Source organism: Cuculus canorus, chromosome W (assembly GCF_017976375.1).
Source record: "Cuculus canorus isolate bCucCan1 chromosome W, bCucCan1.pri, whole genome shotgun sequence".
Lineage (NCBI taxonomy): Eukaryota > Metazoa > Chordata > Aves > Cuculiformes > Cuculidae > Cuculus > Cuculus canorus.
Window position 1 is genome coordinate 6,141,987 of NC_071440.1, and position 288,358 is coordinate 6,430,344.

The 288,358-nt window shown below is 42.5% G+C and overlaps 2 protein-coding genes and 1 pseudogene across 3 annotated transcripts; 2 read left to right on the plus strand and 1 right to left on the minus strand.

Annotated features, from left to right (window-relative positions):
* The first annotated feature begins 72,649 nt into the window (after positions 1-72,649).
* LOC128850201 (LHFPL tetraspan subfamily member 2 protein-like) lies at positions 72,650-76,118 on the plus strand. The gene is made up of 2 exons (XM_054053187.1): positions 72,650-73,079; positions 75,880-76,118. The coding sequence occupies exons 1-2, from the start codon at positions 72,650-72,652 to the stop codon at positions 76,116-76,118; spliced, it is 669 nt and encodes a 222-aa protein (XP_053909162.1).
* A 45-nt stretch (positions 76,119-76,163) lies between these two features.
* LOC128850203 (uncharacterized) lies at positions 76,164-87,035 on the plus strand (annotated as a pseudogene).
* Positions 87,036-91,931: 4,896 nt separating this feature from the next.
* Positions 91,932-201,221, minus strand: LOC128850264 (secretory carrier-associated membrane protein 1-like). Of its 2 annotated transcripts, XM_054053272.1 has the most exons (9): positions 201,165-201,221; positions 160,305-160,382; positions 150,232-150,330; positions 149,864-149,975; positions 145,766-145,894; positions 112,392-112,551; positions 100,547-100,648; positions 93,868-93,985; positions 91,932-92,090 (listed from the first exon to the last, which is right to left on the minus strand). In XM_054053272.1, exons 1-9 carry the CDS (start codon positions 201,219-201,221, stop codon positions 91,932-91,934), a joined length of 1,014 nt encoding a protein of 337 aa, XP_053909247.1. The 2 variants fall into 2 exon arrangements, with proteins under 2 accessions (XP_053909247.1, XP_053909248.1); XM_054053273.1 differs by lacking the exon at positions 160,305-160,382.
* Positions 201,222-288,358: the final 87,137 nt, after the last annotated feature.

The window sequence follows — 288,358 nt, forward strand, 5'->3', positions numbered from 1 at the left end:
AGAAAGGATAGAAGAGAAAAATGAAGCCTGTTTCTGCTGTATTGCTTAGTGCTGTAATAGCCAGCGTAGCAGGAGTTACACGCTTTACACGTTTTAATCAGCCAAGAGATAACATCTGGGTAACATTGGCAAACCAAACTAGTCAATCGTCGCTTTGCCTTAGCTTAGGAGGGGTTATTAATCCTTTCCGAACTTGCCTGATAGGTTTGCCTGTTTGGTCCCCAGGGGAATTTTGTGATTTTGTGAACGAAAGCAGCCTGTGCAAAAACTTATCGAGCGCTGAGGGCTGTAGCCAGGTGTCTCCCGAGTGGGGAGGTAACCCTCAGATTGAGGATGGCTGCCAACAATGTAAGATCATACTGTCCTTGAACATCACCCTGCACTCTTCCCCAGAAGAATTAGATCTCTTTGGAAGTGCAAATGCCAGTTTATCCAATGTCAAACAGGGGGGTTGGTTCGGTTTTGAGCCACTGAACCTAAAAGACTTTAACAAGAATCGCAAAATTGGGCCAGCCTAGACTCATCCCTGGAATCAGGAATAGTGAATAGCCAGCTTTACTCCCGATGTAACGGTGCCAACATTACGGCCCCGAAGAAACTGCCCCCCGAGATATTTTTAATTTGTGGAGACAGAGCTTGGAATGGTATACCGGCAAAGCCACAGGAAGGACCTTGCTATTTGAGGGAATTTATCGTTGTTCCATCCTAATGTATCCTTATTAGTGCATTGGAGTCAGAGAAAAACGCAGTGTGCACGAGCTAGACTGCGGTCAGATAGGGAAACCCACATTTTGGAGTCAGACGAACCTCCTTGCTCAGAAAGAAAATGGGGGAAATGTGGAGAGTTTTTGTAGAGACATGGCTTGAGGAGAAGGGACGTGAGAAAATACAGCTGGTGAAATAATAGCAGCCTCGTACAAGGCCACAGTCTCCTTGAGCAAGAAGTTAGGCGATAACAGGAGATAAAAACAGAAGCTAGAAAAACCACAAACATCCTAGGAATGTAGCAATAGAGGCAGGGCTGACACTCTGTATCGGACCAATGATGAGCCTTACTTTTGCAATATGTATGAGCCTTATTACTGCTATTATAAAAGCATGCCTATCGTATCAATAAATTGAGACTTGTTGATCATCATCGGATGTGCTTGTCTCCCGTCGACTCCGTCAGGAAAGGAAGTAGATGATGGGTGGTTTTATGTTCCAGATGGACAAATAATAATGCCATCAGGAGTGCTATGGAAATTGGTCTTAGACGAGTATTAAAAAAAAACACAAACAAACCCATTGGAGCACAGATGTTCTGTATAAACAATTGAGTAAGAAATTGGTGAATAGGAATGCAAATAGATTTCTCTGAACTCCCTAGAAAAGGGGGTACTGGTATTTATTAGTATTAACAGTTACTTTCTCAGGTTGGCCAGAAGCTTTTTCCTTGCAGAACAAAAAGCAGGAGAAGTAACAAGAGTATTGTTGAATGAAATTATACCTCTTTTTGGAGTGCCTGCAAATATTGTCAGATAGAGGTACACATTTGTGCTAAAGTGCTAAAAAGGTTAGTGAAATTTTAGGAATTGATTGGCAGTTACATACTCCATACTGACCACAGGCTAGTGGCCAGGTGGAGAAAATGAATCATCTGATTGTTGCTGATAAAACAGCAATCAGCTAAAATTTGTCAAGAAGCCAATTTATATTGGTATCAAGCACTTCCTTTGGCCTTGCTTAGGATTCCAACCAAGCCAAGGTCCAAGGAAGGCATTTGCTCCATGTGAAAAATGGGGAGGAACAGTTGGCTTTGTGCCAGTAAACAATGCCAAATAAGGACATGTAATGTGACCCCTAAAGACCCTCATGATAAACTGGGTGAATTGTTCATGTTTTGGTTCAGACATGGAATGGGTTCAATTTAGAGATAGAAAAACGATGGAAAGAATAAAATGGATTAAAAGTTCCAATTTCAAGCCAAAAAAAAAAAAAAAGGAATAAACAGGCTATTGGCATTTTTGGCTAGAGGGAGGATGGAGATCCAAAATGTTTTTCTTTGGTGATGCAAGCTTGTCTGGGGTGTGGGGTTCAGTGGAGGGGCAGTGCTCACCAGTGGACACTGCTCTCCCCCCCTCTTTCCCCGCCTCCAGATGCCTAGGCTGAAGTGGGGACAGATGGGCCTTATTGTTCTGATGGGAGGGGGACAGATGAGCCTTGTTGTTAACTGCTTTCTCGCCAAAATGTAATGTGTTTTTTGTCAAAATGTATAAAAGGGGAGGGGAGCCTGGACCAGATGCACCTCTGGCTGATGTGACTGAGCCTCAGCCACGGGTCTGGTTCTGCTTCCTTGTTTTGCAAATTTGATACCTCATAATAAATTTTTCATAATAAACTTTTGTTTGATTGGATAGAAGATTTTGCATTGTCCATTTTTGACAATTTGGGGGCTCATCTGGGAGTGCTCGACCCTCTGCGGCCCGTCTTGGTGAGCGAGGTGAGAGGTGCACCCTGCTCCCCTTGCACGGTTTGCCTCGTTCCTCATGATGGTGGGCAGTGGTTGCTCGAATCTCCGAGAGGAGGTTTTGCAAAGTAAGGAAAATTAAAAGATATTCCCTAAGAAAAAGTAAAGGATACTCCCTTTTTACTATTATACTATGGTCTGTAATTCTTGTGCACGAAGACACAGATAGGAAAACGGGCTGGTGAGTATTGTCTGGTTTGGGGATTGGGCGTGAGTGGTCCTAGACTGCAAGACCCCTGGGTGGACAGGTGAGCGATCATTTATCGCGAGACACTCTGGATACTGGAGGTGAATGGATGTGAGTGTGTGAGACCTGGACTGGCAGACAGATCTGGGAAGCCAGTGCGGAGCCCTTCTAAGCACATTTCTAGTTGCCCATGAGGGACCTAGCTGCTGAAGGGGCGAAGCAGGTGTGCAGTGGCTGTAAGACCCTCAAGGGAAATATGGGGAAGGGATATGATAAGATGGGCCCCAAGCAGCAAGGGAGTCATAAATTGCCAGCAGGGATTCCCCCAGATAGCCCGCTGGGGGGGATGTTGAGGTCATGGAACCATAATTCGGACACTAAGGGAAAGGAAAAAACTAAAATAATCCAGTATTGCATGATAGAATGGACCAAGGAATTGATTAGACATTAAGGGAAAGGAAAAAACTAAAATAATCCAGTATTGCATGATAGAATGGACCAAGGAATTGATTAGACATGACTCCTTGGATTGGCCAAAGTTTGGGTCCTATGAAGGCTGGATTTGCCAAGCCCTGAATTTATATGTGAATGCTAGACAATCTTTCTCTCAAGAAGAAAGTGACTATGCATCTTGTTGGAAGGGAGTGCTGGGAGATCCAGCTCCAGGAAACCCAGTTCCAGTAATGATGGTGAAAGATAGCGAGAGACTGGGAAGGAAGGGAAAACACCCACTGAATAGCTGGAGGGGTTGAGGCGAAGTATCCAGTAGTATTCAGGAGTGGACCCAGAATCCAAGGCTGGTCAATCATTGCTGAAGATCCATTTTGTGACCCATGCCTGGCCGGACATTCGAAAGAAACTAGAAAAATCAGAAGACTGGCACCTCAGAGGGTTAGATGAGCTTCTTAGAGAGGCACAAAAAGTTTATGTGAGGAGAGATGAAGAAAAAGGCCAAAGCCAAAATTATGGTCGTCATGATCCAGGCAGCTACTGAGACTAGGTCACCCCAAGATTCAACCTCAGGATATCCCCAAAGGGGATATGAGGGAGATAAAAAGAGGGAACACAATCCCTTGGGGCGACCTCCTTCAGGTCCCCGACCAACGAACAGACAGCTAGGGCCATCTTGTGGGGGATGCAGTAAATGCGAAAAATGTCAGAGGGTCTGTTTTTATTGTGGGAAAGAGGGACATTGTTAAAAGAGGGACATTTTAAGAGACAGTGCCACAAGCGCCTGAAGGACGTGAAGGTCTTTCAGGAAACCCAAAATGAGGAACAGCAATAGGGGAGTCAGGGGCTCTGCCTCCTGGGGCAGGAACATCTACAGGAGCCCTTGATAAATTTGAAAGTAGGACCCCAGGAGGAAGAACATGCCTTTTTGGTAGATATGGGGGCAGAGAAGGACGTGCCTAGTCCAGGTCCCCAAGGGATGCAGAGTGAATGGTGAAGAGATAAGGGTGATTGAGGCAAAGGGGGAGGGATTTAAGGTGGCGGTTATCAAACAGATCATAATTCAGAGGAAAACCTGACAGGTAATAGGGAATGTTTTGTTAGTCCCAGAAGCAGGGTGTAATTTATTGGTCCGGGACTTCCAGCTACAACTAGGGACTGGGGTGGTACCAGGGACCAATAAAACGGTGGTAAAACTTCTACAATTATGGGAAATAGATGAAGCATTGATCAACCCGGTTTTGTGGTGACAGAAGGGAACAGGGGTGAGTTGGATATACCCCCGATACGCATCCTACTCAAGGACAAAGAAAAGCCTATTTGAGTATGGCAATATCTCATCTCAAATGAGGTGAGAAGGAGGTTAAGACCAATTATAGAAGGACTTATTAAGGACGGGACCCTGGAAACATGTATGTCCCCACATAACACCCCCATTCTCCCGGTCAGTAAAGGAGATGGGACATATCGGTTAGTCCAGGATTTGAGAGAAGTAAATAAGCACATATTTACACGATATCCAGTGGTCCTGAATCCATATACTATTTTGAGTAAGATTCCTAGGGATCGTGGTTGGTTTAGTGTGATTGACAGACCTAAAGGACACCTCCTCTGGGGGAGGAAAGTCGGATATCTTTGCATTTGAATGGGAGGACCCAGAGACAGAACAAAAGAATCATTTAAGATGGACCAAGTTACCCCAGGGTTTCACAGAATCTCCCAATTTGTTTGGACAAGCTTTGGAATCTATTATGCAACAGTACTCCTCCTCCCTGGGAACGTAGATTTTACAGTACGTGAATGACTTGTTATTGTCAGGGGAAGGGGAAAAGATAGTAGGAACTGAGACTATAAGACTTTTGAATTTTCTCGGAGAACTAAGTGTTTTCTCCGACTAAGAGTGTCAAAGGGAAAGCTACAGTTTGCAGAAAAAGAGGTGAGATATTTGGGACATGTTATCAGTGAAGGACAACGAAAAATTAAAAATTAGTCCAGAGTGGATTTCTGGAATTATTTATTTACCAGTTCAATGAACCAAAACGGAGATCAGAAGGTTGTTAGGGATAGTTGGATATTGCCGATTGTGATGAGCAAAAGCAGACAGGGGGGTTGGGAATGTTCACTGCTGCTCGTCTTGAAGACCTTGGAAGTTGATAATGAAGGAGCCAGCTAGCAGAAGTTTACTGATAAGTGGGCATTGGAATGCAGAAAGCTGGAAAACAACCAGAAGAGACTGTGCTTGTGCACAGTTCAAGGGGAAAAATTTTTCATCCTGAAGAAAACTTCTTATTTCATCCCTAAGATCCTGGCCCACGACCACCAGGAGGCACTATGAGGGCACAAGACTGGAGCAAACTATCCAGAACTAATTATAATATGAAGCACAGAAAGGTTATCAATATGTAGTATGTGCTTATAACTACGCATATCTTTACACTATAAGTGTAAACTTATAAGTAAATAACTTAGCTGCTTGCTAAGTTATACAGTGTGCAAGTTAGGAGAACCCCCTTGTACCCGAGTGCTGGAAATAAAAATATCTGCTTTATAACTTGTTTCGGTTATAGGGTTTGAACACAGGAAGAGACATGGGGGGGCAGAAGCTTTATATAAACACCTAATTAAAGGGATTGCAGGTAGAAATTTATACACTATTGTGAGACAAGTGGCTCAGCAGTGTGACCTTTGCCTCCAGACTAATCCCAAAATTACCCCAAACCAGAAATGGGCCAAATAGGAAGAAGCAACAGGCCTGGGCAACAATGGCAGACTGATTTTTCGGAACTCCCAAGACAGGGGGGAATGTCGATACTTATTGATATTAACTGGTACCTTTTCAGGTTGGCCGGAGGCATTCCCTACTAGAACAAGGAGATAACCAGAACATTAATACAGGAGATAATACCACGCTTTGGGGTCCCAGCAACTATGTCTCCTGATAGGGGACCACATTTTATCTCAGAAGTAGTACAACAAATCAGTCACTATTTGCATATCAAATCATGACCTTCTACATGGTGGCACTGGACAAAAAGCTCCAAAAGACTGAAAAACATGAGGCTGAGATGTGAAGTAGGGGTTTGGATGAACCTGTGCATAACATACGACCTGGAGATTATGTATATGTAAAGTCTCTTGCAGAGAGGACTCTGGAAACGCAGTTCCTTGTCTTCTTCACAGCAATCAAAACCAAGGAGCAGAGTGCATGGATCCATCGCACCCGAGTGAAAAAGGCACATATATCTCCATGGAGGGTCACGCAAGTCCAACCAGGAAAATTATTTTTCTCATGATCATAATTATAATCCAGGGAGGGAAAAGACACCTCTAGCCAAAAGAATACTGAGTGGCCTTGGTCTCAAACTTTTATTGGGTATACTGGAGCCCTGGGAAATATTCTGATTGAAAGGGTTTAAATCTATCAACTGTGGTTATGCATGAAAATCAAGTATACATGAGGCAAGAATGGAATGTGGATAGAGAACAGGGGATTCAGCAACTTCAGGGGACCATAGGAGGAGAAATCAAAGTAGGATGCTGAATGGTTAATAGGACTATCCATAAAAAGGCATCCCAAAGCACTATCTCAACTACGCCTACAGATAAGAATACAAAAACCTGTATTTCCAATGAATTAGACCGTTGGCATAATTTTACATTAGGACAGACCGTTAAGATGGTTTGTCTCTGGGCCTATGATACCACTGGGCTCTCATTCAAATTTAAAATAAATATTATAGCTAAGCCTGTTACAACCCAGAATTTGAGAGATTGGTCTGTATATAATCAGGAATACAGGCCAACAGCAAATGCTGTTCAACCCAGAATGGTCTCTTAAACGTGTTGAACTGCTAAGGCAAACTGATATTTCTGAGATTCAACCAGCATACTCTCATTTCCTAGAAACGTCCTTCGAGGGCTGGACAATCTGGCTGTGAAAGCAAGTGCCCTTCAGGGACAGAACACAAAGGGGCCTAACAGGAGTGAGACAGATGGGAGGTCCTAAATGGAATTGACTATCAGAAATGTTACCAAAGTGGGAAATGGTGGAGGAACAAGACTATGAATTAATAGGAAATGCACTCGGTGTGATCCAAGAAAACGTTTCTTTGGCCCTCATTTGTATACAGGCACAATTATGGATGCAACCAGTGGCCGCCTTAATTATAAGAGAAGGTGGTGAGGGTACTTTCCCACCAAAATCCGGAAAGTGGTTTAGGACAGTGCCACTGGCTTAGAGAGGAATCTTCAATCCTGGTAGACTCTGGTAAATTTCACCTATGATCCCATCACTAATAGAGCCACAGCCTTTGTGTTTACCATACGTAACTCTGCAATATGTGTAATCCACTCCATCACTGCATTAGGATTTAGCCATGATAAAACTGTGCTTTATCCTCTTGAACATCGAACTTGGGCACAAATAGTGAACAGGAAATGGGAAACCGTAAATTTAGAATCTTGCATTACACGAGAACAACAAGGATTCATTTGCTAAATAATGCAGTTGATGCTCAAGGCATCTGCCTCGACACCGAGCAAAGCATTTGTCACTTTGAGATGCATCCAGATACTAATCAGAGGACTTGTACTTGTATATATGGACCAGGGTTGTGTGTATGCACAGTTCAAGGGAAAAAAAATAATTCATCCTGAGGAAGACTTCTTACTTCATCCATAAGACCCCAGCCCACGACCATCAGGAAGCACTACATGGGTGCAAGACTGGAGTGAACTTTCCAGAACTAATTATAATAGGAAGTGGGAATGTTTTGCGGAATCAAATCCTATAACCCAAAATGAGTTATAAAGCAGGTATGTTTATTTCCAGCGCTGGGGTGCAAGGGAGTTCTCCTCCTAGCTTGCACACACCGTATAGCTTAACAAGCAGCTACTTATATTGTAAAGACATGCATAGGTATAAGCGCCTACTACATATTCATACCCTATCCCCGCTTCGTATTATAATTAGATCTGGAAAGTTCGCTCAAATCTTGCGCCTGCGTAGTGCCTCCTGATGGTTGTTGGTCGGGGTCTTAGGGATGAAGCAGGAAGTCTTCCTCGGGATGAATATATTTCTTTTTGAACTTTGCGCAGACTCGGTCTCCTCTGGCTGTTTTCAAACTCCTGAACCAAATGCAGCCAGCTTTCTGCATCCCAGTGCCTACTTATCAGTAAACTTCTGCTAGCTGGCTCATTCATTATCAACTTGCAAGATCTTCAAGGCGAACAACGCCAAGCTCTAACGAACGCTCCCAGCCCCCCTTGTCTGCTTTCACACATCACTTACCCCTGTCTTTTTTAACATGGGCAGATTCATTTGTCAACTCTGTAATTTATCTCTCAAAGGGGAATAGTATGGTATTTTGTTGGAAAATTACCTTTTAAATGCATTCTTATGGGCACTAGACATAGAAGTCAAAATTATTAGTCCTTGTAGCATTCTCCAAATCCAAATAAATAACATAGCAGAGAAAACAAACCTAACTAAAACTAGCATCAGAAGGGCAATATTGGGGTGACACAGCTTACTCAGAATGCCAGTCGCAGTAGGGGACCATCTGAACAACACGTCCCTTCAACGATGGTTTAAATTTTCTTTTACTCTTTTAGGACCCCCTTTCTTTCCACTCATGGTGGACTGTTATCAGGGTCTTGTCCCACTTTCCTGGACCTCATCCAGAATTATAATCAAGTCCTGATGTTTCATTAACTGTTTCATTAATCATTTTATCAATGTAAGATTCATTACAATAGGTATAGGTGAAAATTTGTGAAATATTGTACAATTGGATTTTATCAATTGATGGGATACGACTGGTGCTAAATAAGAAAAGTCACACCCAACAATCTTAACAAGCTAACAAATACAGAAATTAGAAATTAGTGTGATTCTCACTACCTATAATTATCTCATCGATTACTACAGAGGTACAAGCAGTTCTCAAACACACACAACCCTGGCCCACATATACAAGTACAGTCCTCGGATTAGCATCTTGATGGATCTCAAAGCTTTGCTCAGTGTCAAGGCAGATGTCTTGAGCATCGATTGTATTATTTAGCAAATGAATCCTTGTTCTCATGTAATGCAAGATTCTAAATTTAGAATTTGCCATTTCCCATTCACTATTTGTGTCCATGTTCTATGTTCAGAAGGATAGAGCACAGTTTTATCATGGCTTAATCCTAATGCAATGATGGAGTGGATTACACATATTGCAGAGTTACGTATGGTAAACACAAAGGCTGGGGCTCTATTAGTGATGGGGTCATAGGTGAAATTTACCAGAGTCTATCAGGATTGAAGCTTCCTCTCTAAGCCAGTGGCACTGTCCCAAACCACTTTCTCAAGCTAGCTGAATAGCACAATAAAACTTTATGGTAGTCTGAACACCAAATCTGATCCATTCCCGCAGCCTGCACAATTCTGGCCCCTCTGTCTACGCAAACCTTTTGCTTTTACACTTCCAAATTATTCTTTTCTGTTACACAGAACACTTAACTGACATTCCGGGAGGGGAAGGGTTTACTCACACACACAGCACCTAACTCACATAACTCACATACCAGGAAGGGGGAAAAAGGGAGGGGCACTCTCAGCTGCTTCTCTGCTTCTCCCGGTTTTTCTCCTTTTTTTGTTTTTTCCTCTATACTAGGTATTTTAAAATTTCATCCTTTGCAGCCTTCCATTCCAAAGGTCTGAGGTAAATATACCCATTTGCTGGCTCAATGGATGTTTGGAATTAAAAGACTTTGTAGGCGCATTCCTAGGATCAAGACAAACAGGGCTTCTAAACAATTTGCAAGTCTTTCAACATTTTGAGCTCAGTCCACCTCTGGCTCCTGTCTGTGGAGGAAGAATGTCCCCCGGTAAGCTATCCCTCTCAATTCCACTGGTACTCTGTTATATGTCAGACAATTTGCAGAGAATATTTATGACATAAAACACACAATGTATAGCAGTGATCACTCGCTTCGTTTGTCTCCGGCTGCTTCCTTCGCAGGAGAGCAGAACTCTGCACATGCTTCGCACTCAATTGCGTGTCTCATGCAACCACGCACTCACATACAAACACTCCACAACATATGAGAAGTTTGAAATGAGCTCTTAATGATGTTAAAATATAGATGGCACCGATACTGAAGATTTGCAACATGTGTAGAAGATGATAGCTATCTCATATGCAGCACTCCTGCTTCCTCAGCAAGGAGTACCCAATTCATGATATTATTATACTATAATATTATCTTATCTATAATACCATATACAATACCATAATCCCTCACCACGCATCTCCGTCTAACAGGAATCTTGGGATGATACCATAATCCCTCACCATGCGTCTCCGTCTAACAGGAATTTTGGGATTATATTTTACCTGGTGCTTTGCTATCACAGCAGGGAGCACCCATACCAGACCACAGCAGCAAATTCGCTATTTTACCCAGGGGCGGGCAGTGCCACCTCCTCACCTGGCGCAAGTAGGGGATTCATATTCTCCCTCACGGATTTACGGGGTCTCAGAAAAATGACCCTAACCCCTCGTCATCGCGTGAGGTGTCCCATCCACGACTTACAGACTCGTCCCCTCTGTCTCCTGCAGGTACATCCTGTATCATACATAAATCACATACCTGGTCTGCCTGCTGATGGGCCGTCTCTCCCCACGCAGCAATCGGATAGAGATGGAAGATTCTCCAGAGAAATAGCTTACCAGGGCGTGCCTTAGAATGTCCCACTCCCCACCGATCCTGCAGCTGGGCAGAGAGGGTGTCCCATCTGGGGTGCCAAATTGTTTTGCGGAATCAAACTCTATAACCCAAAATGAGTTATAAAGCAGGTATGTTTATTTCCAGCGCTGGGGTGCAAGGGGGTTCTCCTCCTAGCTTGCACACCGTATAGCTTAACAAGCAGCTACTTATAGTGTAAAGACATGCATAGATATAAGCGCCTACTACATACTCCTGATGGTCGTGGGCCGGGGTCTTAGGGATGAAGCAGGAAGTCTTTCTCAGGATGAATATATTTCTTTTTGAACTTTGCACAGACGCAGTCTCCTCTGGCTGTTTTCAAACTCCAGAACCAAATGCAGCCAGCTTTCTGCATCCCAGTGCCTACTTATCAGTAAACTTCTGCTAGCTGGCTGCTTCATTATCAACTTCCAAGGTCTTCAAGGTGAACAACGCCAAGCTCTAACGAACACTCCCAGCCCCCCTTGTCTGCTTTCACACATCAAGTGTGTACTCAATCTCGCTGTCAGTATCATTGATAAAGATATTAAAGAGCACCAGTCCCAGTATGGACCCCTAAGAGACACCAGTCGTCACGGATCTCCATCTGGACTTTGAGCCATTGACCACTACTCTCTGAATATGACCATCCAATCAGTTTCTTATCCACCTTACCGTCCACCCATCAAATCCATATCTCTCCAATTTAGAGAGCAGGACTGTGTCAAAGGCTTTTCAGAAGTCCAGACAGATCACATCCATTGGTTTACCCATGTCCACTGCTGTGGTTACCCCATCATAGAAAGCCACCAAGTTGGTCAGACAGGACTTGCCCCTGGTGAAGCCATGCTGGCTGCCATTAATCACCTCCCTGTCCTCCATGTGCTTTAGCATAGCTTCTAGGACGATCTGTTCCATGATCTTCCCAGGCACAGAGGTGAGGCTGACAGGTCAGTAGTTCTCAGGGTCATATTTTCTACCCTTTTTAAAAATGGGCACAATGTTACCCTTCTTCTAGTCACCAGGGACTTCTCCTGATTGCCATGACTTTTCAAATATCATGGAGAGTGGCTTGACAACCACATCTGCCAATTTACTCAGGACTCTGGGGTGCATCTCGTCAGGTCCCATGGACTGAGGCAAAAAAGTTGTTAAGTACCTCACCCATCCTATCCTTCCACCTCTTGTTAAGGGCTAACTTCATGTTATCTCCCTCCCCCTTCATATCTTTTTTAAAGCCCTATCTACAGGCCCTGCAAGCTTTGGGGCAAAGACCCTCCTCCCTCTCTGAGAAAGGTGGCTCCCGTCTGAAGCCTGTAATCCTGGTGCCATGTAGGCCACCCCGTTATAAAAAAACCCAAAGTTATTGTGGTGACACCAGCCACGGAGCCATGTATTAATAGACTGAACTCATCTGAGCTGTGCTATGTCACCACCTGTAACTGGAAGGAGGGAAGAAAAATCACATGGGCCCCAGATTCCCTCAGTAGCTGTCCCAAGGACTTAAAATCACTTTTAATCCTCCCACAATGTCATTAAATGTGAGAGGAAACACAGTAAAATAAGTGAGAGAGAGCAGAGGGAAAAGAAAAGAGAGAGGACAAAAAAAGGGAGGAGGTCACTACTCCAAGGGCCATGACAGTTTTTTGGGAACATGTGGTCCATCCAGCAGCAGCTCCAGTGGCAATTCCTCAGGGCCACATGGTCTGGTGGTTCTTCCAGGCCTGTCCGATTGGGAAATGGTGGGTGCATGCCGCGTGCCTCCTTGCAAGTTCCATAAGGCATGTCCATGCCCCATTAGCAAGTGAGGCGTGGTCTTGCTGTGTGTGCACAGAAGCTCCTTTGGGAGGGTCTGGTGGTTCCAGGGCAATCAGGTGGGTGGGGCAGGGGGCAGCACCCGCTGCTTGTACCCCTTTCTCCCCACTCCCTGTCTCATTGACCTAGGGCCACAGAGAAGCCCCTCAGGGCAGGCAGGCAGGCAGCCCCGCATTTAGACAATGTTTAAGACAATACAAGTAAAGAAGTTGGTCTTTACAGCCTTCCATTTAAAATGCATAGGAAAACCTATTCCATAAGTCAGAAGGCACGGAAAGGACTAACTTATACATTTCCATTTCATTATGTAACAAAGAATGTCACAGAGGGAAGATGTACAGTGCAGAGCACATAATCAGACAGCGATGTGCTTTGGAAGAAATATTCCTACTAAATCTTAATTAAAACCACTGAAACATTATAAAGATAAGCAATATTGCTTGACTAAGGATTAAAATATAGCAAACATCCTTATTTATACATAAAAAGTAGGCAGGTAATGCAGGCATGATTATCATACCCATCTATAGTCTGTAAACGATAATGATTTTGTATTTTATTATTTCATTTAAAATTATTTAATGTAAACAATCACTGAAGGTTCACTGCAGGTAAGGGAAGACTACACAATCATTAACTATCTTTAGAGAAAGATTAGCTGAACGAACCAAATTCCTTCCCATACCTCCAATGCCAGGACAGCACTGAAGCTAAGCGTACACACTGCCAAATTATGCGAGTCCATGTTCTTTGAGCATTCGGAAGTGTCCCAAGGAAGAGCCCTGACTCTTCTTCCATGTGCTATGAGCACTGAAAGAGTTGCGTTTCTAATTTTTTTAGTTTGAGCATCCTCTGCCAATACAATAGCATATCCTAAAAAAGATACAGCATGCATATGCACATATATACAAGATCTGACACAAAAGAACTGAGACTGTGCCCATAACTCTTTTTATTTAACAAATTAAGAAAATCAGCTGTGATCACCTTCACAATAGTTTCCTTCTGAGCTGACACATGGCTGCATACAATGCTGCCAATGTTCGAAGCAATTGCACAGATCATTTCCTGAAAGACTGTTGAGGATTTCAGTTGTTTTTGCTTTCACAACTTCTACCAACAAAAAATGGGTTCCTTTGAGCACTGACTTGATCTTTGGGATGTCTTCACCGTAAGCCTCAGTCAATAACTGAAAAGTTTCCATTGTAGATTTCTTCACTTTCACAAGAAACTTGATGTGAACTCACTGTTCACACCAACATTTTCTGACCAAGGGTAAGAAAACATCTCTATTTGAATACATGTCCACTCGTATGTGTGAAGCAATTGAGTTGAGCCTTGTTCTAATCTGACAGGTTAGAACATGTTCTATAACAATCTCTTTGCCTCTCCCCTCTCACTCTTGGTTCCCAGGCTACAGAGTTATTCTCATTTTTTTCTGTCAGACCTCGTACATATTAAAATAAACCAAACCCACCCCAATATTTATACTATAAATTACAAACATATACACTTTATATATATACTTTTTATATATATACTTTATATATATATATAATGTACACTTTAAAGACTCATATAGGGGGGTTTCTGTTAGTGTGACAAAAAGGCTAAATGAAATTCAATACACGTAGGAGTCCAACATATCTTTTCCAGGGTCCGATCATTTCCTACATATGAAGGGAGACCTCTGCCTTCATGTCTTAGCATTTCTCGCACTCTCCTTTGAGGTGCCACCACATCCAACAGAACTTTTGGAGCCCACCTTTATGGCATCCTGGTATACTGAAACAAAACCTATATGTTTTGACTATTATGTAGTACAATACAATACAAATTAATTCAGAACCATGTGCTCAGAATTAAATGATCATACATCCTCTGAGATTACTTTTTTCCCTTGATTTTTCACGCATAGTCAAATTGAAGGCTGATGCTGAGGCAGCACTGCAAGTCCTTGCCCACCTTTCTCTTCCTTAGGCACCTGATGTAACAGGTTCAACCACCCTGAAAGGATCCAATACAGATCATGGCCTACTAAGGACCTGACAGGTGCTGGGCTAGCTAAAGACAAAGAGGCCTGGCTTTCTCACTGTTGACACCCCTATTCCCTGTTCCTCGAAATAAAGCACCACATATAACCTACCTGGAATGGTTATGTGTTTGTCTCTATGCTAACAGTTTTGGCGACCACGAAGGGACCTCGCGGGCATTGCTGAGGCAGCTCGCATCGATCTCGCTCCAGCCGGCACCGAGTGATTCTCGGGGAGCTCCATCGACTGCAGCCGACCTCCGCTGCCCCCGACGGACCAGGGATATCAGTAAGACACGGTGCTTTATCGGGAATGGTACCAACTTTGTCAGGTCTTGTGCCTAATTGGGAATAGTACTAAATTTTTCTACAGGTCTTGTGCCTAATTAGGAATTGTACCAAATTTTTCGGGTCTTGTGCCCAATTGGAAAGGTACCATATTTTCTGGTCTGGTAAAAGCCTGCCTGTTAGACGCGGCGAAAGCTACGCTTGGTTGGGCTAGGGAGCTCCAGAGAAAAGCCTAGGTGCCGTCCGTAAGACAGTAGCGAAAGCTCTGCAGGTTCGGCATCAGTGATCTGTTCTGCATTTTCGGTAATCTGTATTATTCGTAATCTGTATTATTCCTTTTGCAGGTTCGGCAACTGTATTCTGGTCCTGTATTTTTGGTAATCTGTATTATTCGTTATGTGGAATTTTGTTTAGTTTGTTGTTTGGTGCTGGTCTGGACTGTTATAAAATGCCGCCAATACCCAAGTCATCACCGTTAGGGTATACTCTGATGCATTGGAAAGAGGGGCAGTTTGGGCAAGAAATGCAAAAAAGGAAATTGGTTGAGTATTGTAATGTATGGTGGACACAGTATAATTTAGAGGATCAGGTTCGTTGGCCAGAAAATGGAACTTTAGACTATAATACCATCCTGCAATTGATGCAATTTTGTAGGCGCGAGGGTAAATGGGATGAGATACCATATGTAGAACTGTTTTTTATTTTAAGAGGGAAAGAGGAATGGAAGAAGGCATGTGGGATAATGGTTGTTAGTACAAAATCGGATGACCAATGTGAGGGATGTGTGACTGAGAAGAAATGTATGAAATGTCTGGCAGTGGAAAATGCTTTGCAGCATAAGGAAGATGATGATTTTGATTTATTAGTGGCTCCGTTGGCCCCACCAGCCCCCAGAGATACTGGAGTAGAAGGTGATGGGGAGGATGAGGTAGAAATAGAGGAACAGGAGTATTCCACTACCCAATATCCCACCGAACATGGCAACGGGATATTCAAGTTAGACAGCAGACATCCAGTGCTATATTAGCAACGCTTCGGCAAGGGGTTGGGGCAAAAGGACCCGTATATGTTAAAGTACCTTTCACTCCAGGAGATCTGATGCTCTGGAAACAATCTGCTGGAACTTATCGGGAGAACCCAAGTAAAGTGGCACGAGTTGTAAAGATGATTCTGAAAACCCAGAATCCTGATTGGGATGATATACAGGTGTTACTGGACACCCTAATGGACTCTACAGAGAAGGAAATGGTGTTGAGAACTGCCCGCAATCGAGTTAGAGAAGACATTAGGCAGGGGATTGTCACAGGGACAGTTGATCAGAATTTTCCGACTGAAGATCCCATGTGGGATTATAATACTGCAAGAGGAATGGGAAATCTGAGGAGATACCAGGAGTGGATAGTTGTTGGAGTACAAAATGCTATGCCAAAAACAATCAGTTGGTCAAAATTGTATAATGTCAGGCAAGAGAAAACAGAATCCCCGTCTGCATTTTTGGAGCGGCTTAAAGAGGTGGCGAGGAAATACACAGATTTAGACCCAGAAACAGAGCAAGCTAAGGTGCAGCTGGCCCTGATTTTCTTAGGGCAGTCACAGGATGATATTAGAAAGAAACTGCAGAAACTGGAGGGCGTGGAGCTGCGTGATCTGGATAGGCTATTAGAGACTGCTTGGAAAGTATACAATAACCGTGAGAGGGAGAGTTCTCAAAGGCAACAGCGACATCTGCTGGCGGTGATGCAGCGCAGAGGCCAGAACAATCCTGCAGGTCGAGGTAGAGGAAGAGGCTCGATACGTGGACGAGGAAGGGGGTTTGGATTTAATTACTTGTCTAATGAGTTAGGATCAAGGTTGAATAAATTGGGTATTAACCAATGTGCATATTGCAAGCAGGAAGGGCATTGGAAGAATGCGTGCCCGCAGAGAATGAGGCAGAATTTGCAGCCAGGAATGCCATTCGGAAACACCGAGGTGGCCAAGGCAATGGTTTTGGGAGAGTATGGGAATCAGAGCTGACTAGAATCAGGAAAGGATGAACCCCTGGTGAAAGTAAGGCTAGAGGGGGAAGAAGTGCAATTTTTAATAGATACTGGTGCAACATACTCAGTTTTAAATGGTTTATGTGGACAGATAGGGAAAAGGACAACTACAATAGTGGGAGCCACAGGGAAAGAGGAAACCCGGCCATTCATGCAACCCCTGGAACTGCGATTTGGAGGAAAGGAAATATGGCATGAATTCTTGTATATGCCTGATAGTCCAATCTCCCTGTTGGGACAGGATTTATTATCTAAATTAAATGCAAGAATTGTCTTTGAGAATGGAGAATTAATTATGCAAGTTCCAGAATCAAAGTCAGGACAGATACTAGTGTTGAAGGAAAATCCAAAAGTTCAAGTACCCAAAGAGGTAGAAGAGGCAGTGATCCCTACAGTATGGGAAACTGATATACCAGGGAAATCGAAAATGGCTCAACCGGTAGTAGTAGAATTGAAGGAAGGAACGAAACCAGTATGGATAAAACAATATCCCATCAAATTAGAGGCCCGATTTGGAATAGTGAAAACTATTGAAAAGTTCTTAAAGTTTGGAATATTAGAAGAATGTGAATCAGAATATAATACCCCAATTTTTCCAGTAAAGAAACCAAATGGAGACTATAGATTGGTACAGGATTTAAGGGCTATTAATGAAATCACGAAAGATATACATCCGGTAGTAGCTAACCCATACACATTGTTAACATCTGTGAAGGAGAAATATAAATGGTTTACAGTAATTGATTTAAAAGATGCCTTCTTCTGTATTCCCCTTGACAAAGACAGTAGGAAATTCTTCGCTTTTGAGTGGGAGAATCCGCATAATGGATAAGCATAATATACAGTATAATTTACCAGAGTCTACCAGGATTGAAGCTTCCTCTCTAAGCCAGTGGCACTGTCCCAAACCACTTTCTGGATTTCGGTGGGAAAGTACCCTCACCACCTTCTCTTATAATTAAGGCGGCCACTGATTGCATCCATAATTGTGCCTGTATACAACTGAGGGCCAACGAAACGTTTTCTTGGATCACACTGAGTGCATTTCCTATTAATTCATGGTCTTGTTCCTCCACATTTTCCCACTTCAGTAACATTTCTGATAGTCAATTCCATTTAGGACCTCCAATCCTGTCTCTATCACTCTGGTTAGGCCTCTTTGTGTTCTGCCCCTGAAGGGCACTTGTTTTCACAGCCCTCGAAGGATGTTTCTAGGAAATGAGAGCATGTTTTCATAACCTTTCCCCGCTTCATATTATAATCAGTTCTGGAATGTTCGCTCCAGTCTTGTGCCTGTTGTGCCTCCTGATGGTCATGGGCTGGGGTCTTAGGGATTAGTGGGAAGTCTTCCTCGGGATGAATATATTTCTTTTTGCACTTTGCGCAGACTCAGTCTCCTCTGGCTGTTTTCAAACTCTTGAACCAAATGCAGCCAGCTTTCTGCATTCCAATGCCTACTTATCAGTAAACTTCTGCTAGCTGGCTCCTTCATTATCAGCTTCCAAGGTCTTCAAGGCCAACAATGCCAAGCTCTAATGAACACTCCTAGCGTTTGTTGTCCAGTGGTAATTTCATATCCAAGGTAAGTTAATTGTTGTCGGGCTACTTGGGCCTTCTGTGGAGAGACTCAATAGCCATTTAGCCCAAGAAAATTCAACAAAGTTGCAGTCCACTGAATGCACTTAGGTCTCGTTTCGGTCTCTATTCCAAAAATTGTTGGGCTAATTTTAAAACCTTGGGGTAACACCGTCCAAGCAAGTTGGGTTTTCCTACCAGAGGTAGGACTCTCTCCTTCAAATGCTTTTGACTTTTTTGGCTAGTGGCAGAGAGAAAAATGCATCTTTTAAATTTAACACTGTAAACAATACCTGGTTATTCAAATCTTTGACAAACTTTTTCCTGCACTACTTGGTAAATTCCATCCAGCTTTTTCACTAGTCAGATTCGCATTCCACTATTAGTTCTGTGCTGTAAAAAAATTATTAATTGGGCTTTCTATTCCTTTGCAGTCTTTTAATCTCAGAGGGTATTGTCACTGGCATACTCCTTTGGGCCTTTAAACTATGCTTTCATTAGTATCTGCTAAAATCCTATTCACTATTGTCTGTGACAGAGCCCAGCAGTTGCTGATCTGATAAGGGACACTGGAATGCAGAGTGTTACTAAATCAATTTGCTGTGAAAGGAAAAAAAAAACCCAAACCCTTTCCTTGTAAGTTCACACCTACTTTAAAACAACTTCCTCAAATATATTCAGATATTTTCTCCAGGTTAGGGTCGACCATTATTTTTATCCAAATAAAATTGCTCATAGCTTAGTATCCCCCTACAGAGATAACATGTTTAACTCCTGCGGAATCAGTGAAGAAGCTGAAAAGAAAAAAAAATCCTTCACATTTAGAGAAGAGAAAGAGGGGGCATTCACACACATAACAGCAGTTTTTCTTTTTTCCTTTTTCAAATTTTATTTCTGCTTCCAATTGTTCCAACAAGTCCCTCCCCAATAAGGGTTTTGGTGACTTTGACAGATATAAAAATTTATGTTCCCCTAACTGTTTACCTAATTTAAATTTTAGAGGCTTCAAAAAGTATGCCTTTTTGCTCTGGCCAGTGGCTCCCCTTACTGTTACAAGGTCATTATCTACATGTGTCAAAGTATGATTTACAACCAAGTAGGTTGCTCCCATATCTACCAAAAATTCCAGTTCTCGTTGTCCTTTCCCCAGCTTTAATATAACCAGTGGATTCACCAGGGTAGATTCCCCAGGTCCCCATCAGTCATCTCTATTCACCTTTCCCCTTCACCTTTCTGGGAATTCATTTTTCCAATGTCCCCATCATCTGCACCATGCACACTGATTCCTGACAAAGGGTTTCTAGGTCCTGGTCCCCGTATCTCCCGAGCTTCCTGTAAAGCTGCTACTAAAGCCTTTCTATCTCTCCTTCTTACCTCTTCTTCCCGATTACTATATACCCTCCAAGCCTCATCTAGCAACTTTTCCAAATCCCTGCTTTCTGCTGGTCTTAGCCTTTGCAGCTTTCTTCGAATATCCGGTGCTGATTGTCCCAAAACCAAGGAAGACAGGAACCTCCTGGACTGTTTCCTCTCTGCTGTGTTGGATTTCTAGCAGATATCTGGTAGGTTTAAGTCCCCCATGAGAACAAGGGGTAGCAATTGTGAGACTTTTGCCAGCCACTCGCAGAATGCTTCATCACTCCCAGGTTCTTATCCTCTAGGCAGCTTTCTAGCCAGACTTCTCCTAGTCTGTAGCACTGCACAGGGTTGTTGTGCCCCAAGTGCAGGACCCCGCATTTGGCCTTGTTAAACATCATGCCATTGGTCTCAATCCAGCAGTCCAGCCTGTTCAGATCCCTTTGCAGAGCCTCCCTACACTTCCACCCAGCTTAGTGTCATCTGCAAACTTGCTAAGGGTGCACTCAATGCCTTCATCCAGGTCATTGATAAAGACATTGAACAGGGCTGGACCCATTACCAAACCCTGAGGAACCCTGCTTGTAACTGGCCTCCAGCTGGGGTTAACTCCATTTAGCACCATTCTCTGGGCCCGGCCATCCAACCAGTTTTCAACCCAGGAGAGTGTGCGCCTGTCCAGGCCAGAGGCTGACAGTTTCTGAAGCAGAATGCTGTGAGAAACTGTGTCAAAGGCTTTACTGAAGTCCAAGAAGCCTACATCCACAGCCTTTCCTTCATCTAGTAGTTGAGTCACTTTGTCATAGAAGGCTATCAGGTTAGTTTGGCAAGACCTGTTTTTCGTGAACCCGTGTTGACTGTGCCTGATCACCTGGTTCTCTTGCATGTGCTTGGGAGAAAAGGCCAGCTCCCACCTCTCCACAACCTCCTTTCAGGTAGTTGTAGAGAACAATAAAGTCTCCCCTCAGCCTCCTCTTCTCCAGGCTAAACAACCCCAGCTCTCTCAGTCACTCCTCATAAGATTTGTTCTCCAGCCCCCTCACCAGCTTTGTTGCTCTTCTCTGGACACACTCCAGAGCCTCAACATCCTTCTTGTGGTGAGGAGCCCAGAACTGAACACAGTATTCAAGGTGTGGTCTCACCAGTGCCGAGTACAGGAGGAGAATAACCTCCCCGGACCTGCTGGCCATGCTGTTTCTGATACAAGCCAATATACCATTTGTCTTCTTGGCCACCTGGGCACACTGCTGGCTCATGTTCAGTCGGCTGTCAACCAACACCCCCAGGTCCTTCTCCTCCAGGCAGATTTCTAGCCACTCTTCCCCTAGTCTATTGCACTGCACAGGATTGTTTTGCCCCAAGTGCAGGACCTGTCATTTGGCCTTGTTAAACTTCATGTCATTGGTTTCAGCCCATTGGTCCTGCCTGTTCAGATTCTTTTGGATAGCCTCCCTACCCTCCAGCAGATCCACACTTCCACCCAGCTTAGTGTGGTCTGCAAACTTGGTAAGGGTGCACTCAATGTCTTCATCCAGGTTATTGATAAAGATATTGAACAGGGCTGGACCCAGTACCGAACCCTGAGGAACCCCACTTGTGATCAGCCTCCAGCTGGAGTTAACTCCATTTACCACCACTCTCTGGGCCCGGCCACCCAACCAGTTTTCCAGCCAGGAGAGGGTGTGCCTGTCCAGGCCAGAGGCTGACAGTTTCTGAAGCAGAATGCTGTGAGAAACTGTGTCAAAGGCTTTACTGAAGTCCAGGAAGACTACATCCACAGCCTTTCCCTCATCCAGTAGTCGAGTCATTTTGTCATAGAAGGTGATCAGGTTAGTTTGGCAGGACCTGCCTTTCATGAACCCCTGTTGACTGGGCCTGATAATCCAGTTATCTTGCATGTGCTGTATCATAGCACTCAAGATCACCTATTCCATGACCTTCCCTGACACTGAGGTCAGACTGACAGGCCTGTAGTTTCCTGGATCCTCCTTCCGACCCTTCTTGTAAATGGGAATAACATCAGCCAGCCTCCAGTCCAGTGGAACTTCCCCAGTCAGCCAGGACTGCTGGTAGGTGTGATGAGTGAAAGCAGATGGGGGAGTTGGGAATGTTCACTGGAACTTGGTGCTGCTTGCCTTGAAGACGTTAGAAGTTTATAACGAAGGAGCCAGCTCGCAGAAGTTTACTGATAAGTGGGCATTGGAATGCAGAAAGCTGGAAAACAACCAGAAGGGACTATGCCTGTACACAGTTCAAGGAAAAAACTTGTTTTCATCCTGAGGGAGACTTCTTACTTCATCCCTAAGACCCCGACCCACGACCACCAGGAGGCACTACGCAGGCGCAAGACTGGAGAGAACCTTCCAGAACTAATTATAATACGAAGCGGGAAAGTTATGAATATGTAGTAGACGCTTGTCTTTACTATGCATGTCTTTACACTATAAGTAGGTGCTTGTTAAGTTATATGGTGTGCAAGCTAGGAGGAGAACCCCCTTGCACCCTAGTGCTGGAAATAAACATACCTGCTTTATAACTCATTTTGGGTAATAGGGTTTGATTCCGCAAAACAGGAGATAGAAAGGGGTTTGGCAAGCATGTTCGCCAGCTCCCTCAATACCCTCGGGTGGATCCCATCCGGCTCCATAGACTTGTGAGTGTCTAATTGGCCAAGCAAATCTCCAACCACCTCCTCTTGGATCATGGGAGCTTTGTTCTGCTCCTCTAGCTCATGGGGATGCAAACATAGGGAACAACTTTCCTTACTATTAAAGACTGAGGCAAAGAAGGCATTAAGTACCTCAGCCTTGTCCTCATCCTTTGTCTTTTGTTTCCTTTGCATCCAATAAAGACTGAATATTCTTCCTGGTCCTTCTTCTACTACTGATGTATTTGTAGAAAGATTTTTTTATTATTTTATTTTATTTGACACAGCCAGCACGGCTTCACCAAGGGAAAGTCCTGCCTAACCAACCTAGTAGCTTTCTATGAGGGAATGACTACATTAGTGGACATGGGAAGACCTACAGATGTCATCTATCTGGAATCCTCTAAGGCCTTTGACATGGTCCCCCACAACACCCTTCTCTCTAAGTTGGAGAAATACTAATCTGATGGGTGGACTGTTCCGTGGATAAGAAATTGGTTGGATGGTTGCATTCAGAGAGTAGTGGTCAATGGCTCAATGTATGGATGGAGATCAGGAATGAGTGGTGTCCCTCAGGGGTCTGTTCTGGGACCAGTGTTGTTTAACATCTTCATCAATGACTCAGACGATGGAATTGAGTGCATCCTCAGCAAGTTTGTGGATGACACCAAGCTGAGTGGTGAGGTTGACACTCCTGAGGGAGGGGATGCCATCCAGAGGGACCTGGACAGACTGTAGAAGTGGGCCTGTGAGAACATCATGAGGTTCAACAAGGCCAAGTGCAAGGTCCTACACCTGGGTCGGGGCAGTTCCTGATTTCAGTGCATGATGGCGGATGATGTGATTTGGAGCAGCCCTGCAGAGAAGGACCTGGAGGTGCTGGTCAATAAGAAACTTGACATTTGCTTTTTCGGCGGCATCCAGCGGCAGGACGGTGAGTACTGCGGTGGGGTGGCCATCTGAGGCCGTGGGGCACTTCCCTGAGCCGAGAAAAGCCCAGTAAAACATAGGCAGGAGCGGGGTTGTCGGCGCTCGGCTCCTGACACGCGGCAGCGGACGATCCCTCGCGGTGCCTGATGGGAGGGGACGGTCCCGGCAGCTACCGCGGGAGATTTAAACGGTCCCTTGGGAGCATGGCGACCCGGAGCATGGCAAAGAAGACCGTGGCAAAGAGGTGCGGGGCATGTTAGTGTAACGGGGCAGTTTGAGTGGCAGTTCGAGCAAGGAGGGCGCAGAGAGAGGCTGGAGGCCGGATATAAAGGATAGTGGACCATAGTGGCAACCCGGCAGAAGATTAAAACCGCTCTGAATGCTGCAGCAGCAGGATAGATGTTGCCACCCAGACAGAGCCTCAGTGGGTCCGTGCAGCTACCCAGATCCTGGGTTGTAGGCAGTGCCCGCCTCCTACATTAGCTCACACCTCTGGCACTGGCTCCACTTGTGGAAGCTGTGCTCGCATAGGAGAACTTCTTTGTAGAAGAAGAGGCAGCAGAGCTGAGGGAGGAGGTGAATAGACTAAGGACCATCAGGGAATGTGAGAGGGAGATAGATCACTGGAGCAGCGCCCTCTCACAAAATCAGCAGGCTGCTGGAGTTAGTGCGGCTGAGCAACTCCCATCTGCAAACTGCAAGACTGGGGGAACGATAGATGGGGAATGGCAGCAAGTTCCTGCCCAGCGCAGGAAACATGCTCCCCCTACCCAGACAACAAACCCCCAGGTCCCCCTGAGGAACAAATATGAAGCACTGCAGGTGGAACCCATCCCTAAGGATGAAGAAGATGGCTCCCACAGCCTAGAAACATTCCCTAGGCTGTGCCATCCTCAGATGACCATAAAAACATCCTCAGTAAATAAGAAGAGGAGAGTGATCGTCTTAGGGGATTCCCTCCTAAAAGGAATAGAGGGACCCATCTGCAGACTGGACCCGCTCCACAGGGAGGTCTGCTGCTTACCGGGGGCATCGGTGAAGGATGTTACTAGAAAACTTCCTTCCTTGGTGAAAGAGACAGACTACTACCCTCTTTCAAATAGGCAATGATGACTTAGAGCGCAGAAAGCTGAAAGCCATCAAGAGAGACTTCAGGACTCCAGGGAGAACGTTGGAGGGCTCTGGGGCACAAGTAGTGTTTAGCTACATTCCAGTGCTAAGGAATGAGAAGCAAGAGGTCAAAGAGAAACAGTTGATTAATGCCTGGCTCTGAGCCTGGTGTGAGGAGAAAGGCTTTGGGTTCTTTGATCATGGGGTGACCCACCCACCCCCAGGCTTTCTTACTAGGGATGAGACACACTTGTCTCCTAGGGGGACTAAAGTCCTTACTAAAAGTCTAGCTAGGCTCTTAAATAGGGCTTTAAACTAGATGTGAAGGGGGAGGGCGATGAGACCAGGCAAGTCGGGAGTGACCCTGGAAGTGGGACTACAGTAACTGAGAGATGGTGTGCTGGAGAGGACCACCAGTACATCACCTCAGAGCAAGTGGGGGCGATTATACCTGGGGACAGTAAGGACAAAACTGGCACTGTGGCGTTAGTTATTCCAAGGAACAGTCAGTTTGGAATGAACTCTATTCCCTTTATGAGGGCTGAAGGGTTGCCAGCCCAGCTGAAGTGCATTTACACCAATGCACGCAGCATGGGCAATAAGAAGGAGGAGTTGGAAGCTGTTGTAGGGCAAGGTGACTATGATGTCATTGCCATCACGGAAACATGGTGGGATGAGTCATATAACTGGAGTGCAGCTATGTTGGGATATAAACTCTTCAGGCAGGACAGGAAGGGTAGGAAAGGAGGCAGGGTAGCCCTCTGTTAGAGAGTGCTTTGATACCCTTGAGCTCAATTACGGTGAGGAAGGGACTGAGTGCCTGTGGGTTAAAATCAGAGGAGCCCACAAGAAGGCAGAAATTGTGATGGGAGTCTGCTACAGACCACCCAGCCAAGAAGAAGCAGCTGATGAGCTCTTCTATAAACAGCTGGGGATAGTCTCTAGATCTCTACCTCTTGTCCTTGTGGGAGACTTCAATCTTCCTGATATCTGCTGGGAGTACAATACAGCAGAAAGGAAGCAGTCTAGGAGGTTCCTGGAGTGCATAGAAGACAACTTCCTCACACAACTGGTGAGTGAGCCGAAAAGGGAGGGTGCCCTCCTGGACTTGCTGTTTGTGAACAGAGAAGGACTTGTGGGGGATGTGACGGTTGGAGGACGCCTGGGACAAAGCGATCATGAAATGATAGGGTTTTCAGTTCTAGGTGGGATAAGGAAGGGGATTAGCAAAACAGTCACATTAAACTTCCAGAGGGCAGACTTTGGATTGTCCAGAAGGCTGGTTAGCAAAGTCCCATGGGAGACAGTCCTTAAGGGCAAGGGAGTCCATGAGTGCTGGGCGCTCTTCAAAAATGAAATCCTAGCAGCTCAGGACCAAGTCATCCCCATGTTCCGGAAAAGGAGCCGGCGGGGGAAAAAAACAGCTTGGTTGAGTAGGCAGATCTTGAGAGATATCAAAAAGAAGAGGAATGTCTATGAGCTTTGGAAGAAGGGACAGGCATCTTGGGTAGACTACAGGGAGGAAATGAGATGGTGCAGGGAAAAAATCAGGAGGGCTAAGGCCCAACTAGAAATCAAATTGGCTAAGTCTGTGAAAGATAATAAAAAAATCTTTCTACAAATACATTAACAAGATAAGGAGGACTAGGGAGAATATTCAGTCCCTACTGGATGCAGAAGGAACAACAGTGACAAGGGATGAAGACAAGGCTGAGGTACTTAATGCCTTCTTTGCCTCAGTCTTTAATAGTAAGGAAAGTTGTTCCCCCTGTGTACAAACCCAGGAGTTAGAGGAGCAGAATGAGGCTCCCATGATCCAAGAGGAGGCGGTTAGAGACTTGCTTGCCCAGCTAGACACCCACAAGTCTGTGGGGCTGGATGGGATCCACCCAAGAGTATTGAAGGAGCTGGCGGATGTCCTTTCCAAACCCCTTTCCATCATCTTCCAGCGGTTCTGGCTGACTGGGGAAGTTCCACTAGACTGGAGGCTGGCTAATGCTGTGCCCATCTACAAGAAGGGTTGCAGGGAGGATCCAGGGAACTACAGGCCTGTCAGTCTGACCTCAGTGTCCGGGAAAGTCATGGAACAGGTGATCTTGAGTGCTATCATGAAGCACATGCATGAGAACCGGGTGATCAGGCCCAGTCAACATGGGTCTGGCTAGAAAGCTGTCTAGAGGAGAAGGACCTGGGGGTGTTGGTTGACAGACGACTGAACATGAGCCAACAGTGTGCCCAGGTGGCCCAGAAGGCCAGTGGCATCTTGGCTTGTATCAGAAACGGTGTGACCAGCAGGTCCAGGGAGGTTATTCTCCCTCTGTACTCAGCAATGGTGAGACCGCACCTTGAGTACTGTGTTCTCTTCTGGGCCCCTCACCACAAGAAGGATGTTGAGGCTCTGGAACGTGTCCAGAGAAGAGCAACAAAGCTGGTGAGGGGGCTGGAGAACAAGTCTTATGAGGAGCGGCTGAGAGAGCTGGGGTTGTTTAGCCTGGAGAAGAGGAGGCTGAGGGGAGACCTTATTACTCTCTACAACTACCTGAAAGGAGGTTGTGGAGAGGTGGGAGCTGGCCTCTTCTCCCAAGTGACATGGGAAAGGACAAGGGGGAATGGCCTGAAGCTCCACCATGGGAGGTTCAGGCTGGAGATCAGGAAAAAAATTTTCACGGAAATGGTCATTGGGCACTGGAACAGGCTGCTCAGGGATGTGGTTGAGTCACCTTCCCTGGAGGTGTTTAAGGGACGGGTGGATGAGGTGCTGAGGGGCATGGTTTATGGATTGTTAGGAATGGCTGGACTTGATGTCCCAGTGGGTCCCTTCCAACCTAGTGATTCTATGATTCTATGAGCCAGCAATGTGCGCTCGCAGCCCAGAAGGCCAATTGTATCCTGGCCTGCATCAAAAGAACCGTGGCCAGCAGGTCAGGGGAGGTGATTCTGCCCCTCTATTTCTCTCTTGTGAGACCTCATCTGGAATATTGTGTCCAGTTCTGGAATCCTCAACATAAGAAGGATATGGAACTGTTGGAACGGGTCCAGAGGAGGGCTACAAAGATGATCAGAGGGCTGGAGCACCTCCCATATGAGGACAGGCTGAGAGAGTTGGGCTTGTTCAGCCTGGAGAAGAGAAGGCTCAGAGGAGATCTTATAGTGACCTTCCAGTACCTGAAGGGGGCCTACAGGAAAGCTGGAGAGGGGCTATTCATAAAGGCTTGTGGGGACAGGACCAGAGAGAATGGGTATAAACCGGAGAGGGACAGATTTAGGCTAGACAAAAGGGAGAATTTCTTCACCATGAGAGTGGTAAGACACTGGAACAGGTTGCCCAGGGAAGTTGTGGATGCCCCATCCCTGGAGGTGTTCAAGGCCAGGTTGGATGGGGCCTTGGGCAGCCTGATCTAGTGGGATGTCCCTACCCATGGCAGGGAGTTGGAACTAGATGACCTTTAAGGTCCCTTCCAACCCAAACTATTCTATCATTCTGTGATTCTATTTCTTGGCAGCTGAAGGAGAAAAAAGGTCATTGGAAATAGTCAGCAAGGATTTAGCAAATGTAAGATGATTATTAGCCTTACTAGTGCTGTATACAGAGAGCTACAAATTTTCTTCACTTCTGCCTCCCTCTTTATTCATACAATGCCCACATCATCCCTTCTTACCTGTATTCCACTGAGATTGTTTCTGTTGATAGGGCTTTCCAGATTGTTTTCAGCTGCCACTCTCCAAGAACTAGTTTTCCATTTTGTACATTTATCCTGTTTCCTACTTCCTAGATTTTGGCCATAAGTTGTCTTAGGCTTTTGTTTTGTTTTGTTTTAGCAAGCCCAGGTTTCTAAGCAATCCTGACAGAATTTGCTCCTGTGACAATTTGTGTAAATTGATTTAGTACCAACCTCCATGGAGTGAAAAGATATATTTACAATATATTTACAATTAGTGGTTAATGTCTCGTTGGCAACTATTTTAAGCAATAACTCTGTAACTTATTCATACTTAATGAAGATGTTCTTTGGCCTGTTGCTCATTTTTTTTAAGGACTTTCTTACTTGAAAGTACTGGGAAGCAAGTTTTCCTGTAATTTTTTAAATTTTATACACTCTTCTTTAAAACTGGTGATGAGTTACTTTTTAATTGATGTTTTCCTCTTTTTTAATTTTTTTTTCTGAAAATGAAAAGTATTATCTTTTCCTTTGGTAAAAAAAAATTTGTTTCTAAAACAAATTCTGAAGTAATCTTTCTTTCCTGTATGTCAGTTATACACATCTGAAATACTGAATTTCTTGAACAAAATATAAAAATGCAAATGAAAAAGAACACACTAGCTTCTCAGACTTACAGATAACTTAAGGACTGATTTTAACCACTTGTCGCAAATCTCCATCTGGACTTTGAGCCATTGACCACTTTGAGCCTTTGAATATGACCATCCAACCAGTTTCTTATCCACTGAATGGTTCACCCCTGAAATCCATCTCTCTCCAATTTAGAGAGAAGGATGTTGTGGGAGACCATGTCATAGGCTTTACAGAAGGCTAGATAAATCACATCCGTCGGTTTACCCGTGTCCACTGCTGTGGTTACCCCATCACAGAAAGACACTAAGTTGGTCATACAGTAACACTCAAATTTGTACCTGTGAATTGAGACCATGGTAATATGCAACGCATGCGATTCCTGCAACAGGAAGGAAATAAGAAGTGTACAAAATGGATGCATAGAAGTGTAACTGTTATAAATAACAAAGAAGTTACAGATTTTCAACAATTCTAAGAATTATTCCATTCTAGAACTATGAGAATCTCTAAAATTATTTTTATTTCTTTTCATTATGCCTGCATTATAAGCACAAGGTAACAAGTGCACAGTAAATGCATATAATACAAAATATTCTACCATATATTAGTGATTTATGAATAAAAATTATCAATCCTTCATTTATAGCAATTGCAGATTTACAAAGAGAAGAAAGTCTTGATTTAAATTACTTCAGTGAGATCACACATAAAATTGCCTTTGGCTGTTCTACACCACAGTACTATGAGAGAGCTTTAGGAAAGCAATCCTGCATGCTTAGTGTTTCAGTGTTTTTTTCAAACACTAAGAAAATGTCATGATGTCTTAGAACTATAAGCATTTTTATATGTTTATTTTACAGTGCTTTCATGTAACATTCACTATCTGGTCTGAAATCGACTTACAAAGAACTTGAGCATGTCTATCTAGCATTATTAACATTTTATTACTATTGTGCCTAGATGACAAGATGACAGTGAGGATGCAAGTCATTTGACCAAGTGCAGATATCTGTAATAAACCAGTTACTGCATCCTGCCTTTCAAAAAATCAGAGGAATTACACCGCAGAAAGTGTTCTAGACTTATTTTGAGGATGAAGCAAATAATTTCCTTTATATAAACATACAGTAGATACCTAAAGCTTCATGAGATTATTTTTATTTTACCTATGACAAGCAACATGCATTCTACATACACAAACTAGGAATACAAAAGAGTGGTAATATAGCTACTATTAACTACAATAGTAGTTACTTGTAACTACTACTATTATTATTTATCTCCTTATGATAGCCACTGATGGCTTATAAGCCAAAAGAAATGCAATTACTTAGTTCAACTGCATTTCATAGGATTAACATGACTGATACAAATGAACACAGATTTTAGAAAAAGTCATGCATGGTAAAAGACAGTATTCTGAAAAAAAATATTTTTAGTTCAATTATTCTATTAACCATTTAAATAGCTGATGAGATGAACAATTCTGATAGATACCAGATGTTTCATGGTTCTCCAATATGTTAGTAGACATTCCACTTCTAGCTATGTATGATGGATTCAACTTTTTTTTTTTTTTATATATTCACACCTCCCACATCTCCATCTACTCAACACACACTTGGGCTACAGTGGGTGGAGTGAAGTCCCATGGGAATATTTATCAATTGCCTCCAGTACACTTACAAAAAAAGTCACTTATCCGATAAACCCCTCTTAGGTCAAGATAACCCATGTGGCTATACTGCTACTATTACTGCCTTAAAAGAGAGGAATAACCACAAACACAGCACACTTACCTTCCATGAGCAGAGCCAGCAGCTTACAGAATGCCTACACAAACATACCTGAAAATGGGATAAAATATCACCCAAGCTTGGCCATAGAATATCTAATTCCTAAGGGTATGCTCTAGCTTTGTGTTCCCTTTATGCTACAAACTTGGTATTATACCTTAGGCAAGTTTGGTTCTAGCAGCCATCACTGCAAAACCCCACAGACAGTTATTAGGTTGGTGCAAAATAATTGCTGGTTTTGTCATTGTAAACTGTGATGCTTATTTTGAATTAAACTTTTATTTAACTATGTTCATGTAGTGCAGCATTTTCAAGTATAAAATTCACTCTAGTTATTTATGCTAATGTCTTTGTTTTCACTGCTTATTCTTTTCATATTATGCCATCAAATTAAAGTTGGCAAAAAAGCAAATTCTAGCAATTTTGTTGTAGTAGTTCAAAAGGGGAGGTAAAGTAGCGGAAACTGCCAGCAATATCAACCAAGCATTTGTCCAGGGCACCATCAACAAACGTACAGATCAGCACTGGTTCCAAAAACTGTCTAATGGAAATGAGAGCCTTGAAGATGAGGAGGGTCGTGGATGTTCTTCTGCAATAGACGACAACCAGTTGTGGGTCAGTATTGAAGCAGACCCACACAAAACAACTCAAGACGTTGCAGAAGAACTCAGTGTTGACTATTCAGCAGTTGTTTGACATTTGCACCAAATTGGAAAATCAAAAAAGCCCGACAAACAGGTGCTGCACGAGCTGAATGAAAATAAAATAAAAAAATCATCACTACAAATTCTGCTCTGTGCTTCTTTTGCACAACAAACCCAATCCATTTCTGGTTTGCATTGTGAAATGTGACGTCACTCCGTGCAGTGGCTGTACTCAGGTGAAGCACCAGAACACTTCCCGAAACTGAAACCTTTCAAAAGAAGGTGGTTATGGTCACTGTTTGGTGGTCAGCAAGTCGAATCATCCTCTACAACTTCTTGAATCCTGGCCAAACCATCACAGCAGAGAAGTGTTGCCAGGAAATCCACAAAATGCAACAAGAACTGCAATGTTTATGTCCAACACTGGTCAATAGAAAAGGACCAATTATTTTTCATGACAATGCCTCACTGCATGTCTCGCAAATGACTGCAGAAGCTGCACAAACTGGGTTACTGTCACACATCAAGGGAGACAGAGTAGGACACAGAAATGCATTTAAACATTTAGTTTATTACCTATAATGTTACAATTCTAAATCAAGAATATAAGCTTAAGTCTAGACCAATTTTAGCATCCTATAAGGGTTTGTGAGGGACTATATGACCTGCCTGTAGTTCAGCGATAAAGTCTTTTTACATGTTTCCACGAGGCTGCTGCAGGTGAAGTTTTGCAGATGCTCCGGTGCTTGGAGGGACTGGATCCATGATATTATGTTGATGTTGGTGGGGGTGTCAGACCAGCTGAGAGGGAGCTCCAATTATGATCTGCTCCTCTCATCCTCTTATAGTCCCTTCTGGAGTGATAACATCTAGGGTATCAGTCAGTCCAGCTCCTTATCTTCTTTACCTTTGGCCAGTGGTAGGGGACACTGGGTTTGTTTGGCCCTCCTGCTGGTGCAACCTCCACCAGTGTGTAGGGATACAAAAAGCTCCAGGGTCATACATCAAACCATTTCCAACACACAAAACCCACGGTTTCCACATCCATAAGTCATCCAGGTACAACATATATTGGTTTCTATTCATAAATCTTATTAATACTTCTGTTTTCAGGATCACCTGTGATTCTTTGTTCTGTGGCTATGGTGTAACTCTGCATACCTGAACTGATATGCGTGAGGGGGTGACCAGGGGCCAGTTTGGTCATCCTGATAGGCAAACAAGTGGCAGAGACATAACGGCTAGCTTATTCTCCCCCACTCATCCTTGTTGCACACATGGGCTTCAATGTGGCTGCTGATGTGGAATGACCACCAGATCTCCGTCTCTCTCCTCGCCGCCCTGTGGCTCAGCAAAGCAGCAGCCCTCTTCAGCAGCTTCAAGTGGGGGAGTAATATGTCAGCTATGAAACTCTCCCTCACCCAACTTCCTCACCAGACCTCTCTCCACTGATTACCACATTTTCAAGCACTTCAACAACTTCCTGCAAGAGGTTTTCCACAGCTGAGTAGTAGCTCAAAATGCCTTTGAAGAATTCATCAGTTCCAGGACTTCAGAATTTGATGCTACTGGAATAAATAGACTTGTTTCTCATTGGCAAAAATGTGTAGATTCTAATGGTTCTTTGCAGCAATGAAGGAGATGCAGACCTCGTAGTTTTCTCTAAGCATATTCTTTTAATCAGCATGGCATACAGGAGTCAAACTAAGAAAGTACTACTACTACTACTGGCTTCTCTCATTCAGGCAGACTTTATACAGCTCTTTGGTTTTCCAAACTTCAGACAAACAAGATATTTTGTTTTGTCTATTCCATACTATTGTGACTGTTTTCACTCATATCTCCAATCCACTTATTCCCAGGCATTTTTTTCCAGCCTGGCCTTCTCACACATTCAACATGCATCATCATGCGTTGATGAACAGCCCAACTATTTGTCAGACTGTGGTCGCAGTTGCTCTGCAATCTACAAGACAATCTTGTTCATCCAGTATGATATATCATTATATGGATGACATCCTTATCTGCACAAAAAATGAACTATACCTGAAAATCATCCCGCAGCATATGTTGGATGAATTAAAATCATATGGGCTGCAAATTGCTGATGAAAAGGTACAAACTATGCCTTCCTAGAAATATCTGGGGTGGATTTTATCAGAACAACATGTTAAACCTCAAGTGTTTCAAATTACAAAACAAATAAATATCTTTAATGATTTACAGAAATTATTAGGAATCATTAATCAGGTACACCATATATTGGGTATGTCTAGTTATGAACTGCGGCCCTATAGTAATACTGTCCAGTGATATCTTTTCATGGGTTCAGAATTACTTACAGCAGGTACTGAAAATGCAAAATACTTACAGTCGTCTGGATGTAGGGGGATTGTAAAGAAACAATCTTTCAAATCTATTATTAAAAGGTACCAATCAGCAGGTAACATAGTTGGATTCAGTAGTCTGGGCTGTAAGGCACCCATCGGCTCCATTACTGCATTTATAGCTCTTAAATCATGCAGTAATCACCATTTCCCAGACTTTTTAGGAATGACGAATGTGGGAGTATTCCATGGGCTATTAGATTGAAAAATACATCCAGCCTCTAATTGTTCTGCTACTAAATGTTGCACTTGAACAAGTTTTTCCCCTTTAAGAGACCCCTCATCAACCCAAACAGGTTTTTCTGTCAACCAGGATAGTTTGAGCAGGGGCTTTAGAACAGTGACCTTTAGGATAAATTTGTTTCTGTAGTAGTCATAGATACATTCCATTCCTTTAGTAAGTCTCTTCCCCATAAATTTATTGTTGTTGGCATTACATATCGTTGAATCTGTGCTCGTGAATTTTCTGGTCCTGTCACTGGTAGTAGTTTGGCCGTCTTCATAGGAATTTGTATCCTACCTATGCCTGTAACAGTACTGAAAGCTACATCAAGAGGCCACTGAGGAGGCCATTCAGTTTGAGAAATTACAGAAACATCAGCTCCAGTATCCAACAACCCTGTAAATGTTTTTCCCTGTATGTTAATTGTAAGCGTAGGTTGTTTTGATGTGACTTGCTGAGCCCAAGATACCTGGGCAGAATTAGTACTGTCAAATCGCATCTGCCCTTGAATCTGAGGGGAACTTTGGGGAATAGAAGAGGGCAACAAAATAATTTGTGCAACCTTCTGATTTATTGTTATGTAGCACAGGGTTTGAAAGGCAGCTAGCATTATCTGAATCTGACCTATATAGTATGAGTCAATTATTCTCAATAATACATATAAAGTTTGTTCTGAAATGCTCAAACACCCTACAATCAGTCCTACATATCCCATCAGTAAAGGTCTCCACACATCTTAGTTCCTACAGTTTGCATTTTATGTGACTGTAAAAGAATTACTTCTGAGACAGTTACCAGATCCAATCGGGCACTGCCTGTTGTAACGGCTAAAAGGTCGGAGACTGAGCATTTATCAGAGATGGGGCATGGGTATATTGTACAGGAGCATTCAATACCCCGTTGGTTTGAGGGGCACTGGGCTGCGTGTCCCTCTGCCTGTTTCCCAAGAGAGGGTGCCCAGTTTTGTCAAATTTAGATTTGCATTGATTAGCCCAATGATATCCTTTCTGACATCGGGGACAAAGCTGTTTAGGTTTTTTGTGTTTAGGCATCTGCAGCTTGTAAGGAGTCTCTGCTTACATGTCTTTGTGTTCCACAATTAAAACATTCAATAGTGTCCTGATTAATTTGCAATTGAGCAAGCAATTCTCAGCAGTGAGAACTGATGCTCTGTGAGTTTCAGTTCCAACATGTTGACATACTTTAATATATTCTCCGAAGTCAGTTGCTTTTCATTTCAGTGGTGTAGAAAATATATTGGAACAAACTGGACACGCTGTAATCATAGAAGCCTGCTTGCACAACCCTGCCTATGATGATCAGTAGAAAGGAATGTGCTGAATCAATGTTTAGACACAAAGGCCTATAGTCAGTTCTTAGATACAAAGCCTTAGTATAAGACTTCAAGGTTGTGATGTTTTCTGAGAGTTTTGCTATCTCATGAGAATGAGGAGGCTGGCTTGATAAAGTCAGAACCAGGCATGGGAACTGGGTGTGTAGTTTAACAGTGTGACTTTACGATTAGAATATGTTGTAAATATTCTGATTCCATGGAAACATGCACTCTGATTATCTGTATAAATAGACCCTCAGATGTTACAATAAACGAGCAATGATTCATACCTCTGGGAGGACTCGTTCATTGACTCTGGGGCTCCCCTCCCCCAACAAATGGTAATAGTGCTGTTTGACAGTCAGTGCTTCGTTTTCAAAAGCTAACTGAAATAACAAGGTTTTAGTAACTTCAGGGTTATCTACTTGCCTTGTAATTGCCCCCTGCAATCTATCTATAAAGGTCATATAGGGCTCCTGAGAACCTTGTCTTATTGTTGCAAAAGATCCTGTAGGTTGTTGAGAGTCAGGCACTCATTTCCATGTGGCTACAACAATACGTGAGAGTTGTTCAAAAATTCATCTATCAAGGCCTATTTGTGCTTGTATAGGTATATATTGTAATGTACCTGTTAGCATATCCTGATTAATTGGTATTCTCGTGGTCAAATTGTCCATCATTTGCTCTGTTACTAGATCATTGTATTCTAATTGCCAAATGGCATATTGCACTGAGGATAATACTGTTTTCATTAATATTTTTCATTCCCATGGTGTCATTATATATGCCGTAGCTACTGCTTCTATTATTCCTACAGTGAATGCATTTTGTACTCCATTGTCCATAATAGATATTTTAAGCTCTTTGAAAAGTTGGTACAGTGAATTTTCATAAACTGGAGGCTGATTTGGATCATGTATGACAGGGAAGGCAAAACTAAAATCACCCTGTTTCATAGCTTCTTCTTTACACTTTTGCATTACTGATTTTACCTCTGTCAACTCCTCCGTAAAGGGATTAGTAGGAGCCATGGGCAGTGCAGGAGTTAACAGTGACGGAGGCGAGGTTTTCAACAAAGCAGAAGGGAATAATGGACGGTATAAGTCTGATTCATCCTGTGAATTAATTGGACCAGGACTAAAAGGGTCTTCAGTCTCAGAGTCATTTGGAGCTTTTTTTAACTGATCATGTATATTTTGGCTTTCATCTCTATCTTTTTTAACAATAGCCTCTGATGGGTTGAGCTGTGCTAATGCAGAGTATAAGAATCACCATGTCACAAAAATAGAATCAGGGATTTGAACATCTGATGATTTACGTGCCTGTAAGCAGCTGTTTTTTTTTTAGTAAAGAAATCTGCAACATGCTGCAAGACAAAGCAAATGCTGCAGCATAGCTAGATAGGTTAATGAATGGTTATACTCTAGGGTACTCACAAAAGAAATATTCCCATTTATCATACAAAGTGTAGGATTGTACACAACAGTCAGACAAATTCAGAAAGGGAAAAAAGCTCATTTCTTAATCACTAAGAGTAACTCTAAAGACTTACCAAGGGCTAGGAAGTTTATTTAACATTGCAAAAAATCTCCCCATGAGATATAAGAACGTGGAACAGGCTTGATCCGGGCTGGAAGCACAAATCTAAGACCGATATTTTTCCTGAACAGAGAAAGGCTAAAAGAACTCTTAACTGTCTTATAAATGCATAAATGGGATAGTAGCAACAGAAGTACTAGGGCCTTCAAAAATTCTTGTTACAGTTTTCCCAGTAGGGAACTTCTAATTCTGGTAACCACTGCTTCGAGTGAAGAACATTACAGAGCTTCAGTCAACAAAAAACTACAGCAAGTGAAACATTAGAAGCACTTATGAAAAAAAAAACCGAAAAGGTAAAAAGGACAGCAACAGGGAAATGAGGTTTTTGGCGGATGTCTAAGTATTGTCTGTCTGTCTGACAGACATCTAAGGATGTCTGTCTGCTGCAGACCACAGAGCCAAGAGGAGGCAGCTGACAAGAAGGGGATTAGCAAAACAGTCACATTAAACTTCCAGAGGGCAGACTTTGGACTGTTCAGAAGGTTGGTTGGCAAAGTCCCGTGGGAGACAGTACTTCAGGGCAAGGGAGTCCATGAGTGCTGGGCGCTCTTCAAAAATGAAATCCTAGCAGCTCAGGACCAAGTCATCCCCATGTTCCAGAAAAGGAGCCAGCAGGGGAAGATAAAAGCTTGGTTGAGCAGGGAGATTTTGGGATGCATCAAAAAGAAGAAGAAGGTCTATGAGCTTTGGAAGAAGGGACAGGCATCTTGGGTGGACTACAGGGAGGAAGTGAGATTGTGCAGGGAAAAAATCAGGAGGGCCAAGGCCCAACTAGAAATCAAATTGGCTAAGTCTGTGAAAGATAATAAAAAATCTTTCTACAAATACATTAACAAGAAAAGGAGGACGAGGGAGAATATTCAGTCCCTATTGGATGGAGAAGAAACAACAGTGACAGGGGATAAGGACAAGGCTGAGGTACTTAATGCCTTCTTTGCCTCAGTCTTTAATAGCAAGGAAAGTTGTTCCATCTGTGTACAAACCCAGGAGTTAGAGGAGCAGAATGAGGCTCCCATGATCCAAGAGGAGGAGGTTAGAGACTTGCTTGCCCAGCTAGACACCCACAAGTCTATGGGGCTGGATGGGATCCACCCAAGAGCATTGAAGGAGCTGGCGGATGTCCTTTCCAAACCCCTTTCCATCATCTTCCAGCGGTTCTGGCTGACTGGAGAAGTTCCACTGGACTGGAGGCTGGCTGATATTGTGCCCATCTACAAGAAGGGGTGCAGGGAGGATCCAGGGAACTACAGGCCTGTCAGTCTGACCTCAGTGCCAGGGAAAGTCATGGAACAGGTGATCTTGAGTGCTATCATGAAGCACATACAAGAGAACCGGGTGATCAGGCCCAGTCAACATGGGTTCAGGAAAGGCACGTCTTGCTAAACTAAACTGATTGCCTTCTATGACAAAATGACTCGACTACTGGATGAGGGAAAGGCTGTGGATGTAGTCTTCTTGGACTTCAGTAAAGCCTTTGACACAGTTTCTCACAGCATTCTGCTTCAGAAACTGTCTGCCTCTGGCCTGGACAGGTGCACACTCTCCTGGTTTGAAAACTGGTTGGATGGCCGGGCCCAGAGAGTGGTGGTAAATGGAGTTAACTCCAGCTGGAGGCCAGTTACAAGTGGGGTTCCTCAGGGCTCAGTACTGCGTCCAGCCCTGTTCAATGTCTTTATCAACAACCTGGATGAAGGCATTGAGTGCACCCTCAGCAAGTTTGCGGATGACACTAAGCTGGGTGGAAGCGTGGATCTGCTGGAGGGTAGGGAGTCTCTGCAAAGGGATCTTAACAGGCTGGACCACTGGGCTGAGGCCAATGGTATGGGGTTCAACAAGGCCAAATGCCGGGTCCTGCATTTGGGGCACAACAACCCTATGCAGTGCTACAGACTGGGGGAAGAGTAGCTGGAGAGCTGTATAGAGGAGAAGGACCTGGGGGTAATGGCTGACAGCTGACTGAACATAAGCCAGCAGTGTGCCCAGGTGGCCAAGAAGGCCAATGGCGTCTTGACTTGTATTAGAAACGGTGTGGCCAGCAGGTCCAGGGAGGTCATTCTCCCTCTGTACTCAGCACTGGTGAGACCGCACCTTGAGTACTGTGTTCTCTTCTGGGCCTCTCACCACAAGAAGGATGTTGAGGCTCTGGAGCATGTCCAGAGAAGAGCAACGAAGCTGGTGAAGGGGTTGGAGAACAAGTCTTATGAGGGGCGGCTGAGAGCTGGGGTTGTTTAGCCTGGAGAAGAGGAGGCTGAGGGGAGACCTTATTACTCTCTACAACTACCTGAAAGGAGGTTGTGGAGAGGAGGGAGCTGGCCTCTTCTCCCAAGTGACATGGGACAGGACAAGGGGGAATGGCCTGAAGCTTCGCCAGGGGAGGTTCAGGCTGGATATCAGAAAGAAATTCTTCACAGAAATCGGGCACTGGAACAGTCTGCCCAAGGAGGTGGTCGAGTCGCCTTCCCTGGAGGTGTTTAAGGAACGGGTTGATGAAGTGCTTAGGGATGTGGTTTAAGGGAGTGTTAGGAATGGTTGGACTCGATGATCCACTGGGTCCTTTCCAACCTCGTGATTCTATGATTCTATGATTGCATCATTGCCATTTAATACAATTGTTAAAGTAAAAGTTAAAACTTTGTAGAGACTTGCCAAAAAATAAGCCTTCCCAATCCTCTGACGTATAGTTTTTGACTAAATACTATGCTATCTACTCCATTTGAGAAAACCAACTAAATTTTTTTCCATTGGGTTCCTTAATAACCTTGAAAAACATTGTCTTTCTGGATGCTCATTAATATTTTCTAAATACAAATAAATTAGTTAAAAATGAAAATTAAAACATAATTACTACCTCTGTTTTACAAAGAGGCGCAAAGATATCAATACTGCACATGAAATCATTTCAACAACTCCTATCTATTCAGTCATTCCCTTCCATAGAAAGCTGGATGAAATTTCAACATGGTTTTGGTGCTTCTTTTAACCATAATTCTCTATTGATATCTCTTTCTCTTTTTCTCAGCAAAACCTATAAAAACATAAATGCACTATTAGTTTTATTGCAACTTAGTCACTGATCAAAGGAGATCATTATTGGGTTAAAAAATACTTCTGAATTTATGACATTAGTGACACCAGTAGATTATCAAATATACTAACTATAGTTAGTCCAACAATGTATTTCCTGTACTTAACATACAGTTCTGAACTGATAAGTATAAGACCTTGACATATCCCTCCCCTTCTTGAAGCTGCTGAAGAGGGCTGCTGTCTTTCTGAGTCGCTGCGTGGAGAGGGGCCAGACGGAGCTCTGGTGGCCAGTCCACATCAGCGTCCATATCAAAGCCCACCTGTGCAGCAAGGATGAGTAGGGGAGAATGAGCCATTATGTCTCTGCCACTCGTTTGCCTATCAGGATGACTAAACTGGTGCCTGGTCATCCCCTCCCTTATCAGGTTTACATCATAGATTTCAGAACAAAGACTCAGAGGTGATCCCCAAAACAAAAGTATTAATAAGATTTGTGAAAAGAGTTCTACATATGTTGTACTTGGGTGATTTAGACCATGAGTTTTTGTGATGGAAACATCCTTATCTATGACCCTGGATTTTCGGGATTCCTACATGGTTGGTGGGGATTAAGCAATCCACTGTGTCCCATACCATCAGGCGCCACTGACCAAAGTAAAGGAGATGGGCTGACTGGTACCCGAGATGTTATCTCTCCAGAATGGACTATAAGAGAATGAGAGGAGCAAGCCTTAATTGGAGCTCCCTCTCATCTGGTCTGAGATCCCCCACCGACGTCAACAATCTATGAACAACGAACACCAGAGCATTTGCAGAACATCTAAAGACTTTGTCACCGAACTCTGTACAGGTCATATGGTCCCTCACAAATCCTCATAGGATGCTAATATTGGTTAGACTTAAGCTTAATATTCTTGACTTAGAATTGTAACATTATAGGTAATAAACTGAATGTTTAAATACAGTTCTGGGTCCTACTCTGTCTCCCTCGGAGTGTGACAGGCTTCAAAGCCAATGATCTCATACATGATACAAACTTAGATAGTCTTTATCATTTCTACAATAAAACAACACGAAATAAAAATAATTATGTTTTAAATTTCTAAAGGCATATAACTCTCTTACAAGACAAGTAGTATTAAATTCAGCAAGAGTGTTGGCAATAACCCATGATATTTTAAATTATTTCAAGATATTCTAGGGTCATCAGACAGGCAGGAGACTTACACAAGATGAGTCCCAGTTAATGATTATCTCTTGAAATTTTTGTGGTATGGGAACATGTACTTTTGGTTAAAGTTTGTTTAGCTGCATGGTTCTATTTTCTATAGATAAGAGAGACTAGGATTCTGGAAATAATAGTGCAATTTATTAGCAGAGTATTTGAATGGGGAACTGGGGACTTAAGTAAATTAAAAAGTTCCAAGTCAGGAGTTTAGAGATACTGCCATTAAATGGGAGGAGAGAATGGGAGGAGAGAATGGGAAGAGAGAATGGGAGGAGAGAATGGGAAGAGAGAATGGGAGGAGTTGACCGATAGGTGAACTTAGCAGGTAATTTTTGGGGTAACAACCACCAGGCACCTCTAAAGACCTCCCTGGAGCATGTACAGAAGGTGCAAGGAACGACTTGGCATTTATTATAATTACATGTAAATATGTGGTCACATGCTTGATGAATAATGTGTGGCGTTGTGTAACTTTGTGTATAAATGAAAGTGATGAACCCCTTGAGGTGTACTTGATTTGAGGGAAAACTCCAAGCACCTGGGATTTGCACAAACCCAAATAAAACAACATCTCTCTCAGTGATGTAGTCATTGGCTTATTGCACACTGGGCAACAAATCTGTATTTTGGACAACAAGAGATCATAATGAAATTAAGATAACATCTTCAAGAGCTATAACATCTCAAACTAACTTTAACCAAACCAGCACTACAACACGGAAACAACCACACCACCACCATATTCTCCTCACCGTATTCACCTCTACCTCCTTCAAAAGCAAACACAGCACACAACTCTCTTGCCTATAATTCTCCTACATATAGAGTGCTTGCCCCTTTGATGCAAATAACCTCCTCGCATGCAAATAGTGCAGGCCCCTCACCTAGAAAGACTCCCCAGAGTACACAATTTCCTCACCCCCACAAATAGTGCATGACACTCATCAGCAACACCCTCACTTATGCTGCAGTACGGTTCCCCTTCTCCCAATGGTCTACCCCATGCCCACTGCAACCCTTGCCCCAGGTGCAGGCAAGCCTCATCTTATCGTTAACAAGGGGCTCCTAGATGTAGTTTGTTCTTGTGATCAAGAAAGAAATGTCCCAGCAAGTGACCGCCCAAGACCAACACTCAACTACACTTCACCTCTAACTCTTTCTACCGCCCTGAACCTCCCACCATCTTGGGCACTTCTATGCAGCCCAGTGAGGTGGGGGGGGAACGTACCCAAGACAGGAGGAAGGGATGAGTCCCTAGTCAGAGTCTTTATGGGAATCACTGAGGAGGAAATTCATTTCAGAAAGATGTGGAAGCTTCTTCAGACATCTGCAGTCCTTCCCCATGGCTCCCACCCAATGTCCCCTATCCACCCTGTGAGTGGGATGATCTGAGAGTGATCTGGGCAAAGCCTTCCAGTGGTGAGAGGCACTGCTGTAAGCCTAGGCTGGGCTGACAAAAGATGGTAGCAGTGTTTTGTGGAATCAAACCCTATAACCCAAAATGAGTTAGAAAGCAGGTATGTTTACTTCCAGTGCTGGGGTGCAAGGGGCCTCCTAGCTTGCACACCATATACCTTAACAAACAGCTACTTATAGTGTAAAGACATGCATAGTTATAAGTGCCTACTACATATTCATAACTTTTCCCCACTTCATATTATGATTAGTTCTGGAAAGTTCGCTCCAGTCTTGCGCCTGCGTAGTCCCTCCTGGTGGTCATGGGGCGAAGTCTTAGGGATGAAGTAAGAAGTCTTCCTCAGGATGAATATTTTTCTTTTTGAACTTTGTGCAGATCTCAGTCTCCTCTGGCTGTTTTCAAACTCCTGAACCAAATGCAGCCAGCTTTCTGCATTCCAATGCCCACTTATCAGTAAACTTCTGCTAGCTGGCTCCTTCATTATCAACTTTCAAGGTCTTCAAGGAGAACAACGCCAACCTGTAAGGATCACTTCCAACCCCCCCTTGTCTGCTTTCGCTCATCAATTCCTCCCTGTCTTTTTAAAATGGGCAAATTCATTTGCCAACTCTGTAATTTATCTCTCAAAGGAGAATTGTATGATATTTTGTTGGAAAATTACCCTTTTAATGCATTCTCATGGGCACTAGACATAGTCAAAATTTTTAGTCGATGGAGCATTCTCCAAATCCAAATAAATAACATAGCAGAGAAAACAAACCTAACTAGAACTAGCATCAGAAGGACAATAATGGGTTGACACAACTTATTTAGAATGCCAGTCGCGGTAGGAGATCATCTGAACAACACGTCCCTCCAATGATGGTTTACATTTCCTTTTACCCTTTTTAGGACCCCCTTTTCTTTCCTCTGTGTCGTGGTGGACTGTTATCAGGGTCTTTTCCCACTTTCCTGGACCTCGTCCAGAATTATAATCAAGTCCTGATGTTTCATTAACTGTTTCATTAATTATTTTACCAATGTAAGATTCGTTCCAGTAGGCACAGCTGATAATTTGTGAAATATTATACAACTGGATTGTTATCAGCTGATGGGATACGACTGGTGCTAAATAAGAAAAGTCACACCCAACAATCTTAACAAGACTACAAATACAGAAATTAGAAGTTAGAATGATTGATTTTTACTATCCATAATTATCTCATCTATTACTAGAGAGGTACAAGCAGTTCTCAAACACACAACCTTGACCCATATATACAAGTACAGTCCTCTGATTAGTGTCTGGTTGGATCTCAAAGTGACAGATGTTTTGCTCAGTGTTGAGGTAGATGTCTTGAGCACTGATTGCATTATTTCGCAGATGAATCCTTGCTGTTCTCGTGTAATGCAAGATTCTAAATTTACAGTTTGCCATTTCCCGTACACTATTTGTGCTCATGTATGTCGTATACACTCACTTGTATACAGGCACAGTTATGCATGTTCAGAAGGACAGAGCACAGTTTTATCATGGCTTAACCCTAATGCAATGATGGGATGGATTATATATATTGAAGAGTTACGTATGGTAAACACAAAGGCTGTGGCTGTATTAGTGATGGGGTCATAGGTGAAATTTACCAGAGTCTACCAGGACTGAAGCTTCCTCTCTAAGCCAGTGGCACTGTCCCAAACCACGTTCCGTATTTCAGTGGGAAAGTACCCTCACCACCTTCTCTTATAATTAAGGCAGCCACTGATTGCATCCATAATTGTGCCTGTATACAAATGAGGGCAAAAGAAACATTACCTTGGATCACAGCAAGTGCATTTCATATTAGTTCATGGTCTTGTTCCTCCACCTTTTCCACTTTGGTTACATTCCTGAGAGTCAATTCCATTTAGGACCTCCAATCCTGTCTCTAACACTCCTCTTAGGCCCCTTTGTGTTCTGCCCCTGAAGGGCACTTGTTTTCACAGCCAGCTTGTCCAGCCCTCAAAGTATGTTTCTAGGAAATGAGAGCCTGCTGGTTGAATTTCAGAAATATCAGTTTGCATTAGCAGTTCAACACATTTAAGAGACGATTCTGGGTTGAACAGCATTTGCTATAATACTTCTTAAATTTGAATGAGAGCCCAATGGTATCATAGGCCCAGAGACAAACCACCTTAACGGTCTGTACTAATGTAAAATTATGCCAACAATCTAATTATTTGGAAATACAGGCCTTTGTATTCTTATCTGTAGGTGTAGTTGAGATAGTAATTTGGGATGTCTTTTTATGGATAGTCCTATTAACCATTCAGCATCCTACTCTGATTTCTCCTCCTACAGTCCCCTGAAGTTGCTGAAACCCCTGTTCTCTATCCACATTCCATTCTTGCCTCACATATACTTGATTTTCATGCATAACCACAGTTGATAGATTTAAACCCTATCAATCAGAATATTTCCCAGGGCGCCAGTATATTCAATAAAAAATTGAGACCAAGGCCACTCAGTATTCTTTTGGCCAGAGGTACCTTTTCCTCCCTGGATTATAATTATAATCATGAGAAAAATAATTTCCCTGGTTGGAGTCACGTGACCCTCCATGGAGATTTATGTGCCTTTTTCCCTCAGGTGCGATGGATCCATGCACTCTGCTCCTTGATTTCGATTGCTGTGAAGGAGGCAAGGAACATCTGGAATGGTCCTTCTCACTGCGTTTCCAGAGTCCTCTCTGCAAGAGACTTTACATATACATAATCTCCAGGTCGTATGTTTTGCACAGGTTCATCCAAACCCCTACTTCAAATCTCAGCCTCATGTTTTTCAGTCTTTTGGAGCTGTTTGTCCAATGCCACCATGTAGGAGGTCATCGTTTCATACTCAAATAGTGACTGATCTATTGTACTACTTCTGGGATAAAATGTGGTCCCTTATCAGGAGACATAGTTGCTGGAAACCCAAAATGTTGTATTATCTCCCATATTAATGTTCTGGTTATCTCCTTCTTCTAGTAGGGAATGCCTCTGGCCAACCTGAAAAGGTACCAGTTAATACCAATAAGTATCAACATCCCCCCTGTCTTGGGAGTTCTGAAAAATCAATCTGCCATTCTTGGCCAGGCCTGTTGCCTCTTCCAATTTGGCCCATTTCTGGTTTGGGGTAGTTTTGGGATTAGTCTGGAGGCAAAGGTCACACTGTTGAGCCACTTGTTTCACAATGGTGTATAAATTTCTAGCTGCAATCCCTTTAATTAGGTGTTTATATAAAGCTTCAGCCCCCTCATGCCTCTTCCCATGTTCTTCCCTCATCAAAGGCCATGTTAAATAAGGGGGAAAGATTAGTTTCCCTTGTGGAGTGAGAACCCACCCCTTTACTCTATGACCCTCCCAGGTCTATAATAAATTTCTGATTATCTGATCTTCCTTGGTATATTCTGTCTTACCTTCTACAGAGATTCGCCTGTCAGGGATCAAAGCCTCTTTTGTTTTTAACTCACCTTTGGCTGCCAGTTTTGCCTCTCTGCCAGCTTATTTCTCTCCCCAATTCTGAATTCACTTTCTGGTGCACCTTGATGTGCATGACTGTCGCTTTCTCAGGTAGCTGGACTGCTTCCAGCAGTCTCAGGATCCCTCTGCATGCTTGATGCTTTTGCCCTGGCATGTCTTTATTGCTCGAGACATAGCCGTTTCTATCCATGAACCAGCCCTCAGTGTCTTCCATGGGACTGTCTTTCAGGTCCGAACAGCTCAAGTATGTGGCCTCAATGGTCTCTAAGCAGTCCTGGTGCACTGGTTCTCCTGTATTTCCACTGAGGAAAGAAGCTGGGTTGATCATGTTAGTAACCAAAATTCCCATATCATGTTCCAACGTTATAGCTTGGTATTTTAGGAACTTTTGTGGAGAAAGACAGTGCCCACCTTTCACTTCCAGACATTAACAGTCATTTTCTGGCCCAGGGTAAATATTCGCGCCTTCTGGATGTTTAGCCAGATGGTCGCAACCGCTCGTAAACAGCCAGGCCCTAGGGCAATCCCTTGCTTCTCATGAGAGAAGAGGAAAAATGGCTTACTCGCATCTTGAAGTCCTAAGGCCAGGGTTGACATCAAGGCTTTCTTCAGCTGTTCAAAGCCTTGCACAGCCTCTTTGCAATGGTGGTTAGTGCATAGAGAGATTTAACAAGCAGTCCATAGTTACAGATCCATAGCCGACACCACCCAGTCATCCCCAAGAAAGTTCGTAACTCCTTCACTGTTTACGGTCTCGGAGTTTGGTATATTGCCTCTTCTCAGGCCTGTCCCAAAGTTCTTTGTCCAGCGCTGATTTCATAGCCCAAGTAGATTGCATTATTTGGGCCTTCTTTTAGATATCCGGTATCCCTGGAGCCCCAAAAAGTTTAACAGACTCACCATCCAGGTCATGCAAGCCATGTCTTGATGGCAATCAGGGTATCATCTACATACTGCAACAGTCTCCCTTCCTCGGGTGGGGCTTCACAGGCCTCAAGATCCTTTCCAAGTTGATTACCAAATATCCAGGTGAGTTGAGTTCTGCACCTGCTTTTAGGGTTTTCCCATTCAAATGCAAATATTTTCTGGCTGGCTTCATGGAGAGGGAGGCAAAAGCAGGCATCCTTCAGGTCTAAACCAGTAAGGCAGGTTAGTTCAGGCATTAATACAGTTAACAGGGTACATGGATTTGACACCACCGGGTAAAGGTTTTTGATTATTTTATTTACAGCCCATAAGTCCGAGGCACATCAGTGGCCCATACCTCAGGGTATACCTGTTTCGTGATGTCTTTGCTGATTTTTCCTTCTGTGGGAACACTGGCTAGGGATAAATTTGTTATTTGTATATACTGCTGGTCATTTACTTCCAGAGTAATCTCTCCCTTTTCAAATTTGATTATTGCACCCAATTGTTCTAATAAATCTCTCCCCAAAAGTGCCTTCGGGGAATTGGGCATATACAAGAGTCTGTGGATGCCTCATTGTTTTCCCAGTTTATATCTTAGAGGTTCACAAAAATACACCTTTTTACTTTGGCCAGTTGCCCCTTTTACCACGATATAGTCATTTCCTAGGGGCATCAAACCTTGGTTCCAAACCGAATACATTGCCTCTGTGTCAACTAATTTTCTACCTTCTCCTCTTTCCCTGGCTTTATTATAACTGGTGGATCTGCTAGGGTGGATTCCCCAGGTCCCCGTCAGTCTTCCTTCACATGAGCCACTATTCCTCTTTTAGACTGGCCCAAAACCAAAGAAACTAGTTGGTGTGTTGCCAGTGCATTAGATCCCTCAGTCGATCTAGGAATTCAGATGGTGACTCAGAGGGACCTTGTTTAATTGTTTGGGAATGGCCCTTTTCATTCCCTTTGAGATCCACCCCTGATATGCCTGTAATTTTTTCTCTGGTGTTTAGATCTGTCTGGATCCCATATTGGATCTTGGAGGGGAAAATACTCTTTCCAAATCCCCTGCAGTTTTAAAATCAATTGGTTTTTTGGAGGTCTTTTTTTTTTTCTTTTTCTTTCATCTCAATCTTCCCGGAGAAGTGCTTTCAAAACTGTCAAAGCAGATCTTTCCCTGACGCAGGAAGATACCAGGCTATCTGGGGAGGGACCCGTCCGAGCCCATATCCCATTCCTGTGATCAAGGGTGAGGTTTAAGCAAATCAGGTAAATCTTGTTCTGGTGTCTGGTGAATTTTATTTATTCTAGTGCACCTTTTCCCAATACTGCACACCAAGCAGTACCGCCTCAGTTTACCTTTAAATTCTTTGTCATTTTCCCCCTCAAGGGCGAGTACCATAGGGTCCTGTGGTGGCACAATCCCACAGTCTCTTTGCCACTCCGGATGGTTTCAGAGTGTGAAAAAACCCCACTTCATTCCACTTTCCTTCTCTCCTTAAAAACAACATTAGTTGAAAAAAGGTATTGTAATCTACTTCTTACTCACTGAGCCCCAGGCCCCTCCCTGCCAATTTTTTCCAGCTCTTTAATATACATCCTAAGGGGCTTGCCCAAGGAAATTCTTTGCTTGGCTTTGTTCCCATTGCAAAGACTACTTCCTACCTCTCCTTTTCTGTAACTTCCACACAAACTGTTTCAGACAACCTGACTCCACTGAATCTCCAGGATCACTCACAAAACTGACAACAACATTTCAAAACTTGACTCGTCTCTGACCCCCTGTCCACGCAAACCTTTTTACTTTTACACTTTCAATTTATTCTTTCTCTCACACAAAAAACTCACATTCCAGGAGAGGGTTAACTCGCATTCTGGGAGTGGGAGGGTTAACTCACACACAGCAATGAAACTGCTTCAACAGATGAGCCTAACTCCCATTCCAGGAAGGGGGGAAAGGGAGGGGCACTCTCAGCTGCTTTTCTCATTTTGCTCTTTTTTTTTTCGTTCTTCTATGCTAGGTATTTTAAAATTTCATCCTTTGCAGCCTTCCATTCCAAAGGTCTGAGGTAAATATACCTATTTGCCGGCTCAATGGACGTTTGGAATTGAAAGGTTTCGTAGGTGCATTCCTAGGATTAACCAAGACAGGCAAGGCTTCTAACCAATTTGCAAGTCTTTCAACAGTTTTGAGTGCTTCATCTGTCTCTGGCCCCCCTGTCTACAGAGGAATAAAGTTCCAAGGTAAGCTGTTCCTCTGAATTCCACTGGTACTCTATTATACATCAGACAATTCACAGAGTACACTTATGACACAAAACACACAACATATAACAGTGATCTCTTGCTTCGTTCATCTCCGTCTGTTTTCCGTCGTGGGAGAACAGAACCACGGATCGGAACTCCACACTCGCTCTGCGCTTAATCATGCGTCCCAATCAGGCTACCATACACTCCCACACAAGTGCTTGAACTTAAAATAGGCTCTAAATGATGTTAAAATATACACGGCACCGGTACTGAGCACTTGCAACAGATATAGATGATAGCTATCCCACACAGCGCTCCTGCTACCCCAGCAAGGAGTACCCAATCCACGATAGTAGTATAACTCCTCACCCTGCGCAAAGCACCTTATGGGATCTCTGGGCTATATTCTTCCCGGTGCTATGCTATCCCAGCAGGGAGCACCCCTTTGGGCCCAAACCACCAATTCCCAGGGGCGAGCAGTATAGTTTATCTCACCTCACGCAAAACGGCTTACAGGGTCTTGATAACCTACCTTACTCCTCATCTTAGCATGAGGCGTCCCATGCATGGCTTATAGACTCTTCCTGTTTCCCCTGCAGGTATTCCCAAATCACATACCTGGTCTGCCTGCTGATGGGCTGTCTCTGCCCCCGCAGCGATCAGGTAGGGATGGGAGATTCTCCGGAGAAACAGTCCAGGGCACACCTTAGAATGTCGCACTCCCAACTGGTCCTGCAGCTGGGCAGAGAAGGTGTCCCATCTGGGGTGCCAAATTGTTTTGCGGAATTCAAACCCTATAATCCAAAATGAGTTAGAAAGCAGGTATGTTTATTTCCAGCGCTGGGGTGCAAGGGGGTTCTCCTCCTAGCTTACACACCGCATAACTTAACAAGCACCTACTTATAGTGTAAAGACATGCGTAGTTATAAGCACCTACTACATATTCATAACTTTTCCCTTCTTCATATTATAATTAGTTCTGGAAGGTTGTCTCCAGTCTTGTGCCTGCGTAGTGCCTCCTGGTGGTCATGGGCCGGAGTCTTAGGGATGAAGTAAGAAGTATTCCTCAGGGTGAATTTTTTCTCTTCAAACTGTGCACAGGCACAGTCCCCTTCTGAGACTACTGAACAAGATGCAGACAGCTTTCTGCTAGGGCCTGCATTCCAATCCCCTTATCAGTAAACTTCTGCAAGCTAGCTCCCCTTATCAGCTTTCAAGGCCTTTACCAACGAAAAGCACGAGTTTCAGTGAGCATTCCCAACACACACCCTCCACACCCCCGCTTTTGTTCATCAATAGAACCGCTTGGTTGGAAAAGACCTTTGAGATCATTGAGTCCAGCCGTACCTGTCCACTACTAAACCGTATCCCTGAGCACCTCATCCACCCGTCTTTTAAATACCCCCAGGGATGGTGACTCAACCACCTCCCTGGGCAGCATCTGCCAGTGCCCAAGAACCCTTTTGGTGAAGAATTTTTTCCTGATGTCTAATCTGAACCTGGCCTGGTGTAACTTGAGGCTATTTCTCTTGTCCTCTCACCTATCACTTGTGAGAAGAGACCAAAACCTACCTCTCTACAACCTCCTTTCAGGGTGTTGTAGACCAGTGTCCCCTAATCTTTTCTGTGCTATAATGAAAAATAGATAAATCTTCTGATTCAGCTTTTATGCAGGAAGAATATGAATTTATTTTGTAAGAAGAGAATGTTTCCAAGCTTTTTGTGCTATATATGAAGTAAACTTTTAACTGTGGCAAACAGCAAGATTTTAGTTATCAGTAGTGTGTAGTAGTCATTGGAAAGTATTTCAATATATTAAGCAATGCTTCTTTAAAAGCAAACCAAAACCCTGCTGGCAAAGGAAATTAGCTGCAAAGATGATAGCATTTGTCTATTGCTCTCTACCTGCCCATTTTTGTCTTTCCACATTTAGGTAGCTTATGGTTTTGGGTTTTTTTCTCAGTGCTATGGACTGATCTCATAACTTAATTATGCAACTGAGAGAACATAGGGCTAAGCATATGGAAAAAGAAAAAAACCCACACAAAATATTAATTTGCTCAGTATATTCCAATTTAAGCTCAAATGGTTTTGATTATTTGATTGCTTTACCTGACCTATTAATTTTATGTTCTTGACATAACCAAATAGGCAAAGACTTGCAGAAGAGCATGTTCTGCCCACCTCAGAAAAAAAGATATAAATGTGCAGCTACATGAACTAGGAAGTCTGTTCCAGAACATAAATGAGATATGTATTGAATAAAGTATCATGAATAGGAATATATGCAAATGGTGGTGCTGTGCACAGCTTAAGCCATAACATTGAAAGACCTTTGTGGATTCATGAGATAAGATTCTGATAAATGTTTAAATAAACGTCTGGTCTGCATGACCTTATTTTCTTCTCATTTTGCAAATGCTAATTATGATTTATTTAGATCGGCTTAATTTTTTTCATGATGTGAGAGTTAGGCTACCTGTGTTTTTACAAAATGCAAGTTTTAGCATTAAGATGGAGGGACTTGCTGGATTGAATTTATAACACTTGCAAAATATGATTACATAAGCTCTTTTTCACTAAGAAATGGCTGAACAAGTAGTTTGTAGAAAAGAAATGGATAAGAACTATTATCTTCTGGTACAAGGTATGCTTAGGAATGTAAGGACTTATAAACAATAGATTTTGTAAGAAATTTAATATGTAAATATTAGCTTCGGGATAGGTTGTAAATTTTAGGAGAGGGTGGTTTTGTCTTGAAAGATACAATATAAAAGCTATATGTTTTTTGCAATGGTTGAGTACTTTCCTTCTTGCCAGAAGGAGGCGCTCCTGCAATTACAATCACAAATAAATAAATAATGCTGCGTACCTCAGTTTACCTATACAAATCATGAGTGTTTCTCACAATGATGAAATTAGCTGTTTTTCTAGGAGGGTATTCATTAGGAAATGGAAGATAAAATTTATAATTTGTAACTGTTGTTTTAAGAACCAACTAATGTTAATAATTGCCGTTATCACTTTACAAAATGCAGTGCACTGTTTTTAATCGTTTTGAAACAGCAAGAATGATGAACATATAATATAACTTTTTCTTGTACTGTGTAGGTACACTGTACTTTTAATTTTGCACTGAAGTTCTATATTTATAGAAAGCTTGAAATGCAACAAGAAGATCTAATAGGTAATCTTATATTTAAAGATCATTTTCATAATCAAATGTTTTAAACTTACTGAGCAGATAGGTTTTTCTTAAAGCTGGTAGTATGCAAGGATTTTTTTTTGTAAATAATAGGTGTTTATCTATGCATTTATTTACCTTTCCAAGACACACCTTTTGATAATAGTATGATTAAATTTATGTTTACACTACTTTGTAGACTGTATTTGTTTTCAAAAGTATTAATGTCAGTTAAAGTCTTAAAAAGAAAACTCACCAACTCAAGACATAAAGTCTGTCTGTCCTGAAGTAAGTCCACTCCCTAGAACCTTGTTGGAGCTGTTTAATATCTGCTGTTGTCCTATAGCTTTGTTCTCTTTAATAAGAATAGAATAGAAGACTGGGACCTGCAACGATCATCCAGTCCAATTGCCTGACTGTGGCTATGAAGGGCACAGACTCCGTTCATGGTGCAAAGAAAATCAGTTTATTGTATGCAAGTAAAAGCTTATATACCCTTGTCTGCCCTGTTAACAGCTACCCCAATAAAATTCCACTGCTAAAGCCTTCATGGTTACAGAGATAAAGCACAAAGACGACTGCTAGAGATGTATCCCTTATCTTCTTGTTTGCCTTTACTCACATTCCTTTCAGGGACACAGTCTTTTCTCATCAAGTTCAAACCCATACATGCTCTCTCCCATACCTGACCAATTCAGGGCTGACCAAGTTAAAGCATGTTAGTAAGGGCATTGCCCAAATGTCTCTTCAACACTGGCAGGCTTAGGGCATTGACCAACTCTCTAGGAAGCTGGTTCCGGGATCTGACCACTCTCTTGGTAAAGAAATGCTTCCTAATTCTCAGTCTGAACCTCCCTTGATGTAGCTTTGAATCATTCCTATGTGCCCTATCTCCGGCCACCAGGGAGAAGAGCTCAGAACCTGCCTCTCCCCTTCCCCTCCTCAGGAAGCTGCAGAGAGCAATGAGGTTGCCCCTCAGCCTCCTTTTCTCCAAACAAGACAACCCCAAAGTCCTTAGCTGCTCCTCATAGGACATGCCTTCCAGCCCTTGCACCGGATTTGTTGCCCTCTTCTGGACACATTCAAGGACCTTCACATCCTTCTTAAATCGTGGGGCCCAGAACTGCACACAGTACTCAAGGAGAGGCTGCACCAACACTGAATACAGTGGGATCATCACCTCTTCTGACCAGCTGGTTATGCTGTTTGACACACCCAGGATGCAGTTTGCCCTCTTGGCTGCCAGAGCACACTGCACACTCATGTTGAGCTGCTGTCAACCAGCACCCCCAGATCCCTTTCTGCAGATCTGCTCTCCAGCCACTCCTCTCTGCATTTATACTTGTGCCCAGCATTATTCCGTCCCAGGTGCAGAATCCAGCATTTGGACTTGTTAAATTTCCTGCCACTAATGACTACCCTGTGCTCCAGTCTATCCAGATCCTTCTGCAAGGCCTCCTGTCTTGCTACAGACTTTATTATATGTCTGAGGAACATCTCATCTGGAAAGCTGGGAAGATAATAATGCCTTCTTCCTTTCGTTTTTTTCTATGTATCTAGATGGCAGGAAGGTGTAGCAACACCTTATGTATATGCATATCCCCATGTGGGTCCAGTTGTAGTTTGCTCCATTAAGTGCCACTAGGACACAAACAGCAGGACATCAGTAGCAGAGCAGTGATAGAGCATTTTCAGAGAAAGTGAAGCTGAGAAAGATGCAGATATTTTTTTCCTCTAGCCCTTTTCAGCTTTTAAAGTTTCTTATTAGTTATTAATTTTCTCAGTTACATACATTTTAAGGACAGAAAAGGACTGTTGTGATTGTCTGGTCTAACAAGTCAACATACATAAAACAAATCAGAATTTTGTACATAGCTCGGGTTTTAGAAGCATGTCCAGTCTTGGATTTAGAATTGAATCCAATTGCTAAAATAAATTATCCTTTTCATTTCTTGCTCTAAAATGGGTTTTCCAGAATTCAAATTATTAGTTTAGATTTGTCTAGGCTCTTTGCAGTGAGCTTTCATTTTAATATTTAGAGAACCCAACTGATCATAGCATTCTTGTAGTTATTAATCAATGAAATATGCAGTCAGAAACATCTTGTTTCAGTAATTCTCTCTTGACTGTGGTTGCATGGTTAGCTATGGTTAAGGCTCATGTTCAGTAGATGTTCATTGAGATATCATATGTCTATGTTTCTCTGAGTACATTGTCTTTTCCAGACTAGATAAAAGGATTTATATGCACTTTTTTTCAGGTTTACTGTTGTATGTAGTGCCCAGATATTTCAGATGTCCACATGCCTTTTCAGTATGGAAACATAGCAGCGCTGATTCATCACAACCCCTTTCAGTTACTTTGAGACACTACTGGTTCTTCTCAGTTCTAATACAACAAGTCAGTGTTTGCTCAAGAAAGGTGTTTCTGTCATATACACTAGTTTTTACATGTTACTGTGCTGAGCTGCTTGTCTGTATTGATTATTTTTTGAAGGATGTTTTACTTTCCATTTCAATTAAGAGGAAAACGAATACATACATTTTAAAACATGATAAGTTCTCCATCTTATCTGTTGCTGGTATCTTAGCTGTGTAGTTTGCTGAACTGTGCAACCTGTTCTGCCAAAAGTGTGTTCTTTAGACACTCTGGGAATGTTATGCATCGTGAAGCTGAGACACATGCAGTGAGTAACAGTGAAAACATCTCTGAGTTCTTCCTGCTCGAAAAGGGCAGCCCTCGGATCTATAGACCCCAGGGTGTTTAGACAGGCTGGAGATCCATAACCTTTGTGGTAACTGCTAATACAGCCACAACTGTGAAAGGAGATATGGTACTGGTTTCCTTTTGAGAAGTGGCATTTCCTTCATTTAAGGAAACCAAGGCTGTTTGCAGAGGTGTCTGCTTTGCCTAAAAGCAAATGAGTGGCCCAATATGGTGTTCCATGTTGTCCTAACTTCAACAAGCACCTCCAGAAGATGCCTTTTTCTTAAGCTTGTTTGTCCAAAAGAGTTTCTTCCCTTTGATTTGAGAGACTGTTCCATCCTAAACAGTCTTTGCATCTTTGTTCTGCTGTGTTCGCAAGGCTTTTCCTGTCTAGTATTAAGTCTAGTAAGCAGTTCTCTAGTTTGCTGAGAAGTTGCATAATTGAGTCATTCTTTCCTTTCTTGTCTTTTTCTCACCAGCCTTATATTAAACAATAACCAATGTTTTGTATAATAAATGTATTAATACAGTATTTGTAAATTACTAAGAACAGTTCAAAATCTGTCACAATGAACTCATAGGATTGAATTGCTTTGTACAACAAGCACAGATTCCAAATTTTTTTGGGCTGATGCTCTAGTTCATCCACACAGTATTTAAATAGCCAAAGCCTAGCTTCCTTTTAAGGAAAAAAGAAATTACAAAAAGTAGCAAGAATTTGTTTGCTACCAAATATTAGTAGTACTTTCCTTCTGACTTCTCATTTTCCTCCTAACCACCCTTTCTCCCCTTTCCCCCAAAGTCCTTAAGAAGCTGTAATTAAGAATTGTTGAAGAAATAATTGCAACACAATGAATATTTGAGTCCACTTGAAAGACGTAATATTGTAGGTAACCAAGAAAGAGAGCTTCAGATGAGACTCTTGAACACTGAGACTTCAGTGAGCTAGTGAGGAATCAAACTAGGAAAGGAGAATCACAATTCCACTCCCAGTTTGTAAATTCTCAATCAGTTAGACTATCACTAACTGTAGCCAAAATTGCTCTTAGTGATGATTTTTGATGTGTAATTTTCTCTTGAGACAGCAACAATAGAAATACTACACATTAGCTTTTGTTTGCCTTGTAAGTTTTAATAGATTTTGGAATTACAGAAGATCTTGAGTAAGTTTTCAAAACACAATGCGATGGTTGTAGGTTTAAGGAATTTTGTAAGCTGAGAGCAATGGAATAAATTATCCGTTTGAGAATAAAGCAAAGTTTTGTCTGGAAGAGGGGAGAGGGAAATTAATCCTGTTTTAAACCTCCTTTGCACTTGGTCTGACAATTTGGAAACTCATTCTTTTGGTGATTTTTCAGTGATGTATTGGCCCCATTAAAGTCAGAGGGAGTTTTACCATGGCTTTTCATGATGTCAGAAAGAAAATACTACATTTCAACTGCTTTTTTTTTTTTTTTAATTGGAAATGAGTTTTATATTAATTTATTTTACAATGATGTATTCTAGAAACAAATCCACCTATAATTAGATAGCATTTTCCATAACATGATAGGAAGAAGATGGAGTGGAATAACCATCTTGCATTGCCTCAGGAGAACAACAGTCACTGTCAGTATTTTTGTTTGTTTGTTTCCTGTTGGCATACATAGAATTTGGACACATGAGGGATGGTTTAATTTAAGTTTTCAAATCTACAAGCTTTTTCCTTTGGTAGGAAAAGACTGAAATACAGAATCACAGAAGACCTTTAATATCATCGAGACCAACTGTAAACCTAACACTGCCAAGTCCACCACTAAACCATGTCCCTAAGTGCCACATCTACATATCTTTCCTCCAGGGACGGTGACTCCACCACTTCCCTGGGCAGCCTGTGCCACTGCTTGACAACCCTTTCAGTGAAGTAATATTTCCTAATATCCACTCTAAACCTCCCCAGTGACATATCCCTCCCCCTCTTGAAGCTGCTGAAGAGGGCTGCTGTCTTTCTGAGTCTCGGTGTGGAGAGGGGCCAGACGGAGCTCTGGTGGCCAGTCCACATCAGCATCCATATCAAAGCCCACCTGTGCAGCATGGATGAGTAGGGGAGAATGAGCCATTGTGTCTCTGCCACTCGTTTGCCTATCAGGATGACTAAACTGGTGCCTGGTCATCCCCTCCCTTATCAGATTTACACCACAGATTTCAGAACAAAGACACAGAGGTGATCCTCAAAGCAAAAGTATTAATAAGATTTGTGAATAGAAATCTACATATGTTGTACTTGGGTGATTTAGACTGAGTTTTTGTGATGGAAACATCCTTATCTATGACCCTGGATTTTCGGGATTCCTACATGGTTGGTGGGGATTAAGCAATCCACTGTGTCCCATGCCATCAGGCACCACTGACCAAAGTAAAGGAGATGGGCTGACTGGTACCCGAGATGTTATCTCTCCAGAATGGACTATAAGAGAATGAGAGGAGCAAGCCTTAATCGGAGCTCCCTCTCAGCTGGTCTGAGATCCCCCACCAACATCAACAATCTACAACACCAGATTGTTTGCAGAAACTTCACTGGCAGCAACTTTTTCAGGGAAACATCTAAAGACTTAATCACCGAACTCCGTACAGGTCGTATGGTCCCTCACAAATCCTCATAGGATGCTAATATTGGTTAGACTTAAGCTTAATATTTTTGACTTAGAATTGTAACATTATAGGTAATAAACTAAATGTTTAAATACAGTTCTGGGTCCTACTCTGTCTCCCTCGGGGTGTGACACCTGGCAACACTTGAGGCCATTTCCTCTCGTCCTATTTCTTGTTACTTGGGAGAAGAGACCAACACCCACCTCACTACACTCTCCTTTCAGGTAGTTGTAGAGGGTGATAAGGTCTCCCCTCAGCCTCCTTTTCTCCAGACTAAACAACCCCAGTTCCCTCAACTGCTACTCATAAGACTTGTTCTGTAGACCCTTCACCAGCTCTGTTGCACTTCTTTGGATGCACTCCAGCCCCTCAATGTCATTCTTGCAGTGAGAGGCCCAAAACTGAACATAGGATTTTAGGTGCAACTTCACCAATGCTGAGTACAGGGGGATGATCGCTTTCCTGGTCCTGCTGGCCACACCATAGTTGATCCAAGCCAGGATGCTGTTGGCCTTCTTGGCCACCTGTGCACACTGCTGGCTCATGTTCAGCTGACTGTTGACCAGCACCCCAGGTTCTCTTCCACATGGCAGCTTTCCAGTCACTCTTTCCCAAGTCTGTAGCACTGCATGGGGTAGTTGTGACCCAAGTGCAGGACCCAGCACTGGGCCTTGTTACATCTCATACAATTGGTTTCAACCCGTAGATCCAGCCTGTTCAGATCGCTATGCGGAGCCTTCCTACCCTCAAGCAGATCAACACTCCTGCACAACTTGGTGCTGTCTGCAAACTGACTGAGGGAACACTTGATCCCCTCATCCAGATCATTGATAAAGATATGGAGCAGAACAGGCTTCAACAATGAGGCCTGGGAACACCACTTGTTACCGGCTGCCAACTGGAGTTAACTCCATTCACCACATCATCCAGCCAGCTTTTTACCCAGCAAAACGTACGCCCATCCAAGACATGAGCCACCAGCTTCTCCAGGAGAATGCTGTGCAAGACATTAACAAAGGCTTTACTAAAATCTAGGCAGACAACATCCACAGTCTTTCCCTCATCTACTAAGTGAGTCTCCTTATAGAAGGAGATCAGGTTGGTCAAGCAAGACTGATCTTTCATAAACCTATGCCGACTGGGCCTGATCTCCTGATTATTCTGCACGGGCCTGGTGAGCATACTCAAGATGATCTGCTCCATAACTTTGCCTGATGCCGAGGTCGGGCTGACAGGCCTGTAGTTTTATGGATCCTCCTTCCAGCCCTTACTGTAGATGGGCATCGCATTTGTTGACCTCCAGTCCACTGGGACCTCCCCAGTTAGCCGGGACTACTGATCAGTGATGGAAAATGGCTTGGTGAGCACTTCTGTCAGCTCCCTCAGTCGTCTTAGGTAGATCCTATCTGGCCCCATCAACTTGTGCATGTCTAGGTGGTGTAGCAGATAACTAACCATTTCCCCTTGGATTATGAAGGCTCCGTTCTGCTCCCTGGCCCTGTAGTTATAGAAACATTTTTTATTGTTCCTTACCTCAGTAGACAGATTAAGTTCTATTTGGGCTTTAGCTCTTCTAATTTTATCCCTGTGTAACCTAAAAACATCTTTGGCAAATAAATTGCATACATAATTCAAATGAAAGACAAGGAAATAGAGAATTTATTATGATACTTCAGTGAGTTTTAACTATTTTGCAAAATATGTTAGTTATTCCACATCTTAAATTGTGCCAACAGGATCAAAATGCGATGCTTTGTTAAGTTCATGTTCCTTCTATTACCAGTGAAATGCATCTGCCTATGAACAGAGTATGGCACGTTTTCAGCAACCTGTCACAATAATGCACTTGTTTATATGCATGCAGGTTTATAAGAGTTAAATAATTAAGAGAAATGCAATTGTTTTCTTTCTTTCTGTAGTTCACAAATGATGACTAATCAAAGCTTTGCTTTCTGTTCTTCAAGTAAAAAGCTCTGCTCTGGAGTGTTGTTTTAGTAGGCAATAATTTGATGAAAATATGAAGGTGGATGGAGGGAAAGGGAATCCTTTGCTTATGCTTTGCTCTTTGTAGCTGTGCAATCACTCAGTGCCTTCTCCTGTTTTGTTATCTGACTCTGAAGAGTTTTGATGATTCTGAAATGTGTTGCATTTTAAAAACAAAACAAAGACACTGAAGTATCCAAGTGTCCTTCCCTCTTCTTGCTCCAGGTGCTTCCTGTGATGAGCATGCACTGCTTACCAAAAAACAGTGCCAGCAGAGCTTCTTATGGTCTGCAGAAAGAGCTTACTCCTAACCTTTTGGGACAACTCATCTTTCTTATGTACAAATCCTCATCTCTGTTCTCTTGTGACTGGAAAATGTCATAAACATATCTCTTCTTACACTTGCAAGTTATGTATAAGTGTGTGGGGATAGAAATGCAGAAGTGTACTTTTAGCAAGGTGGGTTGGTGTTCATGGTGATATCTCCTGAGATATCTGCTTGGTGGCTGGTCCGCTACTTTGAAGACTGAGTGGAAGTTGGCAGGGACCTGCCCTCTCCTCATGAGCAGCAACTCCTGGAAGAATGCACCATCTGCAAGTGGTTAAGCTGGGAGGAGAAGTTTATTTACTCACATTTGTCACTGACCCAGAAAATTAATAAACTCTAATGCTCATCCTGCATTGTCTCTCCTGTGTCATACCTTCTGTCTCCATGGTTTGGTGGCTGCCTTGCCTCATGAGGCAGGTGTTATAGAAGAGTCCCAAAAGATCCTCTCACTGAGTGTCATGCATTGGACGCGACGTCACAAGCGGGGAAATTTGGAAATATATGCTAGAGTTCAAAAGGAGAGTTTACCAATCTGTTTAACCCTTTAACTAACAGTGTTGCAAGGGTGAAAATATATATATTGTCCAGCCTGCCAGTCAGAGTAATTAATGAGCAATGATGTCAGGCTAATCACTGTTATCCAGCTTGTTCCACACACAGTAATAAATGAGCAATAATGCAAGGATCATCAATATAATATTATCCAGCTTGCTCTATACACAGTAATTAATGAGCAATGACACAAGGATAATCAATATATTATCCAGCTTGCTCTATAATTTGGATTACAGACTCCCCTTTAAATCCCTCTTAACAACTACAAGAGACTTTAGAGATGTGTACAAACAAGTTGGTTTTATTAAGAATAATTGATTATAACAGCTCATGATTTAATAAGGTTCAGGAGTGGCTGCAGAGAAGATACTGTGCGAAAATACATTGCACAACCCTGTTTATAACCCGACACCCAAACACGTACAAGAACGCGACAAGCAATGATACACGCCTACCAATAACACCCAGACGTAAGTAATGATAACATAGAGATAGAAAATATAGAGTTAAGGTTAAAGTACAGAGAGATACTAATAATTAGCTTGATGTTAAGTTGTATATTTAGCGTGCACCACACAAAGTGCTTACCCCCATGGAATATGAGGGGGAAGGGTCGGGGTGGGGGGTGGGTGGGGCTCAGCCCATCAGCTAATCCCCAGAGTTTCAGTGACATTTTTCCTCTCCAACTTTTCCCTTTGTTCTAAACTATTTATAGTAACTTGCACCTTTGAGGCAGAGTTTTAGGTGGAGCTTGAGTGAGTGCAGTCACTACATCAAACCCTGCTGACTGACAGAGAAAGAATTCTCACTTTGAGTGCCAAATCTCAACTGCGCACTCCCAGCAGATATGGCCATGGGAGAAGTGGTTTGCCTCAGAGGCAGGGAGGAGGGCAGCCTTCATTGTGGAGGTGTGTGGAGGTATCAAACGCTCTGCACTCCTGCTCCAGAGGCCCAACAGCACTCGTGGCCATTTCTTGCTCACCATCTCGTCTGACATCTCCCCCTTTTTTGTTTTTGTGAATTACTAATATTTGTCTTAACACTATCAATCAAGCTTTGCACTAATTTGATTAATCAAGACACACAAATCAATATGTTACAAAAAGAACAAATAAAATCATAAAACCTATCATGACTAATTTTATAATCCATGGTCCAAATCAAAAAAAAAGTCCTACAAATGTATTGCATTCATTCTATATTTGCAATTTTTCTGTTAAATCTTCTAAGGTGTTAATGCTTTTATCTATAAATTTGGAATGGTCTGATAAATTCATCAAAAGACTAGATAAATCTGCCAATGTGGCATTTATTTGATTACGATGAACCAAAGTGTGGTTTAAAATCATAATTAATACTGTAAATTTGCCTAATGTACATGGGCCTCCTGAAATATAGGAAGGAATATCTGCCCATGCAGTATCTCCACAAATAAAATACAATTCTCTTGGTAGTTGCAGGGAGATGTTGTTGAAGTTGGATATATTTGCAAATGTGTAATTACATCATATAAAATCATTTCTACACACACTAAGTAAGGAATTAACATTTTATATAAGCGTTACATTTTTGCCTATATAAATAAAATATAAAAAAACCCCTACTTTTATTACACCTAATAAAGAACATCAAACCTACTAAACAGGTGCTAAATGGATTGGTTGGTGTTGCTACAACAAACAAAATGAATCTTGCCCTGTCACACTAGCTAGGGTTACTCAGATGTTTTCTTTGGATTGTGCGGGGACCCATGGAATGGTGATTGCGCAACAAAAGATTCCCACAATTATTGCAATGCAAGTCTTATGCATCTTGCTGGCATCCATCGTGGTCCACGATCTGTACAGACACAAGCACACCTTCGCCCCCACATTATTAACGGCCATGGGCCTTCCCATTGTCTCCTTTCTAGGTTACGTATCATTACTTTAGCTTTACTCATGTTATCATTTGATTTCACAATAAAATGTTGCTCTATCAGGGGAATGTCACCCCCAAAATAGCAATTGCATATAATAAATGGTTTTTTACATCTTTTGCTTGTTCTCCCATATGTGCGGAAGCAACAATGCAGGTAGAAAATGTGTCAATTGACACAAGTACATATCTTAGACGTCTAAACTCGGGGATGTGTGTTACATCAGTTTGCCATATTTCAAGTGGACCTAATCCACGGGGATTTACACTGTCAAAAGTAGTGTTTGGGATTAGTTGACAATCAGGGCACATCTGTACAATTTGTCGAGCTTGCTCATGCATTAACTGAAACATTTTCCTAAGGACTGTACTGCCTTTGTGATAGAAAGCATGTGACATACGTGCTTGTTGTAATGTATCTGGAATGATTACAGGGGCTGCCAGAGCATCAGCTCGGTGATTGCCTTCAACCAAATATCCTGGTAAATGTGTATGAGAACGTACATGCATTATAAAATAAGGTCCACGTCGATTGTCTAACAGGTATTTCAATTGCTTTAAAAAAGTATATATCTGTCTATAATATCGGTAAAATATTGTTCTCTGTTTCTCTGTGAGTGTCGTACTTTGCAGGTTAACGTCGGTCGTGATGCTTGCAGTTTCTGCGTCCATAGAATCACGGGTTGGTCAGTCAACCCAAAGCCTCCTTCTCCCCATATGCGATTTGCTGCATGGGGTATAATTGCTTGAAAACAAATCAGCTGAGCAATTCTAGTGCCCTTTGGTATTAAGCAAGGAGGCATAGGCGTCCAAGCCATTACTTGTATTGTTCCTGTAAAATCGGCATCAATCAGTCTCAGTAAAACAAACAATCTTTGCTTTGTGACAGATGATCATGCAATTAACAGTGCACTAAGTCCATTTCCTAAGGGGCCCTTAACTGCCTTAGGGATGAGCTGAACTGCAATGTGATGGGTGTCTATTCTTTAAAGGCAGTAAAACTTTCTGATTGTTACAGCCCTTCCATCACAAAGGACTATCCTGTGGGCGTTGCAAATTATCCATGACTGCTATAGTCGCTGACTCCCTCCAGTCTGATGTAAAGATAATACACTGCATAGGAGTCATAACTAATCGGGCAATCGATTTCCAGTCCTGTGGTGTAAGATGGTATGTGTCACCGATACCTTCTACCAAATTGAACGTGAATGGAGCAGTTAGTCCATTCTCTTTTACAGTTTTTTGAATCTCCTTTATCGCTTCATGAGTAATTGGTTCCCAGAGAGGACCGGCATCCTGTGCATAGATCATAGGAAAAGTTTGCAACAGTTCAACCTCCTCCCACTGCTGCGTCTCCCTCCTGATTTGTGCCCATCTGTCTGAGGGACAGGGTAGAAATGGATCAGGCTCCTTCTCGGGGTCTATCGAACCCAGATTAAAGGGGTTGTTGTCATCCCCGTCTGGGAGTGCAGGGGCAAGCGCAGCCAGTTTAGGGGGGTGGGGAGTTAGTGCAGCTGTTGACAATCCTGTACTCGATTCTGTATCATCGCTGTGCTCTCTGGAGCCGACATGTGCGTTTAGCGCTTCAAAAACAGTCTGTCAGGGACCAAGCAACGTACTAGCTGTTTGGTCTGACCGAATTGCTTGATCTCATAATCGAACTCCAATCTTATCCCAGGTGTCTTGCTCGAATGCTGAGCAAACATCAAAAGAAGCCTCCTGATCCCGAGCCCAGGCCAGAAGTGCTTTAAGATCATTAATTTCCAGAGTTCAATTTTGTTTCTTTAAAATACATTTAAATAAGTCCATTACATCTTTCTGTTCCTGGGTTATCTTGCTCCCCATCATCTTATCGGCAGCTCACCTTCCGTCCAGTGGGCAGGTGTCTACGGGTGCACCCTGGGCTTCATTTCAGCCCCTCCAATCATTCTGCCGATGTACGCCACCAGACCATGCTCCTCACGCGAGCCTCTGTTCAGACCCGATACAGGCACTGTTCATGATGTATTAACATGCATGGACTCAACTTTTGTTTCAAGCTAAGGCCAAGTTTATTGTTACAAGCTCGTATTTATACCTTACTAAAAATGTCAACACCGGTCTCACAAGTCCTTCATAAAAATTTCCACAGCATGTTTTTCTCCTTCCAAGCTCCTCGTGACCACTGTTATTGTTTTTATGCCTTCTTGTTTTTGCCACCGATGTTGATTCTTCTCAGGCCAGCGGCTCGCTGGATATCACATGCTCTGCACTCCTGCTCCAGAGGCCCAACAACACTCGTGGCCATTTCTTGTTCACCATCTCTTCTGATAGTTACAATTCTAAGTCAAAAGTATAAGCTTAAGTCTAGACCAATATTAGCATCCTATAAGGGTTTGTGAGGGACTATATGACCTGTACGGAGTTCAGTGATGAAGTCTTTAGATGTTTCCCCGAAGCTGCTACGAGTGAAGTTTCTGCAAACGCTCTGGTGTTCGTATGATGTTGACATCGGTGGAGGTCTCAGACCAGCTGAGAGGGAGCTCCAATTATGACTTGCTCCTCTCATTCTTTTATAGTCCATTCTGGAGTGATAACATCTGGGGTATCAGTCAGTCCAGCTCCTTATCTTCTTTACCCTTTGTCAGTGGTGCCGATGTTAAGGGACACAGTGGGTTGCTTCATCCCCCCCTACCAGTGCAACCCCCTTCAATGTGTAGGGATCCAGAAAACTCCAGGGTCGTACATAAGGCCATTCCCATCACACAAAATTATAGTTTCTATATTTATAAATGATCTAAGTACAACATATGTAGATTTCTATTCACAAATCTTATTAATACTTTTGCTTTGAGGTTCACCTCTGAGTCTTTGTTCTGTAGCTTTGGTGTAACTCTGATAAGGGAGGGGATGACCAGGAGCCAGTTTAGTCATCCTGATAGGCAAATGAGTGGCAGAGACATAATGGCGAGTTCATTCTCCCTGACTCATCCTTGCTGCACAGGTGGGCTTTGATGTGGTCGCTGATGTGGAGTGGCCACCAGACCTCCATCTAGCCCCTCTCCACTCCATGGCTTAGCAAAGCAGCCCTTCTTCAGCAGCTTCAATGGAGGTAGGGATATGTCAGCTGGGTGCCTCCAGAGTAGCACACACCGAATGATGGAATCCCTGAGCAATTAATTATACCCTTACAGTCTAAGATCCACCCCATGCTCTCCATGCACTGTCCACACAGCAGCTGGTCCAATGATATTTCAGGAGCTGGGATCTCCTTGCTCCTTATTTGATTTTTCTTCCTGCTTCCAGGCACGGTGCCTCTTTTCTTCTCCTTAAGGTTTGCAGCTGAAGTAGCTTCCTTATCTTCGGGCTTGGCTTCAGCCCTTTCTTGTGTAATTCTGTGAAAGTTCATCCTTCTTTCTTATCTGTACCAAGGTTCCCTTGTCAATCTGTTGCTTGCTTTGGAGGCCTTTTGCCTTAAGTCATAGATTTTGGTCCATGTTATCTTTGCAGGGCAAAATGTCCTGTACCTCTTCTTTCCCTCTTCCGCTTAGTCATTCTTGCTAACAAAGTTCACTAATGCTAAAACCAAGATTCACTTATGTCAACCTCTCTACTCATGCTAAGATATAGGCAAATTACAGTTTAACTTAACTCTAAGCCATTAATTTTAACAATCTATAAGAAAGCTTATTTTAATCCCACAGCAGGGATTAAATTTTAACAGCAGGGTGAGCCAGCAGTTCACCAGCTTACTACTCCAGTCACACCGAAGGATGGGAGCTACGTAAAGTGGGAGTTCGTGTCAATCTGGGTGGCGGTCATCTTGAGGTAATTGAATTTTAGTGGTTGATCCCCTCTCTGTTTGTTTTAAATAATGAGTCTGCAAACATAAATAGGAGCTGTTTTCATTCTTATAGTTCAAAGCACTTTCAGTGTTTATAACTACTAATGAACACTATTTTCAAGAAAGTAGAACCCAGGCTCCCAGGATTTGCACATTTTGGGATATGTGATGCTCAAGATTGTCTATTGTAAACAAGGTTTATAAAATACTCCACATAGTTGTGCTTTGGACTGTAGCAAGCTTTAGAAGGAAAGGTCTAATAGTGCCTGGATTTATTTTCTAAACTGGGACCATTTCAGCAGTCTGTGTGGCCTTCCATTCAGCTGGGGTTTTTTTTTCAGCCAAACCAAAAGCCACTTATCTAAAGATTATTTATTCTCACTCTTGAGCTGACAGAACCAGGCTGGGTAGAACAAAAGCTGAATTGTAGGGTTTAGTCTGAGCCCCCATCTTCAGTCCAAACCATAAGGGGATCATGAAGGACTGGCCATAACATCATTCTGGAAGGTTCTTGTGGAGCTCTTGTATGTTGATTGTAGGACACCTTTTTAAAATAAACAGCAGCAGTATATGACTGACTCAGATTTGAAATTTGCAGTTGTTCCTTCCTATCTGGTATGCCAAAGCAAAACCCTGCAGCTCAACATCTCTGAAATAAAAACCTTAATTAAAATATTATAATTTGGATCAGCTTCTGACTTTCTGGCTCTGGCAGTGTAAGCAAATTGGAGGCAAGTGTGTTTATCAAGTTCAGAAAAACAGATGTTATTTATTTACTCAGCATATAGTAATGGTTTGTAGTAAAAGGTAACAGTTGGATACTCTTAGCTAGAGATGTGGAAGTATAACTCAAGGCATGTGACTTGTGCAGGTATTCACCGTGCAGGGCTGTTCTCTCCACTCAGGGCACACGCTTGCCCAGTGCAGATGGCCTTCTTCAGCACCTGCACAGTTGAACACAATAGTAAAAACAGGGGGAGATGCAAATGACCAAGGGGCAAATATATAAAAAAAAAGAAGTCTGCTTCCTCCATGATAATTAGTTTGAATCAGTTAATACCTAAGCGGTTAATGAACCATTGTATGCTTTTAATTTGGGCTATCAAAGTAAATATTTTGACAGTCAGTCAGAAGTGGATATTGAGTGGCATGCTGTGAAGAACATACAGTCCTGTCATGGAAAAATACTTGTGAAGGGATGGAGAACTGAGAAGAGGAATAAACAGCCAGTTTTCAGCCTTGCAAAGGCCTAGTTTGTGTTTCTGTTGAGCAAAAATGGGAGAAAAGGGTTGAGCAGAGTGCTGGAGGGAAGCTTCATGAAGCATAGTGTTATTTGGGACAGTTTGTAGCTGGAGAGACTTGGATTGCACAAACATGCTGTTGGAACTGTGTGAGAATTAGTTAGGTTCATTGGTAAACTCACAGTGGTGTGTGTTGGAAGGAAAAGGTTAACTACGCAAGCATCACTGAACTGTAACTTATCTTCAGTACTTTATCTGCAACTTTTCCCCAATAAATCTTGAAAAAAAGTACTCCTGCCCCTCCTCTTATCTATGCACCATCCAACTGTATGTGTTTCTGTCCGTCTGCTGACAAAAAAAGGAGTTGTAAGTGAACGGCATTCCCATTCAAGGGTATCATTAGTGCAAGAGTAAATATATCTCGAAGCTCGCTTGTGAATAATGGTACATTGCTCTATAGATAATTTTTGTACCAGAATAAAGTACTCATTACCTGTGAAAAGCTGATTTGTGAAGATTTAATTGGAAAGCTAAATATATTCCATTGAAATGTAGTTATTGGTGACATTTATTAACTTTTAGGTGTCAGGAAGTTTCACTATCTTGTAAAATGGGGAATTATTCATTCCAGTGAAGTTGTGAGATTTGACACTACCATCTTTGGACCAGGCTATTTTGCTTATGCAGTGACTTTTTAAAAATGTTACTGTAATTTATTCTTGCACTTGTATTTCAAATGGAAAAGAACCCCATAGTATGGTCTTTTCTTTTTGATTCTACTATGCATCCTATGTTTGTTATCAGTGCTAATAAACTAATGGTTTTATGGCTGCCAGTGTTCATCTGGAATTTCTACCTGCTTAAGTAAATATTTTGTTCTCATCTGTGTTCACTAAACAGTACTTTTTAAAGTTCAGCAGGTACAGAGTAAGCAGCAATAGATGGATATTCAGCTCTCATATCCATTGCACTCTGAATAAAATTCTGGAATTACAAAGACGAGGAGTTTACATGGGTGGGGTGCTTGCACAGAAATACAGATTCTTGAGCTTTTTGGAACATCTCTTAAAAAACAAAGACATTTTTCCTTAAATTATCTTTAATTGTGTTGATGACATCAGAAGAATGTGGGCTTGTAGTGGTCTTATTTAAAGTGGAAATACTGAGAGAATTAACCTTTTTTTTTTTTGGCAGGCTGACACTTCCGCACTGTTATTACAAAGGGTGTATTTGAGTCACCAGTATGTCAGGTTGTCACGCTTTTCCCAGCTCCCCCCCCCCGCCCAAAAAAAAAATAATATGGAAAATGAGCTGAACTATTGTTTCAGTACAGCTAAAAGCTCAGGTTAATATGTTTTATCTTTTCTCAAGGCAATGCTGTAACATTGACCTAAGGGAGACAAAATTCAGTTCTTGGTATGGCAGCTTGTCTGTGCATCTGTCAGTACCAGAGGAGTATGCAGATCTAGACAAGGAAGAAGAGTAATGTGGATTAAAATCTTGTGAATGATTCACTACAACTAGTATAAGGAAAGAGTAGAAATTGCTGGATGAAATTCTGAATGTGTTGAAGATGTGAGTGTGTTTTTCATTTTGCATTCAGTAGGACTAGCATTCAACTGCTGGGCTCAAAACTCCTAAGAATTTAAATACCAGCTCCATGACCAAAAATTGAGACACAAACAGAGACGTCTCTTTTTCTTGCATCTGCTGACCCCTTTGTGTTTGGCAGCAGTGCAGTGGTCAGGTCCAGATCTAGTTCTTGACTCTTTTGTATCCAGTTGAATGTTGGTATCTTTTTCTGTGAGGAAAACTTGTAAGTGCTACATTCTCATCTCCGAAGGGGTAGCATGAGGGCATTTCCCACTTCCCCCCCAACTCTCAAATGACAGGATTTCAGTTCAAGTGCAGAGGCAGGCGTGTGTGATGACCTGTTTATTATTTAAAGTATTTAAAGATTTAGAAGTATAGCAATCTTCAATTACCTCTTGTACTAAGATAAGTGTAACTTATGTCATCATCTACTATTCAAAGGCAGCATAAAAGCTCGAGGAAAGCCCTGGGGAATATTTTGCTGTGAGCCTGGCTTGCAGAGGGTTATTGAAGGTGGGGATTGAAGGGAGTGAAGAAGCTCATGGCTGACTGGCAGTGACTGGGACAATTTTCCACAGATTCCTACTTACAGTGGTGTAGGTCACCTGGAGGTTGCTGGTATCAGCATCATTTCAAGACAAGGTGTGACATACCTGTGGGCAGATCGCTTTTCTGAAATGCTGGTGTAAAGCTGGATAAAGAACCCAGGAAGGCACCTGGTTCTGCAAAACCCGGGCTTCAAATGGATGGGCTGTGTCACCACGTTGTGAGGTGGACTGTCCCAAGGTGCAATCCTGTCTGCCTCCTCTCAAGACTGGGGCTGGGTCAGCTGCAGTCAGGAGAAGCCCGCAGGAACTCCTTGCACCACACATTGGAAGCTGGTTCCTTTGTTGCCTCTCACACCAGGGTGCCTGTGGCATACGGAACTGTGCTTGGCTTCCTTTCTGAAAGTGTGCCATGCTGCCTCACTGAGATGCACATCTATGAAAATGCTTGAATGTGTACAAACAAACATTTACAACAGTGACAGGGGATGAGGACAAGGCTGAGGTACTTAATGTCTTCTTTGCCTCAGTATTTAATAGTAAGGAAAGTTGTTCCCCCTGTGTACAAACCCAGGAGGAGCAGAATGAGGCTCCCATGATCCAAGAGGAGGAGGTTAGAGATTTGCTTGCCCACCTAGACACCCACAAGTCTATGGGGCCAGATGGGATCCACCCAAGAGTATTAAAGGATCTGGTGGATGTCCTTTCCAGACCCCTTTCCATCATTTTCCAGCAGTCCTGGCTGACTGAGGAAGTTCCACTAGACTGGAGGCTGGCTGATGTTGTGCCCATGTACAAGAAGGGTTGCAGAGAGGATCCAGGGAACTACAGGCCTGTCAGTCTGACCTCAGTGCCAGGGAAAGTCATGGAACAGGTGATCTTGAGTGCTATCATGAAGCACATGCAAGAGAACCAGGTGATCAGGCCCAGTCAACATGGGATCATGAATGGCAGGTCTTGCCAAACTAACCTGATCACCTTCTATGACAAAGTGACTCGACTACTGGATGGGGGAAAAGCTGTGGATGTAGTCTTCTTGGACTTCAGTAAAGCCTTTGACACAGTTTCTCACAGCATTCTGCTTCAGAAACTGTCTGCCTCTGGCCTGGACAGGCGCACACTCTCCTGGGTTGAAAACTGGTTGGATGGCCAGGACCAGAGAGTGGTGGTAAATGGAGTTAACTTCAGCTGGAGGCCAGTTACAAGTGGGGTTCCTCAGGGCTCAGTACTGGGTCCAGCTCTGTTCAATGTCTTTATCAACAACCTGGATGAAGGCATTGAGAGCACCCTTAGCAAGTTTGCGGATGACACTAAGCTGAGTGGAAGCATGGATCTGATGGAGGGTAGGGAGGTTCTGCAAAGGGATCTGAACAGGCTAGACCGATGGGCTGAGACCAATGGCATGAGGTTTAACAAGACCAAATGCCGGGTCCTGCACTTGGGGCACAACAACCCTATGCAGTGCTACAGACTAGGAGAAGTCTGGCTAGAAAGCTGCCTAGAGGAGAGGGACCTGGGGGATGTTGGTTGACAGCTGACTGAACATGAGCCAGCAGTGTGCCCAGGTGACCAAGAAGGCCAGTGGCATCTTGGCTTGTATCAGAAACGATGTGACCAGCAGGTCCAGGGAGGTTATTCTCCCTCTGTACTCAGCACTGGTGAGACTGCACCTTGAGTACTGTGTTCTCTTCTGGGCCCCTCACCACAAGAAGGATGTTGAGGCTCTGGAGCATGTCCAGAGAAGAGCAACGAAGCTGGTGAGGGGGCTGGAGAACAAGTCTTATGAGGGGCGGCTGAGAGAGCTGGGGTTGTTTAGCCTGGAGAAGAGGAGGCTGAGGGGAGACCTTATTGCTCTCTACAACTACCTGAAAGGAGGTTGTGGAGAGGAGGGAGCTGGCCTCTTCTCCCAAGTGACAGGGGACAGGACAAGAGGGAATGGCCTCAAGCTCCACCAGGGGAGTTTCAGGCTGTACATCAGGAAAAAAATTTTCACGGAAAGGGTCATTGGGCACTGGTACAGGCTGCCCAGGGAGGTGGTTGAGTCAGCTTCCCTGGAGGTGTTCAAAGGACAGGTGGATGAGATGCTGAGGGGAATGGTTTAGGGATTGTTAGAAATGGTTGGACTCGATGATACAGTGGGTCCTTTCTGACCTAGTGATTCTATGATTCTATGAAACATTTTGTTGGGTAATTGCCAGCAATCTTGGTAATTTTGACCAGAGGAAGATGACAGGGGTGTGTTTGTAGGAGTGAGTACAGTGGGGTATTACTGAGCCCTTTGCTTGCAAAGCACTTGAAAAACACCCAGAATAGATTGTGGTAGAGCAGATACTGTAAGTACTGCCAGGCAGAGGGAGATTAATCACTCCCTTGGGACAGACCTGGGAGGTTTTGAGCAGGCTCAATTCGACAGGTCCTTGTTAGAGCTTTTGCATGTTGCTGTGGATCTGCATGAGATCTTGGCTCATTATGGGGATGGAAATGAAAACTTTTTTCTCAATGTTGATGTCTTGTCTCTTTTTTGCTTGTAGGTATGTGATGTCAAATGGTGGGCAGTCCTTGTGGCCTCCCCTGTCAGACTGCAGCATCATACGCCATTATGAATGTTAAGAAAGAAAAGCATACTTCAGAGATCAGCATCCCAGAAAGAAAAAAGAAGGAACTAAAGAGAGAAAACAAATTACTGTACTGCTTGCAAAACTTGGGGCCATTCACTTTTTCTCCTGAGAAATGTTGTCCTGGCCATTGTGAGAGCACTTAATGAGGAAACAGAGCAGCCACAGTGATTTTCTTAGGGTCTTCTTTTTCTTTCTTAATTTAATATTTTTCCCCCTCATGCTTGGATTTTAAGACTGTCAGCTGCACTGATCACAAGCACTGGACATCAATATGTGTAATTTCATTGTAACGTGTCTGTCAATGCTATGGACTCTCCTGAGTATTGTCATGGCTTTCACAGAGCTCATTGCTTTCATGAGTGTGAAATGGCTGATTGGCAAAGCAAAGTGTTTGAGGTTTGAGGGCATGGACAACAGAATGAGAGAGTTGCAGGAGTCTTGCTCTCCAATGCTGGGCATCTATAGGTGCTGCACCAAAATCTCTCACATGCAACTTTCCAGACGAGACACACTTTGTGGTTCTTACACCAAAAACTTCAATGAGATTGCCAGTGGTTTCTGGCAGGCAACCGCTATTTTCCTAGCCTTGGGTATCATGATTCTCTGCACCATGTCATTTGTGTCTGTCTTTACTATATGTGTGCAGAGTATTATGCCGAAAAGCATTTTTAATGTCTGTGAACTGCTACAAGGGATTCCAGGTATATATATGTTGAAAGCAACTGAAGATTTTAGATTTTGTGTCATTCACCTGAAGAAACATAGTGATTATGTCCTGTCTACAAACAGATTGCGTTAGGCAGACCCAAAGTGGTTCTATATGCTGATGTTTATTCAAACACAACTGAAATTTATAGCTATACAACATATAATACATTGACATTAGCAGCAGGATTGCAGCCTGATGTGTGTCAAAATAAACTGACCAGTGTTGCTTTTGTTTGCTGTTCATTTTTTTCCCTTTCTTCTCTCCTTTGTTACCAGAAGAGAGCAAAGTTAATACTCTTCTTAAGGCAGTCTATTTCTCTCTCACTATTTTTATTAAATTTTCCATGAACCAAAGGCAGCTCTCTGTCTCAGACACTTCATGACTGTGGTGAGAGCAAACACCACTCCAGGGATACAAATGGCCTGCAGAGTTGCACACCCATGGTTTCATACTAAGCAGCCTCCTTCAAGGCCGTGATCTTGACAAGTGATAATTTACAATAAATCCTTCCTTTAGCCAGCTTATTGTTCAGATGCAATTACACAGCCCAGTGAGTTTACCTCTTCACCATCCAAGTCTCAGCTGTGCTTTACCTGAAGAGACAGATTGGTTCTAAAAATTTAGTGTTTCTGCTTATGGATTTTACTGAGATTAAGTGACTGTTATGTAAACCAACAATGGACAGCCTTAGAGCAGTATTTGGCTTTCTCTACAGAGTAGTGAGCCATGGAGAGAACCTGTCCCATGCAGTTGTCTTTTGTGCTGTGTGAGTGTGGTCGTCTGAAGTGGACTTGTGATCAGTAGAGAAAAATGGCAACTGGACCATACCAATGCACAGTCAGAAAAATACATCATGTAGTCATTCTGGGTACACAGAACAGGAAATGTAACGAATAGAGGAGAAGGAACTGACAGTTTTTAGTCTGAAACAGCTGCTGGGCTCAGCAGGATGAAAGCACAGCTTATCAAGGTCTGCCCAAGATAAAGCAATACTTTATACTTAATGTAGTTTGCCCCATGGTGTTGTGTCATATTTGGAAAAACACTGAAGGAAGGACTTTCTTTTGTGAACTGTCTTGCATTTATAGACTTTTTAGATAGCTGGATGATGCTTTTTGCATTTGTGTATATTAATTGCTAACTAGCTAGGACCCAGTTTTTCTTTCTCAAATAGGAAGGTTTTTTTTTTTTGCATCTGGGTGAATTTCATTAAGCAAACAATTGGGAAAAGCTAACGTATTGCAGAATGGGTTAGTCTGACTGAATTGAAGAAGATGCAAACAAGTCTTTATAGCTGTTCTTGGTGATCTGCTAGTATAGGGAAGACAAGGCCACTGTTTTCTATTTTATTACTTAGTGGAAATTTGGGGGTTGGATAAAATCTATGGATGAACCAGTGCCGTACAACAACAGCACAACTTTCAGCCCATTTCTAGAAGATGATAACACCTTTATCAGCTGTTTTCCTCAAGGTGCCAGGTTGAATAAAGGGCTTTACTGTGTAGGACAACTAAATTGCTAATGGTTATGGGATCTGGAAGACTGTATTCATTTTCTAGATAAACTGTTTGTGTTTAAGCAAAAACTATTTTGCATAATTATTCCTCTTCTTATAAGTAAAATTTTAAAGAAAACAGAAAGCAATTTTTTATACCCATCAGCTATCCTGATGTTTAGTTGGATACCTTGTAGGAAGTAGATCTGGTTTTATAACATTGCATCTCACAGAAGCCACTCCTGAAGCCCCACTCCCAGCTAACAAAACCTTGCCATGCAAACCCAGTACACAGAGTTCATATGAGAGCATTGTAGCCACTAATGCATTAGGCATTTTGATTAAATCTCTCACCTTTGTACAAAGACACATCGTGTACAGGGACTCTAGCATGACTTTTAATTTCCTTAATTAAGTCCTTCACTGTTTAAATACAGACTGGTCCTCGTAGGAGAGAAAACTATCAATACTAGAGACAATCAGATGGGCAAAACATCTAGTTTGAGCTTTTTACTTCCAGGCTGAAGCACAGCAGAGTGTTCAGGTGGTTTAGCAAGATCAGGAGTTGAGGCTTTTGCTCAGACATCACTAGCATGCTTTCCTTCTGCAGCAGTTGATCACCTGTTTAGAGGATCCTAGTGTTACCTGTGCACTGGCGGTGGGTACTTAGATCTGTTAGTTTGTGGCTGACTCCAGAATCCCTTCATTGCAAAAGTAGCTTATTGAACTGGCTGTACTATTTGTCTACTATGTCCTACTGTGGCCAAATAAGCAGATGCAGTTTGAGATATTATTTTTTACATGCAAGAAAATCAAGGCAGGAAAAATCCAGAGGAAAAAAGCAAAAATATTTATGATGAATGACTAAATAAAACCGAAAGACGGCTAGCTAAATACAAATTCAGAAGTGAATGCAAACATTCTTAAGTATTTGAGTAGTGCAAGTATAAACAGTAGGTAGAGATGCTTGAATGTTTTGCAAGCTCTGTATACCTAGTGATGTGTGAAAACAAAGGATGTAGAAGGGATACAGGGATTAAAATTAAGAACAAAGTCATATCATATGAAATAAACATTTTGTAAAAAAAATCGTAGAATAGCTTCAGGTTTAGATAAAACGCCGCACGGTATATACTAGGGAACAATCAGTAAAGTAAGAATGGAAGAGTCATCTTCTCCCAGTCCTGGTACTTATGAGTGAGTAGTCACCATGATAATCATTACTACATGTGCTGCATTTGGTGTTAAACTGATCATTTGTTAAACTTATCTCTTTTCATTCTGTTTATATTTCTAGGCCTCTTCCTTATCTTAGGCTTGATACTTTACCCTACAAGTTGGGGATGCCAGAAAGCAATAGGCTATTGTGGACCTTATGCTTCTGCTTACAAGCTAGGAGACTGCTCCTGGGACTGGACTTTCTATATAGCTGTTGGTGGCACTGTTCTGACATTCATCTGTGCAGCCTTCTCGGTGCAAGCTGAAATAGCAACATCCAGTAACAAAGTGCAAGAAGAAATAGAAGGAAGAATTTAACTTCAGTGGGAAGACCACCAGTGTGTGGATCTTAATTTGCTTTCCATTGAAAAGCAGATCCGATTATCCGTTTCCACTATTTGTGTGATTGAGCCCCATGCATTCCAGCCCTGAACAAATGAAATGCTCTTTCTTCCTTGGTGGCAATGAGGATCAAATAATCCCAAGAAAGCAGAATGTGAATACTTGGGAATTTTTTAGTTTCATTCTATTATTAGGACACAGTAGAATTTATTAATCTGATTGGGGAGGTGCAGAATCATGTGTATAAAGCAAGAATGCTGTTGTTATAACTGACAAAATCTGATTGATGAGATTGCCTTGCCTACTTTGGTCACTTTGAAGAATTTGAATTTAAAGTAATAAAAGCCAGCAGTTTTTGTTTGTTTGGTTTTTTTTTCTTATACAAAGGAGAAGCCTATTTTAATTAGGCTTTGTTTCCAAGGGCTCCCCTCACCTGATTTGGTACAATACTTTTCATTGAAGTGATTTTTGATACTGAACTTCCTTAAAGTACAGTGTCTTCTTGCATGGTAAGTATATGAAGGAGAAAGTAAAGTTGACATGACACTATTTACACCAATCTTTAAGCAGTTAAATTTGAGTCCCTGCCAGGTTTCTTTGTCTTGAAACTTATAGTGCAAAATGTGTGCCACCTTAGCAGGTAAATGATTCTGGTTTCATTGACTGGGCAAAGCTGTTGTTACACTGGCTTTCACCTGATTTTGATAAAATTGTTAGAAATCCCATGGTTAGAAATATTTCTACAGCCTTTATTAGAAATTCCTGAAATCCCAAGCAGATGATCACTCCCCATGGCACAACTGGTCATTATGTTGTAAATGCCAGAAGCCTGGACTGGGCTTTAGCCTCTCCTACAAATGTAGATCACACATTAGACTTTAACAGCATTATTCTTTCTCTTGCCAGTGAAATCTCATTCCTAGATCAGTATGTCTCATGTCCCAGAGCCTGCTGAGTCCTTAAGAAATTTATATTTTTTCAGGAAGTCATGTCAAATTCTAATTGGCTGGGAAGATCTTTCGACATTTTTTTTAACTTTGTATAGTGTGGAACCTTTTCCAACTAAATCAGCAGAAACAAACCAGAACTTGCCACAAATGACATTTATTTCTCAAAGGCAGTTGGTATTATTACTTGTAGTGTCGCGTCACTTACTAGAACTATTTCTGAAAACAAATTTAAAGATATTTTAAAAAAAAGAATTCTGCAGCTGTGGCTTAGGAGCACTGGGAAGAATTAATCTCAGAAGCAATTCCAATGAAATATTAAGTGAATTTCAGACTCCTCTTATTACTTCTTGGTAATATTTAGCATCATCCAATGTCAGTGTTGTTCTCCATCAATTAACTGTATAACATGGAGCAGAAATTCTCATTGATGTTTGGTCAGTACATTAAACTGTGCCATTAGTTATTTATAGATATTAAAAAAATGTTACTGTAGAGGTAGATAGCTAATTTCATAGAATCATGGAATAGTTAGGGTTGGAAGGGACCTTAAAGATCATCTTGTTCCAACCACCCTGCCATGGGCAGGGACATCCCACTAAATCAGGCTGCTCAAGGCCCCATCCAGCCTGGCCTTGAACACCTCTAGGGATGGGGCATCTAAAACTTCCTTTGGCAACCTGTTCCAGTGTCTCACCACTGTCATGGTGAAGAAATTCTTCCTTATATCAAGCTCCTCTCTTATATCTGTCCCTCTCTAGTTTATACCCGTCCCCCCCTGTCCTATCACCACAAACCTTTATGAATAGTCCCTCTCCAGCTTTCTTGTAGGCTGGAAGGTCACGTACTGGAAGGTCACTATAAGATCTCCTCTGAGCCTTCTCTTCTTCAGGCTGAACAACTCCAACTCTCTCAGCCTGTCCTCGTATGGAAGACGTTCCAGCCCTCCAATCATCTTTGTAGCCCTCCTCTGGACCCGTTCCAACAGTTCCACATCCTTCTTATGCTGAGGATTCCAGAACTGGACACAATACTCCAGATGAGATCTCAGAAGAGAGGAATAGAATGGCAAAATCACCTCTCTCGACCTGCTGGCCATGGATAGGGTTGGCCTTCTGGGCTGCAAGCGCACATTGCCGGCTCATGTCGAGCTTATCATCAACCAGCACCCCCAAGTCCTTCTCTGCAAGGTTGCTCTCAAGCACTTCATCCCCCATCCTGTACTGAAATCGAGGATTGCCCTGACCAAAGTGTAGGACCTTACAGTTGATCTTGTTGAACCTCATGAGGTTCTCACAGGCCCATTTCTCCAGTCTGTCCAGGTCCCTCTGAATGACATCCCATCCTTCCAGTGTGGCAACTACACCATTCAGCTTGGTGTCATCTGCAAACTTGCTGAGGGTGCACTCAATCTCGCTGTCAATATCATTGATGAAGGTATTAAACAGCACTGCTCCTTGTATGGATCCCTGAGGGACACCACTTGTCACAGATCTCCATCTGGATATTGAGTCATTGACCACTACTTTTTGAATACGATCATCCAACCAATTTTTTATCCACCGTACTGTCCACCCATCAAATCCGTATATCTCCAGTTTAGAGAGAAGGATGTTGTGGTTTACAGAAGTCCAGATAGATCACATCCATCGGTTTACCCGTGTCCACTGCTGCAGTTACCCCATCATAGAAAGCCACTAATTTGGTCATACAGGATTTGCCCCTGGTGAAGCCATGCTGGCTGCCATTAATCACCTCCCTGGTGACCAGGCTGCCCACTAGACCAGGCTGCCCAAGGATGGGGCAGCCACAACTTCCCTGGGCAACCTGTGCCAGTGTCTCACCATCCTCATTGTGAGGAACTTCTTCCTAATGTCTAGTCTAAATCTTCCCCTCTCCAATTTGTAGCCATTCCCCCTCATCCTGTCAGTACATGACTTTTTATAAAGTCCCTCCCCAGTTTTCTTGTAGGTCCCCTTCAGGTACTGGAAGGCCACTATAAAATCTCCCCGGAGCCTTCTCTTCTCCAAGGCTGAACAACTCTAACTCTCTCAGCCTGTCCTCATACCAGAGGTGCTCCAGCCCTCGGATCACCTTCATAGCCCTCCCCTGGACCCGTTCCAACAGTTCCATATCCTTCTTATGTTGAGGATTCCAGAACTGGACACGTGACTCCAGGTGGGATCTCACAAGAGCAGAGTAGAGGGTCAGAATCACCTCCCTCGACCTGCTGGCCACACTTCTTTTGATGCAGCCCAGGATACGGTTGGCCTTCTGGGCTGCTAGTGCACATTGACAGCTCACTTTGAGCTTCTCATCAGTCAGCACCCCCAAGTCCTTCTCTGCGGGGCTGCTCTCAATCACATCATCCCCCAGCCTGTATTGAAACTGCAGATTGCCCCAACCCAGGTGTAGGACCTTGCACTTGGCCTCATGACATTCACATGGGCCCCCTTCTCCAGATTGTCTAGGTCCCTCTGGATGACATCCTGTCCTTCTGGTGTGACAACTGCACCACTCAGCTTGGTGTCATCTGCAAACTTGCTGAGAGTGCACTCGATCTCGCTGTCCATATCACTGATGAAGATATTAAACAGCACTGGTCCCAGTAAGGACACCACTGAGGGACACCACTTGTCACAGATCTCCATCTGGACATCGAGCCATTGACCACTACTCTCTGAATGCGACCATCAAAACAATTCCTTATCCACTGAACAGTCCACCCATCAAATCCATCTCTCCAATTCAGAGAGGATATTGTGGGGGACCGTGTCTAAAGCTTTACAGAAGTCCAGATAGATCACATCCATTGCTTTTTCCTTGTCCACTGCTGTGGTTACCCCATCATAGAAAACCACTATGTTGGTTGGGCAGGACTGGTCCTTGGTGAAGCCATGCTGGCTGTGTCTAATCACCTCCCTGTCTTCTATGTGCCTTAGCATAGCTTCTAGGAGGATCTGTTCCATGATCTTCCCAGGCACAGAGGTGAGGCTGACAGGTCGGTACTTCCCAGGATCATCTTTTCTACCCTTTTTAAAAATGGGCACAATGTTACCCTTCTTCCAGTCATCGGGGACTTCTCCTGACTGACATGACTTCTCAAATATCATGTAGAGTAGCCTGGCCACCACATCCGCCAATTCCCTCAGGACTCTGGGATGCAGCTCGTCAGGTCCCATAGACTTATATATGTTCAGATTCCTCAGGTAGTCATGAACCTGATCCTCCTCTACAGTGGGAGGGGGTTTACGCCCCTGTTGCCTGTCTTGTTGTCCATTGGACCAGGAGCGGTGAGGAGAGCTGTTATCAGTGAAGACTGAGGCAAACAAGTGATGAGTACCTCAGCCTTCTCCTCATCTGTTGATACGACGTCATCATTTTCATTCATCAGTCGGGGTATGCTTTCTTCAGCCTTCCTCTTCTGGCTGACTCACCTGTAAAGGCCCTTCTTGTTAGTCTTCACTTCCCTTGCAAAGTTCAGCTCCAGCTGTGCCTTGGCCTTCCTGACCTCATCCCCACACAACTGGGCAGTGTCCCTAGACTCTTCCCAGGTTCCCTGTCCCTGCTTACACTGCCTGTGCAGTTCCCTCTTCTTCTTTAGTTTAACCAGCAGGTCTCAGCTCAGCCACACTGGTCTCTTCCCTTTCCTTCCTGATTTTCTACATACGGGGACTGAGCACTCTTGTGCTTTATGGAAAGCACCCTTAAACATTTGCCAGCTCTGTTCTGCTCCCTCGTCCCCAAGGACTGTATCCCAGAGGGTCCTACTGACTCACTCCTTGAAGAGCTGGAAGTCTGCTTTCCTGAAATGTAGGGTCTTGACCATACTCCTCGCCTGTCCCGTATCCCTCAGGACCTTGAACTCCACAGGTGCGTGATCACTGCAGCCCAGGCTGCCTTGGATCTTGACATCACTGATGAGCTCACTTGTATTAGTGACTATCAGGTCCAGTTTTACATCCCCTTGGGTGGGGATGTCTATTACTTGGGTTAATAAGTTATCTTCAATGCACTCTAGGAGTCTCTTGGATTGCCGTGCTTCTCTTCCAGCATATCTTAGGATGGTTGAAGTCCCCCAGTAGGATGAGAGCTTGCGAGCATGATTTTCATAATTTTTAAATTAAAACTATTTTATGTATTGAAAACATCTGCTTAAGAGCATCACCAAGAGGGAAAGACAAGGCGGCCCTGTACACTACTTCCCTCCTCACAGGTCTCTGAGGGCTGCCAGAGGTAAGGCAGAAGACCACCCTCCTCCTCCAGATGACCACACTCACACAGCACAAAAGACAAAACAAAATTGGTTGTAAAACTGTAGGGCATTTTGAAAGAGTCTTTCCCATCCAAGACCAATGTGGGATCCAGACAGATCTAAACATGTAGAAAAATTACAGGTATATCAGGAGTGAATCTCAAAGGGAATGAAAAGGGCCATTCCCAAACATGTAAACATGGTCCCTCTAAATCACCATCTGAATTCCTAAATTGACTGAGGGATATAATGTGCTGCAACACTGCTGGATCCTGGGTCAAGGGTAGGAATACAACAACTAGGTTTTTGTTTTGGACCAGTCTAAAAGAGAAATAGTGGCTCATGAGAAGGAAGACTGACGAGGACCTGGGGAATCTACCCTAGCGGATCCACTAGTTATAATGAAGCCAGGGAAAGAGGAGAAGAAAGCAGAATTTCAGTTGACACAGGGGCAACGTATTCAGTTTTGAACTAAGCTTTGATGTCCCTAGGAAATGACTACATTGTGGTAAAAGGGGCAACTGGACAAAATGAAAAGGTGTATTTTTGTGAACTTCTAAGATATAAACTGGGAATACAATGGGGCATCCACAGATTCTTGTATATGCCTGACTACCCGAAGGCACTTTTGGGGAGAGATTTATTAGAACAATTGGGTGCAATAATCAATTTTGAAAAGGGAGAGATTACTCTGGAGGTAAATGACCAGCAGTATATGCAAAGAATGGGTTTATCCTTAGTCAGTGTTCCCAAAGAAGGAAAAATCAGCGAAGAAATCATGAACCAGGTATGCCCCGAGGTATGGGCCACCGATGTGCCTGGGACTTAGGGGCTGTAAATAAAATAACAAAAAACCTTTATCGGGTAGTGGCAAATCTATATACCCTGTTAACTGTATTAATGCCTGAACTAACCTGGCTTACTGTTTTAGACCTGAAGGATGCCTACTTGTGCCTCCCTCTCCATGAAGCCAGCCAGAAAATATTTGCATTTGAATGGAAAACCCTGAAAGCAGGTGCAGAACTCAACTCAACTGGATATTTGGTAATCAACTTGCAAAGGATCTTGAGGCCTGGAAGCCCACCTGAGGAAGGGAGACTGTTGCAGTATGTAGATGATACCCTGATTGCCACCAAGGCAACACCTGCATGACCTGAATGGTGAATCTGTTAAAATTTTTGGGGCTCCAGGGATACCAGGTATCTAAAAGAAGGCCCAAATAATGCAATCTACTTGGGCTATGAAATCAGCGCTGGACAAAGAACTTTGGGACAGGCCTGAGAAGAGGCAATATACCAAACCCCGAGACTGTAAACAGTGAAAGAGTTATGAACTTTCTTGGGGATGACTGGGTGGTGTTGGCTATGGATCTATAACTATGGACTGCTTGTTAAACCCCTGTATGCACTAAACACCACCAAACAGAAATACCTCCAATGGAGCAAAGAGGCTGTGCAGGCCTTTGAACAGCTGAAGAACGCCTTGATGTTGGCCCCGGCCTTAGGATTTCAGTGTGTGAGTAAGCCATTTTTCCTCTTCTCTCATGAGAAGCAAGGGATTGCCCTAGGACCTGGCTGTTTACGAACGATTTCAGCCATCGTCCTAAACAGCCAGGAGGCACGAAGATTTACTCTGGGCCAGAAAATGACTGTGTTAGTGTCTGGAAGCGAGAGGTGGGCACTGGCTTTCTCCACAAAAGTTCCTAAAATACCAAGCTATAGCGTTGGAACATGATATGAGAATTGTAGTTACTAACATCATCAATCCAGCTTCTTTCTGCAGTGGAAATACAGGAGAACCAGTGCACCAGGACTGCTTAGAGACGATCGAGGCCACATACTTGAGCTGTTCGGACCTGAAAGACAGTCCCATGGAAGACGCTGAGGGCTGGTTCATGGATGGAAGCAGCTATGTCTTAAGCAATAAAAGACATGTCAGGCCAAAAACAACAAGCATGCAGAGGGATCCTGAGACTGCTGGAAGCAGTCCAGCTACCTGAGAAAGTGACAATCATGCACATCAAGGCGCATCAGAAAGTGAATTCGGAAATGGGGAGAGGAAATGAGCTAGTGGACAGAGAGGCAAAGCTGGCAGCCAAAGGTGAGTTAAAAACAAAAGAGGCTTTGATCCCTGACAGGCGAATCTCTGTAGAAGGTAAGACAGAATATACCAAGGAAGATCAGATAATCAGAAATTCATTATAGACCTGGAAGAGTCATATAGTAAAGAGGGGTGAGTCCTCACTCCACAAGGGAAACTAATCATTCCCCCTTAGTTAATACGGCTTTTGATGAGGGAAAAACACAGGAAGAGACATGGGGGAAGCAGAAGCTTTATATAAACACCTAATTAAAGGGATTGCAGCTAGAAATTTATACACTATTGTGAGACAAGTGGCTCAGCAGTGTGACCTTTGCCTCCAGACTAATCCCAAAACTACCCCAAACCAGAAATGGGCCAAATTGGAAGAGGCAATGGGCCTGTGCAATAATGGCAGATTGATTTTTCGGAACTCCCAAGACAGGGGGGATGTTGATACTTATTGGTATTAACTGGTACCTTTTCAGGTTGGCCAGAGGCATTCCCTACTAGAACAAGGAGATAACCAGAACATTAATACGGGAGATGATACTATGCTTTTGGGTTCCAACAACTATGTCTCCTGATAGGGGACCACATTTTATCTCAGAAGTAGTACAACAGATCAGTCACTATTTGCATATGAAATCATGACCTCCTACATGGTGGCATTGGACAAACGGCTCCAAAAGATTGAAAAACATGAGGTTGAGACGTGAAGTAGGGGTTTGGATGAACCTGTGCAAAACATACGACCTGGAGATTATGTATATGTAAAGTCTCTTGCAGAGAGGACTCTGGAAACGCAGTGAGAAGGACCATTCCAGATGTTCCTTGCCTCCTTCACAGCAATCAAAATCAAGGAGCAGAGTGCATGGATCCATCACACCTGAGTGAAAAGGCACATAGATCTCCATGAAGGGTCACGCAAGTCCAACCAGGAAAATTGTTTTTCTCATGATTATTATTATAATCCAGGGAGGGAAAGGCACCTCTGGCCAAAAGAATACTGAGTGGCCTTGGGCTCAAACTTTTATTTGGTATACTGGAGCCCTGGGAAATGTTCTGATTGAAAGGGTTTAAATCTATCAACTGTTGTTATGCATGAAAATCAAGTATATGTGAGGCAAGAATGGAATGTGGATAGAGAACAGGGGATTCAGCAACTTCAGGGGACTGTAAGAGGAGAAATCAAAGTAGGATGCTGAATGGTTAATAGGACTATCCATAAAAAGGCATCTCAAATTACTATCTCAACTACACCTACAGATAAGAATACAAAAACCTGTATTTCCAATGAATTAGACTGTTGGCATAATTTTACATTAGTACAGACCTTTAAGGTGGTTTGTCTCTGGGCCTATGATACCATTGGGCTCTCATTCAAATTTAAGAAGTATTATAGCTAAGTCTGTTACAACCCTAGAATTTACGAGATTCGTCCATATAATCAGGAATACAGGCCAACAGCAAATGCTGTTCAACCCAGAATGGTCTCTTAAACGTGTTGAGCTCTTAATGGAAACTGATATTTCTGAAATTCAACCAGCATGCTCTCATTTCCTAGAAACATCCTTTGAGGGCTGGACAATCTGGCTGTGAAAGCAAGTGCCCTTCAGGGGCAGAACACAAAGGGGCCTAACCAGAGTGTTACAGACAGGATGGGAGCTCCTAAATGGAATTGACTATCAGAAATGTTACCAAAGTGGGAAATGGTGGAGGAACAAGACCATGAATTAATAGTAAATGTACTCAGTGTGATCCAAGAAAACGTTTCTTTAGCCCTCAGTTGTATACAGGCACAATTATGGATGCAATCAGTGGCTGCCTTAATTATAAGAGAAGGTGGTGAGGATACTTTCCCACCAAAATCCAGAAAGTGGTTTAGGACAATGCCAGTGGCTTAGAGAGGAAGCTTCAATCCTAGTAGACTCTGGTAAATTTCACCTATGATCCCATCACTAATACAGCCACAGCCTTTGTGTTGACCATACGTAACTCTTCAATATATGTAATCCATTCCATCATTGCATTAGGATTAATTGCCTTAATTATAAGCGAAGGTGGTGAGGGTACTTTCTCACCGAAATCTGGAAAGTGGTTTGGGACAGTGCCACTGGCTTAGAGAGGAAGCTTAAACCCTGATAGACCCCATCACTAATACAGCCACAGCCTTTGTGTTTACCATGCATAACTCTGCAATATGTGTAATCCACTCCATCATTACATTAGGATTAAGCCATGATAAAACTGTGCTCTATCCTTCTGAACATAGAACATGTGAACGGGAACAAATAGTGAACGGGAAACGGCAAACTGTAAATTTAGAATCTTGCATTACACGAAAATAACAAGGATTCATTTGCTGAATGATGCAATCGATGCTCAAGACATCTGCCTCGACACTGAGCAAAGCATCTGTCACTTTTGATATCCATCTAGATGCTAATCACAGGACTGTACTTGTATATATGGGCCAGGGTTGTGTGTATTTGAGAACTGCTTGTAGCTCTGTAGTAATAGATGAGATAATTATGCATAGTAAGAATCATTCTAATTTCTAATTTCTGTATTTGTAGTCTTGTTAAGATTGTTGGGTGTGACTTTTCTTATTTAGCACCAGTTGTATCCCATCAGCTGATAAAATCCGATTATAGAATATTTCACAAATTATCACCTGTACCTATTGGAATGAATCTTACATTGGTAAAATGATTAATGAAACAGTTAATGAAACATCAGGACTTGATTATAATTCTGGACGAGGTCCAGGAAAGTGGGACAAGACCCTGATAACAGTCCACCATGAGTGGAAAGAAGGGGGGTCCTAAAAGGGTAAAAGAAAATTTAAACCATGATTGGAGGGACGTGTCGTTCAGATGGTCCCCTACTGCAACTGGCATTCTAAATAAGTTGTGTCACCCCATTATTGCCCTTCTGATGCTAGTTTTATTTAGGTTTGTTTTCTCTGCTATGTTATTTGGATTTGGAGAATGCTATAACGACTAACAATTTTGACTTCTATGTCTAGTGCCCATGAGAATGCATTAAAAAGGTAATTTTCCAACAAAATATTATATAATCCCCCTTGAGGGATAAATTACAGAGTTGTCAAATGAATTTGTCCATGTTAAAAAGACAGGGGGGAATTGATTTCCCTTGCACCCCAGCGCTGGAAATAAACATACCTGCTTTATAACTCATTTTGGGTTATAGGGTTTGATTCCGCAAAACAGTGTGTGCTACAGAGGCTGGGGCACTAGCTCAGCTGTGCTTTGGCTTAGAAATAAACAATGACCAACCTTCATATACATTGCTAGGCAACTTCTACTGTGATCTACAGAACACTTAAAAAATTGAATAGTGGGGGTTTTAAGTACAAAAGAAGTATTTTTAGTGGCACATTTTGCTTTTGTTTGCAGTTGTAACCAGGAAGAAACAGCTTTTCTGCTCATTGCTAGTATACTATCAACTTTGCAGCAGCATAATCAACTAACTTGCAAGAATATCCATGTTCATTGCATAGCACAGATAGAAGACAGGCTGGGAAAAAATACAGAAAAAAATAATCAGATTTTTTTTTTCTCGGAGTTCCGTTTTTCTAGTAATTGATACTATGATATATGATTGCAAATTCAGGTGTAGAATGCATTAAATTTGACAGCTGTTTAAAGTTGTTCCTGAATTTCAGCTCAGCAGTAGCTTTCAAAGATGTTTTGAAGAAAAAATAATTTAAAAAAAGACATAAATCAGCTTGAAGCTAATTGAATTAATTTAATGAATGGCCTGCAGGATGTAACTACTTCTTAATGTACATGCACTGTATAAGAAATTGCTGTGGATTCTTTAAAACCTGTGTGCCAATTATTTCAGTTTAACTTTGTTTTGTAGTATTGAAGAATTAATCAAATATCTGTGGCTTGATCAACTTTGTACACTTATATTCTGTAAAGTGCCATAGATCTTTTAAAAAAAATTGTAGCATTTATAAACTTGTGTGAGATGCGCAATAACAGGAATGGGGTTTGTTTGGGTGGGGATTTTTGTTTATTTTTTTATGATTTTGGTTTAAAACAAGATATTTGAAAACTGACTTCCCAGGGGAAAATTGGCTAGAGTTTTGATGGTGTGGACAAACTAAGCATAGAGTAATGCAACAAAATCACTGACTTTTAAGATGAATACAACAGTAGTAACAGTTGCTTAAAGATTTAAAGAAAAACCTCTTCTAGATTGATTTGAAATACTTAGATCTATATAATACAGACAGTTAAAATGTGAAGCTGTATATTGCCAGAGACAGATACAATCTAAAAGCAGAAAAGGCTCAGCAAGTCTTCTTAATGTGCTTTATTTATAATGTGGCACTGCAAAAAACATACTTATTGAGTTATTTCTGGGTTGTCTATATCACCTTTGTATCTATTTTACTTAATAACTTTCTCTGGATTATGAGATATTTTTTTCAGCCAAATCATTTCCATTTTTCATTGTTATCCCACATCAGAGTATCTCATGTCCTAGTGATAAATGTGATAAATGGAGAAGAGTTCAAGTCTTCCTTGAAAGCAGTGGGCACTGGTGTATACCACAAGGAATGAACAGAGCCAAACAAAAGCAGAGCATGGCAGCAATGTATACACCATAGCCACCTTGTATCGGAAGAGAGGCTGTGGCAATCCAGCTACAGTAGATTTTGAGCCTGGTTTATTTGTGGTACTCTTATTTTTTTCTTAAGTCACCATTATGTAAATTTATTACCATGAATGATGTAGCTAATGTGTTATTTCTAATCTAAATTTCAGTCAAAATGTGACTATTTTTAATCACAGTTCTCTTCCCTGTGCTGTCTTCTGTGTGTGCGCTTGCTTTTCCAACTTAGTGCTTACAATTAGCCTGTGCAAATCAGGGGAATTCATTTCTCACAACAGCCCTTAAATCGCTCAATAATTCTAATCATAAAATGTGACTGTGTCATGCTGCACAACTATGCTTAACTTTTACAAGAATGTTCAAAAACTGTTTAGTCTGCTGCTACCACTACCCTAGATCTGCAGTTTACAAAGGAACAGATCAAGTTGATGAAGAATTTCACTACTAAACAATGCATGCATATGCAGGTGTCTTCAAAAACTCACATCTGCCGTCTCCCAAAACAATCCCAACTGTACCTAAGAGTGCTGTTCTCTGTATTGTGTATTTGCAAAAATAACTATGTCACAGTAGTCTAGATGAACTCATTTTGCCCTTCAAAGAAAAACTGGTAATAAATTCAGTACTAGAGGGCAGGTGTTACAGTTGATATGATATGTAAAAAAATCATCAGACTGTGATAGTACCTAAAAAAAGGGCACAGCAGTGATACAGAAGAGCCAATTAATCGACAGAAATTAGGAAAACAAACAGTACCAGAGCAATGCTGTTTTCAGCAACTTTATTTTACTTTCAATAATGTTTTAGGATTCACTTAACACCTGTAGATTTTCATTCAGTAATGACAGAACATGTTTAGTTTTTAACCCTTTTAAGTTTACAGCACAAGAAAGTGGACTGCAACTGTTTAAGAATTTTCTTCATTACAGTTGAATAGACTAATTCTCATTACCCTAGTGCATTATTTTTATAGTGGACATTTTGCTTCCCCATTTAAAGAGAATTACAGCATTTATATACAGAATTATAAATCCAAGGGAGACTTTTACATAGATCAGACGCCCTGCATGTTATCCTGACCTTTAAAAGAAAAGTCCCTGTATTGTTCAAAACTAAACAGAGCAAATATCCAGGAAAAAAAAGTATTTTTTTTTAATTCTGTGACACTGTGTTAATACAATAAATATACAAAACTTCTGAACTACTAAAACATGCAATAGAGGGACAGAAGTGCATTTGTAGAAAATCATGACATTCACTAGGATGGCAGAGCATTGTTAGTAATTTACAAAATATACAAACATCCCCCAGATAAATAAAACCAGCTCCTAAATTATAGGTCAATGACTACAGACATTCCAGTGCTTAAACTTCATATTTTGTACTCAATTTGCTACAATACTACAAAATGACAACTTAAGTGGGTGTCATACTCTGATTAATTAATAAGAGACTGAAAAAACTAGTTTTAGTTAGATGCAAAATATTTTACCAAATATCAGCCTTCTGTTGTCAAAGGTAAACTCAAACTTCTCCCTCCCTTTTGGGCTGCAAAGTGTCAGAGAATTCTGATTTAAACAATTCACATGTAACTGAACCTTGAATTTCACTTAGAAGGTTTAAATATGTATATTCAACCCATGATGTTACAAACCAAGGATTTCTATACATAAAACATAAAATATGCTTTCTCAAAGAGCAGTTAAATATTTTTAGGGAAAAAAAATCTACCTACCAAATTTAGGTTTTATTCCTAATGTTTTTTCCATAATATATTCTGGTAATGTATGTTGTTATGCAATTAAAACTGAAATTAAATTGCAAGGATGCTGTCCCTAGGATTCATATCCAAGAGAATTGCTTAAATTTAGATTTAAAAGTAATCCATAGCAGAGTTCCTAGATGCAACCCTCAAATTAAATTAAAAAGATCATGAAAAGAACAGTCTTGATATGCAGCTACTAGAAGTGTGATGCCCTATCTCAATGGAAAATTGTGGCTTTTGTCTGGAAATGTTATTAATAACATTCCACACAAATTTATGTTTGATGCTAGTATGTCCACTAGTAGAGAATTTTAGAGCCCCTATTACACAGAATATTTAAATTACTTTTAACTTCATGATGCAGTGAATATTTAGAAGCAAATATATTCATTAAACTTCAGCACAGATGAAACTACTACATTTACCAAAATTCAAGTTGGATTAAAAGAAATTGGTAAAAGAAAGGAGACTAATAAGGTCTTCATGCTAACAGTACAATATCGATCCAGGGATTAAGCTAAGGGTTTTATTTTTTGTAATGCTCATATGTTATTATGAATTCACTGTAGTGAAAAAGAATTAATCAATGAAAGTTCTAAATTCAGAACATGAAGGGGCCTCAGAATTTTATGCTCAGTCTTACTAAAGGTAATTCACCTTAAGAGCTGAATTCATTTCAGCTACAGTGTGTACTTATGCGGGTTGTGGGATGTGGTCCCTTCCCGTTTTAATTTTCTAAAAGTTTAAAAAAAGCTGAAGTACTGTGCATAAGACTCATGAGGCAATCCAAGAATATTAAATAGTCTTCAAAGGAAAAAAACATCACTTTATAATAAGATCCTATGAAATTCTAGAATATTTTGATGGTATGTACCATTACGGATTGTTCAGTTCCACAGCACCAATTTAACCTCTTGGGCCTCCAGTTCAATGAGTTAAAAATTAAATTTTGTGAAAGATGAAGATTTCTCACTTTTCCAACTTAAAACAGTTTAAAACCTTTTTTTCCCAGCTTAAATCATATTACAGAAATGGCTGAGCTATGTTAAAATGAAATCTTGTGCAAACACAACAAAAATACCACTGCATGTAAGAGGGAAGTGGGGCATTAAACTAGTGTTCTAAAGGTCAATATTTGTTTCTTTTCCAGCAAAATGATTACCCCATTACACAAATATTGAAATTAAAAATAGCAAATATATAATCATTTAACTCTGTGATTGAAACGATCATTTAACTTCTTTAAACTGTACACTGCATTACACATTCTATTACAGAGAATGTTTCTGCACAATAATAATTTCTCACAGGTAGAGAATACTCCATTAAAATAGGTACAAATAAATGCTACAATTATAAAGCAGCGCAGGTAAATTCTGGACCAAAACACTATTTAAACAAGATCAGATAACCCAACAGTATTCATGCAAACCTACAGATTTATATCAAAAGACTTATCCTAAAACAAAAACAACCAACAACAAAATAAAAACAAAAAAATGAGAAAAGAATTTATATTATCTATTCTACTTGTATTTGTCCTCCAGCAGCTGCTGAAATTGCAAAAGCAGTAGCCGAACCTAACTTTCTACATCTCTCAGCCTATTCCACTTATAGCATATATAGGGAAAACAGTTCTTACAAATAAAAATAAAATCATTCAAAGTGCTGTCCTGAAATTAAAGAAAAAGAGACAGTGAACTACTAAAAAAAAAAAAATCTCCAAATTCTTAATACATTTATTTGATCATTATGTATCATAATTCATTTTCAGGCCAATTGTTGAAATTATTTATCCTCCATAAAATGTGGAAGGCTTTATAGTCTAGAATGCAACATTTTAAAGAAGGTCAGAGAATGGCTACCTTTTAAAACTAAACACATTTATAATAAAATAAAATAAAATAAAATAAAATAAAATAAAATAAAATAAAATAAAATAAAAATTGCCCATTTTACCCACACACAGTTGCAGAAGAGACAAACATGCTGTGTGCATTTTGATTTACGTTTTTATATAAAATAATAAGTGACTGGAAAATAAAGTACAATCAAAGAGAACTGTCATGACTTTTCATATTTCTCTACATTCAGTTACCCTTGAATGCCTTCTGAGCTGCACTGGTTGCTGCTGTAGATGCAGCATTGGCTGCAGCAGTTTGTATAGTTTTGTTGGACATCATTCCTGTTGCAAACTCCTGCTGTGCTTTCTCAAAACTAGCACCAGTTGCGCGATAGAGACCATGCACCTAGGGAGGTGGAAAAGCAGTGAAAAATGTGTGCTGAGCCTTCCATTTCTTGGTAGAGTTATAGCAGCAGTTCTCAAACATGAAGCAGAGCTATGTGGTGGAAAAATCTGGTTTGCTCATATGTTTGGGACGATCTAAAAATGAGTAAACAGACTTTTTTCCCCCCACAAATCCTACAACTTTTGATTGCCCTGCTGTGCACATGCAGTTTGACTGTAATGATACCTATAACTGTTTGCAAGTTCAGAGGAGTCTTGTAGGTCTTCACTAAAATGTGTGTGGTATCTACTGTCTGAAATAACATATTCAAATATACAAACAGGCTGCATCCTTAGCATAGTGGAGGACCTATAGCTTTCAAAAGCATCTGTCGCAATTTGTATAAACTTGGTGTACTGATTAAAAGAATTCATAAGTGTGCACGTTAAAAGAAACTGCAGGAAACAAAATCAAAATCTATTTTTGAATCCATTGTGTCATTAACACTCTGGTGAACTTTTTTCTACATCAATTTTTTTGAAACATCTAATTTCTCTGATTGTCATGGTTGCAAGAACCTATTAAGGTAAGCTATGACTGAACATTAAAAGTATCACATATTCCAATAATGCGGATAAATATCCACTGAACTAGTGGGATGACCAATTGCTCTGCATAATAAGCAAAGATATTAAACAATATTGCTTAAAATCTCTAGTACAACAAAAAGCAAAATCCTGAGTAACTTCAAAGTACCTGAGTACTAAAATTAAAATGCTGTTTCTTATTTATATTCTGTCAAGTCACAATAAAGTTGCTAAATAATATTACAGTGACATTTCCATTCAAATGTAGCAGGAAAATTCATGTTGTATCTGAGTATGTGTGTTTTTTGAAAAGAATCCAGATGCATATGGCAAACAAAGTTTAAAAAACGCTCACCATACATTTCTCATTTGTTTCTTTCTCCTGTACCTGAGTATTTATGCAGAAAACAAATAAGGAAAAGGGACATCTCCAGGCTATGCTTGAAATTTCTAGCTTACTGTAAATACACCAGAAGAGTTTGGGTATGTGAAAACCTTTGAGCATAACTGTAATTGAGGTAAAATTACTAGAATTGCCAGAACATCATCATCAGAATTCTCAGTCACATTTAATCAAAACAACGTTAAAAAAAAACCCAACTTACTAGCACATTAGTATCTAAACAAGCTTCTGGATGGAAATTCAGAAAAAGAAACCAAGGGAGAAAAGCACCTATTGTTGAGCTTTTATGCTATGCAATCACTAATTGACAGCAAAATGTTAAAATAATATAAGCAGAGAAATAAAAATCCTTTTCTGAGGTGTCAGGCATCTCCCTCATCTATTGATTTTAATAGGAATGTTGTTGATAAGAGCTGAAACTTAGCAATCATTTGAATCATGCTTCACTCAGCCTGATGAATCACCGCAGGTTTGAAAATTGCAACCTGGCATCTACAGGTTCTACCTTAGTGTCCAGTGCATTGACCTACCCTTTCATTGTGGGCTTACCTCCCAACTTCTCTTATTCAAAGCTATCCTTCCCCATTTTAGTTTGCAGAAATAAGTACATGGTAAAAACAGCATTTCATAACTCCATGACAGTATAAGCAAAAAAGTACTATAGAAGCACAGTTGTTAAAAAATAAGGCACACCCCCAAGAATATAATTTAATCCCCATTACTTTGTGAGAGAGTACTTCTCTCAAGCAGGAAAGCAAAATCCAAATCAAACATAGGAAACAGAAGAGGGGAATAGTAAATAACGTACCTTTTTAAACATAACTAATGAAATAACAGCAGATGCTGTGAAAAGTGCAGCTATGATTATCATCATAATGCCAACAGGGATACTCTTATTAAGACCAGTAAGAGATGAAATCCAACCACTGAAGGAAAAAAGAAAGACAAAATTTACTAGCATAGCACATGAACCATTCAATCACCATTATCCTCATCAAGGGAAGCTTTATAATCTCCTGATTCTGATCAACTGAATATTTCTGAAGAAAATGTAATGGAAATCATGCATAAGCATATTTCTCTTCTATAATAAGCTTTTATAACTTCAGTTGCTATTTTTCCCCATGCACGCAGTGAAACTAAAAGAAGTTTTAGTAAAGATAATTATCCTTGAGAAGAATTATGAAGAAATTAAAAGAGACGTTAGAGAGTTGCTCATCAAGTTTTGGGGTTTTTTTTGGTCATACAGTCATTTCAGAATAATTTAAGACTACATGACTTCATGGAAGAGAAAATGTCCCTAAAAAGATAGCTTCTAATGTCTTCAAAAGTGAAACAAAAACATGCCATGTACCTAGACCTTCTAAGTGAGAAACTCATTTTGTTGTATCCAGACAGTGATGCTTTCTCAGTTGGGATTAGTTTATTTTTTTTCAAGAAGATAGTGTCAGATTAATTAAAAGACTGCTATATCAGTATCTACTTCAAACATTTCCCCATTCTTCAAAACTGAAACACCAACATCAAACTTGAAGCCTGACATATCCCTCCTCTTGAAGCTGCTGAAGAGGGCCGCTGCTTTGTTGAGCTGTGGGGTGTAGAGGAGAGAGATGGAGGTCTAGTGGCCACTTCACATCAGTGACTTTATCGCTGAACTCCAGACAAGTTGCTCACAACCCTTATAGGATGCTAATATTGGTCTAAATTAAGCTTATACTCTTGATGTAGAATTGTAACATTATGGGTAATAAACTAACTGTTTAAGTGCAGTTCTGAGTCCTACTCTGTCTCCATCGGGGTGTGACAAAAAAAATGGCGTAGTTGGCAGGATAACGTAGTTAGTATTACAGTATTTTATATTTTAGGCACACCTTACTGCAGGGGTGGTTGCTCAGTGTTTACCTGATAGACTTTGTCATAACTCATAATTGTGAAACTGTCCAAGGGAGGTAGATTCTACTGGCTGATCTCTGGTCCATGCAGACAGATTGTGGTTTTGGGTTTTACCAGACAAGTAATACGGTCCCTTATCTGCACCTATTTTCCAGCCTGTCTAGTGGACATATGGACAGATTTTAAATATGCCTTTGGAGTTGTTCATACTCGCGGAGTGATTTAGAAAGGAACAAGGATTTTAATGGTACAAAGAAAACAGATCAACCATGCTGAAGAAATACTTCGCCTATTAGAAGCAGTGCAATTAGCAACTAAAGTCACCATCATGCACTGTTGAGGGCACCTGAGAGGTAACACTGACCAGGAAACAGGTAATAGATGGGCTGATTATGCAGCTAAATGGGCAGCAGAAAGAATGCAAGAAGGGCAAATTTTAGCTCTAATCCTAGATAATAGAAATGAAAACTTAGAAAATCAGGAATATATCAGATACTCCAAGTCTGATTGGGAATTAAGACAATAACTTTTATCAGTTGCAGTATACAGGAGGAGATCTTACACAATTAGGTGAGAATTATCTGCAACGAGGTTTAACTGGCTTGCAAAAACAGCTGAACTTGTTAAACAAACAAACAAACAAACAAATCCAACCTGTATTAGCTGCCCGGGCTAGAGGTTTAGATCAACCTGTACATCATTTTAAACCTGGGGAGTGGGTTTATGTTAAGAATTTTATAGGTGATCTGCTTGAGGAGAAGTGGATATCAAGTATTATTGACCACCTTTATCACGATCAAGATTAAATAACACCTCATTTGGATCTACTATTCCCGAGTGAAGGAGGCCCTGGGAAAACATTGGACTCCTGAAAATCTAGGGCCTTTAAAGCTGAGCCTACAACGACAATAGGATGAAGAATCCACAAGTACTGATTCTAATAGCTGGTGTTGTTAATATTGTAATTGCTTGGGATAAAAATATGTATATGTGATTGGTACAAGAATTGAGTAATAGTCTTAACTGGTCAGATTCCCAGAGGAAATATGTAGTCCCCTTTATTTGGGATTCCAATAAGTTATAGTAAATGGAGTTGGCCATTTAATGGCACGGGCCACGGATGCCACCAAAAGAGAAAATTATACCAAAGGTCCTTAATTTGAATTGCAAAGACTGGGAAATGCCACCTTTATAAGGTGAAATGATTCTGATGTCTTAGAAGAAGAAAATTTTACAAGACTTAGGGGAAATGATTCCAGTGGTTGTTTACCTTAAGAACGATGGTGGTTGTGTGGCAATGGGTATAGTAGGAAAGGGTTACCAACACACTGATATGGCACATGTACTATTGGTTATCTGATATCTCAAGACAAAATTTATCCACTCTCATACCCCTCCAAAACAACTGCACACCCCCTGGAAAAGATTTGGGTGCAGCATAAAGAATAGGACGGCCCACAGGACATAATAATTTTGTTAGGTGGCTCTTTCTTTAGTTGAGAGTAAGTGAATTGGAAAAGGCACTTGTTAATATGTCAGCCACTACAGAATGTTTGTGTAGTAATAATGCTAGTTGTTGCTCTTATATTAACAAGGAAAAACGAATAGAAACAGACTTAGATGAAACTTGGAAATGAACTGATATAATGTATAAAATCTCATTGGATGACACCTCACGTGGATTTCAGAAAATCTGGGAAAGGCTTATATCCTGACTGCAAAATCTGAAATGTCTCAAATATTAATTGTCATGGCCTGTATAATGTTCTGGCGTTTCTTATGGTGTTGACATAATTCAGCAAAAAGTTAAAGTGATTGGAAGCAAAACAAAGACACCAAATAGAAACAGGAAAGTATTTCGCCAAGTCCATTGACAAGGATGGTGTCTTCTAAAATTGCAAAAGAATTTGCAAAGGAATTGAGAAGGGGGAAGTTGAAGAAAGGGATAAATCATTAAGAATAATAAGAATCAAATCTTGGCCAGCTTGCAGTAAGAAAGAATGTGTAACAAGAGTTTACTAGTTGAAACAAGGACAGACCTGAGCTCACCAAGAGGACACAATGAGGAAGGAGATAAGATAAAGAGCATCAGAGGATTCTGAAGACACAAAGGAACTGTGATGTACATTCCAGAGCAGATGATAAGATATGATGATGAGTTCTATGTATGTTTAACCAATATTTCCAGAATATGTAACCAGTGTTTCTCGGAATCTATATGAATATGTATGTTTAACCAGTATAAAAGTCCTGTAACCAGCCTCAATGGATACACACATAAGGTGAAATGATTTCCTGCGTGTCCAATGTCATATTATTTATTAAAGCAATACCCGCTTAATAATCAAATTGGCATTGATTATTGAGTTTGGCCTTTTTTCAGGGCGTCAACATGGGGCTTCTAACTTAAATTGTAAACTGTATAATTGCATGCAAGTTCCTTTGTTCTGGATCCTTCCCCCTTCAGAGGCACCCAGTCCAGGCTGTAGTAAATAGACTCTGTGAAAGAACCCAGATGGGATCCCAAGGCATATCTGGCTCCTCCCAGGTCAAACGTCCACATACTGACAGACAGGTGAATTCACCTGGGACCTCTTGACTAGGAGGACACAGAGAGCAAGAGTTTAAACTCTGACAGAGAGAGAGACCAAAAAGGGGCCGGTTTGAGTCTGGCACCCCAGGAGGCAGGGTACAAGTCCCTTTGCTCCACTACGGCTGTTCAGCTTTATCAACGTGTGCAGACTGATCAGCACACAGTGCACATAAGAAGGAGACCTGGCATTAAGGGATGCCCTCAGCCATGGTATTGGGAAAAATTCTGGTACAGCAGGCCTTTTAAAGAAAAACAAAAGTGTGCAATTAAATTATGTCAAGAAGTTTAACAAGTTCTGACAAAAGAAATGGTGGCAACCCCAAAGAGCTTTTGACCAAAAAGAAATTCACCTTTTATGTAAAAAAATAAACTTTTAGGTGCAGCAATTCGGAGTAAATTGATTAAGGTGCCACACACCCTCTTTCTCTCTTCTGTTTGCTTATCACTCTATTATCTCTCTGCAATGCAGCCAGAAGCAGCTGTGGGTGGATGAGGAGGTGTTCTCTTAACTGTTTTTCTTCTTTCTCTTTGCCTCAGCTGCTTTACCAGTATTTACTGCACTGTAGCAAACTGCAGAGATTAACCCTGTATCTTTGTAGGCGATTCAACATCCCAATGCTATGTGCAACTTTCTTCAAATTTATCAACAGGATAAAACCCAAATTGGGGAACACCTAGGAATTTTTGGGAGTTGTTTAAAGCAGATGAGTGGGAAAAGATCTTACAAAAGGATGTAAGATCTGGCCATTGAATAACACACATTGGGATTTCTAATAATGTAAATAATAAAACAACTGTATGAAATTTAATAGAAGCAATCCAAACATGTGCTAAGACTGGGGTTAATTTGGCAAAAATACAGGAATACAGAAAGAGACTGGATGAGCACCCCAGTGATTACTGTGGAAAACTCAAACAGGCCTCATTAAATAACAGAGGGATAACCCTCCAAAATTTTAATAAAGCACTAGCCATCAGTATATTCATGAATCATTCCTGGATATCAAAAAATACTTAAAGAAAATATTTGCCTGATTGACAGGGAAGAACCTGGCAAAGGATTAATGATGTATTTTTGTGTAGTTATTTTGTTTGTGTTAAAGAATGGTGTGTACAGGTTTATGGTATACAAAATCTACATTAGTTAAAACTTTAATATATATATATTCCAAAGAGAATATGACCACAAAGGTAAAAGGATGTCAGCAATGATGCAGGAAAACCTGCCTTCAACTATCACAAGGATTTACAGGAATTATGAATTGAACTCAAAGGTAGCATTATTGGCAATTTCTGGTTGGTACAGAATTCAATGTACACAATGTTACCTCTGTACATTATACCTATCCTGAGGATCTACAGATGAATTTAAGTGTGTTCCACCAATCTAATAATTTATCTTGCATGTGGACCATTACGATTCATACAAACAGATTCATATAATGAAGGAGAAAATCCTCCAGTCAAATTATGGGACTGTATCAACAAGATAACTTGCTATCATACATGGGTATGATTAACCAAAAACCTTTATCACACCCTGAAAAGGATATGTTTGTGTCACAATTACACTGCTCCAATTCCTTAAGGCAGTGGTTGTTCAATGTTGGTGAGATCTAGGAGAAATATTACAAATGAAAAAAACAAAGAAAGCTTTTAATATGTGATTTTTTGACTGCGATGGTACCACTTTATGATTATAATATGTTCTACTAATTCCTTCTCCTTTGAGGAAAAATTAGCACTGTTTTTCTCTAACAAATGAGTACCAAAATTTGGGATTAGTATTCAAGATGTGTGACAAAACCACAAAAAGCAAATTGCTTTAAGAATAATAAAACATTAAGATGGAAAAGATACTTCCACTGAAAAGAGCATAAAAATTCTATAAACCCCAAGAACCTTAAATCTTTCCTCTACTTGTTTCAAATTGCTTTGATATCACCTCTGTCCAACTGGAATCTACCACAGAACTCCAAAATCCAAACTGTAATTAGCATCTGATTATCTGGCTACTTTTCATACCCCAAGTATCCTTAAAAGCACACTCCACATACTTGGAGAGTTGGCCTTCTAAAATTACTTTTTTACTTTGTTCATGTCAATCAAGGTCTCTATGAAAAAGCAAAATATCAGATTTGAGAACGAAAAAAATAAACCAGGATTTTTCTGTACACTCCAGTCCTAAAGCAATGATGTTTTCTCTGCCTTACATACATTTGGAGGTTGCACAAAACCACTGGTACACAGTAGTGTCTTTACCCAGGTACATTATTGCCATGCTATCTGCTGGCTACTACAACCATGCTTTTTGTTAATTCAAGTTTGTTGGAGTTTTTTTCCAAGAAGGGTGACTGATTCCCAATAGCTTTTCCTTGTATAATTGAAATATTAGACCTTGAAGCTTCAAATAAAAGCTTATATACTTATAAGTATCAGAATGGAAAACCAACTGTTACAGAATAAGGAGCCGACTCAGACAAATGAGCTTTTCATATAATATCAAAGATGTACTATATTAATCCAAATACAATGTTGACTCATTCTTCAAATTTTAGCCATAAAATTCATTAGTAAGTATATTGATATAATTAGAAATAACTAATAATACAAAATAATACTCAAACAGTATATTATTAGAGCCTAAATTATTCTCATTTTCTCTAAGTTTTGCTTACTTCTTTATCGTACGTATAGAGTAAATAACATCCACACACACCACTAAAATAGGGGAGGCAATGCATAAGAGAGTAGTTCAAAGCAGCTTACATTGAAAGATAAAATTTTGACCAGCCTAATAACAGAAGTACCTCACACTCTTGGGATATATTTCACACACTTTTCTGAGTTATCTTAGCATTTTTGAGTGCTAAATGTAACAATTCCAGTGAACACAAGATTTTTTTTAAAAAAAAAAACACGGACTGCATTACAGTTGCTATATCTAATATGAGCGTTTGTCTTGCAGACAGTACAATGCTATAGAAAACAGAATACTCACCAGTTTCCCCATCTTTGAAACCCTGCAGCTTGAAGTACATGTACAGCAAACTGACAGATATATACAAAGAAGAACACAAAGAATCTGAATGAACTGTCACTCCTGAAAGAAGAGGAAAATTAAAAGCAGCCGGGAAATTTATGGCTTTTTACAAATACTGTAGTACCCATCTCAATTTTTTTCCTGCATTAACTAGAGGAAAAGTGCCTTGATTTATTGACGGTGACATGAAACACTAGTAATTCTGTGGTTTTGTAGAGTGTTTATTTACAAGAGCTGCTGCTACTTCTTTAATATATTATTTTTGTTACTTGCACCTCTAACAGAGGTGAGAATAGCAGCAAGATACTGTTCCTTAGTGTTCTGTTCAGCACACAGCAGGGCCTCTTAGACTGAACATACAACTTTTGCTACATTCATCAAGAACAGAAGTCTACTCCATGTTCAGACTGAAGTTCACAGCACTGGAAGGATGAGAAGAAAATATTTTACTTGTAAGAGGACATAAAATCTAATATGGAACTCCTGAAGCAAAATGCAGATCAGAATACTGAAGCAGCTGTTGTTTAAAACCAAAATATACAAAATATGCTTGCTGTTTAAATTACTAAAATGTCAGCCTGACAAAGATCAAAAGTATTTAAAGCCTGTCAAAAAAACCCCACATCAAACCAAAACAAAAAACCCGAACCCCCAAACATACAGGCAAAATCTCAACAAAGATCTCAATGTATTTCTATCAAAACTAATGATTGCATGATATGCTTCCTACCAAATTTCTAAATAAAGTAAAAATCACTTAAGTCATGGAAACAGATTTTGCCAGTAACAGCTCTTTCTGCAGAAGGGAATTTGTTCATTTTTATTTATTCAACCAGTTCAGTCGAATAACTATTTCATTTTCAGCTGAACAAATGAATGAAAGTTGAATATGCAAGTAGTTTTCCTTTTCCAAACAATAAATAATCACTAAGAAATGCAAAGGATTTACTATATTGAAAACCCTGAAAGATAACATGACACTGAACTCCACCAAATAAGGAATAAAAATTTCATAAAAAACAATGCTACTAAGAGAGAGTATGTGAAGATTTATAATTAGTTAATGAAAGCTATTATTTTAAAATACTGGCAAATCTCTGTATTTATCTCTGTACCCACATTGTAACCCAAGTCATGAACAAAAGCTAGACTAGTAGATGAAAAATACTCTTCTACTCAGCCTTAAGGATGCAAGAATTTAGTGTATGAACAAATGCACAGTAAACTATATGATTCCTCAGAGACACGTGAGTATAGCAATACCTCCTAGGTTAGCAAAAAGAAACATCTCATTAATCTAAGGGTTATGCTCAATTGCAATTTATGGCTATCAATCTTTCTCTACAAAACTTTGTGCATTTAAACTGAGAACATCCTGATTCATTTCAATGTGAAAAATAATTCCCAAGAAATAGTGTAAGAGTATGCTGATTTAAAAAAAAAAAAAAAAGTTCAATTTTGCATGCAAACAACTATTCTGTTTCTAAAGACTAAGATATCACATCTCAAGCTTGTACAGTCTGCAATATCCATATTGCCATAGGCTAGAAAAAATACTGGAGTTTGATCACTATATACCTGGTCTACTCATTCTTAAGAATCTCAGTCTACTTTCATTACAGACACTGCAGGTCTCTTTAGCAATTAAAGATTTTTTAGGTGTAGAGTTTTATGAAATTCATTCAGGAAGCTAAAAATTGAAGACAACCTTAACCATTGATCTGCTTGTGAAGGAACAGTGATTTAATGAGAAATTTCCTTAAAGTTGTTAATAGCCCAGCATAAAGTTAAATATTTCCTACAACTATTATAACAATGGCAGAAGTTAGGAATGGAGTAGAATGGAATGGAGTGGAACGGAATGGAATATGTCAGCTGAAAGTGACCTACAACGATCATGCAGTCCAACTGCCTGACCAATTCAGGGCTGACCAAGTTAAAGCATGTTAGCAAGGGCATTGCCCGAATGTCTCTTCAACACTGACAGGCTTGGGGCATAGGCCACCTCTCTAGGAAGCCTGTGCCACTGCTTGACCACCCTCTCGGTAAAGAAATGCTTCCTAATGTCCAGTCTGAACCTACTCCGATGCAGCTTTCCCATGCATCCTATCTCTGGCTACCAAGGAGAAGAGCTCAGAACCTGCCTCTCCCCTTCCCCTCCTCAGGAAGCTGCAGAGAGCAATAAGGTTGCCCCTCAGCTTCCTTTTCTCCAAACAAGACAACCCAAAAGTCCTTAGCTGCTCCTCATAGGACATGCCTTCCAGCCCTTGTACTGGATTTGTTGTCCTACTCTGGACACATTCAGGGACCTTCACATCCTTCTTAAATTGTGGGGCCCAGAATTGCACACAGTACTCAAGGAGAGGCTGCTCCAACACTGAATACAGCGGGATCATTGCCTCTTCTGACCAGCTGGTTATGCTGTTTGATGCACCCAGGATGCGGTTTGCCCCCTTGGCTGCCAGAGCACACTGCACATTCATGTTGAGCTGCTGTCAACCAGCACCCTCAGATCCCTTTCTGCAGAACTACTCTCCAGCCACTCCTCTCTGCATTTATACTTGTGCCTGGCATTATTCCGTCCCAGGTGCAGAATCCAGCATTTGTTCTTGTTTAATTTCATGTCACTAATGACTGCTCTGTGCTCCAACCTATACAGATTCTCCTGCAAGGCCTCCTGTCCCTCAAGAGAGTCAACAGCACCTACCAGTTTGGTATCACCAGCAAACTTGCTAATGGTGCATTCAACTCCTGCATCCAGATTGTTAATATATTGAACAGGACTGGCCCTAGGATCGAGCCCTGAGGGACATCGATGCTGACTGGTCACCAGCCAGATGCAGCCCTATTCAGTACAACCCTTTGAGCTCTGCCCTTCAGCCAGTTCTTCACCCAGTGCACTGTGAACCCACTCATCCCACAGTTGGACAACTTGTCCAGAAGGATGCTGTGAGCAACAGTTTCAAAAGCCTTACTAAAATCCAATAATCCCACATCCACTGCCTTCCCTTCACCCCCTAGGCAGGTGACCTTGTCATAGAGGGATATGAAATCAGTTAAACAGGACTTTCCCTTTGTGGACCAATGTTGACTGTGCCCAATGACTGCATTGCTCTTTAAATGCCTTTCAGTAGCACCCAGTATGATCTTCTCCATAATTTTTCCAGGAACTAAGCTTAGACAAACAGGTTTGTAGTTTCCTGGGTCTTCCCTCACACCCTTTTTGTAGATGGGAACAACATTGGCTAGCTTCCAGACCTTTGGTAGATGATCAAGAGGGGTCCTGCCATAACATGTTCTAGCTCCTTCAGTGCTCTGGGATGAATCCCATCAGGCCCCATAGACTTGTGAACGTTCAGCTGACACAGCTGATCCCTTACAATTGCAGTGTCCACAAGTGGAAAGTCACTGTACCTGCAGTCATGGTCCTCTGACTCAGAGGACTGAGCAGCTCAGCATTATTAATGACTGAGGTAAAAAGTGCACTGAATGCCTCCACATTTCCTTCATCCCTATTTGCCATCTTCAACAGGTATCAGTCCAATGTTTTCATTACACCTCCTCTTGCTAGTAGACATACTGTAAAGGCCAAGTCATTTACTCGTCTGTCTTAAATACTGTTTGTCTGAGGACTGCCTGCCTGCATCTGAGGGCCTTGTTTGTTGTGGTTCTGGCAATGAATAGCAGGGGGAGGAGGTGCGGTGGTGGGTGCTGCCCCCCTCTCCCTACACCCACCTGACTACCGTGGCCGGACAGAAAGAGCTTCTGCACACACGTGGCAAGACACCCCTCAGCCCCCCTCCCCCCCACGTGCTGATGGGGCACGGACTGGCCTTATAAAAGAACTCACAAGGAGTCACACAGAGTGCACACCCATCACTCCAGTCGGATCCCTGGACCATGTAGCCTGGAAGAAGCTGCTGCTGGAGCTGCTGCCAGAGACACCACGTGTTCCCGAGGAACTGTGGCTGCCCATTGGAGTGGTGACCCTTATACAATATGTGGAATATTTTGAAACTTCACCAGGTGGAATATTTTGATTTAAGCTAAAGTACAGTTAAGTTTCGTCTAAGCAGTTATGTTTTTTTTTGAAAGACAGAATGTCCCTCTGATAGCATCTTTTCTTTAAAATGGTGTTTTTCCAGACATTGTTTGTTCCTTGAAGATGATAATGCCTTGTGAGAAGTATGATCTGTGCTGAACAGATGTCTCTCCTTCTGTAATCCCCTCCGTTTGCAGTATTTTCTATCTTAAAGATAAGGTCAAGCAGAGAGACGGAGTGAGCTCCAAATTATCAAGAATTTTAACTGTTGCAAAGTTTCTTAACATTAAAATTAGATCTTGGAAAGTAATAGAATATGCATAAGATTTCTGGGAAAATTTATACATAGGCATGTAAGTGGGAAATATAGTCTGTAACCAGCCTTTGTCTCGTTGCACGTGATTGATGGAGATCACTCCTGCATGTTGCCCAGGCCTGATAAAGGATGCTTGCTTTTGAAGGAAGGAATAAATCATTATGAATAATAAGAATCAAATCTTGGCCAGCTTGCAGTAAGAAAGAATGTGATTGTAACAGGAGTTTAGCTTGTTTACTAGTTGAAACAAGGACAGTCCCCAGCAGGAACAAAGGACAGACCTGAGCTCACCAAGAGGACACAATGAGGAAGGAGATAAGATAAAGAGCATCAGAGGATTCTGAAGACACAAAGGAACTGTGATGTACATTCCAGAGCAGATGATAAGATATGATGATGAGTTCTATGTATGTTTAACCAATATTTCCAGAATATGTAACCAGTGTTTCTCGGAATCTATATGAATATGTATGTTTAACCAGTATAAAAGTCCTGTAACCAGCCTCAATGGATGCACACATAAGGTGAAATGATTTCCTGCGTGTCCAATGTCATATTATTTATTAAAGCAATACCCGCTTAATAATCAAATTGGCATTGATTACTGAGTTTGGCCTTTTTTCAGGGCGTCAACATGGGGCTTCTAACTTAAATTGTAAACTGTATAATTGCATGCAAGTTCCTTTGTTCTGGATCCTTCCCCCTTCAGAGGCACCCAGTCCAGGCTGTAGTAAATAGACTCTGTGAAAGAACCCAGATGGGATCCCAAGGCATATCTGGCTCCTCCCAGGTCAAACGTCCACATACTGACAGACAGGTGAATTCACCTGGGACCTCTTGACTAGGAGGACACAGAGAGCAAGAGTTTAAACTCTGACAGAGAGAGAGACCAAAAAGGGGCCGGTTTGAGTCTGGCACCCCAGGAGGCAGGGTACAAGTCCCTTTGCTCCACTACGGCTGTTCAGCTTTATCAACGTGTGCAGACTGATCAGCACACAGTGCACATAAATAAGAAGGAGACCTGGCATTAAGGGATGCCCTCAGCCATGGTATTGGGAAAAATCTATATGAATATGTATGTTTAACCAGTATAAAAGTCCTGTAACCAGCCTCAATGGATACACACATTAGGTGATTCCCTGCGTGTCTGACGTCACATTATGTGTTAAAGCAATACCTTCTTAATAATCAAATTGGCATTGTTTATTGAGTTTGGCCTTTTTCACAGCATCAATTTTGGCAACCCAGGTGGGACAACCTCTGCTCGGCTGCACAACCTGGTGAGGACAAGGACCCTCCCCTTGAGTACTCCCAGGATCTTTTTTCTCAGAGGGGCTCCTTACCCTGACTGGATTGCTGTGTTAGCAGACAAAGGCAAAGGAACTGAATATTGATACCTGATTTTAACTTTGGTATACTTAATAACTCTGTGTGTACGTGTGCGCGCACGTGCACGTGCGTGAGACATAACTATGGAGCGAGTGTAGAGTTTTGATCCGTGGTCCTGTTAGGGGTGTGGCCAGAGACGAATGAAGTGAATATAAGTTTTGTCTTAGAATTTTTATGACTTTGTTGTTAACCTAAAAGCTGTTGCATGGACAGCATGTGAAGAACAGAAACTGGTAAATTATGTGAAGAAGTTTGGCTAGTTCTGACAAAAGACTGTGGCCACCACAAATAGTTTTAATCTCGAGCAGGAAGGAAAAAAAAACAAACCAAAAACCTGCATTGGGTTTGAATGCCTCCTCTCTCCTCTTCCCTGGAATGTGAAGGTTTGGGTTTTTTTTTCCTCTGGGTCCAGGAATTAACCCTGTTATCTCTGTAGGGGCATGCCAAGTTATGAGCAGTTTTACTTAGATAAAACTAATGAGCACCCCAGTGATTACTGGGGAATTCTCAAACAGGCTTTATTAAAATATGAGGAGGATGACCCTTAAAATTTTAATAGATTGCCAACTATCAATTTATTCAAAATTTGTTGTGTGGCTATTTCTGCAGGCACTTTTATTGTTGTGTATGTGTAATTGGGGAACAGTACTCACAGGTTTAGTGTGTGTGCGTGTTATGTGTATCAATAATGTAAGAAATGTTGAACACCTGCCTAATTGGCAGAGACAAAATTTAATTTAATAGGAAGCATGATCAGTGGTAGAGAATGTATATGAAGAGAAGGAGGGAAAAGAAAGATCTAAACTGTATGTGAAGAGAAGGAGAAAGAAAAAAGATTTAAAGTTAATATGTTTGTACCAAGTGTGTAAGCAGTGGTCTTTGGATGTATGTAAAAGGTTTAAGCAACAAAGGCAGGTGTCTCTGATTCGTAAACTTTCTAAAACTCTGATTTGTAAATTTCTTAAAACTCCAGTCATCTTTTTAGAACATTGCTGAAATGCAACAGAATAGTATCCAGCTGCAATAAATTTGCTAGGTCTTCCTCTGGTAATTTAATTGCTTTGATTATTTATTTTCTAGCTTGAACCATCCAAGCACTGATATGAGAACTATAAAATTAACACCTGGTTTATTTTTCACGAAATTCATGGAAGATTGTTCATTGTTCAACAATTGGTGTGTGTGAGGAGGTGGACTGCTTGGTCAACCCTAATCTGGGGAAAAACCTCTGAATATTTTTGAGAAAGCTGTTTTAAAATAGATGTGTGGTCTTACAATGTGTGATCTTACAAGAAAAGGGTTGGTGTTTTTTTTTCCTCTTTTTACAGCAAATTGATTTAGTAGCACTCTGCATTCCAGTGTCCCTTATCAGATCAGCAACTGCTGGGCTCTGGCACAGACAATAGTGAATGTCTTTGCAATTAAAAGATTGTAAAGGAATAGAGAGCCCAATTAATAACTTTTTAAGACATGGAACTATTAGTGGAATGTGAATCTGAATATAATACCCCATACTACTAGTGAAAAAGCTTGATGGAACTTACTGAGTTGTACAGGACCTGAGACAAATAAATAAGACTGTCAGGGATTTGCATCCTGCAGTGGCTAATCCCTATATGTTGCTAAATCAAAATTAACCAGATATGGTTTACAGTGTTAGATTTAAAAGACATTTTTCTGTCTTCTGTAAGCCAAAGAAAGTCAAAAGATATTTGCATTTGAAGGGGAGAGTCCTTCCTCTGGTGGGAAAACCCAGCTTACTTGGACTGTGTTACCCCAAGGTTTTAAGAGTAGCTCAACAAATTTTGGAAATCAATTAGCATGAGAAACTGAAGCATGGGATTCTCCCTCTAGAGATTAAATCCTTCTACAGTTATATGGATGATGTGTTAATAGCAACTGAAGCAAGACCTGAGTGCATTCAGTGGACTGTAAGTTTGTTTAATTTTCTTGGATTAAATGGATATCGAGTCTCTCAACAGAAAACCCAAATGGTGCAAGAATGAATGACAAACTTGGGATATGGACTGTCCAGGGAACAATGAGAACTGGAAACTGAATGGAAGGAAGCCATCTGTCAGACTCCACTCTCATAGACAGTAAAACAAATCCAAACCTTCTTGGGAATGACAGGTTGGTGCCGCTTATGGGTTTACAATTATGAAGTGATGGTAAAGCCATTATATGAACTTTTAAAACCAACCCTCCCCAACTGACATGGTTTAAGCGGGTTAAAAATGCATTTGAGACACTTAAAAAAGCATTTTGGAACAGAAGATGCGTCATCTAAGTTTTGGAAATACCAAGCCATCCTGGTCAAGTCAGATATCAAAATTGAAGTAACTAACATTGTGAACCCAGCTTCTTTTCTCAGTGGAATGACAACCGAACAGCCGACACATGACTGCCTTGAAACAATAGAAGCTGTGTATTCCAGCAGACCAGGTCTGAAGGAAGAACCTCTGGAGGATGCACAAGATTACTGGTTTTCAGATGGAAGTAGCTTTGTCTGACATGGTACCCATAAAGCTGACTTTGCAGTAACTACTAGGGACAAGGTAATTGAATCCCAACCGTTACCTGCTGGGACCATGGCTCAAGAGACTGAAATTATTGCCTTGACCAGAGCCTTAGAACTGGCGAAAGGGAAAAAGATAAATATATGGACAGATTCTAAATATGCCTTTGGAGTTGTTCATGCTCACGGAGTGATTTGGAAAGGAACAAGGGTTATTGATGGCATAAAGAAAACAGATTAAAAATGCTGAAGAAATACTTCACCTATTGGAGGCAGTACAATTACCAACTAAAGTCGCCATCATGCACTGTCGAGGGCACCTGAGAGGTAACACTGACCAGGAAACAGGTAACAGATTGGCTGATTATGCGGCTAAATGGGCAGCAGAAAGAATGCAAGAAGGGCAATTTTAGCTCTAATCCTAGATAATAGAAATGAAAACTTAGAAAATCAGGATTATATTAGATACTCCAAGTCTGATTGGGAATTAATACAAGAACTTGGAGGACAGGTCCCTTCCCAGAAGCAGGCACAATTAAAAGATGGCAGAACTATTGTATCTGCCAGCTTGGTTTGGGAACTTGTCAAGAGGGAATATAATAAAACCCATTGGGGTCCAGACCCCTTATATCAATTCTTAAGTCAGAAATGGATAGGGAGGAATTTATATACCACTGTTCAGCAAGTGACTCAACAGTGTGAAATATGTTTAAAGAATAATCCTAATACAGGAAATTGGATACAATTAGTAATAATTAGGAAAGGAAATGTGTCCAGAGAGTGTGGGCAAATTTATTTTTCTGAACTCACAAAAAAAGGAGGGTACAGATACTTGTTAGTATTCATAGATACATTTTCTGGATGGCCAGAGGCCTTGCCTTGCAGGACAAATAAGGCAGGGGAAGTGACAAAGGTTTCGTTGAGTGAAATACCCCGATTCAGGGTACCCATGATTATTTCATCAGATAGAGGCACTCATTCTTGTGCACAAGTAGTACAACAGGTTAATAGAGCATTAGGGATCGATTGGCAATTGCACATTCCACACTGACCACAGCCTAGTAGCCAGGTGGAGAAAACAAATCATCTGATTGTTGCTGATAAAACAGCAATTAGCTAAAATTTGTCAAGAAGCTAATTTGTATTGGTATCAAGCACTTCCTTTGGCCTTGATTAGGATCTGAACCAAGCCAAGGTCCAAGGAAGGCATTGGCCCCTTATATCAGTTGCAGTATACAGGAGGAGATCTTACACAATTAGGTGAGAATTATCTGCAACGAGGTTTAACTGGCTTGCAAAAACAGCTGAACTTGTTAAACAAACAAACAAACGAATCCAACCTGTATTAGCTGCCTGGGCTAGAAGTTTAGATCAACCTGTACATCATTTTAAACCTGGGGAGTGGGTTTATGTTAGGAATTTTATAGGTGATCCGCTTGAGGAGAAGTGGATATCAAGTATTATTGACCACCTTTACAACGATCAAGATTAAACAACACCTTGGATCTACTATTCCCAAGTGAAGGAGGCCCTGGGAAAACATTGGACTCCTGAAAATCTAGGGCCTTTAAAGCTGAGCCTACAACGACAATAGGATGAAGAATCCACAAGTACTGATTCTAATAGCTGGTGTTGTTAATATTGTAATTGCTTGGGATAAAAATATGTATCTGTGATTGGTACAAGAACTGAGTAATAGTCTTAACTGGTCAGATTGTGGGGTTTGTACAGCTCTTCCCAGAGGAAATATGCAGTCCCCTTTATTTGGGGACAATAATCAATTGGCATTGATTATTGATTTTGGCCTTTTTCACGGCATCACTTTCTAAAACTCCAAAACGAGTCTTAGAGAGTTTGATTTGCCAGCATTTTTGGTATCAAACCCATTCTTTTTTTTTTTTCTTCCTTTTCTTCTCCCTCCTTTCCCCTACTCTCTCTCTCACTTATCTTACTGTGTTTTCTTGACTGGCATCAGTGTGTGTCAGATCAAATCTGAGTGACTTTGGCTGTTCCAGGGATCAGATTGTGATCTAAGCAGATTGGAATCTGTTTTAGCAACTTTGGGAAGTTGCATCCCCGTATCTCAGCTGTGCGCCCAAGGTTTTTTTGTCTGTTTATTTTGGTTGAGACCAGAATAAATTTTGCTTTTTGATTTCACCTTGGGAGTGACCTTGTTGGCCTCCAGACTGCCACACAGATAAGTGAACCATCTTCTTCGACTGGGCACAACAAAAGAAGGCCCAGACATGAGCGTGTAGCTCATGGAGTGAGGCATAACACATACTTAAAAGCCCGTGTTGTCTGACACAACACTGGCCAGTTTCACCTCTAATTGAGCTTTGGCCTTTCATGTCTTCTCCTTGCATATATGAACCACAGCTCTGTAATCTTCCTGCCAAGCCTTATCTTGCTTACAAAGGTCATACAGTTTGTTTTCCTCTTGAGCTCCATGAGGAGTTCCCTGTTCAGCCAAGCTGGTCTTCTGCCCCACTTGTTTGACTTTTGACACAGTGGAATTGCCTGCTGCTGTGCTTTTAAAAGGGGATTCTTAAAAGCAGACCAGCACTCATGGACTCCTAAGCCCTCAAAAGCAGATTCCCAGAGTACTCTGCTAAGTAGCTCCCCGAATAGCTTAAAGTTTGCTCTCCTGAAGTCCAGGGTAGCAACTCTGCTGTCCTTTTTTCTCATTACGCTGAAAATTTTAAACTCAACCATTCCATGATCGCTCCGGCTAGGGTAGCCACCTGCCATCACATCCATCATGAGTCCTTCTCTATTCACAAATAGCAAGTCTAGGAGGGCATCTTTTCTAGTTGGCTCCCTGAGTACTTGTGACAAAAATTCATCTCCTACAAACTTCATGAACTTCCCTGGCTAGCTTGTCACAGCAGTACAGTATTCCCAGTTGATGTCTGAGAAATCGAAATCTCCCATAAGGACAAAGGCTAGCGATCCAAAAATTTCTCCTAATTGCCTACAGAATAACTCATCAGTGCTTACCTCCTGGAATCCTCACCCAGAGGCTCTCAACCACATCATCACTAGTTGTAAGGGCTGTACAATCCAACCTCTCCCTTACATATAGTGCAACACCTCCACCTCGCCTGTCCTGCCTATGCCTCCTGAACAGCCTGCAGCCCTTCATCCCAGCACTCCTATCGTGGAATTCATTCCACAAAGTCTAATACGAATGATACCATAGCTCTGGAAACTGACCAACACTTCCAGTTCATCCTGTTTGTTACTCATGCTGTGTGCATTGGTGTACAAGCTTTCCAGATGTGCTCCCAAACTTTCCGTACTACCAGGAGCAAATATTTTTAAAATATTTTAAAGGATATTCTATGATAATCCTAACTAAATGTTCATCAACATTTCAAATACAGCAACTGAATTAATGGCAATCATTCTATTTGTTTCTAATGAAATAATATTAAAGGATTATCATAATGATAAACAAGCAAATTCTGGAATGTTAATGCATTTCAACAAGTGTAATATTTTTTTAAAATATATTAAGTCAAGCTGAAGTTCTTACCTAAAAGCTCCATAAAGTGGTCTGTACCAGCAGACAAAAGAACAAGGGGTAAAAAGCAAGAACCATAGGATACTCAGTCCAAAATCAACCCCTCGTGTAGCATCAATGTAAAACCAGGCCAAACATCCAAAAATATTAAGAAACAGTGTCACTGTATGGACTGTGGAAGAAAAAGCAAAAAAAAGTCTTAATTAAACTATGTTCATATAATAAATTATTACAACTGTTGAAGTAATACCAGTATTCACAAGTCAGAGTATTGAATGTGAAAAATCAAGTAGCATGAAGCGCATAGTGAAGAAAAAAATGCATTAGAAAAATAAAATATTTTCAAACCTAAAATGATGAAAAAAAAGGTTTCTACAGCTACAATAATTGGTATGCCTTCAACAGGAATTATTGCACTTTTTTTTTAAACAAGCTAGTTATTTATTTTCTCTTACAATCAGGCAAGTAAACGAGTGCAGGACTGTCAGCCTCAATACTACAATAAAAAACTACTGGATTTTTAATAGATAAAAACCTTATAAATTATATCAAATACATGATAAATTTAGTACTGTACACAAAATTAAAAGAAAAACTTAGTGAAAAGCTTTCTTGCATGTAATAAAGCAAAAAAATCTACTTAGTAAAAATGTTTCTCAGTAAAGCAAGATCTGCAAGAAGCTGTTCTAGAACATATTAATACATATTGCATATTCATAGAATCATAGAATAGTTAGGGTTGGAAGGGACCTTAAAGATCATCCAGTTCCAACCCCCCTGCCATGGGCAGGGACATCCCACTAAATCAGGCTGCTCAAGGTCTCATCCAACCTGGCCTTGAACACCTCCAGGGATGGGGCATCCACAACCTCCCTGGGCAACCTATTCCAGTGCCTCACCACTCTCATAGTGAAGAAATTCTTCCTAATGTCTAGTCTAAATCTGCCCCTCTCCAGTTTGTGCCCATTCCCCCTGGTCCTATCCCCACAAGACTTTATGAACTCAAATATTTCTTATAACATTGGTCTTAAACATATGTCTTTTTGGTGCCCAACTCTTAGCTCAATACTGGCATTTTCTCACTGGCAGACTTTGTTACAGGTTAAATACTGAATTTATACTAAAGAAAATGGACTGACATTACAACTTCACATTTTACTTAAAATATATTTAGTTCTTGAAACAGAAAAATATACAGCAGTAGGAAGAAACATTACGACTACTACTTTCATGCTGTCTGGCATGGAAGTTAGTTCTGTCAGACTTCAAAGATGAACATGAATTTCTGTCTTTCTTCATCAATAGCCAGTGACTCAGGACTGATTTTGCTATCTCAGAGGACAGTTTCTATACTTGTGGACCAGGATAAAGTAGTGTATTTATAACTGAGACCGTAAAAGCAGCTTGTTGCAGCACTGATTTTTTTATTTAAGTCCAGAGAAACATTCTAGTAATTCTACTGGAAAGTAAGGTTAACAGAAGAATCATAGAATGATTTGGACTGGAAAGGACCACGAAGGCCATCCAGTCCAACCCCCTGCAATGAGCAGGGACATCTTCAACTCAGTCAGGTTGCTCAGAGCCCCATCCAACCTGGCCTTGAATGTTTCCAGGGAGGGGGTATCTACCACCTTTCTGGACAAACTGTTACAGTATTTCACCACCATCAGTGTAGAAAATGTCTAACATATCTAGTCTAAATCTGCCTCTTTTAGTTTAAAACCATTGCCCCTTGTCCTATCATAACAGGCCCTGCTAAAAAAAATCTGTCCCCATCTTTCTTATAGGCCCCCTTTTTAAGTATTGAAAGGCTGCAATAAGATTTCCTTGGAGTCTTCTCTTCTCCAAGCTGAACAACCCCATCTCTCTCAGCCTCTCTTCATAGGGGAGGTGTTCCAGGCCTTTGATTAATTTTGTGGCCCTCCTCTGGACCAACAGGTTCATGCCTTTCTTCTACTGAGGACTCCAGAGATGGACACAGTACTCCAAGTGGGCTCTCACCAGAGCAGAGTATAGGAACAGAATCACCTCCCTCGCCCTGCTGGCCACATTTCTTTTGATGCAGCCCAGGATAGGGTTGGCTTTCTGGGCTGCAAATGCATATTGCCAGCTCATCTCCAGTTTTTCAACCACCAGCACGTCAAGTCCTTCTTATCAGGGCTGCTCTCAATCCCTTCATCCCTCAGCCTGTATTGATACCAGAGGTTACCTGGACCCAGGTGCAACACCTTGCACTTGACCTTGTTGAACTTCTGAGGGACACCACTCATCACTGATCTCCATCTGGACATTGAGCTGCTGACCACTACTCTCTGGATGCAATCAACCACTCAGTTCCTCATCCACCAAACAGCCCATCCATCAAATCCATCTCTCTCCAATTTAGAGACAAGGGTGTTGTGGGAGGACCGTGTCAAAGTCCTTAGAGAAATCCAGATAGATGACATCCATGGGTCTTCCCTTGTCTGCTGATGTAGTCACTCCATCATAAAAGGCCACTAGGTTGCCCAGGCAAGACTTATCCTTGGTGAAACCCTGTTGGCTGTCTCAAATCATCTCCCTGTCCTCCATATGCCTTAACATAGCTTCTAGAAATCATAGAATCACTTGGTTGGAAAAGACCTTTGAGATCATCAAGCCCAACTGTACCTGTCCACTACTAAACCATATCCCTAAGCACTTCATCTATCCATCTTTTAAATACCTCCTGGGATGGTGACTTAACCACCTCCCTGGGCAGCCTCTGCCAGTGCCTGATTGAAGTGACAGGGCCTGATTGACAGGCCTAGAGCAATGTGGGTGACCCATGGATGATTCATATTGCATTGCTATGTGCACCGTTCAATCTGTAACTTCTCACATTGCTATGATCAGTGGAATTTTGCTGTGCTATTCTTAATACATAAGAGTGTGAGAAAGTGTTTTATTATCAGTGTGATTGTGTTGTGCTATTCTTGGTGAAAAAAAAGTGTGAGAAAGAGAGGCAGTAAGCAGCTGGGGCCAGAGACTCCGCGTTTTTGTGGTGATGTAAGTTGTTTGTTCAATGGTATAAAAACTAAGCCCCTCGCAACAATGTTTGGGAGACCTCACCTATGAGTGAATACACTGTGTAGGCTGTCCCAATTGTCCAGGGATAGGGTCTCCAAATCCTTGCTGCAAAAAAAAGCCCCCATCCCCTCCCCAGCAACTGCGGATCTGGATGATGATAAGAAAACAATTGATTGTCTCTTTCTTAATCACTATACTTATTCTCTTATGGTAATGATCAGACACATTGCCTTTACAAGCTGTTATCGTTAACTTGTTGTTGATCACTACTAATCAGTTATTACCTTTCTTACTGTAATAAGTTGAGTAAAAATTGATTTCACAGAGTATTCAAGAGTTTGGGCTTTTATGACAACTTTTGCTAAAGGCTCCTGTGGTAAAACACTGATAAACCTTTTGGTGGAGAAATTTTTCCTAATGTCCAATCTGAACCTTCTTCTGCCCAGCTTAGTGTCATCCATGAACTTACCAAGGGTGCACTCTATCCCTTCATCCTGACCATTGATAACGATATTGAACGGAACTGGACCCAGCACCGAGCCCTGGGAACACCACTTGTGACCGGCCTCCAGCTGGATTTAGCTCCATTTACCATCACTCTTTGTGCCTGGCCATCCAGCCATTTTTTTACCCAGCAGAGGGTTTGCCTGTCCAGACCAGTGGCAGTCAATTTCTCAAGCAGAATCCTGTGAGAAATGGTGTCAAATGTGGGAGCGACGCAAAGTATATGGAAGATTAATTGGGATTAAGATAAAGCATAAAGCTGGTACCAAGCATATCAGAGTAAACATGATTAAAAGACCAGGTGTTCCAAGCTAGACACACAGGATAACGAATCTTGAATGTGTGAGAAGGCCAGGCTGGAAAAAAGCACCTGGGAATAAGTGGATTGGAGATATGACTGAAAACAGTCACAAGAGTGTGCAATAGTAGACAAAAAGAAAAACATCTAGTTTGTCTTCTTAGTTCAGGAGCTGAGGAGCTGTATAAAGATCTGCCTGAATGAGAGAAGCCAGTGTTGTTTTCTTAATTTGACTCCTATATGCCGTGCTGATTAAAAGAATATACTTAGAGAAAACTGAGTTTTCGCCACAGAACCAGAATCAATCACAGAACCAATCGCCACATATTGGTGCCCCGTGTGAGCCTCTTCTGGGTGAATGTGCCATCCGATGGGTGAGTTTGTTCATTTTTTCAGGATTTTTGTGGCCACATTCCTTAAATAGGAACAGTAGCACCTGTTGAATGGGAAAGCTATGAGATCGTATTGCAATGGGACAGACAGCTTTGCAAGAGCACAAGATATATTTAAAAGTACTGCAACAAGTATTGCACACCGCTGGCTATCATGTAACTGAAAAACATTTAAGACAGTTATTACTACTGGTAGAAGAGCATTGTGAATGGTTTCCAGCAGACGGTTCTTTTGATAGTACTATTTGGGGGCGAGTTGGGGAATGCTTACAGGCATGTAAATTATCAGGTGCTCAAATCCCCGATTCTGTTTTTGTGACATGGCAATTCTTATACTCTGCATTAGCACAGCTCAAACCATCAGAGGCTATTGCTAAAAAATATAGAGATGAAAGCCAAAATATACATGATCGATTTTAAAAAGCCCCAAATGATTCAGAGACTGAAGACCCTTTTGATACCAAGCTGGTTAATCCAGAGGAGGAACCAGACTTATACCCACCATTACCTTTACCTCCTCAGCCCTTAGAAATACCCCCTCCTGCTCTGTTGAAACTCTCACCTCCACCACTGTTAACTCCTATACTGACTACAGCACCTACCAATCCCTTTATGGAAGAGCAAAACAGAGACCCCCCCAGTGACAGGGACCCCCCCGAAACAGGGACCTCCCTTAAAACAGAGATACACACCCCAGCTCATGAAGAGTTAGCTTTTGAAAATCCTACCAGTCACTGTCAAACAGTGCTATTACCATTGAAAGGAAAAGCAACTAGCATAGGAGAATATATTTAAGCATGTCAAAACATTGCAACTGAAACTTGCAGAGCATCAGTTCTTGTTGCCGCATTAACTCAATTGCAAATTAAATTAATCAGAACACTGTCAAATGTTTTAATTGTGGAAAACAAGGACACATAAGCAGAGAATGTCCTGGAAAGAGGCAGATGCCTAAAAATATAAAACCTTAACAGCTTTGTCCCCGATGTCAGAAAGGATATCACTGGAGTAATCAATGCAAATCTAAATTTGTCAAAATTGGGCAACCTCTCTCGGGAAACGGGAAGAGGGGTGTGCAGCCCAGTGCCCCTCAAACCAACAGGGTATTGAATGCTCCTGTACAATATACCTATGCTCCACCTCTGACAAATGTTTAATCTCCGACCTTTCAGCCGTTACAACAGGCAGTGCCCAATTGGATCTGGCAACTGTCTCAGAATTGATTCTTTTACAACCACATAAAGTTCAAATGGTAGGGACCGATGAGCGGAGACCTTTACCAACAGGATATGTAGGACTGATTGTAGGGTGTTCGAGTATTTAAAAAAAAAAGTTTGCGTTACCAAGAATAGTTGATTCAGACTATATGGGAGAGATTCAGATAATGTTAGCTGCCTTTCAAACCCCATGCTGCATACCAATAAATCAGCAGGTTGCACAAATTATTTTGTTGCCCTCTTCTGTTCCCCAAAGTTCCCCTCAGATTCAAGGGCAGGCATGATTTGACAGTACTAATTCTGCCCAGGTATCTTGAGCTCAACAAGTCACAGCAAAACAACCTACACTTACAATTAACATACAGGACTATCAGATACTGGAGCTGATGTTTCTATAAATTGTCAAACTCAATGGCCTCCTCAGTGGCTTCTTGACATAGCTTTCAGTACTGTTACAGGCATAGGTGGGATACAAATTGCTATGAAGAGTGCCAAACTATTACTAGTGACAGGACCAGTATGGATTCAACCATGTGTAAGGCCAACAGGGATAAAGTTATGGGGAAGAGACTTACTAAAGGAATGAAATGTATCTAGCATTACTACAGATTTATCCTAAGGATCACTGATCTAAAGCCCCTGCTCAAACTATCCTGGTTGACAGAGAAACCTGTTTGGGTTGACCAATAGCCTCTTAAAGGGGAAAAACTTGTTCAAGTGCAATGTTTAGTAGCAGAACAATTAGAGGCTGGACGTATTGTTCAGTCTAATAGTCCATGGAATACTCCTACATTTGTCATTCCCCAAAAGTCTGGAAAGTGACGATTACTGCATGAGAGAGCGAGGAGGGAGGGCATGCTAACATCCCTTATCCGACTTAGAGATACATGCGCAAGTCTAAAATTATGGGGCTGAGAGAATGGATTTATGTGATAACTTTGCTGAGTTGCAGAAGGGGCCCACAGCCAGAAGAAAAGAAAAGAGGAGGCTTGCCTGGAACATCATCAAATTAGCTGTTGCACAGACAGCGTGTGAAGAATACTTCAGAGTTCGGACACGGGTAAAGGTGTAATTGGCCAAGAGTTACTTTATCCTGTGTCCCCCCGCCCTTTGGAGACACTCTGAATCTAGGGCTTAGCCCAGATGGGACCCTAGAAATATGTCTCTGAAACCTTTCAGCTCAAATGTCCACTAAGCCAGCAAGCAGGTGAATTCACCTGGGACCTTTGGAGTGGAAGGCTGCAGAGGGCAAAATGTTAAAATACTCGGCATAAAAGGGGATGCCCTTAGCTGGGTTTTGGAGAAGTTACAAAGCGCGCAGTTAAATTATGTCAAGCAATTTGTTTAATTCTGACAAAAAGATGGTGGCCACCAGAAATAGTTTAAATCATTTGGCAAATAGAAAAGCCTCATAAAAAAACCCCAACAATCCATCCCAGCCTCCCCCCTAAAAATGCAGCTGTGTGTGTGAATGCCCCCCTGTTCTTTCTCCTCCCTGTCTTTGAAGTCTTTTTCTCTTCAGCTTCTTCACTGCTTCACTGTGTCTGCAGGAATTAACCCTGTTATCTCTGTAGGGGGACACCAAGTTAGGAGCAATTTCATTTGGATAAAAATAATGAGCACCCCAGTGATTATTGGGGAAGACTCAAACAGGCTTTATTAAAATATGGAGGGAGGACCCTGCAAAATTTTAATAGAGCACCAGCTATCAATTTATCCAAAATTTGTTGTGTTGTTATTTCTGCAGGCAGTTTTATTTTTGTGTGTGTGCAATTGGAGGACAATATCCACAGGTTTAATGTGTGTGTGCATTACATGTATCAATAATATAACAAATATTAAACATTTGCCTAAGTGGCAGAGAGAAAACTTACAGTAATTTAATAGAAAGTCTGATGAGTGGTGGGAAATGTATGTGAAGAGAAGGAGAAAGAAGAAAGATTTGAAGTTAGTGTGTTTACACCAAATGTATAAGTAGCAGTGGTTTGGCACAAAAATGATGAACGGCACAACTCTGTGTTACAAATTGAGGGATCAACTCAATTAGTGAAATTAGGTGCAGTGTTACATGCTTTAGACATCTGCTCAGAAGAACCCCTCAGCATTGTCAGTGACTCAGAATATGTAGTGAATGCTGTAGGACAAATACCTTTCCCTTCCTTAAAGAAGATCATACGCACTTTTTTCCTAATGTTCCTTAATCTCAAAGCCAAATTGGAAAAGAGACATTTCCTTTGTTTATCACTCAGGTGTGCTGGCATACCATTCTGCCTGGACCACGGCAATGCAGTTGCAGATTCCTTCAGGCAACTGTTTTAACCCTTGATTATGCAAGAGCCTCACATTCTTTTTCACCAAAATGCTGCAAGTCTAAGCAAACAATTCAAAATTCCTCTTTCCCAAGCAAAAGATGCAATTCAGGCATGACCTTAGTGCAGCCTGTGACTCCATTACCTAAACATGAAAGAATTAACCCCCATGGCCTTCTTTCAAAGGAAATTTGGCAAACAGATATAATGCATCATGCGCCTTTTGGCCGCTTATGTTATCTTCACGTATCCATAGATACTTTTTCATGTGCTCTATGTGCCTCTGCTCATGCTGGTGAAAAAGGGTGAGATGTCCGTCAACATTGGACTTGCTGCTTTGCTACTCTTGGAATTCCTAAACTAATAAAACAGCCCCCAATATACTTCTCAATTTACTTGTCTTTTTTTGCAACAATGGGGCATTGAACACATTGCAGGTATACCCCACAACCCTACTGCTCAAGCCATCATTGAGCGCAGCCATTCAACTTTGAAAAATATGTTATTAAAACAAAGAAGGGGGAATGTGCTCCCCCAGGAACAATTAGACAATGCTATCTATACCCTCAATTTTTTAAATGCCAATTTGGTTTCTGGTAGAAATATGACTGCTGCAGAAAGGCATTTTTCAATTCCTGAGAGATTATCACATGGTTCAAAGGTTATGTACAGGGACCCTATGGCAAGCAATCATTAGAATGGTCTTGCTGAACTAATAACATGGGGGAGAGGGTATGCCTGTGTTCTTCTTCCCTCAGGACCTTGATGGTTTCCAGCACAATACATTAAGCCCTACCATGAGCTGGAAAAACTTGACCCAGAATCAGATGCCTCAGATAGAGAAGTTGAACCTGAATGAAGATAAAAGGCCACGGAAACGAAAGAGAACAACACAAGATGATCCTATCACCTGGGGAAAACTGAAACTACTACAACAAAGCGCAAGTACCATGATGGTAGCTGCAGGTGTACCACCTACCCCAGAAAACACCTTTCTGGCATACTTAGCTATTGTCGTCAGCAACAGTACAGTAAAGATGTTAAAATGCTAAGGCAGAAGCTAAAAAGATCCTAATAACTGCATATCATGATGGAAAACTTACAAAACAGGTAATGGAACTAATTAAGAGAGTGGGAGAACACCATTGGTGGGAAACTTTTAGTTGGTCCCCCCCAGCCACTGGCATCTTTAATGCATTTCTGCACCCTGCAGTAGTTGTTACAAGACGAGGCAGGTGAAATGCTGCATTGACAACAAGGTGAAAGGACTGGGGCTGGCCAAGCACCTCCTACCATAGTCAAGGGCAAGACTGGGTTGGCCTCTGTGTTTGCTACCAAGAAGAAGAACTTTTAGCTCCACTGTTGGCTGCAACCCAGTAAGTGTTGAGCAGTGGAGACACATGCCATACCAGACCTTGATGTGAGGGATGGCATCCTCTGTTATAAGTGGGTCATCCAGGAGGGGAGGGCAGGTCAAGCAGCCTGTGGTTCCAAGCCTCTCTGCTCAAGTCGGGTTACCTAGAGCAGATTGCCCAGGACTGTGTCCAGTTGGGTTTTGAATATCTCCACAGATGGGGACTCTGCAGCCTCTTTGGGCAAACCTGTTCCAATATTTGATCACCCTCACAATAAAAAAGCAAGAGTTAGCATAAGTAACTTGTCTTTGAATCTCCCATCCCCAAATGCTGCATGAAAAAGCTGATACTGTGTGATTTAAACCTCCTTAAGCAGAGGAGAACAGGACAAAGAAAGCCAAGGACAGTGCCTTTGAAGAAAAGGGACAGGAACATAATGCCTGAGTGTTGAAAAGCACCCACTGAATGTTGCAGAGGTGTTACCAGCCTCAAAGACTTTGGGAAGATGATAAAAGATGAGCAAAACAAAAGACCCTGTAATCACCTTGGACTTAAAGGGACTGAATACACATGGACTTTTGCAGCAACCATCTCTGGACTCCTGAGACTCCCAGGATGTTTGGCCAACACATTGGTGAGATCTTGTTTTCGGAGCCTGGACATTACCTCTTTGCTTTGCCTAGTTGTGCATGTACTCAATAAAATGTATCTGTTAGAAGATAGGTGCTTTTTCAACTGACACAGATGGCATGGTTCAAGATTTAACCCTTGCCTTGCAAGGACAATTAGCAGTGCCACAAAAATTAGTACATAAAAGTATAATGAATGACATTTCTGATAGTGTGAGATGGCAGAACCCAAAAAATTGGTTTACCGGATTGAATTTATGAATTTGGGTATTTGTTAGTCTTGGCTGCACTTGTGTTGTTTTTATATTTGCAGTGCTCATAATCATCTGGAAAATGAAGCAAGATCTCAAAAGAACAGAACTCAAGGTCCTCACTACAGTTGCTGTAAACCTAGTCTTCCAAAACAAAAAAAAGGGGGAGATGTGGGAGCAATGCCAAGTATATGGAAGATTAATTGGGACTAAGATAAAGCATTAAGCTGGTACCAAGCATATCAGAATAAACATTGTTAAAAAGACTAGGTGTTCCGAGCTCGACACACAGGATCACGCATCTTGAATGTGTGAGAAGGCCAGGCTGGAAAAAAACATCTGGGAATAAGTGGACTGGAAATATGACTGAAAACAGTCACGTGTGGAATAGACAAAACAAAATATCCTGTTTGTCTTCTAAGTTCAGGAACTGAAGAGCTGTATAAATCTGATTGAAAGAGAGAAGCCAGCATACTTGCTTAATTCGACTTCTGTATTACGTGCTGATTAAAAGAATATACTTAGAGAAAACTGAGAGGTCTGCGACACCTTCATCGCTACATCAAAGGCTTTACTGAAGTCAAGGTCCACTACATCCACAGCCTTTCCCTCATCCATTAAGTGGGTCAGCTTATCACAGAAGATCAGGTTAGTTTGGCAGGACCTGCCTTTCATAAACCCATGCTGACTGGGCCTGATGACCTGGTTATCTTGCGTGTGCTGTGTGATAGTACTCAATATGACCTGCTCCATGAAATTCCCCGGCACCAATGTCAGACTGACAGGCCTAGAGTTCCCTTGATCCTCCCTCCGACCCTTCTTGTAAATGGGTGTAACATCTGCCAGCCTCCAGTCCAATGGAACTTCCCCAGTCAGCCAGGACTGCTGGTAGATAATGGAGAGGGGTTTGGTGAGCACCTCCGCCAGCTCCCTTAATACCCTCAGGTGGATCCAATCCATCCCCATCGACTTGTGAATGTCTAGTTGGCCAAGCAGGTCTCTAACCATTTCCTCTTGGATCATGGGAACTTTGTTCTGCTCCCCCTCCCTGTCTTCTGGCTTGGGGGGCTGAGTACCCAGAGAACATCTCACCTTACTGTTAAAGACTGAGGCAAAGAAGGCATCAAGTACCTCACCTTATCCTCATTTTGTCACTGTTGTTCCCTTCGTGTCCAGTAAAGGATGGAGATTCTCCTTGGCCCTCTTTTTGTTGTTGATATATTTGTAGAAACATTTTTTATTATCTTTCACAGAATTGGCCATTCTAACTTCTAGTTGGGCTTTAGCCCTTCTGATTTTCTCTCTTCATGACCTCACTTCATCCTTGTAGTCCTCCCGAGATGCCTGACCCTTCTTCCAAAGATCATAGACTTTCCTCTTTTTTTCTGAGATCCACCCAATACTCTCTGTTCAGTCAGGCCAGTTTTCTTCCCCATTGGCTCATTTTCCAGCACACGGGGATGGCCTGCTCTTGCTCCACCAGGATTTCCTTATTAAAGAGCATCCAGCCCTCGTGAGCTCCTTTGCCCTTAAAGACTGCCTCCCAAGGAACTTGATCAACCAGCCTTCTGAACAGACCAAAGTCTGCCCTCCAGCACTCCAAGGTGACCATTCTGCTGACCCCCCTCTTTACTTCTCCTAGAATTGAGAATTCTATCATCTCATGATCGCTGTACCCTAGGTGGCTTCCATCCATCACATCTCCCACAAGTCCTTCTCTATTCACAAACAACAGGTCCGGTGGGGCACGTTCCCTAGTTGGCTCGCTCACCAGCTGTGTCAGGAAGTTGTCTTCCACACACTCCAGGAACCTCCTAGACTGTTTCTTCTCTGCTGTATTATACTTCCAGCAGAAGTCTGGTAAGTTGAAGTCCCCCACAAGGAGAAGGGCTAACGATTGGGAGACTTCTCCCAGCTGCTTGTAGAATAACTTGTTAGACTGTTCTCCCTGGCTGGGAGATCTATAGCAGACTCCCACCACGATATCTGCCTTATTGGGTGTTCCACTGATTTTTACCCCTAGACACTCAACTCTGTCATCACCATCATTAAGCTCAGGGCTACCAAAACACTCTCTAACATAGAGGGCTACCCCACCGCCTCTCCTTTCTTGCCTATCCCACCTGAAGAGTTTATAGCCAGCCATGGCAGCACTCCAGTTATGGGAGTCGTCCCACCACGTTTCTGTGATGGCAATTATATCATAGCTTTCTTGCCATACAATGACTTCTAGTTCCTCCTGTTTGTTGTCCATGCTGCGTGCATTGGTGTAGAGGCCCTTCAGCTGGGCTGTTGGCCATGTCACCTTCTTAGTGGAAAACCCCTTAATTCCTTTGAGGTGTTTCACTGCTGTTTCCCTGTTGGCTCCTCTTACCTCAGGAGCCTCTGATTCATCTCTGTAAGGCTACAAGTGTGCTGCAGTGTACCCAGCACATCTCAGAGAAACAGGCTGAGGGACCTTGCTAGCATCTTGTCCCTCTAAACTTGGTGTGTCTTCCCATGGCTTGTCATGTGTGAGACTGATATTATCGCCCTCCCCCTTAAAGTCTAGTTAAAAGCACTGTCAATGATCCCTGCAAGCTCGTGAGTAAAGACCCTCTTCCCCCTTTGAGAAAGATGAATCCCATCAGACGTCAGCAGGCCTGTCACTGTGTAGACCATCCCATTATCAAAGAATCCCAAATTCTGGTGGTGACATCAGCCACAAAGCCATATATCAATAGACTAGATGACATATCACTCCCCTTTGAAGCTGCTGAAGAGGGCTACTGCTTTGCTGAGCTGTGGGGTGGAAGGGAGTGAAATGGAGGTCTGGTGGCCGCTCCATATCAGCGGCCACATCAAAGCCCATGTGTGCAGCAAGGATGAGTAGGGGAGAATAAGCTAGCCGTTATGTCTCTGCCACTTATTTGCCTATCAGGATGACCAAACTGGCCCCTGGTCACCCCCTCCTGCATATCAATGCAAGTATGCAGAGTTACACCATAGCCACAAAACAAAGAATCACAGGTGATCCTGAAAACAGAAGTATTAATAATATTTATGAATAGAAACTGATATATGTTGTACTTGGATGACTTATGGATGTGGAAACCGTGGGTTTTGTGTGTTGGAAATGGCTCGATGTATGACCCTGGTATTTTTCGGATCCCTACATTTTGGTGGAGGTTGCACCATCAGGAGGGCCGAAGCAACCCACCGTGTCCCTTACTGGCACCACTGACAAAAGGTAAAGAAGATAAGGAGCTGGGCTGACTGATACCCCAGATGTTATCACTCCAGAAGGGCCTATAAGAGAATGAGAGGGGCAGGTCATAATTGAAGCTCCCTCTCAGCTGGTCCTGACACCCCCACTGACATCAGCATAACATCAACATAACATCATGGATCTAATCCCTCTGAGCACTGGAGTGTATACAAAAACTTCACCTGCAGCAACCTCATGGAAACATCTAAAAAGACTTTATCACTGAACTCTGTACAGGTCATATAGTCCCTCACAAACCCTTATAGGATGCTAATATTGGTCTAGACTCTTGGTATACTCTATAATACTCTTGGTATTGGTTATACTCTTGACTTAGAATTGTAACATTATGGGTAATAAACTGTTTCAGTGCAGTTCTGAGTCCTACTCTGTCTCCATTGGGGTGTGACAGAAAAAATGGTGTCGTTGTCAGGATAACATAGTTAATAGCACAGTATTTTATATTTTAGGTACACCTTACTGCAGGGGCGGTTGCTCAATGTTTACCAGATAAACTTTGCCACAATTAATGTCACATTGTGAATCTATCCGAGGGAGGTAGATTCTACCGCTTGACCTCTGGTTCATACAGACAGATTGTGGTTTTGGGTTTTACTGGATAAGTAATATGGTCCCTTATTTGCACCTATTTTCCGGTCTGTCTAGTTTAGCAGACTTTGTGTTCATTATGTTTTAAAAGGGGAAAATACCCCAATTCTACTGTGCTGCTTTATTGAGACTGTACTTGTTTAATTAGGCATCTCTCTAGGTGCAATTTCAGCCACCCCTAGCACCCCAAGCTAACTCCTGAGGGTAGTTGGAACGCGCGGGGTATTGTTCCTAGCCATATTAGTCTGGAAAAACCTAAAAGTATTTACATTTTTATTCTGTCAAATGAAATTTTCCCCAGCAATCCTGGGAGACCAACCTTCTAAGCAGTCTGCGATGTCACTAGACACACTCTTGGAAAAATTCAAATGTAAGCTCTCTCCACAAGGGAGAGATTGGGCAAAGGATAACTGGAAAAGTGAAGACAAAATTGTCTCACGCATTGAGCAACTACACCAAGAAGAAATGTCTTGGTAAGAATTGCGCCTCCGTCTCTGTCAGATGTTTCCTTGGAAAAATAACGAATAACTCGAGTTTGTTTTGTATTGTTTTGGTTTTATATATAATAGAATGGCCCCCAAGGTATTTTGGAATAAGTGATGGGGTGGACAGCTACTAACACGCCCTTCCCCACCCTCTCTTCCACTCATTTTAGTATACTGAGCTGGGCTGCCTTTGATAAGCCTCATAAAAGAGAGTCCATCTATCTAAAGGCAATCCCAAACATTGTGAGTGCAAGCCTAGTGACTCACAAATGGCTCTGTTCATGGTCAGGTGGACTAACACAGCTCCTCTCTGGTGCATCTCTGACATATAGACTACAGAGTGTGAAACAGGAAAAAAAAAAAAAAGAAAAAAAAAAATTCTTGCATGTGAAAGGAAACCAACACAACTAAGGACTGCCTTTCCCCCAACAAAAAGCAAATGCAGATGTCTGAGGTGTTGAAAGCACCATTAACCTCTAAAAAGGAGACAAATTTAAATTGCTGAAGAACTTAAGTTAGCCAACTGCAAACCCCGATCTTTTATTAAGCCAAATGCCTTCATTGGTCTTGGTCAGATAGAATTGGATCTCAAAATATGGAATGAAGACATCCGGCATGATAATGGCAATGATGATATGTCTTTCCCACTTCACTGTGCCCTGGAGATCTAACTACCTGGCAAAGGAAAAAGAATAAAAACATGCAATCACTCTGTCCCGAGGGCTAAGATCCTTTAACAGAAACTGCACACTTAAAAAATTGCTGGGGTGGTGGCAGTTCCTGGGGAGAAAGGAGGGGGTCATTCTAATATCCCTTATCAGATCAGCGACACGTGCCCAGGGGTGAAAGTAGTGAATGGAAAGTAGAATTTTTATAGATATCGGTATAACCTTGTTACCTTTCAGTTGTGTACCAGATGGGTCTTGGAGAGAAACAAAACTCTGACTAAATCATCGTTAATTACCATTGAAAATATAAGACTGAGAGAACAGATTTGTGTTTAACTTTTACTGAGTTGCAGAAGGAACCGATTCAGGCCAGAAGATAAGAAGAAAAAAGCCAGCTACCGAATTAACCTTTGCATGGGCAGCATGTGAAGAACACATGGGGCTTCTAACTTAAATTGTAAACTGTATAATTGCATGCAAGTTCCTTTGTTCGGGATTCTTCCCCCTTCAGAGGCACCCAGTCCAGGCTGTAATAAATAGACTGTGACACAACCTAGATGGGATCCCAAGGCATATCTGGCTCCTCCCAGGTCAAACATCCACATACTGACAGACAGGTGAATTCACCTGGGACCCCTGGACTAGGGGAACTCAGAGAGCAAGAGTTTAAACTCTGACAGAGAGACCAAAAAGGGTCCGGTTCGAGTCTGGCACCCCAGGAGGCAATGTACAAGTCCCTTTGCTCCACTACAGCTGTTCAGCTTTATCAACGTGTGCAGCCTGATCAGCACACAGTGCACATAAATAAGAAATAGACCCGGCATTAGAAATGGGATGCCCTCAGCCGTGGTATTGGGAAAAATTCTGGTACAGCAGGCCTTTTAATGAAAAACAAAAGCGTGCAATTAAATTATCTCAAGAAGTTTAACAAGTTCTGACAAAAGAAACGGTGTCCACCTCAAAGAGCTTTTGACTAAAAGAAATGCATCTTTTATCTAAAAAAATATATATAAAATTTTGATACAATATGTGCAATATTTCAAAGTGGAATAATTTGGTTTAAGCTAAAGTCCAATTAAGTTTCGTCTAAGCAGTTGTGGGTTTTGAAAGTTAGACAGAATGTCGCTCTGAGAGCATGATTTCTTTCTCTGATAGCATACTTTCCTTAAAACAGTGTTTTTCAGACACTGTCCTTTCTTTGAAAATGATAACGTATTGTGTGAGGAACGATTTGTGCTAAACAGATGTCTTCTTCTGTAATCACCCCTATTTGGAATCCTTACTAATCTGAAAGGCAAGGTCAAGCAGAGAGCTGGAGACAGCTCCAAATTAACAAGAGTTTCAAGGTCCTGAGGGATATGGGACACGCAAGGAGTATAGTCAGGACACTAAATTTCAGGAAAGCATGCTTCCAGCTCTTCAAGGAGCTACTCAGTAGGACCTCCTGGGACATGGTCCTCAGGGACAAGGGAGCAGAACAGAGATGGCAAATATTTAAGGATGTTTTCCATAAAGCACAAGAACACCCAGTTCCCAGATTTAGGAAATTGGGCAGGGGAGGGAAGAGACCAGCATGGCTGAGTCGAGACCTGCTGGTCAAACTGAAGAGCAAGAGGGAACTGCACAGGCAGTGCAAGCAGGGACAGGGAACCTAGGAAGAGCCTAGGGACGCTGCCTGGTTGTGTAGGGATGAGGTCAGGAAGGCCAAGGTGCACTGGAGCTGAACTTGGTAAGGGAAGTGAAGACTAACAAGAAGGGCCTTTACAGGTGAGCCAGCCAGAAGAGGAAGGTTGAAGGAAGCATAGCCTGACTGATGAATGAAATTGGTGACCTTGTATCAACAGATGAGGAGAAGGCTGAGTTACTCACCAACTGTTTGCCTCAGTCTTCACTGATAACCACTCTCCTCACTCCTCCTGGGTCATGGGACAACAAGATGGTGACCAGGGGGTTAAATCCCCTCCTACTGTAGAGGAGGATCAGGTTCATGACCACCAGAGGAACTTGAACATATATAAGTCTATGGGACCTGACGAGCTGCATCCCAGAGTCCTGAGGGAATTGGCCGATGTGGTTGCCAAGCCACTCTCCATGATATTTGAGAAGTCATGGCAGTCAGAAGTCCCTGGTGACTGGAAGAAGGGTAACATTGTGTCCATTTTTAAAAAGGGTAGAAAAGACGACCCTGAGAACTACTGACCTGTCAGCCTCACCTCTGTGCCTGGGAGGATCATGGAAAATATCCTCCTAGAAGACATGCTAAACCACATGGAGGACAGGGAGGTGATTTGAGACAGCCAGCATGGCTTCACCAGGGGAAAGTCCTGTCTGAACAACTCAGTGGCTTTCTGTGATGGGGTAGCTCCAGCAGTGGACATGGGTAAACCAATGGATGTGATCTATCTGGACTTCTGTGAAGCCTTTGACACGGTCCCCCACAACATCCTTCTCTCTAAATAGGAGAGATATCGATTTGACGGGTGGACTATTGAGTGGATATGAAACTGGTTGGATGGTCGTATTAAGAGAGTAGTGGTCAATGGTTCAATGTCCAGATGGAGATATGTGACAAGTGGTGCCTCTCAGGATTCTGTACTGGAACCAGTGCTGTTTAATATCTTCATCAATGATATCGACAGTGAGATCGAGTGCACTTTCAGCAAGTTTGCAGAAAACATCAAGCTGAGTGGTGTAGTTGCCACACCGGAAGGACAGGATGTCATCCAGAGGGACCTGGACAATCTGGAGAAGTGGGCCTCTGAGAACCTCATGAGGTTCAACAAGGCAAGGTGCAAGGTTCTACAACTGGGTTGAGGCAATCTCCAATTTCAGTACAGGATGGGGGATGATGTGATTGAGAGCAGCCCTGCAGAGAAGGACTTGGGGGTACTGGTTGATGAGAAGCTCGTCATGAGCTGTCAATGTGCACTCACAGGCCAGAAGGCCAACCATATCCTGGGCTGCATCAAAAGAAGCGTGGTCAGCAGGTCGAGGGAGATGATTCTGCCCTTCTATTCCTCTCTTGTGAGACCTCATCTGGAATATTGTGCCCAGTTTTGGAATCCCCAACATAAGAAGGATATGGAACTGTTGGAACAGGTCCGGAGGAGGGCTACAAAGATGATCGGAGGGCTGGAGCACCTTCCATATGAGGACAGGCTGAGAGAGTTGAGGTTGTTCAGCCTGGAGCAGTGATGGCTCCAGGGAGACCTTATAGCGACCTTCCTGTACCTGAAAGGGGCTTACAAGAAAGCTGGAGAGGGACTGTTCACAAAGGCTTGTAGTGATAGGAGTAGGGGTAATGGATATAAACTGGAGAGGGGCAGATTTAGGCTAGACATTAGGAAGAAATTCTTCATCATGAGAGTGGTGAGGCACTGGAAGAGGTTGCCCAGGGAAGTCATGGATGCCCCATCCCTGGAAGTGTTCAAGGCCAGGTTGGATGGGGCCTTGAGCAGCCTGATCTGGTGGGAGGTGTCCCTGCCCATGGCAGGGGGGTTGGAACTAGAACTTTAAGGTCCCATCCAAGTCAAACCATTCTATGATTCTATGATTTTTATTGGAATTGGTTTGGAGCTTTTTTATGAATTTAGCTTAATTCTTAATTAAGCTGACTTTAGAGATGCCTATTAGAGCAAACCTCTGCTTACTGTATATTTGGAAATTGATGTGAGACACTTGTGTAAATAAAATTGTGGACTATGCTTTGCATTACCTTTTTAATTCTGCAAAGAATCATCTGCCTTACTGTTTGTCTAAATAGCTATGAGAGACTGCAGAGACTTGTACAAACCAGTTGATTTTATTAAGAATAACAGGTCATGACTTAATAAGGTTCAGGAGTGGCTGCAGAGAAGATACTGTTCTTTGTGAAAATACATTAACAACCCTGTTTATGATCCAACACCCAAACGCATACAAGAACACAACAAGCAATGATACACGCGTAGCAATAACAGATGCAAGTAAAGATGACATAGTAGATAGGGTTAAAGTACAGAGTGATAATAACACTTAGCTTGATGTTAATTAGTTTGATGCTTCGATGTTTATTTAGCACACATAACAAAAAGTGCTTACCCCATGGAATCCAGGGAGGGGGAAGTTCCAACCCGAACTATTCTATGATTCTATGACTGTTTTCAAGGAGCTGAGGCATGAGACTCAAGGAAGTTATTGGATTTTGCTTTAGTGGCATATAGAAATAAGGAGTGAAAAGAGATTAATTGTGGTGCTAGAAGGGAACACACGTGGAAAAGAGGATATAGGGAAGATATAGGGGAAGGGGCCAAGGCTGGAGCCCCTTACCACAGAAAGTCATGGTACAGCCAGGAGAAAATCAGTGTGCTTAATGTAAATAGGAGGGGCATTGGAAGCAGGAATGCCCTCTTTTGAATTAAGGTACCCTTACTAATCCCCTGTTCTCTGCAGAAAAGTATTAAGGAAGAACGGAGGAATTTTCCGCAGAAACTCTGGTTAAAATCAAGCTGGGCGAAGAGGAAATTGAATTTCTGGTGGATACCAGGGCTGTGTATTGAATACTTTGAAATAATAATAATAATAATAGCAATAATAATAATAATGTAATAAAATACATCACAATAAAACATAAATATAATAAAATACTAATAAAACATAAGCATTATTGGTGCAATGGGAGCCAGGCAAAGCTGATCATTTTTCAAATGTTTGAAATTTAAATTATGAAAACAGTGGGTAACTCATCAGTTTTTGTATTTGTCAGGCTCTCCAAAGCCGTTGTTAGGAAAGGACTTGCTTGAAAAATTAGAAGCTCAAATAAGATTTGGAGAAGGGGAAGTTGAAGTTTATGTACCAGAATCTAAACATATCGAAGATCCAGCTTTATTATTACAGGATGTCAACATTAAAGGAAAATGATCCCTCAAGAGTTTGGAGATACTGTGGTCCCGACAGTGTGGGCTGGAGAGATACCTGGGAGGTCAAAGTGAAGCAGAACATGTAAGAGCTGATTTGAAACCAGGATCAGTCCCAGTAAGAATTAAATAATACCCCTTAAAGTTAGAAGCTAAGCTTGGGTTAGTATTGGTAATTCAGAAATTCTTGAAATATAAGTTGTCAGTGGAATATAAGTCAAAATATAATATCCCTATTTACCGCTTAAAAGGCAAATGGTAAGGGTTACCATTTAGTACAGGATCTTAGAACAGTGAATCAAATTGTTCAGGACATACAGCCAGTGGTTGCAAATCCCTATACTCTTTAACAGTTTTAACTGAAAGAACAGAGTCGGTTTACAGTGCTAGACGTATATAGGATGCCTTTTTCTGTATTCCCCTTGAAAAGGGAAATCAAGAGCTTTTTACTTTTGAATGGGAAAATCCTGAAACTGGTAGAAAAACTCAGTATACACGGACTGTTCTACCCCAAGGATTGAAAAACAGTCCAATAATTTTGGGGAATCAATTAGCCAAAGAACTTGAAATATGAGAAAAAGAAAATGATGGGGGAACAATATTACAGTATGTGGATGATATCCTCATTGCCGCAATTGCTAGAGAAGATTGTTTGTGACTGACTATGAATCTTTTAAACTTTTTGGACTGAGTGGATACAGAGTTTCCAGAGAGAAGGCTTGAAGAACTGACTTGGATTTGAGATACAACAAGGACAGCAACAATTAGGAACGGAAAGAAAAGAAACTATTTGCTAACTGTCCCAGACAGTCGTGAGTTAAGAACTTTTCTTGGGATGGTGGGATGGTGTTGGCTCTGGATTTCAAATTATGGACGGTTAATAAAACCTTTGTATGAGGTATTGAAGACATCTACCCCTGAGCACCTGGATTGGACTGATAACAGCAGGGCAGCCTACAAATATTTGAAATTGTCTTTAATAAAAGCACCAACACTCGAGCTTCCAGACTTATCAAAATATTTTGATGAAAGGCATGGGACAGCCCTGGGAGTGCTACTGCAATTTCTGGGAGAGCAGAGACGCGCAGTGGCCTATCTCTCAAAACAACTGGATAAAGTCAGCCAAGGATGGCCGGGCTGCCTGAAAGCAGTTGCTGCCACAGTGATATTGATCTGGGAAGCTTGCATATTTACAGTGGGTCAGAAGATGACAGTATATGCACCACATGTGGTCATCACTGTCTTGGAACAAAAAAAGGAGGACATTGGCTCTCTCCTAGTCGAATGTTAAAGTACCAGGTGATATTATTAGAGCGAGATGATGTCCTCCTTAAGACTACCTCAGTTGTTAACCCAGCAGTGTTTCTTCCTACTGATCATGTGGAAGGGACTCCTGAGTATGATTGTTTGCAGACAACTGAAGAAGTATATTCCAGCCACCCGGACCTTAAAGATCAACTACTTGAGAATCCAGATTGGTAATTATTTACGGAGGGGAGCAGTTTTGTGCAAGGAGGAAAGAGGTTGTCAGGGTATGCAGTTATCACAAAAAGCTCCGTAGTGGAAGTTCATGCCTTGCCATCAACAACCTCTGCTCAGAAAGCCAAATGAGTGATCCTAGCCAGGGCTTTGGATTTGAGTCAAGAGAGTCAATATATGGACAGATTCTAAATATGCCTTTGGAGTTGTGCATGCCCATGGAGCCACATGTAAAAAGGGGGGGGGAGGGGGTTTAACAGCACAAGGGACTGGAATCAAGCATACAGAACAAATTCAAAATCACTAGCTAGTATTCAGAAACCTACAGAAGTGGCTGTTGTACATTGTAAGGCACATCAACTGGAGATATCTAATATTGGACTGGGAAATCAATTGGCTGATAAAGCTGCTAAAGAGGATGTAGAAACAGGCATCATGGCTTTTGTGCCAGAGAAAGAGATGAAATTGCCAGAAACAACTCCTAGACAGGATAATAAGGACCTTAGATTGATTAAGGCATTGCAGGTGAAAGAACAAAAATATGGGTGGTTTGTCACACCCACCCAGTAGGTGGTAATACCTCCTTTTCTTTTAGTGGAATTGGCCAAAAGGGAACATGATAAAGGACATTGGGGAACAGAGAATCTTTTAAAACATTTGAAGAAAGTAGTTATAGTAAGGACCATGACAGAAATTGTTCATTCAGTTATGGAAAATGTGGGGTATGCCAAAGAAATAATCTCAATACCAATAACTGAGTAATATTTGGAAATGTTAGGGAAGGAAAGTCCCATAGAAATTACTGGCAAGTAGATTTTATTGAGTTATCAACAAAAAGGATATAGATATATTCTTGTTTTAGTAGATACGTTTTCGAACTGGCCAGAGGCTTTCCCTGCCTGCACCAAGAAGGCAAGAGAAGTAGTAAAATTTTACTTAAAGAAATTATTCCAAGGTTTGGGGTGCCTTTAGTAATGTCTTAGGACAGTGGTCCTCATTTTGTGGCAGATGTAATCAAACAACTAAGCAGAGTTCTGGGAATATCCTGGGATTTGCATGTCTTATAGGCCTCAGTCTAGTGGGAAAGTGGAGAGAATGAATTATACTTTGACATTACAGCAGAGTAAAATATTTCAGGAAACCTCTACGACCTGGGTAAAAGCTCTACCTTTAGCGTTATTAAGAATTCAAATTCCACCTTGACAAGGAGGCCTTAGCCCATGAGATATTGTATGGGAGGTCTTATCAGATGCCATATGTCCCAGGAGATACCACTGTTAAAGGGATTTTGGACATTAATAAATATTTGATATCTCTCCAGGAGTTGCAGAAATTTGTGACTGTTAACAAATCTTTAGAGCTTGATACACCAGCACATCTGTTCCAGTCATGGGACTCGGAACCATTAACTCCTAAGTGGAAGGACCATATCAGGTACTTTTAACTACATTCACAGCCGTGAAGCTACCTGGAAAAAGACCCTGGATTCATCATTCACAGATTAAGAAGGTTCTTGCTTCATGGACTGCAAAACAATGATCCCCAGCTGCTCGCCACACAGCAACTGAGTGGGTATTGAAGCCTAAATGGAAAATCCAACGGGACTCAGGGAACCCACTAAAGATGAGGACTCAAAGAATTAGATCACGATGAATTTCAGGACTATGTTTCAAATGACTGTTATTACAATGATAACTGTGGGTAAAAAGGGTGAATTGGAACAACAGCATATTGGAATTGCTAAAAGGTTTTGGTAAAATGAATAGACTCTCTAGTGTGACAGCCTGCCTCCCAATGCCACATTCCACCTCAGACCCCATACCTTGGGGAATTATTCCATTAGATTTTATAGATCTTCAAAAATTGGATAATGTCACCAAAGCGCTAAAACAGGTTAATGGGAGCTATTATTTAGACATTGAGAAACGGTGCAAAGAGGGAGTGGCGTACTGCAGGATACAACACTTTGGAGGCCAGGAAGCAACAGGACTGTCTTTGGGCACCATGCTAACACTCCTTACCCAAAGGCGTCCATCCCATTAGACCACCATTTCTTAGACTGGGTTGCAGGGTACAGTGAGACAGAAGTTACTGTTGGATTAATGACCCCGTGAATTACCAGTCACAGCAGTGACGTGACTGAAGTATGAGAATGTACTATCTTGAGAAAAGGCTCTGGGACTTGGGATAAAAGTTACAAGGAGATTGGAGATATATTTTGAATTGGTGCCTTAGATGGGGAAAGAAAGGTAAATTTGATTACCCCAAGCTGTCCTGGAACCGCACACAGAAAATCACATCTAACTTTGCCAGGGGCAGATGTAATAATAACATCCTTCCCCCTTTATTATAAAAAGAGCATGAGAATTACGAGAAGCCTGGATCAACATTTCCATCTGTTCACAGGCCCAAGTGCCAGCCCCTGGGTACAGCGTATGGGTATTGGGAAGTGGGCTTTGGACCACCAGATTATCTTTTACTGAAAAAAATACACCTGTAACCTTAGGCCTCCTGACACTGTGCCTTATCTGGAAGCGAAGTGAAGCCCTATAGTCCATCGGTATTGGGGAAAAAACAAAAGAACCAGTGATGAGGATAATTGGTAAGGGTCGAGTACATTCACTGAGGTAGGATGGGGATTACTTAGTTTTAACTCCTGGGGTTGACTGCACTGGAAAATCAGACTGTAATTTAAAATCTTACCTGGCAAGTGGAAACACTGGCCAATTCTGCTGCCAAAGGATTCAAACAGATTAGTCAGCAGGCACAGGTCAATACTAAGGCAACATTACAACACTGATTTTAGATTTATTGTTGGCCAAAAAGTATGGAGTTTATGGGGATCTGAAACTGGACACGGATCATTGTTGCATCCATATCCCAAATGTAACAGAAGATTTTAATAAGCAGGTAGAACAAATTCAGGCTGTTGCCTGACAAGATCAGGATCTTAGAGAGGATATAGAAAACAATTGGCTGAATAAATTTTTAAACCATGTAGGTGGAATGTCACTGACTGAGTGGCTTCCTTGTCACAAACTCTAGTATTGATCACTGTCACAACAGGGATAGTCTTCTCAGTATTAAGTTGTGTGAAATGCATAGTTTCAAAAAGGGATCACATTTCTAAAATATATGTAGATAATCTATGTTGGTGTCATTCTGCCTTGCTTGCTATCCCGTGGAAAGAAGGGCGGTGTGGACCTTTAGATGAGAATCAAAGGTCCAAAAAGAAAAAGAGGGATTTGATACAACATGTGCAATATTTCAAAGTGGAATATTTTTATTTAAGCTAAAGTACAGTTATGTTTCATCTAAGCAGTTGTGGTTTTTGAAAACTAGACAGAATATCCCTCTGAGAGCAATCACTTTTAGCTGCAGCAATTTGGAGTAAATTGATTAAGGTGCCACACACCCTCTTTCTCTCTCTTCTATATGCTTATCACTCTGCTATCTCTCTGCAATGCAGCCAGGTGTTCTCTTAACTGTTTTTCTTCTTTCTCTTTGCCTCAGCTGCTTTGCCAGTATTTACTGCACTCCCCCACTATAGCAAACTGCAGAGATTAACCCTATATCTTTGCAGGCAATTCAATATGCCATTACTATGTGCAACTTTCTTCAAATTTATCAACAGGATAAAACCCAAATTGAGGAATACCTAGGAATTTTTGGGAGTTGTTTAAGGCAGATGAGTGGGAAAAGATCTTACAAAAGGATGTAAGATCTGGCCATTGAATAACACACATTGGGATTTCTAATAATGTAAATAATAAAACAACATGTATGAAATTTAATAGAAGCAATCCAAACATGTGCTAAGACTGGGGTTAATTTGGCAAAAATACAGGAATACAGAAAGAGACTGGATGAGCACCCCAGTGATTACTGTGGAAGACTCAAACAGGCCTTATTAAATAATAGAGGGATAACCCTCCAAAATTTTAATAAAGCACTAGCCATCAGTATATTCATGAATCATTCCTGGATATCAAAAAATACTTAAAGAAAATATTTGCCTGATTGACAGGGAAGAACCTGGCAAAGGATTAATGATGTATTTTTGTGTAGTTATTTTGTTTGTGTTAAAGAATGGTGTGTACAGGTTTATCGTATACAAAATCTACATTAGTTAAAACTTTAAATATATATATATATTCCATAGAGAATATGACCACGAAGGTAAAAGGATGTCAGCAATGATGCAGGAAAATCTGCCTTCAACTATTACAAGGATTTGCAGGAATTATGAATTGGACTCAAAGGTAGGATTATTGGATATGCAGCAAAGCAATTTCTGGTTGGTACAAATTTGATGTACACAGGAAGGAAATGTTATCTCTCTAAATTATACCTATCCTGAGGATCTTGATCTTGATAATATTTGGAATGACATGTGCACCAGCCAATACTGGCCACAATACTACTGGCAAATTATTTGACCTATGTAGGCACAGAGGCAAGTAAAAACTTCCTCAATATATGTAACGGTAACAAGCCCTTGAAGAAATTTTATATCGAAATACCATGGTCGAACATTACCAACCAAACATTTTGGAGTGTATTGATTACATTTGAATATAATGTGCCAATAAGAACTAAGTGGTATACAAAGTGTGTTCCACCAATCTAATAATTTATCTTGCATGTGGACCATTATGATACATAGAAACAGATTCATATAATGGAGGAGAAAATCCTCATTTACCACCAGTCAAATTATGGGACTGTATCAACAAGACAAATTGCTCCAATACACATATGGGTATGGTCAACTAAAAACCTTTATCACAGCTTGAAAAGGATATGTTTGTGTCACAATTACACTGCTCCAATTCCTTAAGGCAGTGCACGGTTGTTCAAAGTTGGTGAGGTCTAAGAAAAATATTACAAATGAAAGAAAAAAAAAGAAACCTTTTACTGTGTAATTTTTTGACTGTTATGTTACCACTTTATAATTATAATATGTTCTACTAATTCCTTCTCCTTTGAGGAAAAATTAGCACTGTTTTCCTCTAACAAATGAGTACTAAAATTTTGGGATTAGTATACAAGGTTGGATAGCTTGCGTTAAGCAACTGTTTGTTAATCTAGTAGTCAAACGTGTAAATGCTTTAATGATCACTTCTGAATATGACACAAATCCTACTATCGAGGATAATTATCATGGCGTTTGCTGTGATGCTCCTAAATATTTTGACATGCTCTAATAAATTTAATAGGCATACAAGTGGCAAAGCCACGGGGTAGAGATGACATATCACTCCCCTTTGAAGCTGCTGAAGAGGGCTGCTGCTTTGCTGAGCCGTGGGGTGGAGGGGAGTGAGATGGATTTTTCGGATCCCTACATGTTGGTGGAGGTTGCACCATCAGGAGGGCCGAAGCAACCCACCGTGTCCCTTACTGGCACCACTGACAAAAGGTAAAGAAGATAAGGAGCTGGACCGACTGATACCCCAGATGTTATCACTCCAGAAGGGCCTATAAGAGAATGAGAGGGGCAGGTCATAATCGAAGCTCCCTCTCAGCTGGTCTGACACCCCCACCGATGTCAACATAACATCATGGATCTAAACCCTCCAAGCACTGGAGCGTATGCAAAAACTTCACCTGCAGCAACCTCATGGAAACATCTAAAAAGACTTTATCACTGAACTCTGTACAGGTCTTATAGTCCCTCACAAACCCTTATAGGATGCTAATATTGGTTTAGACTTAAGGTTATACTCTTGACTTAGAATTGTAACATTATAGGTAATAAACTAACTGTTTAAGTGCAGTTCTGAGTCCTACTCTGTCTCCATTGAGGTGTGAAACTGGGTCAGTCTCTTTCTTCCAGTATCGTTGCCTACAACGGGAAGGAGAGAGGAGAAAGTAACCTGTGCCCCAGATTCCCCTATCAACCATCCCAAGGCCATGAAGCCTCTTTTGATTGCCCTTGGTCTACACATTGCAGCTTCATCACATAGAAAACCACCCACATAGAAAAGCAGTAATGGGTAATAGTGCAAGGGCCATACCAGACTAGGGAGTTTCCTACGGATATTCTTAGAATCACATAATCATTAAGGTTGGAAAAGATGTAAAAAATTATAAGCTCCAACCATCATCCCAACACCACAAACTACACAATGTCCTGAAGCACCACGTCTAAACATTTTTTTAATACCTCCAGAGATGGTGACTCCACCGCTTCCCTGGGCAGCCTGTTCCAACTCTTCACCACTCTTTCAGTAAAAAATTTTTTCCTAATATCCAATCTAAACTTCCTCTGTCACAACTTGAGGTCATTTCCTTTTGTCCTGTCTCTTGTTACTTAGGAGACGAGACCAACACTCACCTTACTAGAACCTCCTTTCAGGTAGTTATAGAGAGCAATGAAGTCTCCCCTCGACCTCCTCTTTTCCAGACTAAACAATCCCAGTTCCCTCAGCCACTCCTCATAACACTTGTTCTCCAGCTCCTTCACCAGCTCCGTTGCCCTCCTCTGGACATGCTCCAGCAACTCGATGTCCTTGTAGTGAGGGGCTCAAAACTGAACACAGGATTCCCGGTACGGTCTCACCACTGTTGAGTACAGGGGCAGAATCACTTCCCTACTGCTGCTGGCCACACCATTTTTGATACAAGGCAGGATGCTGTTGGCCTTCTTGGCCACCTGGGCCACTGCTGGCTCGTGTTCAGCTGGCTGTCAACCAACATCCCCAGGTCCTTTTCCACCAGGCAGCTTTCCAGCCACTCTTCCCCAAGCCTACACAGGGCTGTTGTGTCCCAAATGCAGGACCCAACATTTAGCCTTGTTGAACCCCATACAATTGACCTCGGCCCATCGATCCAGCCTGTCCAGATCCCTTTGTAGAGCCTCCCTACCCTCAAGCAGATCAACACTTCTGCCCAGCTTAGTGTCATCCACAAACTTACTAAGGGTACATTAAATTCCTTCATCCTGATCATCAATAAAGATATTGAACAGAACTGGACCCAACACTGAGCCCTGGGGACACCACTTGTGACTGGCTGCCAACTGGATATAACTCTATTCACCACAATTCTCTGGGCTCTACCATACAGCCAATTTTTTACCCAGCAAAGAGAACATCTGTCCAAGCCATGAACTGCCAGCTTCTCTAGGAAAATACTGTGGGAGGCAGTGTCAATGGTCAAGGTAAATAACATCCGCAGCCTTTCCCTCATCCACTAGGCAGGTCACCTGGTCATAGAAGGAGATCAGGTTGGTAAAGGAGGACCTGCCTTTCATAAACCCATCCTGGCTAGGCCTGATCCCATGGCTATCCTGCACTTGCCTGGTGAGTGCACTCAGGATGAACTGCTCCATAATCTTCCCTGGTATCGAGGTCAGGCTGATAGGACTGTAGTTCTCCAGATCCTCCTTCCGGCCCTTCTTGTAGATGGGAATCACACTGGCCAGCCTTCAGTCGTCTGGGACCTCCCGTTAGCCAGGACTGCTGATAAATGATGGAGAGTGGCTTGGCAAGCTCCTCCACCAGTTCCCTCAGTACTCTTGAGTGACTCCCATCCTGCCCCATAGACTTGTGAGTGTCCAGGTGGCGTAGCTGAGTGCTTCCTCTTGGATTATGGCAGGGGAGGGTTTATCCTGCTCTCTGTCCCCGTCTTCCAACTCAGGGGCTGAATGCCCTGGGGATAACTGGTCTGACTATTAAAGACTGAGGCAAAGAAGGCATTAAGCACCTCAGCCTATTCCTCATCCTCAGTGGCAATGTTTCCATTAAAATCCAGTAAAGGATGGAGATTCTCCTTGTCTCTCTTTCTGTTGTTGATGTATTTGTAAAACCATTGTTTGTTGTCTCTTACAACAGTGGCCAGATTGAGTTCAAGCTGGGCTTTTGCCTTTCTGACTTTCTCTCTGCATGACCTAATGAGATCCCTGTACTCTTCCTGAGTCATCTACCCCTTCTTCCAGAAGTGGTAAACTCCTTTCTTCCCCGAGTTGCAGCCAAAGCTCTCTGTTCAGCCAGGCTGGTCATCTTCCCTGCTGGTTCATCTTGCGGCACAAGAGGACATCCTGCTCCTGTGCCTTTAAGACTTCCTTCTTGAAGAATGTCCAGCCTTCCTGGACCCCGTTGCCTTTCAGGACTGTCTCCCAGGAGACTCTCTCAACCAGTGACCTGAAAAGGCCCTCCGGAAGCCCATGGCAGTGGTTTTGCTGACCCCCCTCCTTACTTTACCAAGAATCGGAAACTGTCATTTCATGATCATTAAGCCCAAGACGGCCTCCGACCACCACATCTCCCACCAGTCCTTCTCTGTTTGTAAACAGCAGGTCAAGTGAGGCATCTCCCCTGGTAGGTTCGCTTACCAGCTGGGTCAAGCAGTTATCTCCCACACACTCCAGGAACCTCCTGAACTGTTTCTTCTCTGCTGTGTTGGATTTCCAGCAGATGTCCAGTACATTGAAGTCCTCCATGAGAACAAGAGGTAGTGATTGTGAGAGTTCTGCCTCTCACGTTCCCTGATACTCCTTAACCTTTTTGCTTCCTCCTTCAGCTCTGCCACCAGGCAGAGGAGATCATTCCCCTGATCATACTGAAAACAGCCCTTGTCTCTGCTGCCCTCTGGTATGAGTGATGGGCTCAGGCACCCCCTGCAGCCAGAGACCTGGACAGATGTATGTTTGCATGGGAGCTCTGTCTGGGTCGCCACGTTCCATCTGGCGATGGCTTTCAGGCAAGTGGAAACCATAGCTAGGCCCTCTTCTGGGAAGGTGATGACCACAAGCTGAGTTACTCTCTAGAGCCAGGAGGGGGCTGTGCCCTGCCCGCACACTCTGCCTGTGCGAACTGCCATGCAAACACATGTGGTCTGTGCCACACCTTTCTGCCACACCACACCCTGTTTGCCTGTCCTGTTTGCCATGCTCCTAGCCACTTGGGCTCCCTGGGGCTGCTCTTGTATGTGAGGGGGATTAGCCACTGTCACTTTGTCCCTGCCACACTGAGTTAGAGCTGCCACTCACTCATCAGGAGCCCTCCCTTTCCTACTCCTTCTCTCTCCCCATACTTTTGCTGTGGCATTTTTGCCACTTTGAGAAGAGTCTACCGGTGCAGTCCTCTGCTCCGGAGCCCTTTACCTTGGTGGCTTCACTGGTCCTTAACCCGGGCCCCAGGGAGGCAGCATACTTCCCTAAGGGGAGGATCTGTCTGGCATATCAGATCCTCTGTTCCCCTCAGAAGGGAGTTGTCCACAACTATAACCTGTCTTTTCTTCCTTGTGGAGGTGGTCTTGGTACAGGGGGTAGGCCTTTCTGACCTTGGCAGCACCTCTGGAGTAGATCGACCACCATCCTCATGTTCCATTGACTGACCATCCAACTCCAGAGCCTCATACCTGTTGTACAGAGGCACCTGGGAAGGCGAGGTGGGCAAGGAGGGCATTTGGCTGTCACCCCGAGCATGGACTTCCCTCTATTCACGCCTTTCCTTTGAGGTACTGCTTTCAGCCTGTTGGGGGAGGGATACAGGATCCCCTTGATGTTGTTTTTTTTCTGGTAGCTGTTCCAGTTTCTGTCTCAGGGAGGGCAGAGCCTGGTTCCACCAGTCTATCTCTTTCTCAGACTTCCCGATGACATTTAGCCTTTCTACTTCCTCTCGTAGCTTTGTCAGGCTGAGCAGATCATCCACCTGGTCACACCTCACACAGCTGTTCTCACTGCTGCCATCCCCTGTCAGAGAAAGGCTCTGGCACTCCCTGCAGCCTGGGACCTGGGTGGCTGCATGTTTTGTGGGAGCTCTGGGTAGCCACAGCAGTTCTGGTGAGTGCAGAGGACAGAGCTTTCTGCTGGGTGAATACCATAACTGGGCTCCTTCTGAGAGGGTGATGAGCACCAATTGTAGGGTGATAATGCCTTTCATGCATGCCCTTCTAAGAAAAGTGTCGTGCCACGCCCTGGTTGCTAGCCTTCCTTAGGCCACTTTTTACTGGTGTCAGGTTGGCCATGGTTACTTTGGCAATGCCCAGACCTTGTCAGCAGCTCCCATGAGAGCTGCCAGCTCCTGGCAGGTCTCTCTGTTGCCCTGGTGCTTCCCTGCCTCCAGAAAGCTCCCTGTACTCCAAGACCTGCCTCGGCTCCAGAGCAGCTTGTCTCAGCTCACCTTAGCTCACCTTAGCCATTGACCACTATTCTTTGAATATGATCATCCAACCAGTTTCTTATCTACTGAACAAGAAAGAATTGTCAAGATAATAAATATTCTGAAAAAAGACTCTTCAAAGATCTTTGCTTCCCCCTTAACTAATACTTAAATAAGTCCTACATCAACTTATTGGGAAAAAACCTTAAAGCAAAATGCCCACGTCAATGCATAAAGGGCTGAAGGAACTTGAAACACATTTCCTTCAGACAAATCATATTTTCCTCCAAGAGTCACCAGAAACAGAAAGCTTTATAGTTTTAAATAAAGTCCATTTAATGCATCTACATATCTTAGCACTGTTCCAAGAGGTTAGCAAAGACACTATTTTTAGAATTTGGATGTCTATGCCTCATAAAGCACAAGAATGGGTACAAATCCAAATTCCTACCTTCCTTTGATGAATAAGAGAAAGCTTACTAAGGGGTATTTTTTTTTAGCCTGAAATAGATTTTTGTCTTTCTTTTCCTTTATTATGACCTTTTCCTTCCTTCCTGAGTAATCCCTAAGTCACAGAGTATGAGAGCTAAAGAAGGAAAAGAGCAACAGGACTCCGTTAAAATCTCTGTGTACCTAGAAAAAAATCTGTCATGTTAGTATAAGAGCACAACTTGTATGCATTTTGTAACACTACAGCGTCACTGCTTCCTTTATTTATTGCCATAAGAAATGAAAACAGTATTAATATTCCAATTCTTGCTGCTCAACTTCACCTTGTTTGAAACATACAGCACTTTTAGGACTCAGTCCTGCAAATGGCCAGCATTAGTAACTACTAAAATTTTGGAGTACTTGATCTTAGATTTCATATAAAACTTAAATATCTGACAGATTTATGGAAATGACTAGTGCCATATTTTAAAGATTAATGACCCAACAATGAATACAGAAGGCTGTGGATTACAATGAGGTGGAATTCACTTGATTTAATGCTGACTGCTCATTTTATGTTTTTCAATTACATGGTTCAATCACAGTAATAACATTACTAGATTAACGGGTAAAATTATGCAGATTTGCTAACTAAAACTGGAGCCCTGAAAAAAATACAGAAGAGTTCTGAAATTCACATTCCCTTAGTACGTTAAAAATATATTAATGGCATCAAAGCACCTAAATCACTGGAATTTCATCACTCAGAATATTTATTAGGCTTTCTCATCACACTTGACAAGAAGAAACAAATGTTGTAGCATTTGTACATTTGGTTCATCCAGCATTTCTCCAGTCAAAACACAGCACTTGAATGAGGGCAAAATTAACCCCACAAAGACTGTGTAGAGCATTCTTAGTGTACAAAAGATAGTTGTAACATGGACTGATTCATCTAATTTACACTACTTTTTAAAACAGACTAAAATTATATTTATTAAGTCTCCACTATAGACTAAAACTATGTTAAACTATATAAAACTATGTCTATTATAAACCAAATGGATATTACACTTCTTAAACTCACAAGTCTATTATCACTGACTGTGAATTATATTTCTTAATATATAAGCTGTTTTTAAAAACAGTAAAATTATTTCTAAGGTAATAAACAGTCAAAGCTTATTTTGACCAGGGATAACCAGGATATTTAACCAGGGATATTTAAAACACAAAACTGCAATATACTATAACCAAACTTCCTTAGGGTAATCCTCTCTCTTTTTTTCTACAGAAGTTTCTATGAAATAATTCAATACTTTTATAATTGAAACTAACAAAAAGATTTCACTTCAACATTTGACTTCTGGATTTAAAACAAATGTTGCAAAAGCCAAAGTAGCCGGTACGTATCACCAAGTTCAAATAGGCACTTTGTTTTTTCTTATAAAAAAATACTTACACATCCACAAATAGTACATAATCTTTACTGTCTTCTGGAATTCTACAGGAATGTCTACAGAAAAGTCCTGGTAGAAACATGGGCCCACTGGAAAATTGTCAGGAAGAGGTGGCCAATTATTTTTTCTACCTGAAAAAAAAAAAAAAAAAAGAAAGAAAGAAAAACCCCATGCTTTATAATCAGTTTTAATCTCTGTATACTAGAAAGAGATATGCTTTTGGTCTTGTTCAAATTACTTAATGTACAAGTTTCACAAGTATATGGATAACATGAGCTACCAAAACCCAAGAATTTTATTAGGAATTCTCCAATACTGAAAATAAACTTCAGATATAAAATAAAAATGAAGTGCAGACAGATCAAGGAAAATGCAATATGTTATCTATGTAAAAGACTAAGCAGTCATCTGAGAGTTCCTATAAAGTAATGAGAAAAGAGAATTCTTCACAAAACAGTTTCTCAGAGGTTCCTCAGCTTTTAAATGCACATTTCCCTAAGTCCCGCCATACTCTCATACTTTGTGGAACACAAAGACTGGGGACTGAAAAGTATTCTTTATTCTCAGAATCCTGATATTTTTAACACCTGGATATCTCTAACACCTTGAACTAGTTCCTAATACAGTTTACAGTCAAAGCTTTACCTAAAACCCCTAAGCCTGAAGTAAGACAGCTATTTAAATCATCTAAACTTCTTTTTTTGTTACAGGAAGATGCCCTACAGCATCAATATATTTTGATACAGTTGTGTGACAGAGAACACCACAAAGGACAACACAGTATAAGACACTTTGATTTTCTGTATGCCAATCTGCTCACACACTAGAGTATACATTCTGCTAAACACAAGTCATACCAAGTACAGACTCGGAGATTCAACTGAATAACAAACCTTTACCATAGCATTTCAAATTCTGGATGCAAGAGATACATCACCATATTCCAAAAGTGGAGCTGAACTAGAGACTAACCTAAAGTCACCTTTATTTGAAATTCTGACAAGGTTTTGCTTGCAATTTCTATCTTCAACAATATCTTTACTAGTAGTTCATCTGGTAAGAACAGAAAACTTGCACAGCTTACACATTTGCATTCTTTCTTATCTTTTCCCTGCTCAGACAAGATGAAGCAGATAGTTATGTCCAAACGGGTCCAAGGCACTAATTATCTGTTAAATTTTCTGCCTCTTCCACTGAATATTTTTTATCAAGCCTTTTAGAGCAGAGGATTTACAGAGGGAGCATACAGAAGGTAATCAAGTCCATATTAAAATCTACTTTGGGATTTCTTATATGAAAAGTATCTGATAATAATTCAGATCTTCATCCGGCAGTATATGGTTGTTTCTTTCAGGACCAATAGTTGCAAGACAGAGTCTCAGAAAAAAACAGGTATCTTTTAATAGTTGAAGTTCATATTTAGGAATTTTATTTGATGTGCTTTCCCATCCCTGTGGCACACTTTTCAAAATCTTCAACTAAGACTTGAAAGACAGTTTGGTGAGACAGTTTGAGATCAAAACCAAAGCAGTCTTTTTCTAAATATACTTTGGATACTTATATTCCAAGACTGTATCTTGATGAGCAAAGAGCTAGCTCAGAGTTATTTCAGTCAACACAAGTTACCCTCAAGGCTTATTTAACATAACTTGAATGGCATGCCTACACCATGAATGCAGACACCCCCAAACCCACTTCATGCAAGCCCAGAAAGGGATTTTCAGGCATGCCCACATGACCTAGCTGAAACAAGAAGCGGCACACTTTAATAAGCTCAAGTGCAATACTGCACATGACCTGGGCAGAGAAGACCGAAGGCACTGAGCTGAGCAGACCTACCAGCTTGAAGATCTTTGCATTACAGTCAATTGCATATGACAATAGCATTTTAGATGTGCAGCCAGCATCTTAAATTGAATGCAAATAGCTAGGGTACTGTTGCAAAAGACCTTGCCATCCAATCAAAACATCTGTACAGTGTTTCCAAAGGAGTTCAAATGAGTGTGCAAAAGAAAAAAAAATCAAAAGGAAAAGAATATTGTTCTTAGTGACAACATACAACTTCTCATTTGCAGCATTTTATGCAGTCATTAATATCCTCTTTAAAGCTTTATGAGCTCTCTCTTCTCTATTCACAGAATCACAGAATCACAGAATCACAAGGTTGGAAAGGACCCATTGGATCATCGAGTCCAACCATTCCTAATATTCAGCTTCCTTAAAGAAACCTTTAGATTCTTCGTGGACTCCTCAAGCACTTTGATATGAAAAACTGCAACCTAATAACACAGAAAATACCCGTTTTAGAAATATCCTGAAACATGCATGGGGTATCAGAGTTACGTTCCCTACAACATAGATGAACAAAACTGTCCCTGAAGCCTGGAAGAGACAAGTAATCAATCCAGACCATCAATATAAGTTAGTGAAATTAGATGAAGAGCAATATGTGGAGAAAGAAATGAAAAAAAAAAAAACCAACCAAAAAAAACATTATCTGGGAGAAGAGGTACAGAGATTTAATAAAGAGATTGAAAAGAATACTGAGAAAGTAAAAATGGTTTAATGTAGGGACAATATCACCATGACTTTTTTCCTTAGATGAATAGCAACTCCTCATTCCCAGATTCTAGCATATGACTGGCATAAAATTCATTGAGAATTTGAATTACTAAGTGATTATGCAATCTGGAGCTGTACTGATCTACTTCTAGTAAAATACCTTCACTTAAGAGGATGAAAATCTTCTCATTTGTGAAATTGCAGTACGAAAACTGATGGTTTCACACAGCACACTTACAGTTTGTGGCAAAGTGAGATACAGATCTTGACTATATATTCCAAAGAATCATATGAAAAATTAACGAAATATTAATAATAGCATAAATCTTTCTGCTATTTGCATAGAATATTGTGTCTGCAACATAGCAAAAGATAAAAAAATGTTTCAAAACAGGAAAGTTGTCCTACAGCTATAAATACTGACAGAAGAGAAATCGGAGATTATACTGTCCCAGTTTAGACCTCTCTCCCACTCTGATCAGCAGCTAAATGCAAGGCAGTTGCAGTCCCAGTCCCCCTTTCTCCCCAGAGAAATAGGAAAGGGAAATGAGAGAGACTTGTGGGTTAGAAACTAAAACTAAAACAGCTTTAATGAAACAACAACAATACAGTAATACTAATAAAAATTAATATATAGAAATATACAAAAACAAACTGAACTCCCCCATAGGGAACACGGTCACAGCTGATGCGTCACAGTGTGGGGAAAGTCCCAAGCTGGACTCAGCTGGATGGAGTTGGGCTCGGGAACTGGATTCAGGAACTCACGGATTGGGATCGGGAGCAGACAGATGGATGAGGTCCTCACTGGATGTCAGCCATCGAAGAAGAGGGCTTGACCCTCGGGATCCCTCAGTTTTATACCCAGTATGACATCTATGGGATGGAATCCTCTGTTGGTTAGTTTGGGGTCACCTGTCCTGTCTGCCCCTCCCTACAGGTGTGACCCTTTTTTGCCCCTTTTACTTATGGCATCCACCAGCTCGAGGATGGCCTTGGTTTCTATAGGAATAAGTATAAGCAATAGCCTCTCTGCATAACTTTCATCCCATTTACTCAGTGATAACTATAGATATTAAGTGCCATTCCTTCTAGAGACAGATAATGTCTGAAAACCACAGAGTAGTAACCGAAGTTACTTAGATGAGGCTTAGCTGAAAAATTAGAAAACTGGTTATGCTTTAGCTCAAACCAGAACAATTACTTATAAAGTTAGTTTTATTTTTTCTCAAACTGCTCCATTTCTATTCAGTAGCATTACTTGGACATTAATCTAGAATAAAAATAGCTGACAGTAGATGTACAATGTATGTTACAATGTAACATAGGTCACATTTAAATTTTTTGCTGTGAAAATTTGTGCAGGCCAGGCCAGTTTTTATTCACTGTATGCACTGTCCCAAAGGAGATACATTTTTTTTTTTCCTGAAGACATTATAAAAACCCCTCTTTGATCTATTTCACAATGTCACTTTAAAACAGTTTCTAAGAAAAAGTGAAATTTCTACAATTTAAAAAAGTATTTTTTTCATGCATACCCCCCTGCTGACTGAGACTCTGCATTTCCCTTTCTCTGCGATCTAGTTCAGCTGCTTTTCTTTCCAGTTCTTCTTGACGCTTTAGCAGTTCTGCCTGGGCCAAGGCATGCTCCTGAACAAAAATATTGATAAAAAATAAAAACACAAAATAAATATTCTAAGTCTATTTTCCATAATTATGCATCTCCAGTTATGGACGGAGATTGACCTAATATTACATGAATACATGCAGTAACTGATTACATAAAGACAGTATTAATTTTCATAAATAATCAGGAAAGCAATGCTTATTTAGAAAAGACACTATTCCATAAGTGTATCTATATGATTATAATTGAAAGGAACCTAATGCCCAAAAGTGGACAAACCTTTGCAATTTGTGTGTAAGCAGCTGGTTCTTCTGTTGGGTTCATTATTGCTGGCTGAGTACTGGGTACATGAGGCATTTTCACATTTCCTGGAGTAGGCTAAGAAAACAAGAGACAGTTATAGAGAGAGTCTCCTATTCTAATAAACATCTTTTCATTAACTCTGTACAAACTAATCAAAGGCTTATATCACAAGAGAAGCAATGTACTGTATTAATTTTTCCAATTCAGTATCCACAGTCTATTGCCTAACTGTTCCACTAGTATGTGCTGTAGTATCTAGTTTCAAGTACCACTAGGAATTTGGTCACTTGGTCATTACCTATAAGAAAACATCTTACAAGAAGCTGTTAGTAGTTCAGGGTTTTTTTCAATTTTGTGTTTTGGGGTTTTTTTTAAACTCTCTTTGCTTAATCCTGTTTCTCATCTCCTCTGATTTTCTCCACATCTCTCTGTCATACACAGTGTTAACCAGTACCTATCAAACAAAGGAAATTACTACTGCCTAGATTAAAGTTATCAACTGAACTTTACCAAAGTAGATCAGTATAGCCTTACTATGATGTGATTTTATTCTTAAATATACTTGGGAGAAAACTACAATTTATATCTATCTTTGTGTAGAGCTTGCAACATGACTTCCCTGTTCTATGATCTTTTGAGACAGAGAACCACTTGTTCCTAATAAGACTGAAATCAAGAACAAAAATATGGTGAGAAATACGATGTTTTAAATATAAAGCACCTTAAAACAAAGCAGGAATCAAATGAATACCAATAATTTGGCAAATTATGACTTGGTCCAACTTATCTTTTTAACTGTGGTGGGTTGAACCTGGCTGGATGGCTCCTCTTCTGACTGCCATGCAGCGTTTTTTCTCCCCTTCTTAAATATGTTATCCCAGAGGTGCTACCACCATCACTGTTTGGCTCAGCCTTGGCCAGTGGTGGGTCCATGTTGTAGCCAGCTGGCACTGGCTCTATCGGACACGGGAAACTTCTAGCAGCTTCTCACAGAAGCCACTCCTGTAGCCTCCCTTCTACCAAAACCTTGGCATGCAAACCCAATGCACCACCCACCTTTTGAAAGGTACAAATGCAATACACTGAGGAGAAAACATAGTGCCTGAGTAAACTCCACCTCTGTTTGTAATATTGCAGCACATTTCAGCAACATCAGCTGATTCCAGCATTTCTTTCCACCTTACACATCAGATCCTAACAGAAGACTGAACTATCAAAGCTGTCTCCTTTCTCAGAAATACTCAGTGATTTAAGCTTTTCATCAGAAGAAAGATTACTCAGTGTTCTAGGATGAAGACAAAGTTGGTTAAAGACAGTTAATACTGCTGCTCCTTACGTCGAAGCATTCTGTAATAAGAATAAAGGTCTCTTGTACAAGAACTCCTACAAAAACTAGACAACCATCTTATCATCCGCTTCATATATAAGATATAAAACCTCCACCAGAGTAACAAATATCTACTGAACAAAAACTCTGTATTATGCATTGTAGGCCAGAACAATTCTACAAAATCCCCCCAAAAGTCTGATTATTGTAGCTCTGTAGCTAAAGCAGCAACAGCTTTGAAAGCATAACTGCTAGGCAGCTGCCTGCTAGACTAATGAGCAAGATTACCCACAGTCTCCAGTAAGGACTCCAGTAGCCCTTCACAGACACCTGTAATAGTGTTTAAAGGTGGATTGGCAGACTAGAAAATATTTGAACAATGAATTCAAAGATACTTATCCTTGAAAGACACTGTCCAAACAGCCTGCAGTGCTGCTAATGACTGGAACATGCATGCATGCTTATGAATAAAGGAACCAATTAAAAAGCTTATTAGAGATACATAATCAAAGATGCTAGCCAACAACATATATGATAAATGACATTAATATAAGGAACTAATTACATACAAGATTCTTTGGATTCAGATTTCTGCATTGTTTAGATTCCACTGTATGCTAGCTGGCCACCTATACAGTGTTAGAATTGCTGTCCACTACACACATATCTAAGTAAAAGCCTGTGCTCCCTGGAAGAAGAGAAACTAAATCAGTGATTTGTAGCAGGGCTGTGCATCCTGGAATCCTAAGGAAGTCAAGGTGGGCTAGGGGATAAAAGCTGTTAAGAGATGTTATAAAAGCTACCTCTTCCAGAAGACTCTGAGACATGGCTCTACACATCATGGCCCAGACCCTGGACTCCCTTACTCACTTCTAGCTCAGACTTTGAGTCTTCCCAGTGACAAGTTTTCCTCCTATTTGCCAGCTAGTCCAGCTTGAAGTTTGCTAGTGAATTACACATATATACACAGAGGAAAACACGCTGGTCCCTCAAGTTGCTGGCACCACAGATAGATAAGCCCTATGGCCCATGGTTCCTCCAGCTGCTGACACATAGATGCTCAGTTGTTGACACCACAGATATACAGACCACTACTACTTGGGGTCCGACCAGATTGCTTGCACCTAATTCACTCACTCTAGTCTCTCCAGTTGCTGGCACCTAGACTTTGCAGCACTCACAGATGGTGTAGAGTGAAATTTCACAAAAAAAATAGTTTAGAAAGGATTTAACAATAACTGCAGTGATTAGATGCATAGCTGTCAGACAAGTGTATTGACTGGTAGCAACTTACATGCAAACAGCCCCTTTTATCCATCCTCTTCACTAGTCTCCCTGTTCCTCTCCAGTCCCCAATTGTTCCATACCTTTGACTATTCCCCTAAATAATCCTTAATAGGTTTTGCATAGTCCCACAGGCTTCCCTCAACTATCCATAATATTCATGTTTATCTTTTTTCACCCTTCTTATCAATTACGAAGTCCAGGTTGAACCTCTTCAAATCTACACTTGCCATTTTATTTAATGGCTCATCAATTAGTGGCTGAAGAGTTTTACTCTTAGTTTATGCCTCTGTTAGCACTTATCTGGCTTGTGTTTCTGTCTGGTTCTGTTTATCACTTTCCCTGTTATTTATTACCCCCTTTAAACTGAAAAGGTCTATAACCTTAATGAAACAGATGTTCTCATATCCCACATATCCTTACAGTAACCAGTATGACTGACTTAAGTATTTGGACAGTCATGACCATCAAGAGGTTTGCAATTGAAAGGTTACTGTGACTTTTTCAGGGATAGTATGTGATTAGGAATTAATTGCCCCTTTGGACACTCTGTAATAATATGACTGGGATTATGATCTTCCTTCAGGTCTCAGCCCCCCCCAAAACCTTACAGCCATATCACTATAGTAACATGAAGGAGGACACTTCAGGCTTATTTCTTCAAGCACTGCAGTGCTAGGAAGCAGCTGCCCTGTGTCTCGTGTTGTGAGATCTGTGCACTGCAGTCCATTATTTAATGTAGGAATGACTCAACAGTCAAGGCAACTTCCATGTCTGTTTGAAGGCTAAAGTCCCTGTATGTGTAGAGTTCTGCTAAAAGAAAAACAACCACCCAAAAAAAAAAACAAACCCAAAAAAGAAACCCTATCAACCAACAAATATTTATGATTAGTAGACTTACCTGCCATTCCCTTCTACTTGCCCAGTAAAGAACTTGTACCTTCTGACCTCTTAATTTCTTGAGCCCTTTTAAGAACTTTTTCTACAGTGAGTGTAACAACCATCACTTTTCCTTCCTCTGTATAAGGCAAGCTGAGGTACATTCCAGTTCATGCTTCAGCAATTTTCCATTTAGTTTTCTTAACACTCAGCTCAATACTACCTATTTCCAACAAGTTATTGCTTCTCTAAAGCATATACTATTAAGAATTCAAGTTTAGGTTGCTTCTTTTGTAACGAAACAATTATTTTAGCTTTTTCCTACATCTTTATCTTCTATTAGTACTCTTACAACCTTAAAGATGGTGGAAGCTTCCCGCTTCAGGGAATGAAAATTTCCCAAGTTGTTCTGCAAGTTTTTCCTCAGAGCTTTGAGCTTGCCTTAGTTTCACACTTAGCTTGCCAGAGCTTAAACTACTAAGTTTTCTTTCAAAACAGTTTCCAGTTTTCTCAAGACTGTCTTACCCCAGTAGCACACTTGACACCGTTTAAATTGAAAGCAGCAAAAAGCCAGTCTCTTATGGTACATCTAAAAGTAGCTATTTTTGAGCTACAGTAGATATATCTACAGCATTAGTTTAAGCTATTATGTATTCATTACGCAATAAATTATGTAAGAAAAAATAGAAGAGCTTGTAAGAGTCAGAAGTAGTAAGAAAAGGATAAGAAAAAATGTGTATGTGCCTCAACATCTGTTGTTAATTTTTGCTGGGTATCACTCCAGAATTTCTGCTGGGTTGATTGTGGGAATAAGTCTGAATGTGGGAATAAAAGATAAGTACAGGAATGGGGCTGAATGTGGGGAGAAATGGGACTGGGTGCTTCCACCCCCCTCCTTGCCATGGGCTGAGTACAAGGCTTTCAACCAAATGGAATGCACCAAGGGCATCTGAAGTGGGGGAAGAGATGCCCTTGGTAGGTGTAGTCATCTCCTGCTATCAGCAAGGCCCTTGTGAGGACAGGAGCCTAATTATTTTCTAAGAAGATGGACTGCAGCTGCTGCTCTGACAACTAAGCCTCCAGATGGACTGTGCTCATCATTGTAGTATCATTACAATACTAAAACACACCTCCACAACAAAGGCTGCCCGCCTCCTCCCTGCCTCCAAGGCAAACCACTCCTCTCATGGCCACACCTGCTGGGTGTGTACAGTTGAGTTTTGGAACTCAAAGTGAGAATTCTTTCTCCACCAGTCAGCAGGGTTTGATGTAGTGACTGCACTCACTCAAGCTTTCAAGCTTACTATAAATAGTTTAGAACAAAGGAAAAGTTTGGCAAAAGAAGGGAAACAAATGTCACCGAAACTCTAGGGATCAGCTGATGGGCTGAATCCCATCTTACCCCTCCTCTCCCCTTCCCCCTGACTTCATCATGGTAAGAGGGTAGAGGGGAAAATATGATCCTTCCCCCTCTCTGGATTCCATGGGGTAAGCACTTTTTGTTATGTGTGCTAAATAAACATCGAAACATCAAACTAATTAACATCAAGCTAAGTGTTGTTATCACTCTGTACTTTAACCCTATCTACTATGTCATCTTTACTTGCATCTGTTATTGCTACGCGTGTATCATTGCTTGTTGTGTTCTTGTATGCGTTTGGGTGTTGGATCATAAACAGGGTTGTTAATGTATTTTCACAAAGAACAGTATCTTCTCTGCAGCCACTCCTGAACCTTATTAAGTCATGACCTGTTATTCTTAATAAAATCAACTGGTTTGTACAAGTCTCTGCAGTCTCTCATAGCTATTTAGACAAACAGTAAGGCAGATGATTCTTTGCAGAATTAAAAAGGTAATACAAAGCATAGTCCACAATTTTATTTACACAAGTGTCTCACATCAATTTCCAAATATACAGTAAGCAGAGGTTTGCTCTAATAGGCATCTCTAAAGTCAGCTTAATTAAGAATTAAGCTAAATTCATAAAAAAGCTCCAAACCAATTCCAATAAAAATCATAGAATCATAGAATGGTTTGACTTGGATGGGACCTTAAAGTTCTAGTTCCAACCCCCCTGCCATGGGCAGGGACACCTCCCACCAGATCAGGCTGCTCAAGGCCCCATCCAACCTGGCCTTGAACACTTCCAGGGATGGGGCATCCATGACTTCCCTGGGCAACCTCTTCCAGTGCCTCACCACTCTCATGATGAAGAATTTCTTCCTAATGTCTTATCTAAATCTTCCCCCCTCCAATTTAAAGCCATTCCCTCTTGTCCTATCACTCCATGTCCTTGTAAACAGTCCCTTCCCCAGCTTTCTTGTAGGCCCCTTTCAGGTACTGGAAGGCTATAAGGTCTCCCTGGAGCCATCACTGCTCCAGGCTGAACAACCTCAACTCTCTCAGCCTGTCCTCATATGGAAGGTGCTCCAGCCCTCTGATCCTTTTGTCTCAGAAGTAGATGGGTAGACATAGGCTTCTCATGTGGCTTCAGGGCAGCAGAAGTCAAGCCTCTTTCTTCCTTTCTAATTTAACAGTTCAATCCATCCTTCTGGAACCTAGAATACTTGGCCCCACATCAGGCATAATTAAAATTTTATAACAAGATTTCATTGGTGTTTCTTACCTGAGAAAAATGTCACAGTCAACCTGTAAGAATTCTTTCATTTCCTCATCTCATACTTACTGAAGCAGTCTGGCTTATCTATATATCAGGCAATGCTGTAGAATTCTGCCCTAATTCATACATAATTTACTATGTATAATAAATGGAACAGATACATTTTGATTCCCTTATTGATTAGCATACACGTGGGATTGCTGGGAAGAGGTGCTGCTGGTTTTATTACACAGCATGTTGCTTGTTGGAACACAGCAAACTAATTACACATTAGGGGGAAAAAAATTCACTGCAAGAACTGCTAAACACTGTGACAGGTTGCCCAGTGAGATCACAGGATCTCCATCCCTGGATATATTCAAAACTCACCAGGACAAGATGCTGAGCAATGTGACTTAGTGACTAACTTTGAATAGGGAAGACTGAAAAAGATGACCTCCAGAGGTTCCTTGTAACCTATGACTCAGCACTTATTTTGTTATAGCTGTTTGTCCATGGGGTGTTGGTTGCCTGTCCCAGTGCTATTGGTGGCTTAGGGATTTGAGTATGGAAGAAAGATACCCAACTGACTTAAAGTCTAGATAGGATTGACAAGACATTCGTAGCAAGACAGATGTTTGGCAATTCTGTATTCTTAAGGGTGTAACTAAGCACTCAGACTTCTATTGTAAAGACTGCAATAACCTCCAGCCATCACTGAATAATATTATATCATAATATACCACCCACATTTGGCCAGGGGAACCAAGTGGATTGTTTTTAGAAAGACTTTACTTCACATATCCATGGTCTTTGACCTTCACTGACAGATTATGATAAGATACTCATAACCTAAAATTTAACCAACCTCTCTCTACAGCACTCCTTTTTGACCCTACCCCAAATTGTACTTCTGGGATAGATAATTTTATTTCATGCCTTGCTGTCACAGCTGCACTAGGAGAAAAAGCAAATTAGTATGACCTGTCCTGAATAGGTTGGCTGGAGATAAATGCTCAAAAGTAGTTCTCTCTTGAATAGATTTTTCTCATGTGGGTGAAGTAGTCTATTCACTGGGAGGGGGGCACAGATGACACAACTTCCAAAACAAGCCAGGTGTAGCTGATCAATTTGATTTCTTGTAAACACTTCAACTGTATGTGGATGCAAGACAGAAGGAGAGGAGCGATCCAGGAATTTACTGAAAAAAACTCATTGAAATATGCCCCCTTAAAAGCAATAACAAAAAACTCCCAACATCTCTAGTAATGATTTTTTTTCAAAAATTTAATACATTAGTTTGAAAGTGCATGCTATACGCATTATTGTGTCTATACACGTTATACATATATACAGGCAGTGCTCAGAAGAGTTCAACCTGCATTAGCAATACTTGTAGAAGCTGGCAGAGTTTAAAAGCATTCTTTAACAGTAGTTTCATTAAATGATAAAGCATCTAATCTCATCTGTTCTTTGTTTTCAGAAACATGAAAAAAGACAAAGGCCTCTCCATAGCGAATGTTAGAGCTGGAGACAAAACTGCTGAAGTCACAGGCAACAATATTTAATCTGACATTTATACCATTTATTAAAAACTTTGATTTAACAATCAAAAGTAAGACAAATTTTGAAATTTGATAAGAAGCCAAAAAAAGACTCCTGATTTCTCATGTTAGATATCAAGGTGGTGATACTTGAGACCTAAAGTCTCCCATGCCTATTCATTTTCCTCATGATGTCTTATACATTATTTTCCTACCAAATTTCCCACTGCAGATGTGAAGGATGTAAGTTGACAGAGAAAAGGTGAATGCACTGAAATACTAAAAAACAAAACAAACAAACAAACAACAACAAAAAACCACCCACACAAAACCACCAATAAGAAATACTAGGTGGGAAATACAATTTACTACTTTTTTTCTGTCCTATCCTGATAACCAAGAAAGAATTGATAGGCAGCACTTCCTTTGGCAAAGGTAGAACATAACTGCGCTAAGTATTCATAGTTTGAAGTCACTTTCTCACAGAAGAAACATAATGTTACCTGGATTTGCAATGGAGAAATATTTGTTCAGTCCAGAATATTTTATTAACTTGAATTTGGAGGGAAGGAGGGAAGAAGGTTAATGCTACAGACTGCAAGATATTGCCTTAACAGTAGCTAAGATATGTAAACAGTAAAATATTGGATTTCAGCTTCCTTAAAAACTACAACTACACACTGTTACTTGGAGTGAAACACAAACATCATTTAAAGTCTTACAGGCCAGTGATTCTCAAACTGAAGAGCACAAATTTCCAGGACATATTTTGCTGCCACCAGCATATATCTGAAGCATAGGGGTTATGAGAAGCAGCTGTGAAGGAACTGGGGTTGTTTAGCCTGGAGAAGAGGAGGCTGAGGGGAGACCTTATTGCTCTCTACAACTACCTGAAAAAAGGTTGTAGCGTGACGGGTGTTGGTCTCTTCTCCTAAGTAACAAGAGACAGGATGAGAGGAAATGGCCTCAAGTTGTGCCAAGGGAGGTTTAGATTGGATATTAGGAAAAATTTCTTTACTGAAAGAGTGGTGAAGCATTGGAACAGGCTGTCCAGGGCAGTGGTGGAGTCACCATTCCTGGAGTATTTAAAAGATGTGTAGATGTGCTGCTTAGGGACATGGCGTAGTTCTGGATTTGGCAGTGTGAGGTTTACAGCCGGACTCAATAATCTTAAATGTCTTTTCCAACATAAACAATTATGTAGTTCTGTAAATTAACACTACTCAAATTAGAGGCAAAAGCCAATTGTGTTTCTCGGACATAAATTATTCCTTTTAGTACAGCATAACTATTCATAATCTGTGGACTGTTACTTAAAATACAATGTTTTTCTTATTCTGAACAGCACTTTTGTAAGTGCAATGGAAGTCAAAAGCAAGATGCTGAGTAAGCGTGCCCCATTCACACACTTTAAAGCAAGTAAAATTTAGATAAAGACAGACTACCAGAGGTCTTATTAAAGAGAGGAAAGATTTGCTTACGGTTTGGTCCCCTTTCAGGGCCACCTTTTCTTAAAGGGTCATAGCTCACTTAAGTCAACCTACCCATTAAATCCTCCAAATGTTTTATGGGATTATTTATCCTTAAACATCTTTCAGTAGCTCTACCTAGTCCTTGACATAGAATATGTCGAGTTGGAAGGGACCCATAAACATCATCAAGTCCAGCTCCGTGCTCCTTACAGGACTGCCTAACATGACACCATACAACTAAGAGCATCATCCAGACGCTCCTTGAGCTCTGACTGGCTTGGTGCTGTGACCACTTCCCTGGGGAGTCTGTTCCAGTGACTGAGCACCCTCTCAGTGAAGAACCTTCTCCTAATGTCCGATTTGAACTTCCCCTGACACAGCTTCATTCCGTTTCCTCGTGTCCTATCGCTGTTCATCAGAGAGAAGAGATCAGCACCTCTCCCTCTGCTGCTCCCCTTGAGGAAGTTGTAGACTGTGATGAGGTCACAGCCTTCTCTTCTCCAAGCTGAACAAGCCAAGTGACCTCAGCCGCTCCTCATAAGTCTTGCCCTTGAGACCTTTCACCATCTTGGTTGCCCTCCTCTGGACACACAGTAATAGTTTGATGTCCTCCTTATATTGAGGCACCCAAAACTGTACATGGTACTGGAGGTGGAGCCATACCAGTTCAGCGTAGAGGGGGACAATCACCTCCCTGGACCGGTTAGCTGTGCTGTGCTTGATGCACCCCAAGACCCGGGTGGTCCTTTTGGCTGCCAGGGCACACTGTTGACTCATTCAATTTGCCATCAACCCAAACCCCAGATCTGTTTCTGCAGGGCTGCTCTCCAGCCTCTTGTCCCTCAGTTTCTAAGTTTTACATCAGTCCCAAATGCTGAAAACAATACCCCATAAATGTTACCAAAAAAGATTAACAACATTAGTAATAAATAAATGTGCTTACTGTTCTTGAATCAGAGAAAGGATTGTACTCATCTAGCCTTGGAGGAACATTTCTTGTCATTTGTGTAACAGAAGGATCCTAGAAGAGAAAACAGTTCCATACATGTATGCACGTGTATACAAGCAACAAGTCAACACACATAATTATATCATATAAAATTCTAAAAAAGTTTATTTTCACTAAAAAAAAAAAAAAGGTAAATATCCAACTCTTTCACTGTCCCCAAAATGACATCATTCCATCCTGAGCTTCTTACAGAACTAATTAACAGTTTAAATCAAATTCCATCTGTCATACATTTGATTTATAAGGGAAAAAGCTTTCAGTAGTGAAGAGAAGAAAACATTATCCTGCTATGTTGACCACTGGACTCCACAACTATATACCCAAAAAGCAAGCATGACAGAAGAAAGGAGCTTTCGGTAAAATCTTGCTTTTCTTCACCCAGAAGTACCTCCAACACCTTCAGGAATAGGAAAATGATTTCAGAAAAATGAAGCTGAGGAAACAGTGTGAGGAAACTAATTCAGCTTCTATCTGAACTGGTAAAATTAAGAAAAAGGTGTAATTTCTTTATCTTCCAAAAGCAGTAAAAAAGAAAAGAAAGCAACTTCAGGAATTAAACATTTCTCTGTGCTAGAGACAAGCAGGCTAGATTCTACAGAAGAGCCGAAGTATCCACTATCATAGACCACGCTAACTTCCTATGAAGAAAAATTGTACATATTTCATGTGATGCCTGTTTCCACTACATTGTTTCTGTGGCTTAATTTAAGGTTTTGCATTCTCAGAACATAAGAATGGATGAAAGGAGGATTTTCTTGAAAATTAAGAAATCCACATTTATATTTACATAAATACACAAAACTAGCACACATCATTTCATATGTATACCAAACATACAAAATAGCTCTACATATACTCTTTATAAAAATTATGTATATATATATACACACACTTCAATTTCAACAGTCTAGTTCAACATTTGAAAAACTAGAGCTGATAAAGACCAGGATGAAGATAACTACATTTATATTTCCTCTTAAGACTGCTAAATTTAAAACGTCAATATATTTGTCTTAAAAAAATGAATACAGCAAATGACTTAATCTACACTTAAATAAATACAAAAACTATCAAGCTACTGAAAAACAAAATCTAGATTCTTAGAATCAGCATCTATTACAGCATTATCTTAGTTTTGACAGTGGTAGCTTAACCTACAAGTATAGGAATAGTATTTTCTTAATAGCTGCAGTCAACTTGTTTATGGCTAGAGAAAAATAGGGAAGAATATCTATCAACTCTAAAACCCTGAAGGATACAGCAAATGAGAACAAGTATTCTTTCACTAGCTGTGGTCACAAATGTATTAAAATGAGGCAGTTAAAAAAAAATTTGACTATAAAAAAATTTTAAGACAAGAAAAGCATTGCTTCAAAAATTATATTTTGCATATTTTAATCAAATTCATGTGCATATGTTTACATAAAAACTAGCCAAAAGTGGCAATATTTTATGTGAACAGAAGGGCAAAGCACACATTTAGTTCCAAAGCAGTATTTCAATGACTGAACAAGAAACAACCTTTCTCTAAATGAATACAAAATGTTACATGTAATTTAAAAATCAGCTTTTTTGCATTTGTCTTGTGCCATGATTAGTGATTTCATAGAATCATTAGGTTGGAAAAGACCTTAGAGATCATCAACTCCAACCGTACCTGTCTACTACTAAATCATGACCCCAAGCACCTCGTCTACCCGCCTTTTAAACACCTCCAGGGATGGTGACTCAATCACCTCCCTGGGCAGCCTCTGCCAGTGCTTGATAACCCTTTCTGTGAAGAAATTTTTCCTAGTGTCCAATCTAAACTTCCCCTGACACAGGTTGAAGCCATTCCCTCTTGCCCGATCACCTATCACTTGGGAGAAGAGACCAACATCCACCTTTCAACAACCTCCTTTCAGGCAGTTGTAGAGAGCAATAAGGTCTCCCCTCAGCCTCCTCTTCTCTAGGCTAAATAACCCCAGTTCCCTCAGCCGCTCCTCGTAAGACTTGCTCTCCAGCCCCTTCACCAGCTTCGTCGCTCTTCTCTGGACACACTCCAGGACCTCAATGTCTTTCTTGTAGTGAGGGGCCAAAAACTGAACACAGGGTTCGAGGTGCGGCCTCACCAGTGTTGAGTACAGGGGGAAAATCACTTCCCTGGACCTGCTGGCCACACCATTTCTGATACAGGCCAAGATTCTATTGGCCTTCTTGGCCACCTGTGCCACTGCCAACTCATGTTCAGTCGGTGACTGACCAACACCCCCAGGTCCTTCTCTGCCAGGCAGCTTTCAAGGCATTCTTCCCTCAGCCTGTAGTGCTGCACGGGGTTATTGTGTCCCAAGTGCAGGACTCTACACTTGGCCTTTTTGAACCTCATACCCTTTGTCTCAGCCCATCAATCCAGCCTGTTCAGATCCCTCTGTAGAGCCTCCTTACCCTCCAACAGATCGACACTTCCTCCCAGCTTAGTGTCATCCACAAACTTGTAAAGGGTGCACTCAATGCCTTCATCCAGGTCGTTGATAAAGATATTGAACAGGACTGGACTCAGCACCAAGCCCTGGGGACACCAGTTGTGACAGGCCTCCAGCTGGATTTAACTCCATTTACCATCACTCTTTGGGCCCAGCCATCGAGCCGTTTATTTTACCCAGCAGAGGGTTTGCCTGTCCAGGCCAGTGGTAGCCAGTTTCTCAAGTAAGATACTGTGAGATACTGTGTCAAAGGCTTTACTGTGGGGTCCACAGCGGGCTGAGGACCCCTGCTTAATGCACCCAGAAGGAGATCATGGGACGGGAAGTGGGCAGACAATATAGGACCATGCATGAAAGTAGTACCATCCATTCACAGATTGTTTATGTATAAGCTAATCCAATCATGCAGAGACGCATGTGTTAATAAAGGGTATAAGAGGCACGTGTAAGATCAAGCACGGGGCGCCGGTCAGCCATGTAACTTCAATAAAGAGACTTGCTTCCACATCACCGTGTCGTGTCTCAACAGCGACACTTTACTAAAGTCCAGGTACACTACATCCACAGCCATTCTCTCATCCATCAAGCGGGTCACCTTGTCAGAAGGAGATCTGGTTAGTTTGGCAGGACCAGCCTTTTATAAACCCATGCTGAGTGGGCCTGATCACCCAGTTGTCCTGTATGTGCTGCGAGACTGACTTTCTCTCTACAAGATCTCACTTCATCTTTGTAGTCCTCACGAGTTGCCTGCCCCTTCTTCCAGAGTTTGTATATTTTCCTCTTTTTCCCGATTCCCATCTAGAGCTCTTTACTCAGCCAGGCTGGTTTTCTTCCCTGCTGGCTCATTTTATAGCATACAGGAACAGCCTGCTCTTGTGCTGCCAGGAATTCCTTCTTAAAGAGCATCCAGCTCCTTTGCCCTTAAGGACTGTCTCCCATAGAACTTGATCAAGCAGCCTTCTGAACAGTCCAAAGTCTGCCCTCCAGCAGTCCAAGGTGGCCATTCTACTGACCCCCTGCCTTGCTTCTCCTAGAATTGAGAATTCTACCATCTCGTGATTGCTGTGCCCCAAGCGTCCTCCAACCGCCACATCTCCCACAAGTCCTTCTCTGTTAACAAACAGCAGGTCCAGCAGGGAACCTTCTCTAGTCGGCTCACTCACCAGTTATGTCAGGAAGTTGTCTTCCACACACTCCAGAAACCTAGACCATTTCCTCTCTGTTGTATTATACTTCCAGCAGGCATGTTGTTCACCCATAGACATTCAACCCTATCATCACAGTCAATGAGTTTGAGGCTGTCAAAACTCTCTCTAACATAGAGGGCTACCCCACCACCTCTCCTTCCTCACCTATCCTTCCTGAAAAGTCTGTTGCCTTCCATAGCAGCACTCCAATTATGAGTCATCCCACCACATTTCCGTGAGAGCAATAATATCACAGTCCTCCTGCCTTACAATAACTTCTAGCTCCTCTTGTTTATTGCCCATGCTGCATGCATTGGTGTAGATGCACTTCAGTTGGGCTGTTGATTCCGCTCCTAAGGGGAACAGTCTTAATTACTAAGCAACTACTCATTGAATTATCTAAACCTTTTGTGAAGCCATTAGATGTGCTATTCCTCACTTCCTGTGAGGCAGCAGACCAAGGATCCTTGCCAGCACACCATTCCTCAGAAACTGGAGTGCCATTCCCAGGCTTTTCTCGATCAAGCCTGGTTATGTCCCCCTCCCCCTTCACATCTAGTTTAAAGTTCTATTAATGAGCCCTGCTATCTTCTTGGCGAGTACCCTTTTGCCCCTTGGGGATAGCTGTACCCCATCTTGGATAACAAGCCTGGTGATTTGCCCATCAACCTATGATCAATGAACCCAGAGTTTTGCTCCTTGCACCAGGTTCGGAGCCAGCTAGTTATTTCCCAGCACTTCCTAATCTTTCCCTTGTCATTGCTAGTAGTAGGAATAACAGGGGAGAAAACAACTTGTGCCCCTAAACCCTTCACCATACTACCCAGGGCCCTAAAATCCCTTTTAGTTACTATTAATTTTTTTGTTGAGATTTTATTGCCTAATTGGAAGATCAGCAATGGATAATAATTTGTAGACCTGACTAGCATTGGTAGTTTTCTCACTACATCTCTAACCGAGGTCCCAGGAAGGCAGCAAACTTCCCTTTGTAATGGGTCCAGTCTGCAGACTAGTCCTGTTCCCTTTAGAAGGGACAATAAACCACCTCCGCTTCTTATCAGGGGCTGTTGTAATGGAAGGCTTGTTGCATCTTAACCTAGGGAACATTTCTATGCTGTGGGACCCATCATCCTCATTGAGGTTTGGTTCCACTTGCAGAGCTTCATATCTATTGTGCAAGGGAACCTGGGAGGCTGCAGTTGGCACAGGGGAGACACGCCTGCTGTGTCGGCTGAGAACCTGCTGCCACTCCCCTCTATCTCCTAAATTTCTCTCCTTGGCTGAATGGAGAGAGGATGGAAAGTCCTCTATCATACAGACAGCCTGTTGGGCCTGAGACAGGGAGCATAGCGTGTTATTCCAATGGTCAGTCTCCCTCTCGCACTCTCTGATGGTCCTCAGCCTGCTCACCTCTTCCCTGAGCTCTGTCACCAGTCGAAGGAGTTTCCCCACCTGAGCACACTTCCCACAATTGAATTCCCCACTGGTGTCTGATACCAGTGCAGGAGGGGGGCAAACCCTGCAGCCTGCAATCTGGGTGGCAGCACTCACTCATTGGGGCTCTGTCTGGGAGGTTGCATCAGTCATGGCTTGTATGGAGCTTGGAGCAGCCCTATTTTTCTGCCAAGTGGCCACCATGGTTCTCTGCTTCTTCTGGCCAAGCTCCAGCACCCTCCCTGCTCACCCTGCCTGTACAAACTGCCACACTTTTCTGCTGCACCACACGCTTATTTGCCTGCTCCTGTTTGCGGCACTCCAGTTGCTGCGCTCCCTAGGGGCCATTTAAATCTCCCAAGGTTGCTTCCCGGACCACTCCTCTCCACATCAGTTGCAAGGTAGGAGCTGCCACTTCTGGGAGTCTGGAGCCACCCACCCCTGTTCCTTCCAGGGTTCCCAGGCTTCCCCCGCTCTGCCAACCGCCCCTTTGCCTCGATCTAGTGTCCGGCTGCAGCACTTGCCTAGTCTGCCGCCAATCCACACCGATTCAATAAAACTATCCTGGTGACAGTCTCCCCTGCAAGTCTGCCATATTTTTAGTCATCCTGGACTTGAAAACACTGTTCCAACTAAAATCTCATCAGGCCTTGCATAAACTGATGGACTAACTTCTTGCAACATGTCCTTTCATTAAATGACTGGCACAATATATTGTGCAGATGAACAACAAAAATAAGGGAAAGTGTGTATGGGGAGAGAATATTTGTTGTAAAATTCAGCTACAAATAATTTAAAACACTGAATAAAAAGATCATAAAATTAAGGGAAGAATAAAAACTGATATCAGAATTAGGCATTAGTTTACTAGACTTGTTAGTACAAGATCAAAAAAGATTAAATTCTTAAAACAAAAGTTAATGCAAATGACAATTTCATAATGCAGTATACAAGATGGTAGAAAGTTGTATATGGCTGGAAACTTTTAACTTACTGTAGTGGGTCCAACCCAGCCAGCAGCTATGCCCCCACCCAGTTGCTCATTCACTCCCCCTTGGGATGGAGGCAAGAACTGGAAGGGCAAAAGCAAGTAAAACTTGTGTGTGTCAGGAAAGACAGGTCAGTGGGCAGAAAAAAAAAAAAAAAAAGAAAAAAACCCCCCACAAGTGATACAAAGACAATCGCTCACTACCTCCCACCAGCAGACAGATACCCAGCCAGTCTTTGAGCAAGGATTACTTTGGAACACCACCACCAATGTTACTGCCGAACGTGACATCATATGGTATGGGATATCCTTTGGTCAGTTGTCCTGGCTGTGTCCCTTCCCAGCTTCTTGTGTACCTCAGCACTCGCTGGTGGCAGGGGAAGCAGGGCGCAGGCAGAGAATATCTTGATGCTACACAAGCATTGTTCAGTGCCGCGATTGAAAGACGGGATGCAGCTTGATGCAAGCAAATGTTGTCTTTATTGCGCAGCTAACATATATTTATACTACTAGTTACAGATAATTAAGGCTCATACATATTGCAAAAAGCAAGCTCATTATTGGCTATATCGTTAAAGACCAACTCCTCCTTAAGATACATTTTTGTGATTTCTTGTACTTCTTTATCTATATCCTGTTGTTCTATAACAGCTATGCTCAAGGGTACTGTGGCCTTGCTTATAAGAATTCTAAAAAGAAACTAGTGAGAAACTAGAGGCTGCTTACGCGTCAAAGTTCTTATCTCACTCCTTCCCAGGGCCTGTGGCCAACAAGTTCCAGCACATCCCCCTTAAACAATCCTTCTGTACTTTGGGTTTTTCCACTGCCTGTCAGGCCCTGTGCTACAGTTCAGTAACAGCTGAAACACTGGTGCCTTACTGGCATTGTTTTGGTCACAAACCTAAAACATAGCAGCATAAGGGCTGCTATGAAAATGATTAACTCCATCCTAAACAGACCCAGTACACTTATTCTACCCTTTACATATTAGTGTGACTTAGCAGAGCAAAAATACTCTATTCTTTGCTCATGCTTTCAGTATGGTACACCTTCCAAAAATGCTCTCATATCATCGCCTCTTCCACACATAAAAATCATTCAAGTGTAGACACATATCAAACTAGTGACAGTTAATCATCAACCACACAGTGAAACAGTATGCCTACATTATTAAAACTCAAATAGTACTTAGTACTTTAAGTTAACATCCTAGTTTTGACTGGGATAGTAAATTTTCTTCTAAGTAACTGCAGCATTTTGAGTTCAGTGTTAGAATAGTGTTATATTATTTACAGCTGTTACCTAGGTAATATTTATGCTTAGATGGGACAGAATTTATTCTCTCCTCAGCAACTGCTGTTTCTTTAGATTCCGGTCTGGGAAGAATGTTGGAAAAGAACTGATGTTTTGAATTATTGCCAAGGAACCCAAGGACTTTTCTCAGTTTCCCATGTTTTACAAAGCAGGTGTACAAAGCTGGGAGGAGCAGAGCCAGGACAGCTGACCCAAGCTGGCCAAAAGAAGTATTCCATGCTATGAACGTCATGCTCCATATAGAAGCAGGAAATTTGCTGGGGACTGCCCTCTTTCCTGATGGCTGCCATCCCTGGGAGGGGGGGGGGGCTCCTGCTCCTGGTACCCGGTTCCAGTCTGCTGTGTTCATCGTGTTTCTCTGGAACAGCTGTGCTTGCAGTGTTTGCCTTGTGGCATTCACTGCCGGGAGCATGCAGTCTGCGACCACTATACGGACTGAGTATAGCTTTGTATAATGTAGTAGTAGTAGTAATATTATTTTTTATTGTTTTATTAAAACTGTTTCAACCCATGAGTAGGCCTTTCCTTTTCTGATTCTTCCCCCAGTTGGGGGAAGTTGAGAGCAGCTGCCTATTGTTTAGCCTCCAGATACAGGCTAAATGTAGACAGTTACTTAAAAAGCACATTTCAACACTAAACTTCTGTGTTTGAAAATAGCACTACTAAGCAAATAACTCGGTCCAACTGTGCCAGTAAAGGATAACAAATTCTAGTTATACAAATATTTGCATATCAGACTCGTGATGCAGCAGATTTCCAAAAAGCAGGAAAGAGTGGTCAAATTCAGAAGATCGGTTGCCGCGATTAAGAGACGCAGCTTGATGCAAGCAAATGTCGTCTTTATTGTGCAGCTAACTTAATATTTATACCAGTTACAGCTAATTTAGCCTCATACATATTACAAAAAAGCAAGCTCAGTATTGGCTAATACAAAAGGGTCTTCTGCCTCACTTAACGACAATTTCCTGCCATTCAACAATAAATACCCGCGATCAAGCCCGCAATCTTTGTTAAAGTTCTTGTCTCACTCCCTCCCAGGGCCTGTGGCCTACAGTCTCCAGCACGTCTGCCTTTATCAACTGATCTGTGCTGGGGGTTTTCCTGAAGCAACCCCCAGCTGTTGCAACATCTCCCCCTTCCTGTTGCACAACAAGAATCTTTTTCATAGATCGCGCTACCAACCTTTGCAAACATTGTAATAAACATGGCAATAAAAGTAATAACAAGACAAAAACACCTAAAGCATATATGACCATTTTTACAAGGCTTCTCAACCACCCTGAAAGTCCCCATCCTTCAAAGAGTTTATCTAACCAGTCCCAACTACCACTCTGTTGTAATTTGGAGACTCCAGTCTTAAGCTGTTGAATGCTCGCATGAATAGATTCCGAGTGGTCGGAAAGATTCATGCCAACACATACCTTCAAAATCCTCACAACCATGTCCCTGTGCTAAAAGCAAAAATCTCTTGCAACTCTATTTTGTAACGTAACATGCCTAACACTATTAACATCCGCTAACAAGCCAGTCAAAGCCATTGAAGTAGCTTTAGTCTGCTTACTCAACCAACATCCCAAATTTGTCAGCTTTGTCAAGGCTGCTGCAGTTGCTACCCCAGGAGCTAATGCTGAGGCAGCTACAGTTTCTCCAGGTTCCCAGAAAGGTGACTGTACTCTCACAGTCAGCCCCAAATTGATGGATAGATCGTTTATTTTGTTTACTTCGTTTCTTGTTATAAATCGTAGTGAGATTGGGAGTTAGTAACGTAAGCCATCCAAGGCTACATAGCCTGCAATTAAATTTTGACAATATTCCTCTGCACACTTTAACTCCGTTAATCAGACAAAAATTTTCTACATGCAAAGCAACTGGAAAAGAAAAAGAACGTGATACTTTAGGAAAGATATGACTATACAAGGCTGTTTCGTTTCTATGCACAGGTAAACTAGCATTTACATTCTGACCTTTTTGAGTGATTTTATAGGTACAATTATACATTACACAAGCATCCATTATTACTGACCTATTTCGCTGGAACCTATCTTGGACCGCTGTCTGTAATGACAAACGAAACATAACCTCTTCCTGTCATTTTTAGCTCAACAGGTCCTTCCCATTCACCTGAGTCCCGGTCTTTGTATAGTACTTTGATACCTTGCTGGTCCTGGTTATTCAGTCCTGACTCTAGGATCGGTGATGGATTACAATAGGAGGACTAGTTCTATTTCCAGTTAAATGTAAAAAGTTCAAAAGTTCAACACATAAGTCGCCTTTGCAATTCTTTCACTAGGAGGTAATATTTCTCCCTTTTTTTTCTTTTCTTTTCAGTTTGAGGAGCTTTACTTTTAAAAGGTACTAATTGTGCTGTTAGACCAAATGCCTGACCATCAAGTCGTCTATGAGCTTTTCTCTGAGTAATGGCTTTTCCAATTTTGCTCAAAGTTTGTTGTGCATCACTCTTAAAAGTAAGAGGTGCTGTTAAAGCCATGTCCTCCCTTAAGAAGATCAAATAATGGACTTAGTTCTGCATTAGTTATACCCAAATAAGGTTTAACTCGATTGATTGTTCCTTGGAGCTTTTGTAAATTGTTTTAACTACTATTTGTAATTTGGCTTGCAGGGGTTCAATTGTGGCATTCAAAACTTTCCACCCAAAACACTTCCAGGTTTGAATTCCCCCAGGTGCGACCTGAAGGCCTATTTTCTCTACCACAATCTTAGAAATGGTATTGATTGAGTAACACAACTGCTTTGGGTGATGTACACAGGTGGGAAAGGAATATAAACCATAGCTTGCATTTGTCCAGTAAAAGCGGAATTAATAACACCAGGCTACACAAAAAGACCCTGCAAAGCGACACTCGAATGACCCACTAACCAAGCACTCAAACCCGTTACCAATAAGACCAAAACCTTACAGCGAAACCTTCAATCCCTTATTATTGAAGAGGCTGTGGAGAAGATCCAAGCAGGAGCATTTACTGTTGTCACACGTCTCCGCTGCATGCTGGGTTGCTGGTTTCCTTGGTTCTTTAATGTTAACAGTTTACCCCCTGGCTTCTTTTATCTGTTTTTACCTGTATGGGAATTCTCAAGGGTGCAAATGTATTAACTTTTCTATGCAGTTTGTTACTTTCAGAGGATACTCCTTTTGGACTCTTAAATCATGTCTTCATTAGTATCTGGCTAAAATTCCCTTTACGGTTGTCTGCACTAGGACCCAGCAGTTGCTGATCTGATAAGAGACACTAGAATGCAGAGTGTTCTTCATAAATTGTTACTCCCCTAGAGAGAGATAAGGACTCCCAAGCTGAAACAAAACAAAAAAACCTTGACTTTCAAACAAAATCAGGAGTATGGGGGGGAGACTCACACACAGCTATGTATTTTAAAATCTTGTCCTCTGCAGCCTTTCACTTCAAAGGTCCCAGGTAAATCTACCTGTTTGCCGGCTTAGTGGACGTTTGAGATTGAAAGGTCTCAGAGTTGCATTTTTACGATTAATCAAAACAGAGGCTCAATATAACCAAAACCCAATTTGCAAGTCTTACAAACGTTTAAAGCGCTTTAAACACACACACGCATACACACGCACAGAACCCCTCTTTTGAGAGCTAGCTTAATATACCCATACAATATTTTTTACGACCGGTCAATAAGAATAGCATGATGGTATGAATACTCAAACTACACACGGCACCGAACACACACAACACTTAAAACATGCAGATATATCACAAAATAAGGTTTGCATCAATTGTTTAACAGGTAATAGTCTTTGGTTGTTAGAGCATTTTCGTGGCAGAGGACTATCCTATGACGGCTGTGAATTATTCATGTATACGATGGAGCCGGTGGCTGTTTCGAGCGCTGAGGCAGTGGGCAGCTTGGTGACGAAACAGTCAATACTTTCTTTTTACAGCCTTTCAAATTTCTTTTATCGCTTCATAACTAACTGATTTCCAGCGAAGATCTGGTGTTTCCTCTGCCACGCCATCTTCTACCTCCTCTGATTCCTCGCTATTATTTTGTGCAGCCCTTTTCTGTCTTTATCTCTCCAAAGGCCTATGATGTCGGGCGGCAGATTCCTTTTGGACGATCCAGGCCTTCGGAAAGGTCCTGGATCAAAGGGATCCTCCTCAGGAGGACAGCCTGCGGCGCACAGTTCTGGTACCGCGGAGGGTCCATCCTTTACTAGTGATAACGGAGGGATAATTGGAAAGTCCTCCTCCCCTTTCACCTTGTCTCGGGGGCTCTTTTCTTGTACTTTTAAAGTCTCAAAAATACTCCTCCACCACGGGAGCATACGCTGTGCTTCAGCATTCCCTGTGGTTGCTACATCCCACAGTTTTAACCCTACTTCATCCCAGAGTTCCCGCGTAAATATAGTAGATGCGGTTACGGTGGGTATCTTTTCCTGTACCCATTTAAGTATTACTTTAAGATCATGCCCAGAAATATTTTTACCTTGTTTCTTAAGAAGGGCTTTCATGAGTTCATATACGTCTCTTTCGGAGGAAGACATCCGATTCCCCATCTTTCCCACGGCTCACCTCAGTTCTCCAGAGGGATTGTTCCTGGCCAGGATCCTGCTTCCTTTCAGCAGCTCATTCAAAGTTCCGAGGGACTCGCGGCATGCCACACAGATAGGTGGTTATCAACCTGCCTCACACGGGGCACCAATTTGCCGCGATTAAGAGACGGGACGCAGCTTGATGCAAGCAAATGTCGTCTTTATTGTGCAGCTAACTTATATTTATACCAGTTACAGCTAATTTAGGCTCATACATATTACAAAAAGCAAGCTCAGTATTGGCTAATACAAAAGGGTCTTCTGCCTCACTTAACGACAATTTCCTGCCATTCAACAATAAATACCCGCGATCAAGCCCGCAATCTTTGTTAAAGTTCTTGTCTCACTCCCTCCCAGGGCCTGTGGCCTACAGTCTCCAGCACGTCTGCCTTTATCAACTGATCTGTGCTGGGGGTTTTCCTGAAGCAACCCCCAGCTGTTGCAACAATCGGTCTATATTTAGAAATAAGATATGCAAACAGTGATAAATATCTGATGAAAGAAAGCCTTCTTACTGAGTGTTTTAGAGAAGACTAGGGAAAAAAGTTTCATAGATCTTTTTAGACAGCTATCGTGACATTCTAACACCGACAGGAAACATGCTGAGCTAAACAAGCTTATTACATCAGAAATCTTACTCCTAGAAATAAGTTGTATGCCTAAATACACACAGAGAGCACAGCAAGAAGCCCCCATTAGAAGTTCTTTCTCCTTTCAAATGAACAATTGCTATACTTCTGCCAAATATTGCTATTGTTTGCAAAAGTAGCAGCAGTTCCAAAAAAAACCCCAAAACCCCCAAAAAAACAACCAACCAAAAAAAACCCCATCAAAAACCAAACTGAACGACCCAGAGGATATTCAACATCAGTTCTATATAAGAAAACTTTCATAACATAGAAAAAATATTATAGTTGTATTGAAATACATAAATTGAATCCTACCATGCCAAGGAGCATTCAAATTCTGCTCTCAGAAAAACTCAGTTATACCGTCTGGACTTCTACTGAAGTTCAAGGTCTGATCTCTTCCACAAGCTGGAAGACTCATGGAGAACTAAACCAGAGATCAAAGGAAAAGAAGAGTAACTTCATAGTTGAAGGTAGCAAATGCTAGTCTGGATATCCACATCTCTCCTATACTCATTCACTATCTTTTGTGATGCTAGAACTAGCCTCAGCATAGAAAGAGACAAGATCTTTGTAGTCTGGATGTTCAGGCATAGGCTGCTGGATTTCTAATTGTTCTGAATGCATACAGTGCAGTGAACAACTTATGCCAACAAGAGCTGTGCTTCATATTTCAAAATGGTACTTACAATATCTCTGAAAAGATTAGACCTGACATCCCAAGGAACACAAAGAATTATTGTGAATAATTTACCTTACAACTCATTGAATCACACTTAAAAAATGGAACAAATCACAACTCGTCTAGATGCAATAATAATAACTGCAAAGCACTTGTACTTATCGATGCAGCATAATAAAACACTGAATTTAGAAGTTAATCAGGGTGTGAGTAATGAACGCGAACAACACATGTTGTGCAGGATCACATACTCAAAGAAAAAGTGACATTTAAATGAATGCGATCAAATTTGTATGTTGCACAACATGTGCATCCTTGTGGTTTGAGCTAAATTAGAGTCAGTTTTGTGACTAACTCAGTTGCTGTAAGCAACTTCATTCTCTGAAAGCTAACTGCATGTTTTTGAGACAGTGTTCTTCTCTAAAAGCGATAACACAAGACATTGGGATGCAAAAAGACCAATACTTCTACTTAACCAAGGCCATCGTCAAGATGGTAGAAGGGGGCCGCACCTGCGAGGACAGGCGAATAGGGCAAGTGACCCTAAAATGACCAACAGAGGATTCTATCCCATATACATCACACTCAGTATAAAATGAGAGATCACGAGGGTCTTGCTCTCTTCTGTGATGGCCGATGTCCAGTGAGGACCTCGTCTGTCTGGTTGTTTCTGATCCCAGATCCGTGTGCTCATGAATCCAATTCCGGAGTCCAGCTCCCTCCTAGCCGTGGACCCATTCCCTCGTGTCTGCTCTGCAGCATTTGTGGTGACGTAGAGTCGGGGCGGGGGGGAGGCACAATCTCATATATTTGTATAGATTTTATTATTTTCTAATTATTTTCATTATTGTGAGAAACAGTCGCTCACTGATAAAACATCAAAGAGGACAAAATCTTCAAAGCAAAGACCTAACAGTCTATTTAAAATATACCCGTCAGCTGAGTCCAATGCGTCCCTCAAGCGGAGCACATCAGGCTTACAAAGGTTTGAGGTATTTATCTCTCACTCTCAATTACCTGACTTCCTGTCCCCCTCTCTCATTGGCTTGAGACTTGGGGCTCACATTCTTCTGCAATCAGCTGCCCCATCATAAACCCAGTTCATATTCCTTTCCTTTTAAGGGAGTGTTTATTCTTTCATGTTATCTTAAACTGTGTCAACATTCCCCAAAGACTAGTCTTTGTCTACATGCTGTTTCCTGGTACAAAAATGGTTGCATCTTGCAAAATAATTAAAACATATGAAATGGCTGAGGCAAAACCTATGAATTCATCCTCACAATCCACCCCTTTTTTATTTATTACATTTTTGCTGAAGCCCATAACTTTGTTCTAATTTACACAATATTAATTGTATCTTTTCATCTTGTTCTTTCTTCTGATCCCTTTTCTTCAACACCATAATCTTCTGGGCCATTTCACTCTGGCCTGAGGCCGCCATCTGTGGATTTATCAGCATACTGGTTACCTGCATTCCCTCTACCACACTGGAAATCAGTCTTATAAAGCACAGTATAAGGCATGGTAAAAAGAGTAACCCATTGAGTGCACATAATAACAAGAAGCCCACTTTCTTCCACCAAGCTACCCCTAGGAAGTTATCCCACGAACCAGAATCTATCATAGATTTCCATTTCTGCACTGGGACATGCTCAGTCCTTTGAATCTCAGTTGTGAGGTTCATTATCGCTTGGACATTATCTATTTTAAGACAACAATCAGAAGTATTCCATTTTCCACATACGCCTCCCTCTTCTGCCAGTAAGTAGTCTAAGGCCAATGTGTTCTGATATATTGCTCCTCTCATCCGCATTCGCTGTTTGGCCAATAGTTGGAGGCCAGTTGCCATCCAATTAGTAATTAATTCTACTACTGCCTGTAACCTAATTATTCTATTCAACATATAAATAGGCGTCCGATAGCCCCAGCTTCCGTTTTGCGCCCAAGTGGCTGGTCCATATGTCTGGATAATTCTTTCTGGGGGCCATTTGTCTTCTCCCCAGCTTTGAGTCCCTCCGACTTCTATATTTGACCGGTTTTCCCTCTTTAAGTCTTCAAACAAGGGTATTCCTAACCTGTCCCCCTCCTTCAGGGGCAACATAAAAAATCCCGGTTGGATTATACCTAATGTACAACTCCCTTCCCAAATACCTGGTAGCTTCGAATAGGCTCTGAACAACACAGGGTTTTTTCAGGCCACCGGGTCCCATGAGTGCTATTGTGGGTATACACCTGTTTACAGGGGGTCTCTCCCATCCACTCGACATATCCTGTACAACTTATGTTTTCGATACCAATTATTTCAGAACTTAGGATCCACCCCAGTGGTCTTTTCCTTTCTTTTGAACTGACTGAATGGTTCCATTTTAATATTTGGAGAGGATCTAGACTGGTTCCTTTCCAGGGCCATTCTTCACTCATTAAGGGACCTCTGCAAACTCAACAACCAAATACATTTAGTTCCTTGGCTATTCTTTCGGCCAGATCCACAAACAAATTCTTTTTCAAAGTGGGGAATCCTAGTTGCTTACACAATTCCCCTTGGATTTCATTATATAATCGGTTGCTATCTTTTGGTTTCTCTGGCTGGACAGTTTGCTAATTTCCAGGTAACATCCGTCACTAACTGTTCTTTATACTGATCTTGGATTCCCCCACCACCTGATATGTCCCAGTGTCCTTCCTTGGTAAAACATATCCACTCTTCTCCCTTAGGGCACCCTATTCCCAGTCTTGTTCCTCCTTTTCCGAAGTTTCTTGCCACCTACAATTGTTTTTCTCCTAAGTTACAAGTGGTTAAACTTTGCGACTTGTAACACTGCCTATTTACATGAGTGTGGAAACTAAGACTGGAACTACCCCAACATGTAGAAGTTGATAACATTTAGAACACTCATTCAGAGAACTTGGGGTATAGCTGGATGTGAGGGTCCACAGTGGTTGAGGACCCCTGCTGACCGTGCCAGGAAGGAGAGGTAGCCAAGATGTAAACAAGGAGGCAACATCTGCAGAACTTGGAGATCGTGGGACAGGAAGTGAGCAGATGATACAGGACTGCGCGAGAAAGAAGTACCATCCAGTCACAGACTGCTTACATATAAGCTAATCCAATCATACAGAGACACGTGTGTAGACAAAGGGTATAAGAGGTGCGTGTAAGATCAATAAAGAAGCCGGCCAGCCATGTAACATCAAGAAGCCATGTAACATCAATAAAGAAATTTGCTTCCACATCACCGTGTCGTGTCCGAACAGTGACAGCTGGTGACTCCAACATGATATAGCTAGGAGTTTTCCGACAAGATATAGTTTTGGGGGTTCCCTGAGGTGGCACAGCCACTGAGAGTTTTAGTTTTGGGGGTTCCCCGAGGTGGCACAGCCACTGAGAGAGTTTTGGCGAGTACAGCCAAGAGAAGCGGCAAGCACAGCTGCTAATAGGAGTTTCGTCGAGAATAGCCAAGAGAAACAGCGAGCATAGCTGCTAAAAGAGTTTCGGTGAGCACAGCCAAGAGACTTTCAACGAGCATGGCCAAGAGCCCCAACAAAGCAGGAGTGGTGGGAATAGCTGCCTAATTCCGGATCCAGGACCTTTAAGGAGACACCGAGTGCAAGTGAGCTGCTGGGAAAAAAGATGGGAGCCTCATTAACATAAGAGGAAGAAATGATAATAAGCATGTGGAAGCAAATACTAAAAATAGGGGGGTAAAGCTGGAAGAATTAATGTTACAAAAGATGCTTTTATGGAGCAAGAAACAGGGATATAGTCCTGACACAATAACATCATTTAATGTTTTGAATTGGAGAGAAATAGGGAACAGGCTGTTTGATAGCGCTTCACGCAGAGACAAAGAGTCAGTATCCTTGTTAACCACATGGCTCCTTTTGTTTGATACTTTGAAAGACTTCAAAAATCAGAGGGACTGGGCAGAGCAAGATCTTTCACCCCTTGCCTCCCGAGACGAGCCTCCATTTGCTGAGGACCTGTTAACGGAGCAAGAGGAATTTTCTATATTAACTGCTGATCCAGATTCTGTATCTCTGAGTTTCAACACCTAAATTCAGGAAATATGGTAACAGACCCAAAGAATAAACTATCGCGGTTGGGGCAAAAAAGTTTTCTAGTTGATGAGTCAGACGATGACACAGACTCAGCTTGTCCAATATATAAACAAAGCCGACAGCAAGCTAACACCATAACACTGTCCACCCCTCCACTGCCCCCTGAAGAGCGAGGGGCGCCCAAGGCGTACAATCCCTTTGTATACCCGCCTTTGCCAGATGAGTCAGATGATTGGGACAATCCCGTAGTGGGGGTGTGTGTGTGAGACAGCTGCTTCAAAAAACAGAAAGATCAAGGCTAACGCTGAGCCAACCTCTGGGGGTTCCTCTGGTAAATCACAAACCCCTCAGGCGTGGAATTTACCCCCAGCACAGGTTACTGTGAGACCGTATGATCCCTGTTTATTTTGGCAAAAGGTAAAACAACGGGCGATGCAGGAAGGACTTTTGGTGCTGTCCGAGGCAATAACTACACCCTTAAACGAACGTGACCCTGGTCCTATGACAGCTATGGCATTCCCGGTGGTCCGGGGGGACCGGGGGCAGGGAATCATGGATGAGCACAGGCCACACACCTGGAAAGTAATACAGGAACTTCAAAAAACTGTTACACAGTATGGTCCCAACTCCCCTGCAACGATGCGACTAATTCAGTTACTAACTATGGAAGAAATGACACCACATGACTTTGCCCAAATTGCACAAATTATGTTTCAGCCTGTTCAGTGTGCAGTTTTTCTAAATATTTGGACCCAAAAGGCAGAAGCACAGGCAATACGGAATCTGCAGCTCCCGCTGTCAGATCCCCGACATGGGAACAGCGCAGATGTTTTAATAGGAACTGGGCAGTTTAATAATCCACAGCATCAAGCTCAGTGGCACTTTTTAGTGCCTGAACAGGTAAAAGCAATAGGGCTTGAAGCACTGATGAGAACAGCCGAGATGGCTGAACCGAGGGCTAAATATACAACAATTAAACAGGGAGATCGAGAGCCATTTTTACAATTTGTAGAGAAGCTACGGGCTGCTGTAGAAGCAGAAGTTTTTGATGACTATGTAAAAACAACGTTGATCACACAACTGGCACAACATAATGTTAATGCAGATTGTCAAAAAATAATAAATGCCTTGCCAGGTGAAGCGACTCTTGAAACTATGGTCATGGCTTGTTCTAAGATGGGGTCAGTAGACCATAAAATGGCTGCTCTTGCTGCTGCTATGGCAGCGATGAAAACACCCAACAAAGTATGTTGTAAGTGTAACCAGACTGGGCATCTAAAACATGCCTGTTCAAATAGACAAAAAATGAATAGTGGCACTGCTAAATCAGCAATTTTACCAGCTGTTAGCAGATGTCTCAGGTGTGGGAAAGCTGAACACTTTGCTAAACAATGTCAGTCCAAATATCATATACGTGGACAATTGTTACAGCCGGGAAACAAGAGACAGAACACGGGAGGGCACGCCCAGACACAAATACCCGTTCCTGTGGAGAACATTCCCCAGGCCTTTGTGACCTCTCATCAAGAAAAACCAGCGGAGCAGCAAGGATGGATGTATCCACCGCCCACACAGTAACTATTAATACACAGGGAGTACACAAGGTCCCTCTGAAAGCGTGGGGGCCCATCGGTTATGGACTCAGTGTCTTACTTATCAGACGTTCCAGTGCTATCTTATAAAACATTCTAGTTCATGTGGGGATAATTGATGAGAATTTTACAAGACAAATTTGTGCAATGGTTTCTACTATCACCCTCCCTGCTACAATACAAGAGGGAACTCGCATTGCACAATTGGTGCCTTTTAAAAGCAGTGTTCCTAAAACAGAGCAAATCATCTGTGGAGATGGGGGATTTCGATCCACCAGACCGCCTCAAATTTATTTGGTTACAATCTCTCTCAGACACAAGGTGACAAATGAAATGCATTCTTGCTATGAACACCACTTTTCCACATTCCATTCAAATATCTGGAATGCTTGACACAGGGGCTGACGTTACTATCATCTCTCGGAGGGATTGGCCTGATTCCTGGCCTGTGATATCTGCAACTTCAGGAGTAGTGGGACCTAGCAGGTATGGCCACTAGTCTTTATTGCAGCAAAACCTGTAATTATCACGAATCCCGAAGAGCAAAACGCCTCTGTACAACCTTATATTACTCCAGCCCCCTTAAACCTATGGGGAAGAGACTGTTTGGGACAATGGGGAGTCCATATAACAATGGATTTTCCATAGGAGTCGTTATCTTGCAGGACATTAAAAAACCCACTTTAAGGTTGAGATGGCTCACAGACAAGTCAGTGTGGGTGGATCAGTGGCCCCTCAACAAAGAGAAACTCACAGCCCTGCACACATTAGTGGTAGAACAGTTAGCTGCAGGCCATACTGAAGAGTCACACAGTCCTTGGAACACACCGGTTTTTGTAATCAAAAAGAAATCAGGAAAATGGTGATTATTACATGACCTGCGAAAAATCAATGAAGTGCTTGCAACCATGGGGGCACTACAGCCGGGACTACCCTCCCCAACAATGATTCCAATGCAATGGGACATACTGGTCATGGACTTAAAAGATTGTTTCTTTACAATTCCTTTAGATGTAAAAGATGTTGAAAATTTTGCTTTTACAGTTCCTTCGACTAATCATGCGGAACCCACAAAAAGATATCATTGGAAGGTTTTACCCCAAGGGATGAAAAACTCACCTACTATCTGTCAACAGTTGTAGCCCAGGCACCGAGTGTTGTGTGGCAGAAATATCCTGAATGCTATTGCTATCATTATATGGGTGACATCTTATTGGGTGCTGCAACGTCAGAAAAAATAGGAGAATTGGAAAGGGACGCTAGACAAACACTGGAATGTTATGGTCTAGTCATTGCCCCTGAAAAGGTACGTGTTCAACCGTGGTTGTACTTGGGCATGAAAGTACTGGCCATAACAGTCCAACCTCGGGCAATTAAAATAGTAACTGAAATCAGGACTTTAAATGATGTTCAAAAAATAGCTGGAATTATAAATTGGCTGAGACCCTATTTGGGCCTTACGTCATCACAAATACAACCCCTAGTTGATCTGTTAAAAGGGGACACAGATATTGCAGCACCCAAAGTCTTAAATAGGGAAGCCAGAAATGTTCTGACACTTGTAGAGCAAGCCATTCAGGAAAAGCATGTCTGGCACATTGACCTGACTGTAATTGTGCAGGCATTAGTCTTTGTGGAGGGCACAATGCCCTACGCTGCGCTCATGCAATGAGATCAGGGGTGGGAAGACCCCCTCCATGTACTGGAATGGATATTCTTACCATTTCAAACAAAAAAGGCTGCTCCAGGATTATATGAGTTGCTAGCTCAACTCATCAAAACTCGAACATGATGTGTGGAACTACTGGCACGAGATCCAGAATGTATTGTTATTCCTCTGCAAGTTCAATATTTTGAATGGTGTCTTGCCAACAGTTCTGCACTTCAAGCTGCTCTCCTGGATTTTACAGGCCAGATGTCATATCATTTTCCTTCTCACCCATTTTGTACATTGGGAACTCAAATCTCTATCACACAGAAATTATTAAGCCAAACAGCACCTGTTGATGGACCCACGGTTTTCACAGATGGGTCTGGGAAAACAGGAAAAGCTGCTGTTACACAGTTTGATGGCCAAAACTGGCAACATTTAATGGCATCAACAAGGCTCCCCACAAGTGGTGGAAGTATGAGCAGTCACATTGGCATTTCAACAGTTCCCACAAGTCATAAATATAGTAACTGACTCTGCTTATGTTGCAGGCCTAGTGCAGAGATTGGATAAAGCAGTTCTTGGACAAGTGACAAACCACCTGTTGTTTGGAGTTATGAAGCTCCTGTGGGAAACTGTACAAAAACACAGCTTACCCTATTATATTTTACACATAAAAAGCCATACTGATTTACCTGGGTTTATAGCAGAAGGAAGTGCCCAGGCTGACCAATTAGTATCTGCAGTAGCATTAGGACCAGTACCAAACATTATGCAACAAGCAATTGCTTCTCATCAATTTTTTCACCAGGGTCACAGAGCACTCAAGAGACAGTTTCAACTTTCGACAACTGAAGCTCGATCTATCGTTGCCTCATGTCCTGATTGTCAAGGGCAACATTTTCCAACAGTTTATGGAGTAAATCCTAGAGGCTTACAGACTCTACAAATTTGGCAAACTGATATAACTCATATTATGGACTTTGGCCGACAAAAGTATGTGCGTGTATCAATTGATACCTTTTCTTCTGTCACCATTGCTACTGCACATACTGGAGAAACAGCAAAAGATGTTATTAGGCATTTGCAAAAAGCCTTTGCCACCTGTGGTGTTCCTCAACAAATTAAGACCAACAATGGTCCCGCTTATGTTTCTGGGTGGGTGAAAGCATTTATACAATCATGGTGTGTCTGCCATGCTACAGGTATTCCTCACTCCCCCACTAGTCAGGCACTCCTAGAACGTGCCCATGGTACACTTAAGCGTCTTTTACAAAAACAAAAGGCGGGAATGTCTGGGGAATCACCTGAAGCACGGCTGAACAAGGTGACATATGTATTAAATTTCTTAACTATCAATGAGGAACATCAGAATCCCCCAATGATTCAACACTTTGAATCCTTGAAGTCTACCACAGCTATCTCTAATGGAGTGAAGGTTCAAGTGAAGGACCATCAAAGTGGTCAGTGGTCAGGCCCATACAAGCTAATAACTTGAGGTCCAGGGTATGCTTGTGTTTCCACAGATGAAGGACCTCAGTGGTACCCTGCTCACTGTGTGATCCCTGTTGTGGATAAGTCACAGAGACCATGTGTGGAAAATCAGTCAGGGACGAGCATATGGTAACCCTTGCTAACATCACAAAACAGAACACTATTTCCCGTGGATAACTGGTCCTATCTTTTACAGCTAAAGAATTGTAATAATAACTGGAATGCAAACTATGCTGTTAAGATCAGTAAAAATGGAGTATAAATCAATGCTTGTGTACTTCTCAACTATACCTGTGATATTACTCAGTGCAGCCAAATGTTAATGCTGCTTCACTTAGCTGTTTTAAAAGTGGATATATTATTGTAGTTGTGCTATTGATGTTGCCCTGCATTGTGTCACTGCTTCAAAGGGCCCCCCAGTGGACAACACAGGCAATTTTCTTTAGCACAAATACAAAAAGGGGGAAATGTGGGGGTCCACAGTGGTTGAGGACCCCTGCTGACCATGCCCGGAAGGAGAGGCAGCCGAGACATAAACAAGGAGGCAACATCTGCGGAACTTGAAGATCATGGGACAGGAAGTGAGCAGACGATACAGGACTGCGCGAGAAAGAATCATAGAATCATAGAATCACCAGGTTGGAAAGGACCCACTGGATCATTGAGTCCAACAATTCCTAACGTTCCCTTAAACCATGTCCCTAAGCACTTCATCAACCTGTTCCTTAAACACCTCCAGGGAAGGTGACTAGACCACCTCCCTGGGCAGCCTGTTCCAGTGCCCGATGACTCTTTCTGTGACAAATTTTTTTCTGATATCCAGCCTGAACCTCCCCTGGCAGAGCTTCAGGCCATTCCCCCTTGTCCTGTCCTCTGTTACTTGGGAGAAGAGGCCAGCTCCCTCCTCTCCACAACCTCCTTTGAGGTAGTTGTAGAGAGTAATAAGGTCTCCCCTCAGCCTCCTCTTCTCCAGGCTAAACAACCCCAGCTCTCTCAGCCGCTCCTCGTAAGACTTGTTCTCCAGCCCCCTCACCAGCTTCGTTGCTCTTCTCTGGACACGCTCCAGAGCCTCAACATCCTTCTTGTGGTGAGGGGCCCAGAAGAGAACACAGTACTCAAGGTGCGGTCTCACCAGTGCCGAGTACAGAGGGAGAATAACCTCCCTGGACCTGCTGGTCACGCCGTTTCTGATACAAGCCAAGATGGCCTTCTTGGCCACCTGGGCACACTGCTGGCTCATGTTCAGTCAGCTGTCAACCATTACCCCCAGGTCCTTCTCCTCTGTGCAGCTCTCCAGCCACTCTTCCCCCAGTCTGTAGCACTGCATAGGGTTGTTGTGCCCCAAGTGCAGGACCCGGCATTTGGCCCTGTTAAACCTCATGCAATTGGTCTCAGCCCAGCGGTCTAGCCTGTTAAGATCCCTTTGCAGAGACTCCCTACCCTCCAGTAGATCCACGCTTCCACCCAGCTTAGTGTTATCTGCAAACTTGCTGAGGGTGCATTCAATGTCTTCATCCAGGTCATTGATAAAGACATTGAACAGGGATGGACCCAGTACCAAGCCCTGAGGAACCCCATTTGTGACTGGTCTCCAGCTGGAGTTAACTCCATTTACCACCACTCTCTGGGCCCGGCCATCCAACCAGTTTTCAACCCAGGAGAGTGTGCGCCTGTCCAGGCCAGAGGCAGACAGTTTCTGAAGCAGAATGCTGTGAGAAACTGTGTCAAAGGCTTTACTGAAGTCCAAGAAGACTACATCCACAGCCTTTCCCTCATCCAGTAGTCGAGTCACTTTGTCATAGAAGGCAAACAGGTTAGTTTGACAAGATCTGCCTTTCATGAACCCATGTTGACTGGGCCTGATCACCCAGTTCTCTTGCATGTGCTTCATGATAGCACTCAAGATCACCTGTTCCATGACTTTCCCTGGCACTGAGGTCAGACTGACAGGCCTGTAGTTCCCTGGATCCTCCCTGCAACCCTTCTTGTAGATGGGCACAACATTAGCCAGCCTCCGGTCCAGTGGAACTTCCCCAGTCAGCCAGGACCGCTGGAAGATGATGGAAAGGGTTTGGAAAGGACATCCGCCAGCTCCTTCAATACTCTTGGGTGGATCCCATCCAGCCCCATAGACTTGTGGGTGTCTAGCTGGGCAAGCAAGTCTCTAACCGCCTCCTCTTGGACCATGGGAGCCTCATTCTGCTCCTCTAATTCCTGGGTTTGTACACAGAGGGAACAACTTTCCTTACTATTAAAGACTGAGGCAAAGAAGGCATTAAGTACCTCAGCCTTGTCCTTATCCCCTGTCACTGTTGTTCCTTCTGCATCCAATAGGGACTGAATATTCTCCCTAGTCCTCCTTTTCTTGTTAATGTATTTGTAGAAAGATTTTTTATTATCTTTCACAGACTTAGCCAGTTTGATTTCTAGTTGGGCCTTAGCCCTCCTGATTTTTTCCCTGCAAGATCTCACTTCCTCCCTGTAGTCCACCCAAGACGCCTGTCCATTCCTCCAAAGCTCATAGACCTTCTTCTTCTTTTTGATGCATCTCAAGATCTCCCTGCTCAACCATGCTGGCTTTTTCCCCCGCCGGCTCCTGTTTTCAGAACACAGAGATGGCTTGCTCTTGAGCTGCTAGGATTTCGTTTTTTAAGAGCACCCAGCCCTTATGGGCTCCCTTGCCCTGAAGGACTGTCTCCTATGGGACTTTGCCAACCAACCTTCTCAACAGTCCAAAGTCTGCCCTCATCCATCCAGTACCATCCAGTCACAGACTGCTTATATATAAGCTAATCAAATCATGCAGAGACACGTGTGTAGACAAAACCTATAAGAGGCATGTGTAAGATCAGTAAAGAAGACGACCAACCATGTAACATCAAGAAGCCATGTAACATCAATAAAGACACTTGCTTCCACATCACCGTGTCATGTCTGAACAGCGACAGCTGGAGGTGAGCACAACCCAAAGTAGCAGAGTCCAGGTGGCCATCATAAGACAAGGTCTGGTATAGTATATATTCCCATCACTCAACGCCTATTGGATTGCTGCCAACAGTGGAGTTTAGATTCTTCTTGGTGGCAAATAGAGAGGCTATTCCAGTCTTGCCCTTGGCTTAGCGCATATCGTATACCTGAAATCACCTTTGAGGTTTTCAAAGGGTTGCCACTTCCAACATGCTCTACGGTACCACCAGTCTCCCTTGTGGGTATTTAGTTTTCCTAGCCCCCTATTACATACCTTACAGCGAGAAACAATAATAGGGTGACAGTCTTAACAGATTTCGCAAATAGTCAATGCCACTTATGATTCTCTTTCTAGATTTCCTAATAGTTTTCTGCAATCAATTTTGCCAACCATTAACTTATCCCAACGTATCGCCTAAATGTTAACTTCAAAGGATCCCCCCTTGGTTTCACGGTCCATTCTCTGGGAGGAGGAGCCACCAGCCCTTTTACCCTAGTGACATGGATCCACCCCTTCTCCTTAACCTTATGGCTGCTTCCATTCTCAGAAGTACCAGGAAGGGTCCTTCCCATGTCGGGGACAGAATATTCTCTTTCCAGGATTTTACTAGTACCCAGTCTCCAGGTTGTATCTGATGTGGGCTGAAATCCAGGGGAGCTGTTTGAGGAAGCAATCCACACTTCTTAAATCTCCAAGAGACTGAGTTATTCCATGCAAATAGTTTTTAAGATATATGTCATTGATTTCAGGGAGTGGCACACTCTCTTCTCTTCCTAAATATGGGAGGCTGAACAACATTTCGTACGGAGACACCCCCAAGTGTTTTCTTGGGGCTGTCCTGATTTGTAATAAGGCTAAAGACAGGCACTTGGTCCATGGCAGCTTGGTTTCTATCATTAGCTTGGCAATGTGTGCTTTGAGGGTTGCATTCATCCTTTTGAGCCTACCAGAGCTCTGAGGATGTCAAGGGGTATGGAAGTCTCATCGTATTTCCAAGGCTGCACATATCAATTGAAGCGCCTTTGAAGTAAAATGTGTTGCCCTATCAAAGTCTATTCTTTCTACTACTCTGTATTGGGGAACAATTTGCTCTAATCAAACCTTTCTGACTGGGGAAGTTCCACTAGACTGCAGGCTGGCTAATGTTGTGCCCATCTACAAGAAAGGTTGCAGGGAGGATCCGGGGGACTACAGGCCTGTCAGTCTGACCTCAGTGCCGGGGAAAGTCATGGACTCGACTACTAGATGGGGGAAAGGCTGTGGATGTAGTCGTCTTGGACTTCAGTAAAGCCTTTGACACAGTTTCTCACAGCATTCTGCTTCAGAAACTGTCTGCCTCTGGCCTGGACAGGCACACACTCTCCTGGGTTGAAAATTGGTTGGATGGCCGGGCCCAGAGAGTGGTGGTAAATGGAGTTACCTCCAGCTGGAGGCCAGTCACAAGTGGGGTTCCTCAGGGCTCGGTACTGGGTCCATCCCTGTTCTCTGTACTCGGCACTGGTGAGACCGCACCTTGAGTACTGCGTTCTCTTCTGGGCCCCTCACCACAAGAAGGATGTTGAGGCTCTGGAGCGTGTCCAGAGAAGAGCAACGAAGCTGGTGAGGGGGCTGGAGAACAAGTCTTACGAGGAGCGGCTGAGAGAGCTGGGGTTGTTTAGCCTGGAGAAGAGGAGGCTGAGGGGAGACCTTATTGCTCTCTACAACTACATGAAAGGAGGTTGTGGAGAGGAGGGAGCTGGCCTCTTCTCCCAAGTGACTGAGGACAGGAAAAGGGGGAATGGCCTTAAGCTCCGCCAGGGGAGGTTCAGGCTGGATATCAGAAAAAAATTCTTCACACAGAAAGAGTCATCGGGCACTGGAACAGGCTGCCCAGGGAGGTGGTCTAGTCACCTTCCCTGGAGGTGTTTATATCCAAAGACCTCAATCTGCTGCATTATTTAATAGATTAAAAATTGGGTTACCCTCTACAATGTCAGCTTCATCAGGGCCCAACTGAAGTGCCTCTAGACAAACACATGTACCATGGGGAATAAACAAGAGGAGTTGGAGACATGCGCATGCCTACAGGGCTGTGATCTCACTGCCATCACAGAGACATGGTGGGATGGATCCTATGACTGGAGTCTTGGGATGGAGGGATACAGGCTTGTTAGGAAGGACAGGCAGGGGAGAAGAGGAGGAGGTGTTGCCTTCTATGTCAGTGATCAGCTGGAGTGCATGGAGCTCCACCTGGGGATGGCTGAGGAGTTGACAGAGAGCCTATGGGTCAGAATTAAAGGGAGGGCGGGGACAGGTGACATTATAGTAGGGATCTGCTACAGGCCACCAGACCAGAGAGAGCGAGCAGATGAGGCCCTTTATGGACAGATAGGCACAGCCTGACATTCGCAAGCCCTGGTCCTCATGGGGAACTTCAACCACTACAATATCTGTTGGAGGGACAACACAGCAGGGTCCAAGCAATCCAGGAGGTTCCTGGAATGTGTTGATGACAACTTCCTTCTCCAAGTGACAGAAGAACGAAGAAGGAGAAGTGCTATGCTGGACCTTGTTCTCACCAACAAGGAAGGGCTGGTGGGGAATGTGAAGCTCAAGGGAAGCCTTGTCTGCAGTGACCATGAAATGGTGGAGTTCAAGATCCTTAGGGCAGCGAAGAAGGTGTGCAGTAAACTCCCTACACCCTGGACTTCAGGAGAGCACACTTGTGCCTCTTCAGGGATCTGCTCAATACAGTAGTATGGGGTAAAGCCCTGAAGGGAGAGGGGTCCAAGAAAGCTGGTCAATATTCAAGGATCACCTCCTCCAAACTCGGGAGTGATGCATCCCAACAAAGAGGAAGTCAGGCAAAAATGTCAAGAGGCCTGCGTGGAAAAACAAGAAACTCCTGGACAAACAAACTCAAAAAGGAAGCCTACAGAGGGTGGAAGCAAGGGCAGGATGTCTGTGAGGAATACAGAGAAATTGTCCAAGCAGCCAGGGATCAGGTTACAAAAGCTAAAGCCCAGACAGAATTAAATCTGGCCAAGGACGTCAAGGGCAACTAGAAAAGTTTCTATAGATATGTCAGTGACAAAAGGAAAAGTAGGCAGAATGTGGACCCTCTCCAGAAGAAAATGGGAAACCTGGTTGCCCAGGATATGGAGAAGGGTGAGGTAGTCAAAGACTTCTTTGCCTCAGCCTTCACTGACAAGGAGTCAAGCCACACCACCCAAGTCACAGAAGGCAGAGGGAGGGAGTGGGAGATCAAAGAACCACCCACTGTAGGAGAGGATCACGTGTGAGACCATCTAAGGAACCTGAAGGTGCACAAGTCCATGGGACCTGGTGAGATGCATCCGTGGGTCCTGAGGGAACTGGTGGGTGAAGTTGCTAAGTCACTATCTATCATATTTGAGAAGTCGTGGCAGTCTGGTGAAGTTCCCACTGACTGGAAAAAGGGAAACATAACTCCCATTTTTGAAAAAGGAAAAAAAGGAAGAGCTGGGAAACTACAGGCCAGTCAGTCTCACCTCTGTGCCTGGTAAGATCATGGAGCAGATCCTCCTGGAAAGTCTGCTGAGGCACATGGAAAATAAGGAGGTGATTAGTAATAGCCAGCATGGCTTCACTAAGGGCAAATCGTGCCTGACAAATCTGGTGGCCTTCAACGTTGCTGGATAAGGGAGGAGACACCGACATCATCTACCTGACTGTGCAAAGCATTTGACGCTGCCCCGCACCACATTCTGGTCAATAAACAGGAGAGACATGGATTTGACAGATGAACCACTCGGTGGATAAGGAATTGAATTGATGTGCGAAATCAGACAAGGGGGTTGGGAGCGTTTGTTAGAGCTTGGCGTTCTTCGCCTTGAAGACCTTGGAAGTTGATAATGAAGGAGCCAGCTAGCAGAAGTTTACTGATAAGTGGGCATTGGAATGCAGAAAGCTGGCTGCATTTGTTTCAGGAGTTTGAAAACAGCCAGAGGAGACTGAGTCTGCGCAAAGTTCAAAAAGAAATATATTCATCCCGAGGAAGACTTCCTACTTCATCCCTAAGACCCCGGCCCACGACCATCAGGAGGCACTACGCAGGCGCAAGACTGGAGTGAACTTTCCAGATTTAATTATAATACAAAGCGGGGATAGGGTATGAATATGTAGTAGGCGCTTATATCTATGCATGTCTTTACACTATAAGTAGCTGCTTGTTAAGTTATGCGGTGTGCAAGCTAGGAGGAGAACCCCCTTGCACCCCAGCACTGGAAATAAACATACCTGCTTTATAATACCTTTTGAGTTATAGAGTTTGATTCCGCAAAACAGGCTGGATAGTCACACTCAAAGAGTTGTGGTCAACAGCTCAATGTCCAAGTGGAGGCTGGTGATGAGTCGCGTTCCTCAGGGGTCAGTATTGGGACCAGTGGCGTTTAATATCTTTGTCACAGACATGGACTGTGGGATTAAGGGCACCCTCAAGTGCAAGACTGCTGATGACTCTTAGCTGTGTAGTGCAGTCAACATGCTGGAGGTAAAGGATGCCATCCAGAGGGAGCTTGACATGCCTGAGAAGTAGACCTGTGTGAACCTCATGAAGTTCAACAAGGCCAAGGTTCTGCACCTGGGTCGGGGCAATTCCAAGGACAATTGCAGGCTGGGTAGAGAATAGATTGAGAGCAGCACTGAAGAGAAGGACTTGGGGTTGCTGGTGGATGAGAAGCAAAACATAAGCTGGCAACGTGCGCTTTCAGCCCAGAAAGTCAACTGTGTCCTGGGCTGCATCAAAAGAAGTGTGAGCAGCAGGGCAAGGGAGGCGATTCTGCTTCATGAGACCTCACCTGGAGTCCTGCATTCTGTTCTGGAGTCCTCAGCACACGACAGACATGGAGCTGTTAGAGCAAGTCCAGAGGAGGCCATGACACAAAGATGATCTGAGGGCCGGAGCACCTCCCATACAAGGACAGGCCAAGAGAGCTGCACTTGTTCAGCCTGGAGAAGAGAAGGCTCTGGAGAGACTTTAAAGCAGCTTCCAGTACTTCAAGGGGGCCTACAGGAAAGCTGGGGAGGGGCTCTGTATCAGGGAGAGCAGTGGTAAGACAAGGGGGAATGGTTTTAAGGTGAAAGAGAGGAGATTTGGATTAGATATTAAGAAGAATTTTTTTTCCTGTAAGGGTGGTGAGGCGCTGGCCCACGTTGCCCAGAGTAGTGGCGGTTGCCCCATCCGTGGAGGTGTTCAAGGCCAGGTTGGACAAGGCTTTGAGCAACCTGATACAGTGGGAGGTGTCCCTGCCCGTGGCAGTGGGGTTGGAACTGGATGAGCTTTAGGTCCCTTCCAACCCAAACCATTCTATGATTCTATGAAATACAAAACATAAGGAATTTCTGGGACAGACTTTAAATATCTGATGTCAGCTGCTGAATGCAGCAAGTGTAAAATGCATGGTCAAATCCCAGACTGAGAAGGCCACATCCTGGTGGACCAATACTTCTGCCCAAAATGGAGCTGCCCTTGCATTAACTCCTTGTCACAACCTGATTATCTTCAGCCAGTCCCTGCTACTTAGAGTGCCGATCCCAGTAATTCTCATCTTGCTTGCCAAACTCCTTGCTCCCTCTTTCCATCTCACAATTGTTTCTCCAGCCTTATCTCACTCAAGCTCCTGCCAGTTCAGCACCATGAGTTTCTAGTTATTTTATTTAAATAATAGTTATAACAACCAGAGAGCAGAATTTAAGAAAATTTTTCTTACCCAGATATTGTAGCTATTGGTGCACTTAAGTCACACACAGTCATTTCAGATAACATTTTAAAGATGTGAATTAGTTCAGGAGACTGGAGTTTTAAGAATTAACACAATCTAATTAAGCGTTTTCCATCTAGTCTGTCATTTTACCCGCTTCTTGTAGTCTCTTTCACACAACATCAATCTCAAAAGATTATCAGAATTACATTATTTGAATCACTAGGAGTCAGGTACAAGCAACACCCCAATATTTAGATCAAGAAAGGAAAAGTCAGTCAGAAAACCAAAAACTAACAAACAAAACCAGAAAAACACAACACATGTATCTCACACTGGCAAGCATCTACAGAACTACTAAAACCATCTCCTGTGCTAGTGCATGGGGTTTGCGTGTCAAGGTTTTGGTATCGGGGAGGCTGCAAGGGTGGCTTCTGTGAGAAGATGCCAGAAGCTTCCCCTATATCCAACAGAGGCAGTGCCAGCTGGCTCCAAGATGGACCCACTGCTGGCCAAGGCCAAGTCAATCAGCGATGGTGGTAGCGTCTTTGAGATAACATATTTGAGAAGGGGGGAAAAAAGACCAAGGTGAAGCAGGCTGCGGCAAAGAACAAGGTGAGGCAGGCTGTGGCCGTGCAGCCTGTGGAGTACCCCACATCTGAGCAGGTGGATGTGCCCAAAGAAGGCTGTGACCCTGTGGAGAGAGGAGCCTACAACACATCAGGTCTGCTGGCAGGAATTGTAACCCCATGGGGACCCACAGTAGAGCAATCTGTTCCTGAAGAACTGCACACCATGGGAAGGAGCCGCACTGGAGCAGGGGAAGAGTGCGAGTAGGAAGGACTGGCAGAGACATGTGTGATGAACCACCAACTGCAATCCCCATTCCCCAGTCCCCCTGTGCTGCTTAGGGGGAGGAGGTAGAGAAAATCAGGAGTGAAGTTAATCCCAGGAAGAAGGGAGGGGTGGAGGGAAGGTGCTTTAAGAGATTTGTTCTTATTTCTTATTACCCTGCTCTGATTTGATTGGTAATAAATTAATTTCCCTGAGTCAAGTCTGGTTTGCCCATGCCAAATGATTCCCTGTCCTTATCTTGACCCACAAAAGCCTTTCATTATATTTTTTCTCCTTTGTTCAGCTGAGGAGTGAGAGAGCAGCTTGGTGGGCACCTGGCATCCAGCCAGGGTCAACCCACCACAGCTAGGTTAACAAATTATGTTCACATCACTCATAAAATTAACTGAATATCCAGCTAACACAGAGAGTGCACAAACTCAACTAATTACAAGTGAGAATGTTTAAAATGGAGCAGAATAATCCCTTCTATGTGATTTTTACAGTGATTAAAAAAATTAAATGAAAGGGAACAGAGACCTCTGTTGTCTAGGAGACCAAAATTAGTCATTAGCTACTAGGTTCCATTAATACAAAACAGACAAGCAAATTAAAGACTGAAGAAGTAGATAAATATGTAATGATTCTTTGTATTGCTGTTCACTGGGAATGGTTCCAGCATCATTTAACCATGAGTAAGATGCTTTGATAACACACATAACAGCCAGAAGAACAGTTTGGAGGGGAAGATACATATTCTTGCTTTAGAAAGTTTCCACTTTTGAGGTACACACATTCTTCTACCAAAAAGGCCAAAGTATTTAAAACACAAATAACTTAACATGGAATGAGGGGGGGGGGGAAGCTAAAAATATAACAATGATAATATGTGCTTGTGTTGCCTTTTTTTCCTAAGTAGAACTAAAGAAGTGACATAAATGATGTTAAGAAACGTTCCATGCAGAGCACTGTTTAATTTAGTTCAGTATGGCTTGCTTCCAAGGACTGGTAAAGAAGTGAGTACAATATCGCAGAGGTCAAAAATTGCATAACCTAAGTAGAACACAAATTGCAGGAAACAAGAACAGAGAAAAATGCATAAGATACTTCTGAGGAAAAGAATAGGAGAACAACAGTAATCAGAAATAGGATAAAGTACATTTTTAGCACTGGATAGCAAGGGCAAGCATCAAGACAACTAAATATCCTCCAAGACTTGGAGCATATGACAGCAAGACTGAGTGCACCCTCAGCAAGTTTGCGGATGACACCAAGCTGAGTGGTATAGTTACCACACCAGAAGGAGGGGATGTCATCCAGAGAGACCTGGACAGGCTGGAGAAGTGGGCCTCTGAGAACCTCATGAGGTTCAACAAGGCCAAGTGTAAAGTCCTGCACCTGGGTCGGGGCAATCCCCATTTTCAGTACACAATGGGGAATGATGTGCTTGAGAGCAGCCCTGCAGAGAAGGACTTGAGGGTGCTGGTTGATGAGAAGCTTGACATGAGCCGGCAATGTGTGCTCGCAGCCCAGAAGGCCAACTGTATCCTGGGCTGCATCAAAAGAAGTGTGGCCAACAGGTCGAGGGAAGTGATTCTGCCCCTCTATTCCTCTTTTGTGAGACCTCATCTGGAAGACTGTGTCCAGTTCTGGAATCCTCAACATAAGAAGGATATGGAGCTGTTGGAATGGGTCCAGAGGAGGGCTACAAAGATGATCAGAGGGCTGGAGCACCTTCCATACAAGGACAGGCTGAGAGAGTTGGAGTTGTTCAGCCTAGAGAAGAGAAGAGAAGGCTCAAAGGAGATCTTATAGTGACCTTCCAGTACCTGAAGGGGGCCCACAGGAAAGCTGGAGAGGGGCTATTCATAAAGGCTTGTGGGGATAGGACCGGGGGAACAGGTATAAACTGGAGAGGGGCAGATTTAGACTAGATATTAGGAAGAATTTCTTCACCATGAGAGTGGCGAGGTACTGGAACAGGTTGCCCAGGGAGTTTGTGGATGCCCCAACCCTGGAAGTGTTCAAGGCCAGGTGGGATGAGGCCTTGGGCAGCCTGATTTAGTGGGATGTCCCTGCCCGTGGCAGGGGGGTTGGAACTAGATGATCTTTAAGGTCCCTTCAAACCCTCACTATACTATGATACTACGATATTAACAGGTGTATTGTACATCGAAAGAATATGAAATGCTGCACTTAGAAGAGAAGTGACAGCATTTTTTTTAATTTACATGGAAATCATGAGACAGCATCGATTAAATATCTGAGTAAACTGACAGAAGTACACCCAGTTAGTCTTAAAAAAAAAGACTAAGGAGAAACAATACACTAAACAACAAAATGGATTTTAAAAGAGGAGGATTAGTTATTTTTAGTGAGTGGAGTCAAAAAGAAAACATGGAAGACAGCTTATTAATTATGTAGCTCCTTAAGCACAGCTGAGGGAAGAACAAGCTACCATAGGCGATTGTAGAAATCTTCATTTTTTACATTAGTTTAGTTTAAGTCCAAGGAATAAGAATGACCTCTTAATGACTGAAGTAGTTTCAATCCAAGTCAAGAAAAAACAGTTCTACACATCACAAGAACTCTTAGTAGATTATGCCCTTTTATTAAAAAAAAAAAAAAAAAAAGAAAAAAATTACCAATAAGCCATTATATCAGTCATCGGTCACCGATCACTCTTCAACTCTGACACCATACAATTTTTGTCTTTTACTTCAAGACTCCCACAAATGACTTTATCCTACCTAACTGCTTTATCAGTTGCTGACGCCCAATCAGCCTTGAGTCTGCCAACTTCTTTGGTATTTACTACTCCATAAGCACCTTCACCTTGCTATGCATTTTCCCTGTTGCTTTTTGTGCTTGGAAGGAAGTTCCCAAAGAACAAGAGAGGTATAGCCCAAATCTTATCCTCCAAGCTACTCAACATGCTCAGTGAAGATGTTATACTTCAAAAAAACTGACTGCATACAGATTAGAAGCAGAAGTCAGAGGTCTACCGGGACTGAATTCAGACTGGTGAATCCACCCTGGGGAAATCATGAGATTAGATCCACAAGCCTAGCAAAATCAGTCTCGATCAACTAGGATTTCTTATCTCTACCACTCCTACTGAAAGGCTGTTTCAGTTTTTCAATACCAAATATTAGACTCCTTCTAGGTTTTTTGCTACCAATCAATTATACCATCTTCAAGCACAACATAAGGCTTCATTTATCTCTCCCAGATATGCATTCTCAATCACATACCCAAGAGCCTTTGTTTTGCTGCATGAAAAGGATAAACTCTTCATTTCAATATAATTTGTGACATTCAATGGAGAGCTTACTTCCTATATGCACTTCATATTTCCCTTTCCTAACTGTGAATAATAAATAGTGTACAAATAGTGTACACTTTGTGGTAATAATTTACCCCGAGTGTTATTTAATAGTAACAGTTGTACTTTCTGCTCTCTGTTGAGTACCTCCTAAGATCACACCACTGGCTCAGAAAATTCATCAGGATCCCCCCTTAAAAAAGATGCCTCTCAAGCTTACTCTCAAGGTTGAGAAAATCCTTACTACAACAGCTCCTCAGTAAGTGAATTGAGAATAAGTGCACTGAAACTTTGCAATCTTAGCTAAGAGGTATAAAGGAATTGATTGTGCATATATGATCAATGGTTTATGTCTAAAGGATTAAGTCTGAGATTACAATTAGATCCAGTCACACCTAGACTCTCTGAGGAGGAGTTTAGAAAGCAAGGGAATCCTTTCTGAACCTTGTGACTCAACAGGAGAGTCTCCCATACAGTTTTGTCTGACCCTGTCCTCTGTGCAGTAAAAAAATCAAGTGTACTTTGCCACTGAATCTTGTTAAACCACTGTTGCATTTACTATCAAACGTTAAGTTGCTGTTTTATATCAATAAACATATTGCAGCTTCTCTCTTATGAGTGAAGTGCATCTTCATCTACAACAATCTACAACAGTATATTTTAACCTATGATTAAAAATCACTTACTACAGGAAAGAATTGTCCTCAACAGTTACACATATAATAAGTCAGTAATTCATCTGGGTAAAGGCAAAATAAAGACTATTTCTGTACTTATAAAAAAATCTGAGTAGCCACTGGAACAGCTATTCCATAATTTTAAATTTAACATCTCATTCACTGATCAGCCATTTCCCACCCCCTTCACAGAATGATATTCAAACTATTTTCACCCTAGCACTGCCAGGACAATTATTAAATAGGATAGTGCAAAAGTAGCCAACTAGGGTTTCTTATACTTGGGTCTCAAGCAGTACCCATTACAGGCCACTTTATCCAACAGCTAGGAAGGGTTCTGAGCTACTAAGCAAGACAAATTCCCCATCTCTGAAACAAAAAAGAACCTCATAAAAATCACAGGACAAATTTGTCCTAAAGCCCACACCAGTCCCATCTTGCAATTCTCAAAATTCTCCTTTCCTCAGCTCTGAAAGGTGTGTTTTGTGACTCTTTGTAATGTTAAAGTCTCAATATATACTGCAATACTAATGCAATATGTGCTAACACTTCACTGGAAAATCTGTGGGAACAAATGCAGCTATAATCAATACTGAGTATCTATTAAAACACTTCACAGTTTTAATAGATTACAGTGCAGCTACAGCACTGATGAAATGTACTCTCAAAAGCTAACTACCATGTAAGACAGCTAAAGGACACTTCCAATATCATTATGTTCAGCATTAAATTATGCAAGATTCAGGGAATTTAAAAATTCTGAAGTCATGAAGGGAAAACAGATAATGAAGTCAGAAAAACATTTGTATTTTATATCCTCTACTAATTTAAAGACAGACAACTTAATTTGGTATATTTTACAGTCACATAAAAGAATTAAAACTAAGTTTGCATACAGGCACACAACAAAACTTTTTAATTCTAAAGCACAAACACTGCAGGAACACTTCAAGTAATTAGGCTCCTGATCCTTCAAAAATAATTAAGACTTCTCTTCCTTGCTATAAGTTTCCACCACTTTAGCTTAATCAAGGTGTAAACTGTATATGGATTCTGCTGCCACACCAGGTAGCAGAATTGCCAATGCACTATTACCTTCAGCATCAGATCTTTAGCTTTTATTTTCCATCTGGTTTGGCAGGAAATATATTTGTGCTCATGTGAGTGAGATTAAGTGTAATATCCAAATTATAACCGGAACTACATCTGTACTAAAGTTAAGCTCTGACATATACTTAGTTCTGTTAACTCAAGCAATCCTGTGACCTCAGTGGGAGCAATTCAGGTGTCTAATGCCATTTTTTGATATCTTGGAGCATCTCAGACATGCACACAAGAACAGCCATGACAGAACTACAGAAATCCCATGGGTTTTGGGGGGCAACAACTCAAAGATAACCACTGTTTGGATACCTAATCCCAAAGAAACTACTCACATAATTAACATTACATACATGTGAGGGGTTTCCATGATTGCATCCTTCCACACTGTAACTGAACAAGACAGATTTAGGGATTCTGTTCAAATCTTCATCTATATCACTTAGTGGTTTTTTACCTGAAGGTCACCGTTCACATGTAAACACAAATCTATTTAATTTTCAGTCCTATCGCAATTTCTATAGTATCAAATACCTGCACCTGCTCAAAGCTCAAATCACATCAGAGAAACTGACACAACAGAATTCACAGAATCCACTTTCTAAAGTCCCGATTCCACAGTCACTCAGAAGCAACTGTTTCATGTCATGCTTGAATGCCTGTAACAACCAGCCCTCCAAAACTTTTACAGTCTGTCAGCCAAGCCACAAAGGCCTGTGAAATTCATAACTCTAAAAAAAAAAAAAAAACCAAAAAAACCCCAACTTTATTCTCTTAGTAGTAGCTTTCACTTATAAAAGAAAAAAAACCAACACATTTTTAGAGGAGATGAATCACTGAATTGTTTAGAGTAAGTGAAACTTACACTGGATCTCAAGAGACTGCAGTTTAAGAACATTTGTACCCATATCATTTCCCAAGATGGAAGACTACAACTATCCCCTGTCCTATGACTTACAAAACAACCAACCACACCTTACAAAAAGCAAACAAAAAAAAACCAAAAAACCAAACACACACATATCAAGTAGACAGCTACGCAGGAAAAGGTTTAAGTTGATTTTAGAAATTCAGCTTTGTAAATTTATGTCATATTAGTTTAGTATATTCAAGAATAAACTATCAGGGCCTTAAGGATGTCCAAACCTCTCCTATGTGGTCAAACTTGCCTCATCAACTAAGGACTTGCCTGGTCATCATGGGACTATTGGCCAACCCTGGTTACTTTTGCTGGACCTGATCCTGTTCCCAACTTGACTTTCTAACTTGGGCTTGGATCTGCCTCCTCACTATGGACTTGTCTAACACTCTGGATATATGGCTCAATACAGTTACCACCACTGGACCTGCTCTGCTAACCCCGCTTGGATGCTGTGGGACTGCACCATCTACCAATAAGAACTTTACCAAGAGTGAATTCATGCTCACAAGCCATGACAAGTGTTTCTCAGTGAAAAGAATAATAATAATAATAATAAAGTTTTCATTATTAGCCCGTTTCCATCTATGATACTTGAGGTTACACCAATGTGTATTTCAGCACAATGCTACTACACCAAATTATAGCAACATTATCACATCTTCATTTGAATGGTACATGGATATATTTTGTTCTGCACAACTGTAACATGATTGAAAGCTTTTTAACTTTAGAGTGTTACTTATCTGTCTGTTTCATTACCTCTTGTCTTTCAAACCAAACACATCTTGGTTTGGTTGGTACACTATGCAGAGGACAGATATTTACAGGGGAATACTATGACTTCAAAAACATATCAGCCTTTGGGTTCAGTTCAGGAGAGTTTTTTTTGCCCTTTTTTAAAAAAAAAAAAACCAAACAATAAAACAAACTACTACTAAAAAAAAGAAAACCAGAGGTTAAGTAGCCACTGTTTTAAAATCAACAATGTTTTATGATCAATCCAAGCATGTAAATACTTGAAACAAGAAATCCTATTTTACAAATTAAATTCCTTTACTTCCAGGAGACAGCAAAACAGAAACAATTAAATTTTAAATTTCCAAAAGAATTAACTACTCAAAATACTGAACAAACTAGATGCTTCTGTTTTACCTTTATCTTCCCAGAGAATATTTTTTTTTATTTAACATCAAATAAGAATCTCTGCTGTAATCTTTTTAATAAAAGGCATGAGAATAGTCACAAGAAAGCTCACAAGTAGATCACAAACAATTAGTAAAAGCAAAATATTTAAGAAAAGGCAGGATCTATTTTTAGACCTTGGCAATAACTCTTCCGCATGATAATAGAATCATAGAATCACCAGGTTGGAAAGGACCCACTGGATCATCGAGTCCAACCATTCATGACAATCCATAAACCATGCCCCTCAGCACCTCATCCACCTGTCCTTTAAACACCTCCAGGGAAGGTGACTAGACCACCTCCCTGGGCAGCCTGTTCCAGTGCCCAATGACACTTTCCGTGAAAAATTTTTTCCCGATGTCCAGTCTGAACCTCCCCTGGCAGAGCTTCAGGCCATTCCCCCTTGTCCTGTCCTCAGTCACTTGGGAGAAGAGGCCAGCTCCCTCCTCTCCACAACCTCCTTCCAGGTAGTTGTAGAGAGTAATAAGGTCTCCCCTCAGCCTCCTCTTCTCCAGGCTAAACAACCCCAGCTCTCTCAGCCGCTCCTCATAAGACTTGTTCTCCAGCCCCCTCACCAGCTTCGTTGCTCTTCTCTGGACACGCTCCAGAGCCTCAACATCCTTCTTGTGGTGAGGGGCCCAGAAATGAACACAGTACTCAAGGTGCGGTCTCACCAGTGTCCGAGTACAGAGGGAGAATAACCTCCCTGGACCTGCTGGTGACCCCATTTCTGATACAAGCCAAGATGCCATTGGCCTTCTTGGCCACCTGGGCACACTGCTGGCTCACCTTCATGATGCCACCCTCTCCTTTCTTTGCCATAATAGTTTGTGATTTTACACAAGCGAAGGAAATGGCTTCAAACGTAAGGAAAATAACTGATCTCATCAGACATAAAATTATCAAGCACAAATTAAATATGAATAGATTTGAATAAGATGTTCAAACAATATGACTTAGATTGTCAGGGTCCATCTGGAACTACTGGTTCTATGCATAAAGTATTTTAAAACACACAGTCAAATAAAACTGAAATGCAAACAGACATTGACACCCACTAATTCCAAAGTTATGCCAATGGCATGACAATCAAGGTTTGGCTTATACATGAGGCCGCCTTTCCCTTCAAGTAAATGTGCGGATGAGTAAAGGTGCGCAAGATCACCTTCTATGGGCAGTGGGACGAGACAGAAGCCAGAAGAGATTGAGGGATGTAAAACAATGCCTGCAAAACAAGGAAAAGCACATGGCTTTCCTAAAATAACTTCTACAAGTAAAAGAAATCCAGAGCCACGTTTAACAAAGAGCTTCAAGTTATAGAGCAGTTGTTATAGAGTCCTTTTATTAAGATGCATTGCAGATAAGAATTAGAGTAGGGATTTTGCCTGACAGTCTACTCCAATTTCTCATCAAGGAAAAACTACTGCACTTTAAGCAACATCTTCAATGTTGCCTGTTCAATGTCTTTATCAATGACCTGGATGAAGGCATTGAATGCAAGTTTGCGGATGACACTAAGCTGGGTGGAAGTGTGGATCTGCTGGAGGGTAGGGAGGCTCTGCAAAAAGGATCTTAACAGGCCGGACCGCTGGGCTGAGGCCAATGGCATGAGGTTCAACAAGGCCAATTGCCGGGTCCTGCACTTGGGGCACAACAACCCTATACAGTGCTACAGACTGGGGGAAGAGTGGCTGGAGAGCTGCACAGAGGAGAAGGACCTGGGGGTAATGGTTGACAGCCGACTGAACATGAGCCAGCAGTGTGCCTGCTACTTATCCTATAATCCCCCTCAGAACCGTCGCGCCCCAAGTCCCGCGGAAGACAGGCACCGCGATCGGCGCCTGCCAGCCCCCTCAAGGCCAGCGCTACCCCCCTCCCGCACACAACGGGACTAGTGCCCCTCCCTCCCCCGGAACGCCCGCGGCTCCACACAGTCCACTCTGCCCCAACCGCAACACTAAGGAAGGGTCGCGGCCGGCCGCCGCCCGCATCCTCACCTTGAAGGGGTTGTTGATGTCCGGATCAGCAAAGGGATTGCTGTCGAAGTCCGACATGACAGAGGCAGGCAAGCACTACGATCAGCGAACAGCAGCTCTTTCCTGCAGCGCGCGCACCTACACCCCACACTCACTGGCTCGCAGACTTCCACTAACCACTGCAATCCAAGCCCGACCAGCCACAGAGCACCGACCTCCCAAAATGGCTGACCCGGAAGTGAGGTTGCGGGGCGGAAAGGCTCTGGAAGGGAGAGGGAGCACTCCCTCCTGGGGTAGACAGGAGGTAGGCTGGGAGAGAGCAGGGCTTGGAAGAGCCCATTTCTGGGACAGGGAGGGAGGAGAGCTGGAAGAGCCCATTCCTGGGGGAAGGGGCTATGAGGGTTGGAGATCTGTTGTGGTGGGGACTCTTTGGCGCCTGTCGCCCTCACTGCACCTCCCGAGCTGATGGGGGACAACGAGGTACTCTGTCCCACTGCCCTTGTTTGTCAGCACTAGCCCAGAGGGGGAGGCCCAGTGGGGCAGCTAAGGAAGTGTGTGTGTATGTTGCCAATGGCCATGGTGGAAGTGAGGTGCCTGCCCTCAGAGAGCGGCACTCAGCTGGGCAGGTCTGAGAAGCTGGCTCGGCCAGGGTAGCCCCCATTTCTTAACCCTCTCTTGGGGCTACTTGGTACCATGTGGATGGCACCCAAAGAGAAGAGGTGCATGGTCTCTCTTTTCCTCTATCCCTGCTCCTCATAATGTGTGACCCAGGACAACCTGTCTTGTCTGGAAAGTGAAATGCACATGCGAAGGTAATGAGAAAGCTTTCATATTTGAGGCTTATTTGGTAAAACACAAATTTACTCCCTTATTCCCTTCTCCTGATGGCATCATAAATAGCGTGCCAACTATATGGCTTCTCAGATGTCTTGTACAAAGATTCGATAAGGGCTGTAGGTAGGGTATGGCTTTGAACCATGGTCACAAAATCCTGCTTAAGTTGGTTGACACATTGAAAGGGCTTCCTGGTGTGAGAAACACTTATTCACTGGTAAAATATTGAAAAGGACAAATGTGGATGATGACCTTGAATTGTTCGACATGTCCTTGAGCAGTAAGGAGTGAGGAAGCAGGGTGTGGCAGACCAAAAAAGGAAAGAGAAAGCACCAATTAGCAGCAAGCTCGAGGCGCGTGAAACTAAGGCTTTAACCTATCAGCAAGTGGCTGGGGGTGCGTGGACGGGCACGTGAACAGCAGCGAAGGTATATAATGTTGGTACTTGCAATAAAGGTCTTGGATCAACCCCGCGCCAAGATTCCAGGAATCAATCCCTGCAAATGGCGTCCCAACGTGGGGCAAGCAGCCGGCAGGGAGTCCAGCTGAACGAGTCAATCAGCGGAGGAGCTGACAGACCCGGGTCTCAATCACATGAAAGGTGAGCAGCTGGAAACGTTTTTAAAATGGGGGCACAAATGTCCTTAGAAGTCTGTTTTAAGATTATTAATGAAGATGCTAGAAAAGCAGGGCATTGAATGTGAAGAGTATACTATGAAACTATTGCTGACGTGGCTTAAATCGCACGGGGTCCCGGCAGAAATTGAGACTGCTTTTGAGGTAGAGGCTTGGGAAGCGGCAGGACAGTTGGTTTGGGATGCCGCTTCTCGCGGTCATTACATCGCAGCGGAAATAATGACTACTTGGCGCCTCGTAGTAGACTCGTTAAGGCAAATCAAGGCCGACAAAGAAGCTGGGGCAGCAGATGAGCCCCTGGCTGGGGCTGCTGGTGCTCCTGGAGCTCCTGTCGTTAAACCGAAAGCGCAGGACAAAAGGAGTCTAGAAAGCCTTTTAAGAAACGTTCCTGAAGTAAAGGAGCCCACAGAAGAAGGCAGGCCGGAGATGCCTGGCCCAGCGAGGGCGCCGGTAGCCTTCCAAATAGACTTTAATCTGGCAAATCACTGGCGTCGAATACGGGAACAGGCAGTGGCAGATGGGGAGCTCGAATCGATGATAGGAACTTTCCCGGTTATACTCTGGGACGGAGCTCTAAATGAGTGGCAACCCCTGAATTAAGAAATGATAAAAGAGTTGAGGAAAACAGTAATGCAACACGGCTTAACCGCGCCCTTTGCTCAAAGCCTATTGCAAAATGTTTTGCTGGGACAAAATATTAACCCCTTATGATCGTCGAGCAATAGCAGACTTTATCTTGACACCGACACAACGATTATTGTGGGAATCACATTGGAAAGATCTCTGTGACCATGCGGCTCTCCCAAATTTGGACAGAGCAGCAGGGGACCCGTTATTGGGAGAAAATATCCCACAGTTAATGGGAATACACCCTGTTAACGACCCTCAATTGCAAGCGTGACTCGTCCCATAAATATTAAGACAGTCTGCTACTCTGGCATATCAGGCTATGATAAAGGTACCAGAGACTGGAAAGACAGTAAAATCGTTTACTAGTATAAAACAGGGCGCTACAGAGTTGTATATGGCTTTTATTGATCGGTTGCAAGATGCAGTTAATAAGCAAGTAGAAAATAATGAGGCCAAAGAGGTGCTCCTCTTAAAACTAGCCGTGGAGAATGCAAATGAGGACTGTAGGAAAGCGTTACCAAATGTCTGAGCCGATAGAGGGTTTGGATCCATAGGGCCACCTGAATTATATTGGGCAGCCCAGACACTTTCGGCAAAGCTGCCCTATGCAAGAAGCGCCGGATCAAGGATGACTGGGCTAGCAGCATCTCCTACACCACCTACTTCAAGCATTATTTCATACTGAAATTTCTCCAACTGAGGAATGGATCATGGACTGTGAATAAATGTTCTCTTCTGAGAAATACCTTTAAACATTGAAGCATGACACTGCCTGTTACACACTAACAGGTATACTGTGTTTAAGACTGAAGAAAAGGTTTTTAGTTTTTTTCTGGGGAGCATTGTAAATAATCTTGTTAATACTTAAAATACATTTTTTTGATACTGGAAAGTTCTAACATGAAGGGTAGTTTTTCATTATTTAAATAAAAAAAGGTTAGTGAGTAAATTTGAAAACACGGGAAAAATCCGTGGCTGGTTATAAACTGAATAAACTGCCGTCTTTCCAAGACATTGATCTTTTTGAAACCAAAGTAAGGAGTGTGAGATGGTCATTCCTCGTGCTTATTTCACAAATAGATTGTTAGTTTTGAAATGTGCTCAGTTTTCTAAAAATACTATATTTGCTGTGGTATTGAAATTTGTGAAACTTTCCAGGCTTCTGATAAAAGCAAGCAACAGTATGAAACCAAATGCAAACATGTCATGTATAATGTTCTATGCAGGAATAATGATAAATTCCCTTCTAGCTCTATTGTAAATTGTTGTACAGATGTCACATTTTCAGTTAAATTTCAGCAACTTATTCCTGTACAAATGTTTAAAGTATGGCTCTTTGTAATTGGTTATTGTATTTTTTTAAGTCTACAAAAGGTTGGGATCTTCTTGTAACCCTGGAATGGGTGTTTTTGTCACACCAACCAAAGAAAATTATCTCAAGAATAGAAATGTTTTTCATCTTAACACAAAAGGGGAGATCACCAATTGTTGAGTTATCTGGAGCAGAGACAGATGTTATCTACATTCTCTTGACACAAAAGTACTTTATCTGGTGTCAAAGGAACAGTGTGTTATTACAGATTTCTTTAGAAGGATTTATGGGACAGTTGAGTGTGCATTTACCTGTTCACAAGCTATTTACATTTTTACAAGATGTTTTGGTAGAGGCCAAACTGCTTTATTCAAATAAAGACTGATAATGGCCCAGGCTATATTGCCAGGAATACAAAGTCATTTTTACAAAAATGGGGGATACAGCACCTGACAGGACTACCTCATTCCCCTACAGGACAAGCCATTGTGGAGAGAACACACCGAACACTAAAAAAATATTTGCAAAAACAAAAAGGGGGAGCCCTAGGGGAATCTCCTGCAAACCATTTGGCTAAAGTCGTTTATGTATTGAACCATTTAACACTGAGCGAGAACAGCGATATACCTGTAATTTTAAAACATTATCAGTCATTGGCACATGTCGACAGTGGCAATTTTGGCAACTTAGAGATTAAAGTATTAGCAAAATCGCTGTTGACTGGCAGATGGGAAGGTCCGTTCAAATTATTCACCTGGGGTCGAGGGTATGCTTGTATTTCCACAGATAACGGCCCAAGGTGGCTTCCTGTTCATTGTGTGCATCCCGTCAACAGTGACAATTGGAAGACAGGAAGAGGAACATCTACTGACCTCTGTGCACCTCACTCCATGGCACACCAAGAATGTGTGGGTCACAATGAAGACACTGAACCAGATGTTTTGTGCTTCAGTGGCGCAGTCTGACGAGCCTTTTCACACTTGTTTGATTATTATGGGTTGTTTGGATTAGGGAACCTGTTCAGCGGATGGAGTATAATGGGATGGCTTTTGTCAATAACTTAAGTAGGAATGAAAGAAGAAATCATTTGTTAAAAGTTATAAGTTTGAATTAACTAAAATATAGAAATCTGACAGAGGTTTTTTTTAGCGGGGCAGTGACTGTATCTGGTTGAAGCCAGATAACAAGGACTGGTACAACCGACATGGGAAAGACCACCACCTGGGCCAGATAAGGCTCGAAGACGGCCTAGGCTCTCTAAGAGCATGTGCAAGGAGGGAAGGTGAAAAGTTCAATGTGAGGAAGACTACCTGTCTTCATCCCCAAAGACCCCATCAACCATTACCATGAGAAAATGTGCAAGCGCTAAGAGGAGGAGACCTGAGGAGAACCATTATACATTCTGAGGGCCTGAAAGGGTCAAAAGCAGAATGATGAAGCCAGAGGCCTTGAGAGCAGTGTTCTGTAGGGCCTGGAAGGGTCAATAACAGAACACTGTGCTGAGATCAAAAGCCGTTCCTCCTGGAAGGGAGGATGTGGACACAGAGGTTCTTGGCAATATAATAGGTTTCTCCCCATTCCAGGGCCCAAGTTAAATGTATACACTCCAGGAACACCTGCAGATCTAGTTAAGGATATTATGTGAACTCTGGCCAGACACGTAGACCCTTGTTTGTAGATTACTCCTGATTTTGTTTGAAAGTGAAGGTTTTTTATTTTGTTTCAGCTTGGGAGTCTTTATCTCTCTCTAGGGGAGTAACAATTTATGAAGAACACTCTGCATTCCAGTGTCCCTTATCAGATCAACAGCTGCTGGGTCCTAGTGCAGACAGCCATAAAGGGAATTTTAACCAGACACTAATGAAGACATGATTTAAGACCCCAAAAGGAGTATCCTCTGAGAGTAAAAAACTGCAAAGGAATAGAAAAGTTAATGCATTTGCAGCCTTGAGAATTCCCATACAGGTAAAGACAGACAAAAGAAGCCGGGGTAAACCGTTAACATCAAAGAACCAAGGAAAACAGCAACCCAGCATGCAGCGCAGATGTGTGACAACAGTAAATGCTCCTGCTTGGATCTTCTCTACAGCCTCCTCAATAATAAGGGATTGAAGGTTTCGCTTTAAGCTTTTGGTCCTATTGGTAACGGTTTAAGTGTTTTGGTTAGTAGGTCATTCGAGTGTCACTTTGCAAAGTCTTTTTGTGTAACCTGGTGTTATTAATTCTGCTTTTACAGGACAAATACAAGCTATGGTTTATATTCCTTTCCCACCTGTGTATATCACCCAAAGCAGCTGTATTACTCAATTAATACCATTTCAAAGATTGTATTAGAGAAAATAGGCCTTCAAGTCGCACCTGGAAAAAATTCAAACCTGGAAATATTTTGAGTAGGAAAAGTTTGAATGCCACAATTGAACCCCAGCAAGCCAAATTGCAAATAGTAGTTAAAACAATTTACAAAAGCTCCTAGAAACAATCAATCGAGTTAAACCTTATTTGGGTATATCTAATGCAAAACTAAGTCCGTTATTTGATCTTCTTAAGGGAGGATGTGGCTTTAACAGCACCTCGTACTTTTAGGAGTGATGCACAACAAACTTTGTGCGAAATTGAAAAAAACATTGCTCAGAAAAAAAAAAAGCCCATAGACGACTTGATGGTCATCCAATATGTATGTTTTTGTTATTCTGTGTCAGGCATTTGCTGATCATAGACTTAAAGGACAATCCATCGAACAAGCAATGGCAGTGATGAGAGGGGGACAAAAGCTGAGAATACCAGGTCCTCCAGGGAGTTGTTATACCTGCGGACAAAAGGGACATATAGCAAAAGATTGTAAAAATAAAAGACGTTTGTATCATCCATCCACGACAAAGGAACCAGGGCTATGTCCAAGGTGTCTTTGTATCGTCCATCCACGACAAAGGAACCAGGGCTATGTCCAAGGTGTCGTCCAGGAAAGCATTGGGTTAACGAATGTCATTCAAAAAGAGATAAAGATGGTAATGCCTTAACAAATAATACCTCCCCATTTTCGGAAACGGCCAGAAGGGCTTGCCCCGGGCCCAGAAAAGAATACAGGGGACATACCCAGTGCAGGGAAAAAATCCATTTCATCCCTCATTAGAGCAACAGCTGGTAGTGCAGGATTGGACCTCTGTACAGCCTCCCACATCGTATTAACACCTGAAATGGGAATTCAGGCTGTACCCACTGGAGTTTATGGACCTATGCCCCCAGAGATATGTGGATTAGTAATGGGAAGAAGTGGGTTAACTATGAAAGGCCTGAAGGTCTCTCCAGGTCTAATTGACCCAGATTACGAGGGAGAAATCGAAGTCATGATGTATATGGGAACCAGTATTTTCAACTTCCCCCAGAATACAAAAATTGCTCAATTACTGCTACTGCCGTTTATTTCCTCTATAGGACAATCGACAAGTAGAATTAGGGGAACGGCAGGCTTTGGCTCTTCTGATGTATTTTTCATTCATCAGATAGGACAGGAATGACCAGAATTACATCTGTGCATAGAAGGCAAGATTTTTGTTGGGCTACTTGATACTGGGGCTGATGTCACAGTTATGTCTAAAGATAAATGGCCAGAGGAATGGCCCTTGCAGCTATCGGCTACTCATTTAAAAGGAATAGGGATGGCAAATGCTCCATTACAAAGCGTTAAAATCTTGAGCTGGAAAGATGAGGAAGGACACGCTGGGACTGTACAACCTTACGTATTGCCAGCCCTCCCCGTTAACTTGTGGGGAAGAGATATTCTGATTCAGATGGGAGCCTATTTGTATAGTCCTAGCCCCCAAGTTTCTAATATGATGTGTAACCAATGATATTTTCCGGGAAGAGGACTTGGGAAAAGCTCAACTGGCTGCTCAGAGCCGGTGGAAATTCAAGAAGAAACAGATCGAACAGGACTGGGTTTTTCCCTGTAGTGGCCACTGATGTTCCTGCCCCCCACGCAGACAAAATTCACTGGAAATCTGACGAACCAGTGTGGGTGGATCAGTGGCCACTGCCCCAAGAAAAAATAATAGCAGCCAGGGAGTTGGTGCAGGAACAATTCACCTTAGGGCGTATTGAACCATCTACTTCTCCATGGAATTCTCCTATATTTGTAGTGCAAAAGAAAACGGGGAAATGGAGATTATTACAGGATCTTCGGGCAGTGAATAAGACTATGCACCCTATGGGAGCTTTGCAACCTGGCCTACCTAGCCCTGTGGCAATACCAGCAGATTATCAAAAAATAATAACTGACTTGAAGGACTGTTTTTATACCATATTGCTGGATCCTGATGACTGCCAAAGATTTGCTTTTAGTGTTCCTTCTATTAATTACAGCGAACCTATGGACCGCTATCAATGGAAAGTTTTACCTCAAGGTATGGTTAATAGTCCTACATTATGTCAGAAATTTGTGGATAAAAGTCTTAAACAGACGAGACAGTGTTTTCCATCATTGATTTGTATCCACTATATGGATGATATCTTGTTGGCCGCTGAATCTGTCGAATTACTAGTAGCACCTATTCCCATATGGAGCAACAATTAGAACAAAGCGGGCTGAAGATAGCCCAAGATAAAATACAGCGAACTTTTCCTTTTAAATACTGGGGGTTTCAACTATATCCTAAGTATTTTGCACCACAAAAAATTGCCCTTTCAGTACAACACCTGACAACCTTAAATGATTTTCAGAAACTTTTGGGTGATATCAATTGGATAAGGCCATTCCTGAAACTCACCACTTCAGAGCTTAGCCCTTTGTTTAAAATATTGGAAGGAAAACCTGATCCTAATTCTCCTCGTTAATTGACGAAAGAAGCCTCTCAAGCCTTGGCAAAAGTTGAGAAGGCCATGGCAGATGCTAAATTGACTTATGCTGATTTAACTAAACCTTGGGAATTACTTATTCTTCCCACTAAGTTGTCTCCCACCGGGGTATTGTATCAAGACGGAATCCTCTGTTGGATTCATGGCCGTCATAGTCAAAATGTTGCCCTAAAAATCATATCCCCATAAAATTGCAGAGTGTGTAAAACAAGGGCGAAAATTAAGTATAACTTATCTTGGAAAAGAACCAGCTAAAATAGTCCTGCCTTATAAACCAGATCAAATTACATGGCTGCTCAATATGATGGATGAGTTTGCTTTATCCCTTGCAAATTTTCCAGGGGAAATATCCAGTAAATATCCATTGAACAAATTATTTAGCTTCGCCACATACCATTCTGTCGTTTTCCCAACGATTGTAAAACAAGCACCTCTAAAAAACGCTTTGACTGTGTATACTGATGGTTCTTCAAATGGTCGCGCTGTGTTATTAGCACCACCTAATCATTATATTTGGATGTTACAGGACGTATCTGCACAAATGGCTGAATTATATGCTGTCTATCAAGCCTTACTAAAATATGCTCAGACTTTGAATATCATCACGGATAGTCTATACATTGTGCAAGCTTTGTATATGCTTGAAACAGTACCAGTCATAAATTCTAAAGTGACTTTTATCCAACAGCATTTGAGCCTTATACAATCCCTGTTGTTACAAAGGGATTGTCCAGTTTTTGTGGGACACATTCGTAGTCATTCTAACCTGCCTGGTCCTATGGCACAAGGTAATCAAACAGCTGATAATCTGACGAAACCACAAGTATATAACATATCCAAAGCCACACACCTACATGAATTACATCATTTATCAGCTCAAACTTTAAGGAAAATGTGTAATATTACTCGAGAACAAGCACGATCAATAGTTAAGAACTGTCCCTCCTGTGCTCCATTATTACCTGCCCCTCAATATGGTATCAACCCTAGGGGCTTATTACCTAATGATTTATGGCAAATGGATGTCACTCATATTCCAGCCTTTGGAAAACTTTCATATGTTCATGTCACCATAGATACTTTCTCACATTTTTCCGTGGCATCTGCCCTGTCAGGAGAAAAATTATCACATGTATGCACTCATTTACTCCATTGTTTTAGTGTCCTGGGAATCCCAAAAACAATTAAAACTGATAACGGCCCTGCCTACACCAGTCAAGGATTCAGAACCTTTTGTCAGCAATTTTCCATCCAACACAAAACGAGCATTCCATATAATCCACAAGGGCAAGGAATTGTTGAAAAGTATAATCATCTTCTGAAAACTCAAATTAATAAAATAAAAAGGGGGACATGGGGGGTAAAGGATACCGCATTTTCTTTATTATCGCATGCCCTATTCGTCCTCAATTTTTTAACATTGGACGAAGATGGTCAATCTGCTGCTGACAGACAGTGGAATCATAAAATTAATATTAAGCCTGAGGTATACTGGAAAGACCCAATGGATGGAAAAATGCGTGGTCCTGATCCGGTACTGATCTGGGGCAGAGGGTATGTTTGTGTTTTTCCTACAGACGAAACTTCGCCACGGTGGATTCCGGAAAGGTGCGTCCGACATGCCAAAAACAAGAATGGGGAAACTACGGCGACGAATGCAGAGGCTGTCGTTGAGTAGAGAATGGGAGACGGGGATTCGATTGTTAGCAACGTTGCTGAGCACCCTATGGCTGTTACAACGTGGATGTAAGGCAGAAACATATTGGGCATTTGTTCCCAACCCTCCTGTTATCCATCCAGTTACATGGGAAGAGCCGACAGATATTCCCGTATATAATAATCAGACTATGTTTATGGGACAATATTCTGATGAACATATTGTGATCTTTTCAGCAAGTTTTAACTTTTCTGGAAGGTTAGATGGCAATCCAATGTGTTTTCAAATCAATCGTACCGAATCATCATGTGAGGAACTGATTATCCAACATGATTGGGACACTAATGTGTCAGCAGGAATTCATTGGGCCTTAGATTTTTATTATCCAAATCTTAAGAATGGAAACAAAGGTCCTGGAACACCCCCACCGCATATTTCCCCATGCCGAAGTATATCTCCTCCAAGGATGGACTTTGCACCATCTTGGAGAATGTGTTATGCCAATGAAACAACATGTTCTAATACGTCCCTATGTGACTGGAACATGATTAATAGGCAATCGCAGCCAATAAATCTAGTCTCCGGAATATGGACAAAAAATAATCGAACATTTTATTCCAACTTATGGAAGGCTGTTGCTGCCTTGGGAAAAATTAAAGCAAAAAAACTGAACATCTCATGGATCCAAATGGGATCAGTATGGGCAATGGAAGAAACACAAAATGTTACTGAATTTTATATGCGGGCTTGTGTTCCAGAACCTTATGCGTTCTTAAGCGGAACGTTGATCATTGTTAACAATACAATTAATTGTACCAACTGTCAAATCTCTAATTGTATAAACAGTACTAGTGATTCCTTTTTATTGGAAAAACAACCTGATTATGTATATTTACCTGTCAATTTATCACAAAATTGGTACGCTGATAGAGGATCGGAAATATTAGAAAAAGTGACGCAGCAGCTAATGTACCGGCATAAGAGAATGATCGGGCTAATAATAGCGGGAATTGCGGCCCTAATCGCTGCTTAATAATAATTGCTATTGTAATTCTTTTGGGACTACTTGTCTGTCCATACATCTTAAGGCTTATCATAAAACAGTTTCGACAAATAGTCATGGGCATGAGAAAAATGAAATTGGAACACATTAAAGATAAGCCGATTCCGCTTTCAATTTAAAAAGAAAGGGTGAAATGAGGAGAACCATTATACATTCTGAGGGCCTGAAAGGGTCAAAAGCAGAATGATGAAGCCAGAGGCCTTGAGAGCAGTGTTCTGTAGGGCCTGGAAGGGTCAATAACAGAACACTGTGCTGAGATCAAAAGCCGCTCCCTCCTGGAAGGGAGGATGTGGACACAGAGGTTCTTGGCAATATAATGGGTTTCTCCCCATTCCAGGGCCCAAGTTAAATGTATACACTCCAGGAACACCTGCAGATCTAGTTAAGGATATTATGTGAACTCTGGCCAGACACGTAGACCCTTGTTTGTAGAACTTACAGAGCCTGCTTTCTCACAACAAGAATAGTAATAAAGTATGTAAATAGTGCATACAAGCACGATGTTATCTTAACTAGAAGCACTTAATCATTGTCCGAAGAGGAACCAGAAGAGTATAAAAACTCCGTTTGGAGAATAAAATTTTGCTACTTGCCACCAGAGCAGTAGTCCGTCTGTCAATTTAAGGCGTCCCTGTGAGCTGGTCTCCGTCAGAGACCTATGATAATGAGTTCCCGGAATTAATCTTACTATGATAATGAGTTCCAGTGACTAATCTTACTAACTCTACCCACTTCTTGGAAAAGACATGACTATGTACGTTACCTTAATGCATATCTATAACATGGCACAATAAAGATGTACCGGCTTTGACATATGGTGTGCAAGCTTGGAGGAAAGATCCCCCTTGCACCCTGTGCACAGTCGCATACCTGCACCTAACTCTGTGTTTGGTGTCGTCACTCCGCGAGTCAGGAATAGTTGTGTTGTGTATAATTTTAACTTTACTAATGGTATTACCTTGTTTGTTACAACGCGTTCAATGAATGGTTGAAAATTCAGTTAACACCATAATGTTAGTAGAAAAACAAAAAGGGGGAATTGTGGGTGATGACCTTGAATTGTTTGACATGTCCTTGAGCAGTGAGGAGGCAGGGTGTGGCAGACCAAAAAAGGAAAGAGAAAGCACCAATTAGCAGCAAGCTCGAGGCGCTGAAACTAAGGCTTTAACCTATCACTGAGTAGCTGGGAGTGCATGGACGTGCACATGAACAGCAGCAAAGGTATATAATGTTGGTACTTGAAACAATAAAGGTCTTTGGTCAAACCTCACACTAGAGTCCATGAATTAATCCCTGCAGACAAAGTCCTTGAAGCAAAGACAATATTTTTATTTTACAATTCAGCACTGAATTGGATGACCTTCTAACAAAGGCATCCCATCTTACAAAAGCAGTGAGTATATATACTAGTTTTAGATAAAGGACCGTGTAAGTCCTCAATGTTTATTTTTTAGGTTATCTAACCATGTCTGGAGACTTCCTTCAGGTCATCTCCTGACCTAAAACAGTTATATCTTAGAAGACAACTAAGCATATCAATAAATTCTTTCAACTGTCAGAGTGTTTATCCTTTCAGGTTATTTGTCTATGTCTGGAGATTGTCTGCATATTATCTCTTGATACAAGACAGATTTATATGACGATAATTAATCATACAAACCAGCTGCAGCAAAACTTATTAATTCTCACCCTGGAAACATTCAACCATTTTAAACTCTTCAAAAGACTTTTCAAATACTTCCTCAGAAATGCTGCCATTTGAAGATCTCAATCTGAATGATGCAAATAAATGGTAACAGCTGTTTGAGGCACCAAACAACCTTTGGTTCAGATCTGTCATTGAAATCTGAAATCCTGTATACTTGATACCAAAGCAAAGAAATTATTTAAATTTTCATTTAAATGCAAGAAGAGAGATTTGAGACAGGTTAGTATACCTAAAAGAAATTACTATGAGAGTAAAACTGGCCTTTTAACTTTTTGGTATTCAAATGAGATTTTTTCCAATGTAATAATCATAGACTAACTTTGAAGCACACTGTCTAGGGCTTGTTGAAGGCTGACTAGAAATGTTGACACTTTTATGTATTTTAGTGGCTCTACATATAACATTACTCTGATTCTGACACTGGCAGTCATTGCAGTGGTGGTATTCTGTCAACAAGTCAGGAAAAATTCTCAGTTGGCGAGAATCAGCAGCAGGGATGGTAAGTTCTGCAGCCAGGCGCTAGATCAAGGCAAAAAGGCAGTCCCTGGAGCGAGGGAAACCCAGGAAACCCAGGAGGGAGTGAGGGGCCGGTGGCTACTGACTCCTGGAAGCAGCAGCTCCCACGTGGTGGATGACACAGAGGGTGTGGTCCCAGAAGCAGCCACGGGAGATTTAAACAGCCCCCAGGGAGTGCCAGCAACTGGAGCACTGCAAACAGGTGCATGGAACGTCAGAAAAGTGGGCCGTGGCAATTTGCACGGGTAGTTCACACAGGGAGGGTGCAGGGACGACACTGGAGCTCAGCCAGAAGGATGAGAGAACCATGGTGTCCACTCAGCAGGAAATTAAGGCTACTCCAAGCTCTGCACTGTCCATGACTGATGCTGCCACACAGACTGAGCCCCAGTGAGTGCACGCTGCCACCCAGATGCTGGGCTGCAGGTCGTGTCCCCCTCCTGCACTGATATCAGAAACCAGTGGGGAATTCGCTTGTGGGATTTGTGCTCGGGTGGAGGAACTCCTCCACTTAGTGATGGAACTCAGGGTGGAGGAACTCCTCCACTTGGTGATGGAACTCAGGGAGGAGGTGAGCAGGCTGAGGACCATCAGGGAGTGCAAGGACACTGATCACTGGAACAATACCCTATGTTCCCTGTCTCAGACCCAACAGGCAGGCGTGCCTTGTGCAGCAGAGGACTCTTGATCCTCTCTCCATTCATCTGAACGGAGAAATTTAGGAGATGGAGGGAAATGTCAGTAGGTTCCTGCCTGACACAGCAGGTGTCTCCCCTGTGTCAACCTCAGCCTCCCAGGTTCCCTTGCACAATAGATATGAAGCTCTGCAAGTGGAACCAAACCTCAATGAGGATGATTGGTCTCACAGGCTAGAAACATTCCCTAAGTTAAGACACCCTAAGCCATCCATCAAAACAACCTCTGTTAAGAAGAAAAGATGGGTCGTTGTCATAGGGGACTCCCTTCTGAAGGGAACAGAAGGCCCGATCTGCAGACCATTCCCATTACATAGGGAAGTCTGCTGCCTACCTGGGGCCTCGGTTAGAGATGTGGAAAGAAAACTTCCAACTCTGCTCAGGCCCACAGATTATTATCCACTATGGATTTTCCAAGTAGACAGTAATGAAAACCCAACAAGAAACCTGAGGGCAATTTAAAGGGACTTTAGGACCTTGGGATTAACGTGAAGGGATTGGGGACACAGGTAGTGTTCTCCTCCGTCATTCCTATTACAGGGAATGATGAGGGAAAGAGTAGGAAGAGCCAGGAAATAAATACCTGGCTCCAAACCTGGTGTGAGGAGCAAAACTTTGGGGATTTTGGACCGTGGGTTGGCCTGCACAGCACCAGGCTTGCTGTCCAAGGATGGGGTACACTTGTCCCCAAGGGGCAAAAGGATGCTTACCAAGATGAGCAGGGCTCATCAAAAGAGCTTTAAACTAGATGTGAAGGGGGAGGGGGACAAAACCAGGCTTGATAGAAAAAAGCCTGGGAATGGCACTCTAGTGTCTGAGGGATGGTGTGCCAGCGAGGCCTTTGGTCTGAAACCTCAGAGGAAGCAGGGGACAGCATTTCAAATGGCAGCAAAGATGTAAAGATTATTGATGGGTTAGAAAATTCAGCGAGGAGTCACTTAGGAATTAAGACTGTTCCCCTTAGGAACATGTCGGGATCAACAGCCAAACTGAAGTGCATCTACACCAATGCACGCAGCGTGGGCAACAAACAGGAGGAACTAGAAGTCATTGTATGGCAAGAAAGCTATGATATAGTTGCCATCACAGAAACGTGGTGGGATGACTCCCATAACTGGAGTGCTGCCATGGCTGGCTATAAACTCTTCAGGTGGGATAGGCGAGGAAGGTGGGGTAGCCCTCTATGTTAGAGAGTGTTTTGGTAGCCCTGAGCTTAATGATGGTGATGATAGAGTAGGGTGTCTAGGGGAACACCCAATAAGGCAGATATCGTGGTGGGAGATGTGACGGTTGGAGGACGCCTGGGGCACAGCAATCACGAGATCATAGAATTCTCAGTTCTAGGAGAAGTAAGGAGAGGGTCAGCAGAATGGCCACCTTGGACTGCTGCAGGGCACATTTTGGTGTGTTCAGAAGGCTGGTTGATAAAGTCCCTTGGGAGGAAGTCCTAAAGGGCAAAGCAGCCCAAGAAGGCTGGATGCTCTTAAAGAAGGAAATCCTGGTGGCGCAAGAGCAGGCCATCTCCTTGTGCTGGAAAATGAGCCAGTGGGGAAGAAAACGGGCCTGGCTGAGTAAAGAGCTCTGGGTGGATCTCAGAAAGAAGTGGAAAGTCTATGAGCTTTGGAAGAAAGGGCAGGCATCTCGGGAGGACTACAGGGATAAACTGAGGTCATGCAGAGAGCAAATCAGGAGGGCTAAACCCAACTAAAACTTAGATTGGTCAATTTTGTGAAAAATACTAAAAAATATTTCTACAAATATATCAACAACAAAAGGAAGGCCAAGGAGAATCTCCATCCTTTACTGGACGCAGGGGGACATTAGTAACAAAGGATAAAGATAAGGCTGAGGTACTTAATGCCTTCTTTGCCTCAGTCTCTAATAGCAAGGTCAGCTGTTCTCTGGGTACTCAGCCCCCTGAGCCAGAAGACAGGGAGCAAGAGTAGAACAAAGCTCCCATGATCCAAGAGGAAATGGTTAGAGACCTGCTTGGCCAGCTAGACATTCACAAGTCGATGAGGATGGATGGGATCCACCTGAGGGTATTGAGAGAGCTGGCAGAGGTGCTCACCAAACCCCTCTCCATCATATACCAGCAGTCCTGGCTGACTGGGAAGTTGCACATGACTGGAGACTGGCGAATGTGATGCCCATGTACAAGAAGGCCCAGAGGGAGGATCCAGGAAACTCCAGGCCTGTCAGTCTGACCTCGGTGCCAGGGAATATCATGGAATAGATCATCTTGAGCAAACATTGGATCATCACAGAGCAAACACACGACAACCAGGTGATCAGGCCCAGTCAGTGTGGGCTTATAAAAGGCAGGTCCCACCAAACTAACCAGATCACCTTCTATGGCAAGGTGACCTGCTTAATGGACAAGGGAAAGGCTGTGGATGTAGTGGACCTGGACTAAAAAAAAGCCTTTGACACTGTTTCTCACAGTATTCTGCTTGAGAAACTGGCTGCCGCTGACCGAGACAGGCAAACCCTCTGCTGGGTAAAAACCTGGCTGTCCGGGCCCAGAGTGTGGTGGTAAATGAAGCTAAATCCGGTAGGAGGCCAGTCACAAGTGGTGTCCCCAGGGCTCAGTGCTGGGTCCAGCTCTGTTCAATATCTTTATTGACGATCAGGATGAAGGGATTGAGTGCACCCTTAACAAATTTGCAGATGACACTAAAATGGAAATGTCAATCTGTTGGAGGGTAAGGAGGCTCTACAGAGGGATCTGAACAGGCTGGATTGATGGGCTGAGACAAAGGGTATGAGGTTCAAAAAGGCCAAGTGCAGAGTCCTGCACTTGGGAAACAAAACCCCCATGCAGCACTACATGCTTGAGGAAGAGTGTCTTGAAAGCAGTCTGGCAGAGAAGGACCTGGGAGTGGTTGACAGCCAACCAAATGTGAGCCAGCAATGTGCCCAGGTGGCCAAGAAGGCCAATAGCATCTTGGCCTGTATCAGAAACAGTGTTGCCAGCAGGACCAGAGAAGTGATTCTCCCCCTGTACTCAACACTGGTGAGGCTGCACCTCGAATCCTGTGTTCACTTTTGGGCCCCTCACTACAAGAAAGACGTTGAGGTCCTGGAGTGTGTCCAGAGAAGGGCAACGAACCTGGTCAAGGGGCTGGAGATCAAGTCTTATGAGGAGTGGCTGAGGGAACTGGGGTTGTTTAGTCTAGAGAAGAGGAGGCTGAGGGGAGACTTTGTTGCTCTCTACAACTGCCTGAAAGGAGGTTGTTGAAAGGTGGATGTTGGTCTCTTTCCCTCAAGTGATAAGTAACAGTATGAGAAGGAATGGCCTCAAGCTGTGATGAGCAAAAGCAGACAAGGGGGGCTGGGAGCGTTAGTTAGAGCTTGGCATTGTTGTTTGCCTTGAAGACCTTGGAAGTTGATAATGAAGGAGCCAGCTAGCAGCATTTTACTGATAAGTAGGCATTGGAATGCAGAAAGCTGGCTGCATTTGGTTCAGGCGTTTGAAAACAGCCAGAGGAGACTGAGTCTGCGCAAAGTTCAAAAAGAAATATATTCATCCTGAGGAAGACTTCCTACTTCATCACTAAGACCCCGACCCACGACCATCAGGAGGCACTACGCAGGTGCAAGACTGGAGCGAACCTTCCAGAACTAATTATAATACGAAGCGAGGAAAGGGTATGAATATGTAGTAGGCACTTATACCTATGCATGTCTTTACACTATAAGTAGCTGCTTGTTAAGTTATGCGGTGTGCAAGCTAGGAGGAGAACTCCCTTGCACCCCAGTGCTGGAAATAAAAATACCTGCTTTATAACTCATTTTGGATTATAGGGTTTGATTCCACAAAATAGTGGGTTGACCTTGGCTGGACACCAGGTGCCCACAAAGCCGCTCTGTTGCTCCCCATCCTCAATAGGATGGGGGAGAAAATATGATGGAAAAGAACTTGTGTGTCAAAATAAAGGCAGTTTAATAAAATATTATAAGTCACAGGTAAAGTATTGTGTCTGAAAACAGTAAAGGATTACAGATGACATCTAAAACATGTAGATAATAATTTTAGATATTTTCTGGCACTAATGTTCTGAAGAAGGGCATTTTTTAATGAAATATGGAATGGCAATTACTTACTATGATGTCAATGGGAAAATATTACCAATGAGATGACCTGGCAAATTTCAGGGCTTTAAATGAATAGATGGAATTTTGTATCCCTTTTTTTCCTGAATCTCTTTTAATCCACAGAAGAATTTTAAAGAAATCTATAAAAATAATTAAATAACTCTTAAGGTTAAATTGTAAGACAGTGTGAAAAATGGAAGAATTTAAATAATACTGCGTCAGGAGAAAGCAGGGCAGTGCTGCCACAGAATTCCTGGAGGAAACAGTTCTTCAGAAACACTGATAGAACAGAACTTACTGACCTAGATACTGTAATGTAACTCAGCCCAAAATCTTCAGTCTAAGAATTCTGGAAAGCATGAAGCAGTCTCTGGAATTTAAAAGCACAAGTGGCAGTATATGGCATTTTGGGCGATATGGAATTAGTCAATATAAATGTTACATACATACACACATATACAAATGTTATACATACACACATGCATTACATATACAGAGAAAGAGGAAGAGGAGAGAGATGTTTTCACATCAGAGTCAAATGAAAAATTGCACAAATCTTGAAACAAGGGGAATTCATGGCATAGAACCTTAGACAATGTTATATTTATAACAGATATATTTAAAGATAACTATATGCATTTTTAAAAGCAGTGATTTATAAAATATCTCTTAGAAAGCAAACCAATAAAGCTATTTACCTTATGAAATTTCATACAGAAATTTGAAGTATGCAAAGGCAATACTTTTGTAAAAGTATTGTAATGCTTTTGTAATGCATTATTTCAATGCTATGCTTTTAAAAGACAAAACTCGAAGTCTGTAAATTTATGAAGTGTGGATTACAAATATGAACCAACAGCAAAATATCAGAATGAGCTAATGCAGATCACAACTGTTATCTCAACAATTCACAGACAAATTTAACCAGACAGCACAAGTTTAGTACTATCTGTTTCACAGAACGTTTTAATCTTTATATAATTAGATAGTACTTTTGTCCTAGATATCAATGTGAAATGTAAAATAACATAGGGCCCGCTTCATACAGGATGTGATAGAAAAGGGAGAGCTAGAACTAATGTGGACATAATTTTTGCAACAGCATTCTGGGAAGATAGAGTGGGGAGAAAAATTAATTGGGGAAAGGATGTTGCAGTAAATGAGATAGGGGATAATGAAAGCCTTGTTGAGGGGTTTTGGCTGTTGGTGTGGATAAGAAAGGGGGCCAATACGACTGCATATTGCTAAAATTTTCACTTTATGTTTCATTGCAAACACTTGGCAGAACCACTGACCAAGCTTATCTTTTGGATGGGACATCTAGGTGAAACTGCATCACTTTTTTTAACATTTCTTATATAATCACTAAATGAATGGAGTACTTATTCTCATGTTGCACTTTTCACATAAATATTCATCTGAATTTAATACCAAATATGTTCTTTTGCTGACTGCATTTTCTCAGCATTTTGACAATACTCCAATAGATGCCCTTTCACAAAAACAGGAACAGTATTGCTTAGTTGCTAATGTTAAGTGCATCTCACAGCAATGACCTTGGCATGAAGCAGAAAGTATACAGCTTCTCTATTCTGTTATTATGCATATTGCAAATTGAATAAGAAGTATTTCACAATGCAATTACGCTTTTGAATATAATTTTTTCAAAATCTGTATTCTTTACTAAAAATTTTTCTCTTTGTGTTTTGTATCACATTCAAGTTGTATTTAATTCAAGTTTTCACCAACTGCAAATGTGGATTTTCTTCTGATTCATACAGTATGAAAAAAATAACTAAATTTGAGTTATAGCAGTAGTTTGTATCAAAAAATAGAATCTCCTTTGAGTCTAAGAATATACTTCCCTATACATTTTTTGCAAGCTAAAAACATAGCAAAATTCTCCATTCTTTGAAAGCTGGGCTAAGTAAGTTTGGAAAGCAGAAATTCAATAAATATGGAACCCTTTTATTACTATTTTTGCAAAGTCACATTTCACAGCAGGTCCAGACTTTACAATGCCACTACTAAACATTTTAAATATCCTGTAGGATGGTACATTTGTATGGTGTGAATGGAAGTCTGTTTCTAAAGGAACAAAGTTGCACACCCACCAACATTAGTGGGAATCTTAATTATTTCCTTTGCTATTTATTTCTGTGGACAGAATTGGAAGGAAGAGGGGGAATACATACTTGCATTGAAAACAGATTTCTGAGGATAAGTAGCATTTGATGGGCATGTTGGAATTAACTACTTGGTCAAATCTGAAGGAACATTTTCTTACTTACAAAAAATACACAAAACTACTCCACGTGTGAAATTCCTTATTAACTAGTTCTTCTTTAAAATAACATATGCAAGGGCCATTTTTCTCAGTGAAAAAAAAGCTATTAAGTACTGAGTCTAATCTGTTAAATCACTGTCCAGCATATTACCATACTTTTTCCTTGGAGTCAAGGTGTTAGGAATTCAGCTCTCATCTACTATTTTTTGTGCACTATTTCCTTTCAGGCATTTGATGAGCCCCAGATGGGTTTGTTGCTCACATATTTAGGTCTTAATTGCATATTTTTTCCTAACAGTAGTCTTTGGCTGATGACTAATATCCACCTTCTTCCTTGGATCCCTATAGCTATTGTACTATGAAAACCAGAAAAATTAGGGTCTTTTGAAGGAAAAAAAAAACCCACAAAACCTGCTTGAGGAAACCAAGGAAATTCAATAAATAGAGATTACAATTATTACATGTTGTGAAAAAGAGACGTCAGAGTTGTCTGATATCAGGCTTCCTTTCCCAAAACCTTCCTGAACCCCAGATAGCTCAAAACATATTGCTGCAATGCCTGATGCCTCTTATGGGTCCTGATTGCTCCTTCTTTGGAAAATATTCTGACAATTTTAAATGTGCCTCAAATGACCCAGCAAGTTCTAGCTGTGCTGACAGAATGATGACAATACATTGTGATGGATGCAAAGATGCCAGGCCAGCCGGGATAGTGCTGGAAGCCAGGAGAAGGGGTCCCTGGGTTGATCAGCTGCTGACCTGTCCATGAGTTTTGTTGGGGGAGTGGGGACAGGGACAGCTAGTCAGCTAGCTGTCCCACTCCAGAGAGGATACTGGTGCTCAGGCAGCATGTAGGACCATGGGGTGGAAAAATGATGACCCAAAGCAACAGTATTAGGTGCCCTAATAGTAGAGTAGAGGAGAAGAGAAGAGAAGAGAAGAGAAGAGAAGAGAAGAGAAGAGAAGAGAAGAGAAGAGAAGAGAAGAGAAGAGACTGTTTCAGCTGAAAGGGACTTGCAATCATCATCCAGTCCAACTGCCTGACCAGTTCAGGGCTGACTAAGTTAGTCATGGCATGTTAGTAAGGGCACTGCCCGAATGTCTCTTCAACACTGACAGGCTTGGGGCATTGGCCACCTCTCTACAAAGCTGGTTCCACTCTCTTGGTAAAGAAATGCTTCCTAATGTTCCAGTCTGAACCTTGCTTGACGCAGCTTTGAATCATTCCTATGTGTCCTATCTCTGGCTACCAGGGAGAAGAGCTCAGCACCTCCCTCTCCTCTTCCCCTCCTCAGGAAGCTGCAGAGAGCAATGAGGTTGCCCCTCAGCCTCCTTTTCTCCAAATGAGACAACCCCAAAGTCCTTAGCTGCTCCTCATAGGACATGCCTTCCAGCCCTTGCACCGGATTTGTTGTCCCCCTCTGGACACATTCAAGGACCTGCACACCCTTCTTAAATTATGGGGCCCAGAACTGCACACAGTACTCAAGGAGAGGCTGCTCCAACACTGAATACAGCAGGATCATCGCCTCTTCTGACCAGCTGGTTATGCTGTTTGACGCACCGAGAATGCAGTTTGCCCTCTTGGCTGCCAGAGCACACTGCATACTCATGTTGAGCTGCTGTCAACAGCACCCCCAGAAGAATCCTTTCTGCAGGGCTACTCTCCAGCCATTCCTCTCCCCATTTATACTTGTGCCCAGCATTATTCCATCCCAGGTGCAGAATCCAGCATTTGGACTTGTTAAATATCACCCCATTAATCATTGCCTAGTGATCAAGTCTATCCAGATCCCTTGGCAAGGCCTCCTGTCCCTCAGGAGAGTCAACAGCACTTCCCAGTTTGGTATCATCAGCAAACTTGCTAATGGTGCATTCAGTTCCTGCATCCAGATTGTTAATATATTGAGGACTGAGCCCTGAGGGACATCAATGCCGACCGATTGTCAGCCAGATGCAGCCCCATTTGGTACAACCCTTTGAGCTCTGCCCTTCAGCCAGTTCTTCACCCAGCACACTGTATCAAAACCAGAGCATCCATCATTAAAATAACAAGCTCATCAATGTTTAACAAGCACTATGCAGTAATATAATAATTGGTTTTTTTAAATGGTGATACTGTGTTTCAAAGTTAGGTACTTTACACTAATCAGATCATATACCTTCTGGTGACTTTTTTTTATTGAGCTTAGTGAAAGTGATATCTCGTATATCAAAGCAGACACAGATATTAAATGCTAACTTAAAAACATGGAAAAGAGGTTAGGGTTTTCAAGGCAAATATCCTTTGAGAACTAAAATATAATAGTCTATCACATTTTTTTCTGGCCACTTAGAGTGCTTAAACCATGCTGCTGAGTCTGTAGATATTGATAGTCTAGGATATTGATAGTACACTGCTAGATGAAAAATTAACTCTTCATTTCTGCTATGAATGCCCATGAAGCTTATCAAAGGGTAATATCTAGCACTTTGTAATATCTGGTTATGAGCTACACTCCAGCACTTCCAGTGGCTGGAGAGGTTTACATTTATTTCAGGGTTCTATTACAGATTCATAAGATTGTCTTTACTAAAGGACATACTGGAATTTCTGAGGGAAAAAACTAGATTTGCATTGATTCACACTACTGTAATGGTACATACTTAACTCTGATTTTTTTCTTTTGATGAGCACACAGTATTTGGATGGAGCAGAGCACTCTGCATGCATTACAGTTCTACCACACAGTAATAATGATACCATACAGTATTTGAAATGTTTTGGCAACCCAGTTTAATAGATCTGCACTAAGTATGTACCCTGTCCATCACTCTTTATTCCACATAATTGTCAATAATATTCTCTGCTTCATCTGCAATGCTTATGGAAAGACTAAAACAAGAATATCCTTGGCAAAACATTAACTTTATCAGTGGCCAATCTCTTTCACCAAGAACCTGCATGTTTTCTACCCAGCACTTCAGATCTCTGTTTACTGAAGTGAAGAGTGGGCTAAAAAGAAACTTATGAAGTTCAAGAAGGACAAGAGTAAGGTCTTACAAAATCATAGAATCATTAGGTTGGAAAAGATCTTAGAGATCATCAACTCCAACCGTACCTGTCTACTACTAAATCATGACCCCAAGCACCTCGTCTGCCCGCCTTTTAAACACCTCCAGGGATGGTGACTCAACCACCTCCCTGGGCAGCCTCTGCCAGTGCTTGATAACCCTTTCTGTGAAGAAATTTTTCCTAGTGTACAATCTAAACTTCCCTTGACGCAGGTTGAGGCCATTCCCTCTTGTCCTGTCCCCTGTCACTTGGGAGAAAAGGCCAGCTCCCTCCTCTCCACAACCTCCTTTCAGGTAGTTGTAGAGAGCAATAAGGTCTCCCCTCAGCCTCCTCTTCTCCAGGCTAAACAACCCCAACTCTCTCAGCCGCTCCTCATAAGACTTGTTCTCCAGCCCCCTCACCAGCTTCTTTGTTCTTCTCTGGACACGTTCCAGAGCCTCAACATCCTTCTTGTGGTGAGGGGCCCAGAAGAGAACACAGTACTCAAGGTGCGGTCTCACCAGTGCCGAGTACAGAGGGAGAATAACCTCCCTGGACCTGCTGGTCACCCCATTTCTGATACAAGCCAAGATGCCATTGGCCTTCTTGGCCACCTGGGCACACTGCTGGCTCATGTTCAGTCGGCTATCAACCAACACCCCCAGGTTCTTCTCCTCTAGGCAGCTTTCTAGCCAGACTTTTCCTAGTCTGTAGCACTGCATAGGACTGTTATGCCCCAAGTGCAGGACCCATCATTTGGCCTTGTTAAACCTCATGCCATTGGTTTCAGCCCATCGGTCTAGCCTGTTAAGATCCCTTTGCAGAGACTCCCTACCCTCCAGCAGATCCACGCTTCCACTCAGCTTAGTGTCATCTGCAAACTTGCTAAGGATGTACTCAATGTCTTCATCCAGGTCATTGATAAAGACATTGAATAGGGATGGACCCAGTTCTGAGCCCTGAGGAACCCCACTTGTAACTGGCCTCCAGCTGGAGTTAACTCCGTTTACCACCACTCTCTGGGCCTGGCCATCCAACCAGTTTTCCACCCAGGAGAGTGTGCAACTGTCCAGTCCAGAGGCTGACAGTTTCTGAAGCAGAATGCTGTGAGAAACTGTGTCAAAGGCTTTACTGAAGTCCAAGAAGACTACATCCACAGCCTTTCCCTCATCTAGTAGTCAAGGGACTTTGTCATAGAAGACGATCAGGTTATTTTGGCAAGACCTGCCTTTCATGAACCCATGTTGACTGGGCCTCATGACCTGGTTCTCTTGCATGTGCTTGCATTCATTGTAAGAAAGAGAAAGAGAGTTTAAATGAGAGTCTGCATGTAGCAATTTTGAGAGTTCTGAATGCTGCTGTTATTTCTTCCATTTCTCCTCTCATCTCCACATTTTTTCTTTTAAATTGAGGCAAAAGATTTTGTGGAATATTGGAGCTCATGAACTTCAAGTATTATATTGAAATGCCTACTTATCACATTTCTCTTTTCTCTCTCCTACATTAAAATCTTTTCAACATTTTCTAAGTAAATCTATCTGCTGTAAAATCTAGAAAAAAGGTTCTTGCTATTTTAAAGTGTTCCAAGAGCTATTATCAAATAACCCTTCAGGTAAAGTTTTACCTGGAAGTGGGAAACCGGCGGCTGAGAAATGGTGTGCTGGAGAGGACCACCAGTACACCACAACAGGGCAAGTGAGGGCGAGTATAAGTGGGGACAGTAAGGATGAAACTGGGTCTGTGGAATTAGTTATTCCAAGGACCAGTCAATCGAGAATAAACTCTCTTCCCTTTACGAGGGCTGAAGGTTCATCAGCCCAGCTGAAGTGCATTTACACCAATGCACGCAGCATGGGCAATAAGAAGGATGAGCTGGAAGCTGTTGTAGGGCAAGGTGACTATGATGTCATTGCCATCACAGAAACGTGGTGGGATGACTCATATAACTGGACTACAGCTATGTTGGGATATAAACTCTTCAGGCGGGACAGGAAGGGTAGGAAAGGAGGCGGGGTAGCCCTCTATGTCAAAGAGTGCTTTGATACTCTCGAACTGGATTACGGTGAGGACGGGATCGAGTGCCTATGGGTTAAAATCAGAGGAGCCCACAAGAAAGGGGACTTTGTGATAGGAGTCTGTTACAGACCACCCAGCCAAGAAGAAGCTGCTGATGAACTCTTCTATAAACAGCTGGGGACAGTCTCTAAATCTCTGCCTCTTGTCCTTGTGGGAGACTTTAACTTTCCGGATGTCTGCTGGGAGTACAATACAGCAGAAAGGAAACAGTCTAGGAGGTTCCTGGAGTGCATCGAAGACAACTTCCTTGCACAACTGGTTAGCGAACCAACAAGGGAGGGTGCCTTCCTAGACCTGCTGTTTGTGAATAGAGAAGGTCTTGTTGGGGATTTGACGGTTGGAGGACGCCTGGGATTAAGTGATCATGAGATGATAGGGTTTTCAGTTCTAGGTGGGATTAAGAAGGGGGTTAGCAAAACTATCACATTAAACTTCCAGAGGGCAGACTTTGGCCTGTTCAGAAGGTTGATTAGCAAAGTCCCGTGGGAAACAGTCCTTCAGGGCAAGGGAGCCCATGAGGGTTGGGCGCTCTTGAAAAATGAAATCCTAGCAGCTCAAGAGCAGGCCATCCCTGTGTTCCGGAAAAGGAGCCGGCGGGGGGAAAAGCCAGCTTGGTGGAGCAGGGAGATCTCAAGATGCGTCAATAAGAAGAAGAAGCTCTATGTGCTCTGGAGGAAAGGACAGGCATCTTGGGTGGACTACAGGGACGAAGTGAGATCGTGCAGGGAAAAAATCAGGAGGGCCAAGGCCCAACTAGAATTAAAACTCGCTAAGTCTGTGAAAGACAACAAAAAGTCTTTCTACAAGTACATTAACAGGAAAAGGAGGACGAGGGAGAATATCCAGTCTCTAGTGGATGCAGAAGGAATAACAGTGACAGGGGATAAGGACAAGGCTGAGGTACTTAATGCCTTCTTCGCCTCAGTCTTTAATAGCAAAGAAAGTTGTTCCTTCTGTTTACAAATCCAAGAGTTAGAGGGGCAGATTGAGGCTCCCGTGATCCAAGAGGAGGCGGTTAGAGACTTGCTTGCCCAGCTAGACGCCCACAAGTCAATGGGGCCAGATGGGATCCACCCAAGAGTATTGAAGGAGCTGGCGGATGTCCTTTCCAAACCCCTATCCATCATCTTCCAGAGGTCCTGGCTGACTGGGGAAGTTCCATTAGACTGGAGGCTGGCTGATGTTGTGCCCATATACAAGAAGGGTTGCAGAGAGGATCCGGGGAACTACAGGCCTGTCAGTCTCACCTCAGTGCCAGGGAAAGTCACGGAACAGGTAATCTTGAGTGCTATCATGAAGCACACGCAAGAGAACCGGGTGATCAGGCCCAGTCAACATGGGTTTACAAAGGGCAGATCTTGCCAAACTAACCTGATCACCTTCTATGACAAAATCACTCAACTACTGGATGGGGGAAAGGCTGTGGATGTAGTCTTCTTGGACTTCAGTAAAGCCTTTGACACAGTTTCTCACAGCATTCTGCTGCAGAAACTGTCAGCCTCTGGCCTGGACAGGCGCACACTCTCCTGGGTTGAAAACTGGTTGGATGGCCGGGCCCAGAGAGTGGTGGTCAATGGAGTTAACTCCAGCTGGAGGCCAGTTACAAGTGGAGTTCCTCAGGGCTCGGTACTGGGTCCAGCTCTGTTCAATGTCTTTATCAATGACCTGGATGAAGGCATTGAGTGCACCCTCAGCAAGTTTGCAGATGACACTAAGCTGGGAGGAAGTGTCGACCTGCTGGAGGGTAGGGAGGCTCTGCAAAGGGATCTGAACAGGCTGGACTGCTGGGCCGAGACCAATGGGATGAGGTTTAACAAGGCCAAATGCCGGGTCCTGCACTTGGGGCACAACAACCCTATGCAGCGCTACAGACTGGGGGAAGAATGGCTGGAGAGCTGCACGGAAGAGAAGGACCTGGGGGTGCTGGTTGACAGCCGACTGAACATGAGCCAGCAGTGTGCCCAGGTGGCCAAGAAGGCCAACGGCATCTTGGCTTGTATCAGAAATGGGGTCACCAGCACGTCCAGGGAGGTGATTCTCCCTCTGTACTCAGCACTGGTGAGACCGCATCTCGAGTACTGTGTTCTCTTCTGGGCCCCTCACCACAAGAAGGATGTTGAGGCTCTGGAGCGTGTCCAGAGAAGAGCAACAAAGCTGGTGAAGGGGCTGGAGAACAAGTCTTATGAGGAGCGGCTGAGAGAGCTGGGGTTGTTTAGCCTGGAGAAGAGGAGGCTGAGGGGAGACCTTATTACTCTCTACAACTACCTGAAAGGAGGTTGTGGAGAGGAGGGAGCTGGCCTCTTCTCCCGAGTGACAGGGGACAGGACTAGAGGGAATGGCCTGAAGCTCCGTCAGGGGAGGTTCAGGTTGGATATCAGAAAAAAATTCTTCACAGTAAGAGTCATTGGGTACTGGAACAGGCTGCCCAGGGAGGTGGTCGAGTCGCCTTCCCTGGAGGTGTTTAAGGAACGGGTGGATGAAGTACTTAGGTGAGGAGAACCATTGTACATTCTGAGGGCCTGAAAGGGTCAAAAGCAGAATGATGAAGCCAGAGGCCTTGAGAGCAGTGTTCTGTGGGGCCTGAAAGGGTCGATAACAGAAAACTGTGCTGATATTAAAAGCCGCTCCTCCTGGAAGGGAGGATGCGGACACAGAGGTTCCTGGCAATATAATGGGTTTCTCCCCATTCCAGGGCCCAAGCTAAATGTATACACTCCAGGAACACCTGCAGATTTAGTTAAGGATGTTATATGAACTCTGGACAGACACGTAGACCCTTGTTTTGTAGAACTTGTAGAGCCTGCTTTCTCACGACAAGAATAATAATAAAGTATGTAAACAGTGCATACAAGTACGATGTTATCTCAACCAGAAGAGTATAAAAACTCCGTTTGGAGAATAAAATGTTGCTACTTGCCACCAGAGCGGTAGTCCGTCTGTCGATTTAGGCGTCCCTGTGAGCTGGTCTCCGTCATTTGGTGCTGAAACCCGGGATACTTGGTTGCTAAAGGACAGGACGTCGCTCGCCTTCTCGAGCCGCGGTTGGTAAGTTGGAAACGAGGGCGAGGACAAGGGTATTTTAGACAGACGACAAAAAAATGAGAATTGCTTCAAGTAACGAACGTAGTGTTTTTGCTAGCATGTTAAAGTCTCTGCCTGGTGCTAGAGGAGTAAAGATTACTAGAAAACAGATTGATCGTTTTTTAAATTTTGTGATATATGTGCATGTCTTGAGTGTTGTGTGTGTTCGGTGCCGTGTGTAATTTAAATATTCATACCATCATGCTGTTCTTATTGACCGGTTGTAAACAATATTGTATAAGTATATTAAGCTAGCTCTCAAAAGAGTGGTTCTATGTGTGTATGTGTGTGTGTGTTTAAAGCGCTTTAAACATTTGTAAGACTTGCAAATTGGGTTTTGGTTATATTGAGCCTCTGTTTTGATTAATCTTTAAAATGCAACTCTGAAACCTTTCAATCTCAAACGTCCACTAAGCCGGCAAACAGGTAGATTTACCTGGGACCTTTGAACTGAAAGGCTGCAGATGACAAGATTTTAAAATACACTTAGGGACATGGTTTAGGGAGTGTTAGGAATGGTTGGACTCGATGATCCAATGGGTCCTTTCCAACCTTGTGATTCTGTGATTCTGTGATTCTGTGATTTTAAAGTGAGCTCTTCGGAATCACCAGCATGGCATCAGAGTGACACAAATCACTCAGGAGGAGGGTGTAAACAATATTTTGCTAAACAAGGTACATGCCCTGAAACACTGGATTCAAACAATCAACGAACCATACACAACAGAGCACTGACAAGAAACCACAACGGCTGATGTTACCACAACAATCCACAACTTGGTAACACTGTAACAATCTACTTAACGGAACCAAAAAACATAAAGAGAGTCTGATGCAGCCAGAGTCTAAACTGAACCCAGAAAATGCCAGCTGCAGCCTGCTGCAGCTGCACTTGTTAAAAGGAGAAAAAGGAAAAGAGAACAAGGAGAGGGAAAAGAGGGAAAAGAGAGAGAGAGTTTACAAGAGAGATAGAAAAGATGAAAAATGGTCACCACCTTCAAGACTCTGTGTGTTACAGCATGTGTTTCTTTTTCCTGCGGGTCTAAGAAACTGGTGGGTGTCCACGAGGTTGCAGGCTTTCATAGGGTTATTTAAACTCTCTGTCCCCGCCCTTCACCTGGGTCAGGTGGTAGAGCAGGTAAGGAGTTACAACATGCCCCTCAGACAAGTTGATGCCATGCTGGGTCCATGGATACTGTAACGTACATTTGTTGATTGTAAAATAGCTGCCTTTGTGTTTTTTGAAGTATGAAGTATTTCACACTTCATAGCAACAAAAAAGTTGAAAGTGTTTTGTTCTTTAGAATCTATGCTTTTATGGTTTGTGCCATTCACATACCAACTTATATCTGACAGTCTTTCACAAATAACTGAGAAACTTCTGCATAAATTAGAGCAATCCTTGAGGCAATTATTGCTTTCTTTACAGATCCATACAAAATCAGATATCTTGTATATAGAATCATAGAATCACTTGATTGGAAAAGATCTTTGAGATCATCAACTCCAACTGTACCTGTCCACTACTAAATCATATCCCTAAGCACTTAATCTACCCATATTTTAAACACCTCCGGGGATGGTGACTCAACCACCTCCCTGGGCAGCCTCTGCCAGTGCTTGATAACCCTTTCTGTGAAGAAATTTTTCCTGTTGTCCAATCTGAACTTCCCTTGATACAGCTGTTTTGTGGAATCAAACCCCATAACCAAGATTTGTGCAATTTTTCATTTGACTCTGATGTGAAAACATCTCTCTCCTCTTCCTCTTTCTCTGTATATGTAATGCATGTGTGTATGTATAACATTTGTATATGTGTGTATGTATGTAACATTTATATTGACTAATTCCATATCGCCCAAAATGCCATATACTGCCACTTGTGCTTTTAAATTCCAGAGACTGCTTCATGCTTTCCAGAATTCTTAGACTGAAGATTTTGGGCTGAGTTACATTACAGTATCTAGGTCAGTAAGTTCTGTTCTATCAGTGTTTCTGAAGAACTGTTTCCTCCAGGAATTCTGTGGCAGCACTGCCCTGCTTTCTCCTGACGCAGTATTATTTAAATTCTTCCATTTTTCACACTGTCTTACAATTTAACCTTAAGAGTTATTTAATTATTTTTATAGATTTCTTTAAAATTCTTCTGTGGATTAAAAGAGATTCAGGAAAAAAAGGGATACAAAATTCCATCTATTCATTTAAAGCCCTGAAATTTGCCAGGTCATCTCATTGGTAATATTTTCCCATTGACATCATAGTAAGTAATTGCCATTCCATATTTCATTAAAAAATGCCCTTCTTCAGAACATTAGTGCCAGAAAATATCTAAAATTATTATCTACATGTTTTAGATGTCATCTGTAATCCTTTACTGTTTTCAGACACAATACTTTACCTGTGACTTATAATATTTTATTAAACTGCCTTTATTTTGACACACAAGTTCTTTTCCATCATATTTTCTCCCCCATCCTATTGAGGATGGGGAGCAACAGAGCGGCTTTGTGGGCACCTGGTGTCCAGCCAAGGTCAACCCACTATTTTGTGGAATCAAACCCTATAATCCAAAATGAGTTATAAAGCAGGTATTTTTATTTCCAGCACTGGGGTGCAAGGGAGTTCTCCTCCTAGCTTGCACACCGCATAACTTAACAAGCAGCTACTTATAGTGTAAAGACATGCGTAGGTATAAGTGCCTACTACATATTCATACCCTTTCCTCGCTTCGTATTATAATTAGTTCTGGAAGGTTCGCTCCAGTCTTGCGCCTGCGTAGTGGAGAGCCAGACCATGAAGCCTTCTTCCTCCAGCTACAGGAGGCTTCACGCTCGCAAGCTCTCATCCTACTCGGGGACTTCAACCACCCTGACATATGCTGGAAAAGTAGCATGGCAAGCTGTAGGCAATCCAGGAGACTTCTGGAGTGCATTGATGATAATTTCTTAGTCCAGCTGATAGAGACTCCCACCCGAGGGGATGCAATACTGGACATGTTGGTCACTAATAGAAGTGAATTCATCAGTGACATTAGGATTGGAGGCAGCCTGGGCTGCAGTGATCATGCACTGGTGGAGTTCAAGGTCCTAAGGGATACGGGACAGGCGAGGAGTATAGTCAGGACCCTAAATTTCAGGAAAGCAGACTTGCAGCTCTTCAAGGAGTTATTCAATAGGACCCCCTGGGACATGGTCCTCTGGGACATGGGAGCAGAACAGAGCTGGCAAATATTTAAGGATGCTTTCCATAAAGCACAAGAGTGCTCAGTACCTATATGTAGAAAATCGGGCAAGAAAGGGAAGAGACCAGCGTGGCTGAGTTAAGAACTGCTGGTTAAACTAAAGAAGAAGAGAGAACTGCAGAGGCAGTGCAAGCAGGGACAGGGAACCTGGGAAGTGTATAGGGATGCTGCCCGGTTGCGTAGGGATGAGGTCAGGAAGACCAAGGCACAGCTGGAGCTGAACTTGGCAAGGAAAGTGAAGACCAACAAGAAGGGCTTCTGTAGGTGCATCAATCAGAAGGGGAAGATTAAAGAGAACATACCCCCACAGATGTTTGGGAATGCTGACCTCGTATCAACAGACGAGGAAAAGGCTGACGTACTCAACAACGTTTTTGCCTTGGTCTTCACTGATAACCACTCTCCTCACCCCTCCTGGGTCATGGGGCAGCAAGATGGCGACCAGGGGGGTAAACCCCCTCCCACAGTAGAGAAGGATCAGGTTCGCAAACACCTGAGGAACCTGAACATATATAAGTCTATGGGACCTGAAAAGATGCATCCCAGAGTCTTGAGGAAATTGGCAGATGTGGTTGCCAAGTCACTCTCAATGATATTTGAAAAGTCGTGGCAATCAGAAGTCCCTGGTGACTGGAAGAAGGGTAACATTGTGCTCATTTTCAAAAAGGGTAGAAAAGATGACCCTGGGAACTACTGATCTGTCAGCCTCACCTCTGTGCCTGGGAAGATCATGGAACAGATCCTCCTAGAAGCTAAGCTAAAGCACACGGAGGACATGGAGGTGATTAATGGCAACCAGCATGGCTTCACCAGGGGCAAATCCTGTCTGACCAACTTGATAGCTTTCTATGATGGGGTAACCACAGCAGTGGATATGGGTAAACCAATGGATATGATCTATCTGGACTTCTGTAGAGCCTTGGACACAGTTCCATACAACACCTTTCTCTCTAAATTGGAGAGATATGGATTCGATGGGTGGACAGTACAGTGGATAAGAAACTGGTTGGGTGGTTGTATTCAGAGAGTAGTGGTCAATGGCTCAAAGTCCAGATGGATATCTGTGACAAGCGGTGGTCGCATTGGTAGGACGGGATATAATCCAGAGGAGCCTGGACAGGCTGGAGAAGTGGGCCTATGAGAAAGAACCTCATGAGGTTCAGCAAGGCCAAGTGTAAGGTCCTACACCTGAGTCGAGTCAATCCCTGATTTCAGTACAGGATGGGGAATGATGTGATTGAGAGCTGCCCTGCAGAGAAGGTCTTGGAGGTGCTGGTCGATGAGAAGCTCGACATGAACCAGCAATGTGCGCTCACAGTCCAGAAGACCAACCATATCCTGGGCTGCATCAAAAGAAGCGTGGCCAGCAGATCTAGGGAGGTGATTCTGCCCCTCTCTTCCTCTCTTGTGAGACCTCATCTGGAGTATTGTGTTCAGTTCTGGAATCTTCAACATAAGAAGGATAAGGAACTGTTGGAACGGGTCCAGAGGAAGGCTACAAAGATAATCAGAGGGCTGGAGCACCTGGCAGCGCAGGAGCAGACCATCCCTATGTGCCTAAAAATGAGCCAGCAGGGAAGAAAACCGGCTGAGTAAAGAGCTCTGGGTGGATCTCAGAAAAAAGTGGAAAGTCTATGAGCTTTGGAAGAAGGGGCAAGCATCTCGGGAGGACTACAGCAATAAAGTGAGGTCATGCGGAGAGAAAATCAGGCGGGCTAAAGCCCAACTAGAAGTTAGAATGGCCAATTCTGTGAATGATAATAAAATATATTTCTACAAATATATCAACAGCAAAAGGAGGACCAAGGAGAATCTCCATCCTTTACTGGATGCAGGGGAAACATTAGTGACAAAGGATAAGACTGTGGTACTTAATTTACAAGAAGGCCTGGAGGGAAGATCCAGGGAACTCCAGGCCTGTCAGTCTGACCTCAGTGCCAGGGAAGGCCATGGAGCAGGTCATCTTGAATAGTATCACACGGCACACACTAGACAACCTGGTGATCCGGCCCAGTCAGCATGGGTTCATGAAAGACAGGTCCTGCCAAAATAACCTGATCACCTTCTATGATAAGGTGACCTGCTTACTGGATGAGGGAAAGGCTGTGGATGTGGTGAGCTTGGACTTCAGTGAAGCCTTTGACACCGTTTCTCACAGTATTCTGCTTGAGAAACTGGCTGCCACTGGCCTGGATGGAAGCACCTTCTGCTGGGTTAAAAACTGGCTGGATGACTGGGCCCAAAGAGTGGTGGTGAATGGAGCTAAATCCGGTTGGAGGCCAGTCACAAGTGGTGTCCCCAGGGCTCAATTCTGGGTCCAGTTCTGTTCAAAATCAATGACCTGGATGAAAGGTTTCAATGTTCCCTTAGTAAGTTCACAGATGACACTAAGCTGGGAGGAAGTGTTGATCTGCTTGAGGGTAGGGAGGCTCTACAGAGGGATCTGAACAGGCTGGATTGATGGGCTGAGACCAAAGGTATGAGGTTCAACAAGGCCAAGTGCAGAGTTCTACAATTGGGCCACAGCAAGCCCATGCAGCACTACAGGCTTGGGGAAGAGTGGCTGGAAAGCTGCCTGGCAGAGAAGGACCTAGGGGTGTTACTTGACAGTTGACTGAACATGAGCCAGCAGTGTGCTCAGGTGGCCAATAAGGCCAATGGCATCTTGGCCTGTATCAGAAATGGTGTGGCCAGCAGGAGCAGCGAAGTGACTGTGCCCTTGTACTCAGCACTGGTGAGGCTGCACCTCGAATCCTGTGTTCAGTTTGGGGCCCTTCACTACAAGAAAGACATTAAGGCACTGGAGTGTGTCCAGAGAATGCGATGGGCAATGAAGCTGGTGAAGGGGTTGGAGAACAAGTCTTATGAGGAGTGGCTGAGGGAACTGGGGTTATTTAGCCTAGAGAAGAGGAGGCTGAGGGGAGACATTATCAGTATCTACAACTGCCTGAAAGGAGGTTGTAGAGAGGTGGGTGTTGGTCTTTTCCCCCAAGTGATAGGCGATAGGATGACAGAGAATGGCCCTAAGCTGCACCAGGTTCAGATTTTGGACATTAAGAAGAACTTCTTCGCCAAAAGAGGTATCAAGCACTGGAATAGACTGCCCTGGGAGGTGGTTGAGTCACCATCCCTGGAGGTATTTAAAAGACAGGTAGATGAAGTGATTTGGGATGTGATTTAGTAGTGGACAGGTATGGTTGTACTTGATGATCTCAAAGGTCTTTTCCAACCTAGAGATTCTATGATTCTATGATTGCTGAGAGTTGAAGAACAGCACAGCTATTTGCTACCACAATGGTGCGCTGGTGGCAATATTGCATGAACCGAGACTCCTTGGCTTCCATCCATGAGCTGATTCATCAGTTGGAGAGCCAAGGAGTGATCAGGAAGACTCACTCACACCCTTTAATAGTCCCACATGGGCCAGTGCGAAAGTCTAATGGAGAGTGGAGGTTAATAGTAGACTATTGTGGCCTGAATGAAGTCATGCCACCGCTGAGTGTTGATGTACCGGACATGTTAGAGCTCCAATATGAACTGGAGTCAAAGGTAGACGAATGGTCTGCCAAAACTGACATTGCAATGTATTTTTTTCAATTCCTTTGGCAGCAGAATGCAGGTCCTAATTTGCTTTCATGTGGAGGGATGTCCAATACACCTGGAATCGATTGCCCCAGTGGTGGAAGCACAGTCCTACCATTTGTCACAGACTAATCCAAACTGCAGTGGAAATGAGTGATGCTCCTGAACATCTACAGTACATTGATGACATCATCATGTGGGGCAACAAGGTAGAAGAAGTGTTTGAGAAGGGGAAAAGAATATTCTAGATTCTTCTGAAAGCTGATTGTACAATAAAAAGAAGCAAGGCCAAGGGACCTGCGCAGGAGATTCAGGTTTTGGGAATAAAATGTCAGGACAGATGCAGTTAACAAGATAGCAACTATGTCTCCACCAGCTAACAAGAAGGAAACACAAGCTTTACTAGGCGTTGTGAAATTCTGGAGAATGCATATTCCAGGTTATAGCTAGATTGTGAGCCTTCTCTATCAAGGACACTGAAAGAACTATTTTGTTGCAGACATGGACAGTGGGATTGAGGGCACCCTCAGGAAGTTTGCCAACACCAAGCTGTGTGGCGCAGTCAACACACTGGAGGGAAGGGAAGCCATCCAGAGGGACCTGGACAGACCTGAGAAGTGGGCCTGTGCGAACCTCATGAAGTTCAACAAGGCCAAGTGCAAGGTCCTGCACCTGAGTTGGGGAATCCCAAGCACAAATAAAAGCTGGGCAGAGAATGGATTGAGAGCAGCCCTGAAGAGAAGGACCTAGGGGTGCTGGTGGATGAGAAGCTCAACATGAGCCGGCAGTGGGCACTTGCAGCCCAGAAAGCCAACTGTATCCCAGGCTGCATCCAAAGCAGCATGACCAGCAGGGCGAGGGAGGTGATTCTGCCCTTCTACTCTGCTCTCTGAGACCTCACCTGGAGTCCTGCGTTCAGATCTGGAGTCCTCAGCACATGAATGGACATGGATCTGTTAGAGTGAGTCCAGAGGAGGCTAATAAGATGATCCAAGGGCTGGAGCACCTCCCATACTAGGACAGGTTGAGAGAGCTGAGGTTGTTCAGACTGGAGAAGAGAAGGCTTTGAGGAGAACTTCTAGCAGCCTCCCAGTACTTCAAGAGGGCCTACAGGAAAGCTGGGGAGGGGCTCTTTATCAGGGAGTGCAGTGACAGGATGAGGGAGGGGGGATGGTTTCAGTCTGAAAGAGGGGAAATTTAGATTAGATTCTAGGATGAAATTTTTTACTGTGAGGGTGATGAGGCACTGGCACAGGTTGCCTGGAGAGGTCATGGATGCCCTGGAGGTGTTCAAGGCCAGGTTGGACGAGGCTTTGAGCAGCCTGATCCAGTGGAAGATGTCCCTGCCCATGTCAGGAGAGTTTGAACTGGATGATCTTTACAGTCCTTGCCAACTCAAACCATTCTATGATGATTCTATGAAACACAGCATTGAGTGGGTGTATCATATCCCCTATCACCCTCAAGCCTCTGGAATGACTGAGAGATATAACTGACTAGTAAAAACTATATTGAGAGCATTGGGCAATGGGGCATGGAAGCACTGGGATGTAAATGTAACAGAAGCCACTTAGCTGGTTAACACCAGAGGATCTGCTAACCGTCCTGGTCCTACCCAAACAAAACCTGTACATACTGTGGGAGGAGATAAGGTTCTCATAGTGCACATAGGGAAGTGACTGGGGAAGGCAAACCCATTCGTGGGATTTTCACCCAGGGACCTGGGTGTACTTGGTGGATAATGCAGAAGGATAGGGAGACCCAGTGTGTGCCTCAAGGAGATTTAATCTTGAGGCGGGAAATAATCTGTGATATGAGCTGTACGTTTGTTGTAGTTTAATCCCAGCCAACATCTAAGCCCCACAGAGCTGCTTGCTCACTCTCCCTAGGTGGGATGGGGGAAAGAATCAGAAGAGTAGAAGTGAAAAACCTCATGGATCGAGATCAAGACAATTGAATAGGTAAAGTAAAAGCTGCCCATGCAAGCAAAACAAAACAAGGAATTAATTCTCTACTTCCCATTGGTAGACAGGTGTTGAGTCATCTCCAGGAAAGCAGGGCTCCATCACACATAATGGTTACCTGGGAAGACAAATGCCATAACTCATAATGTCCCCTCATTTCCTCCAGCTTTATATGCTGAGCATGACATGATATGGTATGGAATATCTCTTTGATCAGTTGAGGTCAGCTGACTCATCTGTGTCCCAGGGTTTTGGTTACTGCTGAGCAGTGCTCTCACAGCATCAAGTCTGTCTCTCCAACATCCCCCCCTTCACCCACAAAGGCCAGCAGGCTGGGGGTGGGCAAGGTCTTTGGAGAGTACACAGCCAGGAGAGCTAAAAAGAACTGACCAAAGGGATGTTCCATACCATATGACATCATTCTCATCAATAAAAGCTAAGGGAAATGAGGAGGAGGGGTGGAATTTATTATTATGAAGTTTGTCTTCCAGAGCAACCGCTACGTGTATTGAAGCCCTACTTCATGGGAAGTGGCAGGACATTGCCTGCTGGTGGGAAGTAGAGAATAAATCTTTTGTTTTCCTTTGCTTCCACATGTGGCCTTTGGTTTTCCTTTATTAAACTTTCTGATGGAAGAAATCTAATAAGCACTTTATTGCATTTCAGGCCCTGAGTGCATATATTTACCTACACTAAAATCGAGTATCTAAAGATGTAACCATCTGATTGAGGACATGTCACGGTTTAGCCCTGGCCCGGCCAATTTCGGCAGATAAAACCAAGCAGTTGGACACCCAATTCCTTTCCTCCCACCCCTAGGGAAAGTGAAATGAGAGGAAAAAGATTTGTGGGTTGGAAACTAAAACTAAAACAGCTTTAATGAAATAATAGTAATAATAGTAGTAATAACAATAGTAATAGCAATAATGAAAATACTATGAATAAGTAAATAATAAAATATATTAAAAAATATGAAATGGTGCAGGAATGAATGACGAGATGGACTCCAGTGAGGTTGTAAGTGGAGACCTTTATTGCTCTTAGCGAGCTCCTTATATACACAATGTTATGTTGCATCTAAAACTTGGCATCATTTGATTGATTACAAACAACTGTTCATGCGTATAAGTTTATACTACTATTGGTTAGTTGCTACTGTCCACATGCCTAGATCAGATGCTTACTTGGTTAATTAGCTTTGCATATTTTACATGCTTTTCCCCTAAGTTATCATGATTTTTACTTTTCCAACTTACACCTCCCTCTCAGCTTCTAGGCATGCAGCCATAGCTTATGGTTGCTATCCATTGTTTCCTCTTACCGCACTGTTCATGGTCCTTCAAGGGCATCGTGGCCTTTGTTAATATAAAATATTTCTACAAAATGGTGCCCCCACCCCTCGATGACTACATCACCACAGATGCTGCAGAGCAGACAAGGTGAGTGGCAGGAAGGAGGCTGGACCAAAAACTGGATGCAGGAATGCATGGATCCAGGATCAGGGGTAAACAGGCAGACAAGGTCCTCATTGGATGCTGGCCATTGAAGAAGAGAGTGAGATCCTTGTGATCTCTTAGTTTTATCCTGAGTATGACGTATATGGGATGGAACCTTGTGGAGAGTTTTTGTAGAGACATGGCTTGAGGAGAAGGGACGTGAGAAAATACAGCTGGTGAAATAATAACAGCCTCGTACAAGGCCACAGTCTCCCTGAGCAAGAAGTTAGGCGATAACAGGAGATAAAAACAGGACCTAGAAAAACCACAAACATCCTAGGAATGTAGCAATAGAGGCAGGGCTGACACTCTGTATCGGACCAATGATGAGCCTTACTTTTGTAATATGTATGAGCCTTATTACTGCTATTATAAAAGCATGCCTATCGTATCAATAAATCGAGACTTGTTGATCATCATCGGATGTGCTTGTCTCCCGTCGACTCCGTCAGAACCTTCTGTTGCTCAGTTTGGGGTCACCTGTCCTGTCCACCCCTCCCTGCAGGTGTGACCTTTTTCACCGTCTTCACTTACAGCATCCACCAGCTCGAGGATGGCCTTGATTTCCTTAGGAATAACTATAAACATTGGCCTTTCTGCATACCAGTGCCCCATGTTATCACTGCTAGAGAGAAACACTGTCTGAAAACATGCAGTTTGCTTTCAGAAAATGAAGTTACTCATACGAGGCTTGGCCGAAGTTAGAAAACTGATTCTACTTTAGCTCAAACCAGAATTGGATACGTCCATAGTTTTTAATTATAAGATACTTCTATTTTGTTTATGTTATTGAATCCTCTATTCCCTCTCTTTTATTACATATCAAAACCAGGCAATTCCAGATGCTGAAATATGCTGTCTTCCAGGCCTCTTGTCTCTGCAGAAATATATTTGAAAAATTCCATGAAACTATGTTAATTCCCGTGAATCTTGGGGCACAGTCTTAAAGCTCAGGAAATGTGAGATCAGGGAAGGTCTGGCTCTTCTTGTAGGTCTTGCTTGACTAACCTGATCTCCTTCTACAATGAGATTACCTGCTTAATAGATGTGGGAAAGACTGTGGATGTTGTTTAACTGGACTATATTAAAGCCATTGACACTGTCTCTGACAGCATTCTCCTGGAGAAACTGTCTGCTCATGGCTTGGACAGGTGTACTCATCACTGGGTAAAAAATTGGCTGGATGTCCAGACCCAGAGAGTTATGGTGAATGGAGATAAATCCAGTTGGTGATCAGTCACAAGTGGTGTTCCCCAGGGTTCAGTGTTGGGGCCAGTCTTGTTTAATATCTTTATCCATGATCTGGATGAGGGGATCGAGCGCACCCTCAGTCAGTTTGCAGATGACACCAAGTTGAGTGGGAGTGTTGATCTTCTTGGGGGAAGGAAGGCTTTACAGAGCAATCTGGACAGGCTGGATTGATGGGCTGAGGTTAATTGTATGGGGTTCAACAGGGCTAAATGTTGAGTCCTGCACTTGGGCCACAACAACCCCATGCGGTGCTACAGGCTTGGGGAAGAGTGGCTGGAAAGCTGCCTTGAGGAAAAGGACCTGAGAGTATTGTTTATCAGCTGGCTGAATATGAACCAGCAGTGTGCTCAGGTGGCCAAGAAGGCCAACAGCATCCTGGCTTGTGTCAGAAATAGCGTGGCCAGCAGTAGTGATTCTGCCTCTCTTTACTTGGCACTGGTGAGTCTGCGCCTTGAATCCTGTGTTCAGTTTGAGGCCCCTCACTACAAGAAAGACATCGAGTTGCTGCAGCATGTCCAGAGAAGAGCGATGAAGCTGGTGAAGGGGCTGGAGCACATATCCTATGAAGAGCAGCTGAGGGAACTGAGGTTGTTCAGTCTGGAGAAAAGAAGGCTCAGGGGAGACCTTATCACTCTCTACAGCTCTCTGAAAGGATGTTGTAGGGAGGTGGGTGTCAGTCTCTTCTCCCAAGTAACAAGTGATAGGACGAGATGAAATGGCCTCAAGTTGTGCCAGGGAAGGTTTAGACTGGATATTAGAAAAAATTTCTTTACTGAAAGAGTGGTGAAGCACTGGCACAAGCTGCCCAGGGAAGTGGTGGAGTCACTGTCCCTGGAGGTTTTTAAAAGATGAGTAGGTGTGGCGCTTAGGAACATGGTTTAGCAGTGGAGTTGGCAGTGTTAGATTAATGGTTGGACTCGATGATCTTAAGGGTCTTTTCCAACTTAAACAATTCTATGATTCTAAGAATTGAACATGTTTGTATGCATGGCAGAAATTTGGCACTTTGTGATACTAAAAGTGAATTTCAATTTAAATACAGATATACTCTAATGGTTGCCTATTAGTGTCTTAATAGTTTCACTAAAATTATTAGGCAGAAAATATCAGAATTTTACATTTAAGTGTTTGGAATATCCTTTCTCTGAAAATATCTCATATAAGAGATAAAAAAGCCCCCCTTTATCACTTCAAAATTCTTTACTCTTCATGTAGCTCTGTTGATTGCATTGTATAAAGGGATGTTGCTTTTCTAGCCATTTATTGCTTTGAGAAAAATTTTAGACTTGCAGACTATACAAAATATTTACTTTGTAATAGGACTTTAAAAGAAATATATCCACATTAGTTTGCTATTATGCATGCAATACGCAGGTTGAGAGTGAAGTGAGATTTGTTTTTTTTCTAATATTAGACAGGAAAGCAGTATAACGCTGTCATATTTGGAACATAAATAATAAAACAAATTTTAAAACTATTATTGTTAAAAAGTAAGTCTCTGTGTTGGTCTCTTAGATGAATCTCATAGTTTTAATAGAGTTTCATCTAGCTTCTTAGAGGGAGCTGACAGAAAGACATAGGAATTCTGCATTTAATGTTTCCTAAGGAATGGTCATTGTTCAGTCAGTGTGTGTCCATGTGTGTGCATCAATACCCTTTAAAAAAATCACATTCCTCCAAGTTTCAAGGAATAGGTGTGTAGGTGAGAGATCATATTAACACCCCAAATGAGGGAAATCTTCTAACATTAACTGAACTAGGTTATTAGGCACCAAAAAAATTTATAGAGGGAATATTATGAATGTCTCCAATTATAGAGAAAGCTTTGGAGTTCATTCTGCAGTAAACAACTTGTAATCCTATTGCTAATCTAAAAGCCAAAGGAAAGCTGGTTGCATGAGTTAGGTCTTCTAGCCCTCTGGTTAATAATGTGGTATCTGCTCTTGTCTAAGTCAAGATTCTATTTTAATCTGAACACATCTAACCAAGAAGTACAGAGAAAACATACAAGCTTCCCTGCACTTCATTCCCTTGTTGGCTAGTATCTTCCTGGTGTTGCCCTCCTACTAGCCTTCTTCACCCCCTGCAGCTGCTACCACCCACATAAAGGGTATTTTTGTATAATGGAAGGGGGATGACCTGAACACCAAGAATACTTTCCACCATGGAAGCACAACCCAGCAGCTAACACTGGCTGAAGCACCAGTTCTGTGTTTAGAGGGCACTTCTTATAGGGACATTTCCTGAGTGATACAAGCTTGGGGTAGAAGGAGTAGTCAAGGCACATAGGAGGTCGTGTATGGAAGATCCTATTTCCTATGAGTTTTGTATGAATGTCTATGTTTCTCATTACACCCAGTGACATAGTAAGCAACACACTATGAATTATAATATTATTACTGGTATTGTTATTTAACCTTCAGAATTTATATTTTCAAGATTTGAATGCCAGGAAAGCTTTGTACTTTTCCCTTTTTTTTTAGAATATCAAACTTTAGTGTAAATATTCTGGATTGTGTAAATGGATCCTAAAGCCAGGACAGGAGAACCTGTTGAAGGGTGGCACTTGCACAGCTTAGAGATAAAAGGGGTAAGAATATGTGGCTGAAACAGAATTATTATTTCAGAATTGCAGTCATGAAGAAATAGATAATTTATACTTCTGTGTGAGATCTGTTCATTTCTCTTATGATTTCAAATACAGTTGTACGTCACATACTTAGTTGAATATATAATATATACTAAGATACATAATGTAAAATGTATGAAGTTTATAAAATTTATCATACCAAACCAGTAATAATATATATTGCCATACAGCATCATTATTATATTATATACATAATTAAAACATTATATAATGAAATACACATTATGTTTCTAGCATTTTGAATAAAATTTGTCATATAGAATATTAATATAGAAATCCCTTGCTTGAGTTTTAAAATGAAAAAAAAGGTGTTCTGAGACAGAAATAAGAGAATCATAGAATCGTAAAACAGTTTGGGTTGGAAGAGACCTTCACAGGTCATCTAGTCCAATCCCCATGTCATGGGCAGGGACATCTTCAACTTGATCAGGTTGCTCAGAGCCCCATCCAACCTGACCTTGAATGTTTCCAGGGATGGGGCATCTACCACCTCTCTGGGCAATCTGTGCCAGTGTTTCACCACTCTCAGTGTAAAAAAATTCTTCCTTATATCCAGTCTAAATATGCCCTCCCTTAGTTTAAAACCATTGCCCCTTGTCCAGTCACAACAGGCCTTGCTCAAAAGTCTGCCCCCAGCTTTCCTATAGGCCCCTTCAAGTACTAGAAGGCCGCAATACGGTCTTGTCATGACCCAGCCTGGACAGTCCAGGAGTCGCCTGGGTCTCCCTGTAAAATTTATGTGTTAAATTCCCACTGGGCTAAATGAAGGTAAAATGATGCCAAACAATTCATCTAAAAGGAATTTATTTGTACAGGCATTCTTAGGAATAAGATTGGCATTGACTTGCTAAATCTGTGGTCAAGAAAAAGAAAGAAAGGGAGGAAAGGGGAAAGAGAGGTAAGTGCAAGGACACCAACTGGTCTCCAGCACTGCTCTTCTCCTTCCAGGACGGTAGGGTGCTGCCTGACCCTGAGTTATGAGTGTTATTTATAGATTGAGGTCCCAAGGGAGAGGATTCCAAATAGACTTGTGCAGTGCTCCCTCTGGAAGGTTTTGGAACCAAGTTCAAGAGGGTTTAGGGGGGCTCTGGAAGCTGAGGTGTCATTCTGTCCTTGCTCTTCCTACCGGCAGGATCGCAGCATGACCTCTCTGGGCAGCAAAACACAGCCAGGCTGCTGAGAGTGAGATAAGAATCATAGAATCATAGAATGGTTTGGGTTGGAAGGGACCTTAAAGATCTTCCTGTTCCAAACGCCTGCCATGGGCAGGGATACCTCCCACCAGACCAGGCTGCTCAAGGCCAAATCCAACCCGGACTTGAACACTTCCAGGGAAGGGGCAACCACAACTTCCCTGGGCAGCCTAGGCCAGTGCCTCACCACCCTCATTGTGAAGAATTTCTTACCAATGTCTAGTCCTAATCTTCCCCCCTACAATTAAAAGACACTCCCCCTAATCTTATCACTACATGTCCTTGCAAAAAGTCCCTCCCCAGCTTTCTTGTAGCCCCCTTCAGGTACTGGAAGGCCACTATAAGGTCTCCCCGGAGCCTTCCCTTCTCTAGGCTGAACAACCTCAACTCTCTCAGCCTGTCCTCAAAGCAGAGATGCTCCAGCCCTCTGATCATCTTTGTAGTCCTCCTCTGGACCCATTCCAAGAATTCCATATCCTTCTTATTTTGAGGATTCCAGAATTGGACAGAGGACTTCAGGCAGGGTAACATGAGAGTATCATACAGGAGGGGTGAGGAGAGTGGTTGTTGGTGAAGACTGAGGCCAAAATGTTGCTCAGCCTTCTCCTCGTCTGTTGATACAAAGTCACCATTTTCATTCATAAGTTGGGGAGCACTCTCTTTAACCTTCCTTTTCTGGCTGACAGACCTGTAGAAGCACTTCTTGTTATTCTTCACTTCCCTTGCCAAGTTCAGATCCAGCTGCGCCTTGGCCTTCCTGACCCCATCCTTACACAACCGGGCAGCATCCCTAGACTCTTCCCAGGATCCCTGTCCCTGCTTGCACTGCCTGTCCAGTTGCCTCTTGCCCTTCAGTTTGACCAGTAGGTCTCAACTCAGCCACGCGGGTGTCTTCCCTTCCCTGTCTGATTTCCTAAATCTGGGGACTGAGTGCTCTTGTGCTTTATGGAAAGCATCTTTAAATATTTGCCAGCTCTGTTCTGCTCCCTCATCCCCAAGGATCATATCTCAGGGGGTCCTATTGACTCACTCCTTGAAGAACTGGAAGTTTGCTGTCCAGAAATATCCCTCAGGACCTTGAACTCCACCAATGCGTGACCACTGCACCCAGGGTGCCTCAGATCTTGATGTCACTTATGGGCTTACTTGCATTGGTGACCATCATGTCCCCTTGGGTGGGAGTGTGTATTACCTGGCTTAGAGAAATTATCTTCAATGCACTCTAGGAGTCTCCTGGATTGCCTACAGCTTGCCGTGCTACTTTTTCAGCATATGTCACGGTGGTTGAAGTTCCTCAGTAGGATGAAAGCTTGTGAGCGTGAAGTCTCCTGTAGCTGGAGTAAGAAGGCTTCATCAGTAGGCTCTCCTTGATTGGGTGGTCTGTAGTAGACATCAACCACAAGATTCCTTTTGCTGCCTCAGTCTTTTATTCTCACCCATAAGCTTTTGACCTGTTCATGGCTACGCTTCAAAGACAGATCTTCACTCTATATCCATTTCCTCATACAGAGGGCAACACCTCCACCACTCCTTCTCGACCGATCCCTTCTGAACAGCCTGTAGCCATCGATAGGCACACTCCAATCATGAGATTTGTCCCACCACGTTTCAGTGTACGGCAATCAGGTTATAGTTTTCCAGCAGCATGGTAGCTTCCAGCTCCTCCTGTTTGTTGCCCAGGCTGCCATGTCACCTTCTTAGTGGAACACCCCTTATTTCCCTTAAGGTGTTCCGTGGAAGTTCCCTTGTTGGTTCCTACTACCTCAGGAAGTATCCTACTACCCCAGGAAGTTCCTACTACCTGAAGTCTCTTTTGATCACCCTTGGGCTATGTACTGCAGCTTATTCACCTCCCACGTGGAAGAACAGTAATGGGTAGTAGTCTGAGGGCCATACCAAACTGGAGAGTTTCCTAGTGACATCCCTAACTTGGACTTCCTGGGAGGCAGCAGACTTCCCTGTGAGTAGATTCTGCTAGACATATTGGACCCTCTGCTCCCCTCAGCATGGAGTCTCCTACAACTATGACTCACCTTTCCTTCCTTGTAGAAGTTGTGGTAATATGAGGGGGGTGTTGTTCTAGCCTTAGTCCCCCTCTGGTTTAGATGAATCGGCACCCACCTTGTCAGTCACTGACTGGTCCTCCACTGCTAGAGCCCCATATCCGTTGTGCAGAGGCACCCAGGGAGGCATGGGCAAAGAGGGGAGTCCTTAGCTGCCCTGTTGCTGGATTTGCTTCCACTCGCTGCTTGCTGTTAAGTCCCTGCCTACATCCTAATGGGGGGAGGATACTGAATCCCTTTGATCAGGGGCTCTCTCGGGTGGCTGTCTCTGTTCCTGTAACCTGGCGCTCAGGGTGTGGTTCCAACAGTCAATCTCTTGCTCAGACTCCCTGATGCTCTTAGCCTCTCTACTTCCTCTTGGAGCTCTGCCACCAGTCTGAGGAGATTGTCCGATTGTCCACTTGCTCGCACCTCACACAACTGTTGCCCCTGCTGCCCTCTGTTTCCAGTGCAAGCTGGGGGAACTTCCTGCAGCCAGAGACCTGGATGGCTGCGCGTTTTCCTGAGAGCTCAGTCTGGGCTGACGTGTCCTTTCTGGTAGGTGCAGAGGATGCAGCCTCCTGCCGGATGGACACCATGGCTGGGCTCCCTCTCACAGACTGAGCTTGCGTCTTGCGCATGGAGACTGTGCCCTCCCTGTTTGCCCTGCCTATGTGAACTGCCTGTACAAACCACTCACGCAAACTGCCTCGCCCTGCCCTTCTGACACACCATGCCCTGTTTGCCCACTCCTGTTGACTACATTCCGGTAGCTGGCTTTCCCTAGGGGCCATTTAAATCTCCCGCAGATGCTTCCAAGAATGTCCTCCCCACATCAGCCGCCACAAGGGAGCTGCTGTGACCCGGCATCAGGAGCTGCCCACTCCTAGCTCCCTCCTTGGCCTCCCTCCTCCACAGAGCACGTTTTAGGCTCAGTCTAGCACCTGGCTATAGAACTTGCCATCCCTGCCACCGATTCATGCCGTTTGAGCATTGCTGCTGTCTTTGCTGCGTTTAAATAAGGTGTTGAAGGACACTGTCTCATCTGCAGTCTTAATATTTGAAAGCAAATGAATTTAGGTAAACCATTTGAGAAGCAAAAAATCAGCCTCTTTAAGCCCAAACAAAATGTTGTTGAGCTATCTGGACAATATTAATTGTCCTTGCATGATTGCTCAGAGTTTGCCATAACCTGAGAAGCTGAGTGATTTATTTCCATTTTTTGCAAGATTATATTACCATCCAAATATCATGGAAATGTGGATTCATGTTGCATTTAGTTTCTATTACTGACTGGCAGTGAAAGCCTTTGGAATCACTAAATTGTCTTATTGGTATTTTGGGGGATATTAAAAATATGAAGATAAAAAGAAATGCACAAGAGGGCTTTAGAGGAATTACCTTTTCCTTAAATCTCTTTGGTCCATGTTTTTAAGGCTTTGAGTGAATTAGGTATTGTTTTGATACATATTTAATAATGAAGATCTGTATTACTGCAGTCTATTTTATATCTGTCTATCCATATATATAAATATTTAACTCCTCCCTCTGGTACAGAACTAAAGCTTGTTTGAAAAACAGTAATAGCAACAGAGTTTTTAAAATATCTGTTCTAATTTTGTATCTTGCGGGTAGCACTTTTATTACATTTTAAAATTTTTCTGTTACAACCACAAAAGACTGAAAATTTAAAGTTGATATTCCCACATGCCCACGTTCATCTAGTAGTTGAAGTTATTTTAATTTATATTAAATCCTAATTTCAGTTACTTTGTATCTCATGCTGTTTTCATTTTACTTCTGCAACTAAATAACTACTTAAATAATAATAATTTTAAAAGTTCTATATTACTTATGTACTTAGAACAACAAAAATACAAATCAGGTGGCTCCAAACATGAAGTGACAAATGAAGCAATGAAAGATACAGCATCCAATAGTAATTACAATAAACAGCTAAACTGAAAATTACTGCAGTAAATATCTCATTGCTCTTTTTGTCTTGCCTGTCTTGTTTACATGGATGTCTCACAGCTTCGCTGCAATTTAGCTTTCATAATATCTCTGTTAAGTAGATGCCTGTTGAACAGACAAGCATTACTTAAGTAGTGACACTTCAGCAGTGAATTAACTTTCTCCTGTGCAATTAAGTACCAGTCTATCACATTTTTCAACTTACTAAATTGTCTTTCAGTATCTTCATTATTGCATATCAACCACCCACATTAATTACTGAGGCACACTATACAGTGACTCCTTTTCAGGACTAGGGTTGAGTCCTTTACATACAGTAGCTGCTGATGCAGGGGAGGAGGGAGAGGACAGTGATAACTGTATTCAAAAATCCCACAGTAGGTAACTTTTAGTGTTATGAAGGACTTGGCTGGTACAATAATAAAATATTAGATTATTATAATGGTGATTTGTATATACATCTGCTTTACTCATCTTGGATATAGGTCTACACATCGATACTTTTAGGCAACAGCCTAAATGGGACTCTGCCAATTATTGAAACATATAATTAGTTGTAAAAGCTTGGACAATAGGATTTAACTTTCTCCTATTTTTAAGTAGAACAAAATTCTTCTGAAAGAGCAGCAATGAGCTTCATCCTACAAGAAACATATCAGAAAAATTTTACATTAGTACCAGTCACATGGTAGGATGGAAGAGACCAGCAAATTTAAATATGTGGCACATGGGTCGCTTAAGTTCTTGCAAAATATAACCAGCTCCTTGAATTTCACATTTTGTGACAGCAAAGAGAGCAAATGTTCATTTCAGTCATATTGGTGGTGACTGAGTATTAAAATTAATAGACAAAACTTCTGAGATTAAGGAGATTAAGGTTGAATTGATTGAATTTAAGTTCAAATACACTGAATTTTAACAAGAGTAATCAGATACTCTGTCAAATTAATGGATTGTTTGTCAATATGATGAAGATAAAATGTTCTCCTAAATTATGGTCACAGTACAGAATAGTTTTCATTTGAAATAGTAATCCCCTATGAAGGGGATTAGATGAGGAAACACAGGTTCTTTCTGGAGTTAGTTAATTCTAGAAATGTCTAAATCGTGTATATGGCACTCTGGCAATACAAGAAGGACTAGGTTATTGAACAATGGATGGAATACTGAAGTGACAGGGCCTGATCAACAGGCCTAAAACAAAATAGGTGACCCATGGATGATTCATATTGCATTGCTATGTGCACTGTTTAATCTGTACCTTTTCACATTGCTGCTATCAGAATTGTGCTGTATTCTTAAATACAAAGTGTGAGAAAATGTATCATAGTTGGCATTATCACAAGAATTGTGCTATGCCACCTTAATTGTAACTTTTCCAGCATACACAGGATGAGAAAATGACCATTGACACCCTGGCTGACCAATCAGCATGAGCATGAGCTCTGTGTGGAAGGAGAAGAACTATGCAGGAATGCTACACCTCAACAGCCCCTTAGTTTAGAGATAAGAGATATCCAGCTGCTTCCTTATCTCCTTTCTTGGGACCTTGGCCTGGCTCCAGGAGAGGGGGCAATGAGCAACTGAAGCCAGAAACTCTGCATTTTTAGAATGATGTAAGTTGTTTATTCAATGGTATAAAAGCTGGATCCTTTTGCCGCAATCTTGGGAGACCTCATCTACAAGTGGACACACTGCGTAGGACCCCCCAGTTATCCAAGAAGGCTCTCCAAAGCTTTGCTGCAAATAGGGGCTCAAGTGGTGACTGCGGATCTGGATGATGATGAGAGGGCAATTGGTGATGTATCTTTCATAATTACTATACTTAGTCTCTTGTAGTAATGATTAGACACATCACATCGCCTTTAAAGCTGTTACTGTTAACTTGTTGATCACTACTAATCATTTGTTACCTTTCTTGTTGTAAGAAGCTGAGTAAAACTTGATTTCACAGAGTATTTGAGAGTTTGTACCTTTTATGCTGATTGCACTTTGTGCTTAGCACTCTGGTAAAACAGATACCTATAAGAGAATAGCTTAAACGGAGTCAACATCGAAAAAAAAGATATTTACAGCTCAGTTTAATTAAAATAAGGAGTAGGTAGTAGGCCAAATCAAATGTCCATTTCATGGTAAAAAGACCAACTGAGGCCATATAAGCAATTATTTTGCTTAAACATCTGAGTCTATACGGTGCTAAAAAAAAGCTTTATATATATGAGGAAATACAGTTTTATTAAATTTTCACATCTGTCTACATAGTCACTGGAGAGCTACTGTTAGCAGTACTCCACTATTAAATTATATTTGCATTGCTAGTGTCCTATTTTAAACTCTCACTTAATGAGATTACATTTCTGGAAAATATAAAGAATACATTTCAAAAGTGAGTTTGGAAAACATTCACATTTTACTAATAGTTGGATTTATATTTCAAGGTTAGCACTATTCTGTAATATTTGTCAAACAATGCCCAATACCTCAACTAAGTTCTGCTTTTTTCATACATTTTTATTCTAAAACATTAAAAAATGTAAAGTGCATAGCGTTAAATATCATGCACCTTATTTTAAGGTTTTGAGTGTGAAGTAGCAATCACAATCCATCATCCTATCATTTCCCACTGGTTCTGCAAGCTTCATTTACCTTTTTTGTCTGGTACATTTTGAGTACTCAAACAGGAAACCAAATCCAACTCAGAAGTCCGAACTCGCCTGGTTTTGTAAGTTCTTTGTGCTTCAGTTTCCCACTGTAGCCCATTATAATTGGCATTTATTGCATAATTATATTGCAACTATTTGCTACATGAAAACCGATCATATGTCACAGGCAAGCTCATATATTCATAAGCTGTAGTTTATGTGTTGCTCTATGTACTACTGTATTATGGTATATGTCTCAGTCTTCCTTTAGACTGCTCTTACTCTATGTAGTAAAGAACTGGGATGCTAGCTGAGCTCAGAACTTTGTTACTAAAAATGTATCAAGTGGGTCAGTCAGGATGCTAAGGCAAAAGCAGGAACTGCTGCAAAACTGTTTTGTGGTAGCTGATCTGTGTTCACAGAAGAAGCCCACAACCTGAAATATGTATCACTGTAGCACTGCAGACCCACTGTTTCTGGCTTGTCACAACCTGGGTGACAGGATAGGTATATCTGTGGTCTCTCTGCATGAAACAGCCATTTTTGACTAATAAGAAAGGCACTTCATTTAAAGTCCCATTCAGCTCCTGCAGGCTGGACATGTTTTCCTTAGAACAGACTCTGTCTACCAAGTCTATAATCAGTCTGTGCTGACTGAAGTTTCTAGAAATTCACCCCGAGACAGTCAATGACAACACTCAACTGTCCAAGCCTGCCTCATTCTGTTCTTTGCGTTTAAATTCCTGAATTATTAAAATTCTACCAATAGAATCTATTTGGATTGCTCATCTTAAGAGTTTTCTTAAGAAAGAAGTGAATGTGGAAGTACGAAACTGCATTAGCTGGGTTTTTCTTCAGTTATTGTTCCACGAGTGATTTAATATTTATGAGAAAATGAGAATCTTTTATATGGAAAGTTCTATGTGAGTGTGCAGAAAGTTCTTAAATTAATATAACCTAAATACCTAATGTTATAATGTTTGCAGTGAAAATTTGCAAGCAAATCCAAATTTAAAACCTGATCTAATGCTATCTACCTTACACAGAATTTGCACTTTCATTATGTACGGTCTTAATGTTTTTACTGATGTGAAATAGTGGGATAAAATCTCAGAGATTTCTGAGAGTAATGTCAAATACACTACTTCAAATTAATGCTTCTTCAGTTTCAACTGTAATGACCTGAACACCTTTTGGAATACAGTGAATGGCTGACAAGTCAATGAATAGTACAAGAATCATAGAATCATAGAATCATAGAATCATTGAATCATTGAATCATTGAATCATTGAATCATTGAATCATTGAATCATAGAATAGTTTGGGTTGGAAGGGACCTTAAAGACCATCTAGTTCCAACTCCCCTGCCATGGGCAGGGACATCCCACTAAATCAGGCTGCCCAAGGCCCCATCTAACCTGGCCTTGAACACCTCCAGGGATGGGGCAGCCACAACTTTCCTGGGCAACCTGTCCCACTGCCTCACCACTCTCATGGTGAAGAAATTCTTCCTAATGTCTAGACTAAATCTGCCCCTCTCCAGTTTATACCTGTTCCCCCTCATCCTATCACTACAAGCCTTTGTGAATAGTCCCTCTCCAGCTTTCTTGTAGGCCCCTTTCAGGTACTGGAAAGTTGCTATAAGATCTCATCGGAGCCTTCTCTTCTCCAGGCTGAACAACTCCAACTCTCTCAGCCTGTCTTCATAAGGGAGGTGCTCCAGCCCTCTGATCATCTTTATAACCCTTCTCTGGACCCGTTCAAACAGCTCCATTTCCTTCTTATGGTGAGGATTCCAGAAATGGATGCAATACTCCAGATAAGGTCTCAAAAGAGAGGAATAGAAGGGCAGAATCATCTCCCTCGACCTGCTGACCATGCTTCTTTTGATGCAGCCCAGGATCCGGTTGGCCTTCTGGGCTGTGAGCGCACATTGCCAGCTCATAGAATCATAGAATCATAGAATCACTAGGTTGGAAAAGACCTCTTGGATCGAGTCCAACCATTCTTGTCTGCCACTAAACCGTGTCCCTGAGCACCTCGTCTACCTGTCTTTTAAATACTTCCAGGGATGGTGACTCAACCACCTCCCTGGGCAGCCTGTTCCAGAGCCTGATGGCCCTTTCTGTGAAAAATGTTTTCCTGATATCCAGTCTGAACCTCCCCTGGCGCAGCTTGAGGTCATTCCCCCTTGTCGTATCACCTGTCACTTGGGAAAAAAGGTGAGCACCCTTCTCTCTACAAAATCCCTTCAGATAGTTGTAGAGAGCAATAAGGTCTCCCCTCAGCCTCCTCATCTCAAGGCTAAAAAACCCCAGTTCTCTCAGCCGCTCCACATAAGACTTGCTCTCCAGTCCCTTCACCAGCTTTGTTGCTCTTCTCTGGACACGCTCCAGAGCCTCAACATCCTTCTTGTAGTGAGGAGCCCAGAACTGAACACAATATTCAAGGTGCAGTCTCACCAGTGCTGAGTATAGGGGCAGAATAACCTTCCTGGACCTGCTGGCCACACCGTTTCTGATACAAGCCAAGATGCCATTGGCCTTCTTGGCCAATATCGAGCTTCTCATAGACCAGTACCCCCAAGTCTTTCTCTTGCAGGGCAGCTCTCAATCATGTCATCCCCAGTCCTGTACTGAAATTGGGGATTGCTCTGACCCATATGTAGGACCTTGCACTTGACCTTATTGAACCTCATGAGGTTCTCAGAGGCCCACTTCTCCAGATTGTCCAGGTCCCTCTGGATGACATCCTGTCCTTCCAGTGTGGCAACTACACCACTCAGCTTGGTGTTGTCTGCAAACTTGCTGAAAGTGCACTCGATCTCACTGTCAATATCATTGATGAAGATATTAAACAGCTCTGGTTCCAGTACAGAATCCTGACAGGCACCACTCATGATGGATCTCCATCAGGACATCGAGCCATTGACCACTACTCTCTGGATACAACAATCCAACCAGTTTCTTATCCACCAAACAGTCCACCCATCAAATCCATATCTCTCCAATTTAGAGAGAAGGATGTTGTGGGGGGACTGTGTCAAAGGCTTTACAGAAGTCCAGATAGATCACATCCGTCAGTTTACCTGTGTCCACTGTTGCGGTTACACCATTGTAGAAAGCCACCAAGTTGGTCAGACAGGACTTGCCCTTGGTGAAGCAATGCTAGCTGCCACTAATCACCTCCATGTCCTCCATGTGCTTTAGCATAGCTTCTAGGAGGATCTGTTCCATGATCTTCCCAGGCACAGAGGTGAGGCTGACAGGTCAGTAGTTCCCAGGGTCATCTTTTCTACCCTTTTTGAAAATGAGCACAGTGATACCCTTCTTCCAGTCACCAGGGACTTCTCCTGACTGCCATGACTTTTCAAATATTATGGAGAGTGGCTTGGCAACCACATCTGTCAATTCCCTCAGGACTCTGGGATGCATCTTTTCAGGTCCCATAGACTTATATATGTTCGGGTTCCTCAGGTATTTGTGAGCCTGATCCTTCTCTACTGTGGGAGGGGGTTTACCCCCCTGGTCACCATCTTGCTGCCCCATGACCCAGGAGGGGTGAGGAGAGTGGTTATCAGTGAAGACCGAGGCAAAAACATTGTTGAATATATCAGCCTTTTCCTCATCTGTTGAGACGAGGTCAGCATTCCCAAACATCTGTGGAGGTATGTTCTCTTTAACCTTCCCCCTCTGATTGATGTACCTGTAAAAGCCCTTCTTATTAGTCTTCACTTCCTTGCCAATTTCAGCTCCAGCTGCGCCTTGGCCTTCCTGACCTCATCCCTACACAACCGGGCAGCTGGAAGTCTGCTTTCCTGAAATGTAGGGTCCTGACTGTACTCCTCACCTGTCCCATATCCCTCTGGACCTTGAACTCCACCAGTGTGTGATCCACTGCAACCCAGGCTTCCTCCGATCCTAATGTTACTGATGAGTTCACTTGTATTGGCAACCATCAGGTCCAGTATTGTATTCCCACCGGTAGGGGTCTCTATCAGGTGGACTAAGAAGTTATCCTCAATGTACTCTAGGAGTCTCCTGGATTGCCTACAGCTTGCTGTGCTACTTTTCCAGCAGATGTCAGGGTGGTTAAATTCTACTAGTAGGATGAGAGCTTGTGAGCATAAAGCCTCCTGTAGCTGGAGGAAGAAGACTTTATCGGCTGTCTCTCCTTGATCGGGTGGCCTGTAGTATACACCAACCACAAGGTTCCCATTGGTTCCTCTGTCTTTAATTCTGACCCACAAGCTTTCAACCTGTTCTTGGCTACTCTTCAACAACAGCTCTTCACATTCTACCCCTTTACTGAGACAGAGGGCAACACCTTTACCCCTCCTTCCTGGTCTGTCCCTTCTGAACAGCCTGTAGTCATAGATAGGCACACTCCAGTCATGGGATTTTTCCCACCAAGTTTCAGTGAAGGCAAATAGATCATAGCTTTCTAGTAGCACGGTAGCTTCCAGCTCCTCCTGCTTGTTACCCAAGCTTCGTGCATTTGTATAGAGGCACTTCAGCTGGGCTGCTGGTCGCATCACCTTCCTAATGGACCCTTTATTACCTACAAGGTGTTTTAGAGAAGTATCCTCCTTGACACCTGACCCCTGATACCTGTCCTCCCATTGCTTGTCACAGGCTAGCCTGATGTTATCCTCCTTCCCCTTCACATCTAGTGTAAAGCCCTATTTACGAGCCCTGCAAGCTCCTGGGCAAAGATCCTCCTCCCCTGCTGAGAAAGGTGGCTCCCATACGATACCTGTAGTCCTGGTGCTGTGTAGGCCATCCCATTATCAAGTAACCCAAATTTGTTGCAGTGACACCAGCCACGGAGCCATGTATTAATAGACTGAACCCATCTAGGCAGAGACAGCCACCCGAGAGAGCCCCTGATCAAAGGGATTCAGTATCCTCCCCCCATTAGGATGTAGGCAGGGACTTAACAGCAAGCAGCGAGTGGAAGCAAATCCAGCAACAGGGCAGCTAAGGACTCCCCTCTTTGCCCATGCCTCCCTGGGTGCCTCTGCACAACGGATATGGGGCTCTAGCAGTGGAGGACCAGTCAGTGACTGACAAGGTGGGTGCCGATTCATCTAAACCAGAGGGGGACTAAGGCTAGAACAACACCCCCCTCATATTACCACAACTTCTACAAGGAAGGAAAGGTGAGTCATAGTTGTAGGAGACTCCATGCTGAGGGGAGCAGAGGGTCCAATATGTCTAGCAGAATCTACTCACAGGGAAGTCTGCTGCCTCCCAGGAAGTCCAAGTTAGGGATGTCACTAGGAAACTCTCCAGTTTGGTATGGCCCTCAGACTACTACCCATTACTGTTCTTCCACGTGGGAGGTGAATAAGCTGCAGTACATAGCCCAAGGGTGATCAAAAGAGACTTCAGGGCCTTTGGAAGGCTGGTGAGGGAATCTGGGGCCCAGGTGATTTTTTCCTCCCTCCTTCCAGTTACTGGCGGTGACTCTGGAAGGGACAGATGGGCTCAGCCTATTAATACATGGCTCCATGACTGGTGTCACCAAAATAACTTTGTGGGTTTTGACAATGGGATGGCCTACACAGCACCAGGCTTGCAGGCATCCAATGAGAGCCACCTTTCTCAGAAGGAGAGAAGAGTCTCTGCTCAAGAACTTGCAGGGCTCATTGACAGGGCTTTAAACTAGATGTGAAGGAGGAGAGGGATAATATCAGGTTTGCCAATGACAAGCTGCGGGAGGACACACAATGGTTGGAGGGATGGGGTGCTGGTATGGGGCCCTCCACCTCCTGCCCCAGGACATGCTGGGGTTGCAGTGGCACAATTGAAGTCCTGTGGAGAGGAAGGGGGGTCTCCTGAGGTAGCCAGTGCCAGGAATGAAAATTCCGCAGAACACCTTAAAGGAAATAAGGAGTCTTCCACTAAGAGGGTGATGCGGCCAACAGTCCAGCTGAAGGGCGTCTACACAAACACACGCAGCTTGGGCAACAAATAGAAGGAGCTGGAAGCTACCATGCTGCTGGAAAGCCGTGACCTGATTGCCATACACTGAAACTTGGTGGGATGAACCCCATGACTGGAGCGTGGCTATCGATGGCTACAGGCTGTTCAGAAGGGACAGCCCAGGAAGAAAGGGTGGTGGCATTGCCTTCTCTATATCAGGAAATGGAGAGAGTGTGACGAGGTCTCCTGAATCATAGAACCATAGAATCATAGAATCACTAGGTTGGAAAGGACCCACTGGATCATCAAGTCCAACCATTCCCAACAATCCCTAAACCATGTCCCTCAGCACCTCATCCACCCGTCCCTTAAACACCTCCAGGGAAGGTGACTCAACCACCTCCCTGGGCAGTCTGTACCAGTGCCCAATGACCCTTTCCATGAAAGTTTTTTTCCTGAACCTCCCCTGGCGGAGCCTGAGGCCATTCCCCCTTGTCCTGTCCCCTGTCACTTGGGAGAAGAGGCCAGCTCCCTCCTCTCCACAACCTCCTTTCAGGTAGTTGTAGAGAGCAATAAGGTCTCCCCTCAGCCTCCTCTTCTCCAGGCTAAACAACCCCAGCTCTCTCAGCCGCTCCTCATAAGACTTGTTCTCCAGCCCCCTCACCAGCTTCGTTGCTCTTCTCTGGACACGCTCCAGAGCCTCAACATCCTTCTTGTGGTGAGGGGCCCAGAGGAGAACGCAGTACTCAAGGTGCGGTCTCACCAGTGCCGAGTACAGAAGGAGAATAACCTCATGCCGTTTCTGATACAAGCCAAGATGCCATTGGCCTTCTTGGCCACCTGGGCACACTGCTGGCTCATGTTCAGTCGGCTGTCAACCAACACTCCCAGGTCCTTCTCTAGGCAGCTTTCTAGCCAGACTTCTAGTCTGTAGCACTGCATAGGGTTGTTGTGCCCCAAGTGCAGGACCCAGCATTTGACCTTGTTAAACCTCATGCCATTGGTATCAGCCCAGTGGTCCATTCTGTTCAGATCCCTTTGCAGAACCTCCCTACCCTCCATCAGATCCACGCTTCCACCCAGCTTAGTGTCATCCGCAACACTAAGAACACTGAAGAACAACCACGAACAGGTCAAAAGCTTATGGGTGAGAATAAAAGACGGAGGCAGCAAAAGGCACCTTGTGGTTGGTGTATACTACAGGCCACCTGATCAAGGAAAGCCTACTGATGAAGCCTTCTTCCTCCAGTTATAGGAGTCTTCATGCTCACAAGCATTCATCCTACTGAGGGACTTCAACCGCCATGACATCTGCTGGAAAAGTAGCATGGCAAGCTGTAGGCAATCCAGGACACTCCTAGAGTGCATTGAAGATAATTTCTTATTCAAGTAAATAGACAGCACAACCCAAGGGGATGCAACACTGGACCTGATGGTCACCAATGCAAGTGAGCTCATAAGTGACGTCAAGATCCGAGGCACCCTGCGTGCAGTGGTCATGCATTGGTGGAGTTCAAGGTCCTGAGCGATACGGGACAGGAGAGGAATATGGTCAGGATCCTTATTTTCAGGAAAGCAAACTTGCAGTTCTTCAAGGAGTGAGTCAATAGGACCCCCCTGGGATACGATCTTCGGGGACGAGGGAGCAGAACAGAGCTGGCAAATATTTGCTTTCCATAAAGCACAAGAGTGCTCAGTCCCCAGATTTAGGAAATCGGACAGGGAAGGGAAGACACCAGTGTGGCTGAGTTGAGACCTACTGGTCAAACTGAAGGGTAAGAGGCAACTGCACAGGCAGTGCAAGCAGGGACAGGGAACCTGGGAAGAGTCTAGGGATGAGGTCAGGAAGGCCAAGGTGCAGCTGGATCTGAACTTGGCAAGGGAAGTGAAGACTAACAAGAAGGGCTTCTACAGGTCTGCCAGCTAGAAAAGGAAGGTTAAAGAGAGTGTACCCTGACTGAGTTTTGCCTCAGTCTTCACTGAAAACCATTCTCCTCACCCCTCCTGGGTCATGGGACAGGGAGGTAAAGTCCCTCCCACTGTAGAGGAGGATCAGGTTAGTGACCACCTGAGGAACCTGAACATATATTAGTCTATGGGACCTGATGAGATGCATCCCAGAGTCCTGAGGGAACAGGCTGATGTGGTTGCCAAGTCCTCTCCATGATATTTGAAAATCATGGCAGTCAGGGGAAGTCCCTGGTGACTGGAAGAAGGGTAAAATTGTGTCCATTTTTAAAAAGATGAGCCTGGGAGCTTCTGACCTGTCAGCGTCACCTCTGTGCCTGGGAAGATCATGGGACAGATCCTCCTAGAATATACGCTAAAGCACGTGGAGGATGGGGAGGTGATTAGTGGCAGATGACATGGCTTCCCCAAGGGCAAGTCCTGTATGACCAACCTAGTGGCTTTCTATGATAGGGTAACCACAGCAGTGGGCATGGGAAAACCAACGGATGTGATCTATCTGGACTTCTGTAAAGCCTTTGACACAGTCCCCCACAACATCCTTCTCTCTAAATTGGTGAGATACAGACTTGATGGATGGACTGTTTGGTGGATAAGAAACTGGTTGGATTGTCATATTCAGAGAATAGTGCTCAGCAACTGGATGTCCAGATCTGTGACAAGTAGTTTCTCTCAGGGGTCCATACTGGGACCATTGCTGTTTAGTATCTTCATCAATTATATTGAGAGCGAGATTGAGTGTACCCTCAGCAAGTTTGCAGATGACACCAAGCTGAGTGGTGTAGTTGCCAACACTGGAAGGATGGAATGTAATCCAGAGGGACCTGGACAATCTGGAGAAGTGGGCCTGTAAGAACCTCATGAGGTTCGGCAAGGCCAAGTGCAAAGTCCTGCCCCTGAGTAGGGGCAATCTCCGATTTCAGTACAGGATGGGGGATGATGTGATTGAGAGCAGCCCTGCAGAGAAGGACTTGGGGGTGCTGATTGATGAGAAGTTTGACATGAGCTGGCAATGTGTTCTCACAGCCCAGAAGGCCAATCGTATCCTGGGCTGCATCAAAAGAAGCGTGGTCAGCAGGTCTAGGGAGGTGATTCTGCCCCTCTACTCTGCTCTTATGAGATCCCACCTGGAGTATTGTGTCCAGTTCTGGAATCCTCAACATAAGAAGGATATGGATCTCTTGGAATGGGTCCAGAGGAGGCCTACAAAGGTAATTTGAGGGCTGGAGTACATCTGCTATGGGGACAGGCTGAGAGAGTTGGGGTTTTTCAGCCCAGAGAAGAGAAGGCTCCTAGGAGACCTTATAACAGCCTTCCAGTACCTGAAGGGGGCTACAAGAAAGCTGGGGAGGGACTTTTTACAAAGGCATGATGTGATAGGACTAGGGGGAACATGTATAAAGTGGAGACGGGTGGATTTAGACTAGACATAAGGAAGAATTTATTCACAATGAGGATGGTGAGGCACTGGAACGTGTTGCTCAGGGCAGTTGTGGCTGCTCCCTCCCTGGAAACACTGAAGGCCAGGTTGGATGGGGCCTTGGGCAGCCTGGTCTGGTGGGAGGTGTACTTGTCCATGGCAGGGGGATTGGAACTAGATGATCTTTAAGGTCCCTTCCAACTCAAATCATTCTATGATTCTATCACCAAGTCCAACCCTTAACATAACTCTACAAAGTCAACCACTAAACCATGTCCCTAAGCACCATATCTACACATCTTTTAAATACTTCCAGGGATGGTGACTCCACCACTTCCCTGGGCAGCCTCTTTCAGTGCTTGACAATCCTTTTGGTGAAAGAATTTTTCCTAATGTCCATTCTAAAACTCCCTTGGAACAACTTGAGGCCATTTCTTCTCATCTTATCACTTGCTACTTGGGAGAAGAGACCAACACCCATCTCACTACAACCTCCTTTCAAGTAGTTGTAGAGTGATAAGGTCTTCCCTCAGCCTCCTTTTCACCGAGATTAAACAAACCCAGTTCCTTCAGTCACTCCTCATAAGACTTATTCTCTACACCCTTCACCAGCTCTGTTGCTCTTCTCTGGACACATTCCAGCACCTCAATGTCTTTCTTGTAGTGAGGATCCAAAACTGAACACAGGATTTGAGGTGCGGCCTTACCAGCATCAAGTATGGGGGCATGTTCACTTCTCTGGTCCTGCTGGCCATACTAGTTCTGACACAAGCCAGGATGCTTTTGGTCTTCTTGCCCACCTGGGCACACTGCTGGCTCATATTCATCCAACAGCCCCAGGTCCTTTTCTAACAGGAAGCTTTCCAGTCACTTTTTCCCAAGCCTGTAGTGCTGCATGCACTTGGGCTACAACAATCCCATGCCTGTCCACATCCCTCTGTAGAGCCTCCCTACCCTCAAGCAGATCAACACTCCTCACATCTTGGTGCAATTTGCAAACTTACTGAGGGTGCACTCAATCCCCTCATCCATATCATTGATAATGATATTAAACAGAACCAACCTCAACACTGAGCCCTGGGGATACCACTTGTGAATGGCCTCCAACTGGATTTAGCTCCGTTCATTACTCTCTGGGCTTGACCATTCAGCCAGGTTTTACCTAGCAAAGAGTACGCCCATCCAAGCCATGAGCAGCCAGTTTCTCCAGGAGAATGCTGTGGGAAATGGTGTCAAAGGCTTTATTAAAGTCTAGGCAGACAACATCCATAGCCTTTCCCACATCTACTAAGCAAGTCACATTGTCATAGAAGGAGATCAAGTTGGTCAAGTAGGATCTGCCTTTCCTAAACCCATGCTGACTGGGCCTGATCACCTGGTTGTCCTCTATGTGCCATGTGATGGCACTCAAGATGATCTGTTCTATAACCTTCCCTGGCACCAAGGTCAGACTGACAGGCCTGTAGTTCTCCAGATCCTCCTTACAGCCTTTCTTGTAGATGGGCATCACATTTGCTGGTCTCTAGTCAACTGGGAACTCCCCAATTAGCTGGGACTGCTGATACATGGTGGAAATTGGCTTGGTGAGCACTTCTGCCAGCTCCCTCAGTACTCTTAGGTAGATCTCATCTGGCCCCATTAACTTGTGCATGTCTAAGTGGTGTAACAGGTTGCTATTTCCCCTTAGATTATGTGAGCTCCATTCTGCTCCCTGGCACTGTCTTCCAGCTCAGAGGGCTGGGTACCCCAGAGAACAACTGATCTTTCTATTAAAGACTGAGTTAAAGAAGGCATTAAGTACCTCAGCCTTTTCCTCATCCTTTGTCACTATGTGACATCCAATAAAGGCTGGAGATTCTCCTTAGCCTCCTTTTGCTGCTTAATGTATTTATAGAAATATTTTCTTATTGTCCTTTACTGCAGTAGCCAAATTAAGCTTTAGTTGGGCTTTGGCCTTTCTAATTTTCTCCCTTCATAACCTGTCAACATCTTTGTAGTCCTCCTGAGTTGCCTGTCCCTTCCCAAGTTCATAAGCTCTCCTTTTTTTCCTGAGTTCCAAATAAAGCTCTCTGTTTAGGCAGGTAAGTCTTCTTCCCTGCCAACTTGTCTTCCAACACATGAGGGCAGTCTGCTCTTGCACCTTTAATATTTCCCCCTATAAGAATGTCCAGCTTTCCTGGACTCCCTTGTCCTTTAGGACTGCTTCCCAAGGGACTCTGTGAACCAGTCTCCTAAACAGGCCAAAGTCCGCCCTCCGGAAAGACTAAGGCAGCAGTTCTGCTGACCCCCCTCCTCACTTCTCCAAGAATAAAAAATTCTATCTTTTCATGATTGCTATGCCCAAGGCAGACTCCAACCATCTGCAAAAGTCCATCTGGCCCTAAATACTTATATTTAAGTTTGGCTAATACCAGATTCTTATGGAACAGTATCAGAACAAGGAGAGTACATAGTGATGCTTCTCTGTAATAAACCCATGGTTCAGGAACTTCCTGAGGCAGAGATGTTATCTTTGTAATTAACAACCTTTTCTTCCATGACTTTTTCTTGTTCTTTGAACTCATACAAATTTTTGGCATCAGTATTATCCCTCGGCAACTATTAAAATACACATTCCATTTGTGTTGTGTGAAAAAATCTTCCTTTTGTTTTGGACCTACAATCTACCAGTTTCATTTGATGCCTCCTTGCTCTCCTAGCAGATGAGAAAATTAGTCCTGTTATCTGTGTGCTTCATGATTTTTTAGAGCTCTATCATAAAACATAAATCTCTATCAAATTTCTCTTTTCCAGGCTGCAGAGTTCAAGTTTTTTTTGTTTTTTTTTTCTCGTAAGTCATTCATTCTCTAGTTTGATCTCTCTGTACCATTTAAAGTTTTGTTAAGCACATCATTATATGTACTGACCAGGACTGACTACAAAACTTCTGTTTCTAAATATGTCACAGAAGGAATTTTTTACATGGCTAATATTTAGCAGCAGTTTAGAATTTATTAATAGTTAAAAGGTAGATTACAAGGTTGGATTCTTAGCAAGAATTAATCAGTAGCAATTTAATATTTAACAAGATGATTAAAAAGGTTTTGGTATGATCAAAGCAGTGACTTAATTACAGATTCCAAAATGACACGATTCATGCTAACTTACTACACAGTATTCATATCAAATCACATATATACGAATACAAAAACACATGGATACACACACACACAAAGATTTATGGATATTCACACACAGAGAAATATTTGGTTATCCACGCCTACAAATGTATATGTGTATGTTTGAACACACAGATAGAGGCTAACTCTTCTTGAGTTTAGTGAAAATAGTCGCAATGTATCAGCAATCCTCAACAGGTGATACTTAAGCCTCAAGAAGTCTGGCATTGCCCTGGTCTTTCCATCTGCTTGTCACTGGACAACCAAGTTTGCATGCTACTTCTGAGAGGCGTCCCAGCTCAGGGGGAGATGCTGGTCACAGCCCACTGTGATCCAGAAGAGCTCAAAGGGTCATCCATAGGACCGCTATTTATAAGATCCAAGATGATTGACTATGGTCAGTATTTTTATTCACTGGCATTTCTGGTATTTTCTACCAGTTGCACAAGTCCAGAACTTATCAGGTCACACAGTTCTGGTGTCATCCTGCTTAGGCCATGATCCAGGTAGCAGGTATACCAGACTGTCAAGAGGTAAATTCCCTCCCAAGGCATGCCTGGCTTTCACTGGATAGGCAAGTAGCACTGGGAGGGGATGGGGGGGGGATGGGACGGCTGGAGAGTGTCCATCCCACCTGGGCTATGATCCAGGTAGCAGGCATGCCAGGCTGTCAGGGGATAACTGATAGTCCTCAATTCCAGTACTTTCCCAAGCATAGTAGTTTTGAGTATGCTAAAGGAGTGCCTTAACACTCAGAGTCACTGCATTTTTCGGAATTCTTTCCCCCAACATGTCTAACTTAATCTGAATCATCAAGTGGCCCAGGGAGGGTGTTGCGCCACCTCAAAATGCAGCCTACAATATAAAAAAGGGTTGTGAATTCACATGCAAAATAGCTTTAACAGTAAGAGTTTAGAAATATGCACTGTTTCTTTTATTTTAGTCTTTAAAATCATCAACGTGAGAGATTTACTTTTCTTTAAATAACTTTACAGATGTTCCTTCTTAGCTGTGTGAAAAAATGTCATATATTACAGTGGTCCAGTAGCACTGACTAAGCTGTATGAGGTGCCTAATCAGTAAAATGAAGAAATATCAGGTACACACTGATATTTTCACAACAACTTTAATGTACTTTTATTTTCCAATTTTTAATTTAGAAATTAATAATTTTAATATTAATATAATTATATTATCATAATTATAAATTTATTACATTTTATATTAAATGGAATAGAATCATAGAATCATAGAACAGTTGGGTTGGAAGGAGCCTTTACAGGTCATCTAGTCCAACTCCCATACCATGGGCAGGGACATCTTCAATCAGTTCAGGTTGCTCAGGGTCCCATCCAACCTGACCTTGAATGTTTCCAGGGATGGGGCATTGTTGCATCACACTTAAAGTGAGCTCTTCAGACTCACCAGTACAGTGTCAGAGTGACACAAATCTCTCAGGAGGAGGGTGCAAACAATATTTTACTAAGCAAAGTGCATGCCCTGAAAATACTGGATTCAAACAATCAACGACCTGTAAGCGATGGAGTACTGACAAGAAACCACAATGGCCAATGTTACCACAACAATCCACAACGTAGAAACACTGGTAACACCGTAACAATCTGCTTAACAGAACCAAAAAACATAAAGAGATCCTCATGCTGCCAGAGTCTAAACTAAACACAAAAACTACCACTACATCCTGCTGCAGCCACACTTGTTACAAGGCAAAAAGGAAAAGAGAACAAGGAGAGAGAAAGAGAGAAAAGAGAGAGTGAATTTACAAGAGAGACAGAAGAGATGAAAGATGGTCACCATCTTCAAGGCTCTGTGTGTTGTAGCACGTGTTTCTTTGTCCTGCAGGTCCAAGAAGATGGTGGGTGTCCACGAGGTTGCAGGTATATGCACGATTATTTAAACTATCTGTCCCCCCCCTCACCTGGGTCCATTGGCAGATCAGGTAACAGGTTGAGACATGCCCTTCAGCATATCTGCTGCTGGAACATTGCCCACTGCCCACTGTCCACTGGTGGGGGGAGGACACACAGAGTCACATCTCAGAATCACCTGCTTTGAGACATTTTAACCCATGCCATGCCAGGTCCATACAGCACTCTATGGCTCAAACAGGTGTATTCTATTCCCCTCACAGGGTGATCTGCACACATCCATTCTCTTTGGTGGCAAGTTGCACATAGCACACAGCAGGAGAAAAGAGGGAAGAGAAAGAAGACAGAATGCGGCTTAACATGCAGCAGACAATCACTAGGCCAACCACCAAAAACATAAATCCAGAAACTAACATTAATCCTAGTTTTGTAAACCATGACCCCACCCTGTGAGTCCTGAGGATTGCAGGATGGAGTACAACCATGAGCTCGGAGCCCAGCCATTGAACAAGTCCTTAGGTTGCATTGATTGGAACAGTTCAGCAGTCTGGTCCACAACTTCCTTCATCTTGGCTTGAGCTGCTTCTATTGAGGTCGATGCATTGTGAAGGGTGATGCAGCACCCTCCATCAGTGAGGTTTAACATTCCACAGACTCTGTTCTCTTTAAGAATCACCATGTCCAAGGCCGGTTGACTTTGTAGGGACATCTTTGAGACTTGTATCTGTAAATTCAAGTCTCTGAATGCACACCTTGTCCAATTACTCAAAATATGTACTTGCCATGTGACCCTTTCTAAAGAAAATTGGTGTTGCTTTAAGACTCTATAAGCGACAAGGACGTCTTCAAAAACATGCCCACCAGTTGCCCAGTGGTATAGTAGTCTGGAGGTCAAATCCCAGAGATTGCCCATTCTGGACGTCCGGTTGGTGCGTCTCACCAGATCCACTTACATGAAATTAAAAACTCAGTTGAGGCATACAGAAGGGATGCCCACTGCAGACTTTAGTCTGGCATGGTGCACCAGTGTTAAATACAAGTAAAATTTTCCATCAATGTTGGAGAATGGATGCATGAATGGCTAAGTGAACAAGGCCATGGATCTATGGAGAAAATGTGCGAGACACGGTTATCATGAGGCTTTTGTTTAGCATGAGTATCTCAGTGGAAACTTATCAGCTGCAAGGAAGATGTACTAGAAGTATGTTAAAACATGCTGATAAGGAAGAATGTGAAGATCGAATGGATCTGGAGATAAGCTGAACAAACAACTTGAAGGAAGCAGGAAGCAGGAAGCAGGAACATATCTTGGGCCCCCCAGTTGTATCCGCAAGTAGAAGGGAATAAGATTAAATGAATGTAGTAGTAGCCAATGATTGTTTGACAAATGTATAACCAAACCAATCAAGTTTAGGGAATGACTAAGCAAAATGTAGTAAAAGATATATAAATCGCAACTGTAATCAATAAAGTTGAAGCTTGCTTTATCACTCATATTGAGTCATCTGTTTGCTTCCCTCGCCCGTCACACATCAGAGCATCCCTGAGCTGGCCCAAAGGGAGTGGGATACTTACTGGTATGCATTCATATTGATCTGTCCAATTGAATAGAGTGTTTGCCAGTCGTGTGTGTAGGGGAATGCCTCTGAGGGGAAAATGTGTGTGGGGAACCCCACATTGGTTATCATAAGCTGTATCTGTCAAGTTGCAAGTGGTATCATTGTTTCATCATCCTGCTGATGGGTACTGCCAGCAGATGCACATATCTCTAATCAAAGTTCTTTCACTGCTAACAAACCAGGTTTCAGGAGATTCTCCTGGCCCATCTTCACAGGTAATAACCTTGGAGCGGTTAAAAAGAGGACTCTCAGGTCCACGATGAGGGGGTGAAATGGCAATGCAATGGTGTTTTCTACCCTATCATGACCAGGTAAATGATAATTTGTGCAAGTCTCTCCCAGCTAGATTCTGTTGTTTTGGAAGGGAAACACACTAGGAAGGGCTCCACAGCACAGTATAGTTAGTTTCATAATAGTCTGGCACATGGAATGGATCAAATGTGGGGTCCCAAGGAAAAGTTTCACAGGTATGGTTCTTTTTCTGGGAGTCCAGTTTTATGGGACCACCAGTTCTGGTGAAATTCCCACTCACATTCACAGATGTCTCAAAGGTTACATTTACTGATGCTTGAGTATATGTGCGATTCTGCTCAAACCATATTTTATCCAGATTTTACTTTAGAGGAACCTTCCAGTTCTCAGAGGCTGGAGGTCCCTGTGCCACATTCCCTTGCCAATATATTGTTTGAATTTTGTCACCCATTGACACCTCCCACCAATCACCTTTGAAGATTCCACAGGTAGCACTGTTGCATTTTGCAAAGACTGACTTTACTGTTTTGTCTGTCTTAAACATTTGTGTTGTCTGAGGGCTGCCTGCCTGCACCTGAGTGCCTTGTTTGTTGTCACAGCAATGGGGGGGGGGGGCCTGACTGAGCTCATGCTGGGGGGGAGGAGGTGCAGTGGTGGATGCATGGCAAGACCCACCCCCCCTCACGTGCTGATGGGGCACAGACTGGCCTTATAAAAGAACTTGCAAGGAGCCACACAGGGCATGCACCCACCACTCCAATAGAACCAGCCTGGACCACGCGGCCTGGAAGAGGCTGCTGCTGCAGCTGCTGTCAGAGAGACCATGTGTTCCCAAGGAACTGCTTTTGGAGTGATGACCCTGATGAGCGAAAGCAGACAAGGGGGGCTGGGAGTGTTCGTTAGAGCTTGGCCGTATGGGTGCTCCCTGCTGTGATAGCAAAGCACCAGGTAAAATATAATCCCAAGATTCTTGTTAGACGGAAACGCAGGGTGAGGGATTATGGTATAATCCCAAGATTCTCGTAAGGCAGTGAATGCAGGGTGAAGGATTATGTTATTATATATGGTATTATAGATAAGATAATATTATCGTATATAATATTATTATTAATTGGGTACTCCTTGTTGAGGAAGCAGGAGTGCTGCATATGAGACTGCTATCACCTTCTTCACCTGTTGAAAATCTTCAGTATCGGTATCGTGTATATTTTAACATCATTAAGAGCTCATTTTAAATTTCTCCTAAAATGTTGTGGAGTGTTTGTATGTGAGTGCGTGGTAGCGTGAGACGTGCAATTGAGTGCGAAGAAAGTGTGGAGTTCCGATACGCGGAGTTCCGATACGCGGTTCTGCTCTCCTGCGAAGGAAGCAGCCAGAGACAAACGAAACGAGTGATCACTGCTATATGTTGTGTGTTTTATGTCATAAGTATACTCTGTGAATTGTTTGACGTATAACAGAGTACCAGCGGAATTGAAAGGGATAGTTTACCCCGCGGGGGATGTTCTTCCTCCATAGACAGGAGCCAGAGGTGGACTGTGCTCAAAATGTTGAAAGACTTGCAAATTGTTTAGAAGCCCTGTTTGTCTTGATCCTAGGAATGCATCTATAAAGACTTTTAATTCCAAACGTCCATTGAGCCGGCAAATGGGTATATTTACCTTGGACGTCTGGAATGGAAGGCTGCACAGGATGAAATTTAGGTGCTGTGTGTGTGAGTTAACCCTGCCCCTCCCGGAATGTCAGTTAAGTGTTCTGTGTGACAGAAAAGAATAATTTGAAAGTGTAAAAGCAAAAGGTTTGCATGGACGGTGGGGGGGGCAGAATTGTGCAGGCTGCGGGAATGGATCAGATTTGGTGTTCGGACTATCATAAAGTTTTATTGTGCTATTCAGCTAGGTTGGGATCACTCTATTGTCCTGAATGTCTGTAATCTGCTGATGGGAATTGTTGTTGCTAGTCTTGTGGGAAGCCCCTGAGAACTTAGAGACAGGACATTTGTAAGTGTTTAGATGGTTTGTGGAAGTTAGAGAAAGGTAGAGTCGGAAGGTAGTATAATGGGGGCAAAACTGAGCAAGAATTTCCTCCGGCGAGCCCATTAGGATGCATGTTACAACACTGGAAGGAATTGGTGGGGGGAGCCAGAGGCTCAATGAGTAAGAAGAGGATTGCAGTACCGTTTTGCAACTAATGTTGTTTTTAAGGAGAGGGAAAGTGGAATGTTTTTCACCCTCTGAAACCATCTGGAATGGTAAAGGGACAGTGGGATTTTGCGGCCGCAGGACCCTATGGTACTCGCACTTGAGTAAGAAAATAACAATTTAAAGGTAAACTGAGGTGGTGTTGCATGACATGCAGTATTGAGCAAGGGTGAAATAGAATAAATAAAATTCACCGGACGCCAGAACAGAACAAGATTTATCTGATTTACTTAAGCCTCCCCCTCAATCAGAGGAATGGGATATGGGCTTGGACGGGTCCCCCCCCTGAATAGCCCAGTATCTTCCTGCATCAGGGAAAGGTCTGCTTTGACAGTTTTACAGGCACCTCTCTGGGAAGAACGAGAAGAAAAAGGAAAAAAAAAAAAAAAAAAAGAAAAAAAATGAAACCAAAACAAAACTGATTGTAAAACTGTAGGCGATTTGGAAAGAGTATTTCCCATCCAAGACCCAATTTGGGATCCAGTCAGATCTAAACATGTAGAAAGAATACAGGTATATCAGGAGTGAATCTTGAAGGGAATGAAAAGGGCCATTCCCAAACAAGTAAACAAGGTCCCTCTAAATCACCATCTGAATTCCTAAACTGACTGAGGGTTATAATGTGCTGCAAGACACTGCTGGATCCTGGGTCAAGGGTAGGAATACAACAACTAGCTTTTTATTTTGAGCCAGTCTAAAAGAGGAATAGTGGCTCAAGTGAAGGAAGATTGACGGGGACCTGGGGAATCCACCCTAGTGGATCCACTGGTTATAATGAAGCCAGGGAAAGAGGAGAAGAAAGTAGAATTTTAGTTGACACAGAGGCAAGTATTTGGTTTTGAACTAAGCTTTGATGTCCGGAGGAAATGACTACATTGTGGTAAATGGGGCAACTGGCCAAAGCGAAAAAGCATATTTTTGTGAACTTCTCAGATATAAACTGAGAATACAGTGGGGCATCCACAGATTCTTGTATATGTCCAACTCCCCGAAGGCACTTTTGGGGAGAGATTTATTAGAACAATTGTGTGCAATAATCGAATTTGAAAAGAGAGAGATTACTCTGGAGGTAAATGACCAGCAGTATATGCAAAGAATGGGTTTATCCTTAGACAGAAGAAAAAATCAGTGAAGAAATCACAAACCAGGTATACACTGAGGTATGGGCCACCGATATGCATGGGACTTACGGGCTGTAAATAAAATAAAAAAATCCTTTACCCAGTGGAGGCAAATCCATATACCCTGTTAACTGTATTAATACCTGAACTAACCTGGCTTACTGTTATAGACCTGAAGGATGCCTACTTTTGCCCCCCTCTCCATGAAGCCAGCCAGAAAATACTTGCATTTGAATGGAAAACCCTGAAAGCAGGTGCAGAGCTCAACTCACCTGGATATTTGGTAATCAACTTGCGAAGGGTCTTGAGGCCTGGAAGTGTTGGGGAAAGGAGCCCCGGAGTCAATAAATGAGTCCTCATAGAGGTATGAATCATTGCTTGTTTATTGTAACATCTGAGGGTCTATTTACACAGATAATCAGAGTGCATGTTTCCATGGAATCAGAATATTTAAAACATATTCTAATCATAAAGTCACATTGTTAAACTACACACCCAGTTCCCATGCCTGGTTCTGACTTTATCAAGCCAGCCTCCTCATTCTCATGAGATAGCAAAGCTCTCAGAAAACACCACAACCTTGAAGCCTTATACTAAGGCTTTGTATCTAAGAACTGACTATAGGCCTTTGTGTCTAAACATTGATACTTTAGCACATTCCTTTCTACTGATCGTCATAGGCAGGGTTGTGCAAGCAGGCTTCTAGGATTACAGCATGTCCAGTTTGTTCCAATATATTTTCTACATGGAAGCCCCACCTGAGGAAGGGAGACTGTTGCAGTATGTAGATGATACCCTGATTGCCATCAAGACAATGCTTGCATGACCTGGATGGTGAGTCTGTTAAACCTTTTGGTTTAACAAACCTTTTTTGTTTGCTATGGATCTATAACTATGGGCTGCTTGTTAAACCTCTGTATGCACTAACCACTGCCGAACAGAAATATCTCCAACAGAGCAAAGGGGCTGTGCAAGCCTTTGAACAGCTGAAGAAAGCCCTGATGTCAGCCCTGGCCTTAGTACTTCAAGATGTGAGTAAGCCATTTTTCCTTTTCTCGCATGAGAAGCAAGGGATTGCCCTAGGGCCTGGCTACTTACAAGCAGTTGCCGCCATCGCCATGGTGCCACACATCCAGGAGGCACAAAGATTTACCCTGGGCCAGAAAATGACTGTGTTAGTGTCTGGAAGCCAGAGGTGGGCACTGGCTTTCTCCACAAAGGTTCCTAAAATAGCAAGCTATAACGTTGGAACATGATATGGGAATTGCGGTTGCTAACATCATCAACCCAGCTTCTTTTCTCAGTGGGAATACAGGAGAACCAGTGCACCAGGATGGCTTAGAGATCATCAAGGCCACCTACTTGAGCCATTCGGACCTGAAGGACAGTCCCATGGAAGACGCTGAGGGCTGGTTCATGGATGGAAACAGCTATGTCTTAAGCAATAAAAGACATGCTAGGGCAAAACCATAGTGTATACAGAGGGATCCTGAGACTGCTGGAAGCAGTCCAGCTACCTGAGAAAGCGACAGTCATGCACATCAAGGTGCACCAGAAAGTGAATTCGGAATTGGGGAGAGGAAATGAGCTGGTGGACAGAGAGGCAAAACTGGCAACTAAAGGTGAGGTAAAAAAAAAAGGGGCTTTGATCCCTGACAGGCAAAGCTTAGTAGAGGGTAAGTCAGAATATACCAAGGAAGATCAGATAATCAGAAATTTATTATAGACCTGGAATGGTCATATAGTAAAGAGGGGTGGGTCCTCACTCCACAAGGGAAGCTAATCATTCCTCCTTATTTAACATGGTCTTTGAGGAGGGAAGAACACAGGAAGAGACATTGGGGGGGCAGAAGCTTTATATAAACACCTAATTAAAGGGATTGTAGCTAGAAATTTATACATCATTGTGAGACAAGTGGCTCAGCAGCATGACCTTTGCCTCCAGACTAATCCCAAAATTACCCCAAACCAGAAATGGGCCAAATTGGAAGAGGCAAAGGGCCTGGGCAATAATGGCAGATTGATTTTTTGGAACTCCCAAGACAGGGGGGATGTTGATACTTATTGGTATTAACTGGTACGTTTTCAGGTTGGCTGGAGGCATTCCCTACTAGAACAAGGAGATAACCAGAACATTAATACAGGAGATAATACCACGCTTTTGCTTCCAGCAACTATGTCTCCTGATAGGGGACCACATTTTATCCCAGAAGTAGTACAACAGATCAGTCACTATTTGCACATCAAATCATGACCTCCTACATGGTGACATTAGACAAACAATTCCAAAGAAGGAAAAACATGAGGTTGAGACGTGAAGTAGGGGTTTGGACGAACTTGTGCATAACATACGACCTGGAGATTATGTATGTGTAAAGTCTTTTGCAGAGAGGACTCTGGAACCGCAGTGAGAAGGACCATTCCAGATGTTCCTTGCCTCCTTCACAGCAATTGAAATCAAGGAGCAGAGTGCGTGGATCCATTGCACCCAAGTGAAAAAGGCACATATATCTCCATGGAGGGTCACGCAAGTCCAACCAGGAAAATTATTTTTCTCATGACTATAATTATAATCCAGGGAGGGAAAGGCACCTTTAGCCAAAAGAATACTGAGTGGCCTTGGTCTCAAACTTTTTAGCCAAAAGAATACTGAGTGGCCTTGGTCTCAAACTTTTATTGGATATACTGAAGCCCTGGGAAATAGTCTGAATCGAAAGGGTTTAAATCTATCAACTGTGGTTATGCATGAAAATCAAGTATATGTGATGCAAGAATGGAATGTGGATAGAGAACAGGGGATTCAGCAACTTCAGGGGACTGTAGGAGGAAAAATCAAATTAGGATGCTGAATGGTTAATAGAACTATCCATAGAAACGCATCCCAAATTACTATCTCAACTACAACTACAGATAAGAATAAAAAGATCTGTATTTCCAATGAATTACACTGCTTGTATAATTTTACATTAGTACAGACCATTAAGGTGGTTTGTCTCTGGGCCTATGATACCATTGGGCTCTCATTCAAATTTAAAATAAATACTATAGCTAAGCCTGTTACAACCCAGAATTTACGAGATTGGTCCGTATATAATCAAGAATATGCAACAGCAAATGCTTTTCAACCCAGAATGGTCTCTTAAACATGTTGAACTGCTAATGCAAACTGATATTTCTGAAATTCAACCAGCATTCTCTCATTTCCTAAACGGAACTGGACAACCTGGCTGTGAAAACAAGTGCCCTTCAGGGGCAGAACACAAAGGGGCCTAACCAGATTGTTAGAGACAGGATTAAATGTCCTAAATGGAATTGACTATCAGAAATGTTACCAAAGTGGGAAATGGTGGAGGAACAGGACCATGAATTAATAGGAAATGCACTTGCTGTGATCTAAGATAATGTTTCTTTGGCCCTCACTTGTATACAGGCACAATTATGGATGCAATCAGTGGCCATCTTAGTTATAAGAGAAGGTGATAAGGGTACTTTCCCACTGAAATCCAGAAAGAGGTTTGGGACAGTGCCACTGGCTTAGAGAGGAGGCTTCAGTCCTGGTAGACTCTGGTAAATTTCACCTATGACTCCATTAGTAATACAGCCACAGCCTTTATGTTTACCATACATAACTCTTCAATATTTCAAATATTTCAAATATTCAATATTTGTAATACACACCATTAAGCCATGATAAAACTGTGCTCTATCCTTCTGAACATAGAACATGGACACAAATAGTGAATGGGAAATGGCAAACTATAAATTTAAAATCTTGCATTACATGAGAACAACAAGGATTCATTTGCTAAATAATGCAATTGATGCTCAAGACATCTGCCTCGACACTGAGCAAAGCATCTGTCACTTTGAGATCCATTTAGATGCTAATCTGAGGACTGTACTTGTATATGTGGGTCAGGGTTGTGTGTGTTTGAGAACTGCTTGTATCTCTGTAGAAATAGATGAGATAATTATGGATAGTGAGAATCACTCTAATTTCTAATTTCTGTATTTGTTAGCTTGTTAAGATTGTTGGGTGTGACTTTTCTTATTTTTCATCAGTCGTACCCCATCAGCTGATAAATCCGATTATAGAATATTTAACAAATTATCACCTGTACCTATTGGAATGAATCTTACATTGGCAAAATGATTAATGAAACAGTTAATGAAACATCAGGACTTGATTATAATTCTGGATGAGGTCCAGGAAAGCGGGAAAAGACCCTGATAACAGTTCACCATGACACAGAGGAAAGAAAGGGGGTCCTAAAAAGGGTAAAAGAAAATTTAAACCATCATTGGAGGGACATGTTGCTCGGATGATCTCCTACCAGGACTTGCATTCTAAATAAGTTGTGTCACCCCGTTATTGCCCTTGTGATGCTAGTTTTATTTAGCTTTGTTTTCTCTGCTGTGTTATTTATTTGAAATTGGAGAATGCTACAATGACTAACAGTTTTGGCTATGTCTAGTGCCCACGAGAATGCATTAAAATGCATTTTCCAACAAAATATCATCCAATTCCCCTTCGAGAGATAAATTACACAGTTGGCAAATGAATTTGCCCATGTTAAAAAAGACAGGGGGAATTGATGAGTGAAAGCAGACAAGGGGGCCTGTGAGTGTTCGTTAGAGCTTGGCATTGTTTGCCTTGAAGACCTTGGAAGTTGGTAATGAAGGAGCCAGCTAGCAGAAGTTTACTGATAAGTGGGCATTGGAATGCAGAAAGATGGAAAACAATCAGAAGAGACTGTGCTTGTACACAGTTCAAGGAAAAAACATTTTCATCCTGAGGGAGACTTCTAACTTCATCCCTAAGACTCTGGCCCACGACCACCAGGAGGCACTATGCAGGCACAAGACTGGAGTGATCTTTCCAGAACTAATTATAATACGAACCGGGGAAATGGTTATGAATATATAGTAGGCGCTTATAACTATGCATGTCTTTACACTATAAGTAGCTGCCTGTTAAGCTATAAGGCATGCAAGCTAGGAGGAGAACCCCCTTGCACCCCAGCGCTGGAAATAAACATACCTGCTTTATAACTCATTTTGGGTTGTAGGGTTTGATTCCGCAAAACAACCCCTTCCTTTTCCCTTCTCTCTCTTTCCTTTCTACCACTCTCTCTCTTACTTTATCTTACTGTGTTTTCTTGACTGGCATCGGTGTGTGTCAGATCAAATCTGAGTGATCTTGGCTGTTTCAGGGATCATATTGAAATCTGTTTTAGCAACTTTGAGAAATTGCACCCCGTTATCTCAGCCATGCACCCAAGTATTTTGCTCTGTTTATTTTGGTCAAAGCTAGTATAAATTTTGCTTTTGATTTCACCCTGGGAGTGACCTTGTTGGCCTCTGGATTGCTGCACAGGTAAACGAACCATCTACAACTGTGCAGGTCAAAAGAAGACCAGACATGAATGCGTAGCTCCTGGGTTGGGGCATGTCAAACAAAGAAACTTACGCTTAATAGTTTAATTTAACCATTAAGGCAGGTACACTTTATACAGTGCTAGAGAAGACTTGGGATTTGTCCTCAGAGTGCTTCTGCCGATTAGTGATTTCAGAGAACTTTGTATACACAGAATTGTTTTAATATTCATGTTTTCCCCCGAAATGACAAGCACATTTCATTCCTGGAACCTCACTCTATACCCAGGGAGGATGAAATCAATCCCACCCAGAGTTGTTATCGTTATCTTATTTAATCTTGTTTTTTTAACACATTGCAGTTGACATTCCATCCCACCATTTACAAATCACCATTTTAATCCCCCCTTTTTCAAGGCCTTTGCAAATTCTTTTGCAAAAGAGTCACAACAGGCCCTATTGTTTAAAGCTCTCTTAAAATATTTTACTGATTCTACTGCATGTCTGATCTGATTTCTTTTCCATGTCTCATAATCTTCTGCTGTTCACTGACAACACCAAAATGCACATTGAAACACTATACAAGTTAACAAAACTAATAGTCCCAATGCTACAATACTGAGAAAAAATTGTTTCAGCCAGGACAAGTAGGAGCCAAGAAGTTAACCAAGAAAAATCTATACCTTACTGCTCTTGTATGGAGCTAAGGCTGCCATACAAATTTTTATAGAGGTTTCTACAGTCTGAGAATGATCGGTCAAATTGGAACAACCCATGCCCTCAAAATCAGAGCGTCCTTTATGGTGTCTTAATAACAGATAATCAATTGCAGCTTTATTTTCTAAAATTGTTGATGAAGTTGTCTAGTTTCAAGATTTAAGGCCTCCAAGGCTCGAGAGGTGTAATTGAGGGTCCTTGCATGCCTACAAATAAATCTCTTCAAAGTATTATGAGTCATGGGCACAGCTACTCATGGTTAAAATGAAGCCAGTGTAATTTCAGCTTTATATGACAAACTTTTGACAACCACGTATAGTTTCCAAAGATTTGAATGCTTGTGGGGATTCCCAAAGCACATGAAGTAAATACATTTTGTACTGAAGAACCAGCATTTAAACAAAAGGCCATACTATTGTATATTGTACAAGCCAGTTTTTCCAAAATGTTTATAGAGGCATCCCACTTATGGGAAAACAAAGCTTCTCCTAATGGATACATTAACAATAACTCCCTTGCACCCCAGTGCTGGAAATAAACATACCTGCTTTATAACTCATTTTGGGTTATAGGGTTTGGTTCTGCAAAACACTGTCATCATTTATTGAAAGGATACCTGCTTAATAATTGAATTGGCATTGATAATTGAGTTTGGCTTTTTTGTGGCATCGCCACAAAAATAACACACACCACATTAACTTGAACAATTTGAACTGGCACATAAAAACCAAATATTCACTCAAGCTTCCACATGACTCCAGTTTCTTTGGCTAATATCACCTTCACAACCAAGACCTCCTAACCAAACTGACAGTGACCAGATATTTACACAGATCTTCAGTTAATATCACCTTTACAAACAAGACCTCCATAGAGAAACCAAATATTCACCTTTACACCAAAGACTTCCCCACAGAAACTGAATATTTTCCTTTACAAGCAAGACCTGCACACAGGAACTAAATATTTGCCTTTACAAACAAGACCTCCACACAGAAACCAAATAATCCCCTTTACAACCAAGACCCAAGCAACTTCAATATATGCCTATAAGATGCTAGCAGTCCAACATGTGCTCACCCTGCGTCATACAGTAACAACTTATGAGGAGCCAAACCAAATGGACCAGTCCCCAAACCCAAAAGTAAAATTTCTGAAGTGTATCTTTTAATTGGATAGTCCTTGTCTGTCCCCACAGAGATCCAATTGAGAAGAAGAGTCTCTCCAGAGAAATCCCTGAGGGTACCCAAGAGAGCCCCAATCTCAAATTGGTCCTGTAACTGCGCAGAGACAAGTCCTGTCTGGGGTGCCAAATCTGAAACAAAGAAACTTACGCTTAATAGTTAAATTTAACCATTAAGGCAGGTACACTTTATACAGCGCTGGAGAAGACTCAGGATTCGTCTTCAGAGTGCTTCTGCCGATTAGTGATTTCAGAGAACATATATATGAATTGTTTTCATATTCATATTTTTCCCCAAAATGACAAGTATACTTCATTCCTGGAACCTCACTGCATATCCAAGGGGGATGAGATCAATCCCACTCAGAGTCGTTATCGTTAACTTAGTTGTTAATCTTGTTTTTTTAACATATTTCAGTTGACATTCCATCCCACCATTTACAAATCACCATTTCACATGACACGATTGAATTGGACCAATCTAAGTTCAGCATGAAGAATCTCAGACCCTCTTGAACTGATCTAGGAAGGGACACACATATCCCTTGGTCTATGTGCCCCCACGTTCTGTGGTAACTTTGGATTAGCTCCTGTGGGCACAGAAGATTCCACTGCCGCGTGTGCGCAAGACAATATGGCCGATGTCCTTGCACGTATGCGGCACCAGCGAGTACAGGACAATATGGCTGATGTCCCTATGCTCGCTAACAGAAAACCGTGGGACAGTAAGCAAAAAACTGTGAGATAGTTAAGTGGGAGGAGAAAACACAGAGATAAAAGACACATCTGTAGCAAGTAGAGTTATGCTTAATCTCTGTAGCATCTTTAGAAGTGGAAAATCACTGGGATAGCTGCTAACAAGGCAGATAAGGGCATATAAAGCTTTGCTTGTGCATAATAAAGTGATTTTGGTTTTGACCCTAAATGGAGTCCGTGCCTCAGTCGCTAGAAATGGCACCCAAACAGGGACCCACAAACTAGGGGCAAACTCTGATATCAGTCAGAGGAAAAATCGCTGGGCAGAAGCAACCGTTAGTGATGCTCGGTTGAATGTAATAAAGCCAGTGAGGAGAACTGAAGTAGTCTGGACAACAATCACCTGAAAGAAGGTGAGCAACCGAGGATGGGAACATAATGGGGTCTTAAATGTCTGTGAAAGAGCAGTCTACACTTAACATCTTTAAATTAATTTTGAAGAAATGGGGGGTCAAGTATGATGAGCAACAGCTTAAGACTTTGTTAAAATGGGTACAGGGTTGAGAGCCAGGTTTAGATGTGACTCACACATATGATATAGAAGTAATTTACAATGCCCACAGTATAGTCCTTTGCCAAGAAAGGTCTGTGACAACTAAAGACTATTGTATTAAAGGCATTTAGAAATGTCCTGGACGTTGGGACTCATGTACAGTCTTTCGTTAACGTTCGACAAGGAACTACAGAACCATACTTGACTTTTTTAGACAAACTACAAGAAGCCTTAAATAAGCAGGCAGATGATGCCGCTGCTAGAGAGGCCTTAATTTTACAGTTAGAAAATGCTAATGAGAAATGTAAAAAGATATTGCGCAGTCTGAATAATCCTACAATTGTAGATATGATTCAGGCATGCTAGCAGGTGGGGTCATTTACCTATTAAGCACACATAATGGCTGCCGCTCTAACTGCAAACCAAGACAGGAAGACAGTCTGTTATAGATGTGGCAAGGAGGGGCACTTTAAATGAGACTGCCAGGTTCAATTCCAAGACAGAGAGCCTAAAATCTGCCCTCAGTGTAGAAAGGGTAAACATTTTGCCAGTCAGTGTAAATCAAAATGAAACAAGAACAGGAGACTATTGTTGGGAAACCAGCAGTAGAGCGCAGTTCGGAGACACGTGCCAACACAAATGCCTCCGTGTCAAGCAGCCTCTCTCACCTCAGAGCAAGAACCAGCGGCAGCGCTGGGATAGACATGACCACCACTATCACAGTAGTGCTACAGTTGTCCACAGTCCACATAATACCACTGAATGCAAAAGGACCATTGGGGTGTGGATTTAGTGCTTTGTTATTAGGACGGTCATCAATAACTGGGATGGGAATCTTTGTTTTACCCGGGATCATAGATGCAGATTTTACTGAGACAATTCAAGCAATGGCATGGACACTGCCCCCACCGGTGTTAATACCAAAGGATAGCCGGATAGCACAATTAGTCTTGTTCAAGTCAGCTGTGTTTCAAGCTGACTCCAAGATGCGTAGCTCACAAAGTTTGGGGGCCGTAGGAGTCCCTGAAATACATTGGGTTCAGTCATTACAAACTCAGGGTCCTATGTTGAAGCGTACATTATGCCTGAAAAGGGGGAAACCAGAACATATTATCCTGGATGGGATGATTGATACGGGAGCAGATGTTACGGTGATATCTCATGCGAAATGGCCTAACACCTGGACATTAAAAGCTGTATATGCGCCTTTATCTGGAATAGGCAGAACCACTACATCATTTCAAAGTGTAAACCACATACAAATCGTGGAACATGATGGTAAAATGGCTGTAGTGCAACCCTTTGTTGTGCACATTCTACTAATCTTGTAGGGAAGAGATGTGTTAAGTGCAATGGGAAGAGGTGTCAGAACCATGAATGATGGGCATTTTTTATCGGGGCCACCACAGGAAAGTGCCCAACCATACCTTTAACATTGAAATCAGATACCTCAGTATGGGTCGAGCAGTGGCCCCTATCTAGTGAAAAATTGGGTGCACTGCAAGAGTTAGTGGAGGAGCAAATAGATCAAGGACATATAGTCCCGACTAATCATCCTTGGAACACATCTGTACTTGTGATAAAAAAGAAATCTGGGAAATGGCGTTTATTACATGACTTGCAAAAGGTTAACAAAGTAATTGAGGATATGGGAACATTACAGCCAGGGTTACCTTCACCTACCATGATTCCTGCCAAGTGGCACATAGTGGTGATAGACTTAAAAGACTGGTTTTTTATCATCACATTAGATGAAAAGGACGCTCCATGATTTGCCTTCTCAGTACCATCAATTAACGTCCAAGAGACGGTGAAGCAGTATAATTGGGTGGTATTACCACAGGGCATGAAAAACAGCCCCACAATTTGTCAAACCTATGTAGCAGGTGCATTGTCTGAGGTCAGAGTTCAATGTAAAGACTTGAATATACTAATGTATCATTACATGGATCTGATATGATTCAATTAGAAGAGGTTGTAAAAAGTGTAAAAAAGACAATAGAAAAATGGGGCATGAAAGTAGCTCCTGAAAAAATTCAACAAAATATGCCATGGAAATATTTGGGATGGAAAATATTTGACAGCCATATTGAGCCCCAGACAGTGCACCTAAAATGTGATGTTCAAACGTTAAATGATTTACAAAAGATTTTGGGGGCCATCAATTGGGTAAGAACATTATTGGGAATTATCAGTGATGATTTACCACCCTTGTTTGATTTGTTAAAAGGAAATCCCGATCTACAGTCCACACAACAAATTACCCATGAAGCAACTAAAGCTCTCGATAAAATTGACACGATGTTACAGGAACGACAAGCTCACTGCATCATAGAAGGAAAAGGGCTCCGATTATTTATATTGAATGGAGCGCGGCAACCGTTCGGGATATTAGGCCAATGGATACAGGAAGATTTAAAAGATTCATTACGAATTGTTGAGTGGATATTTTTACCACATCCTCAGAAAACAATAGTAACTAGGATTGAGATGATTGCAATGATAATCACCAAGGGAAGGAAAAGAAGTGTGCAGCTTTTAGGTCAAGACCCCACAATAATTTATGTGCCGATGACAAAAGAATATGTTGAGTGGTGCATGGCAAATAGTTTGAATTTACAAGTAGCCTTAACAGATTATTCAGGAAGTATTGATATCCACTTACTGTTTTCCTCTTTACAGACATTACAAATAGAAAAGAAGCCCTTATATAGAGAGCAATCAGTTGACGACCCTACAATATTTACTGATGGCTCAGGAAAAACTGGCAAAGCAATACTAACGTGGAAAGAAAATGGGCAGTGGACGAATGAGATGCATGTAATAGAAGGATCAACACAAATAGTGGAATTATATGCAGTGGTAAAAGCCTTTGAACAGCATCACAGTCCTTTTAATTTAGTTACAGATTCACGACATGTGGCTGGAGTAGTGCAGCATATAGAAACAGGATGGTTAAAACAGGTAAACAACAAGCATTTATTTCTGGTGTTAAAACAGTTATGGTTTCAAGTCACGGCTAGGAAGGCAGAATTTTACGTGATGCACGTCACAAATCACTCCCAGGATTTATAGTCGAAGGGAACAGAATAGCAGACGAGCTGACAGCAGGGGCAGTCCAAGGCCCACTACCAAACATTATTCAACAAGTGCAAATGCCACATAATTTTTATCATCAGTCTGCCAGGGCACTATGTAAGCAATTTAAGATTTCATTAGAATTAGCCTGAAACATAATAAAAATGTGCCCAGACTTGTGGGGGTCCACAGCGGGCTGAGGACCCCTGCTTAATGCACCCAGAAGGAGATCATGGGATGGGAAGTGGGCAGACAATATAGGACCGTGCATGAAAGTAGTACCATCCATTCACAGATTGTTTATGTATAAGCTAATCCAATCATGCGGAGACGCGTGTGTTAATAAAGGGTATAAGAGGCGTGTGAAAGATCAAGCGCGCGCCGGCCAGCCATGTAACTTCAATAAAGAAACTTGCTTCCACATCACCGTGTTGTGTCTCAACAGCGACATCTGGTTGACCCCGACATGATATAGCTAGTGATTTTCTGAGAATTTTAATTTTGGGGTTCCCCGAGGTGGCACAGCCATTAAAAAAGAGTTTTCAAGAATAGCCAAGAGGAGTGTCGAGAGAAGCTGCTAAAAGAGTTTTCGGCAAGAATAGCCAAGAGGAGCGTCGAGAGAAGCTGCTTAATTCTGGATCCGGGACTTTTAAGAAGCCACCAAGAGCAGGTGAGCTGCTGGGGAAAAAAGATGGGAGCCTCAGTAACAAAAGAGGAGGAAATGATTATAAGCATGTGGAAGCAAATACTAGAAAAGAAGGGGGTAAAGCTAGAGGAATTCATGTTGCAAAAGATGCTTTTATGGAGTAAGAGACAGGGTTATACGCCAGATATAATGACATCATTTACTGTTTCAAATTGGAAAGAAATAGGGAACAGGCTGTTTGATAGGGCTTCACACGGAGACAAAGAGTCAGTATCTTTGTTAACCATTTGTTTGATACTTTGAAAGACTTTAAAAAACAGAGGGATCGGGCAGAGCAAGATCTTTCACCCCTTACCTCCCGAGACGAGCCTCCATCTGCTGAGGATCTGTTAACGGAGCAAGAGGAATTTTCTGTATTAACTGCCGACCCAGACTCTGCATCTCTATCTGAGTTTCAACATCTAAATTCAAGAAATCCGGTAATGCACCCAAAGAATAAACCATCTTGGTTAGCGCGAAAAAATTTTCTTGTTGATGAGTCAGACGATGAAACAGACTCGGCTTCAATCCCTTTGGTAAAATCCCTTGGTACTCCCGCCTTTGCCAGATAAGCCAGATGATTGGGACAATCCCGTGGCGGGGGAAGGGGGGGGGGGGCACTGAGGCAGGCTGCTTCAAAAAACAGAAAGATAGAGGCTAACGCCAAGCCAGCCTTTGGGGGTTCCTCCGGTAAACCTCAAACCCCTCTTGCATGGGATTCACCCTCAGCACAGGTTACTGTGAGACCGTTTGATCCCTGTGTATTTTGGCAAAAGGTAAAACAACAGGCTATGCTAGAAGGACATTGGACATTGTCTGAGGCAATAACTACACCCTTAAAGGAACGTGACCTGAGTCCTGTGACAGCTATGGCATTCCTGGTGGTCCGGGGGGATCCAGGACAGGGAATTATGGATGAGCACAGACCATACACCTGGAAAGTAATACGGGAACTTCAAAAAACTGTTACACAGTATGGTCCCAGCTCCCCTGCAACAATGCAATTGCTTCAATTATTAACTATGGAAGAAATCACACCATATGACTTTGCCCAAATTGCACAAATTATGTTTCAGCCTGTTCAGTGCACAGTTTTTCGAAATATTTGGACTCAAAGGGCAGAAGCACAGGCAATACGGAACCTGCAGCTCCCCGAGTCAGACCCCCGATATGGGAATGGTGCAGATGTTTTAACAGGAACTGGGCAGTTTAGTAATCCACAGCATCAAACTCAGTGGCACTCTTCAGTGCTTGAACAGGTAAAAACAGTAGGGCTTGAAGCACTGATGAGAACAGCTGAGATCGCTGTACCGAAGGATAAATATACAACAATTAGACAGGGAGTTCGAGAGCCATTTTTACAATTTGTAGAGAGGCTGCGGGCTGCTGTAGAATGCCAAGTTTTTGATGACTATGTCAAAACACTGTTGATCACACAGCTGGCGCTAGATAATGCTAACACAGATTGTCAAAAAATAATACGTGCCTTGCCAGGTGAACCGACTCTTGCAACTATGATCATGGCTTGTGCCCAGATGGGGTCGGCTGACCAAAAAATGGCTGCTCTCGCTGCTGCTACGACAGCCATGGGAACACCTGACAAAGGATGTTGTAAATGTAACCAGACTGGACATCTCAAAACTGCCTGTTCAAATAGACAAAAAAAGAATAATGGCACTGCTAGATCAGCGATCACATCAGCTGTTAGCAGATGTCTCAGGTGTGGGAAAGCTGGACACTTTGCTAAGCAATGCCAGTCCAACTACCACATAAATGGAGAGTTGCTACAGCCGGGAAACAGGAGACAGAGCGAGGGGGCGGGGGGGGGGGGGGGGGGGGGGGGCACGCCCAGACACAAATACCTGTGCCTATGAAGAACGCTTGATCTCCTGCAATGCGGCCCCAGGCATTTGCGATCTGTTATCAGGAAAAACCAGCGGAGCAGCAAGGATGGATGTATCCACCGCCCACACAGTAACTATTAATACACAGGGAGTACACAAGGTCCCTCTGAAAGCGTGGGGGCCCATCGGTTATGAACTCAGTGCCTTACTTATCGGACGTTCCAGTGCTATCTTACAAAACATTCTAGTTCATGTGGGAGTAATTGATGAGGATTTTACAGGACAGATTTTTGCAATGGTTTCTACTATCACCCCCCCTGTTAGAATACAAGAGGGAACTCGCATTGTGCAATTGGTGCCTTTTAAAAGCAGTGTTCTTAAAACAGAACAAGCCATCCGTGGAGATGGGGGATTTGGATCCACTGGACCACCTCAAATTTGTTGGTCACAACCTCTCTCAGACACAAGGCCACAAATGAAATGTATCCTTGTTATGAACACTGCTTTTCCACATTCCATTCAAATATCTGGACTGCTTGACACAGGGGCTGATGTTACTATCATTGCTCGAAGGGACTGGCCTGATTCCTGGCCCGTGGTACCTGCAACTTCAGGAGTAACGGGACTAGGAGGTATGGCTACTAGTCTCATTGCAGCAAAACCTGTAATTATTATGAACCCTGAAGGGCAAAATGCCACTGTACTACCTTATATTACTCCAGCCCCCTTAAACCTCTGGGGAAGAGACTGTTTGGGACAATGGGGAGTCCATATCACAACGGATTTTCCATAGGGGTCACTATCCTGCAGGACACTAAAAAACCCACTTTAAGGTTGCGATGGCTTACAGATAAGCCAGTGTGGGTGGATCAGTGGCCCCTTAACAAAGAGAAACTCACAGCCCTGCACACATTAGTGGTAGAACAGTTAGCTGCAGGTCATATTGAAGAGTCACACAGTCCTTGGAACACACCGGTTTTTGTAATCAAAAAGAAATCAGGAAAATGGCGATTTTTACATGACCTGCAAAAAATCAATGAAGTGCTTGCAACCATGGGGGCACTACAGCCGGGACTACCCTCCCCAACAATGATTCCAATGCAATGGGACATACTGGTCATGGACTTAAAAGATTGTTTCTTTACAATTCCTTTAGATGAAAATGATGTTGAAAAATTTGCTTTTACAGTTCCTTCGACTAATCATGCAGAACCCACAAAAAGATATCATTGGAAGGTTTTACCCCAAGGGATGAAAAACTCACCTACCATCTGTCAACAGTTTGTAGCCCAGGCACTGAGTGTTGTGTGGCAGAAATATCCTGAATGCTATTGCTATCATTATATGGATGACATCTTATTGGCTGCTGCAATGTCAGAACAATTGGGAGAATTGGAAAGGGACACTAGACAAACGTTGGAATGTTATGGCCTGGTCATTGCCCCTGAAAAGGTACAACGTGTTCAACCGTGGTTGTATTTGGGCATGAAAGTGCTGGCCAAAACAGTCCAACCTCAGGCAATTGAGATAGTAACTGAAATCAAGACTTTAAATGATGTTCAAAAAATAGTTGGAATTATAAATTGGCTGAGACCCTATTTGGGCCTTATGTCATCACAAATACAACCCCTAGTTGGTCTGTTAAAAGGGGACACAGATATTGCAGCACCCAGGATTCTAAATAAGGAAGCCAGAAATGTTCTGACAATTGTAGAGCAAGCCATTCAGGAAAAGCATGTCTGGTGCATTGACCTGACTGTAATTGTGCAGGCATTGGTCTTTGTGGAAGGCTCAATGCCCTACATTGCGCTCGTGCAGTGGGATCAGGGGTGGGAAGACCCCCTCCATATATTGGAGTGGATATTCTTACCATTTTGAACAAAAAAGGCTGCTCCAGGATTATATGAGCTGTTAGCTCAACTCATTATAAAAATTCGAACTCGATGTGTGGAACTATTGGCACAGGATCCAGAATGTATTGTTATTCCTCTACAAGTTCAATATTTTGAATGGTGTCTTGCCAATAGTTCTGCACTTCAAGCTGCGCTACTTAATTTTGCAGGCCAGATATCGTATCATTTTCTTTCCCATCCACTTTGTAAACTGGGAACTCAAATCTCTATCGCACAGTAATTGTTAAGCCAAACAGCACCTGTTGATGGACCCACAGTTTTCACAGATGGGTCTGGGAAAACAGGAAAAGCTGCTGTTACATGGTTCGATGGACAAAATTGGCAACATTTAATTGAGCATCAACAAGGCTCCCCACAAGTGGTGGAAGTATGAGCAGTCACATTGGCATTTCAACAGTTCCCACAAGCCATAAATGTGGTAACTGGCTCTGCTTATGTTGCAGACCTAGTGCAGAGATTGGATAAAACAGTTCTTGGACAAGTGACAAACCACCTGTTGTTTGGAGTTATGAAGCTCCTGTGGGAAACCGTACTAAAACGCAGCCTACCCTATTATATTCTACACATAAAAAGCCATACTGACTTACCTGGTTTTATAGCAGAAGGAAATGCCCGGGCTGACCAATTAGTATCTGCGGTAGCATTAGGACCAGTACCAAACATTATGCAACAAGCAATTGCTTCTCATCAAGGGTCACAGAGCACTCAAGAGACAGTTTCAGCTTTCTACTACTGAAGCTCGATCTATCGTTGCCTCATGTCCGGATTGTCAAGGCCAACATTTTCCAACAGTTTATGGAGTAAATCCTAGAGGCTTACAGGCCCTACAAATTTGACAAAATGATATAATTCATATTACGGAATTTGGCCGACAAAAGTATGTACATGTATCAATTGATACCTTTTCTTCTGTCATTATTGCTACTGCACATACTGGAGAAACAGCAAAAGATGCTATTAGGCATTGGCAAAAAGCCTTCGCCACCTGTGGTGTTCCTCGACAAATTAAAACTGACAATGGTCCCGCTTATGTTTCTGGGCGAGTGAAAGCATTTTTACAGTCTTGGGGTGTCAGCCATGCTACAGGTATTCCTCATTCCC

Bases quoted from the DNA above. Each gene is read 5' to 3' on its own strand.
- LOC128850201 (XM_054053187.1), top strand. From the start codon at position 72,650: ATGTGTAATTTCATTGTAACGTGTCTGTCAATGCTATGGACTCTCCTG. The intron at 73,080-75,879 runs GTATATATATGT...TTATATTTCTAG, and splicing joins ACTGCTACAAGGGATTCCAG to GCCTCTTCCTTATCTTAGGC.
- LOC128850264 (XM_054053272.1), bottom strand. From the start codon at position 201,221: ATGTCGGACTTCGACAGCAATCCCTTTGCTGATCCGGACATCAACAAC. The intron at 160,383-201,164 runs GTGAGGATGCGG...TTTCTCTTCTAG, and splicing joins ACATCAACAACCCCTTCAAG to GATCCTTCTGTTACACAAAT. The intron at 150,331-160,304 runs GTAAGCACATTT...TTGTTTTCTTAG, and splicing joins CTTTCTCTGATTCAAGAACA to CCTACTCCAGGAAATGTGAA.